General features: G+C 42.7%; 1 protein-coding gene and 1 non-coding gene across 2 annotated transcripts; both read left to right on the forward strand.

The window, feature by feature from the left end:
- The first annotated feature begins 1152 nt into the window (after positions 1-1152).
- On the forward strand, positions 1153-240407 carry LOC124788447 (solute carrier family 22 member 7-like). Its single transcript, XM_047255719.1, has 6 exons — positions 1153-1257; positions 166909-167168; positions 191268-191498; positions 202790-202947; positions 216477-216645; positions 240080-240407. Exons 1-6 carry the CDS (start codon positions 1153-1155, stop codon positions 240405-240407), a joined length of 1251 nt encoding a protein of 416 aa, XP_047111675.1.
- Trnat-ugu lies at positions 172523-172597 on the forward strand. Its single transcript has one exon. It is a non-coding gene; the product is annotated as a tRNA-Thr (tRNA).
- Positions 240408-288358: the final 47951 nt, after the last annotated feature.

Here is a 288358-nt window from a genome sequence, read left to right on the forward strand (position 1 = left end):
CTGATTCTTCTGCCCATATTCTTGAAGTAGCACCTTGTGCGTAATTTTAAGTAGCACTTCCCCAGTCCAAAATGTGCGTACTCAGGTGCGTGTGCCAGATGATTTTGTTCACCAGTTCATCTGGAATGCAAACGCACCAGGGCGCTCCTTCTCCCTCACTTCGAAGGAACAGAATGCCTTTTCGTACCAAGGAAAACTGTCTCCGTTTTGATTCCCTCCTGTCTTTCACTCTCTGGTTCAAATGGCTCTGATCACTGTGGGACTTAGCTGCTGAGGTTATCAGTTCCCTAGAACTTAGAACTACTTAAACCTAACTAACCTAAACACATCAGACACATCCATGCCCACCGGTCGGAGTGGCTGAGCGGTTCTAGGCGCTACAGTCAGGAACCGCGCGACCACTGCGGTCGCAGGTTCGAATCCCACCGCGGGCATCGATGTGTGTGATGTCCTTAGGTTGGTTAGGTTTAAGTAGTTCTAAGTTCTAGGGGATTGATGACATCAGAAATTAAGTCCCATAGTGCTCAGAGCCATTTGATCAATTTTTTTCAAACCACAGAGGTGCTCCACGATACCACCCCAATTCTCCCGCAGATGGTGGTGATGCTGGTCGCCTTTGCAGCACCACCTCGTTGGTTGGGATGCGTGAGCTCGCAGCACAAGAATGGAGGCTTACGGCAGATGATTAATAAGGCGAATGAGCTCTCTCTCCTACGGGGGAGGCATGCTCTTAGAAACCCTACAGGGTCATTGTACCCTCTGCCGAGTTCTCAGTTCGCGAAAATGAGATTCACTCATCAAAATCATCCTCACTCACTGCGTAGTTCAATTCTTGTGTGGCGTTACTAAACTGGTACTGATCGCTATTAGACGGGGAGACTAATGTTTCCAACGACAGAAAGACTACGACTAGTTGTTGGCTGCTGCCGGTCTTCATGGCCCCGAGACGAGCACACGGATTGAGTCGAAGCAGGATGGCGAGTTGCACCAGCAGCCGCTGCTGCAGCTGGTGACGTGTTGTCACTCCAACGAGAGCAGCCGAGCTGAGGGGATGCAGGTCGGTGGGATGTACCGTCAGCGGCAACCCTTGCTCAAGATCGATGTTGCGGCAGTGGACCCCAGAGTGGGGTGGCGGCAACGGAGGCAGCGGGGATGGTGGAGGTTGTGAGGGCTCCAGCACCTGTGTGGACGGCGGGGGATATAGCAGCTATGCAGGCATTTAGTCATGCAGCTGAAAGCCTCCTCCTGCAGAGTGAGGCAAGCTGGATGGGATGATACTGCAATGGTGTTAACGCCTGCATTTGCACCCGTATCAAAGCATACAGTGATGGTGTAGCTGTGAAGAGAGACGGAAAGAGAATAAGTATACTCGCAGGCCAACTACTACTGCTGATGTTACTGCAAAGAAAGAAAGACAGAACACTGATTATATACAGGGTGGTCAACTGATCGTGACTGAGCCAAATATCTCACGAAATAAGCGCCAAACGAAAAAACTACAAAGAACGAAACTTGTCTACCTTGAAGGGGGAAACCAGATGGCGCCATGGTTGGCCCGCTAGATGGCGCTGCCATAGGTCAAACGGATATCAACTGCGTATTTATAAAATAGGAACCCCCATTTTTATTACATATTCGTGTAGTACGTAAAGAAATATGAATCTTTTAGTTGGACCACTTTCTTCGCTTTGTGATGGACGGCGCTGTAATAGACACAAACATATGGCTCACAACTTTAGACAAACACTTGGTGACAGATAGGTATTTTACATTAAAATACAGAACGTAGGTATGTTTGAACATTTTATTTCGGTTGTTCCAATGTGATGCATGTACCTTTGTGAACTTATCATTTCTGACAACGCATGCTATTACAGCGTGATTACCTGTAAATACCACATTAATGCAATAAATGCTCAAAATGATATTTGTCAACCTCAATGCATTTGGCTTATGTGTAACGACATTCCTCTCAACAGCGAGGAGTTCGCCTTCTGTAATGTTCGCAGATGCATTGACAATGCGCTGACGCATGCTGTCAGGCATTGTTAGTGGATCACGATAGCAAATATACTTCGACTTCCCGGCGAACGTGCGGGCCATGGTATGGTGCTTCGACGACCAGTCCACCTGTCATGAAATATGCTATTCGATACTGCTTCAAACGCACGGCAGCTATGTGCCCTACATCCATCATGTTGGAAGTACATCGCCATTCTGTCAGGCAGTGAAACATCTTGTAGTAACATCAGTAGAACATTACGTAGGAAATCAGCATACATTGCACCATTTAGACTGACTTCGATAAAATGGGTGCCAATTATCCTTCCTCCCATAATGCCGCACCATACATTAACCCGCCAAGGTCGCTGATGTTCCACTTGTCGCAGCCATCGTGGATTTTCCGTTGCCCAATAGTGCATATTATGCCAGTTTACGTTACCGCTGTTGGTGAATGACACTTCGTCACTCTATAGAATGCGTGCAAAAAATCTGTCATCGTCCTGTAATTTCTCTTGTGCCCGGTGCAAACTTTACACGAAGTTCAAAGTCGTCGCCATGCAATTCCTCGTGCATAGAAATATGGTACAGGTGCAATCGATGTTGATGTAGCATTATCAACACCGACGTCGTTGAGATTCCCCATTCTTGTGCAATTTGTCTGCTACTGATTTGTGGATTAGCCGCAACAGCAGCTAAAGCACCTACTTGGGCATCATCATTTGTTGCAGGTCGTGGTTGGGGTTTCACATGTGGTTGAACACTTCCTGTTTCATTCAATAACTTAATTATGTGGCGAACGGTTCGGGCACTTGGATGGTGTCGTCCAGGGTACCGAGGTGTTGGACATTTTGATCACAGTAGCCATACATCAACACGATATCGACCTTTTCCGCAATTGGTAAACGGTGCATTTGAACACAGGTAATGTATCATGAAGCAAATACTGTCCGCACTGGTGCAATGTTACGTGATACCCCGTACTTGTGACTATTACAGCGCCATCTATCACAAATCGAAAAAAGTGGTTCAACTTAAACATTCATATTTCTTTACGTACTACATTGTAAGAGGGCAAGAACTATGTTCCTTACATGAAGTCATTAAAGATCACCTAACTCACTTTGAGCGAACAGTAGGGCTGAACAAAAATGACTGTCAAGGCACAATGTTTCTTGTAGAGGGTATAGTATGGACGGAATAATTAATGGCGGGTGATGGTTTTAAAGTAATTCACACAACATGAAAACTTTGTGGAAAAGCGTCGATTTACTGGAGGCTAGTTTACCCCAGGGAAGTATTCGAGTTGACCACCGTGGCCGGCGGGGGAGCGGCGAAGGGAAGCGACAATAGGCAGTTTAGGGCGGCTCAAACTCTTGAGAAAGCGGTAACGATGCATGGCCTGCAGCCGCCTTAAGATGAGTGACAGTGAGGGGATGGTTGACCCCGACTCCATGCTGGTGTGCCGGGAAACAGACAGAGAACTTGTACGCCTGTTGATAAATGTCCGGCGGCCCATTTCGTGTGAAACATGCGACAAAGCCGCGCAAAGCTACGGTGGAGCAGTCAACAGAGGTCAAAATATGCGTGTTCGTGACTATAGCAACTTCACACTGAATTCACGATCTGCAGAGTCTGAAGTAAATCAGGTGAAGAGCGACAGAATGAAATACGCCAGCCTCTGATGGGAACGTAGGACCAAGGAATTTGAGGTACTCTCCTGGGAGTCAGAATTCCGGAAAACTTGGTGTTTGTGCAGATGCTAACCTTGATGGGTGGCCTGGGGGGAGCTGAATAGAAGAAGTTGAGAGGAAGGGAAATTTTGTGGGAATTTGTTCACTTCCCAGAGCATGCATTGGTCAGCACTGGAAAGCGACGCATAATTAATGCGACTTGCACTACAATTGGTATAAGTGATTTTGCTGGAGGGGAAACCGAGGCGAAGAGCAGACTGGCAGAAGTCTTGGTAGAGGTCTTCCATTCCCAGCTTGCCTAGAGTGCAGACGTGGCATTCTTTACTCAGCTTGCCTGAGAAAGAGTGAGCATCTCTGCAGTTTAGGACTTAGCAAATGGAACGATTGAGCTTGGCGATAGAAAGTTTTGGTTCAGGTATGTACTGAGCAAGATAGCTAGGAGTGAATAGATGAGCGCAGCCTTGCAGCACCATGAGGTCGCCCGACGTCCACACAACAACGCCGCTTCGCCACGCTGATATTCGGTGATATTGCGCCCGCTCCGGCCACTGATTAATTTGTTGGATGAAGTTGGCAAAGTTTCCACAAGGGTTTCATGGTCCGTGTATTGTAGAATTCTTCTCGCACTTTGCATTACGCCTGGGTCAGTTGATAGGAATTACTTTTGATTTATCGCGCTTTACTCCACGCAAACGCAATTTATTACCACTGCCTCATAGGAGAGTCATGTAATGTGATGATTGAAGGTCGTGAGTTAAAATAAATTTGTGCTAATCGACTACATCTGTTTTCAATCAAGTAATTGAAATCCCAAGTCGATTTCTTAATTAATTTAATGTTCACATTTGCATCTGGCGTTCAATAGCTGAATATAACATCAATGTGCACCCCTTTTTAATTAAAAAGGGATCAATTCTGAACCAATTAATGTCAACACTGCCACTGCAGTTCAATCAGGAGTCACAGGGCCATATTACTTTTTTGCGTTATCCGATATTGCAGCAGTTTTACACTCTTTGTTGATCTGTTAGTCAATTAGTTGGGGTGAACACACGCCAAAACCAGCTAAGTGACGGGTGGGGTGTTACAACATGAGTATGTAATAAAAAATGGGGGTTCCTATTTGCTGGCCGGTGTGGCCGAGCGGTTCTAGGCGCTTCAGTCTGGAACCGCGCGACCGCTACGGTCGCTGGTTCGATTCCTGCCTCGGGCATGGATGTGTGTAATGTCCTTAGGTTAGTTAGGTTTAAGGAGTTCTAAGTTCTAGGAGACTGATGACCTCAGCTGTTAAGTCCCATAGTGCTCAGAGCCATTCGAACCATTTTGGTTCCTATTTAAAAAAATGTAGTTGATATCCGTTTGACCTATGGCAGCGCCATCTAGCAGGCCAACCATAGCGCCATCTGATTTCCGTTTCATGCTTATTTCCTGAGACATTTGGAACAGTCACTATCAATTAACCATCCTGTGTAATAATAATTACCAAATTACCAATCTCTCCAAGACGATATCTCATTCCAGATGTCTGTATCATATGTGACATACAACACCCAGTCAGGCATTGGGTTCGCAGTAGCCTATCTCAAGCGCCATTTTGTGCACTCAGTTCGACACGGCGAACTCGGGTTCTGGAAGCTGGTCCTCCTACAGCATCCCATTATGATTCTGTTGAGCCACAGGTGCTGCAGTGTGAACAACAGAAAAAATAATAACTGGAAGGTTTGTCTCTAAATATACTACAAAATCTGATTTTTCATGTACTTAGATGATGGCTGCGAAGGAGGCTGTTCGTTGTGGTACCTCTCGACTAGGCTACCAATCTCCTCGAGACTGTGGATCGGGTACTACACAAGAAAAAAAAAGGCTTCTTCACCGAATGTAAATATATACTACGAAAATTGAACACTAAATCACATATTTAATGCAGCTCCTTCTCCACTCTATGCTTGTAGGCTATCACAAAAAAAGTAGAAAGACTTTTAAAATCACACAACAATTAGTAACACTCGTAATACATAAAGCTACCTGATGGTAATTCCCGACAACTGGTATGAAACTCGTTTTAGTGCAGAAGTGTAAAGAGCTACGAGATGACAATTGTTTGAACGAGAGCAATCGAATAACGACTGCTGACCATGGAATTCATGGTATTTTATATAAGAGTTCATAAATTCATAAACAGAGAACTGTGTTTGATCGTGGACGTAAATATAAAAAAAATCACTAACATTTTACGTACCTTATATTTCATTGTAAAGGTTTTATGGGAACGTTCGTCTGCAGGGGGGTTTCGACAGGAAACAGCAGTAGGATATATCAACCCACATAATTGGACATCTTGATTGTTTTCCACAGCAAAACAATTAAAAATACGTACAATAGCTGATTTTTCTCCCTCAGTGAACAAATCGCAACATTTTCTTCTGTACTTGCAGTTAGGGCCTGTTTTTCGACCCAGACGTATTTCTCCTGTATGTGTGGTATATTCTTCTCCTGCATCGCGCTTTTATTTCTCCACATTTTTTTCCACTTATCACGAATTTTACGTTTTTTTACCACAAGCTTCAATCGCCACCTCTTGAAACAACCTCCATATTAAAATGGAAAGTATACTGACTTTCTCAAATGATGCATTCACTACACAGGCTTCATGGAAAGTGAGAGGATAGTAAAACATATAAAATGTCTACAATGCAGTGTATAGTAAGCCGGCCCATTGTTGAAAAACAATATTTTTCTATTTATTGTTGGAGCAGCTATGAGGTACTGAAAACTGAATGTGACTTACAAGGTATTACTGAGTAGAAAATCTGCCCAAGTCCATGGACTTGGGATGTTATTTCATTCATTTGAAAATGTATTGTGCCATTTTAAGGAGAAAGAGCTGGACTTGGAAAGTTCTTCTCTGAAGGGACGTGGCTCTAGGCATGTGCATTCAATTTCATATTAAAAGTGAAAACTGACCAAAGTGCGACTTGGGATGTTTCTCCATTCAGGTCTCCATTTATGACAAAGCAGGTCAGCAGGTGCGTCTTTTTGTCTACATTCCGTTCTTGTTACTTGTTCACCGCCTCGCAATGTTTCCAAATACCTGACAAGGTTAATTTCCTCGTGATGACTGGGTGTTGTGTGATGTCCTTAGGTTAGTTAGGTTTAAGTAGTTCCAAGTTCTAGGGGACTGATGACCATAGATGTTAAGTCCCATAGTGCTCAGAGCCATTTTTGACAAGGTTAACTCTGTACGTTCAGTATCCAGCGTACTTAACACCATCCAGTATTCAGTAAGTCGTATCACAGTTACTTGCTGGTAACTCCAGTTTTGGCAAATACGGTCATACCGCTTCTAACGAAACGTATAATTTTTTGTGTAGGTTCACCTCAAGATGCCTGAATCAGGTGATACGCGTCACAGATATATAAATAATAAATACATCCCTGCAACCAAGACTGGCTGTTTGTATCTTCATCGTGTATTACTTGCTGCTGTACCATCCCTGCCATGTGATGAAAAATTATTCCATAATGCTTGCTCGAAACTAAATTCATTTGCGAATAAAGGATTTTTCTATACTATGTGAATGAAAATTGCATGGTAATACAAGTATTCTTGCTCTCTAAAAGTTTATTTAAAAACACCTATTAACCGCCATTCACCTGTTGAGTGCTTTTGTGCAAGCTTGTTAATGAGTTAATTAGTTATAAAACCACAATTAACAGCGTCAAGCGGTCTATCATTACCACCAACAACGTATCACTAGTAATTTCACTGTACTCATGACGGTACGTGGAAAGTCATCAAGAGCTCTTATTATCTGCCACAATCTGACACTGAAAGCCGAAGTTATTCATGAGTAGCGGGTTGTGCATGTGAACTTTAAAGCACGTTAAGTGTTTTGTTCTGGTTCTGGATTCAAACACAGCCCTAATAGGCAGTGCAACTACGAGAAGCTGTTTTACGTGACCGAGACTGGTACATCGGAATAATTTTCATTGCTGTTTCGGACAAAGAAACCGTGTACACCTCATTGTTAATTAGTATTAGTTAGTAAATATGAGTTTGAAATTATATGCTGAAAATATTTGTATGGACTAGGATTAGTATCCAGCAACTTTATTCCCTGTTAACTAACAACAAAGAATGTTGAATGTGGTGTCATTCGCAAGTAACAACTTGAAATTAGCTTTAAGTTTTGTGTGAACCACCGCCTAATCGCATAAGCACAGTCAGATGTAGAATTTTCTCAGAAGTATCTAGGGTTCTGAAACTGGAATGACGAGACAAATGGAATTTCTGTCTTCCCGGTATTCGATCCCAGCATCAACCGTCGTTGTTTTGTAGCCACGAATGGACCTTAAACATCCGTTTCTTTCGTCAGTAGCGAGATACGTGTATGTTTGAACTACAAATAACGTGACGAAGAGTTAAGTGTCAATTGGGAATCGAGTCCTCCACAGATCATCGTTGTCTAAACACGAAGAGACGTTAATTGTCCAGTTGTTACACACCAGCAGTTAGGTGTGACATGTGTTGTGTTGGCAGAAGAGCCAACACCGTGTTACTAGAGGAGGCCGAAATGCACGCGTTTTAGCTCACGCAGGCTGGCGTGAGGAGGGAAGGACTGTACTGACTTGAGGTCTGGAACATGACAAGGAATTAGAATTCAGAAAGTGGACGGAATTAGTTTGATACTTAACTTTAATCCATTAATGATGAACGTCGTTCTTTACGGTACATGAGTCACAATATTATCTGTTCAGAAGATATGACTTGCAGTAACTGAATATGGCGCCTTGCTAGGTCGTAGCAAATGACGTAGCTGAAGGCTATGCTAAACTGTCGTCTCGGCAAATGAGAGCATATGTAGACAGTGAACCATTGCTAGCAAAGTCGGCTGTACAACTGGGCGAGTGCTAGGGAGTCTCTCTAGACTAGACCTACCGTGTGGCGGCGCCTGGTCTGCAATCACTAACAGTGGCGACACGCGGGTCCGACGTATACTAACGGACCGCGGCCGATTTAAAGGCTACCACCTAGCAAGTGTGGTGTCTGGCGGTTACACCACAACATGTTTGAACTTGAAATGACATGTCGAGAAGTTTTGGGTCACACTGCGAAGCTAAATCGTCAAATATCACGATAGTTGTCGATGAATGGGCAGGTGTTAAAAATAAGAAGCTATTGTTATTTAGAAACTTTTATTTCGCTCATTTTCACTATTTTTTAAATGGTGAGTTGAAAAGGTGAAAGCACTGGATGTTCGCCACTCACAATATTTAATAATTTTTTTTTCATAGTGCGGTGCTACAGTCATAATATATTTCTTTAAAGTCAGTACCGCCTTTAGACTGTTGTTTATTTACAGTGTTACATTTACACTTACACAATCACGAGTTCGGCTTGAAAGTGCTATTATCAAGTGTTTTAAGTGTTATAAATTGCCTTGGGTGGCATACTGTCGTATTAAAATACACTATTAGACACATTGTCTAAGATTCATTGATAATGGCACTTTAAAGCCGAAATCATGATTGTGTAAGTGAAACACTGTAAATAAACAACAGTCTAATGTTGGTACTAACATTACAGAAACACACAATATTCCCATTTAGCTTTGCTGTTCGCTTAATTTCCAGAGTAAAAGAGAAAACACAGTCAGAAATGATGACTGTAGGTATAAACCTAAAACCAGTTCTGGTGCTTTGTCACTGCGACTCAAAGGAACACACGTCGGAGCATATTACCTAACTATAGAATGGGTAAACGAACTACAATTGTAACCTCCCTACTATATTTGTACCTGTCTGAAATTTAGCCGAAATTTACTTCTCCCTCTATAAAAGTGTATGTATTACCAAAACCACACTATGTAATCAAAAGTGTCCGGACACCTGGTTGAAAATGACTTACAAGTTCGAGGCGCCCTCCATCGGTAATGCTGGTATTCAATATTGTGTTAGCTGACCCTTTGCCTTGAAGACCGTTTCCACTTTCGCAGGAATACGTTGAATCAGGTGACGGGAGGTTTCTTGGGGAATAGCAGACCAATCTTCACGGAGTGCTGTACTGAGGAGAGATATCGATGTCGGTCGGTGAGGCCTGGTACGGAGTCGGCGTTCCAGAACATCCCAAAGGTGTTCCATAGGATTCAGGTCAGGACTCTGTGCAGGCCAGTCTGTTACAGGAATGTTATTGTCGTGTAACCACTCCGCCACAGGCCGTGCATTATGAACAGGTGCTCGATTGTGTTGAAAGATGCAATGGCCATTCCCGAATCGCTCGTCAACAGTGGGAAGCAAGAAGTTGCTTAGAACATCGACGTAGGACTGTACTATGACAGTTCCACGCAAAACAAAAAGGAGTGCAAGCCCCTCCATGATAAACACGACCACACCATAACACCACAGCCTCCGAAATTTACAGTTGGCACTACACACGCTGGCAGATGACGTTCACCGGGCATTCGCCATACCCACACCCTGACATCGGAACGCCACATTGTGTACCGTAATTCGTCATTCCACACAACGTTTTTTCACTGTTCAATCATCCACTGTTTACGCTGCTTACACCAAGCGAGGCGTCGTTTGTCATTTACCGGCCTTATGTGTCGCTTATGAGCAGCCGCTCAACCATGAAATCCAAGTTATCTCACCTCCCGCTTAACTGTCATAGTACGTGCAGTGGATCCTGATGCTGTTTGGAATTCCTATGTGATGGTCTGGATAGATGTCTGCCTATTACACATTACGACCCTCTTCAACCGTTGGCGGCCTCTTGTCAGTCAACAGATGTGGTCGGCCGGTACGATTTCGTGCTGTATGTGTCCCTCCACGTTTCCACTTCACTATCACATCGGAAACAGTGGACCTAGGTATGTTTAGGAGTGTGAAAATCTCGCGTACAGCCGTGTAACACAAGTGACACCCAATCACCTGGCCACGTTCGAGGTCCGCGAGTTCCATGGAGCGCCCCATTCTGCTCTCTCACGATGTCTAATGACTACTGAGGTCGCTGATATGAAGTACCTGGCAGTAGGTGGCAGCACAATACACCTAAGCTGAAAAACGTATGTTTTGGGGGGTGTCCGGATACTTTTGATCACGTAGCGTATGTAACCACAAACTGTTATGCAACCTAAACTAGTACGCTAGCCTTTGGCTAAACAGAACCTAATTTGAACTGAACTGTAACTGATCTGAATGCAACTTGTCTTTATATTAAATACGAACTCAAGTAAAACAAATCAAAGTTTTCACTTAGCTCGCGTCTTGACAACATTGTTGCAAAATTTCTCGCAAACACAACAGCAAACAACAAGCAGGCATCGGCTAAGCTAAATATCTGTTTCTAAATACATATTCAGGGGAAAGTAACTATTTCTACTAAATGATGTTCCAAGACCTGACGCGAAATCCCACCACGCACCACCTTTCCACTGCAAAGGGAATTCCCGTAGGCTCTACAGACGGCATTCACCGCCGCGGCCTGGGCCGTTACCCTGAGCCCTAATGGCGGCATTTACCGTTCAGCTGCTTCCGCTACCTGTGGTCCTGAGGACGTCTGTAGCCGCTCGGCGCTATTTCCGTCGGATTTCACAGTTACTGGCAGATACTGCCAGAAGTAAAGCTGTGAGGACCGGGCGTGAGTCGTGCTTCGGTATCTCAGATGGTAGAGCACTTGCCCGCGAAAGGCAAAGGTCCCGAGTTCGAGTCTCGGTCGGGCACACAGTTTTAATCTGCCAGGAAGTTTCATATCAGCGCACACTCCGCTGCAGAGTGAAAATCTCATTCTGGAAACATTCACAGTTGCTGTTTGACATTCATGTCAGCTGGTTGGTGTGATCGTCTGTATTCTGCTTCTGTGGTGTTGTTTAGGTTCCTGCCTATTTATCACGATTTTTAGAGCGCTCTCGCTTTTGAGGTCCACAAACAAATGGTACGCCGGCGTGCCTGCACGAACTAAGAGATACCGCAGACACGCACAAGGAGTGGCAGTGACAATGACTGTGGCATCTTCAATGACTGTAGTGATGATGACGATTCTTCTGAAGAATCTCTTAGTGATACGCGTCCACGTACTTCACCTAGTAGAGCTCATCAGTATTGTTCCTCTTCGAATTCTGAAAGTGAATGCGAATCATCATCATCATCATCATCATCATCATCGTTTAAGACTGATTATGCCTTTCAGCGTTCAGTCTGGACCATAGCCCCCTTATAAAATTCCTCCATGATCCCCTATTCAGCGCTAACATTGGTGCCTCTTCTGAAGTTAAACCTATTACTTCAAAATCATTCTTAACCGAATCCAGGTACCTTCTCCTTGGTCTGTCCCGACTCCTCCTACCCTCTACTGCTGAACCCATGAGTCTCTTGGGTAACCTTGCTTCTCCCATGCGTGTAACATGACCCCACCATCTAAGCCTGTTCGCCCTGACTGCTACATCTACAGAGTTCATTCCCAGTTTTTCTTTGATTTCCTCATTGTGGACACCCTCCTGCCATTGTTCCCATCTACTAGTACCTGCAATCATCCTAGCTACTTTCATATCCGTAACCTCAACCTTGTTGATAAGGTAACCTGAATCCACCCAGCTTTCGCCCCCATACAACAAAGATGGTCGGAAGATTGAGCGGTGCACAGATAACTTAGTCTTGGTACTGACTTCCTTCTTGCAGAAGAGAGTAGATCGTAGCTGAGCGCTCCCTGCATTAGCTTTGCTACACCTCGCTTCCAGTTCTTTCACTATGCTGCCATCCTGTGAGACTATGCATCCTAAGTACTTGAAACCGTCCACCTGTTCTAACTTTGTTCCTCCTATTTGGCACTCAATCAGTTTATATTTCTTTCTCACTGACATTACTTTCGTTTTGGAGATGCTAATCTTCATACCATAGTCCTTACGTTTCTGATCTAGCTCTGAAATATTACTTTGCAAACTTTCAATCGAATCTGCCATCACAACTAAGTCATCCGCATATGCAAGACTGCTTATTTTGTGTTCACATATTTTAATCTCACCCAGCCAGTCTACTGTTTTCAACATATGATCCATAAATAACATGAACAACAGTGGAGACAGGTTGCAGCCTTGTCTTACCCCTGAAACTACTCTGAACCATGAACTCAATTCACCGTCAACTCTAACTGCTGCCTGACTATCCATGTAAAGACCTTTAATTGCTTGCAAAAGTTTGCCTCCTATTCCATAATCTCGTAGAACAGACAATAACTTCGTCCTAGGAACCCGGTCATATGCCTTTTCTATATCTATAAAGCATAGATACAATTCCCTGTTCCACTCATAACACTTCTCCATTATTTGCCGTAAGCTAAAGATCTGGTCCTGACAACCTCTAAGAGGCCTAAACCCACACTGATTTTTATCCAATTGGTCCTCAACTAATACTCGCACTTTCCTTTCAACAATACATGAGAAGACCCACAACGCTGATTAAAGAGATACCTCTGTAGTTGTTGCAATCTTTTCTGTTTCCATGTTTAAAGATTGGTGTGATTATTGCTTTTGTCCAGTCTGATGGAACCTATCCCGACTCCCAGGCCATTTCAATTATCCTGTGTAGCCATTTAAGGCCTGACATTCCACTGTATTTGAGGAGTACCGACTTAATTTCATCCGCCCCAGCTGCTTTATTGCACTGCAATCTATTGACCATTTTCTCCGCTTCCTCAAATGTGATCCTTTTTCATCATCATTCCTATCCCATTCTACCTCGAAATCTGAAACATTACTGATCTTATTTTCACCCACATTGAGCAACTCTTCAAAATATTCCCTCCATCTACCCAAGGCATCCACAGTATTCACCAGCAGTTTTCCTGACCTGTCCAAAATACTTGTCATTTCCTTCTTACCTCCCTTTCGAAGATTGCTAATTACACTCCAGAATGGTTTTCCAGCAGCTTGACCCATAGTCTCCAACCTGTTTCCAAAGTCTTTCCAAGATTTCTTCTTGGATGCTGCAATCATCTGTTTGGCTTTGTTTCTTTGCTCAACATAACTTTCTCTGTATACCTGAGTTCTAGTATGTAGCCATTTTTGATACGCCTTCTTTTTCCTTTTACAGGCTGCCTTGACTGTGTCATTCCACCAAGCTGTCTGCTTCATCCTACTTTTACACACTACTGTTCCAAGACATTCTTTAGCCACCTCTAGCACTGTGTCCCTGTACCTTGTCCATTCCTTTTCCAATGACTTTAATTGACTACATTCAACTAACTGGTACCTTTCTGAGATCGCTGTTATGTACTTGTGTCTGATTTCCTTATCCTGAAGATTCTCTACTCTTATCCTCCTACATATGGACCTGACCTCCTGCACTTTCGGCCTCACAATCCCAATTTCACTGCAGATTAAATAATGATCAGTGTCGTCAAAGAATCCCCTGAATACACGTGTGTCCCTCATAGCCTTCCTGAATTCCTGATCTGTTATTATATAGTCAATGACTGATCTGGTTCCCCTGCCTTCCCAAGTATACCGATGAATGTTCTTATGTTTAAAAATTGAGTTTGTGATTACTAAGCCCATACTGGCACAGAAATCCAAGAGTTGTTTCCCGTTCCTGTTGGCCTCCATATCCTCTCCAAATTTACCCATAACCTTTTCATACCCTTCTGTTCGATTTCCAATCCTGGCGTTAAAATCACCCACGAGCAGAACACTGTCCTTGTCCTTTACTCTAACAACTACATCACTGAGTGCCTCATAAAAACTATCCATCTTATCTTGATCTGCCCCTTCACAATGCGAATATACTGACACAATCCTAATTTTCTTGCTATACAATGTCAAATCTAACGACATCAGTCGTTTGTTTACATATCTTATTGCAACTACGCTGTGTTCCATTTCTTTCCTGATGTAAAGCCCTACACCCCATTGTGCTATTCCTGCTTTGACTCCTGACAGATAGACCTTGTATTCTCCCACTTCCTCTTCTTTCTCACCCCTTACCCGAATGTCACTAACAGCTAAAACGTCCAGCCCCATCTTACTTGCAGCCTCTGCCAGCTCTACCTTCTTCCCAGAGTAGCCCCCATTGATATTAATAACTCCCCATCCCATTACCATTTGTTTGCCAAGTCGTATCTTAGGAGTCCCTGGTTTGTCAGTTAGAGGTGGGACTCCGTCACCTCCAAAGGCCTGAGGCATTCTGCTCTGATTGTTGCCAGCATCATATTTAAAGTACCAGGGAAGCAGGTTGCTAGCCTTACTTGCCCCGAGTCCCATTGGGTTTTACCCCTAACGGTTGAGGGACTAACCGGTGGATTTGGTAGTCTTTGCCATATGAGCACAAAGGTGACCACGACTCAGAATATGTGCGAGATGCCCAGCCTTAATCCAAAGTAACTGGTATCCCGACTGTCGGGACCACTTACTTGGCCACTCAAACGTTGCCCGTGGTTCATGAACTAGGACATGACTACAGGAACCCACACCAAGCGAATCGATCAGTAAAATACCACACCATAGTGACAAATTCGACTGCAAAAGCGTGATTTCAGTTCAACACTACATGCATTTAATGACTCATCTTCAGGACGTAATTGCCAACTAGCGACTGATTCATGCGTTATATGCTTTTCCATGCTATTTCAGTCAGAAAATCTGATTAAATTTATAGTACTTGAAACGATTTTACACTTTCACAATGGCAAAAACGTCGAAATCAGTTCATTCTACACTGTGCACCTAGAAAGATACTGGTTTTGAGGAGCTGTATTGCTCCATTGGTGTTCGGCTTCTTACGGCCCGTGTGAAACAGTTGGGAATAAGAGAATATTAGTTCAGAGACGTACAGGATATCCAACTCAAACCTCCCTGATTTCAAAGGCCTAGGATAAAAAAACCACAGCAGATATGACAATGAAAAATGCACCACATTGTAGAGCATCTCAAAGAATTCATTTATTTATCATCATTACACCTGTACATGTGAAACATTTGTAGCACGAAGAATATCGAATCTATATTCAATTTCTTGCCAAGCGCTTTGTAACATTTCCTCTGTTATTGGTGCAATCTAATTAGTGATACGACGTCGCAACGTAGGAATATTGTCCACTTTGGTCGCATACACGCGGTCCTTCACGAATCCCCACAGGAAGAAATCAAGCGGCGTACTGTTGGGTGAACGTGGTGGCCAGGCAATGAGTTCTCCGCGTCCGATCCAACGATTGGGAAATTTCCTATCCAGGAACTTGCGAACAGCTGTTGACCAATGCGGCGGAGCGTCATCTTGCTGAAAAATGATGTTGGGTTGCAAGTCTTGTATCTGAGGGTACACAAAGTGCTCCAACATGTCCAGATACACTGACCCATTCACTGTTTGTTCCGCAAAGAAGAGCGGTCCAACAATCCTGTCGTGCACTAGCCCGCACCAGACGTTTAGTTTAGAGCTATGACGAACATGTTGAATGACAACGTGAGGATTTTGCGAACCCCAAATTCGAACGTTATGCCTATTAACCCTTCCTGATATATGAAAGGTTGCTCAATCTGGGAATAAACATCTTTCCAGGAAGCTGGCATCCATATCATTATGCTGCAGCATATCCGCAGCAAATTGTTGTCGGCGTGGTTTGTCGTTCGGCGTCAGATGTTGCATAATTTGCACTTTGTAAGCAATGTTGATCGAGGTACATCAAGTTGCCTAGATGTTTGATCAACTGACTTACGTGGGCTTCTGAGAAACGTTTGTCTGATGTCCTCCACTGTCTCTTCTGAAACACTGATGTGCACTGCCAGAATGTTTCAGAACACTTTCTGTTGCCAGAAACTTCCTATAGCATTTCTTAAGTGTTTTCACATCACGTGGATCACATTTATACACACGAAGATAATTTATTTGCACAGTAATCGGTGATTTTGTTTCTGCAAACCACAGTAATGCTTGCGTGTGCTGCTGTGGAGTCGCCACTTTTCACTTTATGTGACCATGATGCACTCTGGCGACAATACTTCGCACTTCTAGCGCGGGAATATAATTTCTTTGAGATACACTACAATGTGGTGCATTTTTTCACTGTCGTATCTACTGTGGTTTTTCTCTCCTGGATCCTTGAAATCAGGGAGGTTTGAGTGAGACACCCAGTGCATCTGAGCACTCCAATTTTCGACGAAGTTATGTCCCGTGACCGCTTTAAGTCACTTTTGAGAATGGTGAATTTTGGTGACAATTCTGTCAATCGTGGAGATAACAGTTTGTTTAAAATTCGAAAAATGATGTAGTTTGTAAGGCGTTCCACAGTTCTTATAATCCAGTCAAGCTCTGTGTCGGTGAGACCCTATTATTGTTCAAAGGTCTCTTATGTTTTAAAGAATTCATTCCTTAGAAACGAAATAGATTTGGAATCAATACAATGGTGACTATGGCATAGATGTGCAATCTGCTCGAAATAAAATTTGCGCTGAGAAACGAAATATGAATGCAAAACTTCTATTGTAAGCTTGTGTGTTGTAGCACGTTTTGAAACATACCACAGAAAGAAGAACTTTTAGCCAAGTTGCTACATCTGGAAGATGAAACTAAGCCATTACTTCTGAAAAATCATTTAAAAATGAAAAAAAAAGAAAGACAAAAAACAATAAAACAGAAAGATGATAAAGAGTACAAAAATAAAAAATATATTTATAACTTCGCCCTTGCCAGCCTAAAACCCAGATGAGACAGAAGGACCAGAAATATAACAGTGCAAAATAAATAAAAATAAAAATAAAGAAATAAAATCCCAGAATTATCTGCGCTTGAAGAGCATCTCCAGATGAATAACTGTGCTGACAAACACCTTGTGCACGAACATGTGGAACATACAATCTGTGCTGCCAAACACAGACTGGATGTTTCAGGTCCAAGACCGTAATGAACAAAACAAAAAAAGAATTATTCATATCGATCGTTTCAATCGTGAAGAACCAAAATCGTGAAAATCTCATAGAGAAAAACTCTTTAAGTATTTCCAGAATTTTCCAATTTTCTAGGCAACATTTCCAAATTTTTCTTACTCCTGGAAATGGAAAAAAGCACACATTGACACGGTTTGTCAGACCCACCATACTTGCTCCGGACACTGCGAGAGGGCTGTACAAGCAATGATCACACGCACGGCACAGCGGACACACCAGGAACCGCGGTGTTGGCCGTCGAATGGCGCTAGCTGCGCAGCATTTGTGCACCGCCGCCGTCAGTGTCAGCCAGTTTGCCGTGGCATACGGAGCTCCATCGCAGTCTTTAACACTGGTAGCATGCCGCGACAGCGTGGACGTGAACCGTATGTGCAGTTGACGGACTTTGAGCGAGGGCGTATAGTGGGCATGTGGCAGGCCGGGTGGACGTACCGCCGAATTGCTCAACACGTGGGGCGTGAGGTCTCCACAGTACATCGATGTTGTTGCTCCTGGGGTATCGGCGAGGACCATTCGCAACCGTCTCCATGAAGCTGGGCTACGGTCCCGCACACCGTTAGGCCGTCTTCCGCTCACGCCCCAACATCGTGCAGCCCGCCTCCAGTGGTGTCGCGACAGGCGTGAATGGAGGGACGAATGGAGACGTGTCGTCTTCAGCGATGAGAGTCGCTTCTCCATTGGTGCCAATGATGGTCGTATGCGTGTTTGGCGCCGTGCAGGTGAGCGCCACAATCAGGACTGCATACGACTGAGGCACACAGGGCCAACACCCGGCATCATGGTGTGGGGAGCGATCTCCTACACTGGCCGTACACCACTGGTGATCGTCGAGGGGACACTGAATAGTGCACGGTACATCCAAACCGTCATCGAACCCATCGTTCTACCATTCCTAGACCGGCAAGGGAACTTGCTGTTCCAACAGGACAATGCACGTCCGCATGTATCCCGTGCCACCCAACGTGCTCTAGAAGGTGTAAGTCAACTACCCTGGCCAGCAAGATCTCCGAATCTGTCCCCCATTGAGCATGTTTGGGACTGGATGAAGCGTCGTCTCACGCGGTCTGCACGTCCAGCACGAACGCTGGTCCAACTGAGGCGCCAGGTGGAAGTGGCATGGCAAGCCGTTCCACAGGACTACATCCAGCATCTCTACGATCGTCTCCATGGGAGAATAGCAGCCTGCATTGTTGCGAAAGGTGGATATACACTGTACTAGTGCCGACATTGTGCATGCTCTGTTGCCTGTGTCTATGTGCCTGTGGTTCTGTCAGTGTGATCATGTGATGTATCTGACCCCAGGAATGTGTCAATAAAGTTTCCCCTTCCTGGGACAATGAATTCACGGTGTTCTTATTTCAATTTCCAGGAGTGTATATATACATTCGGCACATAAGGTCATAAATTAGGTAGCGTAAAAAATTTTAGCATTTTCTTATCGAATTTTTCAAATAAAAGTTATACCTCGTCGTTTATTTCTAGCGCATAACAACTACGACCTGTAGGAAAAAAATTCAGGTAAGTTGATTTTATGGTTTTGAAGTTTCCTTGCGGATAATTTATTGGGTTAATGAGCTCAAAATATTGTGATTAGCTTCGAAAGTGTGTCTCGGCATCCAGACGCTTTCCTCGAAAGTTGGTTGCAGGCGGATTACTGAGCCAGTACAGACGAACGTGAAAGTTCGATCATTGCGGATTCTCCGGAGTTTACATCGTAAGTTATGTACAAAAAGGTGATAATTACGTATCAATATGTGAAATAAAACTCAGATGTATACAGAGACCTTAAGACGATTCGCAAGAACTAACTGCAAATGAAAGAAACCCTTTGATGCGGAGTTATATTAGCAGCTAAGCAGTTTCAGTGCACATTATGCCTGTCAAGCAATCCATCTTCAGATTCAAAGCTATGGAACGAGTATGCAGATACAGTGTTTATTTGTAACGTCGGTGATCACTACGGTCCAGATTTTAATGACAAGTCATATTTTTTCTGAACTATAGGGTGAATTTCAGAACAAATTATACACAAATCTAGGCATTTGAGTGTCGAAAAATGTATTTTGATTGTGCACATAAAGTCATATTTCAACAAATTTTAGTAATAGGTCACATTGCGGCTAACTTTTAATATAATACGCCATATTTCCGTCAACTTTTCCCAAAAATGCATATACCGTTTTTCTCGAATCTTACGGGACACACGAATAAGAAAATGAATATGTTGCTCACGAGACAATTTTTAAGGTGCTATTATGAAAGATAAACAGATAAATTAGTACACAGCTTTATTTCTAAGGACTGTAGCAGAAAATCGGTGTACCACAACAATAGTTCCACGAACATAAAACGTTGTTGTGCAGAGTCGACAATACGCTCTCAGAGCCAACAATGGCGGCTTCTGCTGTAATCTACATCTACATCTACATGGATACTCTGCAAATCACATTTAAGTGCCTGGCAGAGGGTTCATCGAACCATCTTCACAATTCTCTATTATTCCAATCTCGTATAGCGCGCGGAAAGAATGAACACCTATATCTTTCCGTACGAGCTCTGATTTCCCTTATATTATCGTGGTGATCGATCCGCCCTATGTAGGTCGGTGTCAACAAAATATTTTCGCATTCGGAGGAGAAAGTTGGTGATAGGATTTTCGTGAGAAGATTCCGTCGCAACGAAAAACGCCTTTCTTTCAATGATTTCCAGTCCAAATCCTGTCTCATTTCTGTAACCCTCTCTCCCATATTTGGCGATAACACAAAACGTGCTGCCTTTCTTTGAATTTTTTCGATGTACTCCATCAGTCCTACTTGGTAAGGATCCTACACCGCGCAGCAGTATTCTAAAAGAGGACGGACAAGCGTAGTGCAGGCAGTCTCCTTAATAGGTCTGGTACATTTTCTAAGTGTCCTCCCGATAAAACGCAGACTTTGGTTAGCCTTCCCCACAACATTTTCTATGTGTTCTTTCCAATTTAAGTTGTTCGTCATCGAAGTCGCACAGGTGTTCCCAGTGACCAGTTTGAATACAGCCTTTGCCTTGTTCAACATGCCTAAAGCAAAGTGCTCCGACAGCGTGAAGTTGCGAGGACATGTTCGAGAATTTGGTTCAAATGGTTCAAATGGCTCCGAGCACTATGGGACTTAACAGCTATGGTCATCACGCACCTAGAACTTAGAACTAATTAAACCTAACTAACGTAAGGTCATCACACAACACCCAGTCATCACGAGGCAGAGAAAATTCCTGATCCCGCCGGGAATCTAACCCGGGAACCCGGGCGCGGAAAGCGAGAACGCTACCGCACGACCACGAGCTGCGGACGAGAATTTGGAGAGAAGTTCTTTAATAGTGATGGGAAAATATTCTTTTGTAATCTGTGTGAAGTTAAAGTTAATGCAGAAAAGCGCTTTAATGTGCAACAACACTGTAATACCGCTAAACACAGCAGCTGCGTGAAACGAAGTGCTGAAAATAACAGCACGCAAACGCTCTTATTTGAACAGACAGGTCAATCGTCAACCGTGCAATCATTCTGCAAGGATTTGTGTGAGATGATGGTGTCCTGCAACATCCCATTGGAAAAACTGAAGATTCCACGCTTCAGATGGTACTTGGAGAAGTACACAACACATCCAGTTCCAGATGACTCTACACTGAGGAAGAACTATTTATCCGTATGCTACAATGATGTGCTCAACAAAATACGAATCACTATGGCTGAGCAAAAGATCTGGCTGTCGATAGATGAAACTACGGATATTAGTGGGCGATATATTGAAAATGTTGTTGTTGGTGTTCTAAAAGTTGATGGCCCTGGAGATGTGTTCCTACTAACGTGTGAAGCTCTCGATAGAGTAAACAATTCGACGATTGCTATTTTGTTTGACAACTCTCTGAAGCTACTGTGGCCGGATGTTGTGAAAAGAGACAACGTTTTGCTGCTTTTAACAGATGGTGCTTCATATAGGGCTAAATCAGCCAAAGGGCTTCAGATTCTCTACCCCAGTATGATGTACGCCACTTGCCTTGCACATGCGTTGCACAGAGTTGTCGAAGAGGTACGATCAAATTACCCAGACGTGGACAAATTAATATCCTGTGGCAAGAAAATCCATGTGATGGCTCCGCTACCGGTGCAGAAATTCAAGGAACAAGCACCTTCAACGCCTCTCCCACCTAAACCTGTTCTCACACGATGGGGTTCTTGGCTTAACGCTGCTAAGTATTACTGCACCAACTATACCCAAATAAAGACAATCTTCTGTGAGCCTGATAGCGATGAATCAAGTGCTATAAAAATTGTGAAATAAGTTTTTACAGATACAGTGTCTCGAAACTTGGCATACATCAACGCCAATTTTTCAGTGATATCAAAAGCCATTAAACGACTGGAAGCTGTTGGCACTCAGCTATATGAGGCCCTGAGTATTGTGCAACATGTGCAGAGTGAGTTGGATCGAGCTCGTGGTCATGTGGCTGACAAAGTGGAAACCAAATTGCAAAGTGTTCTCCAACGGAATCCTGGATATTCTACACTGTGCAAAATTAGTGACAGTCTTTCAGGGAATGCCGCAACATCTGAAGATACTGAAACAAAGCTTAACTCCAGTGACCTGGCTGCCTTCAAATACGCTCCAGTGACATCTTGTGAAGTGGAGAGGAACATTTCCAGGTACAAAACTATCCTCAGTGACAATCGTAGATCTTTGACAATGGAAAACCTGAAAATGCACCTTGTGATCCAGTGCAACTTTGCAGATACTGAAGATTGACATACGATATTAAATAATGTGAAACGCTTTAAATACTATGTAGAAGTAAAATCATTGTTTTACTCTTACGATAGATGATCTTTTCACTGTACTTTGTGTTTAGAAAATAAAACATTCAGACATTCAAAAAATTGGTGCAAATTAGCCACAAACCCTACAGAAAGAAGGAACTATACTTACAATATTTTGAGAAGTGAACTTTGTATTACTTTATGGTGAATAAAAATTAAATAAACAAACAAGAACGCTTTAAATGAACTTCTATCAAGTCATATTTTATTTTTAAGGTCATATTTATGTAAGTTTTAGGTCATAAATGCTTGCATATTTCACTGTTTTTTAGGTAATTAAAATCCGGGCCCTAGTGATAACACTCAGACTGCCAGACAGTCGCGACCGCCCTGGCTACAGAAATACTCACAAGGGAACCTCCCCATCGCACCCCCTCAGATTTAGTTATAAGTTGGCGCAGTGGATAGGCCTTGAAAAACTGAACACAGATCAATCTAGAAAACAGGAAGAAGTTGTGTGGAACTATGAAAAAACAAGCAAAATATACAAACTGAGTAGTCCACGGGGAATATAGGCCACAACAAGGATGATCTGAGCTGAAGAGCGCCGTGGTCCCGTGGTTAGCGTGAGCAGCTGAGGAACGCGAGGTCCTTGGTTCAAGTATTCCCTCGAGTGAAAAGTTTAAATTTTTATTTTCAGACAATTATCAGAGTTCACGCACTCACACATAATCAACTTCGCTCTCCAAAATTCCAGGATATGTTCAGATTTGCTTGGACATATGCAGGATTTGACGGTCCACACACGGAAAAATTTAAAAACGCTAAAAACATATGTTTTGACAGAGCACAGAGAAAACTGTGCGGCTGTGAAACTGTTGCATTCATTTGTTGCAGATTATGTGACACACTCTTATGTTTTCATCACTTTTTTGGGAGTGATTATCACATCCACAGGAAAACCTAAATCGGGCAAGGTAGAAGAATCTTTTTACCCATTCGCCAAGTGTGCAAGTTAGGTGGGTCGACAACATATTCCTGTCATGTGACGCACACGCCGTCACCAGTGTGGTATAGAATATATCAGACAAGTTTTCCTGGATCAAATGTTTTCAGTTCCCATTGGAGAGGCACGTCCTTTCGTCTACTAATCGCACGGTTTTAGGTGCGGTCGCAAAACACAGGCACTAAACTTATTACAGTGAACAGAGACGTCAATGAACGAACGGACAGATCATAACTTTGCAGAAATAAATTAGGTAAACTTTTCGCTCGAGGGAAGACTTGATCCAAGGACCTTTCGCTCCTCAGCTGCTCACGCTAACCACGGGACCACGGCGCTCTTGTGCTCACATCATCCTTGATGTTGCCTATGTTGCCTCACAACTTCTTCATGTTTTCTCGATTGATCTGTGTTCAGTTTTTCAAGGTCTATCCACTGTGCCAAATTATAACTAAATCAGAGGGGAGGTTCTCTTGTCAGCGCAGGGCGACGTCGACCGAGCGAAGCCCTCGGGCACAGACAGCAGTCCGCGGAGATGGCTACTAGCACAGGTAAAAGATTAGGCGACCTCAAGGGCGCGTCCGACACGGCCAGCCGGAAGCGCAGCTGCAGCAGCCAAAGGGTTCATAAAGTGAACAATTATTTAAAAAGAGCACAATGTTAACAGCGAATATACAGGGTGCGTCAAAAAATGTATACACACTTTGAATTGTCATAGACAATTTATTTCCCTTTCTACAAGGTTAAATATCTGTGAGAAAGTAATGTTGTGTTTCTTCAACAGGTGGGAGCTGTGGCAAGGAAGTAACTGCAATATGGCGGACGTGCATTTGAGCTTTGAAGCGCGGAAGCAGATAATTAAGTGGTACTGGAAGTTTGAGAATGTAGCTGCGGTTCGAAGATAGTGGAGAAGTGAGTATGGTACAGAACCACCTTCAAGGTTAACAATTACACATCTACGAGACAAATTCGAAATTCATGGAACAGTGTGTGATGTGCATAAAGGTCGATCTGGGCGACCTTGTACAGCTACAAGTGATGATTCCACAACTGCGGTCTTGGAACTGTTTCAGCGTTCGCCTCAAAAATCTTCAAGGCAAGCGGCACGTGAGAGTAATGTAAGTGCTAGTAGTGTGCTACTCATTCTGAGGAAAGGCAAGTTTCGTGTGTACATTCCAAGGCTGGTGCAACAGCTAAGTGACGACGATCCAGACAGAAGGTTAGAATTTTATGAATGGGTTCAGGAGATGGTGAGACGTGAACCGGGATTTATAGGTAGCATAATTTGGTCGGATGAAGCCCAATTCAAACTCAATGGAACTATCAATAGGCACAATTGTGTGTACTGGTCTGAAGATAATCCTCACATTACAGTTGAAAAGGCTGTGAATTTGCCGGGTGTAAATGTGTGGTGTGGTTTGTCTGCAAGGAGACTCATTGGGCCTTTCCGCTTTGAAGGTGCTGTTTTTGGAGAAACGTACCTAACAATGCTTGGTGACTCCACCCTGCCATTTGTGCATTATACAGTAATGATGAGTTTTATTTCCAACAAGATGGCGTCCCGCAGCACTATCACAGGGACGTACGAGCATACCTGGATCACAATGTGTCAGGCCAGTGGATAGGACGCAGGGGACCAATCTAGTTTCCTGCACGCTCTCCAGACCTCACGCCGCTGGATTTCTTCTTTTTTTTTTTTTTTTTTTTTTTTTGTCATCAGTCTACTGACTGGTTTGACGCGGCCCGCCACGAATTCCTTTCCTGTGCTAACCTCTTCATCTCAGAGTAGCACTTGCAACCTACGTCCTCAATTATTTGCTTGACGTATTCCAATCTCTGTCTTCCTCTACAGTTTTTGCCCTCTACAGCTCCCTCTAGTATCATGGAAGTCATTCCCTCATGTCTTAGCAGATGTCCTATCATCCTGTCCCTTCTCCTTATCAGTGTTTTCCACATATTCCTTTCCTCTCCGATTCTGCGTAGAACCTCCTCATTCCTTACCTTATCAGTCCACCGAATTTTCAACATTCGTCTATAGCACCACATCTCAAATGCTTCGATTCTCTTTTGTTCCGGTTTTCCCACAGTCCATGTTTCACTACCATACAATGCTGTACTCCAGACGTACATCCTCAGAAATTTCTTCCTCAAATTAAGGCCGGTATTTGATATTAATAGACTTCTCTTGGCCAGAAATGCCTTTTTTGCCATAGCGAGTCTGCTTTTGATGTCCTCCTTTCTCCGTCCGTCATTGGTTATTTTACTGCCCAGGTAGCAGAATTCCTTAACTTCATTGACTTCGTGACCATCAATCCTGATGTTAAGTTTCTCGCTGTTCTCATTTCTACTACTTCTCATTACCTTCGTCTTTCTCCAATTTACTTATGGGGAACAGTAAAATATGAGGTGTACTAACGTAAACCACGCAACCTGGACGCACTTTGGAATGAGATTCAGGCGGTGTGCGCAGAAATCCCATTGGTCACTTTCGTACGATGTACGGAATCAGTGGTGACTCGTACTGAGAAATTTATTGATGCTGAAGGCCACTAGTTTGAACATTAATCGCATTTGCAAAGTACATTTCTTTTTCCAATTGGACTTTAAGCTTTCCATTTCCAGAAATTTAACATTGTAGAACGGGAAATAAATTTTCTATGACACTTCAAAGTGTGTATACATTTTTTGACGCACCCTGTATATAAAAACTAAACAGTTTGGAAAGTTAACATGTTAATGCACGACTTGGGGAGGTAGGGCGGTCTTTCTCTCAGTTCTGAACAAGCTAACTAGCTGACAATAATCGTCCTAGCTGCACAGTGCTGCAGCCTTATCTCAAACTTCTTCTCTTCAAAAATAATAACATTATTCAAAATTTATACCCTTTTCGCCTTCCAGTATAAGCATCTGTCCTCTACAATAAATATTTCTTCATCTAACAGATACCATTACAAATTAACACAGCACCACTGAATACGTCCACCACCTACATCTACATTTATACTCCGCGAGCCACCTTACGGTGTGTGGCGGAGGGTACTTATTGTACCACTATCTGATCCCCCCTTCCCTGTTCCATTCACGAATTGTGCGTGGGAAGAACGACTGCTTGTAAGTCTCCGTATTTGCTCTAATTTCTCGGATCTTTTCGTTGTGATCATTACGCGAGATATATGTGGGCGGTAGTAATATGTTGCCCATCTCTTCCCGGAATGTGCTCTCTCGTAATTTCGATAATAAACCTCTCCATATTGCGTAACGCCTTTCTTGAAGTGTCCGCCACTGGAGCTTGTTCAGCATCTCCGTAACGCTCTCGCGCTGACTAAATGTCCCCATGACGAATCGCGCTGCTTTTCGCTGGATCATGTCTATCTCTTCTATTAATCCAACCTGGTAAGGGTCCCATACTGATGAGCAATACTCAAGAATCGGACGAACAAGCGTTTTGTAAGCTACTTCTTTCGTCGATGAGTCACATTTTCTTAGAATTCTTCCTATGAATCTCAACCTGGCGCCTGCTTTTCCCACTATTTGTTTTATGTGATCGTTCCACTTCAGATCGCTCCGGATAGTAACTCCTAAGTATTTTACGGTCGTTACCGCTTCCAATGATTTACCACCTATGGCATAATCGTACTGGAATGGATTTCTGCCCCTATGTATGCGCATTATACTACATTTATCTACGTTTAGGGAAAGCTGCCAGCTGTCGCACCATGCATTAATCCTCTGCAGGTCCTCCTGGAGTACGTACGAGTCTTCTGATGTTGCTACTTTCTTGTAGACAACCGTGTCATCTGCAAATAGCCTCACGGAGCTACCGATGTTGTCAACTAAGTCATTTATGTATATTGTAAACAATAAAGGTCCTATCACGCTTCCCTGCGGTACTCCCGAAATTACCTCTACATCTGCAGATTTTGAACCGTTAAGAATGACATGTTGTGTTCTTTCTTCTAGGAAATCCTGAATCCAATCACAAACCTGGTCCGATATTCCGTAAGTTCGTATTTTTTTCACTAAACGTAAGTGCGGAACCGTATCAAATGCCTTCCTGAAGTCCAGGAATACGGCATCAATCTGCTCGCCAGTGTCTACGGCACTGTGAATTTCTTGGGCAAATAGGGCGAGCTGAGTTTCACATGATCTCTGTTTGCGGAATCCATGTTGGTTATGATGAAGGAGATTTGTATTATCTAAGAACGTCATAATACGAGAACACAAAACATGTTCCATTATTCTACAACAGATTGACGTAAGCGAAATAGGCCTATAATTATTCGCATCTGATTTATAACCCTTCTTGAAAATGGGAACGACCTGCGCTTTCTTCCAGTCGCTAGGTACTTTACGTTCTTCCAGCGATCTACGATAAATTGCTGATAGAAAGGGGGCAAGTTCTTTAGCATAATCACTGTAGAATCTTAAGGGTATCTCGTCTGGTCCGGATGCTTTTCCGCTACTAAGTGATAGCAGTTGTTTTTCAATTCCGATATCGTTTATTTCAATATTTTCCATTTTAGCGTCCGTGCGACGGCTGAAGTCAGGGACCGTGTTACGATTTTCCGCAGTGAAACAGTTTCGGAACACTGAATTCAGTATTTCTGCCTTTCTTCGGTCGTCCTCTGTTTCGGTGCCATCATGGTCAACGAGTGACTGAATAGGGGATTTAGATCCGCTTACCGATTTTACATATGACCAAAACTTTTTAGGGTTCTTGTTTAGATTGTTTGCCAATGTTTTATGTTCGAATTCGTTGAATGCTTCTCTCATTGCTCTCTTTACGCTCTTTTTCGCTTCGTTCAGCTTTTCCTTATCAGCTATGATTCGACTACTCTTAAACCTATGATGAAGCTTTCTTTGTTTCCGTAGTACCTTTCGTACATGATTGTTATACCACGGTGGATCTTTCCCCTCGCTTTGGACCTTAGTTGGTACGAACTTATCTAAGGCGTACTGGACGATGTTCCTGAATTTTTTCCATTTTTGTTCCACATCCTCTTCCTCAGAAATGAACGTTTGATGGTGGTCACTCAGATATTCTGCGATTTGTGCCCTATCACTCTTGTTAAGCAAATATATTTTCCTTCCTTTCTTGGCATTTCTTATTACACTTGTAGTCATTGATGCAACCACTGACTTATGATCACTGATACCCTCTTCTACATTCACGGAGTCGAAAAGTTCCGGTCTATTTGTTGCTATGAGGTCTAAAACGTTAGCTTCACGAGTTGGTTCTCTAACTATCTGCTCGAAGTAATTCTCGGACAAGGCAGTCAGGATAATGTCACAAGAGTCTCTGTCCCTGGCTCCAGTTCTGATTGTGTGACTATCCCATTCTATACCTGGTAGATTGAAGTCTCCCCCTATTACAATAGTATGATCACGAAACTTCTTCACGACGTTCTGCAGGTTCTCTTTGAGGCGCTCAACTACTACGGTTGCTGATGCAGGTGGTCTATAGAAGCATCCGACTATCATATCTGACCCACCTTTGATACTTAACTTAACCCAGATTATTTCACATTCGCATTCGCTAATAACTTCACTGGATATTATTGAATTCTTTACTGCTATAAATACTCCTCCACCATTGGCGTTTATCCTATCCTTGCGGTATATATTCCATTCTGTGTCTAGGATTTCGTTACTGTTCACTTCCGGTTTTAACCAACTTTCCGTTCCTAATACTATATGCGCACTATTTCCTTCAATAAGAGATACTAATTCAGGAACCTTGCCCTGGATACTCCTGCAGTTTACCAATATTACGTTAACTTTTCCTGTTTTTGGTCTCTGAGGACGGACGTTCTTTATCAACGATGATAATGTCCTCTCTGGTAAGCCGTCAGGTATTTTATCGTTTCGCCCAAGGGGGGGCCCTCTAACCTAAAAAACCCCCGTGTGCACGCCACACGTACTCTGCTACCCTAGTAGCTGCTTCCGGTGTGTAGTGCAGGCCTGACCTGTCTAGGGGGGCCCTACAGTTCTCCACCCAATAACGGAGGTCGATGAATTTGCAACCATTATAGTCGCAGAGTCGTCTGAGCCTCTGGTTTAGACCCTCCACACGGCTCCAAACCAGAGGACCGCGATCGACTCTGGGCACTATGCTGCAGATATTAAGCTCAGCTTGCACTCCGCGTGCGATGCTGGTTGTCTTCACCAAATCAGCCAGCCGCCGGAAGGAACCAAGGATGGCCTCAGAACCCAAGCGGCAGGCGTCATTCGTTCCGACATGTGCTACTAACTGCAGCCGGTCACACCCAGTGCGTTCAATAGCTGCCGGAAGGGCCTCCTCCACATTACGGACGAGACCCCCCGGCAAGCACACCGAGTGCACACTGGCATTCTTCCCCGACCTACCCGCTATTTTCCTGAGGGGCTCCATAACCCGCCTAACGTTGGAGCTCCCTATAACTAATAGGCCCGCCCTCTGTGACTGTCGGGACCTTGCCGGAGAATCGGCCATTGGCCCAACAGGCGAGGCATCCTGTGGTGGCTCGGAAACGATGTCATCACCACTAGGAAGCACCCCGTACCTGTTGGAAAGGGGTAAGGCAGCTGCCACGCGGCCAGATCCCACCTTCGCCTTTCGGCCAGGCACGCGCGAGCCCACCACTGTCCGCCATTCACCCTGGAGTGATGGCTGACCGGTAAGATGCTCACTGCCGGAAGACGCAGCGACATCAGGGGTTCCATGTGATTCCAAGGCCACCGAAGTAGGCATAGGTCTCACCACAGTTGCCCCAACGCCACTACGAGCCGACGCCTGCGCCTCGAGCTCGATGAGCCTAACAGACAAAGCCTCCACCTGCCCCCGAAGAGTGGCGAATTCTCCTTGCGTCCGCTCACAACAACCACAGTCCCTACACATGACTATGTTTACCGTACTCTATACGGTGACAAATTCCCAAGATAATCTTCTGATGAGCTACTCTGATAATCAAGAAACACTCACTGAAATACGAGACGCGAAAACTACGCTAGGTTTTCCCAGAAAAACTATTTAAAAGCTAAGCGCAGCAAATAAGTACAAAAACGCTTTATACAAACAGTACTCGCTGCTGCTGGTGCTCTCGCTCTGGCTGTCACAAGACAGCTGCTGATTCAAGTGACTAGTGGCTAACGGCCGCGAAACAAACAAAAGACGGTTTTAGGGCGCTTTCTGTTCTAAACGATCAAGAAAACACTAAGAAATCTAACATGAAAACTACGTAAAGTTTTATCAAGAACTGTTTGTTACTATGCAGAGCAGATAAACACAAATAGAATCCCTTCCTTAGTGGAAGGTCGTAAACAAAATGCAAAATAAACGCTTTATACAAACAGTACTCGCTGCTGCTGGTGCTCTCGCTCTGGCTGTCACAAGACAACTGCTGATTCAAGTGACTAGTGGCTAACGGCCGCGAAACAAACAAAAGACGGTTTTAGGGCGCTTTCTGTTCTAAACGATCAAGAAAACACTAAGAAATCTAACACGAAAACTACGTAAAGTTTTATCAAGAACTGTTAGTTACTATGCAGAGCAGATAAACACAAATAGAATCCCTTCCTTAGTGGAAGGTCGTAAACAAAATGCAAAATAAACGCTTTATGCAAACAGTACTCGCTGCTGCTGGTGCTCTCGCTCTGGCTACCTCACTTCAACTAAGAATGTATCACACTGCATAGAGATAGAGGCGAAAACTGTGCACGAAAAGACGAAAGACTGTTTAACAGTAACGTAACTTGCTCTCTCTCTCTCTCTCTCTCTCTGATGTGCACATCCATTACACACAAAAATGAAAACTGAAATGACTGCTTACACAACCACCAGAAAGCCACTAATGTGTTGTCCTGATTACTCTACAGTGGCTTTCTGTTGTTTCACCAGTTGACTCCGCTGCATCAGCAGAAAATGGCAGAAAATATTTCGTGGCAGTAGGGTAATGACGAATTTGCAACAAAGTACGACCAAGTTGAAATAATAAGTACCATGCTTCTTGTTTTTGAGTCATAATCCCCGGGTAATTAGATCGTTTGACATATGACACTGAAAACAATAAGTAAGTTCCCTGGAAACCAGAGACTGCCACTACGAGGGTAATCCCAAAACTAAGGTCTCCTATTTTTTTATAAGTACATAGACATGTTTATTTCTACAGTGGTTTACATCAGTTTACAGCTTGAACATTTAGCTATTTTTCGACATAATCACCATTTCTGTCGCTGCATTTTTGTAGATGCTGTGGCAGTTTTTGTATGCCCATGTTATACCAGCTCGCCGCCATGCTGTTGAGAAAGTTATGAATCTCTTCTTTCACCTCGTCGTCGGAGCTGAATCGCTGGGACCACAATTAACGCTGACAGGTACTGTGACAGCCTGAAAAACTCAAATGGGCAATTCAGAACCTAAGAAGAGGAATGTTGAGCAAGGGCGTACACATTATCCATGACAACGCTCGCCCACACATTGCTCGGCAAACCGTTGCTCTCTTGCAACAGTTTCAGTGGAATATTATCACCCACCCACTCTATAGTCCTGACTTGGCGCCCAGTGACTATAGCCTGTTCCCTAGCTTAAAAGAACATTTGGCCGGAAAGCGATTTAGCTCCGACGACCACAGCGTCTACAAAAATGCATCGACAGAAATGGTAATTATATCGAAAAATAGCTAAATGTTCAAGCTGTAAACTGATGTAAACCATTGTAGAAATAAACAGGTCTATCTACTTATAAAAATTAGGGGACCTTACTTTTGGGATTACCCTCGTAATTCTGTCGTTTCATTGCAAACTATTGTCTTAACCATTACTGGGACAACTAAGGAGCTGTGAATGCCGTAGCTGTTCGCTAGGTCCATGGAAACATCATCGTAATTGATGCCAAGAATGCTTTGGTTGTAAGTTGCAGCCTCAAGAGAAACAAGCGTTTAATCTCGTATGTGACAGAGCTATTGATGTTGGGCTTCTTGGATATGGCAAATACTTCGTGCCACAACGATCCTACACCGGGAAAATTATTTTCTAACGTAATTTATTGGATAGCACTGACCCCATACAGAGCTACCTCCACTTCTTTCACTCGTGTGTTATATCTAAAGAGAGCAAAATGTCACAAATACTTAATTTTTTTCCGATTAAAACTCCGTTTTCTAACCCATAACAAAGCTACTCAATACGTTCAAATATCCAAAGTTCAAGATGTCATCTCAAGAGAAAATACTGGAATCTCTGTAAGTAGGTTGTTTAGGTTTTTATGTTGGTAACGCCACGTAGCGCTCTGTATGAAAATCACTGGCTGTGCTGTGTGCAATATGTGGCTGGTTGGCATTGTTGGAATATTCGCTATTGTAGTGTTGGGCAGTTGGATGTGAACTGCGCGTAGCGTTGGGCAGTTGGATCAGTAGTTAGTGCCTTCCGTTGTTAGAATCTTTTATTTAGCTGGCAATATTGGCGCTGGCTGTATTGCAGTAGTTCGAGTAACGAAGATTTTTGTGAGGTAAGTGAGTCATGAAAGGTATAGGTTATTGTTAGTCAGGGCCATTCTTTTGTAGGGATTATTGAAAGTCTGATTGCGTTGCGCTAAAATTATTGTGTGTCAGTTTAGTGATGATCAGAATAAGTAAAGAGAGAAATATCTGAGCACGTTCAGTTTTGCTCAGCTGCTTGAAAATCAGATAACGTAAGAGGTTTACCAGCATAGTAATTTATAATTTTCCAAAGGGGACGTTTCACCTCAAATAAAAGAATTGCAATTGGTAAATACATTAGAGCAGTATGAGCACCAACGCGCCTAACAAAATCACCAGCGTATGAAATTTTCAGTCCGCTGCAGAGTGTGGGAATTGAAACTTCCTGGTCGATTTTAATCTGCCAGGAAGTTTCAAAATCACCACGTATTTATGCATCTACCTCCTTTTTACAGGTGTACTTTGTTCGCATAGTATTTTATGCTGATGACCAAACTACAATACTGAATAATCTTAGGCTTGCCAATGTGAGTGCAAAAGCATCTGTTGTAGATCATGAGCTAAATGCGCGATCACTTTGGCTGACGCTGGAGAGCGTCAGGCGGCTGTAGGCCTGTGGAGCAGAGATTGTTCTGATCAGGACAGGCAGCCAGGAGCTCTGTCACGGATATATTTCTCCAAGGTTTTACAGTTGCTGGCGGATCAGAAAATGAAGTGAATTATCTCTGAGCTACCAGAAGACTGATACTGTTCCTGGGCAGACTAGGTGTGGTTTACTAAATTATGGAAAAATCGAGTTCAGTAACTCAGCTGTTCTTTTGCGTTGAGGGAGTTTACCGCGAGCATGTTGTGCAGCATGAATGCTTAACGAAAGACAACACCTCCTGCGGAAACTTCTGCGTTCTATAGTGTTCGCAGTTCCTGTAGATGCCAGTCATGTGATTCTATATCAGTGATTGCGAAATCAAGTCCAGTGTGCTCATTGGGTAGCCCAGGCAGCTTGTTAGCGGTGATTGAATAGATCAAGGAAATGGAAAGTAATTAATCGACTCCATGCAGTCAGGGTGTGAGAATTCTCACCAAGTGAGGTACACCTGCGTTAGTACCAGACCCCGGCCCGGCCACATGCGGTGTTCGGTCGTCTGGTAGACTGACGCTGGGTTGTTGGTATACTTATGGTCTGGTTGGAATCCCACTTCATACAGTCGTGTCTAGGGTGCATAAACAAATCATATTCACCTGTGGTGGCACCAAGTGAAGAACATACGATTGGACCATGGTTTCAAATTCACATTAAAAGTGATGTATCTTAGCTATGGACCACAGTTTACGTTGGACCACGACAGAGGCGGAAGTGGCGGCATGTACAAAGTCTGTCAGTGGTTACCTTTCCTACACCGTATAAAATGAGGTATATCACGTCTCTTTATGTTCAGTCAGCAATGAAAATCAGTCCTGTGTTCGCGTCTCGGTCGGACACAGTAGCTTTGTTTAGTTGTATTGTCTATTGGTGCTAAGTTTGAATCTAAATCCAGAACAAAACAGTCTGTCCTGATCTTTAAAGTTCACATGCATAACTAGATGCCCATGACTAACTTAAATTTTTAATGTCATATTGTGTTAGATAACAAGGGTGATTGGAGACATTCATGCTGCACGTAAGTCCACGCGCCACCATGAATACAGTGAAACTACTAGTGACATGTTATTTATGGTGATGATAATCCGCTTGACACTGTTGATCACGGTTTTTATAACTGGATAGTTCATTAACCACCTTATAAAAAAACCCTCGACTAGTTAATAACGGCTGAAGATGTTTGGAAAACCTTTCAGACAGCAATAATACTTTGAATATCATAGACTTCTTATTCAAACATTCTTGAAAAATCACGTATTTGTATCAGAATTTAGTTTTGAGTTAGGATTACGGAATGATTTACATGACAGAGTTACAGACATTCGTTGTATCAGATAGTAGTGAGCGTTGTAACTGTATAGAAGCATCACAACTTGAGTTTACAAGCCTTAAGGACTGTCTCATCTCTAATAAGATGTTTCCTTATGGGATATGTGAAAGTAATAACACCATGCTTTCAGTTAATTGTCTGTAACGTTGTGTGGAGGTACGCAAAATGTCTAATTTTTTAAGTAGTTGTGCCCTAATACTTCCCTTATGGTTTCCTTCAAAAATAATTGGTTTACATTTAGTATTTTTTAAATATAACTTTTTATGTAGGAATGAGAACACGTGTTGTTAAGGAATAGTGGAGGTCACAACGCCATCCTGAAATCCTCTCACCTTTATGATACCCAATGTAGCATTTGCTAGTCAGAAATGAAAAGAGGTATAATTGTAACCAGTAATGGAAGTCATAAATTCAACAATTACTGAAGAAATGCAAAAATTGGGCGTACAATGAACTTATAATTCAGTCACTTTCATGTTCAGCACAGCCATCTTCACTCAATGTACACAGCCCCGACTTTTTTTCACATCCATTATCACATGTTTCATAACACCATGATTTACATTGTGTGCACTACATCAAATCCTTCTTGCTCCTTTTGTTGTAGAAGGAGCCACCACAGCCAGATCCTTATTTCAGGACTTGGAATGTGCTTTGATGGAAGTTTCCTTGCGATAATTTACAAGACCTGATGTTTATGCTGATGAATCGGTATTGGACGACACTCTATTGAGAACTGTTGTTTGGATTACGGCCAAGTTTCCTAGTTGGCGTCTTGTTCAGCCAGTCTCGGTGAGTTCTCCATGGGACGTTAAATGTCCTTGAAGCCTCCACAACAGGAATTCCACATCTAACTGCTTCAGTGGCCTTCCGCTAATCCTCAATGGTCCACGTTCCACGAAGATTTTGTCAGGGCTTACACATATGGTCACCGAGATGAGAAAAATACAGAAATGGCGTTATTACATGCATGTGTTTTGTTAAAGTTCTTATCAAACGTACTGAAAAATGTTTAAACACTTTGAAAATCTATTTACATGCTTTAATACACGAAAAAATGTATTTAATTCACGTAGTAATTCTTCTTTCGCTTGCGCCGTTCTCCCGCAGTTTTCACAGGATCGTCGTGGCTACAATCGGATTTGGCATGGTTAATTTAAAGGGGTGGCCGGATGCCCTTGCTGCCGCCAACCTACACCTTCCCCCCCCCCCTCCCCCCAGGACAGAATGAGTGCACCCCAGCTGCGTCTAGTGTAAATCATCAATGAGTGCGAACGTGTTACAAATGTCTGTGAGTCGTGTAACTGAAGTGGGACGTGAGGACCAGGCCGGTTTTCACCTAGGGGGATGAGGAAAACCGCGTAAAAATCACATCCAGGCTAGCCGGCACACAGACCCCCGTCAGTAATCCACCGTCGTGCCGACCCCGAGTCCAGGAAGCAGAGCATTGGCGCTCTCGGCTAATCTGGCGCTTATTCACATAGTATTCGAAACATTAAATGAGAATGATGTCAGAAATTTGTAGGTTTCTCCTTTAACTCAGGGAAAACATTAAGTGTCAAACTTTCAGCGCGCGACCTCAATGTAACGGCTGTCCAAGTCACACTGAGTTGGTTGTTGCTGAAAGGACGCTAGAAGCATGCACTGGAAGCTACCACCTCTGTTATTAGTTACTTACATGATGCTGCCACCATCGGAGTATTTCCAAATAAGCCATTAAACAGCACATGGCGTTAAAACTTGCATGTCGTTAATACTTTCAGCTACCGTAATTGTACTATAGAGATACTTGTTTACATCAAACGTTATTGCCATGTAGAGTATTGATCTCTTGTGGTTGTTGTGGTAGCAGTTTTGTAGACTTAAATAACTGTACCAAAATGTGATTAGAGGATTTGCAAGATAGTTAGCAAATGCTGGCTGCATGCAAATCAGACGGAGTGCAATTCAGATCGTTCGGATACTTTTGAGCATGATAGTATGTTTGTGAGTCGAGATCTGTGAGAAAATCGGGGACTAGCAAAATCGAAGCTTTTGAGACTTCTTGTGCCACATAAGAATACTGAAAATTATGTGCAATAATAAAGTAACAAAGGAGTAGATACTTAGCAAGGCTTTGAGCTTTACGATGATCCCCAAAAATGTCCCTAGCACGCCCTTCATCAGTGTGATTATGGAAGTGGCTCTCATAGTACCTTCAAGGGAAGCCAAAGAAGTTCGACGAGAGACATGCAGGACGCTCACCTAAACCAAGCTGCACAGGTTGTAATGGTACTTGAATTACGTAACCATTACGGCACCTCACCTCAACCTCTCGACACCAGCAATATTCTACTGTGTTTCTGTAAAATAATTAACATATTTCTGTGACAACATTCAGATATGATTTCATTAATGTAGAGGTACTTTGATACATCGAAATGCTTATATTGCAATGATATTATTCTTATGTGTATTCTTGCTTTTGTCACTGTGATCTTTGACGTACCTGTAACTCTGATTTTTGGGCGCGTAAGCGATTATTATAGAGTCAAGTCCTGATCGTCATGTTGAAAAGACACAAATTGTAGTCAGTTTATGAAATGTGAACTTTAACAGTGAGGAAGATATTTTCAAGTATGTTTTATATTGTGAATTGATGTTGCAACAAAAGTAATAAAAAAGAAGTGTAACTTAAATTCGGAGTGCTGATTACTTTTTTGCATCACCGTTGTCCTAACTTGCAACCTTTGTCCCTGGAGGCAGTGGCTGCATGACGAGTAAAAGGATGACAATATAATGGCAGTATTTGTGCGTTAATACGCCACCGCCCAGTGGGGAATACCCAGCCACTAGTGGCCAAGGCCAGAGCAAGTGCATGAGGTGACACCTGCAGGAGGGATTCCCTCGTGACGACAGCGGTAATCCAGGAACATTCTGCTGCGCTGTGTTTCCACCAACGGAAGCAACACCTGCTCCGAGGTCAACCAGCGCTCATAAAACGCAATAGCGAGGGAAAGATACCTCTAGCGAGTATGTAAATCACCAGAGTCATATTAAGACTGGTTGAACGACAGATATTTCCTTTGTTCATTAGAAAGAAAGTGTTGATGATTGCTGATTGAGATTTTCACTCTTCAGCGGAGTGTGCGCTGATATAAAACTTCCGGGCACATTAAAACTGTATGGTGGACCGTGACTCGAACTCGGGACCTTTGCCTTTAGTGGGTAAGTCCTGTACCATCTGAGATACCCAAGCACGACTCACGCCCCGTCCTCACAGCTTCACTTCCGCCATTACATCGTCTCCTACCTTAGAAAGTTTACAGAAACTCTCCTGCAAACCTTGCAGAACTAGCACTTCTGAAAGAAAGGATATTACGGAGACATGGCTTAGCCACAGCCTGGGGAATGTTTCCAGAATGAGATTTTCACTCTGCAGCGGAGTGTGCTCTGATATGAAACTTCCTCGTAGATTAAAACTGTGTGTTGGACCGAGACTCGAACTGGGGACCTCTGTCTTTCTCGGGCAAGTGATCTACCGTCTGAGCTATCCAAACACTACTCAGGTACTGGCAGAAGTGATGCTGTGAGGACAGGGCGTGAGTCATGCTTGGTTAGGTCAGATGGTAGAGCACTTGCCCGCGAAAGGAAAAGGTCCGGAGTTCGAGTTTGGTCCAGCACACAGTTTTAATCTGCCAGGAAGTTTCAAAGTGTAGCTAATTTCCGATCTTTCTCTATGGTGTCTGTTCCTTAGGACACATCCGGAAGGACAGATGCCATGCATTCATATAATCGAATCGCCTCAATCGGCAATGAATCCACAAACTTTAGCGAAGATGCACATACACGTCCGACCTCCAGTGGGGATCTAAAATTAGCGAACATAGAGGACATGCACAGAGACTGCAGGTAGGTAGCACTAGATGGGACGTAGAGTCGGAAAGAGAATGTGCCGACATATCCTGCACATTTGCGTTAAATAGTGTGTCGGGGTGGCGCACTGGTTAACTCAGCTGCTTAGTAAGCCGGAGATCCCAGGTTCGAGTCCTTTTCTGGCTCAGATGTCAACTTGTAACCTATGATTCCGCATAAAGTCCTAGTGCAGCTGATATTTTGGTTCCTTCCCGTTCCTTTCCTTTCTCCATCCCCCTCTATCTTCAATTTACATAATATGCACCACAGCTGCGGGTTTAACTTGGTGTCTGTTCTTTCGGACATGTCAGAGAGAACAGACACCACACATTCATCTAACCGATTTGCCTCGATGGGCAGTGAATCCACACATTTACGTTCGACATCCGGCGTGAATCTAAAATTACCGCGAATGGAGGACATGGACGGAGACTGTGGGCAGGTGGCGCCCGGTGGAAATGTGAGTCGACCGGGCAGCGTGGCGAGACAGTCCATGTATGCGCGATAAGCACAGTGCCCGGGTGGCGCACTGATTAACGCATTTGCCTCGTAAGCAGGAGGTCCTATGCTCGAGTCCCTGTCTGGCACACATTTTCACTCGTCGCCGCTGATTCTGCGTAAAGTCCCGATGCTTGATACCATTACTTCCTACACCTTCCTTCCTTTGTCCCCCTTATACCTTCAATTTACATAAGACGATCTATTGCTGTCGACCAGAAGTCCGTTCTAGCGCTCTTGTGAACTGGAAATGGAAGGGCTTGGCAGGAGACACCTTTTAAACACAGAAAGTGTTCCAGTGACCCATTTCATTGCAGCCGGATTGGCGTTACGAAATGGCCGTTTTGTGGCAGGAATACAGTGACACTTTTATTTTTGTGGGAATTAGAAAAGTGTGGGACGTATCGAACGTGCTTCTAATCATACCTCGTAGGATTTTTAATTCTCTTTTTGTTCATAATTGTAAAAGGTAAAGGAGTTATCAACCAGAAGATTGGGTGTAACATCTCACAAGGAAAACGTGTGACCTCAAACGCTCAGAACCATACGAAAATGAGGTTAGAATATAAATCCCCCATAATGTAAATAAATAAAGAAGTATAATATGAACATAACATAAATATGTAGAATAATATGATATAAATATATAATAAACAATATATATAATAAATAATGTAAATATTTATAAATAAATATACAGGATGTCCCATTTATCTTGGCCACCCTGAATAACTGTTTGTCCAGATGCAAATTACAAAATGTTTCAAGTATATGTTCTTTAGCTGCCAGGGGGACATCACTCAGCATGATTGCCTTCGTTGTACATTCGTTTCTTACAAAGATATGAACAGCAGTATGACTTTTTTAAATGTCACCCTGTATGTTTTATTCGGTAATTCATTGCCTCTCCTAAAGACATATCCCAAAATGTTCACAGTGTATCATTCACTAAAACACAACGTTATTAATTACGTAACACAACATTGACTTTGAGTCCCGGATCACAAACCCGTCCACTTGCTGGAGTTGTCAGAAAACAAATGAAAACCAAGTAAAAACATAAAACAAAATTGACTTTGACTCTCCTATACCATAGCCCGGGAGTAGAACATTCAAAGGTGCTCAAAGTGGTGGCTCTGGACACCAGTACACTGGTGCACTCGTTGAATGAAAGAAATACACTACTCGCGATTAAAATTGCTACACCAAGAAGAAATGCAGATGATAAACGGGTATTCATTGGACAAGTAGAACTGACATGTGATTACATTTTCACTCAATTTGGGTGCATAGATCCTGAGAAATCAGTACCCAGAACAACCACCTCTGGCCGTAATAACGGCCTTGATACGCTTGGGCATTGAGTCAGAGCTTGGATGGCGTGTACAGGTACAGCTGCCCATGCAGCTTCAACACGATACCACAGTTCATCAAGAGTAGTGACTGGTGTATTGTGATGAGCCAGTTGCTCGGCCACCACCGAGCAGACGTTTTTAATTGGTGAGAGATCTGGAGAATGTGCTGGTCAGAGCAGCAGTCGAACATTTTCTGCATCCAGAAAGGCCTGTACAGGACCTGAAACATGCGGTCGTGCATTATCCTGCTGAAATGTAGAGTTTCGCAGGGATCGAATCAAGGGTAGAGCCACGGGTGGTAACACATCTGAAATGTAACGTCCACTGTTCAAAGTGCCTTCAATGCGAACAAGAAGTGACCGAGACCTGTAACCCATGACACCCCATCCATCACGCCGGGTGATACACCAGTATGGCGATGACGAATACACGCTTCCAATGTGCGTTCACCGCGATGTTGCCAAACACGGATGCGACCATCATGATGCTGTAAACAGAACCTGGATTCATCCAAAAAAATGACGTTTTGCCATTCGTGCACCCAGATTCGTCGTTGAGTACACCATCGCAAGCGCTCCTGTCTTTGATGCAACGTCAAGGGTAACCGCAGCCATGGTCCCCGAGCTGATAGTCCATGCTGCTGCAAACGTCGTCGAACTGTTCGTGCAGATGGTTGCTGTCTTACAAACGTCCCCTTCTGTTGACTCAGGGATCGAGACGTGGCTGCACAGTCCGTTACAGTCATGCGGATAAGATGCCTGTCTTCTCGACTGATAGTGATACGAGGCTGTTTGGATCCAGCACGGCGATCCGTATTACCCTCCTGAACCCACCAATTCCATATTCTGCTAACAGTCATTGGATCTCGACCAACGCGAGCAGCAATGTCGCGATACGATAAACCGCAATCGCGATAGGCTACAATCCTACGTTTATCAAAGTCGGAAACGTGATGGTACGCATTTCTCCTCCTCACACGAGGCATCACAACAACGTTTCACCAGGCAACGGCGGTCAACTGCTGTTTGTGTATGAGATATCGGTTGGAAACTTTCCTCATGTCAGCACGTTGTAGGTGTCGCCACCGGCGCCAACCTTGTGTGAATGCTCTGAATAGCTAACCATTTGCATATCACAGCATCTTCTTCCTGTCGGATAAATTTCGCGTCTGTAGCACGTCATCTTCGTGGTGTAGCAATTTTAATGGCCAGTAGCGTATTTACTGCTTCGATTGTTGCCTGTTGAAGAGAATTATAAGCAAGCACGATACGTTCCTGCATGTCCTTTGGAGTTGTTGGAATATCGCGAGAGACCACGTCTTTAATGTATGCCCAAAGAAAATCGTCCAGAAGATTTAAATCCTGAGACCTAGCAGGCCAAGTAACCGTTGCTCCTCGACCAATGCATCGGGCAGGATACCTTCGGTTCAGAACACGACGTGCACGGAAGGAATTATGTGCTTGACATCCTTCTTAAAAAATACAGGTTGGCATTTCAAAAAGTCATACCGCTGTTCACATCTTCGTAAGAAACAAAGCTACAACGAAGGCAATCATGCTGATTGATGTCCCCCTGACAGCTAGAGAACATTTGCTTGATACATTTTGTAATTTGCATCTGCACAAACAGTTGCCACTCACTTTCAGGGACATTCGAATGAACACCTACTCACGTTCTAATACAGTAACTGTGGTATCGCGATAAAATCGGATAACGATATAGTAGGAAGAAAACGCAATACTCTCTCTGCTTAAAATAATTATGCTATCTGACGAAAAAACTTTTTCTGTTGACCTTATTGAGTTGCACAGGCATTCAGTCTTAAAAATACAAGTGAGAGATTTCAGTGAATTGGTCAAAGCAAAATAGAACCGAACAATATGCACGTCAAACCAAAGCCACTTTTTCACATTCAACGCTTCAGAATTTAAGCAGTTCAATACAAATTCCACACTAATTACATTATGAAGCGACGATATTGATGTGTCTGTGTCGAGACCTGCCATTGACCAAGCATATAGCGACGGACGCTTGTGCTTCGGCGGAGAAACTTGATCGTATATTTATTCTCTATGTACATAAAGCATCTGACAGAGAGTGTGGACAGTAATATGCGATGTATGGGAAGATTACTCCACGAGACTAAAAGATAACTTACACAGAGTTTCAAGTTGGTATGATGAAAGGCAGCTTGCCGTAAATACAAAGAAATGTAAGATAATGCGGACGAGTAGGAAAAACAATCCTGTGAAGTTCTAATACAGTATTACTAGTGCGCTTCGTGACGCAGTTACGTTGACTGAGTATCTAGGAGTAACATTGCAAAGTGATATGAAATGGAATGACCATTTAAGGATGGCAGTAGGGAAAGCGAATGGTCGACTTCGGTTTACAGGGAGAATATGAGAGAAATGTAGCACATCTACAAAGAGAATCGCTTATAAAACACTGGTGACACCTATTCTTGAGTACTGTTTGAGTATTTGGGATCCCCACCAGGAATTATCAGAAAGGAAGACATAGAAACAACCCAGAGGCGAGCTGCTGGATGTGTTAGATGCGATATTATGGAGATGTTTCGTGTACTCAAATGGAAAAACCTGGAATAAAAGTGACGTTCTTTTCCCCTGAGGAAGATTAAGAGACCAGCATTTGGCGTAGACTGCGGAACTGTTCTACTGCTGCTGACGTACATTAAGCGTAAATACCACGAAGATAAGATACGAGAAAACAGCACGCAGGCTGAAGCTTGTAGAACAGTCGTTTTTGATCGTTCTTTTTGCGAGTAAACAAGAAAGGTTCAAAAATGGTTCAAATGGCTCTGAGCACTATGGGACTTAACTTCTGTAGTCATCAGTCCCCTTGAACTTAGAACTACTTAAACCTAACTAACGTAAGGACATCACACACGTCCATGCCCGAGGCAGGATTCGAACCTGCGACCGTATCGGTCGCGCGGTTCTAGACTGTAGCGCCTAGAACCGCTCAGCCACCCCGGCCGGCAAAACAACAAAGGAAACGTCTAGTACAGGTATAAGGTAGCCTCCGACACGCACCATGCGATGGGTTGCGGGACATATATGGAGATGTAGGTATAGATCTATTCCATTGAATGAAGTCTGATGATAAAATCACTATCGTATAAATTTACTTGCTGTTTTTCACATTTGTTGTCTTACAAAATCAGCGATCCTTCTTCTCATGTAGAACTTATGTTGCCTGAAGAAGTACACATCAAGAGGGTGTTCATACTTGGTAGCCTCCGGCAATTTTTTGTCCTGTTATATGGTTATTTTGTTTCTTTGCGTTGGCAAAGTTCCTCTCTTAGACCTTCAATACACGGTCATTCAAACGTCTTTCGTCGTAAGACGGACTATGCATTTGAAATGGTCATGACACTGTTTCTGGGACGAGCGGTTTATATTCTAAGCAGATTTTCGGATGAGTGTCAGCTTTCGAGATCAAGCACTTCCCTTAAACATGTTGTGCTGGGAATAGTGCCATTGGAGGTGGTACGGCCTTGTCTCTATCCGACTGTTAGAACTGACTTATCCAGCAAACTATAGGCAGGTCTACGGTTCAACGTTGTCTGAGAACTCGACATTTCTCTCATTAATGAACACTGCTAGAGCAGAAAAGAGTAGTAAGTTACAGATAAAAATCCAAGCAGTAATCTGGGATCAGACCTTAGACGTAAGGACTTCCAGGTTCACACTGAACACATCACCCACTGAGATACACCTCGACAGAGTACTAAGGATTGAAAACTACTTACCTGTACAATTCACCTTCAGTTATCAGCTTACGCAAAGTCATAAATACGTCAAGTACTTCATTCAAGTGTTCAATTTTCGCAAAAGCTGTCAGATCAGTTGACGAAATAGCGTGTTCTTCCACACTGGCGCTTGGCCGTCTACTGCTATCAAGTGACATTAGTAGTGTTCTAATATATGTGATCTTTAGCAGATGAAAATTTTCTTCGTTTTAGAAGTCACTTGAAAATGGAGCCATTCCTCCTGTAGACAGAGGGGAAAGCCTTTCATGAGCGTGGAATGGTGGTACGTGCCATATAGCGGGAGCTGGACTAAACTAGCCGAGAATTAATAATTACAGTATCTGTAACACTGTGATCAATACAATGCGAGGGACGTTCAGTAAGGAATGCAAGACTTTTTTCCGCCAATTTAGGTTAAAAAAATGTAGAATTGTGAAACAACTTGTAATATTCCGGCTTCAGCCCGGTAATTTCACGAAGTTCCGCTAAGTGGCGTCGCCATACGTAGCCTACAAAAGGTTCTCTGTAGTGGTGGGGCGTTCTAAGCAAAGAGTTGTCATTGAATTTCTTTTGTTAGATAACTAGAGCATCACAGGCATTCGTAGGCTCTTGCAGAATGTCTACGGAGACCTGGCAGCGAACAAAAGCACGGTGAGTCGTTGGGCGAGGGGTCCGTCATCATCGCAAGAAGGTCTACATCTACATCTACATCTACATCCATACTCCGGAAGCCACCTGACGGTGTGTGGCGGAGAGTTCCTTGAGTACCTGCATCGGTTCTCCCTTCTATTCCAGTCTCGTATTGTTCGTAGAAAGAAGGATTGTCGGTATGCCTCTGTGTGGGCTCTAATCTCTCTGATTTTATCCTCATGGTCTCTTCGCGAGATATACGTAGGAGGGAGCAATATACCACACCGGTGAGCAGTATTCAAGCAGTGGGCGAACAAGTGTACTGTAACCTACTTCATTTGTTTTCGGACTGCATTTCCTTAGGATTCTTCCAATGAATCTCAGTCTGGCATCTGCTTTACCTACGATTAATTTTATATGGTCATTCCATTTTAAATCACTCCTAATGCTTACTCCCAGATAATTTATGGAATTAACCGCTTCCAGTTGCTTACCTGCTATATTGTAGCTAAATGATAAAGAATCTTTCTTTCTATGTATTGCAGCACGTTACATTTGTCTATATTGAGACTCAATTGCCATTCCCTGCACCATGCATCAATTCGTTGCAGATCCCCCTGCATTTCTGTACAATTTTCCATTGTTAAAACCTCTCGATATACTACAGCATCATCCGCAAATAGCTTCCGAGAACTTCCTACGTTATCTACAAGATCATTTATGTATATTGTGAATAGCAACGGTCCTACGACACTCCCCTGCGGCACACCTGAAATCACTCTTACTTCGGAAAACTTCTCTCCATTGAGAATGAGATGCTGCGTTCTGTTATCTAGGCACTCTTCAATCCAATGACGGAATTGGTCTGATAGTCCATATGCTCTTACTTCGCAGGTCGCAGGTCGAGCAGGCCTGTGATATGTGTTTACCGTAAGTGAATCATGTTACACACAAAAAATGGCTCTGAGCACTATGGGACATAACTTCTGAGGTCATCAGTCCCCTAGAACTTAGAATTACTTAAACGTAACTAACCTAAAGACATCACACACATCCATGCCCGGGGCAGGATTCGAACCAGCGACCGTAGCGGTCCCGCGGTTCCACACTATAGCGCCTAGAACCGCTCGGCCACAGCGCCCGGCCTTTCGCAAAAGATTACATGGGAACCAACTAATATTGCTGTGTCAAAGACGGCTCGTTAACATTCTGTAAATAGTACATATTACCAATCGCTTACATACACCATATTCGTCTTTCTTGGTGCCGGATATCTCCCATGGTACCAGGCCTCCTTCATTCCTCCTTGCTCCATGGAGATTACAAATGCTCTCCAGCTGGTAGACTCCGCACGTGTTGAGTAATACTTTCCCACACCGTGTGGCCTGATGTGTACAAATTAATTGAGATCATACACATCTTTAGTCGGAACTGTATATTTGACGTACGTGGAACATGCCCTTCCATGAGTGGCATGGATCACTACAACAGTTGTGACGTTCAGAGGTCCCAACAAACAGCGTGACATTCACCGAAGCACTGGATGCTGGTATTTTACTGAAACACAAAAGATAATACGATGTTAATGACTTATAACAAGGATCTAAGGACTATTTCGTAATTTTTTGTTGTTGTTGTTGTTGTGGTCTTCAGTCCAGAGACTGGAATGATGCAGCTCGCCATACTACTTTATCCTGTGCAAGCTTTTTCATCTCCCAATACCTACTACAACCTACATCCTTCTGAACCTGTTTAGTGTATTCATCTCTTGGTCTCCCCCTACGATTTTTACCCTGCACGCTGCCATCCTATAGTAAATTAGTGACCCCTTGATGCCTCAGAATATGCCCTCCAAACCTATCCTTTCTTCTAGTCAAGTTGTGACACAAATTTCTCTTCTCTCCAATTTTATTCAATACCTCCTCATTAGTTATGTGATCCACCCATCTAATCTTCAGCATTCCTCTGTAGCATCACATTTCGAAAGCTTCTCTTCTTCAGAAACCCTTTCCTTGCCATTGCCAGTCCACATTTTATATCCTCTCTACTTCGACCATCATCAGTTATTTTGCTCCCCAAATAGCAAACTCATTTACTACTTTAAGCGTCTCATTTCCTAATCTAATTCCCGCAGCATCACCCGATTTAATTCGACTACCTTCCATTGTCCTCGTTTTGCTTTTGTTGATGTTCATCTTATATCCTCCTTTCAAGACACTGTCCATTCCGTTCAGCTGCTCTTCCAGGTCCTTTGTAGTCTCTGATAGAATTACAATGTCGTCGGCGAACCTCAAAGTTTTTATTTCTTTTCCATGGATTTTAATTTCTACTCCGAATTTTTCTTTTGTTTCCTTTACTGCTCGCTCAATATACAGATTGAATAACGTCGGGGAGAGGCTACAACCCTGTCTCACTCCCTTCCCAACCACTGCTTCCCTTGACTCTTACAACTGCCATCTGGTTTCAGTACAAATTGTAAATAGCCTTTCGCTCCCTGTATTTTACCTCTGCCACCTACTTTTTTGTTATGTTATTAAAAAAGTAATGAATACAGGTTCACAAAATCGAACGTCAACCGTGCCCCTTAATGGTGACAAAAAATGAAGAAAAGCTTATTACCATTGAGGTGTAAAGAGGCAGCCGTTTGGAAAGTACACACTTTCAACTTCCACTTACAAATTCGCGGCCCTCCACGGTTCGCCAATCACCGCCAAGTAAATGCCAATAGGCCCAGCGATCGGGGATCCCAGGCAACGCCACAGGCTCCGGAGGTGCTAAAGTATTTGTGGTGTCACCGCCAGACACCACACTTGCTAGGTGGTAGTTTAAATCGGCCGCGGTCCATGTAGTACATGTCGGACCCGCGTGTCGCCACTGTGATCGCAGACCTAGCGCCACCACCAAGGCAGGTCTCGTGATACGAGAGTGGACTCGGCCCCAGTTGTACGAGAACCAAGCTACCGCCCAGTTGTACGAGAACCAAGCTACCCCCAGTTGTACGAGAACCAAGCTACCGCCCAGTTGTACGAAGCCTTTCTCTCTCATTAGCCGAGAGACAGAATAGCCATCAGAAGTTAATGGCTACGAACTAACAAGGAGCCATTTGTATCAGTGCCTATAGCTTACGAGTATTCAAGAGAGATGTATTCCAAGGAATTATTAAAAGTTAAGTAAAAAGCATCTACATACTTTTCTTCTTATTCATTCATAAGTTTTTATGTTCCAGACTTCACGCCCGTATGATTATTGCCGTGCGTGCACTATCGGCCACAGCGTTAGTTTAGCATTCCTTTTCAGCAATCCACATCACGGTGTCGGTCCAGCTACCGACACTACAATTATTGGCGACGAGGGAAAAGGACCTTTTTCTGATTGCTTACCTTTATTTCTGATTGCTTACATTTATTTGTGTCATGGCTTCGCCACATTCTCCAGATGTACTGTCCGAATTTTATCGCTTGCAGAATCAGCAGACGCAGGCGTTACTGGATGCCCTTGGACAGCTCGTCCAGGGTCAACGTGCGCTGCACACCGATGCGGCCGCCGCCGCGTCTTCGCTACCGCTGCCACTGAACGCTGTTGCACCTCCCTTTCGACCATACGTGGCAGCCGATGAGACCTGGCAAGAGTGGTCTCGTCAGTTCGCCTTTCACATGGCTGCCTACAGAATTCAAGGTAATGAGCGGCAGCCGTTTTTGCTTTCTTGTGTCGGTGTGTCCACATACCGAGTGATAGTGAAATTGTTTCCCCGCCGCGACGTAGCAACTCTGTCCTACGAGGAAATTTTGTCTGCATTAGATGCCTATTTTAAAGAAACAGTTAATGTGGTTGCAAAACGGTATACGTTCTTTCGTACAAAACGTACGGCCGGTCAAACTAATAGGGAGTGGGTAGCAACATTGCAAGGACTTACTAGGGACTGTGCCTTTGAATGTGACTGTGGTCTTTCTTATTCAGATACAATGGTGCGTGATGCAATTGCACAGAACGTTTCTGATGTTCGTATACGGGAGCAAATTTTGAAACTAGTTAATCCCTCCCTTCAACAAGTGATAGACATATTGGATAGACAGGACACACTTGACTGTGCTCAGGAATCTTTTGAAACTTCGCCAGCTGTGTGTAACATTAACCGGCCCGCCGGGCGCGCTCGCGCAACGCGGCCCGGTCAACTGCCCTCGCGGCCGTCCGCACAGCTGCCGCCGCGTGCTAAGCCAGGTGTGCCGCGCCAGCCCACAAATGCAGTGAAATCATGCCCGCGGTGTGCTACTAGACATTCGCGTGAACATTGCCCGTCACGCCCAGCTATTTGCTTTTTCTGCAATAAGAAGGGACATGTTCAAAGTGTTTGCCAGAAAAAGCTCAGATCAGACAATCACAATCATTCCAGGCCCTTTGCTTCGCGCCGGAATCGAACCCAGGACACTCAGGCTCGTGGACCTTCGCCTATGGACATTCATGTCGTTAATTCCGCTTCGTCCAGTGACACTTTCTCTAACAGTGACTGTGATCGTCCCACAAAAACTGTGCGTCGACGTCGCCGGAAATCACGTCAATTAGCAAGTGATTCTGTACCAGTGTCTGTTCCAATTGCACAAAACAGTCGCTCTTGTCGTCAGCAGGACAATAAACTTTTTGTGGACTTAGACTTTGACGGCCAAGTGATACCATTCCAGCTCGATACCGGAGCTGCAGTTTCATTGCTCAATCACGACACGTACAAACAACTGGGCAAACCTCCGTTGCGTTCCGCAAATGTTAAGCTAACTACATATTCCGGACAAAAAATTCCTGTGTTAGGACAGTGCAGCCTTCTTGCAACATACAAGGGACAAACAAAACTTGTGTCATTTTACGTTCTTCGTTCTTCTTCTGCAGTGAACTTGTTTGGTCTCGATTTATTTCAGTTGTTTAACATGTCTATTGTAAATCAGGTCCTATCAGTGAATCAGACTGTGCCTACAGACAGTGTTTCTCGGCTGTGTGACGAATTTGCAGATATTTTTGCACCGGGCTTAGGTTGCGCTAAAAACTATGAAGCACATTTAGAACTGAAGGTAAACGCGCAACCGAAATTTTTCTGAGCGCGCAATGTTCCCCACGCATTGCGTCAGGAGGTCGCAAGAACATTGAACAATGTAGAATCACAAGGTGTGAGTGAATGTGCGCAATGCCTCTTTCATTTCAGCTCCGCTTCATCGCTTACGCCGTACAGGTGTTCCGTTTCTCTGGACGACGGAATGCGAACGCGCCTTTCGCCAGTTGCAATCGGCGTTGCTTTCTAATACTTGCCTTACGCCATTCGATCCCCAGAAACCCCTTTTGTTGATGGTAGATGCATCGGATTTCGGGATCGGTGCTGTGCTTGCGCACAAAGTTGGCTCACATGATCGCCCTATTGCCTTTGCGTCCAAATTGCTCTCGTCTGCGCAAAGAAATTATTCACAGATAGAGAAAGAAGCTTTAGCTCTCGTGTTTGGTGTTACTAAGTTCCATGATTTCTTGTATGGTCGTCACTTTACCATCCTCACAGACCACAAACCTTTGACATCGCTTTTTCATCCGACCAAGCCTGTACCTCCACGTACAGCGCAGAAATTCATTCGCTGGTCTATTTTCCTCTCGCAGTACCGCTACGACATCTTGTATCGGTCCACTGCTAAGCACGGAAACGCCGATGCGTTGTCCCGTTTGCCTGTTGCTGAGGATAAAGCATTCGATTCTTCCGAACTTGCTTGCATGTTCATTGATTCGGAAACCGATGAAGTGGTCGAATCGTTTCCGATTGATTTTCGTCGTGTCGCAACAGCCACAGCTGCTGACCCTGTCCTTGCTACTGTTTTACGTTTTGTTGCTACGCAATGGCCTTTGTCAAAGTCTCGGATCGAGGATCCGTTGGTTCGCCGATTTTTTGCTCACAAGGAGAGACTTTTTGTTCGACGTGGTGTTTTGTTGTTGCGTTCTGATAATGATCAGTCCAGAGTCGTGGTCCCACGTTCGTTACAGTCCTCTGTTTTACGGCTTCTTCATCAAGGACATTGGGGTATAGTGCGAACGAAACAACTTGCTCGTCAGCACTGTACTTGGTTCGGAATCGATGCTGCGATTACGAATATGTGTTCTTCGTGCCCGGCGTGTGCCGAACAACAGTCCGCACCGCCGCGGAAAGTCTTTGCGTGGCCAAAAGCCACTTCCCCTTGGCAACGCTTGCACATTGATTTTGCTGGTCCATTCTGGAATGCTCGATGGTTGGTTCTGGTCGACGCCTTCAGTAATTTTCCTTTTGTTGTCCGGATGTCTTCCACGACGTCCTCCGCCACCATCCAAGCGTTGTCTGCTATCTTTTGCATTGAAGGTCTTCCGCAGACTATTGTTTCCGACAATGGCCCACAATTCATGTCCGCAGAAGTCCAGTCTTTCTGCCAGGCCAATGGTATTCAACATCTGACATCCGCGCCGTTTTCGCCTCAGTCCAACGGTGCTGCTGAACGATTGGTCCGGACTTTCAAGTCACAGATGTTGAAATTGAAAGAGTCGCATTCTCGGGAGGACGCATTGTTGCTCTTTTTGTCTTCGTATCGCTCTCAGCCCCGAGATGGTCGCTCGCCGGCTGAGTTGCTACACGGTCGTCCTCATCGCACCTTGATGTCTTTGCTGCATCCGCCGCATCAGGTTCCTGTGCAGCGGCAGACTCCTGCTTTTGCTCCAGGCGACGTGGTATTTTATCGCCACTATCGAGGTTCACGGCGTTGGCTCGCAGGGCGCATTCTTAGCTGCCTCGGCCGCGCGATGTATTTGGTTTTGGGGGCCTCTGGTGAGGTGCGTCGGCATCTCAATCAGCTGCGCCTCTGTCGTCGCTCGGGTTCTGCCGCTCCCCGTCTGCTTTCAGCGACGGTGCCGTCCGGTCAGCGCCCTGGGGAACCATCTACTGGCTCGCCTCATCCCCAGGTCTTACCGACGATGCCTTCCATTTTGCCCCATGGCGACGCGCCGCCGCCGCCGCAGCAGCAGCAGCAGCAGCAGCCGCCGCCGCCGCCGACCGCATTCGACGCTTCGTTGCCGCCGCCAGGCGCCTCCCAGGGTCACGCGCCGCCGATCGCTTCCCGTGACCAGCTGTCCGCCGCCATGGAACTCCCGCCCGCTCCGGACCACGTGACGTCATCGCGCGTCGGCTACCCCGACGCAATGGAGGTCGACCCTTCGGCCCCTCATGTTTCTTTCCGGGCGCATACACCACATGTTGACGTGCACCCTGGACTAGTTTTGCAGGCGTTTCCTAGCTCCCCTCGGACCGGATGGCCGGGTGCGGGTGGCACAGCCTCGCCTGTTGTTAGGCTCCCCACCTCATCGCATACGTCAACATGTGGTCCTCCCCACGGCGGGCGGAAGCCTTATTACACGACCGTTCGCCGATTTGCGGGGGAGGAATGTGGTGTCACCGCCAGACACCACACTTGCTAGGTGGTAGTTTAAATCGGCCGCGGTCCATGTAGTACATGTCGGACCCGCGTGTCGCCACTGTGATCGCAGACCTAGCGCCACCACCAAGGCAGGTCTCGTGATACGAGAGTGGACTCGGCCCCAGTTGTACGAGAACCAAGCTACCGCCCAGTTGTACGAGAACCAAGCTACCCCCAGTTGTACGAGAACCAAGCTACCGCCCAGTTGTACGAAGCCTTTCTCTCTCATTAGCCGAGAGACAGAATAGCCATCAGAAGTTAATGGCTACGAACTAACAAGGAGCCATTTGTATCAGTGCCTATAGCTTACGAGTATTCAAGAGAGATGTATTCCAAGGAATTATTAAAAGTTAAGTAAAAAGCATCTACATACTTTTCTTCTTATTCATTCATAAGTTTTTATGTTCCAGACTTCACGCCCGTATGATTATTGCCGTGCGTGCACTATCGGCCACAGCGTTAGTTTAGCATTCCTTTTCAGCAATCCACATCACGGTGTCGGTCCAGCTACCGACACTACAGTATTCGCCAAGGCAGTTTCAGCTGTTTACGGACAATGGCAATTTCATCCTACATGCACAATCCCTAGGCATCTTTAATCAACGTACGCTTACAGAACAAAAAATGTAGTGCTAACCCAAACAGCTGTATCACTATATCGATAATACCTATATTTGTCTCATCTAGGTTCTTTGTTTGTTATTACCTAATGTGACTTTTACACACATGAAAAAAAGTTTTCCATCACCCCAGTTCCCAGAACTCTTGAAGATAGACGTTGACTGTGAAATCACAGACATAGTACCTTTGACTGTTCAGAGATGTCACTAAACCAGCCCGAAGATGTAAACAACCATGCATGAGCAGCACCTATTAGACGGAGGCGGTCCGACAGTCGATCAGTTCCAGTCATTCCACCAGGAAGGAGGTACACGGCTCGTGTTGTCTGTAGTTCAACCATGCCTAGACGGTCAATACCGCGGTTCGATCGCGTCCGCATTGTTACTTTGTGCCAGGAACGGCTCTCAAGAAGGTGTGTGTCCAGGTGTGTCGGAGTGAACCAAAGCGATGTTGTTCGCACATGGAGGAGATGCAGAGAGAGAGGAACTATCGATGACATGCCTCGCTCAGGCCACCCAAGGCTCTGAGCACTATGGGACTTAACATCTTAGGTCATCAGTCCCCTAGAACTTAGAACTACTTAAACCTAACTAACCTAAGGACATCACACAAGCCACCCAAGGGCTACTACTGCAGTGGATGACCGCTACCTACGGATTGTGGCTAGGAGGAACCGTGACAGCAACGCCACCATGTTGAATAAAGCTTGTCGTATAGCCACAGGACGTCGTGTTACGACTCAAACTGTGCGCAATATGTTGCATGATGCCCAACTTCGCTCCCTACGTCCATGGCGAAGTCCATCTTTGCAACCACGAGACCATGGAGCACCTCACAGATGGGCCCAACAACAGGTCGAATGGACCGCTCAGGACTGGAATCACGTTCTCTTCACCGATCAGTGTCGAATATGTCTTGAACCAGACAATCATCCGAGACGTGTTTGGAGGCAACGCGGTCAGGCTGAACGCCTTAGACACACTTTGCAGCTAGTGCAGCAAGATTGAGGTTCCCTGCTGTATTGGGGTGGCATTATATGGGGCCGACGTAAGCCGCTGGTGGTCATGGAAGGCGCCGTAACGGCTGTACGATACGTGAATGCCATCCTCCGTGCAACCGCATGGGCAGCATATTGGCGAGGCATTCGTCTTCATGGGCGACAATTCGCGTCCCAATCGTGCACATCTTGTGAATGACTTCCTTGGGACAACAACATCGCTCGACTAGAGTGGAAAGCATGTTATTCAGATATGAGCCCTATCGAACATGCCTTGGATGGATTAAAAAGGGCTGTTTATAGACGACTTGACCCACCAACCACTCTGAGGGTTCTACGCCGAATCGCCGTTGAGGAGTGGGACAATCTGGAACAGCAGTAATTAGATGAACTTGTGCATAGTATGCCAAGACGAATACAGGCATGCATGATTCCAGCAGGACGTGCTGCTTTGCACTGTCCTGCCGGCAAATGCCATTGTGCCAAGGAAAAACAAACTGCATGTAGAGGGGGGGGGGGGCATGATCGCCAAGGATAATCACATGCTTGTGTTGATCCTTTGTATCTTCCAGAATGACGAGATCGCTCAGGGAATGCCACGAAAACATTTCATACTGGTTGCAGTGTGTTTGCAAAAGACGTTTTTCGCCTTACACGCCAACGGTCATCTTTCCAATGGAGCATAAAACGTGATTCATCTGAGGCAGCCACCAGCCGCCAATCTGTGGACATCCAGTTGGCCGGCCGCTGTGGTCGAGCGGTTCTAGGCGCTTCAGTCCGGAACCGCGCTGCTGCTACGGTCGCAGGTTCGAATCCTGCTTCGGGCATGGGAATGTGTGATGCCCTTAGCTTAGTTAGGTTTATGCAGCTCTAAACCTAGGCGACTGATGACATCAGATGTTAAGTCCCATAGTCCTTTGAGCCATTTGAGCATCCAGTTGCTGTACTGGCGTGCAAATTGCAGCCTTCGTCGCCGATAAACAGCAGTCAGCGTGGGTGCATGAAGCAAGTGCCTACTGCGGGTGCCCATACGCCACAACAACAGCTGAACGTAGCTGAGAAAACACTGTTCATATTCCCCTTAGTTCATCTGGGCGGGCAGTTGCTCAACAGTTGCACGTTTATTTGCTCGTACAGAGCCTCGTAGCCGTCCGTCGTTCACCCCAGCCATCTATGCCCTATGGTGCACCACAGTAGCCTTGGTGACAGTTTCATATAGCGCCATTTTGCCATGCATGGTGTTCTTTAACCACGGCGGCACGCGAACAGTTTGCAAAGTTAGCCATTTCGGAAATGCTTCCACCCTTGGGCCGATAACTAATTGTTATGCTGTTTCACACATCAGATAACCCGCTCCGTTTCCGCATTACGACAGTGACTGCACTGTTATCGGCTCCCCTCTGATATGCTTTATATACCATCCCTTCTAGTGCTGCCACCTGCCGTCTGTGAGTGGTTATTACACGATGACGTCACTCATAGGCAGTGGCCTCATTTATGCGACTGGGCCGTGTATATGGCCTAGGGTACAAACTAAACGCTTATGATGGCGAGGTAAGTTCAGGTGAGAAAGGCCACAGACAGAAGTACCGGTGTGTACAGCCATCTGGACCACCACTTCTGGAGGTCTCGCTGTATGGTGGTACAGTATGCAATGTGTGGTTCTCTTGAGCAATAAAAAGGGAGGAAATGATGTTTACATTGATCTGCATTCCAATTTTCTGTACAGGTTTCGGAACTCTCGGAACCGAGGTGAGGCAAAACTTTTTTTGGTGTGTGTATATAACCATGTTCTTCGATGAGACATTTATGTAAATCATTTTATTCATTATTTTCGACCATTTATGCAATAGTAATTAATCTGTGTATGTAATTTAGTAGGTAATGTGCTGTAAGAGAATGGAAGAGATAAAACTTTGCTTGTAATACTGGTTCATGCAAATGGCCTGTAGGTTTGTAATCATATGAAACCTGGAGGGAAGCCCCACTACAATGAAACTGGCTTGGCGGAGATAGAAAATGTAGAACTGGCGGTCGAACTCAAAGGCTCCTGTGTGGTATGAGTCAGTCGGTGGCTTTCAGGACAAGTGAGCCCATCTTGTGTACTGAACGAGGTGGGAAGAACTGCAATATTATCCCATATAGCCCCGGATGTGGACTGAATTTGGTATCATACTTTCGCGCCGGCCGGAGTGACCGAGCGGTTCTACGCGCTACAGGCTGGAACCGCGCGACCGCTACGGTAGCAGATTCGAATGCTGCCTCGGGCATGGATGTGTGTGATGTTCATAGGTTAGTTAGGTTTAAGTAGTTCTAATATCTAGGAGACTGATGTCCTCTGAAGTTAAGTCCCACAGTGCTCAGAGCCATTTGAACCATACTTTCGCTGGCTCTATACTACACAAATCCGCCGCTAAAAATAGAATTTTCATAGCTAGGAGCACGGCGAGAACCATGGATACTTATGCCGCTTCTTTGAATAGCAAAGGAGACCGACATCGCCACCGCCTTCATCTCAAATTACCACTTGTTTATTGTATAACTGCGTGGATCAGTTACGCGAATTCGTTTTCAGTAATAAGTTTGTGTTCTGTAAACTTCATGTTGAGCACCCGCATTTTATGCTTAGTCGTTTACCTAGACAGGATCCCATACGAAGTGCTACGATATTTACGAGTATCCCATTTTATTGAACTGTAAAGACAAGGCAGTAAACTTTCACTACAGTTAATAAACTTTGTGGAGTAGTAAATTTCATAATTATTCAGTGAGCAAAACATCTGAAGTATGCCAAGTATTTTTCGCATAAGGATAGTTGAAACTTTCGTCAAAGATCAATTACTGACAGAATATTTAAAGCATTCAGTTGAAAGATTCTTCTTAGTGAAATAACAGCGTTTACAATTCCATGTGTTATGTAGTTAACAGTGTTTTCAGTATTGTGTTGTGACTAAAATGTTCAGCTTAGATCCGAGGTAGACTAGTTTTTGGGCCCCCATGCTGCAAGTTTAGCCATATCTAAATTTAATATTACAGCAACAGTACTCAAGAAGTACAGCTTTCATTCTTGTAACTTGTGTGTATTACAGTAAGCAAATAGCTACAACTATTCAAACTATAGTAGATTCAAGTATCACATGTCCCATCTGTATTAAATAATATAAGGAAGTGAATGCTCCTTGAGAATACAAATAAAAATCAGTAGAAATGATGCAATTACTCTAAAACTATTTCAGAGTAAATCCAGTAACTAAACTGACAATAGAACCCGGTCTCCAAGTTGTTAATGCTCCACCATTAGTAATCATTTATCTATAATGATCATTAGCTCCCTATTCCAATGCAGAGCAGGTAAGCTTTATTGAGAGCCAGGTGTTGCGTAATACGCCTCCTGTGTAGTTCATGTCACACCACTCGTATATTACTTGCAAAACTGCTCTACTGCCTTGTATCTTGCCAGCAAAACAAAATTTCGATATCAAGTAAAGCCAATTCCAGTAGTTAATTTTCTTTATGAACCGTGCTAGGGCCTGGTACACCTTTGTCTAATTGGGCTAGCGACCGTTTCCTTCTACGTAATTACAGTTTACTTGACCATTAATAAACTCTTGCTTCGATTCCCGTTTGTTCTGCTATTGCTTCATTTCAATAGCAGTCTTTAGAGAAACAAAAATACTTTAACAAGTATACGCACGATCACGGTCAAATAAAAATCGTTTCACATGAGTGACATAATTGGTGTGTTGCTGATTTGGTAGTAACAGGTTGTGCTGTACAGTCACTGGATGCAATTTACTTACTGCAAGTACGCTACTTCTGCTTTTTACTGCACTCCAAAGTCAGCTCACACAATGCAATTGCTCTAAAATTTACTCAGAAACTTAGAATAAGTTAGTACACACTGGTCAACGCATCTAAATGCGCATATAATATTCATTTCTTCATAAAATCACGTGACAAAGACAACTAAATTATATTCAATGCGTAAATAGAAACTCCTGCTGCTTCTGCCACATCCGCCTCAGCGACTATCATTATTGTATTCTACAATTTTTATGAGGTCAGACTACTTACAAAAATGCTTGAAGTAACGTTACACATTTTTGGACGAGAAATTCGGCCGTATAGGGCTGGTACTAAGGAGAGATAAATCTGCTGGCTTACTGGGTGGGCCTTGGGGGGACTGCTATGCCACTCCAGGTGAGCTCAGGTACCAAAGTAGTCAGAATGGCCGGCTGTGTGTAAATCCCAAAGCAGGAGGAACTGAAGGATGGTCGCTCACGTGGTAGGGTCATGAGATGTACCAGAAATGGCAGACTTTAAGATAGCCTGAAATATGGCTTCTTACAACTCTTAGAAATTCTGTAAGAAATCACAGTCACATAATAAAGCAAATCTGAGCGCATCTGCGATCCCAGGAAATGAGGCACCTCCAACAAAACAATAAGATTGTCAATATCTTATGAAAATTATGAAAACTGGTATTTCAGTGTGACTGAATATTTTCACAATGAACCTTCGAATCAATGCCTAACGTGATTTCAACAAATGACAGTTCACATGATAGCAATGCACTGTAGCTATCATCCCTGAAGGCCACTCAATTCTATCTCATTTATTCATTGATTTCCTATGTGTTTATATTGTCACGTAGAATAAGGTGTAATTAGATGACTGACGAACACTAACTTCACTTAACGAAGGTTTATTCAGCACTTGCACATACAAGAGTGCGGAGCGAACTGCCTCCGGCCAGAACACATGCAGTATATATTCAGCTACAGAACATTCCAGTACAATGATTCTTAACATTTGTGGATACTTCTAGAATATACTCGAGCCGTATATAGAAATTAAAACTGTACAATCCAGATGAGTGTCGAATTCACGACCCTCCATATAACAGTTTAGTATCATAACCACTACACCACGGTGCTACTCAGCTTCTTCTGCGACATTTCTCCCTCCTTAAGTGAACAGCGTTACACTGTAGGTCCCCTTTCCCCGAATCGATAACTGGGGTAGTTTAGGGACAAAACACCGAAAGGCTTGGACCAGCTCGTTGAACAATACGAAATTATTGTTATTATGTGGGGTGAATTCTAAGGAAGTGTAGTCCATCCACAGAGGAGGTAGTTTATGAAAACACTTAGTCGACCAATATTTCAATATTGCTCGTCAGTCTGGGACCTGTGTCAGACAGCATTGACAAAAAAAAAAAAAAAAAAAAAAAAAAAAAAAAAAAAAAAAAAACAGAAGAGACTCGGGAAATAGCAGCACATTTCATTACAGGTTAGTCTCGTTAGTGGGTACAGCAGATAAAACGTATTACCTAGTTAGGATGAAAACAACGTGAAATCACGACTGTCTGATGCCATACGAATGCCGATTGCCTACGGGCGTATATGAAACAGTAACCAAACATCTGACCTCCATTTTCTTACGGCTCACCTAAATCGGCTGTTTCGAATTTCGCGTCGAAGTCTCACAGCCGATCAGCATTCACCGAAAAATATCTCTGGCCTGTATTACTCAGTGAAACCTGGCCTGAAGATTTCAATGGGACTAGATCAGCTGAAAGTAATGTAGTTTTTTTTCCCCGAGAGGTAAGTCGTAAACTGTCTGTACCCTTGATACTGTGCGGAAAAGGCTGCTACTGCGCAGACGAAGGAACAAACGAACAGCACTCAACACTGACTGGTCCGTATCGCAGCAACAGGACGGTATAAGTCGCACGGAGAGAAGCTGCAATACAATGGAGGTTCTCAAAGCGAAGCTGATGTTTCTGATACTGAGTATGTCAACGGAATGCGTCTCCTGCAATTAATCCTATCACATCATAAGAATTGACAACTGATTGCGCCTTAGTGTCCTCGTGTCTGCTTCATACTGGAACGCCCCTTCCTATGGAGGAAAACCTCGCACTGTGGATTTCTTTTCGGTCGCGCCGTCTGTGAACAAAGAAGAGAAGTCCCGCCGACGGATGCTGTCGTTCGTGCAGCGTGGCAGAGAATCAGTGAGGAGTTAGGGAGTAGCTGCCGCACGTCGCGCAACACAGCCTGCGATCGGGGGATCGCTGAGGACCCGGGAGTCGCGGCAAAGTCCTCTGCCAGTGGATCTAATCGACTGAATAATTTCTACCGAAAAATGGGACTGGATGGAGCGTGCCTGCAACTGGCGTGTCAGCCATTACGGAGCACTTTCGACGCGTTGTTCAGATAATTACCAGAGACACTTTTTCTGTGGATTCATACAGCGGTGGTAAATGTATTTTTGTTGTGATTGTGTGGTGAGTGTTGGTTTCTATTGCAAATGTTCCGCCACAGTTTCTTATTAGCATTAGGTTTTTGGAATCAGAGGGTTTCTGGGAAAAGAATCAAGTGATAGTTTACTGATGTTTTTATTTTTTTACTTCCCAAGTATGACTGCCTATCGAACGTGCGGGTACCTAACGATATATATCCAACGTGTAACACGATATCGATCATACGACCACGGTGACGTGAGTTATGGATACTGTTTGCAGCGGGAACTAGATCAACGACAAAAGACGAACGTTTGCTAAGTTGCAGTTAATTACACATGAAAATAACAGCTTTGCTAACGTTGGTCATCAGCCATGTCTGTTTGATGCAGTATTCCTCGTGTTGTATAAGCCACCGGCAGCACTCCTTTTTCCTCACAACATGGCTACACTATTTCTGTGTCAGTCAGAAATATCTGGAGAGTCAGTTTTTCCACATAATACTAAACTGAGGAAGTATATGTATTGGAAGACACAGAGTTCGTGTCTGTCTCCTGGACAGCCCTCTCTTTTTCTCGACAATTTCACAGATTTCCACAAGCATTCATTGTTCTGTGTGTAGACTGATAAGTCGTCAGAAGACACAAATTCAGGTAATTTCCAAGAATGATTGCCTATCGAAGTCACGGGGTTCAAATAAAACATATCGAATGGGCGATCGTAAATCGATCATGCGAATCCGGTGGAAGGTGTTGTGATCAATTATTTGTTATCATCATTTTTATTTGTTTTCCGTCGTTCTCTTAATTGCTCTCAATTACATACCTCCGTAAATTGTTTGTCAGTTTCTAGGGAAACCCAGACGATTTATGTCGTTAGTGACTGGGATGTATGTGTTCTTGACGTTTCTTCGGCAAATTCTCTCACATGTAAAAATGTAATTCCATTTTCATCCAGCGTAGAAAATTGTTCGACTTTTTGTCGCAAATATGGAGTACTAGTGGACGAGGAAAGAAGAGAATGTGTAGACTGTGCTGGTGCGAAATGTGTAAAACTTCGTACGAACAGTTTCGATGCTGAAATACCGTTACAATTTCATTGCGGGCAGTGCGGAAAACGAACGAGTATCAGGAAGAGTACATGGTTTGACACTTCCAAATTATCCATCCAGACCACCGTATTAGGCTTTCACATATCGACAACACTAAGGATGAGTGAGGTAAATTGACTCCTTTGCAATTACAGGTATTTTTGTAACGCTCTTCTTTTCTCGTTGCTGCAATGACCACTGTAAACATACAACACCCGCTACCGGAGCCGCATGATCGATTAACGAACGCACGTTCGATATATATTGTCTGGAACCCGCGACTTCGATAGGCAATCACTGTTATAAATTACCCAAATTCACCAGAATGATTCACAAATTCACACTGAAATCCTTCTTTCTTTATGACGTTCTATGACTTAAAGACGCCTGTTATCACTTCCGTGCCTGACAATATAAATTGCTTTGTCAGACAGGCTAAAGTTATCTTTCCTCTTGAATGTACTTGAACTATAACGCTCTTGTGGGATTCTCTTTCAGTGCCGCCAAATACCCAAGTATTTTCACTTTTCAACGTGTAATGGCCCCACAGAAAATACCCTCTACCACGCACCAATTAATCATTGTCAATCAAACCATCCACATTCATTCACTTTGGAAAAGTATCTGATCTGATTTTGTCGTAATATATGCGGCGACAGCTCGACGACGCCAAAGTATTTTCTAGTGCGTTTATTCTTTGAAATAACAGAGATGCAGATATGCATTCTCCATGGTTGTTAGAGTGGTATCTAGAACAGCTTCTGGAGTATCTGTTGAGGGATTGACGTGTTTCTGAGAGATACATATTCTGCTTTTCTTCTTGCTAAAGCGAGCCAATTAACATTTGTGCCGCTAGCGATTTGTTTGAAGAGAAAGAGACTGTAAAAGGAAAATAATTAAGGCGTGGAATCACCGGAAATCTGGATATGTAATGGAGATGGTTTTAATACACAATTTCCTTCATAAATAAGGTTTGTGACTTTTTTGTTCGGGAATGAATGAACGAATGAGTTTTTTCTGAATCATTTGATGATCACGTTGGCCCTGTAATTAGCGGGGAAGTTTCAGCTGTGTCGAAGAGAGCCTGCAATCACTGAGTCTGTGTTAAATCTTCCAAGAAGGCTTCGTACACATCTGGAATTCGCAATCTTTCGTAAAAGGAACAAATTGTCCACACGATTGATTCTCCCGACTGAATGCAGTGTTTAACAGTAATAATAAATGTAAAGATCTCTTACAGCAAGCCAGCCGCTGATTACCAAGACGAAGGACTCCACCAAAGATCCTATTTGGCTGATTTCACGTAATGAAATATTATATTAAAAACTGTACATAGATAAAGGAGAGAAAGAGAGAGAGTGAATGAAAATAGAGATAATACTAATAATCCTCCATTAGTCTAACTTTTCGCCTGTCTTATCACGGATCAGCCAAGAAATGGGAGCCCCTTACTTTACTGTATAGATTTGTGTGAAGGTGAAGGGATCTTAAAGGCAACAGATACACGTTAGCGGCTAGCTGCATTCATCATCTATTCTTAGATGAAGAGATGGCAACTTATTATCCTTAACATTTAAAAAATGTTAAAACGGCGACCGTGACAGGACTCGAGCCAGCAATCTTTGGATCAGATGACAAATTATTACAAGCTGGTAAATGGCGTATTATTTTTTCGCTGTGGAAAGTCAAACAAAGTCCGTTGGTGTGTTTGTATACCTGAGGCACAAATAGAGAAACTCGTATGGTTCACCCATATAACCTTCGGTGCGACAAAATGTGCAGACAAGATAAGTGTGTACTGTTATTTAAAGCGCAGAGTGCATGAGGTCTTGAAGAAATGCATAATCTGTCAAAAAACAAAGCCGGATTCAAAATGGAGTAAGCACCCATTATGCTCTATATTAGTCCAAGAACCAAAAGAATTAATTTCGTGCGATCTGTGTGGACCGTTACCTACTTCAAGAGGTGGTGTTAGATATTTGTTGGCATTTCTCGATGTGTGTACGAAATACGTAAAGCTAAACCCAATAAAGGAGGCTACAGCCAAAGTAATTGAATTAAGATTGACAACGGATTTTCTTCCTCATGTTGGTATACCTAAGGTGATCATAACAGACAATGCTAAGATATTCACGGGACTCCGATGGAAACAGGCTTTGTCTCAAGTCGGTGTGAAACACATACTAACATCATTTTACCACCCACAAGGCAATTTGGTTGAGAGAATTTTTAGAGAGTTCAATCGATTTATGAGGACCTATTGCCATAATAAGCAGACTGCGTGGGCAAATTATATGGAAGAATTTGAGCAGATATACAACAACATGCTCCACTCCTCCACTGGATATACAACTCATGAACTGATGTTCGAGGCAAAAGAAGAAAACTTCTGGACTGAACATATGCCCAAAACTCAGGAAACTGAGATGCCTTGGGAAGAAAAAATAGGACAATCCATCATAAATATGACGCAAAAGGCTGATCAGAGAAAACAACAATATGACAAATTAATGAAGAGGGTACAGGCGCGCGACCGCTACGGTCGCAGGTTCGAATCCTGCCTCGGGCATGGATGTGTGTGATGTCCATAGGTTAGTTAGGTTTAAGTAGTTCTAAGTTCTAGGGGACTGATGACCTTAGAAGTTAAGTCCCATAGTGCTCAGGGCCATTTGAACCTTTTGAAGGGTACAGGAGTAACACGTCGGAGAGAAGGTACTAGTCAAAAGACATACCAAATCATCCTTAATAAAGAAGATTATAAAGAAATGGGAGTTATTATATACTGGCCCACACATCATTCTACAAATTCCGAACCCTGGGGCTTATCTGTTAGCATACCCAGGATCTAACAAAATTAAATGGTTATTTTCCCATAGCGACTTGAAAAAATTTAATGAAGATTAAAAGATAGGGAGGAATGGTTTTGCGAGTGACAGAGATGAACGCTCGTAAAAACATAACAATAAACTGTGTGTGTTTAGTGTTGGAAAACTTTAAACTGAAATAATTAATCAGTGACACAGATTGTAGAAATAGTGACTAACTATTACTATCGAGTGCTGCAAAGAAGATAGTGGAGATAGGCTTCACCTGTGTTTGGGTAAACATGGAACTTTAGCATTGCTAATGTCATCAAGAATTATAAAGGATTTGAATAACTTTCAAGAAGAAAGAAATATTTCCCGAAAATGACGCTGCATAATCAAAAGAGGTTCCCAGTGAATGTTCATATATAATTTCAAGTGCACGCTTAGATGTGTAAACGTGTGAAGTGATGCGTTTAGGCAGTGAATCATGAGTGACGGTTAACGCCGCAAAGATAATTTCCCGCGCAAAACAATTGACGTCGGCGCGAGAGTTAGAATCGATATAGACGACATAGATATGCTTTGTAAGAGACTCGCATCAAACGCGAAGGGAAACTGATTGATGTTGAACTTCAAAAAAGTGTCATAATTAGACGTTAAGAGTTCTTGATTTATTGTTGAATGTCAAAAGAAAGTAATATTCATAGAATTAGTAGTTATTTAATGGGTCTTGTTCACTTTGGAATTTTGTTTGAAAATCCATTTCCATATATGTGCATGTATGAATGCCGGATGAATCAGAGAATAAATGAAAGAAGTGAATCCACATTCCTCAATACTAATAACTTTTACATTACAGCAATCAAGCGGAGAAATATATGTATTTAGGATAAAAATTTTATGAGTGTAGATAAATGATATGACTTTTCAAGGAAATGATGGATTATGTCTTTGTATAAAATGAACCACACTTTCCATTATTCGATGATTTGAATCCAAAATCTACTGCAAGTTGCATGAATCCTTTAAATTACGAAGAATAAATCATTGACAGAAAATGTGACAGAATTTTCGGACTTATAAGCACAAGTGGAGATGCGAAGTCCAAAAGAAAATTCAAACTAGAGTAAATATTATGATGTTTTCGGCAACAGCATTAGTCAATGGATAAATGGAAACCTTAAGTCAATGGCTAAATTCTTTGGAGTACATCGTAAGAAAAAGGTTGCATGAAGCCATAGGGATTTTGTTTTCTAAAGGAGAATCTTGGACGGTGCAACCTAACCAGTTCTTTTACAGGAAGAGTTTCCCTTTCGGTAATTGCTAATTCTTTTGGAATGAATGTTGCATGTGAAATCTGGTATCCCTGTTCCTTCTACTCTTCCCATTGTGGGCCGCGTAGAAGACCGACTACAAATGTGGACGTCGGGGCATGCAAGATCCGGGGGAGTTTCAGCACCGCAAGATATTGTCCTGGGAACAAGATTGAAAAAAAAAAAAAAAAAAAAAAACCTCGAGTTATTTATTGTAAATTTTTTTTTGCTAGAGGCACAAATCACTCATCTCCAAATCGTTATATAAATCGATCCCTATCTTTCCTTTAGTGAATAATTTCAAAATTATTTTTTCTCTTCTGTAGGCTTTACTATCTTCTATGTACCGTAGGCTGGGGGTCTAGGCTTAAGAGGTTTTCCAAGGTTTCCCTGCTTAAGAAAGTTCCCGATTGGGTAGACCCTGATAATAGTTTCATGAAAGATCATCCTCCTCGGTTGTGCACAGCAGACATAACACCTTGATGCACGTAAAAGCAATACAGCCGGGGTACCTGTCTCTTCATTTCTTCTGTTTTCAATGTTTCTTTTCTACGCCTGTCTTAAACATAATTTTTTTTTTTCAGTCGGAGGACTGACACTCATCACTTCCGGGTTACCCACATTAATAGATAGCTCGCGAAGTGTGTTCGGTAAATCAACATTAGGCTCACAAACTTCGCTCGCTGCGAGGGACATTGCAATGTCCCCACAGAAAATACCCTCTACCACCCACCAATTAATCATTGTCAATCAAACCATCCACATTCATTCACTTTGGAAAAGTATCTGATCTGATTTTCTCGTAATATATGCGGCGACAGCTCGACGACGCCAAAGTATTTTCTAGTGCGTTTATTCTTTGAAATAACAGAGATGCAGATATGCATTCTCCATGGTTGTTAGAGTGGTATCTAGAACAGCTTCTGGAGTATCTGTTGAGGGATTGACGTGTTTCTGAGAGATACATATTCTGCTTTTCTTCTTGCTAAAGCGAGCCAATTAACATTTGTGCCGCTAGCGATTTGTTTGAAGAGAAAGAGACTGTAAAAGGAAAATAATTAAGGCGTGAAATCACCGGAAATCTGGATATGTAATGGAGATGGTTTTAATACACAATTTCCTTCATAAATAAGGTTTGTGACTTTTTTGTTCGGGAATGAATGAACGAATGAGTTTTTTCTGAATCATTTGATGATCACGTTGGCCCTGTAATTAGCGGGGAAGTTTCAGCTGTGTCGAAGAGAGCCTGCAATCACTGAGTCTGTGTTAAATCGTCCAAAAAGGCTTCGTACACATCTGGAATTCGCAATCTTTCGTAAAAGGAACAAATTGTCCACACGATTGATTCTCCCGACTGAATGCACTGTTTAACAGTAATAATAAATGTAAAGATCTCTTACAGCAAGCCAGCCGCTGATTACCAAGACGAAGGACTCCACCAAAGATCCTATTTGGCTGATTTCACGTAATGAAATATTATATTAAAAACTGTACATAGATAAAGGAGAGAAAGAGAGAGAGAGAATGAAAATAGAGATAATACTAATAATCCTCCATTAGTCTAACTTTTCGCCTGTCTTATCACGGATCCACCAAGAAATGGGAGGCCCTTACTTTGCTGTATAGATTTGTGTGAAGGTGAAGGGATCTTAAAGGCAACAGATACACGTCTATACAGACAAGACATTACACAAAGTTAGCGGCTAGCTGCATTCATCATCTATTCTTAGACGAAGAGACGGCAACTTATTATCCTTAACATTTAAAAACTCTTAAAAACGGTCGCCCTCTCTGGTATTTTCTAGTAGCTGTGTGCGATTCGCGTATTGCGAGAGCCTTTTCTCGTGCAGCTTTTGGAACACTCTCGTTCGTGACTACGACGTAACAAACTTCTCGGCAGAAACCGTAGTAGTCGCGCAGGTGGAGAACTACGTTTCAGAAGCATTCGCTTGTAGTGTTCAGTCTCTTACCCAACAACAAACCAAAATAATGCTCCTCTCGATGGATAACTTGGATCAGTCAAACTATGTTTTCTTTCTTACAGGTGTTCTCTTTTGACAACTGGTGCAGTACGACTCTCTTGCAAAATATCCTCGAAGTAGAGAAGCAACTCAAATCACGTATTAAATGCAAGTCTTCTGGTCCAGACTGTATACCAATTAGGTTCCTTTCCGAGTATGCAGATGGATTAGCTCCATGCTTAACAATCATATACAACCGTTAGCTCGACGAAAGATCCGTACCCAAAGACTGGAAGATTGCAGAGTTCACAACAATATTCAAGAAAGGTAGTAGAAGTAATCCACTAAATTACAGGCCCATATCGTTAACGTCGATATGCACCAGAATTTTAGAACATATATTGTGTTAGAACATTATGAATAACCTCGAAGTAAACGATCTGTTGACACACAGTCAACATGGATTTAGGAAACATCCTTCCTCTGAAAGACAACTAGCTCTTTATTCACATGAAGTACAGAGTGCTATTGACAAGGGATTTCAGATCGATTCCGTATTCCTGGATTTCCGGAAGGCTTTTGACACTGTACCACACAAGCGGCTCGCAGTGAAATTGCGTGCTTATGGAATATCGTCTCAGTTATGTGACTGGGTTTGCGATTTCCTGTCAGAGAGGTCTCAGTTGGTAATATTTGACGGAAAGTCATCGAGTAAAACAGAAGTCATTTCAGTCGTTCCCCAAGGTAGTGTTATAGACCCTTTGCTGTTCCTTATCTATATAAACGATTTGGGAGACAATCTGAGCAGCCGTCTTCGATTGTCTGCAGATGACGGTGTCGGTTATCGACTAATAAAGTGATCAGAAGATCAAAACAAACTGCAAAACGATTCAGAAAACTTATCTGAATGGTTTGAAAATTGATAGGTGACCCTAAATAACGAAAAGTGTGAGGTCATCCACATGAGTGCTAAAAGAAACTCGTTAAACTTCGGTTACACGATAAACCAGTCTAATCTAAAAGCCGTAAATTCAACTAAATATTTAGGTATTACAATAACGAACAACTTAAATTGGAAGGAACACGCGGAAAATGTTGTAGGGAAGGCTAACCAAAGGCTGCGTTTTACTGGCAGGACGCTTAGAAAATGTAACAGATCTACATTACGCTTGTTCGGCCTCTTTTAGAATACTGCTGAGCGGTGTCCTATCCTTAGCGGATAGGACTGACGGAGTACATCGAAAAAGCTCAAAGAAGGGCAGCACGTTTTGTATTATAGCGAAATATGGGAGAGAGTGTCACAGAAATGACAGAAGATTTGGGCTGGAAATCATTAAAAGAAAGGCGTTTTTCGTTGCGACGGTATCTTCTCACGAAATTCCAATCACCAACTTTCTCCTCTGAATGCGAAAATATTTTGTTGACACCGACCTACATAGGGAGAAACGATCACCAAGATAAAATAAGGAAAATCAGAGCTCTTACTGAAAGATATAGGTGTTCATTCTTTCCGTGCGCTATACAAGATTGGAATAATAGAGAATTGTGAAGATAGTTCGATGAACCCTCTGCCAGGCACTTAATTGGGATTTGCAGAGTATCCATGTAGATGTAGATACGGAGGCATACGGACAGTTGTTTTTCCCTCGCTCCGTTTGCGAGCGAGACAAGTTAGGAAGTGACAAGTGGTGGTACAATGTACTCTCCGCTACGCACCGTACGCTCTGCGTAGATGTAAGTGCAGACGCAGGCGCTCATCTTTCTTTACGAGGTTCCTCCGTAAGAAGTACTATACTTCAGTAAGAAAACTTTTACACAACTAACCAGGCCACGTCACAACAGTATTGCATAAATCCCAACAACACAAGGTAACCTCATATAAGACAAGTGTTCTGTACGCTCGCTCTTTTATAGATGTGCTACGCCAGAATTCTCCCAATAAACCGAAGGCGACAATCTGCGTCCCTTAATATCAATCTTAGGCCCTCGCTCCATTTCATAGAGCTTGGCAACGTTATGCCTAGATATTTAGTCGAAGTGGCTGGGTCATGCGGCTCTCCACAAATACTATATTGGAACATCACGGATTGATTTTCCCACTTATTTACACTAACTTACATCTTTCTAAAAGGGACATTCAATAAGTCGTGCAATACATTTATTTCTCTGCCAGTTTCGGTTGAAAAAACGCAGATTGGGTTTTTTGGGGGAGGAGACCAGACAGCGAGGTCATCGGTCTCATCGGATTAGGGAAGGACGGGGAAGGAAGTCGGCCGTGCCCTTTCAAAGTACCATCCCGGCATTTGCCTGGAGCGATTTAGGAAAATCACGGAAAACCTAAATCAGGATGGCCGGACACGGGATTGAACAGTCGTCCTCCCAAATGCGGAAAAAAAAACAATGCAGATTTTCTTGTGGACATCGTGGAATATTCCCACTTCAGCCATCACAGTGTCATCTGTAAGAAAGTGCATTCCAGGCACAGACTTTCTTTTGGCAGAAAATTAGAGCATCGCAGATACTCTTAAGCACTTGCTGAATGGCTCCAGCAACCTGGTTGTGAAAGCACAGTGAATCGTTGGGTAATGTCTGTCATATAGCAACAAGGTTGCGCCAACCTGTCAGATCTCCCGCTCGCCGGTTGGCCGCACACAGCTGTGACTCCTGCGGTGTTGGAACGTGCGGACACTCTCATTCCAGGTGATCGACGGATCGCAGAGAGACTGCGGGGTTCTCCTACCTTCTAACTCCCATCTATTTGGCCGAGTGAAGGATGCACCCTATGGGGGGCTGTATGTGGTTGATGGAGACGTTACTGGTACAGAGAGACCTCGACCTGTAGATTGGTACCACGCAGACAAACAGGCCCTGCCGTTAATGTGACGAAAGCCCGAAGAAATGTTCAAATGTGTGTGAATTCCTGAGGGACCAAACTGCTTAGGTCATCGGTGCCTAGACTTACACACTACTTAAACTAACTTAAACTAACCTATACTAAGAACAAAACACACACCCATGCCCGATGGAGGACTTAAACCTCTAGCGGGAGGGACCGCGCAGTAAATCTGTCCCAGTGAACGGGTTTTATGTTGAGAAATAGGCTTTCGTAGCCAAAAGGGTGGAAAATAATATGGTGTATTGCAATCGTACATAAAACCACCCAGATTTCATAAAAAACGCCCCTCGTACATTTACAGATCTGCCATACATTGTACCAATTAGTAATTTTGTCTAAGGCATCCTATACCCTACTCCACACACTCAACGACGACATTTTCCCCATGCAGTATAGAGTCATCGGCAAACAGTTGTTTACTGCTGATAACTGCTGATTTACATAAAAGGAGCATGCCATATTAATCTGTACTTTATAATCATCTTGAGGTTGAAGCTCTTTTGTCCGTGTTTGCTTTAACAATACATATGTTTCTGGATGGTGTCCGCCTTTAGCAAAACACAGTTTTGTTTTTTATACAGAACAGTTTAACTGCAGTTGCAGCATCATCAGTGAGCTTTTATTTTATGGCTGTTAAACATAAAGAATGCTCTTTGCTGTTTGCATACTTTAAATATTGGTTTTTGAATCGTAATTACAGATGTTTGAATAAAACATAAAATTATGTATTCATACCTTTTACCACATAGTGTGGTATTCCTGCTGTATTATATTTTTTTAGTGTCTGTTTTCTTTCACAGTTTGTCATCTGCAACCATTTACAACTTAATGTAGACAAAATATTTAAGCAAAAATTACGATTTGGAAACTGTTATGGCTACGCCTGAAATTAATTAATTTTATGTGGAACGTTTTGTGTGTGTGTGTGTGTATTCACATTATGTTTCACTTACGTTTTCTTTTTTCCTCATCTTCTTCACTGTGAAGTTCTGTGTATTGAGCTGCCACTGCCAATGCTTCACTGTTTACCACTTGTAGAAACAAGATGGCGGACAGTGGAACAGTTGAATACACAGCTCTCTGCAATGGAACTCTGTTGTCTACCCTCAAAGAATTATTAGATAACACCAAGCTATTGCATAGGAACGCTCAATAAGCGACCTGACGACGTTAAAGCAAAACTGCAATAACAGTCACTCGGTTGATTTTTGTTGTCTCGAATTAGAACATGCAGTACTCCTACACTAGACTTCTGAGCCTTGCCTGTTGAAAGCAAATGTCGCAGTGATGGTTAAATGGTAATCAATCACTTACATCAGTAGTTGAAACTTCCTTAATGTGGAAAATCATTCACGCCAGAACGGTCTTTGTTGAAACAAGACTATCTTTTTGTGCCTTTTTTTCCCTAAAAGCACTCGCTCCACACACAGTTTAAATCTTTCGAGCTGCCTCCTTGGCATTCACCCCTCTATTATACCAAAAGTAAATACTGTGTTGCAGATGTTACGCCTGTTCCCACTTGCGTCCCAATTTTATAACGCTTAACCGTAGTTCATGGTTTTCAAGTATGCAAAATCCGATGATTAACTGCAAGATGATAACTAGAACTTCAAATTCGAAAGTGACAACTGATACATACACTGACAGCGTCGCGCCGCGTTCACCTGGGCGGCGCCAGATTTCAGGCGGCGGGTGGCGTCTGGCCGGTGGCCGGTAGCCGCTGCAGCGCGAGGAAACGCTCCAGCGTAAGCTGTTCTTATCGCGACGCAGCCACGAGCTGTCCTGCAGAATTGTTTCTGGAAGTATTTGTTATTAATGGTGGGTAAAATGTGAAGCGAGTTATCTTCGATGTTCAATCAGACTCATAACTTTAGACGAGGGCCGAAATATGGTAAAGAAAGGGAGTTACGGTCGGACGCGAACACGCGACTATAAGGTTAGAATGCGCGGCGATTACCACTGTTTTTTACTTTTTCTTGTCTCCTTGCTCCCCTTCAACCTGTCCTTTACACTAGCCAACTTTTGCCTTCTCGGCCCGGGTTCTCCGCCTTTAAAGAGAGAATTTAACTCAATGATGTAAAAACGCGCTTACTCTGAACGGCAAACTAAGTATGCCCCTTTTGTTGCCTTTTGTTTGCTACATGGCTCGAATAAAATAAATATAAATTCCATTGAGAAGGCATTTACATAACTGTTATGGAAACGTAACAGCATCTATTAATTTCTTTCTCAGTGTGTGGAAAAACGGAAAGAAGCAAAATCATTATTGCTTATATGTAAAATTTTCTTCTTCAGAAAGGTAACAAAGTAAAGTAGGCCTCTGTTGCTTGATTTGACTAACAATTAACATAAAGTTGTCTTCATGTCTAAAGCAAAAGAAAGAAAGAAAGAACTAAATAAAAGGTATTTGCCACTTTCATCATTGTTGTATACTTTCCTCAAAACAAAGTAATATACAGGGTGTATTATAATTAATGGTGTAAACGAATACAGTTGAAAGTACACGATACCAGAAGAAAAAAAATCTCAGTAAACGTAGGGTCGAAAATGCATACCTCATGAGCTATGAGCCATTTTTCATCTTCGATATTGTGAAACAAATCTCTTCTACTGCAAGTTCTTTGCTTTCCATGTTTTCAGAAGTGGTAGTATGGACCAAGATAAGAAAAAGAAGTGTCCAGCAAACATGTGCTTTAGAACCCATACCTTAAAAGTTACGAGCACTTGATCATTACTAGAGTTGTGTTTCAAAGTAGCAAAGATGAAGAAGTGCTTATAGCTCTTAAAGAATGCATTTTCGAGCACATCTTTACTGGAATTTTTTTCTTGCTTTGGTTCATACTACCAGTTCCCAAAATATGGAATGCAAAGAACTTGCAGTAGAAGAGATTTGTTTCATAATATCGAAGACGAAAAATTGTTCGTGACTCCTAAGGTAGGCATTTTCGACCCTATGTTTACTAAGACGTTTTTGCTTCTAGTATCGTGTATTTTCAACTGTATGCGTTTACGCCATTAGTTATGATACACCCTGTACACAGATGGACTTAACTGGTCTATGCTGATGAGCTTCTATGTTTACTTGCTGCTTCAGAACCTCCTCCTGCTTCGTGAAGTAGAAACTTTAACCAAAAGTAATTCGTGTAATATACGAAATGTTTGGTTGTTTAGTATAAATTACTCGCTTCTGTTGTTTACAGTATTGTTTTAGTTTAAAAAATTGCAAAATTTTCTTTGTATTTCTTAACACACATCAAGTTACGATGCTGTGTTGTAAGATATACTCCGAAGTCCTCTCTGTTGCTTGAATCTTTTCTTAGGATGTAATGCACTGTTAGGCCTTTCAATCAGTTGATTGCGTTTCATTTTGTTTTAGGGTAAGGTATACTGTCAAGGTTTAAAAATTCAGCAGGCATAACGGCGTTGAGCGTGGTTCTGCTAATGCTATCTTTTGTCTTATGTAGAGCCATATGTCTTGTACCTTGTCACACAACAATCTATGCTCTTCGGTTTCTGGTATATTACATAATGTACACGACAGCAAAGTACCAGGTCGACTTGACATACGTTGACAGGTTACGGCAGTGAATATTTTCCCATATTGTTTCCCAGTTACAGCTCATGTACCGTCAAGAGCGATGTTCATCATTAATGGATTGAAGTTCAGTATGAAACTAATTACGTCAGCTTTCTGAATTCTCATTCCTTGTCATGTTCCAGACCTCACGTCAGTATAGTTCTTCCCTCTTCATGCCAGCCTGCGTGAGCTAAAACGTGTGCATTTCGGCCTCCAGTTGTAACACGGTGTTGGTTCTTCTGCCAAACCAACATTGGCGACGAGTAAAAACGGTGTTCTTATCTATACTGCCCTGAAATCATTGTGTCATGGCTTCGCCACAATCTCCAGATGTACTATCCGATTTTTATCGCTTACAGAATCAGCAGACGCAGGCCTTACTGGATGCCCTTGGACAGCTCATCCAGGTTCAATGTGCAATGCAAAACGATGCGGCAGCCGCCGCTCCACCGCTAATGCAGCCACAACACGCAGTTGCACTGACCTTCCGAACTTTTGATGTTGCACTGGAAAGCTGGACGGAGTGGTCACGCCAATTTGGATTCCATCTCGCCGCCTACAGAATTCAAGGTAACAAGCGGCAGCGTTTTCTTTTGTTGTCCATCGGAGTGCAAACTTACCATATGATAGTCAAATTATTTCCCCCACGCGACGTAGCAACTCTGTCCTACGACGAAATTTTGTCTGCATTAGATGCATATTTCAAACAATCAGTCAATGTAGTTGTGAAACGGTATACCTTCTTTCGTAAAAAAACGTACGGCAGGTCAGACTAATCGGGAGTGGGTTGCAACCTCACAAAGCATTACTAGGGATTGTGCTTTTGAGCGTCAATGTGGACTCCCATATTCAGATACTATGGTACGTGATGCAATTGCTCAGAACGTTTCTGATGTTCGTATCAGGGAACAGATTTTGAAACTAGTCAATCCCTCCCTTCAACAAGTGATGGACATATTGGATCGGCAGGACACACTTGACTTTGCTCAGGAATCATTTGAAACTGCGCCAGCCATGTGTCAGGTTAACAGGCCCGCCGGGCGAGCTGCACGGAGCAGTAAACAGTAAACAGCCCTCGCGCCCAGCCGCACCCCTGCCGCCAGGCTCTCAGTCATGAATGCCGCGCTGGCAAGTAAATACAGTGCTCAAATCATGCCCGCCGTGCACTACTAAACATTTGCGTGAGAATTGCCTATCACGCCAAGCTAATTGCTTTTACTGTACTAAAAAAGGACATGTTCAGATTGTTTGCCCGTAAAAGCTCAGATCGGAAACTCAAAGCAATTCCAGGCCCTTTACTTCGTGTGTGTGTGTGTGTGTGTGTGTGTGTGTGTGGTTTGAGGTTTTCGGGCGCTAACACTTTACTTCGCGCCGGAATTGGAGTCGAACCAAGGATACTCAGGCTCGCGAAACTTCAGCAATGGAAATTCATGTCATTCATTCCACTCCGCCCAGTGCCACTCTCTCTAACAGTGATTGTGTTCGTCCCACAAATAGTGTGCATCGACATTGCCGGAACTCCCGTCAAGTCGCAAGTGATTTTGTACCAGTTTCAGTTCACGTTGCACAAGACAGTCGCTCTTGTCGTCAGCAGGACAATAAACTTTTTGTAGACTTGGACATTAACGGCAAAGTGATACCATTCCAACTCGACACCGGAGCTACAGTTTCACTGATCAAGCAAGACACTTACAAACTGCTGGGCACACCTCTGTTGTGTGCCGCAAATGTTAAGTTAACCAGTTATTCAGGTCAAGATATCCCTGTGTTAGGACAGTGCAGCCTTCATGCAACATACAAAGGACAAACAAAACTTGTGTCATTTTACGTCCTTCATTCTTCTTCTGCAGTGAACTTGTTTGGTATCGATTTATTTCAGCTGTTTAACTTGTCTATAGTAAATCAGGTCCTATCAGTGAACCAGAGTGTGCCTTCAGACAGTGTTCTCGTCTATGTGAAGAATTTGCAGACATTTTTGTACCGGGTCTCGGTTGTGCTAAGAACTATAAAGCACATTTGGAACTGAAACTAAACGCACAACCGAAATTTTTCAGAGCGCAAAACGTTCCACACACATTGCGTGATGAGGTCGCCAAAACATTACACTATGTGGAACCACAAGGTGTAATTGGATATATGCAGGCTTCTCTCTGGGCATCACCCTTAGTAATTTTGCCAAAACCTTTGGGAAAATTGATACTTTGTGTGGGCTTCAGTGAATCCACAACTAGCAATTGCAACTTTTCCTTTACTCCTCTCGAAGATCTTTTTGACACACTGTGCCTGGGCAAATATTTTTCGAAGTTGGACCTCGCAGTTGCGTACTTGCAAATACCGGTAGATGAAGAATCCCAGCGCGTTTTGGTGGTTAACACTCATCTTGGTTTGTATCAATTCACATAACTGCCAGTCGGGTGTGCATCCGCCTCTGCATTGTTTCAGCAATATCTACAAACTGTTTGTGCGTCAGTCCCTACTGCAGCAAACTATCTGGACGATATTATGATCTCTGGGAAGACGGAAGAGGAACATTTAGCCAATCTCACAACATTATTTCAGGTCTTGCGACAAAATCGTCTTCGCTTACGGAAGGACAAATGTGTGTTTTTTGCTAGTGACTTGCCATACTTGGGACATATCCTCAATGCCCAAGGCATCCATCCCAGGTTCATGCACCTCCGTGCCATACAAGACTTGCCTTCGCCGCAGAATTTGAAGCATCTACAGAGTGTGCTGGGAAACATAAACTATTATCGCAGATATGTGCCGCATGCCTCTTCCATTTCAGCTCTGCTTCATCGCTTACGCCGTAAATGTGTTCCGTTCGTCTGGACAACGGAATGCAAACGCACCTTTCGCCGGTTGAAATCGGCGTTGCTTTCCAATACTTACCTTACGCCATTCGGTCCCCAGAAGCCCCTTCTGTTGATGATGGATGCATCGGATTTCGGGATCGGTGCTGTGCTTGCGCACAAAGATGGCTCGCACGATCGCCCTATTGCCTTTGCGTCCAAATTGCTCTCGTCTGCTCAAAGCAATTATTCACAGATCGAGAAAGAAGCATTGGCTCTCGTATTTGGTGTTACAAAGTTTCATTACTTCTTGTATGGTCATCACTTTACCATAATCACAGACCACAAACCTTTGACATCGCTTTTTCATCCGAACAAGCCTGTACCTCCACGTACAGCGCAGAAATTCATTCACTGGCCTATTTTCCCTTCGCAGTACTGCTACGATATCTTGTGTCAGTCCACTGCTAAGCATGGAACCGCAGATGCGTTGTCCCGTTTGCCTGTTGCTGAGGATAGGGCATTCGATTCCTCCGAACTTGCTTGCATGTCCATTGATTCGGAAACTGATGACGTGGTCGAATCGTTTCCGATTGATTTTCGTCGTGTATCTACATCCACAACTGCCGACCATGTCCTTGCTACCGTTCTGCGTTTTGTTGCTACGCAATGGCCCTTGTCAAAGTCACGGATCGGGGACCCGTTGGTTTGACGATTTTTTGCTCACAAGGAGAGACTTTTTGTTCGACGTGGTGTTTTGCTGTTGCGTTCTGACAATGATCAGTCCAGGGTCAAAGTCCCACGTTCGTTACAGTCCTCTGTCCTAAAGCTTCTCCACCAAGGACATTGGGGCACAGTGAGAACGAAACAACTTGCTCGTCAGCATTGTACTTGGTTCGGAATCGATGCCGCGATTACGAATATGTGCTCTTCTTGCATGGTGTGTGCCGAACAACAATCAGCACCACCGCGGAAATTCTTTGCAGGGCCAAAAGCCACTTTCCTTTGGCAACGCTTCAACATCGATTTTCCTAATCCATTCTGGAATGCTCGATGGTTGGTTGTGATAGATTCATTCAGTAATTTTCTGTGGTGTCACCGCCAGACGCCACACTTGCTAGGTGGTTTTTGTGGCGGCGTTCGTAGCGACAAACAATTCGCTGTAGAAACGGCTTACGAAGTCACCGCCACACTTTTAATAGCGGGCCGACCGGTCCGCTGGAACAGTGAACAGAAAGATGAAAACCCAAACACTCTGATTAAATAAAAGTCGGTACTTATCTTTATTAACGAAGATACAGAAACACAGTAGTGAACTCCGTGTCTACAGAAGTCTGTCTAGTTCGAGTCGGAGCGGCTAGGTCAGCGTCGGCTGACGGCAAACAACAACTCTGCTGCGATGAACACACAACTGACTAGCAAGTACACAATTCGGTGGCGAGTATACAACTGAGCGGCAAATACAGAACTGTCCTAGCGCTCGCGACTCCAGCGCTTAAGAAACCAGAAGCCAGCGGTGGCGCGCGCAGACTTGCGGCGATTTCCTGTCTCGCTGGCGCTGCTTATGCGGACGGCGTCCGGACTTTGATGCTGCCAACCTTTTTGGCAGCGGGCTCGGGTGGCATTACTGGCTAGAATATAACAGTGGTAGCTTTAAATCGGCCGCGGTCCATTAGTCCATGTCGGACCCGCGTGTCGCCACTTTCAGTGATAGCAGACCGAGCGCCACCACACGGCAGGTCTAGAGAGACGTACTAGCACTCGCCCCAGTTGTACGGACGACGTAGCTAGCGATGCACACTGACGAAGCCTCGCTCATTTGCAGAGCAGACTGTTAGAATAGCCTTCAGCTAAGTCAATGGCTACGACTTAGCAAGGCGCCATTAGCCTTACATAGCTTGTATCTAACGAGTCTCACTTGTCTCGTCAAGAGCGATGTACCACAAGGATGGATTAAAGTATTCCAGCAGCTACGTACTTTTCTTTATAGCATTCATTACGTATCATGTTACAGACCTATCTCTTGCCTGCGTGAGCTAAACGCGTGCCTTTCGGCTACTTCCGTGGCGTGGCTGTCTTGTTACGCCACAACATTTCCCTTTTGTTGTCCGGCTGTCTTACACGTCATCATATGCCACCATCCAAGCATTATCTGCTATCTTTTACATTTAAGGTCTTCACAGACTATTGCCTCCGACAATGTCTCACAATTCATGTCCACAGAATTTCAGTCATTCTGCAAGGCCAATAGTATTCAACATCTGAAGTCCGCGCTGTTTTCGCCACAGTCAAACAGTGCCGCTTGAAACGTCCCCGTTGATAAATTATGTACGACTGTGCTTAAACTGACACACAATATTTTTAGCGCAACGCAATCTGACTTTCAAAAATCCCTACAAAAGAATGGCCCTGACTAACATTAACCTATATCTTTCACAAATCACTTACCTCACAAAAATGTTCATTACTCGACCTACTGCCATACAGCGAGCGCCACTACTGCCAGCTAAATAAAAGATTCAAACTACGGAAGGCACTAACCACTGATAGGCATAGTTAGCAAATGAAAGATTTTAATAGAGAACAAACAATGTATTTACCTTAATAATCATAATATATATAGCAGTTCATGCCATCCAGTCTTACAAATTTCAAATCTTCGCCATCTCTCTCCCCACATCCACCACTGCTGGCGGCTCACCTCCAACTGCGCAACGCTACTCGCTGTTCACATCCAGCTGCCCAACACTACAATGGCAGACAATAATGAAAACTAGCCACAGACTGCACACAGCACAGCCAGTGATTTTCATATAGAGCGCTACGTGGCGTTACCAATATAAGGACCTAAACAGCCTACTTACATATTTCGCCACAGTCAAACAGTGCCGCTGAATGATTGGTCAGGACTTTCAAGTCACAGATGTTGAAGTTGAAAGAGTCGCATTCTCGGGAGGACGCATTATTGCTCTTTTTGTCCTCGTATCGCTCTCAGCCCCGAGATGGTCGTTCGTCGGCTGAGTTGCTCCACGGTCACCATCATCGAACCTTGCTGTCTTTGCTACATCTGCCGCATCCGGTTCCTGTGCAGCAGCAGACATCTGCTTTTGCCCCAGGCAACGTTGTCTACTACTGCCACTATCGAGGTTCACGGCGTTGGCTCGAAGGACGGATTCTTCGCTGCCTCGGATACACTATGTATCTGGTTTTGGGGGCCTCTGGTGAGTGAGGTGCGGTGGCATCTCAATCAACTGCGCGTCTAGCGTAGCACGGGATCTGCAGTCCGGTCAGCGCCCCGGGGACCCATCTACTGGCTCCCCTCAGCCCCAAGTGTTAGCGATGCTGCAGCTGTCAGGCGCCCCCCTGGGTCACGCGCCGCCAAACGCTCCCCGGGACCAGTTGTCCTCCGACATGGAACTCTTCCCCGCTCCAGACCATATGTCGTCTACACCCGTTGGGTTGCACCGGCCCGATAGAGGTCGACCCTTCGGCCTCTCCTGTCTCTCTACGGGCGCATACACCGCATGTTGGCGTGCACCCTGGAGTAGGTTTTCCAGCGTTCCCTAGCTCCCCTTGGTCCAAATGGCAGGGTGCGGGTGGCTCAGCCTCGCCTGTTGTTAGGCTCCCCACCTCGTCACATACGTCAACATGGGGTCCTCCCCACAGCGGGCGGAGGCCTTATACCACAACCGTCCGCCGATTTGCGGGTCACCGCCAGACACCAAACTTGCTAGGTGGTAGCCTTTAAATCGGCCGCGGTCCGTTAGTATACGTCGGACCCACGTGTCGCCACTACCAGTGATTGCAGGCCGAGCGCCGCCACACGGCTGGTCTAGTCTAGAGAGACTCCCTAGCACTCGCCGACTTTGCTAGCGATGGTTCACTGTCTACATACGCTCTCATTTGCAGAGATGACATTTTAACATAGCCTTCAGCTACGTCATTTGCTACGACCTAGCAAGGCGCCATATTCAGTTACTATAAGTATTATCTTCAAGAATGTATTCTGAACAGATAATATTGTGAATCATGTACCATCAAGAGCGACGTTCATCAGTAATGGATTAAAGTTAAGTATCAAACTAATTATTTCCGATTTCTGAATTCTCATTCCTTGTCATGTTCCAGACCTCACGTCAGTATAGTTCTTCCCTCCTCACGCCAGCCTACGTGAGCTAAAACACGTGCATTTCGGCCTCCATTCGTAACATGGTGTTGGCTCTTCTGCTAAAACAAAAAAATTGTCTTTAACAATGCTAATATTAGTAAACTTATTACTGTTAGTGGAAAAGCAGGTTATTAAAGGGGAAGCCCTTAATCCTATGGTACAAGCAGCTAAAAATAGAATTACCTTCAGAGAAGGAGACAATTTGAATATAACAACAGGAAATCCCAAAATATTTTATCCAATTTCTACTGTATATAAAGCTTCAAATAATACTAAACAATCCGTTCAAGCTTTGCGCAATAAAATCAGAGATCTATTAACATTTGATGAGTCAATTGATATATCAAATATTACATTTAATATTCAAATGTTAGCACTTCCAAGAAGTAGCAAACATAATAAAGTAATAGATTTAGTTGATAATAAAGAGACTAAATTATGCATTACTAGTATTAATAGTAATTATAACCTATGGTGTCCTAGAGCAATAACAGTTGCATTAACATATCACACAGATTTTATCTTAGGTGGAGAACTAACTACTGGTGCAATTAAGAAAATTAGAGCAGGACACAAATACAAATGATAAAGGGCATAACCATGACATAATTTAAACATTTAGGATTTACTATAGACTGTATTAAAAATGTTGACTGACTCTTGGATATTCAAATAAATGTCGTATGCACTGGAAATTTCAATTCAGTTATCTGTCGTAGTCCTGAGGAAACAATAAAATTATGTCTGTATAGAAGTCACAACCATTTTGATATAATTAACAGTATATCAGCAGAATAGTATCATCATATTTTTGTGACAAATGTAACAGTACATGTAACAAAATGAACGAATATAAATGCAAAACAGAGAGAAAAATATGTATCTTATACAATGGAACAGAACACAAAACCATTTAAAATGGATATACTGTCAACATAGTATTCATTATGTTATAATGAAGAAAGTTGAAACCATCACCAAGAAATTTTTTATTTAGCTTATAAATGTGAAGAATGTAAAAGGACTGGCTTGAGATCTAAAGAACATATATGTGATTTGAAATATGTAGAAACTGCAAACTGGAAGTAGAAATTACAAAATCATTAGTATTACATGCAATACAAAATACAAAAAGGTGGTTATGTGAAAGAAAATTTATTGAATAATATATACTAAAAGGTGTCAAAAATGAAGTAAAATGGTTGTTGTGTTGATGGAGAATATAGAAGTTATTATATTTTTCAATGTTCCAAACGCAGTAATATAGTTACAGAAAAACAGTTTACGTGCTATAGTGAAGAATTCATAAGAAGAATTCCTTGTACCTGTACTAAAAATGTATGTTTCTTGATTCTGAAGCTCAACAAGAAACAAGAATACATATTCCAAATGTCATAATAGTTCATAATTTTAATGGTCATACTGTTTATAAATTTAAATAAATGATGTGTCCTGTAGGTGGCTGATATCTAGTGAACATAATGAATATATATTTAAAGCTCATACAGCTGATGATGATTCACAATTGATTCTAAAGTACTGTGTTGAAAATACAATAAGGCCATATAGTATCTACACAATACCTAACTTAACGTTATTGGAAATGAAACAATTAGGACTAAGAATTATAGATAGCAACAATATTTTACACAGAGAACTTAGCAAATTTCCAGATACTTTGATTTGAAAAAATTAAAGAAAGTTTACTTGCCACATTTATTCAATACACAAGAAAATGTTAATTACATAGGACCCTTTCCTAATAACGAATATTATTTGTTCATACTATGAAGCAGGAAGATAGGAAAATATTTCTCAAATGGTGTAGCCTAAAAATTAAATAAATTTCTTGTTCAATATGAAGAAAGATATTAATGAATTCCGTAATTCTGATGTACATATATTAAGAAGAGGTTGTTTAGAACCAAGAAAACAATTCCTAGAAATAGCTAAAATATACCCATTCTGTTATTTAACAGTTGCTGGAGTTTAAAAGACCATATACAGATCTAAAAACTTACCTAATAGAAGAAGTGCTATATTGGATACAGGACAAAAGGAAAATTATGGTTAAACAGTTTAAAATTATGGCTAAATAGTTTAAATATAAAAATATTCGTCATACTCTTAATGGCAAGGATGTAATTATAGCTGGAGCTAAAGTAAATGGCTGTGATAAAGAAGCCAATACTGTTTGCCAACACCACAGCTGATTTTGGTAAGATTGTAAAAAATGTTTTAAAACTGAAATGGTTAACAACAAAAATCAAGAATTAATGAATGATTTATATCGAAAGATGTTAACAAGAATTACATGAATATGAAAGTCAGGACATACTTTAATGTAGATGTGTGAATGTAATTGGATTAACTCAGCAGTGTATAAAAAACTTAAGAAATGAAAACAGTTACCTGAAGTTGTCAAAGAGCTACTTGTTATGATGGCCATACAATTACAATAAAATTTAGAGATACAGCAGATGGTGTTAAAATACACAAAAATACATCGAAATGTGTAGTGTGTATCCAGCACTACAATATTATGATTATTATCATGTAGGTCTTGCAACAAAAATGTATATGCCAAGATGTTATTCTAAAAGATGGTATGGGCTTATAAGCTCTAGTGGTATCTAGAGGACTGTATCTTTCTCTTTTACTTGTGTGCATGAAGACTGATAAAAGTGAAAACCTGTTGTTTCTTTTGTGTGTAAAATATGTAGAAGAAAGGATAAATGAAAGTAATCACAATGATGCTTAAAAAAGTTTCACTGGAACTTGGCAACTAGTGAAGTAAATAAAGTTATAGAAACAGGACATAACATTTTAGTTATTTACAGAGGTGGAATTTCAGAAATAAAAGCAACATTAAAATTTGTTTAAAAATTACATGAAGAAACTTATGAAAATAAAATTAGAAACCAGCTCCCATAAGTTTGAAAGTAATAAGGTGTATATAAAATATGTAAAAGCAAAAATTGTTGTTTATTTAGATCTAAAGAGAATAAAACTAAACCTAAGAAAACGATCTGTTGCTAAGATATTAATGACAGTATAGCTCAGATGATGTACAATTTCAAGGATTATAATGTAGAAAATTATACATTCATTGGAGCTTTCACCACATCAAATGCAAGACTCAGGTTACATGATATGTTAGGCAAGCTAGACAAAGCTGTTGCATATTTTGATACAGACAGTATAGTACATACCAATAATTGTGAAAATACTGTGGGACAGGTACATGGCTTGGTGAATTAAGAAATAATTGTATTACAGACTGGGTTTCAACTGGATGTATAAGTTATTATTTTGTGAAAAAATAACATAAATACAGAGATGAAAATAAAAGTATTCCCTTTCAACTCTAAGAATATTCAAAAGCTGAGTGGTGAATCAAAGTTTAATTGAGGATGAAGGGAAAGAAAACCAAATAACTACAAATGTAAATACTAAAAATTTAATAAACGAAACAGTTAAGAAGGAATTCACATTCCAGTATGATAAACGAATAATTCTTGAAAATTATGTTACAGTATCACATGGATTTTAAATTTTATTAACAAATATATATTCTATATAAATGGAAGTCTTACTGAACTGACTCAGCAGTTCTACGAATACTAATTCTTTTAAAAATTTGTGAGGTACAGATAAATGTTTTATATAACGTTACTAGTTCTGAATATTTGACTACTGAAATGGAGAGGACAGAATTAAAGAATTTAAAATTATTCTGCCAGATGATATTTGCAATAAATTAACAGCTGGGATTTTCAATTCTTTCAAGGAGGGAATATTAAACTGAGATACAAAGCAATGAAGAAACTTTAGTATAATGAAGATCATGATCTAGAATTTTAGGTTTAAATTTATATATATATATATATATATATATATATATATATATATATATATACTTATTTGTTCTGATATTTTTAGTTTGCAGGATATTGGGTAGAGTTAACGAACTTGCACCCAAACACACTGAATGGGCCCACTTAGTAGCTAGAATCAGAGTTGATAAAAATTTCTAAAATTTAATTGTAGATTACAGTGAAGTCAAGTGCTTCTTTTAACTTTAGTGTGACTGTGGGTCTCAAATTATTTTTTTAAATTAATTCTAGTGCACTCAAAATTGTTGTGGATTCTTATATAGCAGCAGTAGAGGGTACATTGAGTGCAGTTTGTGAAAATTTTCTTAAATAAAATTAATTATATTTAAAATGAAATCAATTAAATATTAAAATAAAATTACTTTAATTAATTAAAATTGTAATGAAAATAATTAAAAATTAAAAGAAAATTACTTTAATTAATTCATATTAAAGTAAAATTAATGTAATTAGTTTGTCAAAGAAGGATGTGTAATGAAAGCATGCCAGCTACACTCAGTGTACCACTTGCTACTCACCAGAATGTCACTAACATTCTCATGGAGTGTCACTAATATTCTAAAGGAGTGGAAAAAGAAATTGTGACAGAATCCTGAAACAGTGTAAGATTGAACTAGCAACCGAGCACAAGACAGGTCGATAGTTTATGAAAAAGTGCATTCTCAGCATAATAATGAATGTGCAACTTCTTCATTTATATTGTTTAAAACCCACAGCAAAACTCGTTCCACCAGCTATCGATGATCCTTATGTATGGAAGTTAAAAATGTAGATATGGAACTTCTACATAGTAATCGTATGGCACACTGTTCTCCTATTTTCCAAAATCTTGTTTCGATATCTCAGCCCATTCATGAGATACAAGAGTGCTCTCTGTATACATTTTATTTTTTGAGGCTGGAGGCAGATATCGATATCTTTCGGAGTTTAAAGAATGATTCAATATGTAATTTACATTTCATACGCAGCATATTACTTTGATAAAATGGAGTAATGAATGTGTTTCAAACTGTATGGAATCATACACTATTGGCAATTAAAATTGCTACACCACGAAGATGACGTGCTACAGACGCGAAATTTAACCGACAGGAAGAATATTCTGTGATATGCAGATGATTAGCTTTTCAGAGCATTCACACAAGGCTGGCACTGGTGGCGACATCTACAACGTGCTGACATGAGGAAACTTTCCAACCGATTTCTCATACACAAACAGCACTTGACCGGCGTTGCATGGTGAAACGTTGTTGTGATGCCTCGTGTAAAGAGGAGAAATGCGTACCATCACGCTTCCGATTGTGATAAAGGTCGGATTGTAGCCTATCGCGATTACAGTTTATCGTATCGCGACATTGCTGATCACGTTGGTCGAGATCCAACGACTGTTAGCAGAATTTGGAATCGGTGGGTTCAGTAGGGTAATACGGAACGCCGTGCTGGATCCCAACGGCCTCGTATCACTAGCAGTGGAGATGACAGGCATCTTATCCGCATGGCTGTAACGGATCGTGCAGCCACGTCTCGATTCCTGAGTCAACAGATAGGGCGTTTGCAAGACAACAATCATCTGCACGAACAGTTCGACGACCTTTGCAGCAGCATGGACTATCAGCTCGGAGACCATGGCTGCGGTTACCCTTGATGCTGCAAGACAGACAGAAGGGCCTGCAATGGTGTACTCAACGACGAACCTGGGTGCACGAATGGCAAAACGTCATTTTTTCGGATGAATCCAGGTTCTTTTTACAGCATCATGATGGTCGCATCCGTGTTTGGAGATATCACGGTGAACGCACATTGGAAGCATGTATTCGTCATCACCATACTGGCGTATCACCCGGCGTGATGGTATGGGCTGCCATTGGTTACACGTCTCGGTCACCTCTTGTTCGCACTGACGGCACTTTGAAAAGTGGACGTTACATTTCAGATGTGTTACGACCCGTGGCTCTACCCTTCATTCTATCCCTGCAAAACCCTACATTTCAGCAGGATAATGCGCGACTACATCTTGCAGGTGCTGTTCGGGACTTTCTGGATACAGAAAATATTCGACTGCTGCCCTGGTCAGCACATTCTCCAGATCTCTCAGCAATTGAAAACGTCTGGTTAATGATGGCCGAGCAACTGGCTCCTTACAATACACCAGTCACTACTCTTGATGAACTGTGGTATTGTGTTGAAGCTGCATGGGCAGCTGTACCTGTACACGCCATCCAAGCTCTGTTTGAATCAATGCCCAGACTTATCAAGGTCGTTATATGGCCAGAGGTTGTTGTTCTGGGTACTGATTTCTCAGGATCTACGCACCCAAATTGCGTGAAAATGTAATCACATGTCAGTTCTAGTATAATATATGTGTCCGATGAATACCCGTTTATCATCTCCATTTCGTCTTGGTGCAGCTATTTTAATGGCCAATAGTGTATGTCCTCCTTTAATCTGGCCTGGTACAGATCCCAACCACTCGAGCAGTACTCAAGAACTGGTTGCACCAGCGCGCTATGTGCGGTCTCCTTTACAGATGGACCATGCTTTTGCAGAAGTCTCCCAACAAACCGAAGTTGAAGATTCGTCTTTCCTACCACAGAAATGTTACTGCCAGATATTTAAACGACTTGACTGTATCAAGCAGCACGCTAGTAACACTGTAACCGAACATTACAGGTTTGTTCTTAATTTTTCCCCATTTAGAGATAGCTGCCATTCATCATACCAACTAGAAATTTTATCTGAAGCGCCTTGTATCTTACTATAGTCGTTGAACTTCGACACCTTACTATATACCGCAGAACCATCAGAAAACAACCGCAGATGGCTGCCCACCCTGTCAGCCAAATTATCTACTTATATAGAGAACAACAGCGGTCCTATCACACTTGAATGGGTCACTCCTGACGATACCCTTGTCTCTGATGAACACTCGCCGTCGAGGACGACATATTGGGTTCTATTACTTAAGAATTATTCGAGCCAATCACATATCTGCGGACCTAATCCATATGCTCGTACCTTCGTGAACAGCCTGCAATGTAGCCCCTATCAGACGGTTTCCGGAAAGCTAGAAATATGGAATCTGCCTATTGCCGTTCGTCCATAGTTCTCAGTATTTTATGTGTCAGAAGGACAAGCTGAGCATCGCACGAGCGATTCTTTCTAAAACCGTGCTTATTCGTGGATATAAGCTTCCCGCTCTCAAGAAAATTTACTATAATCGAATTGAGAATATGTTCAAGTATTCTGCAGAAAACCGAAGTCAGGTATGCTGTTCTGTAATATAGCGGGTCCGTCCTTTTACCCTTCTCAGGTGTAGAAGTCACCTGCGCTTTTTCCCACTCCACATTCACTCACAGGAACTTTGCCTGCATCGATACTTAATCCATTTTACTTACCAAAAGATACAAGCTCTATTATAATGTGATACATTGATCAGCCAGAACGTTATGACTACCTGCCAAATACTCCATACATCTGCCACTGGAACAGATAACAGCGGCGACACGTCATGGTATGGAAGGAATGAGGTCTTGGTAGCTCGCTAAAGGGACCTAGCGTCACATCTGTACACAGTTCATATGGTTAAAGTGACGATTATAGTAATTGATTCAGGCTGAAATATTTCATTTGATGCAGTTCTTATGGTATAGGTAAATAGAACTAATATACCACCATGAAATGTTAAGAGTGGAATATATGACGATCAATAGCTTTCCGTTATTGTTCCTGTTATTAACCCAACTAGGAAGGTTTGAAAGATAATGAAGAGTATTATTGATATTGGGTGTCTTAATTTAATTCCCATATATTCAAACGCGGGGGGTAGGGCGGGTGGGGGATGGGCTGGGCGGTTAGCTCTGACGTCACGTTCAGTACCATCCCATATGTGTTCCATCCGGTTCAGATGTGGCGAGCTAGGGGTCCAGCACATCAATTGGAACTCGCCACTGTGTTCCTTGATCCACTCCATCACATTCCTGACCTTGTGACATGGCGCATTATCTTGTAGAATAATGCCACTGCTGTTGGGAAACATGTTCGTCATACACGGGTGTACGTGGTCTGAAACCAGTGTACAGTGCTCCTTAGTCGTCATGGTGCCTTGCATGAGCTGCACTGTACCCATGGATACCCACCTGAATGTTCCTGACGCCATAATGGAGGCGCCGCCAGCTTGTCTCCGTCACATAGTATAGGTGTCAATGGGTTGTTACCCGAGAAAACGACGGATTCACCCCCTCCCTTTGGCATGATGACGAAGGTATCGGGATTCGTCAGACCATGCAACGCTGTGCCACTGCGGTAATGTCCAGTGCTGATGGTTGCGTGCCCATTTCAGTTGTGGTTACCGATGTTGTGATGTTAACATTGCCACATGCGTGGATCGTCAGGTGCGGAGGCCCATCCTTGGGAGTGTTCGGTGCGCTGTGTATTCAGACACACTTGTGCTATGCCCAGCATTAAAGTCCGATGTTAGTTCCGCCACAGTACGCCAGCTGTCCCGTTTCACCAGTCTGCCCAGCCTACGAGTCAAGTTGTTCAAATGGCTCTTAACTGGGACTTAACATCTACAAATAATTCAATACCTTTTTTTGCTGACAGTACAGGTAACGTAATTGATGATGATAAACAGAAGGCCGAAATTCTAAGCCTAGTTTTCAAAAACTTGTTTACGGTAGACGACTGCAGCACCATTCCCCATTTCAGTTACCGAACAAACAAAAGGATGGCTGACATAGTTTTTAGTGTATCTGAGATTGTAAAACAGTTAAGATTCTTAGACGCCAGGAAGGCATCTGGCCCAGACGGTATCCCGTAAGATTTTATGTTGACTATGCTACAATAAAGTACCATTCTTATCCATCATCTATCAGAGATCACTGGAACAGCGGAAAGTTCCACGAGACTGGAAGAAGGCCCAGGTCACAGCAATCTGTAAAAAGGGTAGAAAACCGGATGCGTAGAATTACCGGCCAATTTCACTGACATCGATTTGTTGTAGAATCATGGAACATATTTTGTGTTCAGTGTTAATAACCTTTCTAGACTCTAAGAAAATCATCTGCAGAAACCAGCACGGTTTTAGGAAACAGCGGTCATGCGAGACACAGCTGGCCCTCTTTGTGCATGATATATAAGAGGCTGTAGATACCGGCTCCCAGGTTGATGCCACATTTCTCCACTTTCGAAAGGCGTTCGACTCAGTTCCGCACTGTCGCTTGCTACAAAAAGTGCGCGCTTACGGTCTATCCGATGACGTATGCGGTTGGATAGAAAGTTTTCTATCAGACAGGGAGCAGTATGTCGTCCTGAACGGGGTGACTTCGGCAGAAACTAGCGTGACTTCAGGTGTGCCCCAGGACAGCGTAATAGATCCTCTGCGTTTTACAATTTGCATAACGATCTGGTTGATGGTACTGACAGCGGTCTGAGACTGTTTGCCGATGATGCTGTAGTCTACAGGAAAGTAGTATCATACGAAAGTTGTGAACAAATAAATGAGGATTTGCAGAAAATAAATGCGTAGTGTAATGAGTGGCAGCTATCTCTCAAACTTAAAGTAATCACTACCATTAATGAAATCTGAATTAATGTTCTCTGCTGAAAATTGTTCCAGCACAAGTTTTTCATTGCCATTTAACGATTTTTTGAAATCTATTTATGGGTGAATCATCATTCTGAGTGTCCTTTGTTATTAAAAAAATAATTTTAAATATCTTATATTGGGAAGTGCAAAAATTGTACACGTAAACTTTAATGAGTTGGGGCATGTTTCCATTGTCGGTATGTGTTATCTGAGTCACAGTAATTAATGTACTAATTATGGTACTAGCAAGAACTGTGTTTCCTTAAAACAACGTAATTTATTTTTGAATCAGACATAGAAATTTTCATTTTCGCCTTGTACTCGTGGCAATTTACAAAATAGTATAATATACCTAATATCCAGGTCACAGCTACTGGGTGGTGGTAGGATCAGTTGATTCCAAATATCAATCCCCAGCATTTATGACATAGCAGAGTAAGTTAGCATAACGTAGTCTGTCTAGGGGGGGGGGGGGGGGGGTAGGGGGAGATGGAGACAAGACACATTTAAGTACTTAAAATTTGGTCTTGCGTGGAGCACATATGAAGTGAAATGCCCCGAAATAACAGGCTTGGGAATGGAGCATATTTTAGAACTCTTCTCTTGGTAATTGAAGCGGCGAGAAAAGCATGTTAGTATGCAACAGCTGGGCAGACCGTATCTACCCTGTAAGCGGATTACAAAATGTAGTTGACGTTAAACAGTTTAAACGTTGAAAACTTCTGACGGAAAAGCAAATAATGACGCGGAAAACAGTGCAGTCGTTGTCGTATTGCGGAATCGGAGCGATACATCTTACGTCCGAAAGGGCATGGTCATTATTGGCTTTCCGGCAAATTGTTGAAGCATTTCTGAAACGGCTAAGATTAAACTGCTCACGTCCCACTGTGGTTAAAGCATATCACACGTGGAAAAATGGCGCTATCCGAAAACGGCTCGGGAGCAAATGTGGTGCACCATGGGCCATAGACGAGACCGCAGCTGCGAAGATGTGCATGGGCGAATAGACGTGCAACTGTTGAGCAACTGACCGCGCAGATGAACGAAGGTTGTACCAACGGTGTCTCCTTAATGACGGTTCAGCGAACATTGCTGCGTATGGACCTCCGTAGCAGGCACCTAGCTCATGCATCCATGCTGACTGCTGTTCTCTGGCGACGAAGGCTGGAATATGGACGCCACTACCGCACGTGGGTGTCAACTGAGTGGCTTTTTCTTTTTTTGAGTCATCAGCCTTTGACTGGTTTCATACGGCCCGCCTTTTGTGCCAAACTCTTCATCTCAGAGTAGCACTTGCAATCTGCGTCCTCAGATGTTTGCTCGAAGTATTACAATCTCTGTCTTCCTCCACAGTTTTTGCCCTCTACAGCTACCTCTAGTAACATGGAAGTCATCCCCTGATGTCTTGACAGATGCCCTATCATCTGGTCCTTTCTCCTTTCAGTGTTTTCCACATATACCTTCTAGCGTTAAAAGGTTTTTGATTTTCGCATTTAACCAAACATAACATTGATTATGATAATTTATGGCAGTGTTTGCCGACAAGATAAAGAATGCAACCTTTAACACTAGATTGCGTACTCACGACAGTTCTCCTTGGCCGTTTTTTGGTACGACTTGGAAAGCGAGAAAAATTAATGAATGATCGCCGATGGGTCGGTTCTCGATTGTGTTCAGGAGACGTACAGAGTGATTGCGCGAAAATAGTTTCTCAAATGACCTCTTAACCCGGATTGCTTTCACGCAGTCACGCTCTTCAATGAAATTACCTAAGGGACCTATTTGAATAATAATAAAAAAATTGGAAATGAATGTAAAACAGTGAAATTTTGTAAAAAAGAGTTGTCACATCGGAAATTGAACACATTAATGGTCTCCCAAATACAATCGAGACACCGCGATAAAGAGCGAACCTGTAACAAAGTTGCCCGGCCGCGGTGGTCTAGCGGTTCTAGGCGCTCAGCCCGGAGCCGCGCGACTGCTACGGTCGCAGGTTCGAACCCTGCCTCGGGCATGGATGTGTGTGATGTCCTTAGGTTAGTTAGGTTTAAGTAGTTCTAAGTTCTAGGGGACTGATGACCATAGATGTTAAGTGCCATAGTACTCAGAGCCATTTGAACCATTTTTTTGTAACAAAGTTCATTTAAACATAAACATTATTTGTGGTTAATTTAAAGAAAAGAATAAGCATAGATTTTCTGTATAGTGAAGCATCAATATATTCTCAAAGAACAAAGGCGTTAAACTATAAACATTAACAAATTTACGGTGAATACAAAACTTACATTTTTATGTTTTTCTCATACATGGAGCAGTCCAACAATCGCTGCTTTTGTATGTGTGATATTTTGTAAAAATTAAATTTCCTGGCGTGCGCGTAAGTATTTTTTATCGTCACAAGGTTTACAAAAGCGGTTTTTTTTGGTGATAACGTGGTTTTTCACACTAGATGAAATATAACTTGTAGCGGTGCTACACAACACGTCTTAACAAGTCGGCGACCAAACATCAAAGGTAATGAAGTACATGTTAACATATCGGCGACCAGAAGTGCAACTAACTATAAAGACTCTAGAATTTTCTTAACAAATGATAAATTGTTCTTTCTTCTGTTTCGCAGCTTCTTGCTATCAAGCGCTGCGGCAATGATTTTAAATATCTGCTCACAGCGAGTCATAGTGTTTAAAAGTGCCTTTTAAACGTTGGCCGCGCGTCTTGGTATAGGCGCACGTTATAAACAATGTCGTTTCTTTACTCTCGCGTTGTCATGCTTAGTATCACTACAAACTACAGCTCGATGGCTGTCCTTTTCTCATATGCAAAATGTCTGAAATCCAATAATGTCACATTGCTTCCCGCGTGAGGAGCGATGACTCTGTCAGGATCATCGCGACTCACGCGTAATCGTGATATTATTCTTTCGTGAAACAAGTTAATATTACTTGCAAAAATTCTTTACAATAGATTTTACACACTACATCAGGCAAAGTGGTTAACATACAGAGTATCAGGTAAGTATATTCGTACGACTGAAATTGATAGTATTTTGTTCATAGGGTAACTACATGACAATTGAACTGTGCTCTTTCTAATGTATTGTACAAGGATAACAAATGTTCATTTCTCGGTAAAAGATAATGAAATTAAGATAAAGATACACATACATAGATACATTATACATGGCATAATAAATATTAAAAAGTAACAAAGAAATAAATTACTTGACTTCGCAGGAAGTCTGGGTGCTGTATGCACTCGTGGAAAAAATATATTACAAAAAATTGACATTCTTGTTTTACAATGACATATTACAGGAATATTTTTGTCGTTGTTTCGTCGAAGATTTCTTGCAGTAAATACGTAGCACTTTACTTATTTGTGGCTTTCATGACCTGCAAAAAAAGTGTTTCACTACACTTGGGTAGGTATGAGTTGCACTGGGAGTGGTAGAACTTGGGGTATAAATGATAGCACTGCACTTGAGTGGGGAAATTGATTACACTTTCACAGTGGAGGAAAAGTAGGGCATCACTTTCGCTGTGGAAGTTGGAGTAGTTGTCGGGGTGTGATGTTGCTTTGGAAATACGTCGTGGGTCAGGAACTGGAAGATTGGTTCTGCAACATGTTGCGCCGTATGATGGCGGTCTCAATTTCGCTTGACACATGTCCGTGCTTCCATTTATGTTTTCGTACATGAAAAATACAAAAAAAAAATTGCATTAGAAAGTGCTTACTTACTAATAACTTAGTCTAAAAGAAAATTGGGTTAGGTAAGGATAACAATTGTTTATGGACATAAGGTCTCATTCTCTTAGGAATGCTTCGTTCTCATATTTATCTATTTTTCTGGTTTTATTTGGTTCGACACGTTTTCGTCATTACTCGGCCTGGTCAGTAAATTCGGTAGCAATTGTCAATATCGAGCTTAAGACTCTTCCGATTAGTGTCTTTATAATTTCACAAGGTACATGAGTGCTTAATTCATTGCTTTATCATATTTTATTTTGAATGCATTTCAAACACATTTGACATCCGCGCTCGTTGTGCAAAGAAAAATTGATTGTTGAGCGCTCAGCGTACACAGTGTTACGTCCGTTGGTCACAATCACGTGATAATAACTTGACAGTTCCACAACGCTAGCAACAGTATTCTGCGAGAAGCAGAGCGTTTGGTGTCTACTAGCCGTGGTGTGAGTTTTTACACAGTTTTTCATCGACTCTGGATTACGGAAGCAGCCAGATGCAGCGACTCCCGCAGCTGTTTCGAAGAATGTGTCCGCGGAAAGGCGTACAGTACCGTTTGTGGTAAGTACAACACTTATTCATTTTCACTCTTCGGCTTTCTACATCGTGGTTTCGTGGTAGAAGTACTTATAACATTACTTCACACGTGGTATTTCACACGTGTCCTTGGAGTTATCACTTTTCAGTTCACACGTTATTATTAATTCGCGTTCACATTTATTTGGTCGTCATGTTAAGGTTCACACGCACCACTTTTATACGTGTCCGTTAATTACTTGTCTATAGTCGGTTCACACGCAGCAGCATATACGTGTCCATTTATTACTTACTGCATTATTACTACAAAGTACAGTTAACATTTAGTATACATATCATGTCTGAAAATTATTTACAAAGAAATATTTAGTCTCTGTGACTGCAAGGCCTGACGAAAAGCGTGTCTCTTGTTCGTAGTTTGTGCTTCCAAGGCACTTAAGGTTTTCACTTTGTTCGAAATCTTTTCTTTTTACAATAGTTACTCTTTTCTCAAGTTCAGTTCTTTTATTTTCTCTCTATTACGTCGTTAGTTTGAAGACATAGTCAATGTGGCTTCGTTTACGTGATGAACATTTCGTGTTCAAACTACCATTAGGGAAATTGGGAAGCTTGGTGTTCCCTGTCGTGCAATTGCACATAACAAATCTTAATTGAAATCGCAATTTGCGGAGAATAAGCATAGCCCGTCGACAACCAATGTGTCACGACTATCCATTCGTATAGCCTGCGTGTATCAATCGTGCAACCAGCTCGTAAAATTCACTTCTCTACTGGATAAGGTAGGATGGTAAGGATACTGGTTAGAGGAAAACACAAAATACTTTTACGGAGTGAAGAGATTTGAAGACACAGTGTTAATGACGTATGATATGATGAGCTTAACATAAATTATTATCACCTTAGTTTTTCATGACAGGATAATTAAATCGATACAGTAGTTTCAGTGTCGTCTGATCCAACTCTCTAAACAATTTTCTATGCATATCTAAAATTACTTAAACCATGCATTAGCAGTGAACTGTGTCTTTTAACTATCTTCTGTTCCACGTATCGTAAAATTAGTTTTCTAAAAAAAGATCGTCGTATCTCGAGGACCTGAAATAGATATTTCTAGTACTAAATTAGTTTATTTATAAATGATCTTTGTAAGTATTTCAGCTGCACTGTGCCGTAAAATTGTTATGAGCGTATACGGTTTTCTCCGTATTATAATAAAATAATTGAGTTGCGCACTTCTTTCCTGCTACCTGGATCGTTATTGACTTACTTGATTCTTATATGCTAAGCTGCTGCTTTTTGCCTGCTGCGTTTCATAGGTGGTCTCATAAAATTTGTTGTCACACATTCCTTATGCATAACGTAACATTTACTTCATTAGAGTAAGCGACCTTAATCAATTTTTTTTTCTTTTTTTTTTTACCCACGAGCAATCATTCTGGTCTTAATGATCATCTAAGGCAAATCTTGCTCTCCTACAATAAATGTGTTTTACTTCAGGTGCTCATACAAATTACTTATCTTGTTGTGGCAGGTCGACAGGTTGTTAGTCCTGTGCATTACTCTTACATACGTTGGTACTTCACACATAGTATGACAACTTATAGTGTGTGTATATTTTATTTTAGCAGCTTAACTTAACAGATATTTTCAAAGACTGACTCGGTATTTGTTCAAGTCTGCGTGATGAAACAATCCTTTTATTCGTCCAGATACAGGGTCAGCTAATAGATAGCAACCAATGTGCGGCTTTCTTAATATAATATATGGTCCTTCATACTAGTGCTGCCACTTGCGATTCTTATGATGAATCAAAGATGGTTTGAAGTGGGTCTTTAATAGCACTCGTTCATTTATATGATACGATAAGACTTTGCTAATGTGTTTGTCATGCGCCTTTTTTCTTAGGTTGGCATGAGTGGTTAAAGATATGAGAGCTTGTCTTAACTTGTCGTCTAATGTTACTTCAGGGTGTTGTAATTTTGGGATGGGGTGTACCCATTCATTTCTTTCTAGTCGTTTAGAGACTAGTTCTGATGGTGTGAAAGCAGTTGATGTGTGAGGTAAATTATTAACAATCTCTTCAAAGGGTGTGACGAAATCAATCCACGGTGTCTGCTGGTTTGGAATATACGTCCGTATGAAACGATTGAACTCTTTGAATACTCTTACTGTGGGATTACTTTGCAGTCGGTCTCGGGATATCAAAATTTGTCTGATGTTGTTGGTTGAAAGGAAATTTCTCCATCGTTTCCCCACGAAAGCTGATGCGTTATCAGATAACATGGCTTCAGGCTTGCCAAAGCCAGGAAAATAGTCTTTCTCTTAGTGGAAGTATATTAGAGGACTTCATTGCATAGAGTCTCACGTGTTTGGTAAAAGATCTAACAATACGACCAGATACTTCACACCTCCTCTTCCCTGAGGAAGTGGACCTGCCTAATCCAAACTGACGATTTGGTTTGGTCTTTGTGTACTTATCGAGTTTAAAGGTAAGGCATTTGACAAATTGAAAGGTTTCGCCTTTTGGCAAATGGAACAATTTCTTAATAATTGGTGCACCTTATTGTGAAGATCAGGTACATAGCAGTATGCTGAAATGTTGCGTTTGCATTTTTCTGGGCCATAGTGACCCCAGGAGAGGTGAGTGTACCAAATGAGATGTTCAACGTAATACAGACACACCACCTTCCTGTCAACAGAGAAGTTCGGTGAAACAAAACTCCATTGTGTACTTTATAAAATTTTGACAACGAGTGATCAAGGTTGTTTTGAAGAAGCTGTTTAATTTCTAGCCAATTGCGATCTGTGTCTTGAACAGTATTTATTTGACGGCAAAGACGCAAAAAGTAACTCCGATGTAGAGGATCTTTCATAAGAAGAATTTTGTGATTAGAAATCTGTTCTATTAATTCAGTAGGCTCCGGCAATCCTTCCGGCATACGTGACAATGCATCAGCAATAATGTTATTCTTGCCCTTTACGTAAATAATTTCAAAATCATACTCTTGTAGAAATAAACACCATCGAGTAAGCCAGGATGATACAGTTTGCAAGAGAGTAAGAAGCTCAGTGCTTGATGATCTGAGTATACTCTGATTTTGTGACCATAAATATAGTAATTAAAGCGGTGAAAAGCCCACACAACGGCTAATCCCTCTAATTCGGTTACCGAATATGGTCTCTCACATTCGGTTAAGACCCGACTGGCAAAACTGATTATTTTGACTTCCTCCTGCCCATCAGTTTTGTCTATTTGAAATAAACATGCACCTAATCCTTGAAACGGCGCATCGCAAGAAATGCAGAAATCTAAACTCATGTTTGGATGACTTAAAATGTTACTCTTTAGAAGAGCTTTTTTGATCTTGTCAACGGCTTTTTGGCATTCAGAAGTCCACATCCAGTGGACGTTTTTCTTGAGCAAATTTAACAATGCGGGATTGTTCATTGATTGATTCGGAATGAAGCGACGGAAGAATGAAGCTAATCCAATGAAACCTTTTAGTTGCGTTTTAGTGCAAGGCACAGGGAAATTTTCTATTGCTGTTAACTTGCTGGGATCAGGTGAGATTCCTTCCGAAGACATTATGTGTCCTAAAAACTTGACTTCTTTCTTGGTAAATTTGGATTTTTGTAAATTTGCGGTAACGCCAAAATTAGAGAATCTTTGAAAGATCTTTTGTAGGAGAGTTAAATGTTCTTCCCAGGAAGTAGTTGCTATCAGTAAATCATCAACATAGACGGTGACTTGGTCAAGTAACTCTGGTCCTAGCACATGATCAAGTGCTGCAATAAAAGCACCAGAACTAATGTTGAGACCGAAAGGTACTACACGAAAATGATAGGATCTGCCGGCAAAGATAAAGGCTGTGTACTTCCTCGATGATGATGATAGTTTCACCTGCCAATAGCTACTTCGGAGGTCTGTTGAGGATAAGAACCTCACACTATGGAATTTTTGTAGTTGTTCCTCCAGTGGTTCTGGTCTTGTGCATACTAGAATCATGATTAATATTCCTTGCGTCCAAGACAAGTCTGACGCTTCCATCGTGTTTGAAAACAGGTAACAACGGGCATCAGTAGGGAGAGTCGGACGGTTCTATGATTTTCCACTTAAGCATTTTACGTATTTCTTGTTTGACGGCTTCTTTACGGGACTGCGGAACTGAATAGGTTGTTTTGCAAAAAGTATCATGGGGTTTCACTTTCATGTTAAATTCATAGTCTGCTATGATACCTGGTTTTCTGGAAAAAATGTTCACCTATGTTGATACTAGATCATGTAGTTCATACTTCTGTCTGTCGTCAGGTCCGTCTGTTTCCACAATTTTTATGTGTAACTCGTCGGCAGTTGGTAATAAGTCAGGGTCATTGTTGACGTCACTGAACTCGTCAACCGCACGGTGGAAATGTTGCCTGTCAGAAAGTCTACGTATTTTCACTTTACGTTCCAGGTTGCTTATCCTGACTTTGGTTCTCATTAGATGTATGACCAGTGTCCTATCATCTAGTCTTAACGTGCACTTACCTTCAACTAAATCAATGATGGCACGATTTCTTCGTAGAAAGTCCATTCCTAACAAGCATGGCACTGACAGGTTCTTTACTGCTAGAAATGTGCACTGTGTACAGTCGGATTTAAATTGTATTGTTGCTTGTACTTGCAAGCTAACCTTCTGCACTAGGGAGCCTACTGATCCGGATACAGTACATTCTTGTACAGGAAGTGAAGGAATTTTTGTTACAGAGCACACCTTTTTATATACACACATAGACATAGCATTAATATTTGCACCTGTGTCGTTGATGGCAATGATTGGTCTATCATAAATGTGAATCAGAGTTGACGCTTGTACTTGGTTTTCCCAAAGGTCGTTGTTTTCGTAGGTGTTCTTTTCGTCTAATAGTTCGTCCTGTAAGTCTCTGTCGTCTTCGTATCTAATTACGTTGATATGTCTTTTAATGAAGTTGCCACCCATTGGTTCCGCAGCTTCCCCGTGGAGGCCTAAAGAAGCTGCTAATGATTTTCCGATTGGGGTGAAGCTGAAATGTCAGTTATTTTTACTTGACTAGTATTTTGCCACATACCAGGTCGAAAATTTGCGTTCGTATCCCATACGACTTGTGCCACTCTTGATTGCGTGTTATTTGACATCGAGTTTGGTGCTTGGTTCGCCTGTGTGTAGAGAATGGTCGGATTTCCTTGGCTATTATGACCGGCGGTGTCAGGAAAAGCATGCGACGAATTGTCCTGACTATTGTTCCTGAACTGTTGGTTGGGTTGGTGAGAAAATGTCGCATTTTTCGGCTGTGAAAAACTCATTTAGTGAGACGGAGTGAAGTGACTCGGCTGACTGTACTGTTGTGGCCTGTTATAATTGTTCCATTTCTTTCCCTTGTGACGATTTCCATTATTCGTCTTGTTGTTCTGGTACTGGTAATTACCGTTGTGATTTATCGATGAATTACCGTATTGTTGCTGTGTGTTTCGATAAATCGGATTGTATCTATTCTGGTATGGATATTTGTTATATTGTTTTCTATTACGGCGGTTGAAACTGTTGTGATTGCCGTAAGGCTGAGCGTTTGGTTGTCCAGTGTTATGTTGGTACGACATTCCATTGACGCAATTTGTTATGTGCTGCTGCGGAGCGGGCGGTCCATTATTATAATTATTCCGCGCGCTCGCACGCACACCCTCATAGATCGTATCCAAATAGTCAAGGACAGAAAGAAAGGCTTCTAGGTCTTCTTCACTCACATTAACTAGTTTTTCTCTTATTGACACAGGAAGTTTTGACTTTAAGATCATGATTACATCTTTGGTTGAAATGGGCGTGTCCCAATACTGAATTTTACGTAGATATTTTTCAAAATAACGTCTCAAACCTCCTCCTTTGGTGTTGAAGGGTTCGGCGTTGTAAACCTCCTTTCGGAGTCTTTGTTGTATACCTGAACTCCAGAATTTATTCAAAAAATGCTTTTCAAAATCTGCATAGGTGTGACATTTGTCTATTCTTTCTGTACCCCAAATTGATCCTTCACCGTGCGCATAGCCTAAGATGAACTGTATCCGCTGCCTGTCGTTCCATAATTCTGGAAAAGCACCTGTGAATGATTTTAGAAATACCATGGGATGTATATTTCGTTTTTCAGGTATAAAAGGCTGAAAAACTGTGTTTTAGCAAACTCTCGTCTCGCATTAGTTCAACGAGTGTTAGTTCAAATGGTTCAAATGGCTCTGAGCACTATGGGACTCAACTGCTGTGGTCATAAGTCCCCTAGAACTTAGAACTACTTAAACCTAACTAACCTAAGGACATCACACACATCCATGCCCGAGGCAGGATTCGAACCTGCGACCGTAGCGGTCGTGCGGTTCCATACTGTAGCGCCTTTAACCGCTCGGCCACTCCGGCCGGCGAGTGTTAGTTGATCGGCATGACTACGTGACGTGGAAGTTTCGTCACGCGTATTATTTACTGTCGGTGAGAATTGTACCTGACACTCGGGATATTGACAATTATCGTGTTCTGGCGGTAGCGAATACTCACTTTGATTATCACCTTGCAATTCCGTAACTTGTCGTTTCAGTTGATCTATATCATTGCTTAGCTGACGTTTCGATTCCGGAAGATCGTGGCTAAATGCTCGTCTGATTTCACCTAATTCACTGGTTAAAGTGTCACCAGAAGTACCGGGAGCGGTTATGATTTCTGCTGTAGCAGATTTAACCGTACCCTTTAGTTCAGCATGTACCTTGCTGACAATGTACTGTTCTTTGGTTTGCATCCACTCTTCAAATTCCCTATTAAGTGTATTGCTTATACCGGTGTTGACATCTGCGATCTTTTTGTCAGTATTGACATCGGATATTTGCTGAGCAAGGTCTTCAACTCGCTCGCCAACGTGGTTGACACCTTCTGTCAATTGGCTTACTCTCTTTGAAACATCACTGTAATGTTTCAAAGAGTCACTCGCAGTTGATTTACACACATCTATTTGGTTCTGCATATCTGTGAACTTGCTACCAATATTGGTCTCGGCGGATTCCACCATCGAAAGAACACTATCAATTTTTGCGTGTACGCTTGCGTTTAGCTCGCTTGCGTAAGCAGTGGTAATGACTTTAATTTTTTCCTCCATAGTGTCATTCGAATTTTTGATTTGTGCTTGGATGTCGGTAATAACAGAATTTGTATTGTTCATTCGCACTTGAGTGTCCTCTATCCTTGATTCTAAACTGTTGAACCTGCTGTCACTTTGATTTATTAACTGTCTGACTTGCGTTTCAATATTGTCACTTTGGTTTGTTAACTGTCCCATTCAAGTGTCAAGATTACCCATGTGAGCTTCAATGTTATCACTCTTGTTTGTAAGCTGTGCCATGCTTGCTTCAAAACTGGTTTTCATATCAGCAAACAATTTTAGTATATCTGACAGCGAGCATTCACGTGACTGCGACGCGGTCTGTGGCGCCGATAGCTCACGTGTCGCTTCGTCGTCTGTTGTTCCCTTACTACGAGATTCAGGTTTGTTTACACCCGCGCGCGGTCTAAGTTGCCTTGGTTGCTCATCAGCCATCGTAAATTTAAAGTAGTTACACTGCACGAGTTGGAAAAGATAATTTTTTTAAATTATGATTTTGACTTGTCAGGTGCGCCAAGGATTTCGCGTCCTGATTTCTCAGATATTGCATGCGCGTTATAAACAATTAAAACTCTGACACACGAAAATGCCAATATGGCAACGGGAGTGATAAAATAAATGAAAAACACTTATAGAGCACTGAAACTGGCACAGATAGCGGCCATTGTGATTCACTAAAATGCACAATAATGGAAATTCTTGCTAACTATTTCTAACTATTGTAAGCGAAATGATGTGATAGAGCCGGATCTAATAGCAAAAGAAAACAGAAATTTGGAAATTAAATTTCTTGCGAAAAAAGCGTAGAGAGTGAATGTCACGAGCCGACCGAATGCTAGGTACACAAAGCTTCAAACGTAATGAAAAATCGTACTCACATTAGTTGTCTTGCGCGCTGCTATTTATTGCTGTTGTGGATTCTTACTGCGACTTTCTGCATATGTGTACTTTTTTTATCACTGGTTTTGGCTTCCAATTTTCTCCAGATGGCAGCATGAAAATAAAAAGAATAAATTAGTTTTTTAGTCAAGTCCCTGTTCGGGCGCCACATCTAGCGTTAAAAGGTTTTTGCTTTTCACATTTAACCAAATATAACGTTGATGATGAGAATTTATGGCAATGTTTGCCGACAAGATAAAGAATGCAACCTTTAACACTAGATTGCGTACTCACGGCATTACTTCTTGGCCGTTTTTTGGTACGACTTGGAAAGCGAGAAAAATTAATGAATGATCGCCGATGGGTCGGTTCTCGATTGTGTTCAGGAGACGTACAGAGTGATTGCGCGAAAATAGTTCCTCAAATGACCTCTTAACCCGGATTGCTTTCACGCAATCAGTCTCTTCAATGAAATTATCTAAGGGACCTGTTTGAATAAAAAAAAATTGGAAATGAATGCAAAACAGTGAAATTTTGTAAAAAAGAGTTGTCACATCGGAAATTGAACACATTAATGGTCTCCCAAATACAACCGAGACGCCGCGATGAAGACCGAACCTGTAACAAAATTCATTTAAACATAAACATTATTTGTGGTTAATTTAAAGAAAAGAATAAGCATAGATTTTCTGTATAGTGAAGCATCAATATATTCTCAAAGAACAAAGGCGTTAAACTATAAACATTAACAAATTTACAATGAATACAAAACTTATATTTTTGTGTTTTTCTCATACATATTGCAGTCCAACAATCGCTGCTTTTGTATGTGTGATATTTTGTAAAAATTAAATGTCCTGGCGTGCGCGTAAGTATTTTTTATCGTCACAAGGTTTACAAAAGCGTTTTTTTTTTTTTTTGTGATAACGTGGTTTTTCACACTAAATGAAATATAACTTGTAGCGGTGCTACACAACACGTCTTAACAAGTCGGCGACCAAACATCAAAGGTAATGAAGTACATGTTAACATATCGGCGACCAGAAGTACAACTAACTATAAAGACTCTAGAATTTTCCTAACAAATGATAAATTGTTCTTTCTTCTGTTTCGCAGCTTCTTGCTATCAAGCGCTGCGGCAATGATTTTAAATATCTGCGCCCAGCGAGTCATAGTGTTTAAAAGTACCTTTTAAACGCTGGCCGCGCGTCTTGGTATAGGGGCACGTTATAAACAGATTTCGTTTCTTTACTCTCGCTTAGTATCATTACCAACTACAGTTCGATGGCTGTCCTTTTCTCATATGCAAAATGTCTGAAATCCAATATCACAACCTTTCCTCTCCAGTTTTGCACACAACTCTACTCTACTCTGTCATTCCACCTAATTTTCAACATTCGTCTATAGCACCACATCTCAAATGCTTCGATTCTCTTCTGTTCCGGTTTTTCCACAGTTCATGTTTCACTACCATAGAATGCTGTGCTGCAAAGGTACATTTTCAGAGATTTCTTCCTCAAATTAAGGCCTATGTTAGATACTAGTAAACTTCTCTTGGCCAGAAATGCCCTTTTTTCCACTGTTAGTCTGCTTTTGATGTTCTCCTTGCTCCGTCCGTTATTGGCTATTTTGCAGCCTAGGTAGCCAGTTGTTAAATTTCTCGCTGTTCTCATTTCTGATACTTCTCGTTACTCTCATCTTTACTCTCTGTCCATATTCTGTACTAAGTACAATCAGCATATCGTATAATTGTCTATCACTTTCACTCACGATAGCAATGTCATCAGTGAATCTTATCCTTGATATCCTTGTACCTTGAATTTTAATTCCACTCCTGAACCTTTCTTTTATATCCAGAATTGCTTCTTCGATGTACAGATTGAACAGTAGGGGTGAAAGACTACATCCTAGTCTTGCACCTTTTTTAATCTGAGCACTTCATTCTTCCTCTTCCAGTGTTATTGTTCCCTCTTGGTTCTTGTACATATTGTATATTAGCTGTCTTTCTTTATGGCTTACCCATATTTTTTTCAGAATTTCGATCAACTTGCCTTATTTTAAATTGTCGAGCGCTTTTTCCAGGTCAACAAATCTTATAAACGTGTCTTGATCTTTCTTTAATCTTGCTTCCATTATCAACCGCATCGTGAGAGTTGCCTCCTGGTGCCTTTACCTTTCCTAAAGCCCAACTTATTGTCATCTAACACATCCTCAATGGTCTTTTCGATTCTTATGTGTTTTATTCTTGTCAGCAACTTGGATGCATGAGCTGTTAAGCTGATTGTGCAGTAATTGTCGCACATGTCAGCTGAATGGCTACAGATGATTTTTTCACATGAATCTCGTTTTATGCTCAATCGGACACATGGCCGTTGGCGTGTATGACATGAAATACCGTGCAACAGTTGTCGGAAGAGTCGAGGCCGGAGCAGGGATCACTATGTTGGGCAGAATGTTTTCGTGGCGTTTCTGAATGATTTCGTCAATGTTGAATGCACGGTTGATCAACACAATCTGCCTGTGCCCTGGGGGGGGGGGGGGGGGGGGGGTCCATATCTACGCCACGTGCAGTTTGTTTTTCCTCGACATACGGTCGCAGGTTCGAATCCTACCTAGGGCATGGATGTGTGTGATGTCCTTAGGTTAGTTAGGTTTAAGTAGTTCTAAGTTCTAGGAGACTGATGACCACAGATGTTAAGTCCCATAGTACTCAGAGTCATTTGAACCATTTTCCTCGACACGTTGGCGTCTACAAGCGTACTAGCGAAACAATACAACGTGTCACACAGCTCGCAGTGTACATGCGTGATTCGAAGACTATCAGAATAGTTTCACTGTACTCACCTGGTCACCAAACTCCCCGTATTTAAATTCAATCGAAAATCAGTGAGACCGGCGATACGTCTAGATACGACTCCGACAGGTCACTCGTACGTAAGCATCCTGTCTATTCACCTGCGTCCGTTCATGTCCAGTGTGCATTCCGACCAACTTGGGCAATTCTAGCAGGACAATGCGACACCCTACATGTCTATAACTGCTACAGAGTGGCTCCAGGAACACTTCAGAGTCTAAACACTTCCGCTGCCCACCAAACTCCTCAGACGTGAACATTATTGAGCAAGTCTGGAATGCCTTGCAACGTGCTGTTCAGGCGAGATCTCCACTCCCCCGTACTCTTACGGATTTATGGACAGCCCTGCAGGGTTCAGGATGTCAATTCCCTCCAGCATACTTCAGACATTAGTCGAGTCCGTGCCACGTCGTTTTGCGGCACTTATGCGTGCTTGCGGGTGCCTACACGATATTAGGCAGGTGTACCAGTTTCTTTGGCTCCTTGGTGCACATGCCAAATCAGTGATCAACTCACAAGGTTTTTTGTTACACAAGAGATATGAAATACAGTAAATGTAATAATAATAATAAATCTACGTAAAAAGTGACATATTTGGTAATATATTGAGGTGCAAATTACAGTACAAAGAATTTCTGTCGTACTCTTAATGTACTGATTGTGACAAGTAAATATGTGACCACAAGTACCACGAATATGCGTTAAACATGATGGTAAGAGTGTGATGAACATGAATGTAAAATCATAGGTTTGCAGACGCAGGTGATCCTGTAGGGCCCATCTATCATTATTCTGTAGCAGTGCACATCAATGCATCTACAATACTTTATACTTAATCATAATCACCACCACTGCAAAAAAAGACTAACATTACCTTTTACCAGAGAACTAAGCATGGCTCAATATACGAGGGTAAGTCAATTGTTATCCACAAAGTAGTTATAAAATTTCATTTTAATCAAATAGGAAACTTACGTGAACATCATTTTTCGATATAGTCTCCTTGCGTTTCAACGCACTTTGTCCATCGTTGTACGAGCTTCCTGATGCCCTCGTAAAAGAAGGTTCTCGGTTGAGCTGCGAACCAGGAATGCATCGCTTCTTTCACTGCTTTGTCCGAGGCCAATAGTCGGCCCCTTCGTGCATATATGAGTGGACCAAACAAGTGATAGTCAGAAGGGTCAAAATCGGGACTATATGGAGGATGATCTAGTACTTCGAATTTGAGTTTCTGGAGTGTTGCAGCAGTGTGGGCACCAGTATGCGGACGGGCATTGTCGGGCAACAACACAACGCCTTTTGACAGCAATCCTTGAGCGTTTGCTTCGAATTGCAGGCTTTAGCCTGGCAGTAAGCATCTAAATGTAACGTACACTGTTTATTATTGTGCCCCTTTCCTTATGATGTTCCAGTACTGGACCCTGTGCTTCCCCAAAAAGCTTAAGCATGTTTTCCTGCAGACGCTTGGCTCTTGAACTTTTTCTTGCACGGCGAATTTGGATGTTTCCGTTCCATATTCTGCCGTTTACTCTCCGGCTCGTAATGATGGATCCATGTTTCGTCACTAGTAATGATTCTGTCTAAGAAGTTGTCCCCTTCGTTACCATAGCAATCCAAATCATTTTGCAGATGTCCAAGTGCGTTTCTTTACGCAAATGTGTGAGTGAGTTGTTTTGGGACCCATCTTGCGCAAACTTCATGAAACCCAAGTCTGTTGTAGATGATTTCGTAGGCAGAACCGTGACTAATTTACAGACGATGTGCCACTTCGTCAATAGTTAATCGCTGTCTAAGAGAATCATTTCACGTGAACGCTTAATTGTTTCTTCATTTGTGGCGGTAAACGGTCGTCCGGCTCCATCATCGTGCGTAACACTTATGCGACCATTTCGGAATTTTTCAATCCATTCGTAGACACTTCGTTGTGGCAAAACACTGTTCCCGTACTGTACCGAAAGTCTTCGATGAATTTCAGCCCCTGATACGCCTTCCGACCACAAGAAACGGATCACTGAACGTTGCTCTTCTTTCGCGCAAATAGGCATCGGAGCAACCATGATTAGCACGGCAGCGAAAACGAAACTAACCTAGCAGCTTGAAAATTGGAAAGACATAACAACAAATAAACAACGTAAAAGACTGTACTACCATAATAAACAAAAATATAACTAAATTGCGGATAATAATTGACTTACACTCGTATTATCGTAAAGGAACATTCGGAGAATTTATAAGAAACGAGTACCCCCAGCATGCTGCACCAAACAAGATAACACATGCAATTACCATCTCTTTCCACTGTTCTCACATCGTAAATGACGATGGGCCCATCATAATGCAGGAACTGGGTGAACTGCAAATTTAACGTTGACCGCACAAACAATGACAATAACAAAGAGATTACAGTGCCATCGTGAGTAAAGTGTTGGTTACTTTGCCCCACCGCCTGTCGACGTGGACTCAAATGCTACGTACCTTTGTAAACTTGTAACCAGCAACTTGAGGTTTCCCTTCGCCTCCTTATGCTTGATACTGTTGTAAGATATCCTGGTATAGTATCGTGTGGTCGCAGAGAATAGGTTTGTGTTCCAATCTTACTTCTTCCTAATTTCTTCGAATACCTTCAAGTCATGCATATGTGTGAATTACAGTGTACAAATTGTCCATTGAATGAAGTGAGACAGTCCATGCTCATTTTATTCCTGACTGTTTATCAAATGGCAAGAAAATCGTCGTCCTGAAGGTGTGGTCTGCGTACAGCCAGTGCTCACCTCCACATTCTCTATGACGTCACAGGCAGTGTCACTACTCTCAATGCCTCACGCTCTCCATGCGACATACCATAAACTTCTCTCAGAGCCGGCCACTGTGGCCGAGCGGTTCTAGGCGCTTCAGTGCGGAACCGCCCTGCTGCTATGGTCACAGGTTCGAATCCTGCATCGGGCAACGGATGTGTGTGATGTCCTTAGATTTGTTAGGTTTAAGTAGTAAGTCTAGGGGACTGCTGACCTCAGATGTGAAGTCCCATAGAGTGCTTAGAGCCATTTGAAACATTTGAATGTCTCTGAGAGAGGAATAATGCTCAACGCTATGCGCACACTCTATGGCGTGAGGTACTAGCAAATAGCTCTCGACATTTACGAATACGATCCCACCACTACTCACTCTAGTTGGGACCTAACTCAACAGCTCAAGGTGCGTCAAACACGCATCTGGGGTGTGCACACACTCCAAACTCCCTCGAGAAACCAACTCACATACAACTCATCTCAGGCGTAGCTAAACAAAACAGCAGAGCAAAACTCCAAAGACGCTCCTAATAAGCGCAAAGACGACCAAGCTTCGGCACGAAAAACAACCCGGTTGTTCACAACCTGGAGTTCCAAGCCGGCTTCTCCCATGTGACAGTCAACCCATCTCACAGAAACATGGAGCACAGTTCCAAGCGATCTACCACATCTGCATTATTACTAATATGATTCCATAGAGTTTGAAACACATTCATTACTCCCTTTTATCAACGTACTGTGATAAATACGCAAGCATAGGGCATAGTTCTTATGAACTGTGTACTATCATGACTCAGATTACACTCACTATCACTAGAAGGCAATCACATATTCCTAGCCTGATTGGGCCCACATCAGTACACTACTTGACATATAGTTTAATGTGACATTTATGACTTACTCCTGTCGATTTTTCGTTTTTGAGCTGCCTGACTTGTAAACAACAAAGTACCAAGTTACCTACGCTCAATTGGACGTGGTATGAGGCAGTACAATAAATAACACACGTTTATCTAAACCATAATTAAATAATGCAAAAGCTGTAACAGCATACAGGATTCGCTGGTTTACACAATTCAGAACATTTTTATATTACACTAGTGTAAACAATAGAATGGACTGCGTGTTTTTCATAACAGAACGGCCCCTTACGGCCTCCTTTTCAGCTGCCTTCAGAAGCACCGTGGCAACCGTACGTACCTCCTCCATTTTCGGTGGAGATACCCGTACTTTGATTGACTAACAGGAGTGAAATCAGTGAGACCGATGCGGTATTAGATCTTTTTAGTAACTTTTGAGAACCTTTCGGAATTGTTCAAGAAATCAGAGTACTTTGACAGCTTTCTGGTCACTGAAATGGCTCAAGTGGAATCTTCTGGCAACATGACTCACAACGTGAAACGTCCGTCGAAGCGTATGCTGACGAAATGGAACCTTTACCCCTTCTCTGGATTTAAAAGAATAGTGTTTGTCAGCGTAGGACAACATACATCCTATCTTAGTTAGAAAGTCACACCCTAATAGTACCTTAGCTGTTAACCTTTAACCACGAAAAACTGGAGAGGACACGAAAACTGACCAACCTTAACCGTCAAGCGACACTGGCCACTATGGACAGCGAACTACTTTTGGCAGTAAAACATCTCTTCTGCAAGTGGGTTAGTGGCCCAAAACCTTCCATGATACGATACAGAAAGTAGCGCCAACTGTCTGATACAGATATCGAGTTGCCAGAGTCAACCAACGTGCAGACTGGTTCATAATCTCAAAAGCGACACACGCGGATTAAGGTATCTACGCGTAACTTACGCACATTCTGAACGCTTACTGGTTTGTTATCCCTCTGCAGCCAGCCAACTCAAGGACTCTTGTCATGAAGGGCTGTCTCGATAGTTGACAGCTGCGAACTATACGAGTTGGCTGACTGCACTGAAAACAGACAACTTCTGGAAACCAGTTTCGTACAGTACTTAGTGGTTGCTCACTTTCAGCTGTTTCCCAAAGATCCCATATCAATGATTCTTTACGCTTTCGGTCCGTGAACCTAATATTCTCAACTACTGAAACCATTTCGTGTACATGAACAAACGAAGTCGGTCCATCACACAACACCATACAGGGCCCATCTTGCGGGCGCACTCCTTCATGGAAGATTCGTGCCATCTCACTCTCTTATAATTTTACAGATAATGCTATACCGGCAACCCGAATACCTTCGACGTAAGTACACAGCCCTTTTAGCATTCCTTGTATTCGAAAAACATACTCAATACTCAAGTCTTCCCTCACGCAGACATCCATCTGATCCTGAAAAATTCTATTATGAAAATCAGCTACTGAAATCCCATTCTCAGTACATTCAGCCACTATCTTATTAAGAAATTCGACAGCCACCGGATACAATACTTACAAGATAAAAACATGGGAGAGATGTAAAACAGCTCATGCTCTTCTAATAATTACGAGAACTATTCGGCAAGTAAGTTCCGATGGGGCGCGAAATGGAAACAACAGTGAACATCAGATGAGGCTTTCCACAGATGTGTTGGCAGTGTCTATAGTATTCCCATCTATCGCGTCACGTCGCTCTTTTCAGTTCTGAGCGCACAGTGAGCAAGTAAAGATGGTTAGAACAATAGTGTCTCCGGCCAAGTATGGGCGCTTGGTGAGAGATTTCGCCTGATGTCATGCAGTCCACGTAACACAACTGTCATGCGTTTCCTTCTTGATGCCAGCTCTCGACCGCACTCTGCAGGGGCAATGAAGATGCACCAGCGGCGTTTTCGATTGGGAAGTGTTTGATCACACTTAATACAGCCCACAATTTTCTCCCCCCTGAGTTTCATCTCTGCTCACGTAAATCACTGACCATGAAGGAAACCTTTTGGGACGGACAACGACTAGCAGAACAACGTCGAGGATTGGCGGCAAGCACAGGCGCCTACCTTGTATGACGAGGGTATTGGAAAGTTGGTACAACACTACGACAAATGTCTACGTCGGAGTGATGACTGTGTACAGAAGTAGCTGGAAGGCTTTGAGACGTGCTTATGTCCGTCTCGTTTAAACACGCGCCCTAGTTACGTCTTGGCTTCCCGCCGGCGGCGCCGCCTGTTCTCCTCGTCTCATGCCCCGCCCTCTAGGTCGGTGGAGTGGAATGACTGCGTCGTGAAGCGTGGCAGTACGCCATCGACTCCGGAAGTGCTTGTTTGTCTTACTTGCGGTGGTTTGTGTGGTGTCGGCCGGCTCATAACACCGTGAGGCTCTACGGCGTAGCATGTCTGACTTGGAGAAGCCGTTAGCTCCGATTATGCTTGTTCTTGTCGGAAGAGAATTGAAGTAAGGAGCTGTGATGTTGCTGTTCCGGAGAATAGTGGGAGCCGCCGAGGACGGTTGCTCCGGGAATGTTTTGAGCACTGAGGGCGGCAGGTTTTCCTCCGGGACTGAAGTTGAGTATATTTCGCTATAGCCGTTGTGCTTTTGACTTGCTAGTGCCTTGTATTAGGGTGGTGTTTGCGACTTCCTTTATTTTGCTGTCGCCGACATTGTGTGTTTTCCGTCCACCGGTTTAGCTCGCGGTTCTGAACCTATGAAGGAAAAGGTTGAATGTTAGTTCTGCACTGCGTTTGCGGAGTTTGACTTCGAGTGTGTAGGTTGTTCTTGTACTGCTGGGCTGGTTCCTCGGTTAGGTGTCGACGTGAGCGTGAATTGCTTGGTTAAAATTTGCAGTAGGAACTCCGGGCATGGTCGATGCTGTACAACGAGGATAGTAGAACATGTTGAATCAAAGGCTGTGAATGTGAACTGTATGTTGAATCAAAGGCTGTGAATGTGAACTGTTGTTCTGTCATGTCACACTAGGAGACTGTCTAATTAGGTACTGATGTATTGGTGGCTATCTATTGATTCTTGTGACCAATTTGGTAGTCAGTTCCAAGCCTACGTGTTCTATGTATGTCAGAGAAAAATAAACTTGTGAATTACGTGGCTGTGCACACCTTAAAAGTTGTTGGTGCATGTGTTTATCTTACGGATTGTTTTAATACCGTATGTTATTATCAGCCCCCTTTTAGACTGAAAATTTTACAGGGTTAGAGAATTTTATTTGTATGTTTGCCTATATGAACAGTGTCGAATGAGCTGGTGGCTTTTACGCCAGTTTGTGAAATGTGGCAGCATTACGCTGCGGTTTAATAATTTGTAACTGAAGAGCATCATTTAATTCGTCTTTGGGGCTTGCCTTGTATTTTTCCCGTTTCGTACTACCTGAAGATTGTAAATCATGATATTGGGGCACGATGACTGATTGGTTGCCTTGCAGCTGCTTGTATTTCATACTCAGCAACTGTGGTTAAACGTTTGTAAATTTGCTGGCCATGTTGGTGTGTGATTCTTTGCATTTTAAATTTAGATTTTATGAAAGTTTACCTTTTAGAAGTGTATGCATGTATTGTTGTCCATAGGTTTTAAGCTGGATAGTATCAATTGATTTATTTAAGGTTGCTAAGTTGTAGGGAATTGCTTCGTTGTATGATAGTTCTTAATGCTTAATGTGGATTCTAAATGTACTGTGGCCCTTAAGGCTGGATTACTGATAAATTTGTTGATTTGCCTTCTATTTTTGAGAACTTGCCTAATCTTAACCATTGGCCAGCCCTTCAGGCTGAGCTGTTTATTAAGTACCTTGATGAATTGGCCCTTCAGGGCCCCCTTTTCGAAGCTCTACAGCCCTTTAGGCTTTGAAATCAAGTTTTAATACTTAACCTCCCTTGTTAGTGTACTGGGGCCCTTAAGGCCGGCTTACTGATAAATTCCTGGCCATTACTTACTTATTGCAGAATTTGTTGGATTAATTTCATTTATTACCTGGCCGTTAAGGCCGAGTTGTTAATAAGCACTTGTTATTTTCCAGTTGATATTTTTAAGATTCTCTTATCTTGTTCATTTGGCCCTTCAGGCCCCTTACTTGGGTGTTGCACAGCCCTTTAACTGCTCATTAACTAAAGTCTAGTTAACTATTTAGGTGGACCTTCAGGCTCAAACCTTCTGTTCATACGTTTATATTTGAATATTTTCTTTGTCTGTGGTATTGGCCTTTTATATCTTAATTTTGAAGTGAAGTGAATTTTGGTTTGCAAATTTACTAGCCCTTCAGGCTGAACACATTATATGTATTCTTGCTAAATTGGCCCTTCATGCTTTCTTTGCGATTGCAGCTCTTAAGGCATACGCAGTACTATGTTGCGTGGTACAATGTTAAATTGTTGATGAACTAGTTTCTTAAGGTTTGATTCTCCCTATATTCATTATCATGGCAGACTGTATATTGTATTTTAGCTAGTTTTAATAAATGCATTAGAAGTAAGGTGTTGCGTTACTGCTACCAGCACTTGGCCCTGCTTCCTCGCCTGATCCTAGTGGCTCCTTACTTCCTTGATTGTCAGAATTTTTGCCCGTTAGCCACTATTATCGGTTTCAGGTGTAGCTAACTGTTGTAAATAAAACATTTCTGATTTTCACAGTGATTTCCATTTCGTGACCGATCTGACATTCATGATCTCGCTACTATCTTCCAAGGAAAACTTTTATAATCATTCGCAAACGACAGTAGCAGATTTGGCAGTGTAACATAACCCAGCCAAAACTTAATTTTCTGACTACCTATTTGCAAATCCACACGTTGGCTTCACTGCAAAATGTCTAATTCCCTTTGGTCTTGCCAGTTCAGCAAGCCCTATTCTGTGCTGTAGTCAACACAAATTACTTCCCAAACGTTGAATCTGCAGACGACAGTTGACTTCTGTATTAACGAAAATCAAATCCAAGATTCTGTTATGTAAGTGGACACAATGTGCCTGAACACACAACTAAGCGACTTGCTCTAAAATCTGAGGACCCTCTCAGTAGTTCCACAACAGCCTAGAACACGCAGTCAAGCAGTGCTCACCTCCTACACGGTGCGTACAGAGACGTTAACCAGCTGACCAAGATGCTGCGCTACTACTGGACCAGTTCGGGAACAATACCTTCAACCGTGGCTTCCTGAATCTGTACTTCGTAGTCTAGACAAGCTTTCTTCAAATAGGTTACAACAGTAGAGCGCGAGGTCCAGACACTATTCTGAAACATAAAACACAAAACCAGCACCTGCTCTTACACAGGTCTGAGTCTATGGCTACTACCACTACACGCCAGTCGGTGTGGCCGAGCGGTTGTAGGCGCTACAGTCTAGAACCGCACGATCGCTACGGTCGCAGGTTCGAATCCTGCCTCGGGCATGGATGTGTGTGATGTCCTTAGGTTAGTTAGGTTTAAGTAGTTCTACGTTCTAGGGGACTGATGACCTCAGAAGTTAAGTCCCATAGTGCTCAGAGCCATTTGAACCATTTTTACTACCATTACAACCAGATTTGCGCCTGCTACCAAGCTGCCTGACTTGTAAACAACAAACCACGAATCTAACTACTCTCATTCTGGACTTGAAAGGATCGTGGATACGATCCCAGAGGTAGTACAATAAACAACACACATTTATTTAAACCATAATTGCAATAACCCAAAAACTGTAACAACATACAGGATGCGCTGGTTTACGCAATTAAGAACAAATTTATCTTACACTAATGTAAACAATACAATGGTTTTCACAATAGAATGGCGCATTTTGGCCTCCCTGTCACCTACCTTGAAAAATACATTGATAAATAACGCCAAGGGAAAATCTAAAACACATATATTAAAATAGACACATGCAGCTAACAAACAAAGCCATCAATCAGGCTCCAATATTAAAAAGATCAGACCTGCTCAGCGAGTTCTGCCGTAATTAAGAACTTCCATCTGCTAATAACCCACAGGACGGTAGTTAGAAGAGACCAATACTTTACTGAAAAATAACCAGGAAAATTTTAAGAAAGTAATTTGTTTGTCCACTACTGACACAGTTAAAAAACTTTAATTAATTGAAATCAGCAATGACTAATAGAACTGTATAAATTTCACTGTGGCTGGAAGAGCCCAACCTATAAGTAAAATTAAATATTTTTAGCCAGAATATTTCTACGGAAGCTTCCCTCACATAAAAATAAAACGACTATAATTCTACGTCATTAAAACGTAATTGCCCTCGTCCTTGACTTACTCCACTATCTGAATGGAAGCCAATCAAAACAGTTCAGCTCTGACCGCTCAAAGGTGCGCTTAAAGAAAAATTTGCCGTTAACTAAGGAAGCGAGCCACACCTGAGCAATCTGAAATACTTGCACCGAACAAGCTGGTTAATCTCTAGACAAGTTTACCAGGTAAGTGGGTGTCTGCAGTCCCCGAAATCAAGGGAAGCTAAAGGTACAGTTATTAGCCGCACTTTCAGTCAAACGAGTGAGATGCTTGTTGAAATGCAGTTTAAATCTCTTTACAAGCGGACACCGTACTCACCATTTCATGTGCTGATGCACTGGTCAGTTTTTAGCATTAAACTCCATCAGCCGTTTATCAGAACCACAGGCAGCTATTGGATGAAAGCCCTGTGAGCGACGTTTTCACCAATTAGCCACCCAAACAACATCAACAAGACAGGGCCGTATTCACCAAGGTTGGCTCTTTCCACGGTGCACCGTCGAGTACTAATGCCGACTGCTAGTCCATTAAACAGAGCCTTGTAACTAACGTAGTCAACAAGAGCTCACTATCTATGGTAGGTACTGCTGGTTTAGCCGCTCATTCACAAGGCACTCACTTACTGAGGCAGAAAGCGGGCTCGCTTCCTGATGTGGGCCACGGGCTTCCTGTATCATCGCTGCTAGCGAGCCGCTGCCAGGTAGCACCACATTGGGCAAGGCTGCAATCTTTGCTTATCGATAGCGGAACCGCTGACTTTTGCTGCACTCCAGTTCCACTGTATTTGGCGTAGACCATCATATTGCTTCGTCCAGATCCAGTTACTGCTTCAGGTGAAATAAGAGCCTTTCATGCATCTACATTGCGGCAATCACGAGAGAGAATACTTCTAGATAACCCAAGTACTGTGGTATAAACGGGACAGTGTTCAAATGGTTTAAATAATACCTAACTGGAAGAGTGCAGAAAGTTGAAATAAACAGTTCACACAATATGCAAAAAACTGGTGATTTCTCAAACTGGGGAACAATCAAGAATGAGGTGCCACAAGGTTCGGTCTTGGGTCCTCTGCTGTTCTTAATATATATTAATGACTTGCCATTCTATATTCACGAAGATGCAAAGCTGGTACTTTTTGCCAATGACACAAGTATAGCTATCACACCCGACAGACAAGAATTAACAGGTAAAATTGTAAACGATGTTTTTCAGAAAATCATTAAGTGGTTCTCTGCAAATGGGCTCTCATTAAACTTTGACAAAACACAGTATATACAGAATGAGATTTTCACTCTGCAGCGGAGTGTGCGCTGATATGAAACTTCCTGGCATATTAAAACTGTGTGCCCGACCGAGACTCGAACTCGGGACCTTTGCCTTTCGCGGGCAAGCGCTCTACCATCTGAGCTACCGAAGCACGACTCACGCCCGGTACTCACAGCTTTACTTCTGCCAGTACCTCGTCTCCTACCTTCCAAACTTTACAGAAGCTCTCCTGCGAACCTTGCAGAACTAGCACTCCTGAAAGAAAGGATATTGCGGAGACATGGCTTAGCCACAGCCTGGGGGATGTTTCCAGAATGAGATTTTCACTCTGCAGCGGAGTGTGCGCTGATATGAAACTTCCTGGCAGATTAAAACTGTGTGCCCGACCGAGACTCGAACTCGGGACCTTTGCCTTTCGCGGGCAAGCGCTCTACCATCTGAGCTACCGAAGCACGACTCACGCCCGGTACTCACAGCTTTACTTCTGCCAGTACCTCGTCTCCTACCTTCCAAACTTTACAGAAGCTCTCCTGCGAACCTTGCAGAACTAGCACTCCTGAAAGAAAGGATATTGCGGAGACATGGCTTAGCCACAGCCTGGGGGATGTTTCCAGAATGAGATTTTCACTCTGCAGCGGAGTGTGCGCTGATATGAAACTTCCTGGCAGATTAAAACTGTGTGCCCGACCGAGACTCGAACTCGGGACCTTTGCCTTTCGCGGGCAAGCGCTCTACCATCTGAGCTACCGAAGCACGACTCACGCCCGGTACTCACAGCTTTACTTCTGCCAGTACCTCGTCTCCTACCTTCCAAACTTTACAGAAGCTCTCCTGCGAACCTTGCAGAACTAGCACTCCTGAAAGAAAGGATATTGCGGAGACATGGCTTAGCCACAGCCTGGGGGATGTTTCCAGAATGAGATTTTCACTCTGCAGCGGAGTGTGCGCTGATATGAAACTTCCTGGCAGATTAAAACTGTGTGCCCGACCGAGACTCGAACTCGGGACCTATGCCTAGGCAAAGGTCCCGAGTTCGAGTCTCGGTCGGGCACACAGTTTTAATCTGCCAGGAAGTTTCACAGTATATACAGTTCCACACAGTAAATGGAATGACCCCATTAATATAGACTTCGATCAGAAATCGGTAGCTAAGGTAGAATATTCAAAATTTCTAGATGTATGCATTGATGAGGGGTTGAACTGGGAAAAACACACTGAAGATCTACTGAAACGTTTGAGTTCAGCTACTTATGCTATTAGGGTCATTGAAAATTTTGCCGATATACATCTGAGTAAATTAGCTTACCACGCGTATTTTCATTCTCTGCTTTCGTATGACATCATATTCTGAGGTAACTCATCATTGAGTAAAAGAGTGTTCATTGCACAAAAGCGTGTAATCAGAATAATTGCTGGAGCTCATCCAAGATCATCCTGCAGACACTTATTTAAAGAGCAAGAAATCTTCACTGTAGCCTCACAATATATATATTCACTTATAAAATTTGTTATTAACAATCCGAACGAATTCAAAAGTAATAGGAGTGTACATGGCTACAACACTACTCAAGGTTAAATCTAACTTTGGCTCAGAAGGGGGTAAATTGTGCTGCCACAAAAGTCTTTGGTCACTTACCTAATAGCATAAAAAATCTGACAGATAGCCATATAGCACTTAAAAGAAAATTAAAAGAATTTCTTAATGGCAACTCCTTCTACTCATTAGATGAATTTTTGGATATAGTAAGTGGGTAATTTCCCAACCCCCACAAAAAAATTAGAAATATTGAGTGTCATGTAATATCTTGTATAGACAACTTTTATTAACCTGACACGTTCCACATCATTACGAAGTGTCGTATTCATGATCTATGGAACAAGTACTAATCTAAGTAATCTAATCTAATCTAATCTGTTATAGTGTGCATTTGTTGCAATTGGTGGTCGAATCCCCACGATTTCTGCCTGGTAGTCATTCCTCTCAGGTTCACGCCAGTTTTTCTCTAATTGGCAACTGTTGTTTCCCTCATTAAAATTGTTCCAATCACCCCCTCACTCTGATTTCAGTCATTGGCGAACATGTCCTCCAGTGACCAGTTCCTACCACTCCTCCAGTCATTATTTTTGCGTGATGGTTTACGATGGTTTCCTTCGCAATTTATTCTCTTTTCTCTTACATTGTGCGTGTCATACACGAACTCTAACTCATGGAGAAAGCTCTTGTAAGCTCCCATATTACTCCCTGCAGGTTCCTGTTGATAGTTAATTTTTTTTTATAGCAGAACCTGATTATTTCATTTGTGCTACACGGCGCACCCAGGAACTGACTTTTCTTAACTAATGACTCGAACAGGTTCACTGTTGTCCTGAATCCTGATGATCTTTACAAATCATTATGTTGTGTCTGATTTGGTCTTGAGTCCCAGGTGACCAACAGCTGGCAAGGAAAGCTTTACCAAACTCCTTGTATGTTTGTTGCAAATAAACTGTGATTTATATTCCAATGGCTAAGATGATTCTATTAACCTTTCAAACTGGGTAATCGAAGCCTTTGGGTGCAGCGCATTCCCACTACGCCGATAGTTTTGGGAGTTCTGCACTGATATAAAATATTTTTAGTCGAAAGCCACCATCTTTCTTTATTTACCTGTTTAAACGTCTAGTTCCGCAGGAGCAAATTGAGGAGGAATTCCTCCAAGGTCGTGGAACGTGTCAGTACATGAAATTACAACATAAAAGTAATAAAAGATAAAATAGAATGTTTATGAACCCAAAAAAAGTCAAGCCACAATTTTAAGTAAACGCAATCGACAATATAAGATAAGAATCAGCCTAAAATTTCAAGGAACTCATCAGCAGAATAGCGGAAGTGAACCTCGAGGAAACTCTTCTTTTTCGATTTGAAAGCGCGTAGATTATTGCTAAGATTTTTGAATTCTTGTGGTAGCTTATTGAAAATGGATGCAGCAGTATACCGCACAATTTCCTGCACAAGAGTTAAGGTTAAGCAAGAGCGATACAATTGTAGGTTGGATTTCTACCGAGTATTGACAGAGTGAACGCTGCTAATTCTTGGGACTAAGCTGATATTGCTAACAAGAAACGACAGTAAAGAATGTGTACACTACTGGCCATTAAAATTGCTACACCAAGAAGAAATGCAGATGATAAACGGGTATTCATTGGGCGAATATATTATACTAGAACTGACATGTGAATACATTTTCGCGCAATTTGGGTGAATAGATCCTCAGAAATCAGTACCCAGAACAACCACCTCTGGCCATAATAACGGCCTTGATACGCCTAGGCATTGAGTCAAACAGAGTTTGGATGTCGTTACAGGTACAGCTGTCCATGCAGCTTCAACACGATGCCACAGTTCATCAAGAGTAGTGACTGGCGTATTGTGACGAGTCAGTTGCTCGGCCGCCATTTACCAGACGGTTTCAGTTGGTGAGAGATCTGGAGAATGTGCTGGCCAGGGTATTAGTCGAACATTTTCTGTATCCAGAAAGGCCCGTACAGGATCTGCAACATGCGGTCGTGCATTATCCTCCTGAAGTGTAGGGTTTTGCAGCGATCGAACGAAGGGTAGAGTCACGGGTCGTAACAAATCTGAAATGTAACACCCACTGTTCAAAGGGCCGTCAATGCCAACAAGAGGTGACCGAAACGTGTAAACAATGGCACCCCATACCATCACGCCAGGTGATACGCCAGTATGGTGATGACGAATAGATTCTTCCAATGTGCGTTCAACGCGATGTCGCCAAACACGGATGCGACCATCATGATGCTGTAAACAGAACTTGGATACATCCGAAAAAATTACGTTTTGCCAATCGTGCACCCGGGTTCGTCGTTGAGTACACCATCGCAGGCGCTCCTGTCTGTGATGCAGCGTCAAGGGTAACCGCAGCCATGGTCTCCGAGCTGATAGTCCATGCTGCTGCAAACGTCATCAAACTGTTCGTGCAGATGGTTGTTGTCTTCCAAACGTCCCCATCAGTTGACTCAAGGATCGAGACGTGGCTACACGATGCGTTACAGCCATGCGGATAAGATGCGTGTCGTCTCGACTGCTAGTGATACGAGACCGTTGGAATCCAGCACGGCATTCCGTATTACCCTCCTGAATCCACCGATTCCATATTCTGCTAACAGTCATTGGATCTCAACCAACGCGAGCAGCAATTTCGCGATACGATTAACAGCAATCGCGATAGGCTACAATCCGACCTTTATCACAATCGGAAACGTGATGGTACGCATTTCTCCTCCTTACACGAGGCATCACAACAACGTTTCACCAGGCAACGCCGGTCAACTGCTGTTTGTGTATGAGAAATCGGTTGGAAACTTTCCTCATGTCAGCACGTTGTAGGTGTCGCCACCGGTGCCAGACTTGTGTGAATGCTCTGAAAAGCTAATCATTTGCCTATCACAGAATCTTCTTCCTGTCGGTTAAATTTCGCGTCTGTAGCACGTCATCTTCGTGGTGTAGCAATTTTAGTGGCCAGTAGTGTATATATTTAGAGGGAAACGTCAAAACACCCAGACTAGTGAATAGGGATCGGCAAGAGGTTAGCGAATCCTCTGCTCTTCTTATCTCAGCTTCTCCTACTCTCATTTCCGCCACAAGGTGCTTAACCTCACGACGCAAGTGGTTGCTATTTGTCCTGCCTTATTTTCGTAGTTAATGTGGGTATCAAACCTCCCAAGTGGGACACAGTGGTGTGACAGGCCGCTCTCTATGTTGTGGTTTGCAGGTTGTGGCGTGATGATTTGTGTGTGACACACATACGCAGAGGGACCAATACCGATTCTTTTTTTTCGGATCCCCATCCTTCCACTCTCATTTCCTGCTCCACCTGTTTCAGACGATCGTTGTTCTCTTTGAACATTTTGCCAGCTTGATCTTCCACACGTTCTACTCGACCCGTCGTTTCTTTAATTTTGTTACGTATTTCTATTTTCTGCATTTACCTCACCTACTCTCTTTGTATAGTAGGATATTTCTTCCCAAGTTTTCTCTACTATATTGATACATAAAACTACAACGACTCACTTTTTTGAACAGTTATTTGTTCACGTATGGACCTGTTTTCGAAACTTTTCAGGTTCATCTTGAGATTGTTTTGCGCAAATTACATATATATTTCCAGCATAATGCTGGTTGCTGGCTTGCGACAGTATGGGCGGCTTTTTCTGTTATTGTTCATCTGTCTTTTTCCATTTTGATTGCCAGTTGGTATATCACTTCGTACACTTCTGCACATTCTGTATACATTTACACTGTGATAGCGAAACTTTGCTAGCATCCAACATGTACTATACAACTATTGTATAGCAACAAGCAATAGTTGTATGGCACATGCTGGATGCTGACAAAGTTTCGCTATCACAGTGTAAATGCAGGCAGACTGTGCAAAAGTGTGTGATGTGATTCATCAACTGCCCATCAAAATAGAAAAAGACAGATGTACAAAAACAGATAAAGCCGCCCATGCTGTCGCAAGCCAGCACCCAGCATTATGCTAGGAACATATGCGTAACCATCTGAAGATCAACCTGAGAAGTTTCGTAAACCGTACCAGTGAATAACAAATAGCTATTCAAAAATGTGGCTGGTTGCAGTTTTATGTATTTACGTTCAATTAACAGTCACGTGTTCTAAAATATCCGTAATGGATCAGCATAATTAATTTCTCTACTATGTTTTCACTTTGAGCTTGCAGTGTGGCCAGATCTCTTGTATTTCAACTCGCTACATTCCTAGCCAGAGTTGCATGATTCTTGGCTACGAGTGCCATTTTCTTGCCTACGAGCGCCATTTCCTTGGCTCTGACTGTCTGCATCCTGACTACTCTCGCTTCTTTCTTAGCTGCAGTAACTACTTATATCGACTCACATGACATCTTCCTTATGTCCGTCATCTACTCTTTCATTTCACTCAGGTATCATGTCAACCTCTTTTCCAAGTCCTTAATTTCTATCTGCCTCCTCTTTGCTGACTCCTGCGTCCTCTCTTCCATCTGCTCTAGGAATTCTAGGATAGTGCCCCTCTGACTATTTTTGTTCGTCGTTGATTCTGATTTTGAGGTATCTGACTGCTCTGTGATTTTGAGGTATCTGACTGCTCTGTGGAAGGGCAGTTCAGCGTTGTGATCGACCTATTGTAATCCATTACTGGATTGTTTCGTGTTTTTAACACCGCATCAACGTTTTCAAAATAGTCTAAATCCTCATCTCCAATGTATCATTCGTTTAGTCTAATTCCCTGTAGTGAGTGCTCCATATCGCGTACACTTGTCCCTGAATCTTTTGCAGGATGCATGTTTGTCTCTATTCAATGCCCCATGTCGTTCAAAAGTTCACTCTTATCTTCCCCCAGAACAAACCTTGCTTTGCTTCTACAATTCCTTTACATGGCTATCTAACATATCAATACTTAAAGGAAACGAATTCCCAAACTATGCCTAACACAAGATATACACACATAATCAGCACTTTCGAAAACTGTACAGTGCTGCAGCAGCAATGTTATATCAAACAGTCGTCGAACAGAATCCACGAAACCAGAGGAAGTATGCTGAAATAAATTCACATGTTATTTATGAGTTGCCAGCAATCGTACTATAGCTGCCACAAATCTAAAAGAGCAGTGCAAACAGGGAAAATTTTACAAACGTTTTATCTGATTGGGAATCTGAATATTCTGATTCGTTTTCTGGTACTGGTCCCCCCAATTCATAAAAGACTGTACATCAAAATCTTCCTACAAAGTCCAAATCCCTGACAGTTTCGTCAGTTTTTACACGATGTCAGTGGTTTTGTTAATGTGTGGATTATTTGAGATTTATTTCTTCTCTGGAACGACTCTCGACACAGAACGACACTTCATAAATACCACGGAAACTTGTGTACAGTGGACTGTCTGATCGCTTATTAATGTCATCTGGCCCTGGCAGTGAAATGGAACTAGGGAATCGTCCAATCCGACGTGTCGAAACCTGCCCTACATTTTCTTATTCAGGAACAATTCACTGAAAGAACACAATGTAAAAATTTTATCTGGTATGACACATTGTAAGTATTTTTTTTTAATGTTGAAATACTCCAAATCCGCAGCTTGACAGACAGCTGGAGTAACGTACACCCTTGCGACACCCCTCTCTGACACAAGTGTTCACAGTCACTATTCACTCGAATCTGCAAAATATTTAAAATCCATAATAAGTTGCAACTGCGTTTGCAGAATGGATAAGTATGAACACTGGACGTGAAATTGAATTCATTTTCTTTGTGACCTGTTGCCATAATGTTACTAATAGCATCTGTCTTTGTGCAGGTTCCATAGTAATACGGAATCTAACCTCACAAGCATAAAATATGAACGTGGTATGCAGTCGAAATCACCTACTTCACCCGAAGGCCTACATATGCATTATTTATTAGTTAATTTCTTGAACATTTCATGCCAGTGGATTGCACGCTTCGACTATTATAATCTGTACTGCCTGAGTGTTGTGATTTTATCGTCGCTGATGACCACTTAGTTGTAACAGTGAGGTTATGTCTTGCTTTTGCGTGAGGAGAATACTAGGTTATTCGGTGCCAGACATTCCTACACTTTGCTGGCATTGTAATTAGACGTCCTGCATGGCACGTAGCAACAGTCATATGCTGCAAAGCATAACGGATTTATTTATTTGCAACGTGCCTCATTTGAGGCTTACATGTATGCTCTATGTGTGTGTGTGTGTGTGTGTGTGTGTGTGTGAGAGAGAGAGAGAGAGAGAGAGAGAGAGAGAGAGAGAGAGAGCGAGTGTGTGTGGGGAGTGTGGTGTAATATTTTCGTTGTATGATGACGATGGCGGTGAGAGCATGGAGAGGCTAAAAACCGGTGTCAGCACATAGCTGATTACTTGTGAAAAGTACCAAGGAGGTCGCCAAGCTCAATGTCGCCGCCTCACCGACGGGAAGCATCAACAGTGTCACATGACCTCACTTGCCCTCACTTCATGGGGCATTGCAGAGAAGAGGTTTTGTGTTTAAAGCAGGACATTGTCAGAAAGTCTGTTGACCAGGAACTTTATGCCACCACCTCTCTTCCCGTTGAAGGCCGAATAATGGCAGTGAATTTTCTTTCCCATCACCAGGATTCGAACCGGCTTACCACTGGGTCGAGTGCCACCGCACGGGCATGCGTTAGCGACCTCCGCTGCGGAGATGGGCGATGAGTAAAAGAGTTCTCACAGCTTAACAACGTAAATTCGTGTGATAGTAACTTCTTCTCGAGTATCAGCGTTGTCGAGTCGACAGTAAGAAGTTAGCAATCGTGTGAGCTCGGACACTGGGCCTCCACAGCATATTAAGCTTTTACCAGATTTACCTGTTATCCATTTTTGGGTGTACCGACTTCACTCAGAGCACTGTTGTCGTAACAGAGGTCATGTGGTGTAGCGGATCGTCCTGGCGGCTGCACTACAGGTAAGATCAGGTGAGTTTTACATGTTGAGGATGTGCTGTTATACATCGAAGAAGCAGAACCAGGTCTACTATTCACTAGAGCCATGTAGCCCTGTTAGTCTTCCACCGCTTGATACATGTAATTTTTTTGTCAACCAGGGACCGTTGGATTCCATCTCAGCTGAAGCAAAAATGGAAAACTAAAACGTACAATGTTAACTTATGTGTATGATCTAGGAACACCCAGAGTGAAGTCTGAGGCGGATTTGGTATAGACAATCGGTATGAAGCTCCCTGAAATAATCTGACTTGGTAGTGGAGGAGAATTTTAGAAGTCTCCACTTGGTAACACGAGAGAAAAGCAGGTCGGTACGCAACGGCTGGGCGGAAAGCCAACAACGAAAGACTGCTGATGTTACATGCAATATGGCCACAGGACAGAGTACATCGCTGCACGTCATAACAGTTAGGAGCCCAAAGCTCCAGCACAGTAGAATGACGTCACAGAGAGAAGAGTGAAGTAACAAGATGCAAAACGGGCGTAAAAATGATGCAGAATACGACCAGTGCTGCTTCTGAAAGGAAAAAGCAAGACACCTTTCAGCTGCAGCTGTTCTCGGTAATGTCCTCTTGCACTTTACACTTTTCTCCTGCCAGATGTTTTGAACTTTTACCAAGAACTGCAGTGAACTAATCAAAAGCATATATCGCATCTCCATGATTGACTAGTTGCAACGGATTGAAGACATCCGCGGAAAAACTACCTAACCGTCAAATGTAAAACCTTAGAGGTAAGTGTTGTCACCTGTTGCTGGGTACGGGAGATATCAAAACTGGCGTTGGTCTCATCCCTAAATAACCTAGTGTGATTTTTAGTGGTGAGATCAATGTCATTTTCCATAGTTGCCGTACCCAGCAACGGGTGACAACACTTATCTCTAAGGTTTTACATTTGACGTTTAGATCGTTTCTGCGCGCAGTTGTTCGTAGACTGTAGTTCCTTTACGATTTCTGGTAGCATTCAAAAGCGACCACGTATATAACGCAACTTACTTTCTGTATCACTTGAGTTGAAACATTCTTGAGCAATACCTATAGAAGCTGCGTCTTCCGGATCGAAACTATGTACTATTTTTTTCACATCGCTCAAATGCTCAGCACAGTAAAATAGGTCTCCAACCACGAGCCCAATAGTGTTAAAATAGGCTGAGAAACCGGTGATAGCTTTGGAGCCACCTGTCTGAAAATTAAAACGCAGGCAAGTGCTTTAATGAAAATTTTGTTGACATTGGAAACAAGATGGTTCACTTCCCGAAACTATGATCTAGCCGTTTCTGCTGCGCGGTGTAGCCCATCGGATTAAATGTATTTGAAATCTTGTTTCGCAGGACAGAGCGGATCAGGTTATGGTTGTGGAAAGGGGCCAAAATCAGTTACTATCAGTTGCACAAAAGACACAAACTTTATTTTCCTAAAAACACTTAACCACACGTATCCTTAAAACAATTCAGAACAATACGGCTGAAAGCCCGAACACAAGTTTTACAATTGCTTTAAGGAATACAGGTGGCTGAAGGCCTTACTTAAAAAAGAAAATCTTACATAAATATTTGGCTGAAGGACACACACTGGACACAGAAGAACTGAGACTTTTGGCCTGTATAACAAGAATTTCCAATAGAGAAGAGAATTTCAAAAGGTTTTAAACAAGTGAATTTTCAAATTTTAATTTAAGACAGCTGAAGGCTTTATCTTAAAAATATTTGGCACAAAAGCTCGGCTAAAGGCCACATACTGAACATGGAACAAAATGGTTCAAATGGCTCTGAGCACTATGGGACTTAACTTCTGAGGTCATCAGTCCCCTAGAACTTATCACTACTTAAACCTAACTAACCTGAGAATACCACACACATCCATGCCCAAGGCAGGATTCGAACCTGTGACCGTAGCAGTCGCGCCGTTCCAAACTGAAGCACCTAGAACCGCTCGGCCACCACGCCAGCGAACATATAACAACTCACGGTTTAGGCCTCGATAACAAGGATTTCCAGTAGAGCAAAAGTCCCCTTTTTTCTTTTCTTTTTTAAAAAAATTGGTTTAAGGAAGAATCTTTAGTTTTAACTTAAGATGGCTGAAGGCCTTATTTTAAAATTAAAACAAACTAAATTAATAGGCAGCTGAAGGCCTCGCACCGTACTTGAGACAAAAATCACAATCTAAATACAACAGAACAATGGTGCTCAGAAGTGTTCCAAGGGTCGGCCTGAGGAGTTAACTCTAATGTAAGGCTAGGTGAGATACGCAGCCAAGAATAAGATTAAGAAATCAGATGGCAACCCGACCCAGGGACAGCTGAAGAACCGACCAAAAACCTAATCAATTCCGCTCCATCGACCAACGGCACGGCAATGGAAAATATCAACCGAGGACGAAGATACCAGCACCACTACGTCTTCAAAATTGGTTTCTAAAAACAGCCAAGGCACAATAACCACTCAAAAATATGAACAACACCAAAGGCTGTCAAACTACATGCGGTATGGACAGCATCAACACGGCGACAAAAAACGCACTGCGGAACACTACGCTAATGCCCATGTCACGGAGGCTTCGTCGCTGCTCTGTCCCAGCCGACCCACTGCCTACTCCAGTACGCAGACAGCATTAACATAACTGCTCAGTCGAAATTACACGAGCTAGGCACAGTTCCACCAAAACACTTCCACAAGAACTTGAACAATCGTAAAAGCAATCAGTGTGGAACCACCAGGACGAATGACAAGTCGACACACACAGAGAACCAGAAGTGGCTGGCAACCAAATATACATCGTCTGATGAGACATCCAACCGAACGACCAACCAAGGTCGTCCCCGCTCAAATCATGAGTGTCAGCAACAGTCGGGCGAGTCATCGCTGTCTAGACCTCACTGCTGCTCCGCCCTGACTGCCTTAGGATGCACGACGACCTGGAGACACTGTAAGGAGGCGTGGTCTCCTGACCTTCATTTCTTACATATTCTATCCTCACAATCGTACTCTGCACATCAAGACTCTTTTTCGAACCCAAACTCGATAAGGTAGAGTCAATTTTGTATGAATTCACGTAAATGATATGCAAATGTAATAAGTAAATCGCAAGGGCACACACCTAGGTTGAAAAAAGTCGAAGCTGGTGTTCACAACATGACAGCCACAGGAATTTTCGTTCCCAGCCCGCTGGGAAGACCGTCCCTTCAGAGGGCTGGGTCAACAACACACCTACTTTGGCCGAAGCGACTGCCCAGAGAGAAGACAGCTTTTGCCAGAGTAATGGGATAACGACCCCCGTGTTCGACTTAAAAGCAAATTCCATTGTGTGGGAGTGCCCAGAAGACGCTTTTTTAACGGACCGGCTGCGTAGTTATGGAGTTCTCACAGGAGGTCAGTATACGCCTAATGAGATGCTACAGATTTCCGCAGTGGTCGACTTAAACGAAATATCATTCTCCCGTTTAAAAGAGCAATGCTGATTGGCGGAATATTCCTGATACGAACAGCCAGAGAAGTGAGGGAAGGTGGCCAATGATATATTCTTGCAACTTTTCCAGAAAAAGGGGCTGTTCCGTTGTCGCTCTTGGAGTGGGAACACATAACGAGAGCGAGTGCGCTCGTACGTGTACGCAAAGAGAGACGAACAAAGTCTCTCCTCAGTACTTCACTGGGAGAGCACCTCTGTCGTTAGCAAATCGGAGTGACACTCTATATTGAGTTGGTTGCGATTAAGCGTTTGTTCATTGTGTTGGCCGCCATACTTATTGTGCGGTGTGAACACGGACAGAGTACTAGTTAAACACCTGCGAGCGAGTATTGAGTGGCATCGTGGTGGTTATCTGACCAGTGTAGCATGCCAATAGTTAGCCTAGGGGCGGGTAGGAGTCTTTGACTTCATCAAGGTATAGGGAGAGTATGATTGGCGAAGGTCAATCCAGATAGAAACAGATAGTTGTGTTATTTGCCAGCAGTGAGCAACGCAGGCAGCAGTCATCGCAGCTCACGATATTGTGCGCAACAGCATATGCGAGTCCCGTCTGTCCTCCCTAACAGTACAGTCCACTACATCTCTCATGTGACAGCCTTAACCATATCTAGACAAGTTATTCAAGCTGTGTAGGCATGGCTCTCAGCCATTCTGCCAAGTAAATAGCATTCTTAAAGAAAAGGGAGAAAAGAACCTTTCAATAAGAGGCAATCTACTGTTCCTAAAAGAATCCGGAAATTTATTATTATTTTATAAGAAAAAGTTTCACTTGATTTCTCAGAATTTTTGTAGTAAATAATATTTTTCGTTCGTTTAATGTTTTTCTTACATTAACTAGCAATACCCCCGTACCCAAGTATCTACTAGTTATGTAAGAATAGATATAATATTTTTGTATCTTTTCCTTACAGCAGACGACTCCAGAATATATTTGTTGCTGAATGTTTTTCAAGCAGTTCTTGTTGGCACATTAGGAGCGTCTGAATGACTTTTGTAGTAGTATGAGGTGGAAATTGTTTCTTGCAGGAGCCAAAGGGTACTTGTTGGATCAGTCCATTGCGCAACTTGACAGAATAAAACCCACACACTCACAACACTTGCTCGGATCCAACCATGCAGAGGGAAGACCTGCCACCCGACATCTCTGCACAAGGAAGGAACCAACCAACGTCTGGCAAGATGACCATCTAATGAGGCCCAGAAACGGTCAAAAGACGAAATACACGTCGCCCGATGAAACGAACGACCAACCAATGGTCGTTTCCGCTGCAATCTCCTTCCGTTGGACAGTGCATGCGTGTCGCAAGCGGTCGGCGCTGCGTCCCGACTGAACCCCCGACACACGAGGCGAGCTGGAAACACTAGCGATCGCTTCAAACATAATACGACAGTGCTCTTATCGATACGGTTCAAATGGCTCTGAGCACTACGTGACTTAATTTCTGAGGTCATCAGTCGCCTAGAACTTAGAACTAATTAAACCTAACTAACCTAAGGACATCACACACATCCATGCCGAGGCAGGATTCGAACCTGCGACCGTAGCGGTCACGCGGTTCCAGACTGAAGCGCCTAGAACCGCACGGCCACAACGTCCAGCTCTTATCGATACGGGTTGCTGCTGTCATTCACGGGCAGGCAAGGCAGCAACTTACTGACGACAGTAAATCGTATAAGAAGCGAGGCGACAGTTCCGTAAAGAGAAACTGTCAAGCAAGAAACGGAATGAACACGAGCCGCGCACGGCTCAGAATTAGTTTGGGGTAAAGAACTTTGAATGCATTTGCTACTTTTAAAACGTATAAAGTATCATCTGTAAGAAATAACGTCACACTGTCATATTTTATATTGGCCATTTACAAAAAAGCACGGGAACCGTTAAAAAATTTGCAATTGCAGCTTGATTTACCATTTTCAGTATCTGAATATTTAACAGTTCAGTGTTACTTCTGGATTTTATTCCACTGACTGCTGCACTGCATACACACTATATTCAGCGTCTGTTGTCCCACCTATTGAAACAGAAATGTTTCCATCTCTTAACGATTCCCGGATGTCACGAATAACTTCTTTGAAATACTCGGTCACATACGTTTTAGGAAGGATATATTCTTCAGGCATTCTTATCTTTGCAAGAATTACAAATGCTGAACAAAATTCCTTAGCGCGTAAGTCACTTGTACCTCCAAGGACGGCGACCGATTTCTTAAATGCCATAATTAAAAATTTTTGACTTAAAGCTGAAATTCTGGCTGCATTTTGTTTGTGTTTCACAGTGTTTCGATGTTGTACTACTTAGAACTCTTTGTCAGAAGCAATTCTTCATTCACATGATAAAAAAATACTTGTCCATCTTCACAGATATCTCTCCCTAACTTAGTAACGTCTTTACACAACACAGACGTCATGGCAGTTTCATTGGTGGAATAACAAAGCAAAGTATTATTCACTCTATGTTATTGCTTTTGAAGTGTGATCGTAACTCCAAGTAAATGCATGTAATTTGTCCGGTAGGTGAGCTCTTCTATCGTATTTCAGATGGTTCAACATCGCAATATGAAGAAGGGTAACTCCGGCTTCTGTTGAAACACAGCTGAAAGATTAGCTTATACAATGAAATCGAACAACTGCAGTCACTAGTCGTCATTTCAAGAAAAAAAAGAAAGCTATTGCATTTGTCAACCAACTAGAATTTTAAATACTGCAGTTTATGATTTTGTGATAAAATTTTATTTGATTATGAATGCGAAGTTCTATTTTGGCTAGATAAAGAACAATATTCCACTACTTGTAAATTTTAATAAATATGCATACAGAATCAATTTTCCCCAAAATATACAATAATACACAATTTAAAAGTACGTCAGTGACGCCGGTCGGTGTGGACGAGCGGTTCTACGCACTTCAGTCTGGAACCGCGCGACCACTACGGTCGAAGGTTCGAATCTTGCCTCGGGAATGGATGTGTGTTATATCCTTAGGTTAGTTAGGTTTAAGTAGTTCTAAGTTCTAGGGGACTGATGACCTCAGATGTTAAGTACCATAGTGCTCCGAGCCATTTGGACCATTTTGAGCTTCGGTGACCACATAAAGGTGAGGACGGTAATGAATATTGCTAATGCCTACATTCAGTCTATTCAAAAACTCGAAGCACTTTGCTTACAAATCCGGGCTCTGATGATAAGAATGATTTAGTCATCATTCAGAGACACTCCACTTTATTTTAGGTACATGTTAGTTGAGAGTATCATATGTATCAGTGCACTCAGGATGCGCAGGTGATAGCGCTTTGGGGCAACACAAAATAAAATACAACACTTTCTATGGAGGGCAACTCCAGTCTAAATATTCCACGTTGCATAAGGAGGACTGTATTAAATTGCCAACAACAACATTTCCTCTCAAGGCTGTCTACACTGCAGGCTTCAGGATGGCCGTAGCCTCCACTTTTTATTCAAGGGCGTTCCAACATTTGCGAATTCGAAATTTAAAATACCTTGATCAGAATGTGCTGTCTGCAGCTTTTGTAAACCGCTTTTATGGATTGATAACGAACACTTGATGAGGCAAATAAAGTTTGCAAAAATAGTCGTTTCTTTGAACGAAAATTTTAAACAGTCGCAGTGGTCCTACTTATTCAACATAACATAAATTATCAGTCCCTCGTATCTACAATCAACATACTACCCCCAAAATATATCTCTATCGGAGTTCCAGAGGCATGCCACACTCTGATAGAGATATATTTTGGGGGTAGCCTGTTGACTGTAGACTGGAACAAAAGTTATAGAAGAAAAAGTACCATAGATAACACAGTCTGGCCCGAAACTAGATAAAGAGAAACGAAGACGGAGACAAACTGATATGGATGTAATTAAGGATTCTTCAACAGAGCGTAAATGATAGCTAAAGTAAATTAAATTAACTCATTTTTCTGAATATTAAGATTTTTGTCTGTTACAACATTGGGAAGTTCCACGTATCAAAAACGTACCTGCGATCCAAAGGTTAACATCTACGATTTCGTTTAAAGTGTACAATAACAAAAAAACTAAGGGTTGATTTTACTGTGAGGCACTATGTTTTCGTTGATAATTTGGAGACCTTGCCTCTTATGGATTTGAAATATTTCGGTATGAATCAATTTTCTGTTTTAATATTTTGAAATAAATAGCAAACTTCTTCAGATTTTGAAGTAAATATCGCCCACTGTGCACTGCACATATTTCTTTCGTTCATGTTACGTAACATCATCATGCGTATAAAGATTGTTTAATCTGGTCTGTTCTTCAGCTGGACTGGCATCCTTTCTGGGACTACAAAAATTATCTAGTTTTTCTTTCGCACTATGTTACTTGCGACTGCGCTTTTTCACTAAATTGAGTTATAATTCGTGTGGAAAGAGAAAGTTATCTGCCAGGCAACGATTTTTATACTTTCGTCCGCAATTTTGGAAGAGACGTTTTATTTACTAGACCTTCTGTGTATACACTTACAAGTTAACAATTCTCGACAATGAATCATTTCCCGCGATACCGCGTGTTGTGGGATATGAATATTTAAATATTTTAGGAGAGGTAACTGTAAGAAAACAAGTGGACGTGTAGATAAGTATAAGAAGTACAGTGCTTACGATAAGGTGTACACGCACTTTCTTGTAATACAAGTGATAAAATGCGATATACTATCTGTCCTTCTACGAATAACACACGCGTGGATGGTGTATTACATCTAAAAAAGTATGAACGGTGTGTCGCGCACCGAACCAGTGACTGCACGGCCATACGCAGAACTGCAGCGATGCGAAACCTTGCTCACGAAGACGATTCCATTGCTTTTCAGGTACGACCAAAATAGTTTACTCGCTTCATTTTACATTATTATATGGGAAATTTTAGGAAAGCTCTGCCTGATACTAACCTCACGCCGATGTTTTAGCTTTATCAATAATAAGCCTCCAGTCCCAAATTATTTAAAGAATCGAACTCCCTTGCATTGTTAATGTGTTAAAATGTGACGCCATTCATGTAAAACATTGGTGGTTGATAATTATGTTGGATTGTATTAATTACAGTATATTCACCGTCATAGAATGAAAATATATAGAAAAGGTTTGAAACTATATCGAAAGTCTGTTAGCAGGGGCAAATTACTCTCATTATCAAACAATGAATGAGTATAGTGTGAGTAATTTCTGCTCCGTTTTTCTCGTGTCTTCTTGCTTATAAGGTGACACCTTCTGAACTACGTGGAGTACAGTGATATAGTTTTGCAGATACATACAGTGGTGACTCATGCTGAAGTTTTACTACATGAACAGCGAAAATGTAGTAGGCGATTACCATTTTTCCTTTCATTATTTTGTGGTAGGGTGCGAGGGAAGGGCAGGGGTCGACAAAACAGTTTCTAAAAGGTTTGAAATTGTATTTATTGTTTGTTGGAAGTTGCTAAGTCCTCTCAATCTCAAATGCTGGATGAATATAGTGCAGGGAGTATGCGTGTCCTGCCTCAAGATTTGTAGACAGTTTCCAGCTTTAATACTTATTGTGTAAAAACCTTCAGCGTAAGATTGTACCTCTTACTGAGTAGATTATGACAGTGTTTTAAATTTTTCTATTTGGTGAATAATTACATGAAATACTGGAACTTCAGTTCCTTTGAAAACTGATAGATAGGCATTCTGCAAGGACGCCCGTGCGCTATGCACCATTTTCGTTTTCGTAGTTTTGTAGTATAAATGGTCGTCTTTCGCCTCTTGAATAAATTTAAACTGATCCACTTTAATGTGTGCATCTTGAGGTATATTATGTAAACTGGTGACCCTTCTGAAAGATCACAGTGTTGCTGGTAACATAAATTTTATGAAATCAACTCATACGATTGCTGCTAGCGTATTTCACACAGTATTTTGTATCTGCTTTCTTGTAAACGATCCTCTGTAGCTGATGACTACATCTTCTGACACAAAGCACTTCCACAATTAACATGGGACCTCACTTTTCCGACCACATCACAGTAACCTAGAACTGAACGCTCTGTAGCATATTGAGCGAGCGTATCAGTCACAATCAGTATGTGTTTTTCTATTTGTGGTAAGTTCCTATGGGACAAAACTCCTGAGGTCATCGGCCGCTAGGCTTACAAACTACTTAATCTAACTTAAACTAACTTACGCTAAAGATAACACCAACACCTATGGCAGAGGGAGGACTCGAACCTCCGATGGGTGTGTACTCTTTCAGTAATAGGTTACGCTGTATACCCAGATGGCTATTGAGGGTGAATGTATCTAGTTGCGAATGTCGTAATGTTAACTCAAAATTAATTTGGATTTGGTAGTTGAAATGGTGTCCTAGATGTGACAGTATATTGAAATTTTTATTAGATTACTTTCTCTCATTTACTAGTTAGTACAAAATGGAACTAGAAAACAATTTTTTGCGTCCAGTAAATACGTTTAGTGCGGCTAGTGTTAACTACAGCTTCTCTATATGACAAGCATCGATAGTTTTCTTCAGGGAAACGTGTGTTGCATGAGAAGACCAGTGGACCATTCCTGTAGACCATTATACTTCAAGCTGCATAAAAAAAGGAATGGAAGTGAGCATATTCTCAAGGCAGCTATTAAAGTCCACTAGATGGTGGTGTGTAGTCGTTTTAGTAGCCCACTGCTTGTTGCCGGATGGGTGCTTCAGAACGAAATTAGAGTGAGCGTTGTCTCAAGGAACTTACTGCAGTCCACTAGTAGGAGCACTCTTGTTATTTTAATAGATTGTGCTTTATGGTCAAAGGCTGTGTCAGAACCAGCGGTACTGGACAGCACCTCAAGGATCCTGCTAGGGCATTGTAGTAGGCGGACTGTACTTATTTTAGTACCCCATCATCTTTCTCGGTCGATGGCTGTGTCAAAACGTAGTAGGTGTGTGCATCTTCTCCAGGCACCCATTACAGTCCGCTGGTAGGAGAACCATTACTTTGAATAACCCCCAGTAGATATTTGCTATAGTGATCACTTCGATCATTACCTGCAGGTAGGTGATCACTATAGCAAATATCTATTAATACCAGTGTTGTTTGCCAGTGTTTTGATTACAACCAAGGTAGATTCTTCCTACATGTCGCCGAAGGGCCTGAAGATAGCGTAGTAAAACACTGAAACTGGTTGCCAAATAAATAAGGCTGAAATTTGATGGCTGAAAGGTGTTTAATTTGACTTCCTAAAACTATGTAATATGAAAGTCACTGTAATCCGTTACATTGTCTACATGAGGATCATGTTTGAAAACTCGCAGAGTTCCTCTTCAGCAAAGGAATGAATGACTTGCTTGCGAAATTGTTTGTCATAACAGTACGGAATAGCCCATGAGCTGAGTATGTTAAATATGTTCGTCTATCTGTTACATTTGTATTATGCATATATCAAAGGAGTCAGTGTCACAGACATCTACTACATTAGTGTCAACAACATTACCAAATGACTACGAATAAATATCGTATAAATCTAAAGATTTTAGTCTGTATGTACACCAAGTGATGAAAAGTATCCGGACACCTCCAAAAAAATACGTTTTTCGTATTAGATGCATTGTGCTACCACCTACTGCCAGCTACTCCGTATTAGCGACCTCAGAAGTCATTAGACATCGTGGGAGAGCAGAATGGGGCGATCCACAGCACTCACGGACTTCGAACGTGGCCATGTCATTGGGTGCCACTTGTCTCATACGTCTGTACGCGAGATTTCCACCCTCCTAAAAATCCCTATGTCCACTGTCTCCGACGTGATAGTGAAGTGGGAACGTGAAGGGACACGTACAGCCAAAAGCGTGCAGACCGACCTCGTCTGCTGAATGACAGAGACCACCGGCATTTGAAGAGGTTCGTAATGTGTAATAGGCAGTCATCTACCCAGGAAATCCAAACACAGAAATTGAAAACTGATTCAGGATCCACTGCAAGTACTATGACAGTTACGCGGGAGGTGAGGAAACTTGGATTTTATGGTCGAGAGGCTGCCCATAAGTCACACATCACGTCGGTAAGTGCCAAACAACGCCTCGCTTGGTGTAAGGAGCGTAATCATTGGACGATTGAACAGTGAAGAAAGGTTGTGTGGAGTGACGAATCACGGTACAAAATGTGGCGATCCTATGACAGGTTGTGCGTATGCAAATGCCCGGTGAACGTCATCTGCCAGCGTGTGTAGTGCCAACAGTAAAATTCGGAGGCTGTGGTGTTATGATGTGCTCGTGTTTTTCATGGAAGGGGATGGACCACTCGTTGTTTTGCGTGGCGTATTACAGAACAGGCCTACATTGATGTTTTAAGCACCTTCTTGCTTCCCACTGTTAGAGAGCAATTCGGGGATGGCAACTGCATCTTTCAACACGATCGAGAACCTGTTCATAATGCGTGACCTGTGGTGGAGTGGTTACACGACAGTAACATGCCTGTAATGGACTGATCTGCACAGAGTGCTGACCTGAATCCCATAGAATACCTTTGGGATGTTTTGGAACGCCGACTTCGTGTCAGGCCTCACCGACCGCCATCAATACCTCTCCTCAGTGCAGCACTCCGTGAAGAATGGGCTGCCATTCCCCAAGAAACCTTCCAGCACCTGATTGAACGTATGCCTGCGAGAGTGGAAGCTGTCATAAAGGCTAATGGAGTGTCAACACCATACTGAATTCTATCAATACCGATAGGGGGCGCCACGAACTTGTAGGTCATTTTCAGCTAGGTGTCCAGATACTCAGCTGTCGGGATAAAGTTATCGTAATTTTTTGCTTACGAGCTATACCTACTGTATTTATATTTTGAATGTGAGTACAGACTACTATACACAATTGCACAGTGCTGAAATTTCTGTACATACGAAAATGTAGAAGAATAGCTTAATTAGTGAAACAGAGAACAGATACAAATCGTTATAATATTTTTAGCATGTAGAGCTTTACACAATCAATGAAAAACGAAAGTCGTAAATATGTGACTAAAATACATTCAGTAGGGAAATCCATACTTTCAAAAAAGTGCTTATAGAATTGTGTACCTACCTGGTGAGAGGAACCATTGTAAGACAGAATGGGTGGGGGAAGACTGAGATTATAAAACATGGGTGGCTGATTTCATGGAACACTGTGGGAGTGGTGAATACGTATATGGTTATGAATAAATGCACTAATTGAGGCCCAGCCCAAATATAACAGCTAGTCCGACCAGACCAGTCGTTAATTATAGAGTAAGGCCTGATAATCTGAACGGTTCTTAAATGGAGTGAAATAACTGCACGTTACTATATTTTCAAACGAAATATTTCTTACAAAACGCAGATCTTATCAAACTAACTGAAAATATTAAGTCTTCTCGTTAGAAGTAGGTAGTCAGTATAGCAATTTTCCCAAAGAAGCAGCTATTGAAATCATAAGAAAAACTTACTGAAGTATAAGGAAGTAACTGAACTTCTTCAGATAATTTTTTCTTTCAGATACTTTGTGTCCCACACTAAGGTACACAAGCAAACATGAAAATTGGATGACGTGTGATATCAAGCTGTACGGAAAAACATTGACCAACAAAAGTGACATACAAAGAAGATGGGAGATATACTTTTCACAACTTCTCAACTGCAATGACTCACACTCTTACTTTAAATTGGAAGAACGTGATACAATTGATACAGCTGATACAGTTACTACCCCATCAGTAAATGAAATAAAGCAAGCAATAAAGAAATTAAAGAATAACAAGGCTTGTGTCGAGGACAAGGTATTTGCTGAGTTATTAAAGAATGGAGGCCCACAACTGGAATTAGAAATACAGGCGTTAATAGAACATTTTGGAGACAGAAACCACTTCTGCAGATTGGAAAACTGCAATTGTGTGCCCCATATTTAAGAAGAATGATCCACTTGTTTGTGATAACTACAGAGGAATTGTCTTACTGGATGTCACCTACAAAATCTTATCGAGCTGCCTATTAAACAGGCTGATACCAATAACAGAAGAACTGATTGGGGACTACCAAAGCGATTTCCGCAGAAACAGATCCACATTAGATCATTTATTCACCCTAAGACAAGTAACTGAGAAGGCGCAGGAATTCAATGTAGATGTCCACATATTATTCGTAGATTTTAAAAAGGCCTATGATAGTATACACCGACAGACACTCCTAAATATAATGAAGGAGTTTAAAATACCTTCAAAATTAATCAGATTAGTTAAAATGTGTATAGATGAAACTTTATGTCGCATAATGACACCGGTTGGAGATACTGAAGATTTTAAGGTGTACACTGGACTGAGACAAGGGAATGCCATTTCACCTATTTCGTTTAACCTTATCCTAGAGAAGATCGATAGAGAATTTTCTAAAACCAGTCCACAAGGGATCCAGCTACAGGATGTGAACATTACAAGACATGCCTATGCAGATGTGGTAGCACTAATAAGTAGTTCCAAAAGAGAATTAATCAGAATGATGCAAAATTACTACAAAATTGCTGAGAAAACAGGATTACGTGTTAATGAAGAAAAGACAGAATACCTGCCCATAAGTAAGAAAACCAGAAAAGATGCACCTCTGTCTGTAGATGGATTCAATTTCAAGACTGTTGACCACTTCAAGTACCTAGGAAGTCTTTTTAGTAACAACAGAACAGACATAGAAATAGATGCCCGTTTAACAAAAGTAAACAAGACACTTTTTAGTTTCATCAAAATTCTAAAAAAAAATCACTTAGCAGTAACTTCAAAATCCACTTATATCAATCGATCATTGTACGTGTGATGTTATATGGATGTGAAATGTTAATATTTAGAAAGGAAGATGAAGAAAAACTGTTAATATTCGAAAGAAATGTACTAAGGAAAATTTTTGGACCTGTGTTCGACGAAAATAACATGGAATGGAGAATTAGAAGAAATGAAGAATTAAGAGGGCTGTACAAACACCGTAACATCGTCGAAGTGCTCAAGAGGAGAAGGTTGAATTGGGCAAGCCATATAGCAAGAATGACAGAGAATACTACCTAGAATGGCATTCAGCAGAACAATAGATGGAACGAGAGGAAGAGGGAGACCCAGAATCAGATGGCGGGATAACATTCGGGAGGACACAACTAGGATGAACAGCAACAGCAACTGGACAAACAGTGCATTGGACAGGCAGAAGTGGAAGAGGCTTATAGAGCAGGCGTATGGTTCAAATGGCTCTGAGCACTATGGGACTTAACATCTATGGTCATCAGTCCCCTAGAACTTAGAACTACTTAAACCTAACTAACCTAAGGACATCACACAACACCCAGTCATCACGAGGCAGAGAAAATCCCCGACCCCGCCGGAAATCGAACCCGGGAACCCGGGCATGGGAAGCGATAACGCTACCGCAAGACCACGAGCTGCGGACGCAGGCGTATTATCGATAAGACCCTTGCCACATGTAAAGTAAAGTAAGTAAAGGTGATATCTAGCTAGGACACTGGTGAGCCGAGCGCGACTCGTGTTCGTGACGCTTATTACTTGACATCTTGCCTTTGCGGTACTGCCGTCCTGTTCCTTATCTGATTTTCTGGCGTCATTAAGTTGCTGGCCTGCCTACTCGTGAGTGGCAGCAGCAGCGGTATCGATAAGAGCTCTGTCGTACTATCTTTGGAGCGACTGCTGGTATTTCTGGGTCGTTGTCTGTGGGAGTTCAGTCAGGAGACAGCGACAGTGAGGTCCGGACAGCCAGTACTCGCCGACTGCTTGCGACACACAATGCACTGTCCGACAGAAGGAGACTGGAGTGGTAACGACCGTTGTTTGGTCGTTCGGTCGGTCGTCTCATTGGGCGACGTGTATTTGGTCTTCTGACCATTTCTGGGCCCTCGTCAGTTGGTCATTTTGCGGGACGTGGGTCGGTTCCTTCCTTGTGCAGAGATGTCAGCTGGCCAATAGGCAAGTGTTCCCTGTACATGATTGGCTCCGAGCGAGTGTGCCCGGGTCGCCGGGTCCCCGAGTTCTGAACAGACATGGAATTGAGTCAGGATGGAGCTTCAGTGAGCTCCGGACAGCCAAGACTCGCCTGAATGTTCCTGACACACATGACTTGGGTGGGAACGACTGAGCGGTTATTTTAATGCTGTTTGCGTCCTGGAATAGGCAGTCGGTCGGTTGGGGCAGAGCAGTGAGGAACTATCTGCGGCGAAGGCATTAGCGTAGTGTTCCGCAGTGTGTTTTACCTCGCCACTGTCCGATAGGGCGTGTAGTTCGACAGATCTTGGTGTTTCTTCATATTTTTCAGTGGTTGTTGTGCCTTGACTGTTTTTAGACGCCAATATTCTGTCCTAGCTGACATTTTTCCTTTATCGTGCCGTTGGTCGACTGGAAATGAATTGAATAGGTTGTTGGTCGGTCCTTGAGCCGTCTCTGGGTCGGGTTCCCATCCAATTATTTAACCTTACTTTTGGCTGCCTGTCTCACCTAGAATTATGTTAGAGTTACCTCCTCAGGCCGACCCTTGGAAAACTTCTGAGCGCCACTGTTCTACATCTACATCTACATCCACATCCATACTCCGAAAGCCACCTGTCGGTGTTTGGCGGAGGGTACTTTGAGTACCTCTATCGGTCCTCCCTTCTATTCCAGTCTCGTATTGTTCGTGGAAAGAAAGATTGTCGGCATGCCTCTGTGTGGGCTCTAATCTCTCTGATTTTATCCTCATGGTCTCTTCGTGAGATATACGTAGGAGGGAGCAATATACTGCTTGACTCCTCAGTGAAGGTATGTTCTCGAAACTTCAACAAAAGCCCTTACTGAGCTAATGAGCGCCTCTCCTGCAGAGTCTTCCACTGGAGTTTGTCATCTCCGTAACACTTTCGCTATTACTAAATGATCCTGTAACGAAGCGCGTTGCTCTCCGTTGGATCTTCTCTGTTTCTTCTATCATCTGGTATCGATCCCACACCGGTGAGCAATACTCAAGTAGTGGGCGAAAAAGTATACTGTAACCTACTTCCTTTGTTTTGGGATTGCATTTCCTTAGGATTCTTCCAGTGAATCTCAGTCTGGCATCTGCTTTACCGACGATCAACTTTATATGATCATTCCATTTTAAATCACTCCTAATGCCTACTGCCAGATAATTTATGGAATTAACTGCTTCCAGTTGCTGACCTGATATATTGTAGCTAAATGATAAAGGATCTTTCATTCTATGTATTCGCAGCACATTACACTTGTCTACATTGAGATTCAATTGCCATTCCCTGCACCATGCGTCAATTCGTTGCAGATCCTCCTGCATTTCAGTACAATTTTACGTTCTTACAACCTCTCGATATACCACAGCATCATCCGCAAAAAGCCTCAGTGAACTTCCGATGTTATCCACAAGGTCATTTATGTATATTGTGAACAGCAACGGTCCTACGACACTCCCCTGCGGCATACCTGAAATCACTCTTACATCGGAAGACTTCTCTCCATTGAGAATGACATGCTGCATTCTGATATCTAGAAACTCTTCAACCCAATCACACAATTTTTCTGATAGTCCATATGATCTTACTTTGTTCATTAAACGACTGTGGGGAATCGTATCGAACGCCTCGCGGAAGTGAAGAAACACGGCGTCTACCTGGGAACCCGTGTCTATGACCCTCTGTGTCTCGTGGTTTTAGATTGTGATTTTCTTTTGGTCTGAAGTACTGTGCAAGGCCTTCAGCCGTTTATTAGTATAGCTTGTTTTAATTTTAAAATAAGGCCTTCAGCCTACTTAAACTGAGTTTTCTAGATTTATTTGCTTAAAACTAATTTTAAGAAGGAGATTTGGTACCATTTGAAATCTTTTTTATCCAGGCCTTAAACCTTGAGTTGTTCTATGTTCAGTATGTGGCCTTCAGCCGAGCTTTTACGTCAAATATTTTTCAGATAAGGCCTTCAGCCGTCTTAAGGTGAAATCTGGAAATTCACTTGGTTAAAACTTTGAATTTTCTTCTCTATTTGAAATTCTTGTTATCCAGGCCTTAAGCCCTCAGTTCTTCTATGTTCAGTATGTGGCCTTCAGCCGAGTATTTATGTAATTTTTTTAAGTAAGACGTTCAGCTGCGTGTATTCCTTAAAGCAATTTTTAATAACTTGTGTTCAGGCCTTCAGCTGTATTGCTTTTTTTAATCCTTTTAAGGGCATGTGAGATTAAGTGTTTTTAGGAAACAAAGCTTGTGTGTTTTGTGCATCTGACAGTAACTGATTTTGGCCGCTTTCCACAACCACAATCGGATCCGCTCTGCCCTGCGAACCTAGATTTCAACTGGGTAACATCTTTTTATGGAATAGTTTTTTTACTTATAGCCTTGACTTTAAAAGTATCATTTTATATATTACAAACGTTCTGATCCGGGGCGATCTGCAGATTGTAATGTTTGAAAAAGCACTTCAGAGCTAAAATAGCATTTAAATATTTTGGCACTCAAGTATTTCTTCGAATATTATGGTATGATTTTATTTTATTGGCGATACGTCGATTACACAATTATGCTCATTGACTGGAGTGATTTTTAGTAGTTTGCATTGTTATTTACTTCCATGACTGGAAATGAGGTAGACAAGCGATTAAACTTTATATATCTGAGGTTTGAGAATAATCATTGGCAACATACGTTCATCATTTACCATTATCTAGTACTACTGCGAACTTCATAGCGCGTCATGTTAGTTTTTCTTTCATAAAAGCCTTTTACTTGCAATTATTAACGAAATGCTGCAAACTGCACTTTCAGAAACCAGCAAGTGCTTCAAACCTTTAGATGTATTGACACTAGTACGATACAGAGAAACAGATAGGAAGGAAACATAGTGATTAGATCATCGTAATTGGGTGTACACAAGAGAGTAAGTCCATAAAATTTCCGAACGTGACATATTTTGAGGAAATCTCTGATAGAATTGCATACACATTTCAAAAATCAAATGTGGAAATAGGTTTTCGTACGAATAACACTGTTAATTTAAAAGTAGCATAACTGGAAGCAAATATTTTCAGTGTCATAAAGTAGGAATCTCGATATTAAATATGTCGTTGCCATGATATACGTAGGATAAAGAGTTGTGGAATTGAATTGCAGATCAAGAAGCATACTGGGAAAACCAACAACCACTCTTCGGCATTAAACGCTGCTCTATGGGAAAATCGGAGTTCTGCCAGTCGTATTTAAGAGAATCAGAATGGTGTGAGAAAGTGAAAAAGCTCGGAATGTGAGAACGAGAGGACCATAAAAAAGCTTCAGAGAGAGGTATCCCACCCACACACCCAGAACATGATCCCCTCTGAGGAGAGGCGTAGCCGATGTGTCGGAATATGTGATGGGCGCCAATCCTACAGAAATATAACCATAGGCCTTCCTGCCCGCAGCCCTAAAAACTGGTTGCAACACCTAAGTACAGTACGCCTACGGAGAGTACTGCAAATTTTGCTGAACACTTAAGTCAGGCCACTACATACCGCATCAGCCCAAAATGTTTCGAGACTGGATTGAAGTTGAGAAGTTGGTTGCAGTGCTTCAGCTGTTCTACACAGTCTCTTTCTTGTTCAGTATAACTCTTAGAAGGACTTTTTTCGCATTGTGTCCTGCTTGCGTGTTGCATTGGCCTGAATGTCGGCTTTGTCGTCAGAGCGTTGGCCCCTCATGTGAATTTCTGCACTTTGTCGTTTTGTGATTAGTTGTTATAGATAACACTAAGTCTAGTCACTGATGATGGTTTTCTCCAGAAAAGAACCGTCCTCGTTTTACATTTGAAATAAGTTGCAGCAGGCGTCCATGCGTCGTCGTTTTTATTTCAGAGTCCAGATGTCCGCGACGAACTTACCACATAGTGTAACCTCCGAACAGAAAAAATAATTATAATATGCACATTTAGTGTAACCTTCCAACAGAAAAAATCTCGTTTAAGTTCCCAATAGAAAAATTTCTTTCCAATAACAAAATTCCAAGTTTTAATGTGACCTTCCATTAAAGACTGGCTGCATATCGGGATTAATAAGTTTTGACGTTAGCAGCGCTGCGTCATGGCACTGTGAAATCATCCTGAATAAACTGAAAAGTTCTTACGTCACAATGACGTCGCCGTATAACACTATCTGAGCCGTAGCGATCGTTACTGGCGCGCCAGTCTCTTGGAAGTCCATTATCGATCCTTCGATGTTTCTTATTCTTGCTTGCCTTGTGGCAGTTGACGGTTTGCTCGGGCGACCTGCTGAGATGCCGCGAGGTACGAGGTGTGAAGCAGCCACGTATATGTGGAGTTGGTTGTACGCGGTCTGCCGGTTGAGGATGGAGGATATGTGTTGGCTGGCTCCCTGTCTGCTCTCCTGATTTTGCTCGCCGTGCCTTGCGACTGCCTAGCTTGGGTTGCTGCCTGGTGTATCCTACACGAGCCATACCGGACGTCCAGCAGAAGTTAAGCAGCCTTGTTTTTCTTTTAAGGAAATGGAGCAAATGTATAAGACCTTTTGTAACCAATTTTGGTGGCCTCGTAAGTGTGGCCGTAGCGTTTACACGGCCTTTGGGGAGAGCTAATTCTTCGAAATTTAAATAGTTGGGGTTCCCTGTCCTTTATAATCTTCTGGGGGTTTCATTTGAATTTTCTCTTTGGGGTTCCTTCCTTGTGCTTGGTTAAATGTTTACTTATACAGCGGGAAGTGACTCCTGGTTAAAACTCGGAGAATGTGTTTGATGTTACTGCCGCCTCCGGCATTCGTCTTTTCAATTGTCATCGCTTCGAGCGACCTGGTGTCATTCCTCGTTAATTAATGCTGGTTTATGTGTACTTAATTTTGAATTGGCCATTTGAATTAATATTTTGGAGCGCAGTATAGCACTAAGGCAACCTCATTGTATACCACCTTGTGCCCCGGTCTAGTACCTTAATTTTCAGTGGCACGAGTTAGCTCCACTACCGGTTTTACTGATGTGCTCCCTTCAAAATCTTGTCTTGTGTAAATTTGCCCCATGTGTGTCTGGGAACACAGAGATGAGCTTTAGTGTGACTTCAGTGCTAGTCAGTTAATGGAATCATCATTTTGGCTTGGCTTCCACTGAAGACTTTGAGTGGAGCGTAGTGTGTTATTCATTTAATTACTGTAAGTTTGTTTATTTAATGGGGAGCAAGACATTTAAAGACTGTTGGTATTAACTCAGCTAGTTGCTGCGCGTTGCTAATCCGTTCCAAATGGCCTACTACTTATTCAATGGCAAGGCCGTTGATTAGTTCGTTACTGTGAGTACAAATTCACGCTATTTATTTGTTACCGAAATTGTTAAAGTGTCTGTGTCGTGATTCTATCACTGGCTACGTGTTTGAGCTAAATTGACATAAACCTTACATTGCCTACTTAAAATCTGTTGTCAGCAGAAACCCTTAAGAGACAAAGTTTTGTCACTGCTTATGTTAACCTTTACTGGGAGCAATATTTCATGTAGTTAAATTTTGTCTTCAAATGTGTATTTCTCTGATGTAATAAACGAGTGATAATAGAAAAAAGCAAAAAAAAAAAATTATGAATCGTGTTACAAACCAGACACAATAGGAAGGACCAGGCCCCTTTGCTTTTTTCTTTTATCTCTCGTTTATTACATCAGAGAAATTTCAGGCGTTTCCTCTCACCACGAAGAACGCAGTGGCCGGCGGCTTTCGCTTAACGACTCAGGGCAGTGGCATTCACGTAGAGTTCTCAGTGCTAACAGACAAGCAACTCTGCATGAAATAACCCAGAAATCAATATGAGACGCATCGTTAGTGCAGCGAAATCTGACGTCAATGGGCTATGGCAACAGACGACCGACGCGAGTGCCTTTGCTAACAGCACGACAACGCCTACAGCATCTCTCCTGGCCTCGTCACCATATCGGATCGACCCTAGACGATTGGAAAACAGTGGCCTGGTCAGATGAGTTCAGATTTCAGTTGGTAAGAGCTGATGGTAGGGTTCGAATATGCCGCAGACACCAAGACGCTATGGATCCCAGTTGTTGAAAAGGTAATGTGCAAGCTAGTGGTGGCTCCATAATGGTGTGATCTGTGTTTACTTGGAATGGACTGAGTACTGGTTATGTTACGCTACCTGGAGACTGAGACGCCCTGCTAAACCCGAAGGACAGGACAGGTATTTTAAATCGAGGAAAGGCGCCAAAATAAGGGGCTGACAGTTACACTCGACATCCAACTTAATGATTTGATCAAACATTACAAGAGCCCAAAAGAATTTTTTTTTTTTAAACACACAGCTTTAATCTTTGGGACTTAATTACCAGCTGAAAGCTACTTTAAGTTAAAAACGGCTGAAAGCCAATAACTTAAACCTCAAACATAATCTGAAATTTAAAAGGCAAGCCTTACCTTACAACCGCTCTTTATTTAAGCTGAAGGCCCAAAGAATCTGAGATTTTAAGTGCAAACAATTTGAATTCAAAATCGGCTGACAGCCTAACACTGAAGGCTAAACATCATTAAATTAAAAAAAACAAAGGCGTTTCTTAAAACAGTTCTTAACTACGCAAAACTCGACCAAAATTTTAAAGGCAAAACCTTACCTTTAAACAGGCTGAAGGCCCAAAGAATCAGACACTTCAAGAGCAAACAAGTTAATTTCAAATCAGCTGAAGCCCTAACACTTCAAAATTCCATAACATTAATTTTTTTAATACCAAAGGCCTTACGTGAAACATTTCTTTAATTTAGGCTGTAAGGTGTCAGGAAAATCCAACACCTTCCATGAAAACCCTGACATGATAAGTAAATCCAGTAGTATGCCACATAGCTCCGAATAAATCGTGACATTAAATTAACCAAAGTAATACGAGTAACGAGTGAGCAAATGGAATACCACAGACTAACACAAGAATGCCTAAATGCATGTCATACCTTCCCACCGTGAGACAGACGCAGATCCGAGGGAAGAAACGAGAACAGAAGCCGAGAGCAGGACCGTGTTAAGCTAGAAGGCCCTACGATAAGGGACGGACACCCACGTCGCAAGCTAACCACCAGGACCACCCCCCAGCCCATGTTAAAAGATAGAGCCCTCCAGAAGAACAGTATAGGTCTTACGATAACACTAAAAGGGCCACACCAGCTGCAAGTTTTGGTGTGAGACTTTTTCGCGTCTCTGTTACGTTGCAAGCTTTAAAAACATTGCCCCACCACGAAAAGTATAACGTTTCTCATTGGATAGACCGAATTTTTGTAGGCGGAGCTTAAGGTTAACATTGAGACCCTGATTGGTCAGATGAAAACACAGCCAGATAGTTTTTTTTTAAACCAACTTCGGTAAATTGTAGTAAGGAGAAGTTAGGAGAGAGTTGCTTTCGAGACGGCGAGATGTGAGGAGCTGCGCCGCCCTGACGCTGCCTAAACACCGACAAGGTAATGAACGCACGCGATGCCGTATTTTTGAGCGCATAAGGCTTCACTCAGAACTGCAGAAGTCTCATCTGTTACATCGCCTTTTTACGTAATTCTAGTGTCGATCGTCAATTGAAGCTCATGGTATTCATATTTTATACGTAAGTTAAAATCTGACACGCGATGATTTTTCTGTTATATAATTATTGAGAAGTCACATCAGCCACTGTAATTTACTACAAGTTAGATAAGTAATTAAAGATAATTGAGGGTCACTGTAGACCATTTTGATAGTTTTCTCTATTGTGAGACTTAATTTAAACCTAGATTATAGATGTGATATGGCATAGGTCATCCTTCGATCCATTGTAGAACTTGGAAACCCATTCAGGGAATATTCGTTCACATTTTTGTTGAACGCAGTTGGTTTTTATCATCCTGTATTAAAACATTTCCTTTTATCAATACTGCAATTTATAAACAATGTTTTGTGAGTAGAATAAAATTTCCAATGGTAAACTTAACTGCTTTTTCGACGTTATTTTACCAGCTAACTAAAAATAGGAAAGCCTTGAACCCCTTGCACTAAATTTAGTTAATATTAAGATTCTTTTACAGGGAGTGCAGTGGATCTGACGCTGAAATCATTAAGTATTTGGTTATATCATCGCTAGTCTCACTGAATTCTTCTGAACTCTACATGTCATGTGTGGTCTGGCGTCTCCTTACCAGCAACAGGTCCCAGGTTCAAACTAGTCAATTCCCTAAAAAACACGCTCAGAGCATCGTTGTGCGAAAGTGCTAGGGAGACACGACATAGAACAACAGACACCACGCAGAATGTTAGAGAATGGTGACCCTGCCAGGATGGTAAAATACCATGATTGAAGGGCGACCACATACCTAACTAGGTCAGAAAAATATCCTGTTGAAAAATTTTCGTCGTAAAAAATTTTTTCCTAAAGTTAAAATAGTCGAAAACATTAGCTGCAGCGATAGATAGTAAGAAAGTATTCAATAGAAAGTGAGACATTGTAGCAGAGACAATAGCATAATTAAGTTGTGAATTTTAATATTGTTAGAATTAAGTTTTCTGTCCAATGTAAGCGCAAAGGTGGCGGATACATCGTTGACAAGTTGGTTCTGACCCAACAAGTAAGTGAATGGATTGTCAAGTCGTGTGTGCAAAAAGTTTATGAAACGCGTGAGATCGTATGAGCGCATGTTGACGCGAAGTAGGGAGTGTGAATTGCTTTTAAAACAGAAAATAACGGATTCGGAAAGATTAGCAATGGCAGATCGAGACCTTGACCGATTTGAGGTAGAGACCCAGCATGAAGCTGGACAGAGAATAGAGGACAGTACAACAGAAGATGCAGTATCGCGAAAAATAGGACAGATAACGCACCATAACGAGGATAATGTACGTCAAGTCAGCATACGACAGAGAGCAGGAAAGCAGAGAGACAGTCGACGAGGATTCTAACTTGCGTCTTGAATACGTAGAACCCATAGTACAAGTAATCAGAGCTCCCTCACGACAGAGTACAAGGAATGCGAACAAAAACGTGTCACTGCACAGTTCAGTGCAATCGGTTGCAAACCAACTCTTCGGCGAAAACACGGAGCGTAGGACGTCGGAAGAAAACGCAATAAGACCCACCAATCTGGCAGAATTATTACAATTAATGACGGAAATCACGACAAGACAAAATAAAGAAATTGCGAACCAAATTAAAATTCAGAATGCAGAAACGACAAAACAAATTGCAGAAACCACGAGACAAATGCGTGAGATTAAAGAACAAAACAAAAAATTCAATTACACCTATGTCATATTGAAGACGAGGCAAAAGAATCTCGAGAAGTGATAGGAAACTTAATAACAGGTCACAATCAATTGAAAACAGACAAGGTACAAGCGAACGTACAAACACTGCGTAATGACATTCAGTACGAGACCAAAACATTAAGTAAGAACGCCCAGGGAGAAGTCAAGAAACTAGAGAAACAGATAGACGTAATTACTAGACAAGCAGCAGGTACAGCGCGTGAAATTGTTGAAAACAGTGTGTTACACAAACGTATCACAAAAGCAGCGCTGAAAAGATATGATAACCACATAGTCAAAATAGAAGCGCAAACGAAGCGACAATTTCAGTAATTGCGAACAGAGTTGTTGCAAACCATTGAAGAGCGTAGTGAACAGGATCGAACAAGCACTGGGTCTGCAACCACATCCGTATCTGTAACAGCACCGGAAAAACAAGCAGTTAACGAAGGTATCATGCATTTTCGATTCCAATCACAGGCGGAAAGTAACATGCGTGAAATCAGACAGCCTGCACCACAACAAACACGTTTCGAAATTCTTGATGAACAAACGGCACCACAAACACATGCAGAACCACAAATGTATGTCTCAAGACAGTTTGGATCGTGCAATGAAGCGGCAAGGTTAGCCAGACAAGATACCGAACCAATACCTGACAATGGAAAGAGTACAGTGCAATGCATTCAGCTACACGTTCACAACCGATGGAAGAAAATTATTGCGTACCACTCCAACGATACTACGCAAGGGTACGCGAAAGTTACAGTGGACAATATCCAATGGATCTACCACAACCGGAAAGACGACGGGAGAAATGATCAGAAACAAAGTGGCGAAGAATCGCGAATTTCATATGGAACTATGACGAAGTACGACATCGATCATTTCCTCACAGTCAGAAAGTTTCACCACTTTCGAGAAGGAAACTCATTACATCCACGAACTTTTATTGATCAATTCCGAGTAGGATTACCAGAACACTGGACGCTAGCACACAAATTAGACTTTATATGTGCACACATGTCAGGAACAGTCGCAGAAACCATGCAGAATGTTGCAGCGACATGCCGATCGTACGAAGATTTCAGAGAGAAGTTTCTCTCACGATATTGGTCCAGCGAAGCACAGAACATAGTGAAGTACGAATTATTACAGAACCCATATTTTGAGAATTCAGGAGAGAAGAGTCCCTTGAAATTTTTCGAAGTAATGGCAAACAAAAATCAATGCTTAGATGTACCATACAGTGACGGAGAGTTGATTAAATTCCGCGCGATGAAGTTACCATTCAAATACCAGCAATCATTAGTAGGTCGCGGAGGCAATGACGTCGAAGCATTTAAAGGTATTTTAAGGGAACTAGAGTTCATATTTTCGGAAGATGACGCAAGAAAAAGACGAAGCGCACGTGAAAACGAAAGCAAAAAGCAGTGGAAACCACAAGACACAGTACGAAGAAACAATAATTACGAACCACGTGATAACTTTGCACCAAGAAACGACAATAGATTTCAACAAAGAACCGGTTATGGATTTAGAGGAGAATATGGCAATAACTATAATTCACCCAGGAACGGCAACAACTATTACAGAGGGAATAACGACAACCGGAACGGGTATTGGAGCGCCAGTTGACCGACAAACTATCAACAAAGAAACCAATATCAACAAGCTGAACAAGAAAAGAGAATACAGATAGAAGAAGTGGAGGTAAGACCACCAAACCCCGATAAACGTTCTAATTGACAGCTAAGCGCCCATGCCAAAGGGAATGACGCACCGACCCAGGACAATTGCAGCACCTTGAACAGAGAAGTAAATACCTTATCACGAGAAGATAAGAAGGAAGAAACAAATCTGCAGGGACTAGATGAAAGCGAAGACAGGAAAATAACAATATCGTGTTGGGACGAAATTAATTGGGAGAATACTGACGAGGAAGATGAATTACCAGAGGCATGCACAACGAATGTAGGACGAAAGGAAGAAGTAACGAGTATTGCAGAGCTATTTGAGATGGAAACCAGCAAAAGCGAATTCAATGAGGATAATGCGCAGTCGACAGAAGTTGAAAATAAGTTACTAGTGGGCACAGAACCCAACGTATATAATGAAGGAAGTTATGAAGCGATAATTAGAGCATCTAGATGCGATTATGTGGAAGTAGCAACGAAGAAGAAGATAGACGAGGATGAGGAAAAAGTAGAGGATGTTGAAGAAAGCGTAAATGAAGGAAGAAAAAAGATAATAAAAGAGAGAGAAGTAGCAGTCGAAGCTTATCCTACAGAAAGTTCGAATTCACAGGGGAAAGTCCTGAAAAGATTCATGTATGATTCAGTGGAGGATTCGTTGATGCAAGAAAAAGAAGAACAGAACCAACCCTTTCAAATTCAACCAATTGCGAAGGCCATGGTAAAGCATATCACAGTCAATATTGTAATTGATAACGGAAGTGAACTGAATGCGATCTCAGAATATTCATTCATGCAGTGTAATGCCAATGAGGAATTGCCAGTTCTGAAAACAAGTAAGATTAAAGTAAGAGGTCCTATTAGAAACAATGCTGCGGAAGTTACGAGACAAACTAGGTTAACTCTTTCGTGCCAAGGTCAAAAGATCGAAGCCAACTTTGTGATTATACCTAAACTAACTGTAGATTTGATTATAGGTGCGGATATTTTAAATGAGAGACGAGCGATAATAGATATGGGGAAAGGTAGCGTAACATTCGGGAATGTCACACTTCTCTTTGAGCAAAAGCTAAAATTAGAAGAAATACCAGTTATAATCAAACAATTAAGAATGATGTGAGATAAAGAGGATGAAGAATTAGAATGGTATGCACAAAAGGGGGAATCGCCTCAACTCATGTTAGAAGTCCATAAAGAAATCGTCGAAAAATTGCAAGAAGTTCAAGGTATTTCGGAACACAGTAAAAGACAATTAGAGGGTATTTTACGAGATAAAGCAGAGGTATTTTTATCTAAGACTGGCAGTATTAAACACTTTCAGTACAAGTTTGAAGATTAATTTCATTACTGGTAAATAATCAGCACAATATTTCAAGATTATGTTCCAGATAAGATCATCAGGAGAAAGAATAATGAAGAGAGAGGAAGGTGGGAAAAAGAAAGTAGTTTCAATAAAAACAAAAACAAAAATAACACCAATAGTACTACAGCTTAAGGTGAGGGGATAAAGCGTAGATAGCCTAACAGCATGAAATACTAAAATGCTATACACCACGACACTACACAAAAATAAAAAAAACGAATTTGAGGATTCTTGTAGAAGTTAAGACTATAAATATCTTAGAATTGTAACATGGAAAGGGCGCCGGAATTTGTAAAGCTTTTTAAGAAGGTGTAAAACAATGTAGGTACTAGACATATGTTAGATGATTATAAGTAAAACTTTTTGCAAGAACCTTTGTAAAAACTCCAGAAAAGACCAGTTGCAACGACCCACAAGTTTCAACGTGAGAAGTATCAAGAAAGAAAAAGGACGTAATTAGCAAGACACGATTCCTATAAGGCGGAAGCGTCGAGAGAAGGGAAAGGATGGCGAGACCAACAGTGGGCCCTTGTATCGGATGTGGGCAGTAAATCTGCCCGCTAAGCTGAACCCTGCTGTGACAGAACACGAAAGGTCAAGAGGGTCTTGGGATGCCCCAACTCAGCGGAGCGAGCAAAAAACGGCCCGACGAGAAGACCGCTTGGGCAAGCCACCACTGGCAACAAAATATTTGTAAAAGTCACAATACTGCTATTAAACAGCACGCTGATGCACGACAGTGAAGAAAACTTCCACAAGTAAAAATGATACGCCCAAACAATTTATCAAACTGTTACTAAGAGGAGAACTTCAAACCGACTAGTTATCAATAAATATTTCCATATCCTGCCCAGAGAAGAACCAAGAATCAAGTAAGAACCAGAGAAAAGGCAGGAAGAACAGAAGTTTGAAGTTCGCAAGATTGAGACCAAGAAAGAAGATGGGTGAAGAACAGATGACATACCTTCCCAAATCCCTATCTTATTGTAAACTACTCGTCTGCGAAGTATTACTACAAAAAACGACCGCTTTCAGTGACACATAACGAAGACTTTCATGCATACAAAGCCATTAAACCATGAGATTCTGCACTCACAGCTCCATTCCATTATGGGACCTCCACAACAGCAACATACACTTGCAAAGCCAACAAGGAACGACGAACGAAGCTGTACATCAAATACTTGCCCACATCCATCTCGCTCAAGTCCATCACCTTCATGCAAAAACATTCACCAACCTCGGGCTTAAACATTGATGGGATTGTGTGAATGTGTGAAATCAATTTATGTAACGTAGGAATTGTGCAAAAGAAACGTGTGAAAAACAATAAGTTAAGCACACCAGACAGCTAATAAACCACAAAATAATAGTCATTGACTATGGACTTAAGTAAAAAATAGACTATCAATAAAATTAAGTCATTAGTTCTGAAATGGACAGTATATAAAGAACAAAAGTAAGGCATAATAAACACTAAAACTATATGCCACTTATTTTGTCCTCATAAAAATAAAATAATAACTATATTTTACTTATTTTCTCCTTATAAAAACAAAGAATAAAAAATTATCTTGTTGGATGTTTTACCTTTTTTTTAACATTTGTACCATTTGTTAGGATAATATCTCAATACTTGTGTATGTACATTTCTTTGTCAAAGCAATTCTTGGAAATAATTTTTATTCGTTAGTGTAACAATGTTGAAAAGAGTGTCTAGAAACAAAAACATTTTTACTTGTACATGATATTTAGAAAATGTGTTAGGAGTACATTTTACTTTATTACTACATTTATAAAAAAAAATATTTATAAGAAAATCGATGTGAAAGACTCCTCACTTTCGATAACAAACTTCTTAAAAAACAAACTTCACACTTAAATAAAGAAAGAAAATAATTAAAAATAAATAATAATAATAATAATAATAGCATAAAAATATTCTTCTCTTGTCAATATAAACATATTTTTGAGAATATTGTGGAAGAATATAAAAATATAAATTAGTAATACAAACTAGCAAATAACCAGAATAACGTGGCTGAACAGTAGGCAACAAAATTTAGATTAAGAAATAATTTTTGATTGACTTACAAAATGATTCAATCATTGCCCAACTTCAGTCCAAAAATTAAGTTCGAAGGGTGGTGATATGTAAGGTGTCAGGCAAATCCAACACCTTCCATGAAAACCCTGACATGATAAGTAAATCCAGTAGTATGCCACATAGCTCCGAATAAATCGTGACATTAAATTAACCAAAGTAATACGAGTAACGAGTGAGCAAATGGAATACCACAGACTAACACAAGAATGCCTAAATCCATGTCATACCTTCCCACCGTGAGACAGACGCAGATCCGAGGGAAGAAACGAGAACAGAAGCCGAGAGCAGAACCGTGTTAAGCTAGAAGGCCCTACGATAGGGGACGGACACCCACGTCGCAAGCTAACCACCAGGACCACCCCCCAGCCCATGTTAAAAGATAGAGCCCTCCAGAAGAACAGTATAGGTCTTACGATAACACTAAAAGGGCCACACCAGCTGCAAGTTTTGGTGTGAGACTTTTTCGCGTCTCTGTTACGTTGCAAGCTTTAAAAACATTGCCCCACCACGAAAAGTATAACGTTTCTCATTGGATAGACCGAATTTTTGTAGGCGGAGCTTAAGGTTAACATTGAGACCCTGACTGGTCAGATGAAAACACAGCCAGATAGTTTTTTTTTAAACCAACCTCGGTAAATTGTAGTAAGGAGAACTTAGGAGAGAGTTGCTTTCGAGACGGCGAGATGTGAGGAGCTGCGCCGCCCTGACGCTGCCTAAACACCGACAAGGTAATGAACGCACGCGATGCCGCATTTTTGAGCGCATAAGGCTTCACTCAGAACTGCAGAAGTCTCATCTGTTACATCGCCTTTTTACGTAATTCTAGTGTCGATCGTCAATTGAAGCTCATGGTATTCATATTTTATACGTAAGTTAAAATCTGACACGCGATGATTTTTCTGTTATATAATTATTGAGAAGTCACATCAGCCACTGTAATTTACTACAAGTTAGATAAGTAATTAAAGATAATTGAGGGTCACTGTAGACCATTTTGATAGTTTTCTCTATTGTGAGACTTAATTTAAACCTAGATTATAGATGTGATATGGCATAGGTCATCCTTCGATCCATTTTAGAACTTGGAAACCCATTCAGGGAATATTCGTTCACATTTTTGTTGAACGCAGTTGGTTTTTATCATCCTGTATTAAAACATTTCCTTTTATCAATACTGCAATTTATAAACAATGTTTTGTGAGTAGAATAAAATTTCCAATGGTAAACTTAACTGCTTTTTCGACGTTATTTTACCAGCTAACTAAAAATAGGAAAGCCTTGAACCCCTTGCACTAAATTTAGTTAGTATTAAGATTCTTTTACAGGGAGTGCAGTGCATCTGACGCTGAAATCATTAAGTATTTGGTTATATCATCGCTAGTCTCACTGAATTCTTCTGAACTCTACATGTCATGCGTGGTCTGGCGTCTCCGTTCCAGCAACAGGTCCCAGGTTCAAACTAGTCAATTCCCTAAAAAACACGCTCAGAGCGTCGTTGCGCGAAAGTGCTAGGGAGACACGACATAGAACAACAGACACCACGCAGAATGTCAGAAGGCTGAAGGCCTTAAGAGCGAAACAACACAAACTCAAAATCGGCTGAAGGCCGAACACTTAAAATTCAACAACATTAAAACCTTTAAAATGCCAAAGGTCTTACGTGAAACCTTTAAATTAGGCTGAAGACCTAAGGAATCTTACGCCTTAAGGGCAAAACAACCTTAATTTTTAAAAAAAACTTGGCTGGAAACCATACAAGTACAAACAACAAAAACAAATAAAAATAGGCCACGCAAGGGCTTTCAGAAGTTCCGAGGGTCGGCCTGGAATTCAAACACTAACGCTCGCTTAGGTGAGAGAGGCAGTCGGCCCAACCATTGTCGATCTGACGACAACCCAGCCGACAGACAGTCAACGGACTAAGCGACAGGATGTCCCAACAGCCCACAACGAAATTCCAATGACAGAATGTGAACGGTTGGGTCTGGCTGGTAGATTAAGTAAAGACTTAACTTTCGCGTCCAGGATCAGTGAGCCACGGGCCTCGTAGCAATGAGAACAGCCCCTCACACTCCGACCGCGCGTGGGCACAGCCAGCGGCGCCGGCCACACGCGCGACGGAGACTTCGCCGCTGCTCCACACCAACCAACCAACCCCCAGGCCCGGAAACGGTGAAAGGAGAAAGTATATGTTGGCCGATGAGACGACCAACCAACGGTCGTCCCGCTCCAATCTCCCTCCGTCGCACAGTTCATGTGTGTCACCAGCAGTCGGCGAGCACTGGCTATCCGCGCCTCACCGGCGCTCCGTCCCCCGACTTCACTGCTGCTGCGTCCCGATTGCACTGCTGGTCCGTCCCGAACTTACTGACAGACACACGGCGACCTGGAAATACTATCGGTCGCTCCAGAGATGGTACGACAGTGCACTTATCGATACGCGCTGCTGCTGCCGCTCACGGGCAAGAAAGGCAGGAAGTTAGTGACCACAGAAAATAGAATAAGAAAACGAGGCGGCAGTACCGTAATAGAAGATGACAAACAATAATTGGGATAAACGCGAGCCGTGCACGGCTCAGAGACCATTTTCCGCCATTCATGAACTTCATGATCGCCAACAACGATGGAATGTTTTTGAGTAACTATGCGCTGTATCACTGGGCCACAACTGTTTGCAGTTTGTTCCAAGAACATTCAGGAAATTTCGAGTGAATGATTTGGCCACCTAGATCGCCCGACGTAAATCGCATCGAATGTTTATCGGACATAAACTACAGGTTCACGTACAAAATCCTGCACCGGCAACACTTTCACAATTATGGACGGATATATTGCACAGGCAGCGTGACTCAATATTTCTGCATGGGACTTTCAACGACATGTTGAGTCCATGCCACAGCAAGCTACGCCGCGCTAAAGGAGTTTCGACACGATATCAGGAGGTATTCCATGACTTCTGTTATCTCAGCGTATATTTCTATGGCAACGCCTAAGTGTCGCTGCGGTTCCAAACACAAGAATAAACATTTTTCGCCAGCAGCCATTCGTAGTTCAGCTGGAAGCTAGCAATAGCGTTGGCAGATGCCAGCGATCTTTATTTATCGATTGTACTACAAGCTGACTACGGCATGATGGCTCCCGAATGGTATGTCTCTTGCCAGCCCAACTAAGTAGAGAGATGTTGCCACAAAACATAACGGCCACAAAACATAACGGCCAGTCCCTTACGTCTAAAGGTAGGGTATACCACTTTTGACACTAGATGTCCAGGTGCAGAGGGGCCTGATCTGGATAGCAGAGGTGTGGGTATCTTTAGGGAGTATTAAATGATAAGATATAGGTTTATATGAACAAAAAGATCGTTATTCCCTATACAGGTACAGATAGGCGCGCTCAAGTCGGATTACAAGGTCATCAGCCAGTCTTGGTGTGGCCGAGAGGGGACACCTTAGAAATGATGTAAGTCGGTTCGGAGCTACAATCCTTAAAGGAGTCAGGAATGAAAAACGTCTTAACCAGCTGGATGCCAGTGCCTGGTAGGGTGTGTGACTTGCGGCTGACGTCCTTCGGCTATAGCTAGTAGTCAGCATGTGATCCTTGTCACATTATTATTATCTGCGACTGCCCTCGGTAGCTGAGTGGTCAGCGGACAGAATGTCAAACCTAAGGGCCCGGGTTTGATTCCCGGCTGGGTTGGAGATTTTCTCCGCTCAGGGACTGGATGTTATCTTGTCCTCATCATCATCATTTCATCCCCATCGACGCGCAAGTCGCCGAAGTGGCGTCAAATCGAAAGACTTGCACAGCGACAAGAGGCCCTAGTCACATGACATTTTTTTTTTTTTTTTATAATCTGCAGACCAAGTTTCACAGAAACGTACCTCTGCTGAAGCGACACTCTTACGTGGCCTATAGGGAAAAATAAATTACATTTGAAAAACACGAAATAATTATTAAACTGACTGCGCGAACTGTACAGTGGGGCATAAATACGTACGTTGGAACTTAGACAGTGGTAACACGGCTATGGAGACACTATGCAATGGAATCTACTATTGTCGCAGCTAGCACACGTTGTTGACATACCTACCTTACCTACGAGCATACGGACTCGCCCGTACCACGTTACCGGCGTGCGCAAAATCGAGGGAAACACAGCCACTTGTGAGCGAGCGGTCTAACGTAACGGTGTCACTATGTTTTCGAAACAGGGACAGCGGAGTTGGATCAAGATTGCATGAGCCAGAGGTCGTACAGCACGACAGTGTCATCAAAGTCTTCAAGAGGCATGTGGGGATTCGGCATTGCCGTTCAGAACAGTGGCATGTTGGGTAAAAGCTTTCAACGAAGGTCGGCAAACTGTGTCAGACATGCATCGGTCAGGTCGTCCTAGCGCCTCTGAAGAAGTGCATGCTGTTGCTGCGTTAGTGGACAGTGATCGACGCCATACGATTCGTGAGCTCGCCCACGAAATCGGATTAGCGCATACGACTGTGCTTCGCATCCCGAAAGAACGCCTGGGCATCCAAAAATTGTATCATGATGGGTTCCACATGACTTGACGGAAATGCAGAAGCATTTTAGAGGAAAATTATGCGGACATAAGAATTATTGACTTTCATGCGTGTAAAATGTTCCAAGCTAGACAGCATCAGGGGGCATCAGTCCGCAGCTCGTGGTCGTGCGGTAGCGTTCTCGCCTCCCGCGCCGGGGTTCCCGGGTTCGATTCCCTGCGGGGTCAGGGATTTTCTCTACCTCGTGATGACTGGGTGTTGTATGATGTCCTTAGGTAAGTTATGTTTAAGTAGTTCTAAGTTCTAGGGGACTGATGACCATAGATGTTACGTCCCATAGTGCTCAGACCCAATCAGGGGGAATCAATTGCCTCTTGGGGAAATAGAATAGATGAGGTATCCAAATCGTTCAAGGTTGCCGTAGCACAAGTAACAAATAAGGAACAATTAAAGGATGCAATAGAATTGCTGTATGCTCTAGGCTCTGCATGATTTATTCAAGGGTTAGCGAATGAAAGAATACAGATGATAGTACGCAGTCGAGGCGAAATCATTAATTTAAGTGAGACTGTAGAACTAGCGCAACAAAAAGAAAGTGCAATCATGTTAATGAGAGAAAAGAATCAGAAGTCAAGGGAAATAAGCGGGCAGAATTATCAAAGACACCAACCAAAGCAGATGAAATATTACAGTTGTGGTAAAATGGGACAGACATCCAAGTACTGCAACAGAAATACCAAAATAATATGGATGCAGGCACCCATCAGGGCAGAAGATGCACATAGATTTCAAAATTATTGTTACCATTGTGATGAAACACGCCATACGGATGCGAAATGTAATAAAACTTTTATATGCGATAAATGACAGAGGCGTGAGCATAGGGAGAAAGACTGTCGAACTCCTAAATGTTATCGGTGTAATAAATATGGGCATGTAGCATCGCAGTGTAGAGAGAAAATAGAATAGTTCCGAGGCAAAGATATGGGAAACGAAAGAGGTGTTACGGGCAGCAGCCACCGTTAAATGGCGCAAGGTGAGGGTAGCAGGCTGCGAAGCTGAAAATGATGTAATGATGCCTTATAGCAATAAATTGGGTAAAGAATTGATGCTTTTAATAGATACAGGAGCCCACATCATTTGATGTTAATGAGCTATGGCAGGGGACAACTGACGCGAGTGCCTTTTCTAACAGTATGACATCACCTGCAGCGCCTCGGTTGTGGCCTAGACTGCTGGAGAACCGTGGCCTGGTCATATGAGTCCGCATTTGAGTTGGTGAGAGCTTTTAAGTGGGCTGTTTAGGTTTTTATGTTGGTAACGCCACGTAGCGCTCTGTATGAAAATCACTGACTGTGCTGTGTGTAGTCTGTGGCTGGTTGGACTCATTGTTAGAATATTCGCTTGTGCAGTGTTGGGCAGTTGGATGTGAACACCACTATGCCTATCAGTTCAGTAGTTAGTGCCTTCAGTAAGTAGAATCTTTTATTTAGCTGGCAGTATTGGCGCTCACTGTATTTCGTTAGTTGGAGTAACGAAGACTTTTGTGGGGTAAGTGATTCAGGAAAGGTATAGGTTATTGTTAGTCAGGGCCATTCTTTTGTAGGGATTATTGAAAGTCAGATTGCGTTGTTTAGTGATAATCAGAATAAGTAAAGAGAGAAATGTCTGAGTACGTTCAGTTTTACTCAGCTGTTTGTAAATCAAATAACGTAAGACGTTTCAAGCTGACGGTAGGTTTCGATTGTGGTGCAGACCCCACGAAGCCAAGGATCCAAGTTGTCAACAAGGCCCTGTGCGAGATGGTTGTGGCTACATAATGGTGTGGGCTGTGTTTGCATGGAATGGGCTGGATCCTCGTTATGTTAGGCTGCTTGGAGGCCGTTTGCAGCCACTCATGGACGTCATGTACGAAAACAACTATAGAATTCTTATGGATGTCTATTGCTTGCAATTGGTTTGAAGAAAGCTCTAGATAGTTTGAGGAAAGATTTAGTCGGCCCAATATCGCAACCTAATTCCAATCGAACATCTGTGCAATATGAGTTCTGTCAGCTCAGTGTCTTTCTCTATGCCAACACCTAAGTGTTGTTGCAGTTCTCAAAACGAATATATATATCATTCTCTTGCAGCTGTTCGTAGTTCAATTCAAAGCTGACAACTGTGCTGCCGGGAACCAGCGATCTTCCTTTGTCGACTCTGCTATTCGGGCTACAACTTACTGTGTGGGCTATGGCTTGCCGGTGTCCCTCACCAGTGCAGCTAGGTACAGAGACGTAACTTGATGCAGATGTTGCCACCAAACAAAATGGGCAGTCTTTTAGATGTAAGGGTAAGGGGATATCACTTTTGACACTAGATGCACAGGTGCAGGGGCTTTATCCCTTTTCTCTGGCAAAGAACTGTTTTGGTCCCTGGGTGGTCGACCAGCCTGCACAGCTGTGTGCTAACCCACCCTCCTACAGACTTTCCAGCGGGCTGGTTGCCTCCGCCGAACAAAAACTCCTGTGGCCGTCGTGTCTTGAATGTTTGTGTACGCCAGCGTCGACTTTTTAATCTCAGAGAGCACTTGCGATTTATTTATTAGATTTGCATATTGATTAAATGGAAATATGTAAAACTGACTGTACCCTATCGAGTTTGGGCTCGAATGAAACGTCTTGATACGCAGAATACAATGGTGAGGTCGGAATATATAAGAAATGAAGGTCAGGAGAGCACGCCACCTTACAATGATACATTAGAAAAGTTTGTCCTTTGGGAACTACAGTACAAGTGGAACACGTCCTAACTGGCTAGGTGACACTGCCAGAGAGTGTATGTTAACTGGAGGTGAAGCCCTTCAGCTGTCTTCGTCAACACATTGTTCCTCTACTATGATCTGCATTGGCTATAGAGAGCGAGGGCAGACTGTCAGCAGGTCACACCCTTAACTAGTATGGATGGTCTCTTAGATCGCTACAGTTTTTTGTCTTGTGATACTTCACACATCCCTGTCAGGTAAAGTGCATTCTTAGGTGTACTTTCCTATTGGATGGCAAGTGACATATGCTAGAAATCTGGCATTGTTGCTGCGATTTGTTTCTTAGTTTTAGGCCTTGAGAGCACTCATAGATGTACCATAGTGTTTGCATGCCATGTTTTTGTCGAACGTTACAGTTTCTCCATGGTGAGAAAAGCTAATCTTCTACATGCGTTTTCGATGAAAGAGGGATGTGTGTATTCAACAACGCCTCAGTGAATTCTCAGATGAGGAGTTTGATGAAAGTGATAATGACGCTGATTTCTAGTATTTAGTGATCGCGTACTAATTTGGAGAAGGAAACTGAAGGTCATGAAGAAGTGATACGTGATGATGACTGAGAAGCGTACTTCTTCGGTAAGAACACAAATATGTTTTCGATGGAGAAAACAGAACTCGCTAACTAATATAAGAACAAGGCATCGCAATATTGTATTGCAGCTACCCCGTCTGCAAAAAATTCCGGAAGTCTCGGAGAAAACTTGCTGTTATGGAGATATGAGCCTGAAATACAGAAATTTTTTTTTTTGAGAAACGAAAAACATCAACCCTTTGTTGTCCTTGTTTGACGTAAAAACGAGATATCCGCGTCAACATTGTGGTGTTCCGGTTTGCTTGAAGAATTATGGAGGTTCTGTATGAAACACATGCAGGCTGAAAGCAATTACAATCCAGTTCAGTTCCTCAGAAGAATACGGAAGGTAATTACTTTATTCTTGATTTTTAAAATAAAAATTTGGCATAATTTCAGCCTTGGTAGTATTATGTAGTGGAATAATCGCCCTAAGGTTGAAATGATATTAGTAAACTCAAAATGATTCCAAATATAATTTGTCATAATTGAAATGCGTTTTTCCGTACAGTTATGTTGCGAATGTGTAATACTATCTCCCTGTTGATAATTGGTGGGTGAATAGAGAGGTAACGATGTGTTGTTATTTTAGTAATACATAAAATTAAAATAAGGCGCCAATTTTGATGTGTTCTAGTATTCAGAGTGTTTTAAATTCTGCTTTGTTTAAAAAACGCAAATTTTCATAAAATTTGTTTCCAAAAAGTGTAACAAACGACAGAATTATATTCACCAAAACAGAGGTTTTATAAATAAAAAATAAAAAAGCAGTGTGAGAGATCCCTCCATAGTAACGGTGGTCTTGTCAGCATTCACAGTAGCTATGGGTTAAAATGAACACACAACAGCTGAACCAATGATTTTACGTGGCATGTAGGACACAATAAATTATGCGTGAATGATTCAAGAAAGTATTTTAAGCAAAGTTCGAGATAGTTATTAAGCTGGCTCGGCGAATTACACATATGGCCATAAATAATACATGTATGCTCGCCTGTAGCTTCTATGGGATTTGCGGATGGCAAATAGAATATGGCTCCGTTGAACCTCTGTAATAAATACAACACAATACACAAGACGCTAAATATCCTACTGAGGAGCAGAAGTAATAGTTATGGTTATCTGTCAAGACCAACACACTAGTAATTCTATTACTTAGAGCTTGCGTCTCTCCAAGGGAGCAAACATTTTCATCACCTTGAAGCTGGATGTTTAAAGTATTGCGAGATGGTGTTTATTCGAGGATGTACCATTCAAACTTTAGATAACATATACGATGTATTCCATGTGAAGTTCAGTTACTAAGTAGGGTGACTACAATGAATTTCACGTGAAGTACAGTTACTAAGTAGGGTGAGCAGTTTGTTACGCTACCAAAAATTGTTAGTTCAGTTATCCAGGACACAACCGACATTGATAACAGTCACTGTCCAGTAATGAAGTTGAATGTTAGATTGTTTAGACGAGAATATTACACTTCTCTCTTATTACAGTTCCTGTTAAAGACAATTACACTCCTATGGTTCATTTAAGTGGGCCCATCATATATATCGCTGAGCCCAACACCGTAGTTATTGATCACATCACGGCTCAATAAAAAAGTGTATTAATGTAGATTACAGATTTCACCTGAAAATAATGACTTATTACAATTTCTGAGTTTCGCAGTTAGATGTGCGCGTATTGTTGCGTACTGAATGCACATGACTGTGGGGTGAACCAACACTGAGGGTGCACTCGAACGTAGACATTACTCGAGTACTTTTAAACTATCGGCTGGCAATTCTGAGTGACGTCCCAGTACTTACAGACTGCCGTAAGAGAAAACCGTTATTTTGAAAACAATGTTGTTCTTTCGGTCTTCAGTCCACATACTAGTTTGATGCAGCCCTCCGTGGTACTCTATCCTGTGCAAGCCTCTTCAACATCCTTCTCAATCTTCTTACTGTATTCATCTCCTGGTCTCCCTCTACAATCTTTACCCCCACGCTTTCCTCCAGTACTAAATTGGTGATTCCTTGATGTCTCAGGATGTCCCCTACAAAACGACACTGTTTTTCTTCTATCTGTGAATCTCCTCGGTTACATATGTGAGTGCCATATTGCCAATTAAGGTAAATTTCATGAAATCATTAATTAGTGCATTAACTAATCAATGCTGTAGGTCATATTGTAGTGCGAAATTAAGGCAACAAAACTATGCAGTGTGGTCAGAAACAGTGTGAAAAACCTGTAAGCGTGTTGCAGGGTAGGCTGTGCTGAGAAAGAAATAAAACATTCTCTGTGGTGTGCCAAGTCAATTAGCACTGAAGTTAGCCAATCAGGCTGCTGCGCACGCAAATTAAAGTGGCCGACCAGACACAACTAGCGTCAACTGTTCTCAAGTCATAGACGACAGAACAGGAGAATTCTCAGCCTTTGGCTCGGATTCGATCCTCATTACCATCAAAAGTGCAATTCTTGTATCGCTCCCTTATTCGGCTACAAGAAACCAAACGAAGGACATGTTTTGCAACACCGTTTAATGCAGGCCACATGAATTTGTTGGCGCAACGGCCTGGTTGGCTAACATCAATGCTAATCAACTCGGAAACGGGGAACGTATCGAATTCTTTTCTTGACAATTGTTACTCAGCACCACCTACCCTGTAAGATTCTTACAAGCTTTGAACATTGTTCCTGATCAATCCGTATAGCTGACGTCCGGAATCTAACAGTAGTTATTACAACATCTGCTCTGTAAAATAGTACTTGCTATGAGCTTTCAAGTTAATTTCTATGGAGATAATAAATTGTACATAATTTAAAGTATTTACTGGAACTTGAAAATGCTAATCTTTCAGGTGGTTTAGGTCACCTTTCTCAAATATAATTACTCGCTCGTGGGATTTGGCATGTAACGAATTGTAATACTGACTGGAATTAACTGTAACTTTTAATTAACAATGTCCTAATGAAACCCAATTACAAAAATGTAATCAGAACACTTTAAATGAGGATCTGAATAATTAATTTAAGTGAAATTAAGTCTAAATAGAAGTGTGAGGTTTTAATATAGTTTCTGCATGTCAACAGATAATTAAACTGAAAATTACATGAAAATAAAAAAGTTAGTTATTTAGGGGACTAGAAAAACGTAACAGATGGAGAGGATCCAACTGGTACGTCACGACGATATTGCATTTCCAAAGGCATGGGCACTGTGGCAAATACAGCAGTTATGAAATACACGAAATGTATTCACAGTTGTGAATATGGACATCCATCCGGTGTATAATGGAGTGGCTCGAAAGCAGATTTTTCGGTTACTGCGAACGGTCCCTTTATTATTAGGCTATCCAAACACGCTTCACGGTCAGACTAAAACTTCCATATGTCGTCATCCAAGTGTCTACAAATGCCACTTTTACATCCATTACGTATATTCCCATACAGAACTGAAAGTCGTTTGCTTGGTGTCAGTGTACAAATACGGAACTGCAGTACCCGTGACCATCGGAAGTAAGATGCAATATTCCTTCTGACTTGAATGCATATGAGCAAACGTTTTCACTTGTCACGCAACAATGGGCAGATTGTACAACTCACGCTCCGTAGCAATGCTTCGGTTTGACATTCTCTAGATGCGTGTAGCTAAATGTATAATACTTTTCATATCATTACAGAGTATTCAACAAGATCACTATGTAACTCACATATTTCAGTCTCTTGTAATTCATTCTTATCTTTATCATAAATGCGTGTTAATTCATGAAATTTTGTCACATTTATACCTGATTACAGACGATTTTAGGCAGAATATACTTAAGTTGTGTCTATGTTATACCCACCGTCGATTATTGAACAAATAGGTGAATTGGACAGTGATTTGTGCAATGAATAATATCTTCTTCGGTTACAGACTGTCAGCCAGACCAATGAATACCATCAGGATCGAGAGGTTGTACCAGCTTTCGAGGACATCATGGACGTCATTGGTTCTAGAGGAAAGTTCCAGAAGAGATTAAACACTGTTTTCATTTGCTATGGCACAATCGTCAATGTGCTGAGCTCGCAAATGTACAATTTCGTTATGCAAACTCCTGATCACTGGTGTCACGTCCCTGGTAGAGAGTTCACCAACTTAACTCTTGATGAGTGGAAGAGCGCCACTATCCCCAAGTAAGATATATATTTAGATATAGTCCATGTGATTTTTATTTAACAGCGGCTGAGAAAACGCAATCTCTTAAATCAATAACAGATATATATCAGTAGGAATGTAATAGTGACTTCCAATCTGATTTGACCTTTGCCTGTCATGGAGAGACAAATGCATGACGTCATCATAGCCTGCCCCCCTCCTAAGCAACGCCTCTCCTAAGCCATGCCCCATTCTCCTACCCACACCCTCTCCACCTCCCTTACTAAGCTATGCTCCCGTCCAATAGTGTTAGCAATTGCATAATGTATGCATGGCGTCGCACATATCTGCACCATTGCTAATGTTAGTCCATTTGCTGTACTCTGAGGCCCTAAAATGGTGAAACATAGTTACATAAAGAATTTGAAAAGGTATTATTGGCTTAATTTGATATATTTTCTGATTTCGATAACGCTGTTGCGAGTAGTTTGTGCATTAAAATTTGTCTATTGAACATGCGTAATTTTCTAGTGACCTTTATCTCGTAATTTGAAGTTTTGCAGAAAAAAGACATGAAGTTACAGCTAGTTCCACAGCAAAATCAATAACTTATTTTTGTTCAGCTATATTTGAAAGTATTTGTAAGCGGAACTTAAAACATTTTTGCTCACTTACCATGTACTATAATTTTGAGTTCTTAAACCACTCTGTTCTAAGTAAAAGGAGCTGAATTTTGATGATGCGATATGGGCGCTGCATCTGTAATTCCAAATAATGTTCAAGGAATGGTGGGTACAAGAAACGAAGTCTCATCACCTGAAATTTGTAAAAGTTTTTCGGGAACGGTTCACCTTGGCCTTACCAAACACCATTTTGGGAGGGGTGGATGGGCGGTAATGATAATACAGCACGTTGTGCACAAGAAAAATACACCTGACGTTATGGACTGGCTGATATAGCTTTTGATTCCTTTAGATTTTAGGTGTACTGGATATTATGTTCCACTGCGATCACAAAAACAAAATTTCATCGCCTAACGTTGTGTTAGAGGTTTTTTGTTGTGAAGACGATAGTGCGTAATGTTCTACATTGGAAAAACTGTAACTGTCGTTTTCTGGCGAATATGAGTTCTTATTCCTATTTTGTTGGTTTTTCCTGTGGAGCCTAGAAAGGTGAAACATTATTATTTACTATTAGCAGTTTCAAGAGAAAGCAGCATGTGTTACTGCAAATAATGCTCAAGAAACAGTGGATACAATAAACGAACTATCTTCAACTGACGTTTTTAGAAATTTTTCGGTGATGGTTCCCTTCACCAAACACCGTTTTCGGATAACGATTGCAGGCTTTCAAATAACTACGCAGCCTCCGACTCAACGTTGAAATCTTTAAAGTTTCGGCTGGTTTCGTTGTCTAGGGCTGGGATACGTAGTTGCCGCATTACAGGACAAATACTGCCGAGTCTACAGTATACGATAAGGTTGCACACATGAATCGAATGGTCAAAGGTTTCTATCACTCGGCAATTGCGAATTATGAAAGTAACATATAAATTTATAATTGAAAGATTGCAATTAAATAAAATCTGCAGGTACTATCTTAACGACTTTAACTGATGAGTATGAGAGCAGAAGTAATTTTGAGAATGTGGTATATTTCTGTTAAACACTTATTGGTGTCGATGGCCCAGCAATTAAATAAAATATAAGTTGAATAACAGGGAAACAATAGATTCCTACAGGGCGTAATTAGTTATGAACAACAACACAGCTCGCGAGACATTCACTTCTAAACGCACTCTACGTCTTCACTGTAGAAGCCACGGAATTCTCACAAGTGCACAAGTCGGCACTCCGAAGTTTCTCTATCTGCCGCGACCACGCGCAAACTGCTCCGCTGTCCTAGTCTTTCCGCCGACTGTGCGTCCGTCGCGCTGTACTGTCCGCATCCAGCACTCACTCCCGTGTGTTCTGTCCCGTACTGTCCACAACCGCCCCGTGTCCTCTCCGGAAATTCGCTTCCATCCAGTCTCCCGATTCACGAGCGCTGTGATTGGCTAGCGTCCTCGCGCCATGTCTTCATGCCAACGCACAGTCACAATCATAATGAAACATATACCAAATACTGGATTTACATTTAAATAACTTGAAATTAAATAAATATTCCTATGGCTGGACCATAAACACGCTCTAACACACATTATTAAATACATAAACAATTAAATAAACATATATCAAAAGAAAAGAAGCAAAAGGTAGGCCAAGAGCCTAATGTTCCTGTGCTTTCTAAAACACAGTAAATATTTAACCAATTTCTTCATGAATAGTATATATCGGGTATAAACAAAGACATAGATGAACAAAGATATATATAACCATGCTGCTACTGTTTTTTCGTGTAACTGTGGAGTACTTATGGCCTGACGCGATCGATAATAATCGGCTGCTTTGACCTCCAATAACTCATGTACTATTCAAGTTACATGCCTGTAATTCATACCAATTTAGGTTTACATTAATAGCTTTCTAAAGATATGGCGATCGGCAATATCTGATGAAGCGTTTACATTTTGGAAATTCGTTGCTGGGTGTTACTTGTATAATTCATCGACAGATACTAATCTTTAAACTAATAAAGGTACTGGAAATCTGATTACAGCATCATAATCGTCGTTCAAACAATAGTAACGTACATGTTTCTTCTTGAGGTATCATGATTCATCTGTCTACTATTAATTTCTATACGAACTGTGAAATGTCTGCCATTATTTAAAATATTGGGGCGCCAATGTTTCAAGTCTGCAGTAGGTGTGTAAATAATGAAACACAACTCTTCGAATCCTCACGTCCTTTGGGGCACCAACCTACATTCATGAGGGACACCAATTGGCAGTAATGATTCTGACAGGAAAGCTTAAAGTGATAGTGCTGCTCATGACACAGAAGTGTAACAGAAGAGAACGCACGGTCAGCTCGGACTCTCTGCCGCCATTAAGCTACATCTTGCCAGCTACAAGGTACTGGAGATTACCTGAAAACTCCACCCAATATACGTCTTGGAAGGCAAAATTAAACAGACGTACGTACACAGATAATTCTGTCTACAGGCGTTACGTTTCTTATTTTTCGTCATATTCCACACCTCAGCCACCTAAAAATATTACTAACATGACTAGTAGATATCAAAATTAATTAAAAAAAGTAACGCTTAAGAATCTACAACCGATGCAGTTCACGGGTGTCTTTCCCACTGTCTTACACACCAAATATGCGCAACAATGTGACCAAAGCAACGAATTACAATTTCACAACTACCAAATAAACTGTTCTACCTATGAAATAACGATCGCTAACGAGTCAGAAACAACCGCTTTCTAATGAAAGTGTCACTACTTACTCGTTGCCGTCATTGATTAAATAAAATAAAGTTACGTACAAGTCTGTTTTCTGTTATCTAGTACCTGCTGGACCTGTTTTTTTTTTTTTTTGTTTTTTTTTTTGTTCACACTTTAATTTTCTCTAACAAGAACCCCTTTAGTGCGAACTCACAGGTTAAATCTTTGGTAAGACTAATTTGAAAGTCTTGAGTTAATAATCATGACGTGACAAAGAGTGGCAGCTAATGACTCACCATGTACATCCGGAGGATCACATAAAATTACTGTCCAGAAGTTGCAGAGATCAACCTTCTATGGGATGTGTGTATTACACTTCACAAAAAGGACATCGTCGACATTCAAGAAATTGTCAGAACAAACCATTAACTTGCACCATGAACACAGAATGGAAAATGGCGTTCCACGGAGATCACGAAGGTTCACATCATCAGTATCGAACCGGACTGCTTGGGAGTTAGAAACCATGGAGGACGTTCAGAAAGGTATCCACTTTTAAGGAATGCATACAGAATCATACTGGTGTAACGGGGTGATGAGAACTGATGGAATGTGATGGTATGTAATCGAATGCGAAACTGTCTGCCTTATAGCTTATGTGAAACTGGCTAAACTTTAATGCATAGTTAGACATAGTGCGATAATATATGGTTCAGGCAAGGAAAAAAAAACATACAAAGGCTGAATTTGTCATGTTGTTCCAGGTGGTGTGATCTGCAATGTCATGCACTTTTCAGGAGTGATAGTATGCCTTAAAGAAGTATGATTCTTATACGGAGACCAAGAATCAAGCGGAAGCAAGTTATTTTGATCAGCTATGGCCCAAAAGTAGTACTCATACAGTAGATGTATTTTCCTTAAGCCCATTTTCCCACTCTTGCTTGCTGTGACGTAAATATTCACTACTGCCCTTCCAAGATCACCCACACGAGGAGGAATCGTATGTGCCAGAGCACCTCAAATTCTCGAAGCACAGTAAATAACTTTCCAGCCAATTTATCATCTACATTAACAGACACAAAAATTGTATACAAAATGCATCAAGGCCTTGATGTTCGGATGTTCGTTGATAATAATACAACTCCCTTGGTGCCTCTAATTTCCAGGGTTCCTTTCAAATGCATTTCCTATTCAAACCCAGATTTGTCGAAACTGACAAAAAATTCCTTACTGACTGAAGTTTGTTTATCTGATCTATAAATTTCTGGGCCGATTCCACATCGTCAATTTGATTCTTTGTTTGAAATTCCGTCATATTACGTCTTCCAGTTCCGCAGCACAATTTGAAGTTACGCAGCGAACCACTGCTTCCCTTAAAATCACTGTAATATAAGTCCCCCCCGAAATTTGGTGTGGATAACCTAGTATGTTACCGTCAGGCATATTTTGTAAATTTCGTCGAGCATCCTTGAAACGCTCAAACATCTGTTTTAGTTTTTGTAATAAGTGCGCCCTGTCCTCTTTTGAATACCCGTTGTTTTTCTTACACACTACCCGGTTCTACTGCTGCAATCTTACTCGAAATCTATTCATAATTGTTTTTTTTTACTATGCTGTGGATGATTTTTGAAATAGATAGATATGTTTTAGTACCCGGCACTCGTTGGACAACGATTGTCCTTTATTGCGTTTCACTATAGACGGGATTTGTGGCTCTCTGTCCAAGGGATGATTAACTACATCGCTCGATACCTGTTTCAGTATCACTTTCACTTGTTAAGCATGTATATAAAGATTGTATCTGTTCTTTCGGACACGTCCGAAACAACAGATACCATCTTCATATAGTTAAGGCTAATCGGCCATTGACCTTCTTCTTCTGTGCTGGATGCACATGCATTGCCCGAACTCTTACGGGACTCGGTAAGATTGTCTGCCGCGAGTAATGAGTGTAGTGGGCAGGTGCACTACGAATGTAGTGTGTGGACATTGAGTTGGGAACGTGGGTCTCACGGGGAGCATGGAGGGATTAATCCCTGCAGTCGCACTATTCTCCGTGCCCTCGGTGGCTCAGATGGACAGGGCGTCTGCCATGTAAGCAGAAGATCCAGGGTTCGAGTCCCGGTCGAGGCACACATTTTCAACTGTCCCCGTTCATGTATATCAACGCCTGTCGACAGGTTAACGTCTTGATTTAATTATCATTTCATGTTAAGCATGTACCTTCATCACTGTACTCCTCATGTACATTGTCCACACAGGCGAGCCTGTACGACACCCCACAAATCGCTGACTCATTCCGCAGAAGCGCTAATTTTCATATGCCTCTTCCTGCTCAGGCTGTGAAATTCGTTGTGTTCCTCTCTGACGAAATGTCGATAACTTCTGTTGTAGATACAATGGAATATTTGCGTTGTGTGTCGTCCCCATTGCTCTGTTCTGTATTAACGCCACTAGGACAGTAGCACGATTGTGATTTACTCGTCAACTAAGCAGTTCAAATACGCCCCGTAACCTCATGCTGTGCTCACCAGTGGATCCTTCCAGTCCCTCCACCTGTGCTATTAGACGGCTACATTTTGGTTGCGTGGAAGACGCTGTATGAGGTACAAAATGCTGTAAAAACATTATTGGCTTTTTGTGACCTAGCATTCAGAGGGTTTCTTGTAAGAGTTGTAATTGAAAGTGGAGATGAAAAATTCTAGTTTAACACTCAAATAACTTACGTGTTTACTGCCAGGTGACATCGTCGACCACCGCCCATATTTCGATAGGAGCACACCCTGCCATTCTCAAGGCACAACTGCAAGGAGGAAGCAATGTGCAAGGGAATTTTATACCTCGGTTCACAGAGGAGAAACAAGGAAGATACTACACGCAGAACAAGTAACAGCAGAGTCAACACACAGCCAAAGATAACCAACATCAGAAATATCGATAGTGACTATAAATCAACAAGTCAGGTTGCACTAATTCCGTCCCTCTGCTTTTTGATGAGAGAGAGCCGGATTCCAAACAGCATTTAAACGAACTCCACCATCTCTGTTTATAAGGTTGCTTGATAGTTTGATTTCAACAGCTTCCTTAATAACACTATCCCAATAGCTGGACGTTCAAGCCAGAATCTCCGTGTTGTTGTATTTCATAGGATGACTGGTGTCAAGGCAATGTTCTGCAATAGCGGATTTGCTCGGGTGTTGTGAGCGTGTGTGACGCTTATGTTCAATACACCGGTCTTGCACGGTCCTGATTGTCTGACCAATATATGACATGCCACAACTGCAAGGAATACGATAAACACCAGCCTTACACAAACCAAGATCATCTTTTACGGACGCCAACTGGGCCTTAATCTAAGAAGGTGGTCGAAAAACACATTTCACATCATATTTCCGCAAAATAGGGCCAATCCTGTTTGAAATGCTTCCCGCTTAATGCAAAAAGGCCGTAGACTTAGGTGCCACTTCGTTGCTATCGTCACTCACCTGTTGCGTAGAAGGCTGATAGCGCAACGCACGTTTGATGTGCCTCTCACTATAACCATTCTGACGAAACGTGACTTCGAGATGTGATAGCTCAGCTGCCAAACTTTTAGGGTCTGAGATAACTTGGGCCCTGTGAACCAATGTACGACGCACTCCTTCACACTGAGCTGGGTGGTGACAAATATCAGCTCGCAGATACAAGTCAGTGTGAGCATGCTTCCTATAAACCGAACGTCCCAACGTACCATCAGTCTTCCTTCTGAGCAACATATCAAGGAAGGAATGGCATCCATTCTTTTCCACCTCCATAGTTAACTGAATATTCGGGTGGATTGAATTCAGGTGTTCCAAAACCGGTTTAAATTCTCCCTAGCCCGCAGCTCGTGGTCGTGCGGTAGCGTTCTCGCTTCCTGCGCCCGGGTTCCCGGGTTCGATTCCCGGCGGGGTCAGGGATTTTCTCTGCCTCGTGATGGCTGGGTGTTGTGTGATGTCCTTAGGTTAATTAGGTTTAAGTAGTTCTAAGTTCCAGGGGACTGATGACCACAGATGTTAAGTCCCATAGTGCTCAGAGCCATTCGAACCATTTTTTTGAAATTCTCACTACCATGAGGCCAAACAACAAAAGTATCGTCTACATATCTGAAAAACACGCAGGTTTCAAGGTCGCTGACTCCAATGTACGTTCCTCAAAGTCCTCCATAAACAAACTGACCACAATAGGTTTAACACTGTCCAATTAAAACTATAGTTCCAAGGTCTAAGAGTCCCCAATTGCTTTCGTTAAACAATGTTCAAGGGTGCTCACCTAGTCATGGCACTGGCCAGTGTGACGCACTTTGTGTGATGGTTGATGGCAGCAATGTGTATGTGGATTGTGTGGACCTGACGTAGCTAACAGGAAAAGCATTGAAGCGGAAAATGGCACAGCGGTCGTTGCCAGGGCCCTCAGGCAGAACAGCTCTTGGCAGGCTGCTTTGACATATGGTTGCAGGTGGTCCTCGTGGAGGTGAGCGTTGTGCACCATACAACTGGGCGCCAGGATTCCCGGTAACAAGTGGCTGATAGGGCGACAAGCACACGGCGTCTGCAGGATGATGGCAAGTTTAAAGTGCAGCTACAAGGGCGGCACAAAGGGTTACAGTATATGAGTCGCATGGCTACAGGTTACAATGGACTGGTGCGGCCATCGTGAGGCCAGTACCATTTTGTCGACTGGTTGGTCACGGAATGAGGCTAGTGGAGTATGTGACTAAGTGGCAGTAAGCAACATGATCTGCAGCAGGGGCAGATACACCAGATGAGCCACTTTGCTACAGGTTGCTGCAGCCTGGTGTAGGCATGAGAAAGGTGGCCTGATAATGGTGGTGGGTCAGCTACAGAATAAGTTTGGTGGCGTGAAATGGGGCACATGAGTAAGTGGCATCAAGCAGCATGGTCCACAGCAAAGACAACTATAGCAGATGGGCTGCATGGATTCAGATTTCAGAGGGCTGGTGCAACCGTGGCGAGCAAAGTGCGATGGTGGCGATGGAGGGGGCATGGCTTGAGGTTGGTAGCGTCAAATGGGCACATGTGTGAGTGGCTTGAGACAGCATGGTCCACGGCACAGACATCTAGAGCAGATAGGCCACGTGGCTAGTAGTCGCCATGGCGAGGAGACCACGATGGTGGCCGCACTGTGGCTGGCAGCTAAGCCATGCACTGATGAGCAGCTTGCCACGGTGGGAGTGGCATGGTAAGCAGGCAGGTAGGTGTTGAGGGGTGCTGGTGGTTGACCTGCAGCCAATGGGGCATTCCTCTGGCCAGCAGCATGTCGTAACAATCAGTCACAGTGCACTGATGCGCTCTGCCCTCCAGGGGAGGCACTGGCAAGCAGCTCACTTGCACGATGACAGTAGGTGACGGACTTGTGCTCAGCTCACACACAGCAGTGTTGCTGCAAGTTAGACTCTGCCCCAGGCATACTGGAATGCGCTAACGAGGTGAATATCAGGCCACACAGGAAGACATGACCACTAAACGCCTGGCTTGCACAGAGTAACAGCAACAATTATTATAACTGGCCACAAAGTTTTGAATTTGAACCAAAATTTCATGGTCATCCTCCATACTGAGCAATGGGTTAGATTCTGCTTCTGACACCAGATGTGCAGGATGCAGAACAGGAGCATCAGAAGGCAGGTGGGTAAATAAGAGATTTAAATGAAGAATACTTGATCTGTAGTCTTGGTTCTCAGAATATGGGGAAGGCTTCCCATGGGGCACAGATAAAGGTTGATTACCAGTCTAGGTGTCTGGACAAAGAGATGAACTGAGTAGGTTGTGGGACAGGTGTTGGTTTAGTTTTGTGAGAGTGGTGGCTGGTACTGGTGAGCAGGACCACGTGTGGACGGCAGGAGTTGTCCTTGCCGAAGTCAGTATCACAAGAGAGAGTTGCAACTGTGCTTTTCCCATCAAGACTCTCCAGCAACCACAGACTTGACCCCCATATTCATGTCCCCCATTGGCTAAACGGTGGCATGGATACGCTGGTTTACTGTGCAGAGACGCCGTTGTGGGTCGTGTGATGTTGACTTTAGTAGCTTCCTCTTAAATGAATTGCTTCTGTCCTGAAGAACAAGTTTGAGTGGCAGATAGGCATAGTTGAAATTATAATGCAAGAGAACTTGAGCCGGCCGGTGTGGCCGAGCGGTTCTAGGCCCTTCAGTCTGGAGCCGCGCGACTGCTACGGTCGCAGGTTCGAATCCTTCCTCGGGCATGGATATGTGTGATGTCCTTAGGTTGGTTAGGTTTAAATAGTTCTAAGTTCTAGGGGACTGATGACCTCAGCTGTTAAGTCCCATAGCGCTCACAGCCATCTGAGAACTTGAAAGACTCAAAGAAAAATAAAATATGAAATTTTGCGTGAAATTTCCTTAATATCTGAAATAGGCTGGCCATTCTGTACTGAAATTAGGCGACAGTGTGGGAAAGATCTTGAACTAAACGAAAAACTATACAGTTTGCACATGTACTACTTACATCTCTCTCTTCACCTCCCTCTGTCCCTCTTCCTCTGTGTCTCTCTCTCTCTCTTTCTATCTCTGTCTCTGTGTCTGTCTGTCTGTCACTCTATCCCCCTTCCTGCATCCCCCTTCTCTCTCACTCTCTCTCTCTTACACACACACACACACACACACACACACACACACACACCACACACCACACATAGTTAAAACTTTCCACACAAATTTTACTCAGGAATAATAAATATCACTGAAATGCAACTGAATGAAGTGGAAATATAACTGTCACAGACAAATTTCTTAAATATAAAGTAAACAAGAACTAAAATAACAAATGCAAACATTAGTTATGTTTTAGTATCAGAAGGAAAAATGCTGTATCGGTAACAGACTAATAATCGAACTGATAGTAAAATGAGTAAACGATTTAATCAAAATCAAGAAAACTGAGAGAAACGCACAGAAAAATAACAGGCAAGCACATTAGAGAAACAAAACTATAGGAAGGGATTAGGGAGGGTAAGTCATAATTACAAAACGGGCAGGATTTACACTGTAATGATGGCAGATTTACAGTAATATATGAATGAAACAAATACGAATCATATAAGAAAAAATATTGTTGAAGAACTAAAGTTGGTCAAACTATTGGCCGTCAAAAATTTACTCACAAAAGAGAAAAAATAGCAGACAAGCCAGGCTCAAAGTACGTAAAGAAAATACCCCCATGAGATCAGTTAACAGTTTCAAGAATGCTGCCACCTGCTACATGGAAAAGTTCACGCATTAACACTTTTCTCAGTATTAAATGGCGTAGAAAAAGGAAGTATATAAAGTTCCTTCCCATCAACCTAAAAAATAAATGATAACCAGATCGGAATAGAACAGCTCACAATCCCAGAAATCCCACAAATCCAAAATACCGCTGTAGATCAACTAATAAGAATCATGAATTTAATCACAGAGCAAAAGAACAGTCAATATGACAGATCATATGCTTACAGTGGAATGGAAACTGTTGTGTAGAACATAGCTGGAATGGGGTCGGGCTGGTGGTTGTGCAGTTATGGAAATGAATTTAAGTATTAAATTATTAAGCATAAAATACATGTGAGCAACAGCATGCTGTTACACTTTTAGTAAATTAATATATCCTCCTGTAGCTCCTAGAAGTCCCTGAGCAGGGCTCAAACCATTCAGTGCAGCCAATATCTTTCACACAATCAACATAATTAAAATCGAGCCTTTGCCATTGGATACGTAATCGTGTACTAACATTCACAATTTACAGAGCATGGCCCTCAGCCATAACAACTAATGACAATGGAGACAACTTCTGCAATTAAACATAAGAATACCAGTTAAGTCTAAGATTTATCTGGGATGAGGTAAATAACATATAAATACACATTGGTCTACTGCTACTACTTCCACTAGACAGCGACCACACAAGCTACCCACACACTACACCAAAACACCGACACAAATATCTTAAAAAATCTGATATATTAACACACACAATTGATTCTGTAGTTTGAAGAAGGGAACTAATCGAAAATCTCGTTTTGTGGGTAAATACAAAAAAAAAAAACTTTCGCCTGTTCTTAATTATAATTTTGTCTTAACCAAACAGTTACATGAAATTCTTTACATTAGACTCCTATATCAGAACCTTAGGACGATAAATTGTTCTGAAGGAGGCGTCACAGTATTAAAAACCGAGAATTTGTTCCCTTCTTCAACCTGATCATGAATTAAGCACTAAAACTTAATATTACAACATCAGAATCAGTTACATTTTCACAAATCATTTAAAAAATACGACATATGCAAGAAACATCTGTACTTCTCACAGACTTTGAAAGCCTTATCTATGAAATTTATTCTAAAGACCATCAATGCGCTTCATTTTCTCCGCCCTCGCAGTAGCTGTTGGTCACATCAACACCGCCTCGCAAAGTGGCCAGTTCTGATATGGAATGTATGTAACTATCTTGGGTACATGTTGTACCATCATATATTGTATCGGAATTTTTTCACTGCACACGGTTTCTGATGGAATTTGGGGCATCCTGCATTGTTCTCTTGCGGCAAAGAAAATATTTTTCACCAAAATATCAGACAACGCAGATACAGTTAATTAACCCCTCCGGAAGGAATATTGTAACTGCCTGAACTTGTAAATCGAAAATGGGGACTTTTACTGGAACTTTGTTGATTATTTGTGGAATTAAGGCCACTGATTGTTGAAATCCAGTGTATTTTCATCAGAGATTTGAGTAATATTGCATCTTATTTTCCTTGTGAATTGAATTAAATCAGTGTATTGTTGTGATATTTAAATTCTGTGTAGTCATTTGATTTTCCTTTCCGCAATCCCAAAATTACGATTACCTCGAAGAAAGGAGTGCCCTCGCTTTCGGAGGTACTAACGTATCACATATTTTTGTGAATCGACCAGTAGCTACGAATGCAAGGAGAAAGCGCACTGAAGTGGTGTTACAGTTTTGACCTTATCAGATGCCACTGAGAACATGAAGTTATTCAATATCAGGGTTCAAACTGTTTATTTGCAACAGCAGCATGCTACATACTTCGTCAGGAAATGTGGCCTACAACAAAAACCATGGCATCGCATTAGAAACTCCAAACAAACACGATTTTGAAACATGTAGCTTAGCTGCTACATCAATAATTTGTTCTTCATTTGCTTCTATGACGGATATGTAAACTCAGACGTTGAAAAATTAAACACAAAACAATGCCGCGATGCACTGAAAACGCGCTGTATTAAAGAACTGAAAAGCAGGTAGGACCACCAGCGCAGAGGGTGAACGAATTCGAAACTGCAGTGCGTTCCGTTCTCCAAACTGCCAAGTATTTTCCAAGTCTGATTAAGCCAACAGATGAGTAGGTTTTGTTTCTCCGTTTTTGTAACTCATTTATGGCTCACAAAGTGCGTCTGTATGCTAACACACTTTTGGTAAAACGAAACAAACAAAAATCTATTTTTCGGCACTTTCCTTCTTCAAAGTATCTATTCTATTGAACATTCGCATAGAACAAATAAGGAGATGAATTCTTTGTACAATTGTGCCAACAACTGATTTAAGCTCGCTGTGTAGTTTAAACAAAAGCATCCTGAACCAAATAAAATTAGTTAAGTTCACAGCCTGTCTATCATTCTGCGTGGTGTCTGTTTGTTCTAAGTCGTGTCCCCCTACCACTTTCGCGCAACGACGCTCTGAGCGTAATTTGTAGGGAATTGACTAGTTTGAACCTGGGACCTGTTGTGGGTAAGGAGACGCCAGACCACACATAACATGTAGAGTTCAGAAGAGTTCAGTGAGACTAGCAATGATATAACCAAATACTTAATGATTTCAGCGTCAGCTCCACTGCACTCCCTGTAAAAGAATCTTAATACTAACTAAATTTAGTGGAAGGGGTTCAAGGGTTTCCTATTTTTAGTTAGCTGGTAAAATAACGTCGAAAGAGCAGTTAAGTTTACCATTGGAAATTTTATTCTACTCACAAAACATTGCTTACAAATTGCACTATTGATAAAAGGAAATGTTTTAATACAGGATGATGAAAACCAACTGCGTTCAACAAAAATGTGAACGACTATTCCCTGAATGGGTTTCCAAGTTCTACAATGGATCTAAGGATGACCTATGCCATATCACATCTATAATCTAGGTTTAAATGAAGTTTGACGGAAGAGAAAACTATCAAAATGGTCTACAGTGATCCTCAATTATCTTGAATTACTTATCTAACTTGTCGTAAATTACAGCAGCTGATGTGGCTTCTCAATAATTATATAACAGAAATATCATCGCGTTTCAGATTTTTATTTCAAGTAGCAAATGTGAACACCATGAGATTTAATTGATGATCGACACCAGTATTACGTAAAACGGGGGTGTAACTGATGAGCCTTCTGCAGTTATGAGTGGAGCTTTATGCGCTGTTATGCGGCATCGCGTGCGTTCGTTACCTTGTCGTTGGTTAGGCAGCGTCGTCGTTGGTTAGGCAGCGTCAGGGGGCGGCGGGCGGCGCAGCTCCATGCAGCTCGCCGTCTCGGATGCAACTCTCTCCTAAATTCTCCTTACTACAGTGTACCGAATTTGGTTTAAAAAAAGCTATCCGGCTGTGTTTTCAACTGACCAATCAGGGTCTCAATATTAACCTTAAGCTCCACCTACAAAAATTCTATCTATCCAATGAGAAACGTTATACTTTTCGTGGTGGGGCAATGTTTTTAACGTTTGTAACGTAACAGAGACGCGACAATGTCTCACGCTAAAACTTGCAGCTGGTGTGGCCCTTTTAGTGTTATCGTAAGACCTATACTATTCTTCTGAAGGGCTCTATCTTTTAACATGGACTGGGGGTGGTCCTGGTGGTTAGCTGGCGACGTGGGTGTCCGTCCCTTATCGTAGGGCCTTCTAGCTTAACACGGTTCTGCTCTCAGCTTCTGTTCTCTTTTCTCCCCTTGGAACTGCGTCTGTCTCACGGTGGGAAGGTATGACATTCATTTAGGCATTCTTGTGTTAGTCTGTGGTATTCCATTTGCTCACTCGTTAATCGTATTACTTTGGTTAATTTAATGTCACGATTTATTTGGAGCTATGTGACATACTGCTGGATTTGCTTATTGTGTCAGGGTTTTCATGGAAGGTGTTGGATTTGCCTGACACATTACAACTGTAGTTCAAGAAGCTGAACTTCTCTCACTCACTGTGCACACCTGCACGCTGCAAGTTACATCAGCTACCACATAGAATGTTGTTGCTGGCAGATACACCCAAGGCACCACTCGCACACAACACAGTGCACTGCGTCAATCTTAAAACCATCAGGGTGCAACTATCAGCATGAAATTCACTCAGGTAGTACTTCAGCTTCTCGAGGATCTTGCACTTGGCTCTGCCAAGAACTTGCTCGTTGTAACTTCTGACTGGATCCAGCAGTGCCTCCTTTTGACGCACTACTTCAGGAGCAATGCTTATTTGGCTGGCTGCGTGAGACTGGGACTAGGTGTGCCGCAAACTGTCAAATTCCCAGTGCAAAGCGCACTCTCACAGATACTGACAAATAACTATACAAATCACGTTGGAAAGAGAATTTTTGCAGAGATGACAGAATCAGAAACATAAAGTCTTACACTGGCATATACACTATATGATCAAAAGTATCCAGACACCTCCAAAAACGTACGTTTTTCATAATAGGTCAATTGTGCTGCCACCTACTGCCAGGTACTCCATATCAGCGACCTCAGTAGTCATTAGACATGGTGAGAGCAGAATGGGGCGCTCCGAAGAGCTCACAGAATTCGAACGCACTCAGGTGAATGGGTGTCACTTGCGTCCTACGTCTGTAGGCGAGATTTCCACACTCCTAAACATCCCTAGGTCCACTGTTTCCGATGTGACAGTGAAGTGGAAACGTGAAGGGACACGTGTAGCACAAAAGCGTACAGCCCAACCTTGTCTATTGACTGACAGAGACCACCGACAGTTGAAGAGGATCATATTGTGTAATAGGCAGACATCTATGCAGACCGTCACACAGGAATTCCAAACTGCATCAGGATCCACTACTCGCATTACGATAGTTAGGCGGGAGGTGAGAAAACCTGCATTTCATGGTCGAGTGGTTGCTCATAGGTCACACACCACGCCGGTAAATGCTAAACGACACCTGGAGTGGTGTAAGGAGCGTAAACATTGGACTACTGAACAGTGGAAAGACGTTGTGTGGAGCGACGAATCACGGTACACAATGTGGCGATCCGATGGCAGGGTGCGGGTATGGCGAATGCCCGGTGAACGTCATCTGCCAGCGTGTGTAGTGCCAACAGTAAAATTCTGAGGCGGTCGTGTTATGGTGCGGTCGTGTTTCTCATGGAGGGGGATTGCACCCCTTGTTGTTTTGCGTGACAGTATCACAGCACAGGCCTACATTGATGTTTTAAGCACCTTCTCGCTTCCCACAGTGGCAGAGCAATTCGGGGATGGCGATTGCATCTTTCAACACTATCTAGCACCTGCTCATAATGCACGGCCTGGGGCGGAGTTGTTACACAATAACAACCCTTTAATGGACTGGCCTGCACAGAGGGCTGACCTGAATCCTATAGAACACCTTTCGGATGTTTTGGAACGCCGACTTGGTGCCAGGCCTCACCGACCGACGTCGATACCTCTCCTCAGTGCAGCACTCCGTAAAGAATGGGCTGCCATTCGCCACGATACCTTCCAACCCCTGGCTGAACGTATGCCTGCGAGAGTGGAAGCTGTCATCAAGGCTAAGGGTGGGTCAACACCCTACTGAATTCCAGAATTACCGATGGAGGGCGCCGCGAACTTGTAAGTCATATTCAGCCAGGTGTCCGGATACTTTTGATCACCTAGTGTATACAATGTGTCTCTCCTAACAGCTGTCAGGCACATTTTCTCTGGTGTTTCGTCAGACAATTGCACTGCCGTTTCTGCAATGCGTAGCTGGAGTCAGTACTCCTCATCAAGTCTTTCATGCGATGCCCAGTCTCGACGGAAAGTACCGTTATGTTTCCCCTTTAGAAACAAAATGATTTATTAGCGTAATTTTGCGTGCTCATTCGATAAGGCGGTCTCAGATTCGCCTGGTTCAATATTTGTTTTATGTATATGTATTTAAAAGGGTCAGTAAAACTCGAATAATAACCATTACTCGGGCAGTGATACGATTGGCCTGGCGGGTGCAGACCGCTCCTGCCAATCATGTAGTGGTGCTCATTCGGTGCCGTAGTACCGGTTATTGTTTGTGTTTTACTAACCTGGTTAATACATATCAATAAAAATATAGCACTAGACCAGTGGTTCCTAACCTTTTTTAGACCACTTCCCCTAAGTGCAGTCAGACAATACGTAGCACCCCCGCCCTCACCCCCTCCCACCCCCTGCCCTGCCCTGCCGCTTGTTACCGCCACCTCCTCCACATTACCATCTTTAGCACCTAACTAAACTGTAGAATGAAAGACATTTTTTCGAACACATTTATTTTTAAATTGACGAAAGATGAATGATACTTGGTTTGTGTGTGTGTGTGTGTGTGTGTGTGTGTGTGTGTGTGTGTGTGTGTGAGTGGGGGGGGGGGGGGCGGGACTAGGGAGGGAAGGGAAGGTGTTAGAATGAATGACGAAGGACTTCGTGGTGCATGGCAAGTGTTACCCACAACTCCTTCTCAGATAAGAAAGCTAACTATCTGCAGTGAGGGCAGACACTTGGACAAAGCACAATTCCCTGGCATTATTACTGTCCATTGTACAATCGCTTGACGTGCACACTGCAGATCCATTTAAAATCAACCAAGTTAAAATGTGTGCACTGTTGTTACTGTTCGATTGATAGCTGCCCTCCTACTTCTGAATGGTCGGAAATTGGAAGACTTCAGACTGTTAATGATTTGCGTCGGACTTCAGACACTAACAGTAATGTGCTAGCCCTTAAAATTCCTACACTACGAAGATGACGTGCTACAGACGCGAAACTTAACCGACAGGAAGAAGATGCTGTGATATGCAAATGATTAGCTTTTCAGAGCATTCACACAAGGTTAGCGCCGGTGGCGACACCTACAACGTGCTGACATGAGTTGACCGGCATTGCCTAGTGAAACGTTGTGATGCCTCGTGTAAGGAGGAGAAATGCGTACCATCACGTTTCCGGCTTTGATAAAGGTCGGATTGTAGCCTATCGCGATTGCGGTTTATCGTATTGCGACATTGTTGCTCGCGTTGGTCGAGATCCAATGACTGTTAGCAGAATATGGAATCGGTGGGTTCAGGAGGGTAATACGGAACGCCGTGCTGGATCCCAACGGCCTCGTATCACTAGCAGTCGAGATGGCAGGCATCTTATTCGCATGGCTGTAACGGATCGTGCAGCCACGTCTCGATCCTGAGTCAACAGATAGGGACGTTTGCAAGACAACAACCATCTGCACGAACAGTTGGACGACGTTTGCAGCAGAATGGACTATCAGCTCGGAGACCATGGCTGCGGTTACCCTTGACGCTGCATCACAGACAGGAGCGCCTGCGATGGTGTACTCAACAACGAACCTGGGTGCACGAATGGCAAAACGTCATTTTTTCGGATGAATCCAGGTTCTGTTTACACGAGCATGATGGTCGCATCCGTGTTTGGCGACATCGCGGTGAACGCACTTTGGAAGCGTGTATTCGTCATCGCCATACTGGCGCATCACGCGGCGTGATAGGGGGTGCCATTCGTTACTCGTCTCGGACACCTCTTGTTCGCATTGACGGCACTTTGAACGGTTACGTTACATTTCAGATGTGTTACGACCTGTAGCTCTACCCTTCATTCGATCCCTGCGAAACCCTACACTTCAGCAGGATACTGCACGGCCGCATGTAGCAGGTCCCGTACGGGCCTTGCTGGATACAGAAAATGTTCGACTTCTGCCCTGGCAAGCACATTCTCCAGACCTATCACCAATTGAAAACGTGTGGTCAACGATGGCCGAGCAACTGGCTCGTCACAATACGCCAGTCAGTACTCTTGATGAAGTGTGTTATCTTGTTGAAGCTGCATGGGCAGCTGTACCTGTACACGCCATCCAAGCTCTGTTTGACTCAATGCCCAGGCGTATCAAGGCCTTTATTACGGCCAGAGGTGGTTGTTCTGGGTACTGATTTCTCAGGATCTATTCGCCCAAATTGCATGAAAATGTCATCACATGTCAGTTCTAGTTTAATACATTTGTTCAATGATTATACGTTTATCATCTGCATTTCTTCTTGGTGTAGCAATTTTAATGGCCAGTAGCGTAGTTGTAATACCAATAATCATAATAACAATAATGACAGCACTATAGCAGCGATTGTGGAATTACTGCTGTTACATCCTGTCAATTATTTCTTTTATCTCTTTATAAGAGAGTAATGGTGCAGTTTCCGAACTACTGCAGGTTCTGTCTATAGCTTGGAGAAGACGTTTTCTTGAGATAATTAGCATTTGTTACGTGTATGTCTCGCTTTTATCATCAGCGATGTACGGGATAGAGCGCAACGTATGTGTGTATTGGTCTATGTGAGGAACCTGTACCATCCACCGTATTAATGCTGCTAATTGAGAAACAATAATTATTGATAATTTATATAACCAGTATTACACTCTTTCAAAATTGTGATAATAGTAATAATAATTTGCAAATGTTCACGCGAGGTAGCCGCGCATTCTGAGGCGCCTTGTGACGGTCTGCGCGGCTGCCCCCGTCGGTGTTTCGAGTCCTCCCTAGGGCATGGATGTGTGCGTGTAAGTTAGTTTAAGTTAGATTAAGTAGTGCGTAAGCCTAGGGACCGATGACCTCAGCAGTTTGGTTGCATAAGACCTTACCACAATCTTTTGAAAATGATTTAGTTTCAGTTTAGAAAATTTCATTTACCCCTCACGGGTAATTACCCTCACACTAACCTGGATCAGCTCTATAGAATGGGTACTTGAAATTACGCTTTAAGTATCATTTTGTTTGTAATGGGAAACAAAAAACGACACTTCTTGTCGACGCTGGCATGAAAGGCGCGATGAGCGCTATTTGTTTTGAGTTGACCCCTGCTAAACAATGAGAAAAGGTTTTGGTGATATCTGCTTTCCCGGCCGTTTTGCTAGTTTACGAGACCAGAGCCGCTACTTCTCAACCAAGTAGCACCTCAATTTGCCTCACAAGGGCTGCGTGCACCCCCGTGCCAACAGCACTAGGCAGTGCTTATCTTCAGTGATCTGACGGGAAACGGTATTACCATTGCGGCAAGGCCGTTGGCCATGCACTGGTTTTCAGTCAATTGAAATATATCTCCTATTGGTCAAAGAACAGTATGAATTATCAATGAGAGGAATGCCTTCAGTTGGAAACAAATCAGTAAATGTAACAGATCTATTTGTGTTCCAATTTGATTCTCGCCTCCACGTCCTTTGTGCACTCCTCTTTTTGTTTGATTCCAACCTTTTGCCCCAGATCACAGGCTCCGCTCCACCACATGAACCAAAATGGTAGTGGTATTCAATGGATCTCACTGACGTATCGTTAAAAACCCCACATATTTCTGTATGTTTAATTTCCTATTTTTGAAAATACAGTAATTTCTGGTTCAGGAGAGAGTTGTGGTGACTTGAAAGGCAATGAATTTGTATACCTGTAATTGTTTTGAAGGCAAATTACCGAACAACATTACTCCCCGCCTTTGAGTAACGACTACCACATTTGCACATTTGACACATTGTCATTCCCTTACAGTCTTCACTGTACTGGTAGATAGGACAGCTTGGCTGTGGAAGTGGAAGGGTAGCTCACAACATAGACAACAGTATTCACAATTACAAGCACCCAAGCTTTAATGATCTTCTAGCAATAAAGGCTCTTAACAAAGCTCAATTAAGCAAGGACATAAACTTGGTTACAAACATATGTTGACCTTCAACCAGTGATTAACCCCAATAAAGAATTACCAATCAATAAAACGTAGATAAAGGACTGCTTTACAAGAATGCTTAAATTAAGTAAAATCATGAAAGCTAAGTTACAAATTTTATGTTAAGTTTCAACAGGTGAATAACCCCAACAAAGAATTCTCATTTAAATAAAACATAGATAGGAAAATGCCTTACCAAAATGCTTGAATTGTGTAAAATCATGAAAAGCTGAGTTACAACTTTTCTCACAAACTACTTAGGAATTTACAGCAAACAAACAAGTTTGATCTGTTTAACCAGAAGGTAACTGCCAAGTCCAAGCGACCGAAGCCACTCAGAGCGGACGACCGCCCCAACGCTGGTCATCAACCGACATCGTCACGGCCCAGTGGCCACCGTGCTAAAACAGACTAACGTTTCGGTAAGCGACCGTCAGCAACACAGGAGTAACAGTGACTGAAAGTCGGCGTACGCCTTACGAAACACGGCACACCCTGAAGTGGGAGCAGACACAGCTGACTAGCGGCCATTCAACCGCGAGCGAACAAATCTCACGCTGCCCGTACTAACGCGGGAAATGATAGCGAGCGACAAGACGCCACGCGCAAAGCAGCAACCGTGCCTACCCCTCGACCACAGGATGTGCTCTGTCTCCTTGTCTATGGTAATACAATTTATAGCATACAGGAAACGATTTAATAATGGCATTAGTTCAACGCAATATCAGTTAACAGTTAGGTCCAGTAAAGATTTACCAACGGATTTACCTTCAAACCAACTTCCGGACCACAGGCGGAAATTATTAAACTTGGCATAAGTTTTCACCAGACCGATAAACAAGAAATCAAATTAAACAGTTGCCAAATTACAGTCAGGATACGCAAGCCCTTCAAGACTCTGCTATCTTACTCACAGTTATCATTAACGGCGAAACATACACAAAAGAATGACAAGAAATTCACCATTGAAAGCAAAAAAACAACACACCACAAAGGTTAAATTAATTAACTTGCAGACGAGCCAGTCACTGAAAGCTCAGTTCCACAAGATTAGGACTAATCTCACTCGGCAGCAACACATTTGTGTGCGTGATAACTAGGTTGCCCAAACAGGACTCCAAAGCCCAAAACAACAGGTCACACGTTAGCTGTCGTGTTCTCGGATACTAGGCACCACCGGGCTAAGGCAATCGCGACGAAAAAAATCTCTGAAATTACAGCTGCCTGCAGCAAAACAAATGAGTCTGGGTGCATGAACGTAAAGCACAAGCCACTGTTCCAGCCGGAGCGTAACCTTTTCAATGCACGTACGGACAGAACAACACGCGTGGGCATAAAGGGAGCAGCAGATGCGCACCAAGCAAACTATACTGGAGCTGGTGTCTGCTCGCTGGACTGCCGCAACTCTCTGTCCTCCGGAAAGCGATGCTGACTGCCGCCTTGCTCAACGCTTCCTTCTCGGCCGTGCACAACAACTCTTCTCTTGTCGCCTCAGAGTGCGGCCGCAATGTCCGTTCTCCCCTGCTGTCCGCCCCACACTCCCGTACTCGCACTCACTCCCTCGTTAGGACCCGCTCCGACAGGAGGCGCTCGCGATCGCACATAGTGCCAACCTCGACCAGAGGAGTAATCGATAGCGTCTGGCGCCCGAGAGCCGCGCCACAGCTCATTCACATTATCATTCGCTTACAGTTCTAGGAACTTGTACATTAAGACCATATTTGTGCAAAGTAAATAACAACATATTACAGCAGCAATAGATTCATGGATGAAACAAGGTGGATTTACACCATTTCAATTATGTTTTAATCCTGTAGAAAAATATTTATTTTCCATCACAGACCACTTCATTACTCACTCAGTGCCTCACAAAAGAAGTGAAGCACCGAAAAGGAAGGAGGAAACGCGTTGAAAATTCATGAGTTGAGGGCTTTGTAAACTTACTGCAGTGACTAAAAAACCGAGTCAAATTTTCAAAAATCCTGGAAGTGTTAGCCCATTTATCAGTATGGCGTTGCGCGCACTCAGTCCTGGATGCATGCATTGGTTCTATTGCCGTTGTATCCGAGGCAAGCTGACCTACATGTGTTGTAACTCGTCTTCTATCTCCTGGCCTGCCTCGGGCATGGATGTATGTGATGTCCTTAGGTTAGTTAGGGTTTAACTAGTTCTACGTTCTAGGGGACTGATGACCTCAGAAGTTAAGTCCCATAGCGCTCAGAGCCATTTGAACCATTTATCTCCTGGATTCTGGCACGAGAATAGAGTTGACATCCGAGCTTGCCCAACGTGTGTTCTGTCAGGCAGAGATATGGGTATCTCGTTGGCCATGGGAGTACCTCATCAACATGCTTGGTGCTTCACTTTGTCAGAAATTAGGCAAATTTAACGTACTAGTAGTTTAATTCGTAACTGTCCTTTTTCACTGTTTAGTCCACATAGTAAGACTGAGTGGTGTCTTCCAGAAGAGATTCCTTACACTCCCGTCCAGGGCTTCCCAACCTTTTCAGCTGGCGGACCCCTTCTTCAGTCGAAAATACATGAGACCCCTAGTCAGTCAGGAGCACAGTAACTTTAAATTTCAGAGCGAAACCCATGGGAACTGAAAGCTTCTTAATGCAAGTGCTATGTTCCCAATGACCCCCCTCCCCCCTCGAAGTATCAATAGTCTTTGGTTTATAGATGAATGAAAGCAACTTGAAATTAACTGTCCAATTTGAATTCCCATTGTATCCAGACACTTACTAGCGGATTTACTCACTTTGTTCAAAACACTATAGCCTGATTAAAATTACTTGGTAATTGAAATTTCAAACGATGGAGCTGTCTTCCTCCAAGAGCAATCAACATCACGTCCAAACTGTTCGCTCATGGCCTGTTCACTTCTAACATTTGGCTACTGATGTGTAAGGAGCATGCATGTTTCATAACAGCTGTGTGTGTGTGTGTGGGGGGGGGGGGGGTTCATAGAATCCGAAGAAAAATGTTCCAATGTATGTAAAGTCTTCCTTTGGTCGTCCTCCCTCTTCATTCATTTCAACTGGAAACTTCCCTTGTTGTGAAGGCTATGGAGAAACTGCACATTTCTTCAGTGATCCTGACTTCAGCCACCGATCCATGTTAGAAGTAATAAACTGGTCAAAAATCGACTTATGAAATAGGTAGTGCACTGACAAAGCAAGTTTAACATTTAATGATGCCTGGGACCGCATACGTGCCAGCGAGCGCTGTGATTGGTCGACGAAGCTCGCTCCGCGCATGCGTAAAAGGTTTCAGCGCATCTAGCGTCGTGAGCCGGGACACAAACGACCCCCGTATTGTTGCGAAACAGTCGATTCAGAGTAGCCGCATTCTCCGGCACTAAACTGTGTATACGTTCTCACTTAGGAACCGCAAAGGCAGCTTGGCGATCACACGAAAAAAAAGTGATAAATTTGATTTTCACATTCTTATTCAGTAATTTTACTCATTATTTTACACGATTTGGTGAAAGGTAGCCGCGGACCCCATAGAAAGAGCCAGCGGACCCCTAAGGGAAGGGGTTGGGAAGCCTTGCTCTAGTCCTATCAGTAAAAAACAGCTGTAGAGTGAATCCACTGCAACTCACAAAACACAGGGGAGAGATCGAGCATCAGTAAACGATAATTATCTCTGGTGTCATGTGACTGATTCTAGTTTTTTGTCAGGCAATACAACAGTGTGCAAACCAAACTTCTCAAACGGTTTCTGGATTTTGTCCTAGATTTCTAGTTGTATCCAGTGCTATAGTTTTCAGATTATGTTGTAAAATGCACTTATAATGAGGATCTACGTATGTTACACAGGGAAGGAGGAACATTCAGCAAGTGCCTGATGTACAACGGAAGTGCCCTGGACGGTGCTTCCGAGGTGCCCTGCCAGCATGGCTGGGAGTATGACGACACGTGGTACCCTCAGACGGTGCCGTCAGAGATGAACTGGGTCTGCGACGACATGCACATTGTCAGTGAAGTCATGTTCTATGCACAGAACATTGGAGCAGCCCTGGGACTGCTTTTCGGCTACATGGGTGACATGTAATTAAAAAAAAATCCTTCTATTCTTATTACCTTTGTATTTTCTATTACCATTTCGTGTTAAAGGATACGAACAATCCCTGTTTGTGAGTACAAGAATGAGTAGTGGCATTGCAATCGCCCGTACACCAGAGCGCTACATCTGACTGAGGGGAGCAGTGAGCCACTTGGAGAGCTGGCACACGCTGAGTTGAAAGCTCACAAACAACCAGCAGAAGTGACCTCCAGCTCTTTGTGCAACCATGTGGCTGTAGGAATGATGCACAGTACGTCCATGAAATGCAGTTTACATTTTAGGAGGAACCTTCACTTGAAGGAAAATGACTTCCTGCAGAGGAGGATTCCGTGAGGTCAGGCTCAAGCAGTTCTTATCTGAAAAATTCCCCCAGGTATCTCGCAACTATTTTATGAGTGCGTGCATGGCGAGAACAGGGCCCCAGGCTGTCGCTGTATTTGTTCCTTGCCAGTGCTGAAATTTAACTCTCTGACTATACTTATTCTTCGAATTCTTGTGGAGCAGCCACAATTGTATTTTGTAAATTTCAGGAACCGCACAACAGCTGCTGAATCGAAAAAGGTTTTTATTGCCTACACGACCGATTTCTGGATGCTAAAATTCCATCATGTGGATTAAAATAAAAAAGAAGAACATTTTACCGATTGAGGTAATATCCCCCCTCCACCAGCGTTGTCATGGAACGAAAATTTCGGTCACACAGCATGGGAACTGTTCAGTGGATCCTTGGTCACCTATTTTCAATTCAGTTGCAAAACTTTTCATCAGTGACAACACTGGAATTGGTGACGACCTTAGTCAGTTAAGTTTTTTTTTTTTATTGTACACCAGATGATGGAATTTTAGTGTTAAGTAGTAAACAACAAAAATATTGTTGATTCAGCAACTGTTGTGTGGATCGTTCAACTTACAAAATTTTGTATAAAATACATAATTGAACCATCAGGAGCTTTTAAGTTAAACCCAAATATCTCCCAGTTTCAGTCTTGGACCATATTCATGGATACTAAAAAGATACAAATAAATGTATGTAGTATTCAGAAAATGTTAACAGTTCTTTACAAAGAAGTGCAAAACAACATGAATACTGAGTGGGATAAAATGGATTAAGCCACCATATTGCATTAGTCATTACTAAAAATGTGTAGTGCGTGCCATGAATGTAAGTTTGTGACACAGGACTTTAGAAGCAAACACACAAATACTAAATGTATACAGAGCAGTAGAGGAGAAGATCCAGACTGTAAGTTATACTTTATAAAAATGATGAGAAGTTTGTCAAAGATCTTTAAAAGAAATTTTTTGTTATATGTGATTAAAAAATATCTTGATGACATGTTACTTGGCAATATAGAGGACTAGACTATCTTTAGTGAACATATTTGGTATAGTTTCATGTGTAAACAGAAAACTAAGTTTATATCTCCAGGCATAAGATAACGTAAATGTTAGAGTACAAGGTGGAAAAATTATATAACCCTAATGTTACACAGTATCATACTCATTGCATATACCTAATGAAATGCATGAGTATATAAACAAACGTCAATAATATCATAAAAGTAATGGAAATTGCATCTATAACATTAAAACAAACTAAAATACGGTGTTCTTAAATGGTTTGAAACGTCACTCAGTGTTCATATATATCCAAGTTATCATAGTGAAACAATTACTGTCACATATCGACTATATTTAAAGGAAACCTTCATATGTTAATGAAGTTTTATTACAGTGCTTAGCTGGAAGCTTAGTATGTCAGTAGTGCTAGTATCGAAAATAAGGGGAGGGAATAAATAAGAACAGTGTAACCAACCATGCACTCAAATTTGGATTGAGGGAGCATTGACAACACATGTATATAGTAGTGGTAGTGATGAGTAACATTCTTTAAACAATGTAAACGTTAAGCTAAAGGCATTAGGGGCTCGACCATTGGGTGTACATTTTGAGAAGCAGATATAAAAAATTCTTTACATTATCAATTTAAGTGATTGCTAAACAAAATGCATACTTGTCTATGTACACACTCAACCTCATTAGATGGAATGTAGATATAGAGCTGCAGATGAATTATGTACATAAAAGCATTTGACAACAGTTATAAGTAAAAAGAAATATGTGACCTGTTATTCATTAAAATGAGAACTACATCTTTGGACTACAAACATACTTTAGGTGTGGAAAACTTATTCACCAGAAGTCCATGTCAAATATAGTAAAAGTTAAAGATAGAATTACTGAGTGTTTACCATATTCAGTGTAAAACAACAGGAGAAAAGTTACAAACATCTTGTAAATATTTATAATGAACAATGGTAATACACAGGATGTGGATAACAGAACATAATATAATATATTTGTACTGCAATTGCATAGTGAAGAATCCTGACAGGGTTATAAAAAACTGTATGCAATAAAAGTGTCATTAACATCAGGAGTTGACACTGAAATGCTATGTGCAACTTGTCATATGTATGTCAGGCAATCTTTTCACATCACAAAACGAAGTTATAACGTCTATCATGAAGACAAGTCTAAGGAGATGGTGTGTAAGAGGGAGAAGTAGTGGTATATTTGAAAATGACAGGTTAGGGATTAGAATCAGGTAAGTGAAAGACCTCAGGTAAATTCTCAAAGAAATCTTTATTTTTCAAATCTTTTTATTCATTGAGAACATCATTTGGATTTTTTACAAGGTTACAAAAGATTTTAATTTCCTCCAGAAAGTTCATACTTAATTCCATTTTTGCTTGATGTAGTATTTGCATATTCTTGTCAATGGTGCCTATTGTGTGATTATAAGCTTTAAGATGGAAGCCCTGAGCTGAAGTGTTTGATTGGTGTGTGTATTCAAGAAACGCTGTCTTTAGTTTCCTCCCAGTCTAGCCTATGTAAAAGTTTTCGTATTGTTGACAATTAATTCTGTGGACATCTGGCCTCCCATATATTCCCCTTTATCCAACTAAATTCTTTTGCAGCGTTATTGAAATGTTATTATGAATTCTACAAGCCAATATTACATTACATTTCCTAAATACATTACTTATTTTGTCCAAGATACTAGCTACATATGGAAAACTTATCTATCTGGTTTCTTAATGCTTTTGTCTTTAGTTAGGGTAATTTTTTGATTCGCTATATATGTTTTATCTCTTTCTTTGTCTGTAAGATATTATCAACTAGCCATTCTTGGTATCCATTACTTACAGCTACCGATTTCAGTGTATTTCATTTCATTGTTAGAGTTTATAGTAGATGTGGGGGTTCTTAGCAATCTGTCAATCATGCTATGGAAGTATGCATGATGGCTATATCATGTGGGGTGGCAGGATGTTTCATGAATAATAATATCTGTGGTAGTTTGCTTACTGTATATGTTAAGGGCTAGTTTGCTATCTGCTTTTGAAATCTCTAGGTCCAGAAAATTAATTTTATTATCTTTTTCTATAGTGAATTTTAAATTTGGATGGGTATTATTAAACAGATTGTAGATTTTGTTGATTACTTTGTCATTACCATCGACTAGTATAATGGTGTCTTCTATATATCTTTTATAAATAATAAAGCTGACTGTGTGATCTGATTTGTTGTTTAGGATTTTGTTCTCAATATGATCCATGAGGATATTGGCTAACGTTTCAGCAATGCAACATCCCATTGCTATCCCTTGGGGCTTACTATTGGATGCATTTGTTGCTGTAGGTACACTTTTCTTCACAAGTAAGAGACATTCTTCGAAGAATTTGCACAGCATACAAACCATACTTAAGGTGTATGAAACTCCAGAATTTTCCAAATCTATTAAAAACTGTGGTAAAAACTGAGATAATTAATTATGCTATTTGAGTTTCTTCTAAACATGAGGTTTAAAATGCAATAGGTCATTAATTTTTTCATACATTAAATAAATTCCAGACTTTCATACAGCTGTAAATATTGCCTGTAGGCTGTGCAAAATTCATCTAAGAATCTCTCTTACTTATGAAGAAAAGTGTCCCTGTACTACCAAATGTAGCCAATAGTAAGTGAAAAAATGATGTAATTTCACATGTAAAAAAATTTAAAATTTATTTATTTTTTTATTTATTTTTTTGAACTTCCACCGCCTTGAGTGTGAATCTTGAGTCCTTCCTGGTCATGCTGGCAAAGTTTTATGAATTTATTTGTAAAACTATAGACAGTGGAACTTAAAACTTCCTGTGGTGTCTCTCCTGCTCCAAGTTGCCCATTTGACGTCCTACCCCCCTTTAAAGTAAAGCGACTGTGTGACAAGACATGTTTTAGCCCATCTACTAACTCTACAATTACTAGAATAGGTAAACATCGGTGTGTAATTAAATTCTTTCTCATCAGTTCAATGGTTTCACCAACTGGGACATTGATATATAAGTAAGTAACATCTAATGAAAAAAGGAGTATATCATTAAGTATCTGTAATTCTTTAACTGATGCTAGGAGATCAGAAATGTTTTTAGTATGTATTTTTTGGAGAAGACATATTTATCAATTAAAATTGAATTTAATTTTTGGCTCAAAAGGAACCCTGGCAAAGTTTTATGAATTTATTTGTAAAACTATAGTTTACAATTGGGCATATAGGAATGTTTTCCTTGTGGATCTCAGGTTGTGCTTGTAATTTAGAGGCATTAGGATTAATGACTAGAGTGACTTTTTTCCCAGTTTGAAGCATAAAATTACAATTTTTAATATATATCAAAACTTTCTCTTGAATTGTTGGAGTAGGGTCCATCTTAGTTCTACTGATTCCACTGTCAACAACAAATTGTTTTATTTGGTCAATAGAATCACTGATATACATTATGAGAACCGAATTTCCCTTATCAGCTTTCAATGTAAGTGCTTCATTTCCACTTAATTTATTTTTAGTGGTCTGTCTTTATTCTACATCTCTATTATTTTCTTCTTCCTCCCCTCTTCTATTATTACACAAATATTTATCAAAAACCTATACTACTTTGTCATTGAGTTTTTGTATGCAGCTGAACCTGTTAACTGATCTATATTTTTGTGTGAGCAATAAAACACTTAACACCTTTGTCATGTAGTCTATAGTTGACACCGAAGTTCAGACCTTTGCTGAGACTACTGATTTCATGTGGTTCAAGAACCATGTCAATGATTTTTACCATTTTATCAAAATATTGGAAAGATGGTGTGGTGTTACTCTCCTGCAGTAAATGTTGATCTTTCTTTAACTTTTCTATTTTCTTACTGTGCTACTCTAATAAAATTTGTAATTCACTGTCAATAAAGTTATCTATAACACTCACAATAGTATTAAGAAAATTAAAATTAAAGGAGTGGGATTATTTCATATAGGTTAAATATGTCTGTTTGCGTAATGCTGCCTGACATTTGGGCTTCTATTTTAATTTTTTCTGAAGCCATTTGTGTTCACTAAGGCTCTTCATTTTCCTCGAAACAGCACCACTCACTTTTGTGTTGACTTAAGCGAATGTTGGGATTATCTTAGCTGACAGAGACTTCTTGATAAACGAAATCACCTTTGTGCACTTCATTAATTTGCATCGTTAGAATCGAAAAATCACCTCGTTCGCATGGTATGGCATTGTTTTAAACATTTTTGGAAGGTGACTGTCAACAGATCTTAAGTAATGCATAAGATGCATGTTTGAACCAGCAGTTGCTTTTATTTTAAACCCCAGTATCTACTGGTTTCAGTCTTGGTCCATCTTTATATATACTGTCGAAAGATACAAATAATTATGTGTAGTATACAGGTAATGTTAACAGTTCTTTACAAATAAGTACAAAATAACATGAATGCTCACACGGTTAGAATGATTTAAGCCACCATATTGCATTAGTCATTACTTAAAATGTGCAGTGCATGCCATGAATGTAAGTTGTCGTTTTTATGATCTACCTTTAAGTTTTCTTTATGTTCCATCTGCATCTGGTCGTACATGTGACCGCTCGCGTTTTCATAAGGAACATGCCACTATCTACTTCATCAAAATCGCGAAATATTTTGATGTGCGGAGATTTCAGCTGCGTCTTACGTCCTATGGAGCAGACTCCCAATCTCTGTATATAACAGGCAATGTCCTGACTAACTGACTGACTTATCATTGCCCAGCCCAAACCGCTAAGGATACAAACATGAAATTTGGAAAAGGCGTGGGTCTTATATTGTAGAGCTCGTTTAAAAATGGATTTTTCGGTATTCCGAACCTAAGGGGGTGAAACAGGGGATGAAAATTTTTAAGAATTTCGTTACATTAAAAAAAATCATTGCGCTAAATTTATGGAAATTGATATTTCACTTCTCCTTTAGATGTAAACAAATATTTGTCATTGGAATGTAAGTTGCTGTGAAAATATCTCTACAAGAACGCAAAAGGCATGATTAAGAAAAACTTTGGACTCGAGAACCACTTTTTGGTCGGAAGTACATTCGGGAAAGGCCTCACTTATATGACCCTAATTGGTGTGAAAATTCTAGAAGGTGCTGCAGTTTGTGAACAAGGTAAAAATTCGTTGAGTCTACGAGAAACATGGATCTGAAGATATCCGACTTTAGTGTGGTTTACCTACTTCACAGCTACTTCTACCAGTCGACTGGGCCACTTTCATTTGTCTGATTCACTACGTATTCAGCTTTTGTCAGTTGAAACAATTCCTGCCAACTTCACTGTGTTGTTCCAATTACTCTTAACGACGTCATGCAGCGCGTACATCTTTCTCGCCATATTTGGAAGAAAGATATGTTATCTCTGACGCTCCCCTCTCTGGATGACGTCATCGCTGCCGTGTGCGGGGCGAGCAAGCCATTTCCGACTGTGTTATCCCTCGATTATGGAATGGTGGGCTGCCACTGCCATACCTCGGCTTTGCACTGCACTCTTGGGTTTTAGCAACGGTAAAGCGGATGAAATGAGGAAGACTCGGGAATTTTATTATACTGTCCTTCGCGATCTTTACGACAGTGCTCGAGACGTTGCAAGGGGTACACATCCCACTCTCCTTTAAGGTCGGAAGAATTGTTTTAATTACCAGGTCCGACCAATAAAGCTACTCAATTTTTATTATAAAATCGTAGCACTGGCAATAAATAGCCGTTTGTCGGCTTTGCTTGCTGACGTGGTCGAATGTTATCAACGATGTCTTCCTGGTCGTACTCTCCTGACTCCCGTTCCTGAATGTCGTAACCTCATCTCAGCTTCCTCTGTCCCTTTATCGGGAGGTCTATTTTCCATTCATTTTAATCATACGTGTGACCGAGTTAGTCAAGATTTTCTGTTGCGAGTGTTGACAGCTGTTGATTTTAATGATGCTGAACGAAGGATGTTCATGTCTCTAGTTACTGATATTCAGGCGTCTATTGACGTGAGTGGTGGTCTCACTCCCCTCATAGAAGTGTGTAGAGGTGTTGCACAGGGTAGTCCGCTATCTGTGTCTTTATTCACGCTGCTTCTGGAACCCATTTTGCGGTCCGTAGCTGCTAGATTGGGTGGCGGGTCGTTATTGGGCGAAAGGTTTATCGTTCGCGCGTGCGCCTTTGGCTTCATGGTGCTTCTTCCTTCTCATGACGACATACCGATGCTCAAGGACTGTAGGATGCATTTTGTCGTCTTACGAAAGCACAGGTTAACGACCGGAGACACTGATTATTCAATATGCGGGGATCTGACGCGGTTGAAATTCCATGGGCTGCAGCGGTCGCCCGCCATCGATCGTTTGGTATTGTTATCGATTGTTGTCCGATGAAGATTGGTGCGTTAAACTGGACATCCGTCGCGGACAGAATTCAACGAGCGATCCTTGAACACGTGCGTCGCTCTCTCTCGTTGCTTCATTACTTTCAGACCTTGCAAACTTGTGTGTTGAGGAAGCCTATTTTGTTGCCCAAATTTTTGCTTTTCCTGCGATGATGTCCCGAAAGTTACAACGATTATCGAGCAAGTTTATCTGGCGAAATTCTATTTTTCGAGTGCGCTATCCGGCTATGGCGCGACCCCAGCGAGAGGGACGTTTGGGCCTCCCTGATGTTCGGGACGAGGCTCCTGATTTATTTCTTCGACACATTATTTCAACGTGCCTTTGCGTCCCCCAGTGACTTGTAGCTCGCCTATAGATGTTGGTAGGATAGATAATAATTAAGTCATATTCGTGAACTTTTTCTTGATGTCTGTTACTCGAGGGTTGATATTCTTTCCCAGTCTCATCTCTCTGTAAAAATGCTAATATGTCGCTGGACATTTCCAAATCACGCTTTCTCTGCGGAGTCCCCATCATCAGAGACAGAATGGAAGGTTGTTTGATCCAGTGTCAGCCTACTCCTGTTTCCTATGGAGGTGGCGTTCTCGTGGTACCAAGTCGTTCATATCCTTCTCTCCATCAGCGTACGACTTTATCTCATTAGCCTTGGTGAGACAGACTGAGGCAGTCGTTGCCATGAAAAAGATACATTTATATCACCAGTTGGTCCCCTGCGGGCACAGACATAGGAGCTGGCTTCGCCGACAATTGGCATTTCTTGCTAGAAGGACGGAAGCGACAATCTCCATTGATATTCTCCCGATTTAGCCTTGTCGCCAGAAAAGAGAACAATACAGTTATGTGGTATGTCGGGCATTATGTACATTACGTGCTGCGGAGCGGGTATGACAAGCACCCTTGTGCCTTTTCCAGTATATGGTTTCTGCCCATTGGATAGGTTGCCACACCATCGTTCACTTTTTGCGAATATGCTGTGTCTCTTCTTTAGTCGTCAGGGAGTTGGATGATGTGTAGAAACCCTTTTCTGTTGGAATGTTTCATTCCTGTTGCCTTATTCTTGGTAAAATTGACAAAAAAAAAGAAAGTGGTGAGTTAACCAGTCATCATGGTATTTTCATTACCGGCCTTTTTCAGGTGTATCTTTTTACAGTTTATTTCATTTTTGTGGCTCTGTTAGACTTTTTGTTTAAGAAATGGAAAAATAAGTTGTTGCAGGGTACGACTAAAAGTGAATATTTTTTTTCTTTTTAAGTGGTGGAAGCCATGTAGGATTTTGTCCCACCATGTTCCTATCTTATTAGAGTGGCAAGTTGTAAGGTCTGAAATAAATAAAAATAAAAGATAAATTAAAAAATACCATTGCTATGTGATAATACAGCGCAGTGACAGTCGGGGCGGGGAGGGGGGGGGGGGGGGAGGCATCGTGGCCAGGCCATGACGTGCGACCCTTGCACACGTTGTCCTCACCCAGCCTGAAGTTGTCCCTGGGTCCGTTCTATCTTGCCGTTACAAGCAAGAAAAGAAAAAAAAATTAATATTGTCCAAGAATTGTAAGGTAGCATCGAGTAGTGTGTTGCTGGTTCTCACCCCACTGAGTCCAAAACTTTTGATATTAGCCTTCGCGTTTAATAACAAAAAAAAATGAAGAAGGAAACAGAGGTTCGAATCCTGGTCAGGCACAAATTTTCAACTTTCCCCATTGATTTAAATGAATTCTTCCTGACAGTTAATGTCTTTAGTTCCTTTGTGTCTTGATTCATAATGGATGCATGGATCAAAATAACCGAAAGACGAGACACCATATATACAGGGTGTTACAAAAAGGTACAGCAAAACTTTCATGGAACATTCCTCACACACAAAGAAAGAAAATATGTTATGTGGACATGTGTCCGGAAACGCTTACTTTCCATGTTAGAGCTCATTTTATTACTTCTCTTCAAATCACATTAATCATGGAATGGAAACATACAGCAACAGAACGTACCAGCGTGACTTCAAACACTTTGTTACAGGAAATGTTCAAAATGTCCTCCGTTAGAGAGGATACATGCATTCACCCTCCGTCGCATGGAATCCCTGATGCGCTGATGCAACCCTGGAGAATGGCGTATAGTACCACAGCCGTCCACAATACGAGCACGAAGAGTCTCTACATTTTGTACCGCGGTTGCGCAGACAAGAGCTTTCAAATGCCCCCATAAATGAAAGTCAAGAGGGTTGAGGTCAGGAGAGCGTGGAGGCCATGGAATTGATCCGTTTCTACCGATCCATCGGTCACCGAATCTGTTGTTGAGAAGCGTACGAACACTTTGACTGAAATGTGCAGGAGCTCCATCGTGCATGAACCACATGTTGTGTCTTACTTGTAAAGGCACATGTTCTAGCAGCACAGGTACAGTATCCAGTACGAATTCATGATAACGTGTCCATCGAGCGTAGGTGGAAGAACATGGGGCCCAGTCAAGACATCACCAACAATGCCTGCCCAAACGTTCACAGAAAATCTGTGTTGATGACGTGATTGCTCAATTGCGTGCGGATTCTCGTCAGCCCACACATGATGATTGTGAAAATTTACAATTTGAGCACGTTGGAATGAAGTCTCATCCGTAAAGAGAACATTTGCACTGAAATGAGCATTGACACATTGTTGGATGAACCATTCGCAGAAGTGTACCCGTGGAGGCCAATCAGCTGCTGATAGTCCCTGCACACGCTGTATATGGTACGGAAACAACTGGTTCTCTCGTAGCATTCTCCATATAGTTACGTAGTCAACGTTACCTTGTAGAGCAGCAACTTCTCTGACGCAGACATTAGGGTTATCGTCAACTGCACGAAGAATTGCCTCGCCCATTGCAGGTGTCCTCGTCGTTCTAGGTCTTCCCCAGTCGCGAGTCATAGGCCGGAATGTTCCGTGCTCCCTAAGACGCCGATCAATTGCTTCGAACGTCTTGCTGTCGGGACACTTTCGTTCTGGAAATCTGTCTCGATACAAACGTACCGCGGCACGGCTATTGCGTCGTGGTAATCCATACATCAAATGAGCATCTGCCAACTCTGCATTTGTAAACATTGCACTGACTGCAAAACCACGTTCGTGATAAACAATAACCTGTTGATGCTATGTACTGATGTGCTTGATGCTAGTACTGTAGAGCAATGAGTCGCATGTCAACACAAACACTGAAGTCAACATTACCTTCCTTCAATTGGGCCAACTGGCGGTGAATCGAGGAAGTACAGTACGTACTGACGAAACTAAAATGAGCTCTAACGTGGAAATTAAGCGTTTCCAGACACTTGTCCACATAACATCTTTTCTTTATTTGTGTGTGAGGAATGTTTCCTGAAAGTTTGGCCGCACCTTTTTGTAACATCCTGTATAACTACGGCGAGGATGGCCGCTAATGTCTTCAGTTCCTTTGTGTCTTGACAAATTTTACAGAAACAAATCTGGGAACTGGAATATTTATTGAAGCAAGCGGGTATACGCTGGTTGCAGGTACGGACGTCGACCGCTGCAGTTGGCCTGCGTGGTGATGCACGTCGTCAGCAGGGTGGCGATGCTGTTCACTCCGTCACTGATACTGCTGTTCGTCGTGGCGGAGTCGCTGGTGGTGGCCGCCGGAGGCGCCATGCTGGAGTCGGCGGTATCTGTAGGTGAGTGGAGGGGACAATGTGATGCAGCAATGCCAGAGCGACGTTTAGAAAACCTTAAAAAAGTATTTTTCATGGAAAGAACGGGAAACTACTCTCACAGAGGGCTTCTCATGTTTCTTCACTCTTTTCTTCCTTGATAACTTTTCTCGAGCTTCCATCCGGGTCACGTGGTTAGATGTCCAGGAGCTTCCAGCCGAGAACTACTCATATAAATTAAGGATAATGCTGATACATGGTGAAACAATGCTCTGGTGGGCGGTTTGCGGGTTTAAATGACCTCGGGGTATGGCCATGCGGGTGCATTTGACCTGCGGTCGTCGCTCGGTGCCACTGGCAGTAGTCCACATACGCAGAGGTGTGTTGGTGCATGTCAGAGTACGGTGCAGCTAGTAATTGTGCAGACGTGTTCAGACGTGCTAATGGTGTGTTGAAAATGGCTCGAAGAACACATATTGATGACGTTATGAGGGGTAGAATACTATGGCGATTGGAGGCTGGTCAAACACAGCCGGTCGTAGCACGGGCGCTCTGTGAGTCTGTGAGCCACAAAGTGTGATCTAAAGATTATGGCAACGATTCCAGAAGACGGGCAACGTCAACGTGTCCCGGCGCTGCAGTACGGGATGTCCACAGTGTACAACACCTCAAGAAGACCTTCAGTGCCCGCAGACGGCCACGGAGTACTGCAGGTAGCCTTGCTCGGGACCTTACCGCAGCCACTGGAACAGTTGTCTCCAGACACACAGTCTACAGACGACTGAACAGACATGGTTTATTCGTCCGGAGACCTGCGCGGTGCATTCCACTGATCCCTGGTCACACGAGAGCCCCTAAATCCTGGTGTCAAGAACACAGTACTTGGTCACTGGAACAGTGGTCCCAGGTTATGTTCACGGACGTCCAGGTATAGTCTGAACAGTGATTCTCGCCGGGTTTTCATCTGGCGTGAACCAGGAACCAGATACCAACACCTTAATGTCCTTGAAACGGACCTATATGGAGGTCGTGGTTTGATGGTGTGTGATGGGGTTATGATTGATGCACATACCACTGCATGTCTTTGACAGAGGAACTGTAAGAGGTCAGGTGTATTCGGACGTCATTTTGCACCAGTATGTCCGCCTTTTCAGTGGTGCGTGCAGTGGGTGCCACCTACCTCCTGAAGGATGATAACGCACGACACCACCGAGCTCCCATCGTGCAGGAATATTTCGGAACAGAAGATATCAGGCGAATGGAGGGGCCTGCCTGTTCTGCAGACCTAAGCCCCCTCTTGGTCGACCTATTGCTACACGTCTTCAAACCCCTAGGACTCTGCAGGAGCACCGACAGGCACTGGTGCAAGAATGGGAGGCTATACCCAAGCAGCTGCTCGACTACCTAATCCAGAGTATATCAACCCGTTGTACGACCTGTGTACCTGTCCGTGGTGATCATATCCCATATTGATGTGGGGGCACATGCGCAGGAAACTGTGGCGTTTTGTAGCACATGTGTTTCGGAGCGGTTTTTTCAACTTATCACCAATACCGTGGACTTACACAGCTGTGTCGTGTGTGTTCCATATGTGCCTATGCCATTAGCGCCAGTTTTGTCTAGTGCCACGTTGTGTGGCACCGCATTCTGCATTTATCCTTATTTTATGAGCATGAGTGTAGTTGGCGAGGCACTGAATGTCGTGTGAACGCTGCTGCTGCCCTTATGTGGCCAAGTTACCTTCTGCGAAGACACTGCTACTCACCGCGGCGGCGTATACGGTAATCTTATCGTTGCTAGCCCGCATGAGCCTTCCAGTAGCTGGGTTCCAATCTGTGTTCAGCTGCAGAGTGGTCTTTATTAAGGGTGTTGTCTGTCTTTTATGACGCTACTCCAGAACCTATTTGTCCGTTTAATAACAGATGTCTCGTCGAATGCAATTCAGTATACGTTTTCCATTTTCTGCTGTCGGTGATTTTTCGGGATACCGCAGGCGGTAACACCTCCCGTGTTCCACAAGGCGCTGTTTAATGGTACGCATAGTGTATCCGACGTAAATGTGCCTACAACTAGGCGGCATTGTATATACGCGTTGTGCGTCTCGAGGCTTTCATCGTCTTTTACAGGCCTCAAGAGCTGTCGAAGTTTTGCTGGAGCCATGAAGACCGAAACGATTTTATGCGCCTTTAGGAACCGGTTACTATTTCCTGTTACTGAGCCACAGAACGACAAAAACCAAAGATTTTTCACTGCTCTTCAGGTGTCTTCTTGCTAATGTTCCTCCAGAAAGATGGTTTTCCGAATCTGTTACTGCAGCCGTTCTCCTTCAATATGTTGCGTACCTGGTTGAGCTCCTTTCACTGGTTACCAGCTCTTGAAACGGGCTCCGCACAGTGTACCATTGTACTCAGTATAGAGCGTTTCTGCTTTGGGTGATGGTAGCTGGTACCTTTCAGATACCGTTCGGTGTGAGTGGTTTTCTTCACTCTCGCATCTTACGTTCGTTTTTATGAGTATTGTACAGATCTCTGATATTTCTGCTCCATGTTTGATCTATCTCTAAACGAGTGGATTATTGTTCATTATTAATTTCATTCTTCTATCTTTACTTTTTCCCGCGATATCTAGTGTTACCATCCACTACTTGTCAGAACTTCTACCGTTTGGATTCTTCTATCGTTTCTGATGTTATGGTCCCAGTCGTGCTTGCACGCAAGGTGAGTCCCAGCACTACATAAAAATCTTCAGACACAGATCATCGCTCCTGGCGAGTATGTGGACGTAAATTAAGCTGCAATACAATCAGCCCTTCTTGCAACTGCCCTTGCTCCTGCATTGCAAGGAAAGTTCCTTCACACCAGCCCAGACAATTGTAGCGCCAAATGGTCAATCACTGGTACGTTCCGTTGATGTAACCGTTTAATGCGGACCAGACTCTTCGATATCAGGCTGCAACAGCGTATTGTTCACGCTTGTCTTTGGTTTTGTTTCTGGCAGAATTATCAATGTAAGCCATCAAATAGGCTGTTTCCATCATAATGATAACAGTTGTAAGGTAACATATTGTTTCACTCGTGGTACAGGTGCGAGTACTAAACTGCAGTACCTGTGTTGTTATAATGTGCTGTGCAGTGTCCCTCAACATGCATGCGTGTCTGGTGCAACACACACTGCAGCGGTAGTCAACAGTACGAAATGTGGAATCATCGAGGCGACAGCTAGCGTAAAGTCAGAGATCCACGTTCGAGTCCCGGCACGACACAAGTTTTCATTGTCACCAATGCACACCGCACCCGAAGTTTAATCCTATTCGCAAATGCAGATACGATATGAGTGGTTGAGAGCCAAAATGGTAGAATTCAATTTTTCACACATTACGATGGAGCTGAATATCTGAGAAGCAATACGCTGTGTTTTAATCTCCGTAACTGCGATTTATTTATGAAACATAAACATAATGTCATACAATTAATGTGATTCTGCACTTATTGCTTCCATTATGCACTTCTCTCTCAGAAATTCGGTTGAAATAATTTCATTATTGTTCTTAACCACCAGAATGCTACCTACTGGGTCTGTCTAATAGTTCAGCAGTGTATCCGTTTCTTCTATTTCACCGTCTACACCATCTTCCTCTGCCAAATCGTCAACATGTCCAGGTTCAGATTCCTAATTCGAACTTGCAGTTGTCAGTTGGTTGTACCGGGTGGATGTATGGGAGAAATGTCATCATGTCTTTCCTTTTTTGCCTCGGTGACGTTGTTGAGACGGATGTGTATAATGGTTTATGCATTTAATGTCAGTCATCACTTCTTGACTCGTGTAGGTTTTAACCTAGACTTCAACATGGAGTGCATACTTCCCTTATAAAGACGATTTCTACTTTAATAGCAACTGGACATTACAGATCTAAAGAAACAAAACAATGCTGATACAGTAGTGGCCATTAAAATTGCTACACCCCGAAGATGACGTACTACAGACGCGAAATTTAACCGACAGAAAGAAGATGCTGTCATTTGCAAATTATTAGCTTTCCAGAGCAATCACACAAGGTTGGCGCCGGTGGCGACACCTACAACGTGCTGACATGAGGAAAGTTTCCAACCGATTTCTCGTACACAAACAGCAGTTGACCGGCGTTGCCTGGTGAAACGTTGATGTGATGCCTCGTGTAAGGAGGAGAAATGCGTACCATCACGTTTCCGACTTTGATTAAGGTCGGATTGTAGCCTATCGCGATTGCGGTTTATCGTATCGCGACGTTGCTGCTCGCGTTGGTCGAGATCCAATGACTGTTAGCAGAATATGGAATCGGTGGGTTCAGGAAGGTAATAAGGAACGCCCAGCTGGATCTCAACGGCCTCATATAACTTGCAGTCGAGATGACAGGCATTGTATCCGCATGGCTGTGACGGATCGTGCAGCCACGTCTCGATCCATGAGTCAACAGATGGGGACGTTTGCAAGACAACAACCATCTGCATGAACAGTTCGACGACGATTGCAGCAGCATGAACTATCAGCTCAGACATCATGGCTGCGGTTACCCTTGACGCTGCATCACAGACAGGAGCGCCTGCGATGGTGTACTCAACGACGAACCTGGGTACACGAATGGCAAATGTCATTTTTTCCGATCAATCCAGGTTCTGTTTACAGCATCATGATGGTCGCATCCGTGTTTGGCGACATCGCGTCGAACGCACTTTGGAAGCCACACTGGCGTATCACCCAGAGAGATGGTATGGGGTGCCATTGGTTATACGTCTCGGTCACCTCTTGTTCGCATTGACGGTACTTTGAATAGTGGACGTTACATTTCAGATGTGTGGCTCTACATTCATTCGATCCCTGCGAAACCCTACATTTCAGCAGGATAATGCACGACCGCATGTTGCAGGTCCTGTACGGGCCTTTCTGGATACAGAAAATGTTCGACTGCTGCCCTGGCCAGCGCATTCTCCACATCTCTCACCAACTGAAAACGTCTGGTCAATGGTGGCCGAGCAACTGGCTTGTCACAATACGCGAGTCACTACTCTTGATGAACTGTGGTATGGTGTTGAAGCTGCATGGGCAGCTGTACCTGTACACGCCATCCAAGCTCTGTTTGACTCAATGCCCAGGCGTGTCAAGGCCGTTATTACGGCCAGAGGTGGTTATTCTGGGTACTCATTTCTCAGTATCTATGCACCCAAATTGCGTGAAAATGTAATCACATGTCAGTGCTAGTATAATATATTTGTGCAATGAATACTCGTTTACCGTCTGCATTTCTTCTTGGTGCAGCAATTTTAATGGCCAGTAGTGTAGTTAGTGGCACTGTTACAATGCCTTTTTGATTTTAGAGCGGAAACAAACAAGCAAAAAAGTACAGAACAACAAGACCATGTGGCCTCGCCGCTTCAGCTATACCACTGTTCCCGCGAACACACTTCACTATGGCGTGAGAGGAAGAATATGTTGGGAGATCTCAAGCGGCTCAATTGCGACTTATTGTTACTCCACCCTACAGCAACATATTTTCATCATGATTAAACTGAGTGTTATTACTCAGATCTAAATTTTTTTACCTAGACCACTTTGGTTCTCAGCGGCTCATGTAAAGGTACAAGTAGACATACATTTTGTAACAATTTTATTTATCTGAAAACACCGGTTGAAGAGTTCAATTTATAACTGTTGTTGAAACAATCATCCACTAGGAGCGCTACAGACACGCAGTGCTGTCACACACCTAGAACCCTCTACGTCCTATGCTCTGGATACTATACATTTCAGTTCTAAAACATCCACAAGTGCAAGATACGCAGTTACAAGAACAAATATTAACCATTGTAGAGCTATACAGGGTGGTCCATTGACAGTGACCGGGCCAAATATCTCACGAAATAAGGATCAAACGAGAAAACTACAAAGAACGAAACTTGTCTAGCTTGAAGGGGGAAACCAGATGGCGCTATGGTTGGCTCGCTAGACGGCGCTGCCATAGGTCAAACGGATATCAACTGCGTTTTTTTTTAAATAGGAACCCCCATTTTTATTACATATTCGTGTAGCACGTAAAGAAATTTTTTCGCTTTGTGATAGATGGCGCTGTAATTGTCACAAACATATGGCTCACAATTTTAGACGAACAGTTGGTAACAGGTAAATTTTTTTAAATTGAAATACAGAACGTAGGTACGTTTGAACATTTTATTTCCGTTGTTCCAATGTGATACATGTACCTTTGTGACCTTATCATTTCTGAGAACGCATGCTGTTACAGTGTGACTCTCCAGTGGATGAATGGAAGAAGACAAGGGCTGCAGATGGAAATGTTAATGACTGAGAAAGGTCTGTTTGCTACACTGAAGTGTGAAGGGGCAGTAGTATTCAAGCGGAAAAGGTGAAGTTGTACCAGTAAGTTTCTGAGATCTTTACTACGGCCAACGACGATTGTTCCACATCGCAAAGGATTACGAGCAATGACATCACTTAAGATTACAAGATGTGAGGGAGCAAACGAATGCAAACAATATGTTCTGAGACACTTCATGATCAGGATGGAGGCAAAATGCCTTTACCCACATCCACAGCCGCAAAAGGTGTTTTAAAAAGCACAAGTTCGCTGTGTAGAGTGTCCAGAACATATGTGGTAACTTCCCCCGTCACCTAGTCACAGGTAACACGATTCTTACTATGTCCCTGGTATTCATGAAGGGCCAGAGCCTGAGATACTGGAAACCAAGTCTACTGAAGGGCATTCCAGATGGCAGGCGAAGAGCAAAGAGAGAAAAAGATGGCATAGCACAGCCAGGTGATGGAAAATACAGCTACGATTCCACTGGAGAATAATGTTGTCAATGTACTGTGAGGCATATTACGCACCAGGACCACCTGCTGCCACTGGTTGAGGGGTTATGGCATCAACATACTTAGGTTCTAGGTTCCATTGTGTGGTGCGACCTGGGGCCTCAGAGGCTGCTGGAATTTCTGTTTCCGCCACAGGAGTGGAACAGATAGGATCTAGTGGCATGGGAGACACAGGAATCTCCTTCTAGGAGGAGTTCGCCTTATCTTCCTCTCCTTGGAGGATTTGGATGATATTGTGACCTCTTTGAATCAATTTCAGGTAATGATGGCGATGACAAAACCCTGCAACCAGCAGCCTCTGGTTTCATCAGCCACTGGCTGGCGTCTGGCATTAGAACAGCAGAAACCTTGCAAGAAAATTTCCCAAGCGACGTCTTCCTGGTGAGAGAAGCGGGAGGAAGATGATGTGTCTCTAGCTGGGAGGTGGAGACCGATATACGTAGTAGGTGGGAAGCCAATGATCCTGAAGTAGGTGTGGGGAATGCAGCAAGAGGAGAGCCGCCAAACATCAGGAGGCAAACATAGTCACCAAAGATGGCGACGTCGTTGTAGCTGTAGCATATGACACTGTAATACATACTGAGTGCAACCACTTATACTTGCCCCGCTTGATAAGTTAGCTTGCCCAGAGTCTTATATTCTTATAATTTCTGCTCTCTCTGGAAAATGATGCAGCCTGACAGGCAGGGAGAGTGGTGCTTTCCACAGTTGACACATATGGGAAGGAGGGACACTAGGAGCATTTGGATGCAACAGTCGTCCACAATCTGTACAGATGGGGCTAGCATGGCAATGTGAAGGCATGTACCCGAAAATCAAACACTTGAAGCATCACATGGGGGGCGAGAGGGAAAAACATTCGGTTCCACATCGCATTGGTGTACCATCACCATGACCTTTTAAGGCAATGGATCACCCTCAAAGGCCAAGGTGAAGACACTGGTAGCGATCCTATTGCACGTTGGCCCCCTATGGACACCCCAACACTCCAAGTTGACAGGTAACTCATCGTCAGATTGCAAGAGCAGGTCTCATTGGAAAATGATGCCCTGAACCATATTCACACTAGAGTGGGGAGTGTGAGGAATTACAATCACCTGTGACAAGTGAGCAGCGTCTGTGACTCGGTGGGCGATGTTGCTTCGATTAAAACTGACTGACTTTTCATTTTATAGATTTCTGCCACGACCCCAGGTTGTATTCTATGTTCTCCACAAAGAACAAGGGTTTCGTGGCCAAGAAGGAATCTCTGTTAGTCCTTGGGCAAAATGAGTTATAGGGGAGCATTTCTCTGCTTGCTGCTACGCCCATTGTTTCCCCCACAGCGTAGCCAGATAATGGGACATTTTAGGGTTGCATCTCTCTGCACTAAACGAGGACGCTCTCCCACAGAGACTGCTGGAGCCATATGGCCACCTCCAGGAGATAACTTCATCTGCTTCGTTTGTGGCTCATCTGCCATGGTGCCTCCCACACTGAACGTAAGCTTTCCCAATGGGAATCACCTAGCCGCAACAATGGCTACTGGGTCACTAATCAGTTGCTTGGAATCCTCCTGGCCCAGTCATGATGGGCACACACTCCTTGGCATACATGGCAAGTCTTCACCTCAGCCAATAACAGTGTGATCCCTGCGTAGTTGGGGGGTACCACAGCGCAGGTTCTTGACAACCCCTCCCCCACAATGGGATGGCTGCTGTGTTGGGTATTGGGTGTACTACATTATTAAATGGAAGGGTGTAGGATGGAAAGACACAAAGGTGGAGCATACACCACATTGGTCAATGTTCCCTGTAAGATCTGCACTTCTCGAAAATTTTGAAAATTGGTGACAGGTCCAACGTGACAATGGAGATCATATATTTATTTAATGAAAAGTTGCAAAGAAACGTCGGAAGTACAGACTCGAATCCCAAATCATAAACCAGGTCCAAGAAGTGTCTGCGTCAAGAAAACCGTCTGTCGGAGAGTCAGAGAGGGGGGGGGGGGGAGTGATAGTGGAAGTATAAGCTTAGAGCACGGATAGAAGAATTGCTGCAACGGCTGGGACCCTGTGGTAGCCAAGTACATACTCACAAAATGGTAGCGCCATGGGGTAGAGGGTGGGGATGGTGGTGGGAGGGAATTTTATAATGTGATGTTGATATAATACGAAGTGATTTTTACATGTGCAAGACTTGTGAGGTAAAACATCACACATAAATCAGTTCACACATACATTTTATAAGAATGTGGAGAGATGACCTGGTAATGATGGCCCATTGTTCTCACCATCATAAGCTTTCAATCCCCTTTTCTTTAGTCACCTGCACTGGCAATTATTGCGTTGGTAGGGCACCATTGGTTCGCTTTGTCAGTGTCTTACCTGTGCGACATGAAACGAACAAAGAAAACAACACTTTAGTACAAACGTCATACGCAGAGAACGAATAATACACTTTAATACTTGCCTGGTGTGTTGGTCAAGCAGGAATTAAGGATGGTGCATTTCGCTAATATCCGGAACACCATTTATTCCTCACCCCAAGCCGATTGACCTTAAGTTTGATTTTAGACGTTCACCATTAAGAACAAAGATTTGATTCATTTTTTAACGAAACTGACTCTCTTCTCAGTGCGGACTGACGGCGTCGTCGATAACTAGTCGTTCCACAAATTCATCCCCTTTACATTAATAGTGGTAATGAATGACTAACATCCGTTTGCCACTTACTTTGTGACGTTTATGGTTGCTTAACAAAGTTTTTAATAATGTTTTCTAGATAAATCTGCTTTAAAAGTCCCATAAAACTAAGTTTCATGTAACTCTCCACTGAGTGTCTTTAAAATTAGTTAGCCTACGAACTCTCTCTCTATCTTATAGATATATACGAGGCAATATTAACTGTGTGACTTAGAAGATAGATTAACTAAAGGCGAACTACGTTTGTAGCATTTGTAGACTTAGACAAACCTTTTGAGAATGCTGGGTGGAATACTCGCTCTAAATATCTGAAGGTAGCAGGGGTAAAATACAGGAAGTGAAAGGCTGTTTACAACTTGTACAGACACTAGACGGCAGTTATAAGAGACGAGGTGCATGAAAAGGAAGCAATCGTTGAGGAGGAAGAGAGAGAGGGCTGTAGCCCATCGCCGATGTTATTCAGTCTGTACAATGAGCAATCAGTAAAGTAAACCAAAGAAAATATTGCTGTAGGAATTAAATTTCAGGGAGTAGAAATAAAGACTTTGAAGTGTGGCGATGATATTGTAATTCTATTAGAGACAGCAAATGACTTGCAAGAGGAGTTGAACGGGACTAGCAAGGAGGATATAGGATTAAAATCAACAAAAGCGTAGCAAGGATGATGGAATATAGTCGGATTAAATCAGGTGATACTCAGGGAATTAGATTAGGAAACGAGACACTTATAGATCGGTTTCGCTATATGGCAGAAAAATGACTGATGATGGCAGAAGAAGGAGTTAAAAAATCTAGACTGTCAACGGCAAGCTTTCTGAAGAATATGCGTTCAAGTGTTAGGAAGTCTTTTCTGGAAGTATTTATGTGGAATGTAGCTACGAATGGAAGTGAAACGTGGACAGCAAACAGTTTAGATAAGAAGAGAACATAAGGTTTTGAAATGTGGTGCTACAGAAGAATGCTGAAGGACAGATGATCAGATCATGTAGCCAATGAAGAGGTGCTGAATCGAAATAGAGAGAAAAGAATTTGTGACGGAACGTCATTAGAAGAAGACAGAACACATTATGAGACATCAAGGGATCACCAATTTAGTATTGGAGGGACGTGTGGGAGGTAAAAATTGTAGAAGGAGACCAAGAGAAGAATACAGTAAAAAGGTTCAAGAAGATTCACAAGAATGTAAGTTGCAGCAATTATTCGGAGACGAATACTTGTGACTTCACATAACAAAATTACGAGAATGTTGCATAAGTAATGTCTGTCATACACTGAAGAATCATCATTCTTTCATACCTTAGAACTGCCATGTTTAGTCCCTATTAGTGCTGAGTGATTTTTACATTCCATAATTTAATATTTCTTTCCACGAAAAAAAAAGCAAAAACAAAAAAATTACATTTTAGTACACACATCATACACAAAATACGTATATAAATAATACACTTTTCTTGACTAGCTAATTTCGCTGAAGGGGAAACTAAGGACTGTACAGTACACTAAAATCTGCAGCAGCACAAAATGGCACTCTAACAAAGTCACATATGGCTAAGGGTAAGCTCAATCTGAAGCAGGTACTGTCTTATTCTGTATCCTTGGTTTCCTTTGAACTAACTTAACTCTGTTAGCTGTAGGGAGCCGCTTACCTCCAAACTACAGCGCATCGTGGAACTGACGCATGAAGAAACCACCCTGGATACTGCTAGTTTAGATTTGTAGACACACTCTTGTAAGATGGCAAGAACTATGCCCCTTACATGAAGTCATTAAAGATCACCTAACTGACATTGAGCGAACAGTAGGGCTCAACAAAATGACTGACAAGGCACAATGCATCTTGTAGAGGGTATAGTATGGACATAGTGGAATAATTAATGTCGGGTGATGGTTTTAAAGTAATTCACACGACATGAAAACTTTGTGGAAACGAGTCACTTTACTGGACGCTAGTTTACCCCAGGGAAGTATTTGACTGTGGCTGGCTGGGGGAGTGGCTAAGGGAAGCGACAATAGGCAGCTTAGGGCGGCTCAAGCTCTGAGAAAGTGGTAACGGTGCGCGGCCTCCAGTCACCTTAAGATGAGTGACAGTGAGTGGGTGGTTGACCCTGACTCCATGTTGGTGTACCGGGAAATAGACGGAGAACTTGTACGCCTGTTGATAAATGTCCGTCGTCCCATTTTCTGTGAAACATGCGACAAAGCCACGCAAAGCTACGGTGGAGCAGTCAACAGAGGTCAAAATATGCGTGTTTGTGACTATAGCAACTTCACGCTGAATTCATGGTCCGCAGAGCCTGAAGTAAATCAGGTGAAGAGCGAAAGCATGAAATACGCCAGCCTCCAATGGGAATGTAGGACCAAGGGATTTGAAGTACTCTCCTGGGAGTCTGAATTCCGGAAAACTTGATGATTGTGCAGATGCGAGCCTTGATGTGTGGCCTGGGGGGAGCTAAATAGAACAAGTTGAGAGGAAGGGAAATTTTGTGGGAATTTGTTCACTTCCCAGAGCAGGCATTGGTCGGCACTGGGAAGCGACACATAATTAACGCAACTTGCGATGTAATTGGCATAAGTGATTTTGCTGGAGGGGAAACTGAGGTGAAAAGGGGACTGGCAGAAGTCTCAGTAGAGGTCTTCCGTTCCCAGCTTGCCTGGAGTGTGGACGTGGCGTTCTTTACTCAGCTTGCCTGAGAAAGAGTGAGCATCCCTGCAGTTTAGGACTTAGCAAATGGAACAATCGAGCTTGGAGATAGAAAGTTTTGGTTCAGCTATGTATTGAGCAAGATAGCTAGGAGTGAATAGGCGAGCGCAGCCTTGCAGCACCACGAGGTCGGCCGACGTCCACACAACGACGATGCTCCCCCACGCTGTATTCGGTGATATTGCGCCTGCCCCGGCCAGTGATTAATTTGTTGGATCATGTTGGCAAAGTTTCCATGAGGGTTTCATGGGCCATGTACTGTAGAATTCTTCTCGCACTTTGCATTACACCTGGGTCAGTCGACAGAAATTACTTTTGAGTTATCGAGCTTTACTCCACGCAAACGCAATTTATTACCACTGCCTGGTAGGAGAGTGATGTAATGTGATGATTGAAGCTTGTGAGTTAAAATAAATTTGTGATAATCGACTACATCTGTTTTCAATCAAGTAGTTGAAATCCCAAGTCACTTTCCTAATTAATTTTATGTTCAACATTTGCATCTGGTGTTCAATAGCTGCATATAACATCAATGTGCACCCCTTTTTAATTAAAAGTGATCAATTCTGAATCAATTAATATCAACACTGCCACTGCAGTTCAATCAGGAGTCACAGGGCCTTATTACTTTCTTTGCATTATTTGATATTGCGGCAGTCTTGCCCTCTCTGTTGATCTGTTAGTCAATTAGCTGGGGTGAACACACGCCAAAACCAGATAAGTGACGGGTGTGGTGTTACACTTCAAACAATTTAGCCACAGGTATGAAAATACGTCGCAAAACATATGTCCCTAGCTCCCTGAACCAATTTCAGTATGTCAACTGACTACTTCGAATAATAAGAGCACAACTTTCATCACTTTCAAAACACACAGTTTCATATTGTGACATGTGAGATGAATGCATAGAAATTTGCCTGTAATCGCATTATAATAACAACACGCACAAGGTTCCTGTCAGCTGCTTTATGTTCTCTAAAGCTGTTTCTATTTTTGTGCTTTGTTGGTAATATCAAATTTCTCTGAGGCAATTTATATGATCTCTTCATTATATGTTAATCTCATCGAACTCTGGTTTTGGTTGTATAATATTTTTCTCTATAAATTTAATGTGTATCTTATGTAACCTTAAGCTTATGTGGACTCAGTATTATTCATTTGTTTGTTGTTATGCTAAGTGTTGCATTTTATTTGTAAATGTTAGCGTACACAGTAGTATGGAAGTGTATCACGTGAAATAACTTAAAATAAAAAAGCGTTACATTTTATATTTAGTAATTAAATAAGATGCTGATTTTGATATTTCAGGGACGGAATTGACAGATATCAGAAACCGCTCTTGTATCAATTGCATGGCATGGGTTGGTCTACCTATAGGATTGGTGTCTGCCTGCTTGTGTGTTCAGATGTTTCCCAGCTGGAAGCACTCCATGCTTTTTGCAGTACTGTGCTGCCTTATATTACTACTCTTCTGCAGGTAAGATGATGGATATACACGCAGGCCTGCTAATAGGTGATTTGAGATTTAATATTACGAGTAAGTTGAAAACATAAGTAATGTCAGGCTTACTTGTTGTTGCAGAGGTATCAACTGATATGCAATATCGATGCCTATTCCTATGTGCGTGTAATAAATGATACTTACGCTTCTGTAACTCGTTTTTTGTGGACAAGGTATAGAGGTGCATCTATTAAGGAACGTCGAGCACCCTTTTTCATGCTGATGTCAGGGGCCACGTGTTGTGGCGTGACAACGAAATCGTTGACGAGCCGTTATCATTCATGACCGCTGTAACATCGCCGACGTGCACGTAACTCCCGATGGGGTTTCACACGCTATCTGATTAAAAGTATCCGGAGACATACTGAAGCCGGTTCCGTCTTGTCTTTACTTGTCCTACTTCGCAGTAAGTCTTCTAATTTATTTCTTGGGGTTTTCGTGGTCCTTTTTGTAGTATGCCGCCGGGTGCAGCGACCTGGATGCGGTACTGTGACCAAAAAGTATTGTTTTACTTTGTGACGACAATCCTATTTTGTAAATATTTCTGATCTTATTTAGGTACGAACAAGATACACAACCTGGTCCCAAGCAACATAGTTCATTATTATTTAAACCTGGTTGGCAGGTACTCAGAGAGCGCACAGGATAATGTTACGATTGTGGATGGTGCTGTAAACAGTTACTGTGAGTTGCACAATCAAACACACAACTTTATTTTTCTAAGAACCACTTATTTACAGATTGCTTTAAAAGATCACAATTAGACAATACGGCTGAAGGCCTAGTTAAAGAAAATGCTTTCTGGGCTGAAGTCCAAAAACCGTACCAGAAACGAGAATGGCTGAAGGCCTGGCTTAGAAATCAAACGCAATTAAAAATAGAAGGTAACATTTAAAAGAAAACATGCAATTGAAAACAATTAGCGGCTGAAGGCCTACACTACACGTCTGAAGGACAACTATAATTAAAACACATTAATAAACATTTTTTTCTAACCAAGAAGTTTCTTTTTACACTTATAACAGAATGGCCAAAAGCCTAATTAAATAAATATTAACTTATTGCAGGGCTGAAGGCCACAAAAAAATTTGAAACAACGCCTGAAGGTCTGAAAAACAAGTCATACAAACAATTTAAAGTAAACCCCTTCCTTCTTATAAAAAAATTTTGCTTTAAAGAATACACACTGCTGAAGGCCTTATAAAAGGGGTTCACGTAAAATCCTCGGCTGAAGGCCACACATAACACATCAAACAACTAACGGCTTAGGGCCAGGATTACAAACAATTGCAGATAGAACCAATTTTAAGGAACAAACATGGCTCTGAGCACTATGGGACTTAACTTCTGAGTCCCCTAGAACTTACAACTACTTAAACTTAACTTACCTAAGGACAGCACACACATCCATGTCTGAGGTAGGATTCGAACCTGCGACTGTAGCGGTCGCGCGGTTCCAGACTGTAGCGCCTAGAACCGCTCGGCCACTTCGGCCAGCCCACTGGTGCACTTCCCTGGCAAGTAACCGTCAGTTTAATAATTAATCACAATATAGGAAGACGGCTGCAAGATTTTGCTGACTCCAACACATCATACGTTGCTGCTAGCCCGAACGGCCCTATCTGAGGTCGTCAGTACCCTAGACTTAGAACTACTTAAACCTAACTAACCTGAGGACATCACACACATCCATGACCGAGGTAGGACTCGAACCTGCGACTGTAGTGGAAGTGCAGTTCCGAATTGAAGCGCCTAGAACCGCGACCGGCCGTCTGTCACCATATGTGTTGGTCGGCCTGATTTGTCTGCTTCTTCATTTGTAACTTTCTTCTTTTGTTAAGTTTACCTTAAGTTTAACTTACTTTGCATGTGGTTTACAGTTTCTACCTCCTTTTGGTAATCGAATGTGTTTAGGGGAATTTCATTGGGCCTCTTTAAAATGTAACTGACATCAAATTTGACTCTGTGGGTGGCTTGAGGTTAATTTATTTATTGTGTTTGTTGTCCTGTCATTGTTGTGCTTGTCATGTCTTCTGGTTATATCCAGAATGTTGAGTTTGTTTTCTTCTTCTTCCTCTACTACAAACTTTATGTTGTTGTGCATACTACTTACATATATGCTGCAATGTGTCCTGAGCCTGATCTAGCATAGGCATTGAAACACCAAAGAAACTGGTATAGACATGCGTATTCAAATACAGTTATGTAAACAGGCAGAAAACGGCGCTGCGCTCAGCAACGCCTATATAAGACAACAGGTGTCTGGCACAGTTGTATCGCTGTATCACTTCCTCTCTCCACCTCCACACCCTCCATTTCCTTCATCAGGGCAATTTCCAGCACCTCCCCTCCCGGATGTTGAATTTTGCCATGACATATACCCTTCATTCCAACTAACCACACCTTGTTCCCCCCCCCCCCTCCCTAGGGCCCCCTTTTCCTCTCCCCTCCTTCTCCCAGAACGGATTTTCCTTCTTCCCCTCTTCAGTCCCTGCATCCCATCCTCATCTCTTTCCTCTCCCCCACATCCTTCCCTCCTCCACCCTCTTCGGCGAGCCCCCCCGCTCCTGCCCATCTCCCCCACTCTCTTCCCCTCCCTCACTTCTTCTCTTCCCCCTCATCTGCTTGCGGCCAGCAGATCCTCCATTATTCTCCTTGTCATCAGTGTGCTACGTCAGTGTTGTGTTTGGTGCTGTTCTCCTGTACATCGACTGTCGATACTTTTATGCGCTAGTCATACTTCGCCTTGTGTTCTTTTAATTGTCCCAGTGTATGGTTTTTTGTGTGCGCTACTTTTTTATGGTTTTTATCTCCATTTTACAGTCGCCCTTTTTTGTCTATTGTCTTCCATAATGTTCCCCCTTTTTTATATCTATGTCCACCATATTTTCTCCTTTATGTTGTTTTTAAATTCTTCTATTGTATGTTCTACGTCTTTCGGCTGAAGAGCAGCTCATATGCTGCTGCCGGCCGGCTCCAATGGGGAATTGAACTACAATGAAAGAGAAGAAGAAGTGGTGCAGTTGTTAGATTGGTTACTGCTGCTGTAATGGCAGGTTACCAAGATTTAAGTGAGTTTGAACGTGGTGTTATAGTCGGTGCACGACCAATGGGACACAGCATTTCCCAGGTAGCGATTGTGGAATTTTCCCATACTACCATTCCACGAGCGTATTGTGAATATAGGAATCCTGTAAAACATCAAATCTCTGGGGTCACGGCGGCCGAAAAAAGATCCTGTGACAGCAGGACCCACGCCGACTGAAGAGAATCGTTCAACATGACAGAAGTGCAACCCTTCCGCAAATTGCTACAGATTTCAATGCTGAGTAATCAGCAAGTGTCAGCCTGCGAATCATTCAACGAAACATCATCGATATGGGCTTTCGGAGTCGAAGTCCCACTCCTGTACTCTTGATGACTGCACAACACAAAGCTTTACGTCTCGCATGGGCCAGTGAACACCGATATTGGACTGTTGATGACTGGAAACTTGTTGCCTGGTTGGACGACTGTCATTACTAATTGTATCGAGTGAGTGGACGTGCACGGGTATGAAGACAACATCATAAATCCATGGTACCTGCATGTCAGCAGGGGACTGTTCAAACTGACAGAGTCTGTGTAATGGTGTGGGGGGTGTGCAATTGGAGTGATACGACTCTGACAGGTGACACGCATGTTAGCATCCTGTCTGATCACCTGCATCCACTCATGTTCATAGTGCATTTCGCATTCCGACGGACTAGGGCAATTCCAGCAGGACAAGGCGAGACCCCACACGTCCAGAATTGCCTCAGAGTAGCTCCAGAAACACGCTTTTGAGTTTAAACACTTTCGCCGGCCACCAAATTCCCTAGACATGAACATTATTGATCATATTTGGGATGCATTGCAACGTTCTGTTCAGAAGAGATGTCCACCCTGTCGTACTCTTACGGATTTATGGATAGCCCTGCTCCCATGGTGTCATTTCTCTTCAGCAGTACTCCAGACATTAATCGAGTCCATGCAATGCTGTGTTGCAACACCTCTGCGTGTTCGCAAGGGCCGTACATGATATTTGGCAAGTCCACCAGTTTCTTTGGCTCTTCAGTGTATATTATGTCATCCATCTACTTGTATCAGTAGATGACGTTGTAACCTCTCTTTGTTGACAGAATTTCAAATACTAGTTTTTCGGTATGATTCATGAAGATGTTGGCTAGTGTTCCTGAAATAGGTATACCCATAGGTAAACATCCTTGATCGTAGTACTCCTAATTGAATTCAAAACAGTTTTGTTGTATTATTAACTGTAACAATGTTATTGTTTCATTCACATGTTGCTGAGGAGGCTGCTTGTGTTTCATTAGGTTTTCTTCAATTAGTTTAATTACCTCGTTAACAGTGATGTTAATGTAATGATAATGTACAGGTTTCCTAAATCGAAGCAAAGCAACGTAGTTGTACATGATTTCTTTATTATCTGTTGTGTTTTTACCTAAATAGCAATTTTTTGTTGTCCTACTATTATCAGATGTACAATACTGAATGAACAGAGATTCCATCTGCGCTGTTAGTAGGTTTGTAGGAGGTACACTATCACTATTCACCTCATGGGAATGTCAGTCTTATGGATTCTGGGATCGCATCTCATATTGGGTGCCTTCAGGTTTTCAAGTCCTTGTTTCTCCCTGTGTGAAAAGTATACACTATGTTATCGAATGTGTTTTTAACATGTGTTGAAAATCTATATGTTGGAATGGATTTTGATTTTGTATGTTATTTTCGAAGATAGAGTCCATGGTAAATCAAAGTTACATGATAAATATTATGTTTGTTTGGAGGTACATGTTTACAGTGCTCGTAGACATTTAAAGCCCTTCGCCACAACATCATAATATTCTAAACCAAAATGTCTGTACGACGTCAGAATCAAAGAAAGCAATGTAAGCTGACGAACTGAGGATACAAGGGCAGTCTCTATGGCCTGAGACTACAAGATTGTGATCCAAGATGACGGTCTGCGGATACGAGGACAGTAGGTATGATATTACAATCCAAGACGGTGACCCCAGATAGTGACCTGGAGATAAGAGGACAGTCTACATAGACGCCATGTCACTTACATCTAAGATGGTGGACATATGGAAATAAGGACGACCTGATGGTTGTAGGATCCCTTAATCTAATCTGAAAATGGCCAGACATTCGAAAAATCATCGGTTTTCCCCATTCTGATGATGGTACTGTTCACTCTTGGACATGATACGCTTGTACTATGCTGAAACAATTCCTCCCCCACTCCTCCAAAATTGCAGTTCCGATAATTGTCAACTTTCGTTTGAATCCAGAGAGCTGACTTGTTCTACCTTTAAAACGGAATGTCTCACATGTTGCTGTCAAATACTTGTCATTATACAAGGGGCGTTTGAAAAGTTCGTGCAAAGTCCGAGAGATGGCACCACCGGCGCGTAGCGCGGTCATGTTTCGTTAGTAGCAAATGGTTCAAATGGCTCCGAGCACTATGGGACTTAACTTCTGAGGTCATCAGTCCCCTAGAACTTAGAACTACTTAAACCTAACTAAGGACATCACACACATCCATGCCAGAGGCAGGATTCGAACCTGCGATCGTAGCGGTCGCGCGGTTCCAGACTGTAGCGCCTAGAATCGCCAGGCCACTCAGGCCAGCAGTTGGTAGCATCTTTGGAAAGAACGCACACAAAGTTTCAGCCGTATTGGTCTATTTGTTTTTGTTTGGCATTAGTGTGAATTAAGGAAGTCGAGTGATTGTCAAAAAATGGACAAAAAACAATTTCGTGTGCTGATTAAACATTACTTTATGAAATGCAAAAAGCCTCAGGAGACGAATGAGAAGCTTGATAAACATTACGATGTCTCTGCACCTTCGATTAGAACAGTTTATAAGTGGTTTCAAAATTTTCAGACTGCCCATATGGGCACAAGTGATGCTGAACGTTCTGGACGCCCTGTGGAAGTTACAACTCCAGAAATCATTGATATAATCCAGGATATGGTGATGGATGACAGAAGAGTCAAGGTGCGTGATAGTGCTAGTGCTGTGGGCATCTCGAATGAACGGGTACATAATATTTTGCATAAACATTTGGAGATGGGAAACCCATCAGCAAGATGGGTTCTGCCATTGCTCACGCTTGACCACGGAATCGTGTGAAGTGTTGCAAGGATGGTTTGCAGCTGTTCAGGAAGAATCCATAGGACTTTAAGCGTTGTTTCGTCACTGTGGATGAAACATCGATACATTACTATACCCCTGAGACCAAACAACAATCTAAACAGTGGGTTACCAAGGGATAATCTGCACCAAAAAAGGTGAAGACCATTCCTTCGGCCGGAAAGGTTAAGGTGACTGTCTTTTGGCATTCGCAAGGGTCAATCCTCATCGACTATCTGGAAAAGGGTAAAAAAATTACAGATGCATATTATTCATCCTTATTGGACCGTTTGGAAACCGAGCTGCATGAAAAGCACCGGCAATTGGACCGCAAAGAAGTCCTTTTCCATCACCACAATGCACCAGCACACACCTCAGCAGTTGTGGTCGAAAAATTAATGGAAATAGGATTCCAACTCGTTTCACATCCCCCTATTCTCCCTCGGACTACTATTTGTTCCCCAATTTGAAGAAATGGCAGGCGAGCGAAAGATTTTATTCAAACGAGGAGGTGAATGCAGCAACTAATAGCTATTTTGCAGTCTTGGACGATTCCTATATGGGATATGTATTCACTTGCACCTTTGTTATTTAAGCGAATACAACACTGGGGAGGGCCCTCTGCCATACTTGCAAAGTTCACCACCAGGCTGTAAGCCGCATGTAGCCATGCATCATGAATCATGAGTGCCTTGTCAGTCTGGGCTGGACCAACGCCAGAGTTATCCTGCCACTGCCGCTAGCAAAAGCCACCTGGTCGCACTGGAAATAAATGCACAATGCGTACTGCCGATTGAAATGCCTAACATGATGTGATATTGTTTGTAATGTCTCTGCAGTCGCGGCCCATTAGACCTAAATTAAAATGGCAGGAGGAGTAGGAGAATTTGAAACGCGAGAAGCACGCTTGTGCGTTACCGCACATTGAAACTGTCAGGGAAACTGAAAATTCTTCCCAGTTTAAAATTGAACTATAACCCACACGTTTAATTCTGTAAGGGCAATGTATATGTGTGTGTGTGTGTGTGTGTGTGTGTGTGCGTGTGTGTGTGTGTGAATTAGTAAGGGACCAAGCTGCTTAGGTGGTCGGTCCCTTGGCTTACGCACTACTCAAACTAACTTAAACTAACTTATGCTAAGAACAATACAAACACCCATGCCCGAAGGAGGATTCGAACCTCTGTCGGGAGGGGCCGCCCAATCCGTGAATGGCGCCTCAAACCGCGCGGCCATTTGGCGCGGCGGGCAATCTATGAAAAAGGGAGACGCTCACCTGTCATCCTGGGGGAAGACTTGTACAATGGGTGAGAAATCGTGAGAAGAGCAGGTTCTTTAAATTCATAAAAATTTATGTGTGGGGTGGACGAAAGCTATGATGAAAATTGTGGTAATTGCTTGTCACAAGTTATTCTAGAAACTCGTCTTTCGTATGTGCTGCAGCCACTTACCAACGAAAATGGAGAATGAAACACAATTTTCCTTTTTACAAGTCGAGTTATAACCCTGAACAGCATGGCAAATACACACTGATCGGTCACAACGTTATGACTACCGACCTACCATTGATATAAACACGTCCAGGCGATAGGAACATCGCCTGACGTGGAATGACTGTTAGTCAGTCACAAACCTGTGCGCATAGTATCAGTCTGCGTGCTGTCCACGTGTAGAATGGGGGAGGAGCGCCATGTATCTGAGTTTGACCGAAGGCTGAATGTGATGTCCCAGAAATGGTTCAAATGGCTCTGAGCACTATGGGGCTTAACTTCTGAGGTCATCAGTCCCCTAGAACAGAACTACTTAAACCTTACTAACCTAAGGACACCATGCATATCCATGCCCGCGGCAGGATTCGAACCTGCGACCGTAGCGGTCGCGCGGTTCCTGACTGTAGCGCCTAGAACCGCTCGGCCACTCCAGCCGGCCTGATGTCTCGGCACGAGCATTTCGGAAACCGCACGACTTGTCAGATGTTAAAGGAGTACTGCGATGAGTGTCTTCGAGAAGTGGTGAAGCCAACCGGACATCGTGAGGTTTGGCGACCATCCCTCATTTTGACGTTGGATGTCATAGCCTGGGCAGACTTGAAAAACAGGAAAGGCGGCTAACTGTAGCGGAACTAACATCAGACTTTAACTCCTGGGCAGGGTACAAGAGTGTCTGAACACACAGTGCACCGGACATACCTAACGATGAGTCTCCACGGCCAGTGGCCCATGCATATGCCAATGTAAACACCACAACTTTGGGAACTACTACTGAAATTGGCAAACAGCCATTGGCACTGAACGTTGGTGCAGTGGCAGGGCGTTGCATGGTCTGATGAAACCACATCTTCATCATACCGATGGGAGGGCGCGAATCGGTAGCCTTCCAGGGGAATAGCTCCTTGACACCTGTACTGCTGGACGGACACAAGCTGGCAATGAGTCCATTATTTTCTGAGGAACGTTCACTTGGGCATCAATAGGTCCAGTGGAGCTCGTGCAAGGCACCATCGTAACCAAGGAAGTATCACACACTGATTGCAGACCACATACATCCCTTCATAACGATCATGTATCCAGATGGCAGTGTCATTTATCAACAAGGTGATGGGCCGTGTCACGAGCTCAGCAGTGTGATGGGGTGGTTCGAGGTACACAGTGGCGAGTTGCAATTGATGTGCTGCCCCCCCCCCCCAACTTCTCAGGTCCAAACCCGATCAAACATATCTGGGATGTGATTGAATGTGTCATCAGAGGTCATCGCCCACCTCCACGGAGTTAAGAGAATTAGGTGACCTGTGTGTGTGGATACGGTGTCAACTCACTCCAGTGACCTACCAAGGCGTCATTGCTTCCAAATCACGCTGAGTCGCTACTGTTATCCGTGACAAAGGTGGACATACCGGCTACTAGGTAGGTGGCCATTATGTTGTACCTGAACAGTGTACGTGATTAAAAAAGAATGACATTTTTACAAGAGTGGAAATCAATAAACTAGCTGCATAAGCCATTTACAGGCGGAATAACTCCGCTCACGTACCTTAAACGTGATTCTTTTGTGAGAATCGCCTTCTGATGAGATGCAGGCAGACAGCCTACAACTGGCTGCCCTTATGTCTACTCAGAGCAGAGGCGTGAGTGAGACTGCACTGCTCAGAGGATGCTGGCCACCAAACATTATCAATCGCTGTGCTGCGTCCCAATGCACCTCAGTTGTAAAAAGACATCGAAACAATCCAGAGTCTTTTGACGATTTTACTGAAGCACACAAACGTTTTTCCTTTCTAAGCTATTGCTGGTTTTATACGTTTTGTAAAAAGTGCAATGAAATCAGATATTTCCACTGGATTTCTATGTCAGATGCCGAAATATTGATAACAAAGTGAAATCGTTGTAAAGAAATCCGAAAACATAATTATGATATTTACTGCCTCTTTTTGAGAAATGGTAATCATTGCTTAAAAGCACATTTCTGTACGTTACATCATCGATACTGTGTGACACAAAATGAAAAGGTTTCTGATGGCATTGATATGAGTCCAATTTGGCACATAAAATATAATGCATAGTATTGTCCGTAAGAAATGTAGTTTATGAAGTCAAAGAACGATTCCACTGTAGCTGCAGAAAGTTTTCTTGATCGTGATCTCTCACTCACACAGATATTTTGTATGTTTCATACTTCTAATAATGAACTACTAAGTCCAACAACAGCTACAAAATGCTTGGACTGTTAACCCTCTCACTCTTTAAGACACTGCATCAGTTAAGTTTTTATATAAGTTTCATCTCATTGAAGATGTGTTAAGTGCTTTCGACATAGTGACGACTTGAACTGTAAAGTCAGTCTGTAGGTACTGTGTACTCTTTTACTTCACCTGTCTGAGGTACTTAGTTTTGAGAGTTCACTATGTAAAGCTGTATAACATTTATAAATAATGGAAGCCAATTTGTTACATCTTCTTTTGTAAAATGGGGCATTTTGTAATAATTTTCGTGTAACATGAGGTATTTTGTTACAGCTGCTAATGCTCCATTACCCTATGGCATTGCAACAGCTGAATTATCAAGATTTATCTCATGTAAAAATGTGCTACATCTCTTTGATACACCTGGAGTGTAAAGTCACTGCTCCTTACATCAAGAACTTGTCTACCAGGTGTAGATGCATGCTGTACATGGACAACTATTCGTTTGTACTTACATAAAAGTTCTACTACATGCTCCTGCCTATACGTCAGTGTTACACGGTCGCCTCTTTGTCTAGATTACTGGACATGTAAATCACTCTGTATGTCAAATATACTTTTGTTATATGAACTGGAGAATTTATTCAACATGTTTGAAGTTTTTTATGATATGAAACACAGTTTAGAAAGATGATGTTTTCTCTTTTTAAACTTGAGCTAACAATTTAAAGTATACAAATACCATATATAGAAAAATGTACATATTTCTCTAGCAATGCCAGGTAATGATGTTGCTAATGGAGCTGTATACTGAAGCACAACATAAATCGAAATTAGTAGCAAAGGCCTCCTCTGAATTTTTCTGATTTGTAATATTAGTAAACGCATGCCATGCATTTCCAAAAAATCCGTCACCATACTCTCAGCATCCAAGGCGATCATACACTGCACACTGGATGGCTGAGGTAGCACACATTATGTTGGTGACTGTAGATTCCTGTTAGTGAATGGACTATGTGGTATTAACGTTGTTGTATATTTTCACTGTTCTTGGGTAGCCCCCAACACATTTTGTATGAAAGTCCTATATCTACATCTACATACATACTCCGCAATCCATCATACGGGGCGTGGCGGAGGGTACCTCGTATCACAACTAGCATCTACTCTCCCTGTTTCACTCCCAAACAGAACGAGGGAAAAATAACTGGCTATATGCCTCGGTACGAGCCCTAATCTCTCTTATCTGTGTGGTCTTTTCGCGAAATGTAAGTTGGCGGCAGTAAAATTGTACTGCAGTCAGCCTCAAATGCTGGTTCTCTAAATTTCCTCAGTAGCGATTCACGAAAAGAACGCCTCCTTTCCGTTTAGAGACTCCCACCCGAGTTTCTGAAGCATTTCCGTAACACTCGCGTGATGATCAAACCTACCAGTAACAAATCTAGCAGCCCGCCTCTGAATTGCTTCTATGTCCTCCCTCAAACCGACCTGATAGGGATCCCAAACGCTCGAGCAGTACTCAAGAATAGGTCGTATTAGTGTTTTATAAGCGGTCTCCTTTATAGATGAACCACATCTTACCAAAATTCAACCAATGAACCGAAGACGACTATCCGCCTTCCCCACAACTGCCATTACATGCCTGTCCCACTTCATATCGCTTTGCAATGTTACGCCAAAATATTTAATCGACGTTATCGTGTCAGGCGCTACACTACTAATGGAGCATTCAAACATTACAGGATTCTTTTTCCTATTCATCTGCATTAATTTACATTTATATATATTTAGAGTTAGCTGCCGTTCTTTACACCAATCAAAAATCCTGTCCAATTCATCTAGTATCCTCCTACATTCACTCAATGACGACGCCTTCCCGTACACCACAGCATCATCAGCAAACAGCCGCACATTGCTATCCACCCTATCCAAAAGATCATTTATGTAGATAGAAAACAACAGCGGACCTACCACACTTCCCTGGGGCACTCCAGATGATACCCTCACCTCCTATGGACACTCACCATCGAGAACAACGTACTGGGTTCTATTATTTAAGAAGTCTTCGAGGCACTCACATACTAGGGAACCAATCCCATATGCTCGTACCTTAGGAGTCTGCAGTGGGGCACCGAGTCAAACGCTTTCCGGAAGTCAAGGAATATAGCATCCGTCTGATACCCTTCATCCATGGTTCGCAGGACATAATGTGAAAAAAGGGCGAGTTGCGTTTCGCAGGAGCGATGCTTTCTAAAGCCGTGCTGATGCATGGACAGCAACTTCTCTGTCCCAAGGAAATTCATTATATTCTAACTGAGAATATGTTCGAGAATCCTGCAACAAACCGATGTTAAGGATATTGGTTTGTAATTTTGAGGATCCGTCCTTCTACCCTTCTTATATACAGGCGTCACCTGCGCTTTTTTTCAGTCGCTCGGAGCTTTACGTTGGGCAAGAGGTTCGCGATAAATGCAAGCTGAGTAAGGAGCCAAAGCAGTAGAGCACTCTCTGTAAAACCGAATTGGAATCCCATCAGGATCTGGCGATTTATTTATTTTCAACCCATTCAGCTGCTTCACAACCCCATGGATGCCTATCACTATGTCCTCCATACGGGAACCTGTACGAGACTCAAACGGCGGTATGTTTGTACGATCCTCCTGCGTGAAAGATTTCTCAAATGCTAAATTTAAAATTTAAGCTTTCGTTTTGCTGTCTTCCGTTGCCAGCCCAGACTGATCAGTGAGCGACTGGATGGAAGCCTTCGACCCGCTTACCGATTTGACGTAAGACCAGAATTTCCTTGGGTTTTCAGCAACATCTTTTGCTAAGGTATGACGGTGGTAGTGGTTGAATGCTTCCCTCATCGCTCTTTTTACAGCAGCACGAATCTCTACTAACTTTTGCCTGTCCTCATTCTCCCGATCTTTCTTGTACTGAGAGTGCAACTGTCTTTGCTTCCTGAGCATTCTCCGAATTGCACTGTTAAACCGCGGTGGGTCTTTTCCGTCCGTAACCCACTTTTTCGGCACATACTTGTTCATTTACAATGTGTTTAAAATCTGCCCATAATTCTTCCACGTCCATCGTACCGGAAGTAAATGAAGTCGATTCATTTACTAAGTGGGATGCTAACAACTGCTTATCTGCTCTTTCTAGTAGGAATACTCTCCTAGCCTTCTTGATTGACTTTTTAACTTTCGTAACCATAGTCGTAATGACTACATCATGATCACTAATCCCTGTCTCAACACTGACACCGTCGATGAGGTCTGGTCTGTTCGTGGCTACCAGATCTAAAATATTTCCATTACGCGTTGGCTGTCGATTTAGCTGCTCAAGACAGTTTTCGGATAATGTATTCAAAGGTAAATCACACGACGGCTTGTCTGGACCACCTGTAATGAATCCATAGACATCCCAGTCTATACTAGGTAGGATGAAGCCGCCTCCGACTAATATAGCATGATCAGAGTACTTCTGCGATACAGAATGTAGACTCCCTTCGAATGATTCTAGAACTGTCACGGTGGAGTCTGGTGACCGGTAATAACACCCCACAATTAACTTTATTTCCCCTAGCCCTGTTAAACGTGTCCAGATAACTTCACAATCACACTCTACTTCGAACTCAGTAGGCACAATATTTTTGTCAACTGCAATGAAGACACCACCTCCTACGGTGTCTAATCTGTCTTTCCGATAGACGTTCAAACCCTCACTAAATATTTCAGAACTTCCTATCTCAGGGTTCAGCCATGTCTCAGTTCCGAGAATAATTTGGGCGCCACACGCTTCCTGGAGGGCAGTAAATTCAGGAACTTTATACCGAACACTCTGAAAATTTACGGCTAATATCTTGATAGCTGAAGTGTCTTTACACTGAGCGCGTCCTGATTTCCCTGCCTGCACGTCGACTGGTGAGTGCTCATTAGGACACCTCGCACTACTGCCTAGCCTAAAAAAACCCGAAGTGCACGCCACAATCCAGGCAATCCAGTAACAATGTAGGCATTTTAACGTCGAACATTCATCATTGAGCATTGCAGTTATTTGTGCTGAATTCTGACATGATTGGTACCATTCACGGTCTGAAAGCACTACCTTCATATCATAAAATCGTGGGTTTTCAAAATTTACGAAAACATTGAACTAATGATCTGAGGACATGCCTTCAACCATGTGTTTACTGTCACTTGTACTCACGCCCAAATCTCCAAAACACCGATTTAGTATGTGGTGTGTGCTGTCGTCCAGTAGAAGAAACGGTTATTAAAAGTAACGCCACTACTACAGAGTATAGGCAAACCATATCTGTGAGTTCTAAACGTGACGTATTCTCTGGCAGGTGACTTGGTAGCGCGTCGGACTGTTGTGCTAAAGATCCCGAGTTCCAAACGAACTGGTCGTAATTTTATTTAACAGATACGTGTGAAATTGTTATATGGGAGAACATTTTTCTGCCTTGTGAAAGGGCGTTTCATAGTTTGTAGTAATCTTGTTAAACCAGTCTGCCTTCGCTTCATTAATTGAAAGTATCAAACCTGTAGCGTACATTTGAACAGATAACATCACACCAATCTATACAATGTACTCTATAGGACTGCTCCTTTCAACTAATCTAGCGAAGCAGACTGCCAAAACAACATTACTACTGTTGTGACTTGGCAAGACAGCCAAGTCACAATGAGAGGATGCCGAAAGGCACGCGTTAAGCTCACACAGATTGGCGTGAGGTCTGGAACAGTTAAAGGAATTAATAGTAGCAAATAAAGTACGTAGCTGATATAATACTTAACTTTAATCCACAATTGTAGAACATCTCTCTTGACGGTACATGTTACAACCACAATATAAAATAATATCAAATGCTATGGCGCCTTGCTAGGTCGTAGCAAATGACGTAGCTGAAGGCTATGCTAACTATCGTCTCGGCAAACGAGAGCGTATTTGTCAGTGATCCATCTCTGGCTAAGTCGGATGTACAACTGGGGCGAGTGCTAGTACGTCTCTCTAGACCTGCCGTGTGGTGGCGCTCGGTCTGCAATCACTGACAGTGGCGACACGCGGGTCCGACGTATACTAACAGACCGCGGCCGATTTAAAGGCTACCACCTAGCAAGTGTGGTGTCTGGCTGTGACACCACAACTACAAACTATGAAACGTCCTTTCACAAGGCAGACAAATGTTCCCGCATACTACAATTTCATGCGCAGTCTTTAAAAAAAGAAAATCGCCATCAGTGGGTTTCGAACTCGTGACCATTAGTACAACGATCTGACGCTCTACCGGCTCATCTGCTTCTTTTTTGATGACGTTTTGTTCGTTATTGGTCGCTGTATCTCGTCTGGGCGGACGTCCCATGACGCCTGCTCAAGTTCATCGTTGATCTATTTATTCATTAATTTTTATTTTATTACAGAGGGCAGCTAACCTTCTGACCGAACACGCTGAGCTACCATGCCGGCAACCAGAGATCTTCACATTATGATCTCACAGATACGGTTTGCCTATACTCCGGATTTCTGGTGTTACTTTTAATTACCGTTTACACATCTGCTACTGGACGATAGTACACAGCACGAACTAAATCGGTGTTTTTGTTGATACTCTATCGATACGCCATGTTTGTTACCTATCTGAGTGTCTGTCATCTGGAGGTTTAGGCATCAGCTGCAAAGTTACTAAGAACACCACCACTTTGATAGCTGCACTGTACCAAGGGTTGAGTAGTGCAGACGTTGGTGATAGTGGTAACTCTGTGTCTGAAATGAATTTAGCGTGCTGACTTCGTATCTGCTCCTTGTATCAGGTGCACTAGACAATGCTGGTGGCACGACGACGTGCCTACGTTGGATTCACTGGAAACTCAAAGTGTGGAGACAGGGTAGCGTAGCTCCACCCAGCTTGGTATGGCATTGACAGCATTTGGCTTTACGCCGCTCGTGCCCTGGTGGTGAAATTTCTGTGAAAGGAACTCTCCACTTTGTGTTATATCTTTCAATAATAAAGGTGTAAATGAACAACTGTATCACTACATATGATAGTGACAAGTGTTTGACAACCAAATATGGGTTATTCAGTTTTAAAGATAGAACAGGTCAGCACTTGGGTTTCAAACTTAGAGTGTCAGTTATCGCCACTGCGACCTTGGGAAGGGAGGGGGTTGGTAGAATTGTTTAATCATAGCGCAAGTGAATTGTAGAGAATGGGGAAAACCGATGATTTTATGAATCTCTGCGCCATTTTAAACTTGGAGCAACTGATCTTCCAACCACACAGGCTGTCTTCCTTTCCCTAGACAAACCATCTTGGATTTGTCCTCAGATCCCCTGTCCGCCATCTTGGATTTTCTTGTTGGATTATGATGTCATAGTGAACGTCCTAGTGTCCCCTGCTCACCACCTTCGATTGTAGCATCCCTGAGAGTGTCCTCGTATGCACAGGTACACCCGTACATTGTGTTCTGATGTCCTACAGATTGCCCTTGAATTTCACACTAACAGACCAATGCCCCATCTCATTTTCCGAAAATTTCATGCCAATTTATACTTAAGGCAATACCCTAAGTTCTACAGTGATATCATATGTCTGGAGACACTTGTACTATTTGAATTTCCTACCATTTTCCAGTTTACCATAATTTTTTACATAGAACAATTAATCAATGTCAGAGGTGTGCCTGCAATCTGGTAACAATGCATGACATCATGAATCATGTCATATGGGTGGGGGAGGAGAAGAGGTGGGGAGGGGGCATGGTCGGTGGGTGAACAAGAGAAGGGGAATGGAGCAGTGGGGGAAGGATGAGAGGGAGGGAATGGGGATGTGGTGAGGGAATGGGCAGGGACAGTGAGTGTATGACAAGGCAGATGTGGAGAGAGAGGGGGTAGGTGGTAGGAGGAGGAGAAAATCTGGCAACAATGCACACTGCTCTAGTTCTCTTTTAGCTATACTACTGGAAAGATTAATATGATGTTTAGTTAGTTAGTTATTTAGTTAGTTAATTACATGTTCTACTGATCATGTGAACGTTTCTTTTATCGAAATGAACGAGTCAGTTTACAGGTTTTGTATAATGTATACATGATACACTGGCCCATATGCTGTGCGCCATCAGACTGTGTAACGCCAGCCTGGTTGATACTCCCTCTTCTTCAGACCTTCACATTTTGTGTCCTTGGCGTCCATCCACTCCATTGTTGCTCTTTCTCCATTTAATGATGACACCACTCTGTTGTTTCCCAGCCTTCCAGCTGTGCTGACATAGACATGTCACCTCCTGTCTGTCACAGCACTCTTCGCTCTGCCTTCCTTTCCGCCTGCTTCTGACGCTTTCCCCTCTCCCCCTGCCCCACCCCCTCTCCCATCCCCGATTTCCTTCATACACTCCTGGGCCCTTTCTTTCTTGTGTGTGGGTCATGTCCAGCTCATCCATTCACCTTATTCTCCAACAGATGGTTCCACATCACACATTGCGCCTACTGTGCTGCCCTTCCTGGTGTCGCCACCAGCTATTCGTCGCCCCCACTATTCTCCCATTGCGGTCGTGTTTTGTGGCCTTGCAGACTTCCCTGCACCTTCTGCTCTCCATTCTTAGAAGTTTCACTGCAAGGCCTGACTGCACCTGACCTTACAGCCATTGGCAGCTGTGTTGTGGGATCTGGTCGACGACTTTGCCTGTTTCTTGCTTTTCAGGTCCATTTCTACCCTTTTCTGCACTGCAGTTCTTCCTGATGATTGCCTTCTGCGAACAGCACCCAAACCTGCTATGATGCCTCACTTGTGTGATGAGACCTGATCAGCTCTGCTCTTGAAGGTGACTGCACGTCCAGATCTGAGACATTCACTGGTGATGAGTCCTCTGTTGTCCTTCCTTGGACACACATCACTGTGCCTGACCTCACCCATGATCCTCCCAGTGCTGCCTCTGGCTGTGTGCCTGCTGGTGCTTCCATCCTCCTAACAGTCCACTACAGGACTGCAGCGGCCAGCCGCGGTGGCCGTGCGGTTCTAGGCGCTGCAGTCCGGAACCGCGGGACTGCTATAGTCGCAGGTTCGAATCCTGCCTCGGGCATGGATGTGTGTGATGTCCTTAGGTTGGTTAGGTTTATGTAGTTCTAAGTTCTAGGGGACTGATGACCTAAGATGTTAAGTCCCATAGTGCTCAGAGCCATTTGAACCATTTTTGACTGCAGCTGTCGCCCACAAATATGGGGCACCATATCCACCAGCTCTGTGGTCTCCACCTAGTTTCCCTTCCTCCATGCACCACCACACTCCACTGCACGCTACCCTGCTCCTCTTCCCACTGCCACACTTTCCCTGCTCACCACTACGCTCCAACCCAAAACACCGCCCTCTTACAAGCAACGCTGCGGTGCTATGTGCAACAGAGCACTCCATTGCTCTCCCACATGCATCACTGCACACGTCCACACGCGCCCTACAGCTTCCTGTACCTACAGCTGCTTCAGTAACTAGACATGGGCCGCCGTATGTTGCGGCATTGGTTCCATTTTCCTCTATCCGACGCCACCCTTCCCTGGTGGGTCTTCCATTCTCCATTCGTCCTTCATAGATGCTTGTTTTTCCTTCTGTGCCTTCTTTGTGCACAGGTTTTTCTCGCCTTTCAAACCTCTTTTTTGCAAGTTTCAGTCCATCTTCAAAGTTGCAGTGTTACTTTCTCTCCTTCTGTCTGGCGCCCCCCCACAATGTATAGCTTGTCCACCCCTTGGGCTCCTTGCGTGCTCTCTCCCAGCTGCACTTTTCGGAATCTATATCGCGTCCGGCGCCTATGGCATTTCTCTGCCTCCTGTTCGTCTCCTTCTTCCCTCTGGACGATTATCCCCTATGGCTTCACCATCTCTGTAGAGGGGGGAAGCTGTCTGGCCACTCGCCTGGTACCCTACAACCTCAGAACACACACCTAGCTGGCAGATTACTGTACCCCAGATGTCCTCCACTGAAGACAGACACACGAGACAATCACATGCACCTCAGTGTGACATTAGCAACATGTTACACTGTTTATAGGACAATAGCAACATAATCATCCATCTTAGCACGTGCCAGACTCCAGTAGGCTCCATGAGAGACTCCAGCGTCGTCCGCCAAAAGTGTGCGCAATCGACCATAGCACTGCAAAGACCACACTAAATTTCGTCAACATGTCATGTGATCCACATGGAAACCCTTCCATTAGATTACTCAAGACACTGCACGACCAGTAGCCAGCACCACTCGCTGTCGCTCTGGGCTCAATGCTGTCTGCTCCTTGCAGCTCGACCATCGGTAGCGAACTTTTGCAGCAGCCATCAGTTCCATCCCAATCTCTGGCTGGACCTAACCTAGCGTGTTCGAAGGCTCCGACCACCACATCAGTCTGCCGCATCTGATCGATCCGGACACACACCCAGACACCAGGGAGATGACTGCCTAAGACATCAACCGCATACTGAGAAGAATCCAATGAAGGACATAGATTTGGATTACATCTGCTACGTCTTCATACTGTACAGACTCCGAGAGCCATCGTACGGTGCGTGGCAGGTGGTATCCTGTTGCACTGTTAGTCATTTACTTCCCTGTTCCATTGGTTAACAGAGCGAGGGAAAAATGCCTCACTCTACGCCTCTGTATGAGCACTGATTTCTCCATCTTACCTCCGTGCTCCTTACGTGAAATGTATGTTAGCGACAGTACAATCGTTCCGCAGTCTGCTTCAGTTTCCGGGTCTCTAAATGTTCTCCTTAGTGTTTCTCGAAAATGTCGTCGCCTTCCCTCCCGGGATTTCCATTTGATATCCTGCAGCATCTCAATAAAACCTGTGTGGTGTTCGAAGCTACCGATAACAAAACTAGCATACAAGCCTTTGGATTGGTTCAATGGCTTGCTTTAAACCGACCTGGTGCGGAATCCAAACACTGGAGCAATAGTGAATAAGAGATTGACTATCTTTCTACATGCGATGTAATTTACCGATGAGCTACACTTTCCCAAAACTCTCCCGGTGAGCCAAAGTTGACCATTCGCCTTCCCTAGCAGAGTTCTCACATGCTCGTTACGTTTCACACTTTTTTGCAACGTTATGCCCGTGTATTTAAACTAAGTGATTTGTTAAGGTCCACGCTACTAATGCTGTATTCTAACAGTACCAGATTGTTTTTCCTACTCATATGCATTAACTACATCTACATTTACAGCTAGGTGTCAGTCATCACACCAACTAGAAATCTTGCCCGTCACACCAACTACAAATCTTGTCTAAGACATCTTCTGTCCTACAGTAACTCAACTTCGACACCTTCCTGTACACCACAGCATCACCACAACCATAGTTTGCTGCCCACCCTGTGCACTAAATCATTTATGTATATAGAGAACAAAAGCGGTCCTATCACTGTTCCCTGGGATATTCCTGACGATATCCATGTCTCTGGCGAACAGACAACATAGTGTGTCCTACTACCTAAGAAGTCTTCGAGTCAGTACGTGCCTGGGAACCTATTCCATACTCTCGTAGCTTCGTTAAAAGTTTGCAGTGAGGTGCCGTGTCAAGTGCTTTTCGAAAATCTAGAAATATGGAATCTGTCTTTTGCGCCTCTACTTAGTTCCGAGAATGCCATACGAGAAAAGTGCAAGCTGGGTGTTGCCCGAGCGATGCTTTCTAAAACCGTGCTGGCTCATGGACAGAGACTTTTCGGCCTCAAGGAAATTTGCCAAATTCGAGCTGAGAGTATGATCAAGAATTCTGCAGCAAATCGTTGTGAAAGACATAGGTCTGTAATTTTGCGAGTCCGTTCTTTTACTCTTATATCAGGACTCACCTGCTTGTTTCCAGTCACTTCGGAGTTTGCACTGAGTGAGAGAAATCCGATAAGTGGAAGCTAAATAAGAGGCCATTGCCATGCAGTACTCTTTGTAAAAGCGAAATAGGGTTCCATCCGTGCCTGTCGACTTATTTGTTTTCGACTCTTTCAGTTGCTTCTTTACACCAGGGATGCTTATCACTGTAGTGAGAAGTCTATGATTGTACCAGAAGTGGCACTTACTTTTCTACCTCACATCATTATGTTTTACCAGAAAAGTGTTCTTGCATAGTAACTTGTGTAGTGACTTTTATTATGTGCTGTCCTTGCCAACTCGTAAGACCGAGACAAATTAAGACTCCTTTTTGTACTGTAGGTGTTTCTGTTGCCAGTATAAATAACATTAAATGAGACAGAGAAGAAGCTACCAACAAGAAACAGACAAGCAGTTAAAAGTATTGACTTATATTCATCAATAAAGAGCAGATTAAATGCGAACACTGTGGAACGATACCAACACAGAATTATGGACTTGTCAGCGGTAAAGTATGTTCTGGACATTGAGGTAATAACACAGAAACACTATAAAACAAATATCATGAGATCGTCCGCCGGCCGGTGTTGCCAAGCGGTTCTAGAGACTTAAGTCTGGAACCTCGCTGCTGCTACGGTCGCAGGTTCGAATCCTGCGTCGGGCATGGATGTGTGTGGTGTCCTTAGGTTAGTTAGGGTTAAGTAGTTAAGTAGTTCTAAGTTCTAGGGGACTGATGACCTCAGATGTTAAGTCCCATAGTGCTCAGAGCCATGTTTTTTTTTTATTTATTTAATTTTTTTTTTTAGGTCGTCCAGTGAAAGAGAGAGCCTGTTTGGTCATGAGAAATTTCAGATACGGATGTAAACGTGGAGAGCGTGAAGATTCTTATGTCAGTAGTGGAGGATACGTGACACTGTCATCTCGCAGCAAAAGCAGTCAAGACTCCTGGAATGAAGCCGAAGATCGCAATACAGACTAACAGCTATTGATCTAAATTTAAGCAAGACACATTCCATGGTTATGGAAGAAGTACCTTCAGATATCTGCAGCAGGATGGGAAGGGGGCGGTTGCTGGAGAGCGTCTCTCCATGTTTTTATGGACACGGACAGAGCACAGCACTGTGTGTGTACTCTGGGAGAATGTAGTGCCTGTAGCCAACATTACAGATGGTGGGAAAGATTACGGCTCCTGCAGAGTTGGCCGACTGTGTGGGTAGATTTCCAGAAGTTACAGCCTGTCATGGCACCAGGACTACGACCACAGGAATAGAGCTTTCACACACACGACGGGATTTTTGCAGCTGAAATTTGAACCCATTGGTTCCAGACCTTACTAATTTACACCGTCATGTAGCTGATTATCAGATATTGAAAGTGAGTCGCCCATCGAACCGGTGGTCCCTTATCCGGCAACACATCGATGGGTCCAGATGGCTGAGGAAAACTGATATTAATGTATAAATTTGCCAGTTAAATTTATCATCTTATCAGTTAACTGTGAAACATGCTCTTGATTACACACATTGTAATCGAAATTAAGTATATTGGAACTTTTTTTTTGTTTTCTTTATTGAGTTTCGATTCCTCCCGAAGGGGGCGGGCTGGCAGCAGCTTAGTACGCCGCTCATCAGCCTACAGAATTTGTTTTAAAAAGAGGAAAATAATAAGTAATAAAAGCAGGCGATAACATCGGTGACTTAAATGGTAAAATGGCGGAAAATCGTGGAACTTAAAACATAGAACAAAGGGTTGATGATGCTAATAAAATACATATGAAGCAGACAGGTAAAAGAATAGACAGACAATTAAAAAAACACGGCAACAGTCTGGTTTCTGTTCGCAAGAGATATAAAATGCACACCCAGCTTCAGCATTAGTTTCTGCTTGCAACACTTCGGAAAGACGAACAACACTGACCATTCACTTGAACACTGCACTAAAAATTGGCACAAATATGATATACCACAGCCGAGGGCAGATGGGGGGAACCTGGACAGATGACGGGAAAGGAAAGGGGGGGAAGGAGAGGAGAAAACGAAGCGGGGGGGGGGGGGAGGGGGGAAAGGCTCAAATGGTTCAAATGGTTCTGAGCACTATGGGACTTAACTTCTGAGGTCATCAGTACCCTAGAACTTAGAACTACTTAAATCTAACTAACCTAAGGACATCACACACATCCATGCCCAAGGCAGGACTCGGACCTGAGACCGTAGTGGTCAGGCGGTTCCAGACTGAAGCGCCTAGAACCACATGGCCACACCGGCCGGCATCTGTGTGGGGAACGGGAGGCGTATACGGAAGGTGAGGCGGAGTGCGTGGCGCTCAAGGATCTGGTGGGACTTATAGAATTTGGGGGGGGGGGGGGGGGAGGTCGATATCCAGGCGGACCTGGCATAGCAGAGGATGGGACGGATTAAGGATTTGTAGGTGTGGAGGATGGTAGAGGGGTGCAACCCCCATCTCTCGCCAGACAGGATTTTATACTGGAACATAATTATACATGCTTAAAGATTCTTTCTTTGTATAGGATTGGACAACACAGTACACTGCAGAAAAGTCTCAGGATTACACCACCTCTAACTTTTTCAACTAACGAAGTACTCCTTCTCGAGTGAAAAAGATTCCAGCAAAACGTGAACTTCAATCCTACGAGTCTTCCTGCTCTGTTTATAACGTAAAATATTGTGAGACAGGTGGTTTCCTGCAGGTGGTTCCCCGAGTCGCCGCGCTGGCTGACGTGCAGGGGGCGCGAGGAGGAGGCGCTGAGCGTGCTGCGGCGGATCGCGGCCACCAACGGCTCCAGCCTGCCGCCGTTCACCCTGCAGGTGCTGCACCGCGTCGCCAAGGCCAAGCGGGACCGCGTCGGCTACCTGGCCATCTTCTCCAGCTGGAACCTCTTCAGGAACACCCTCCTGCTCGTCATTGCCAAGTGCGCACGAGTTACTGTAAAACTAACATGTTTTCATAAACACAAGGAAATGAGATCAACAGCTTTTATGTCAACTGGTACACATTGTCAAAGTTACATCGCATAGCTGCGATTCTTCCTCAACTGACGAGTATCATAAGAACCATCCAACCAATCATGGGCTACAGTATCTGGAGGTGCCACATTTTACATCTAAATCTACATTTACATTTATACTCCGCAAGCTACCCAACGGTGTGTGACGGAGGGCACTTTACGTGCCACTGTCATTACCTCCCTTTCCTGTTCCAGTCGCGTATGGTTCGCGGGAAGAACGACTGCCGAAAAGCCTCTGTGCGCGCTCGAATCTCTCTAATTTTACATTCGTGATCTCTTCAGGAGTTATAAGTAGGGGGAAGCAACATATTCGATACCTCATCCAGAAACGCACCCTCTCGAAACCTTGACAGCAAGCTACACCGCGATGCAGAGCGCGTCTCTTGCAGAGTCTGCCAGTTGAATTTGCTAAACATCTCCGTAACGCTATCACGCCTACCAAATAACCCTGTGACGAAACGCGCCGCTTTTCTTTGGATTTTCTCTATCTCCTCTGTCAACCCGAACTGGTACAGATCCCATACCGATGAGCAATACTCAATTATAGGTTCAACGAGTGTTTTGTAAGCCACCTCCTTTGTTGATGAACTACATTTTCTAAGGACTCTCCCAATGAATCTCAACCTGGCACCCACCTTACCAACAATTAATTTTATATGATCATTCCACTTCGAATCGGTCCGTACGCATACTCCCAGATATTTTACAGAAGTAACTGCTACCAGTGTTTGTTCCGCTATCACATAATCATATAATAAAGGATCCTTCCTTCTATGTATTCGCAATACAATACATGTTAAGGGCCAGTTGCCACTCCCTGCACCAAGTGCCTATCCGCTGCAGATCTACCTGTATTTCGCTGCAATTTTCTAATGCTGCAACTTCTCTGTATACTACAACATCATCCGCGAAAAGCCGCATGGAACTTCCGACATTATCAACTAGGTCATTTATATATATATTGTGAAAAGCAATGGTCCCATAACACTCCCCTGTGGCACACCAGAGGTTACTTTAACGTCTGTAGACGTCTCTCCATTGAGAACAACATGCCGTGTTCTGTTTGCTAAAACTCTTCAAACCAGCCACGCAGCTTGTCTGATATTCCGTAGGCTCTTACTTTGTTTATCAGGAGACAGTGCGGAACTGTATAGAACGCCTTGCGGAAGTCAAGGAAAATGGTGTCTACCTGGGAGCCTGTATCTAATATTTTGTGGGTCTCATGAACAAATTCATTGTAACTTCCTCTCCTACACACAATGGTGGATTACGTCTCCAGAGTCCGAAGCTACGTCACAAGTCCATCTTCCCGTGACACGTGGTATTCACTTATAATGGAGACAACTGGAACCATTTCTAGATAGTTACCAACAACGTTGGAACCAAGCAGAGTACCACCACCTGCGAATCTATCACAACAAGTAAAAGTGTGGCGTTAGACGTGGAAATATTGCTTCAAGAGGACCTGTACAACGCATGAAACCCTGGAGGGCGGGAGAGCAGACGTAAACTTAACCCTGGCAACGATGTAATTGCTTAGTTTATGCAGTAAAAATTCACAAAAGTATTAGGTAAAATTTACACAAACGCCAGTTTTACAATGTGCTCGACTAAGACAGTGGCTTCATAAGTCGAATCAATGAAGACCAAAGAAAGTAAAATTTGGGAAACAATTCGTGCAGTCGCATATTTTTGTACAGTAGTTAGCGGGAGTGCCATGCACAACATACAAGGAATCCTGAACGGTGGGGACGGAATGTGGGAATGGAGGTGGGTTTCAAGGTCTCTTCCATACGTTTCTCTTGAACAACTCGAAACCTACAGCCTCTAACGAAAACGTATCCTAGGACAAAATATATCTACATTAAATTTCCTACAAATAGGACTTGTTCAATTCTTTCTGTAGGCCTCACAGGCTGCACGTAGCGAGCGAGAGAACAGGAAAATCTAGCGCATGGTTTCTGAAAGAAAATGTAGAACTTCGAGTTGTATGAAACGACATCTGAAAGGGGCATCTGTAGGGGTAACAAAGAATGAAGGAAATTGAATTTGAAAGTAGATTTGAAACCATAATAAAACTAAAATAATTCTGAAGTAAATACGAAGAAGAAAACAGTAAAAGCAGCAATAAAGTCATTGACCCAGTGAATGACTTTCTATGTTTAGAGCGGTTGGAAGAAAAAGAGCCAACAGGCAGAGTAGAAAAGCCTGAGTAATTTTTGTTACCTAGCAACGATGAAGGTATCATTGACGCGTGTTGTCGCAATTTTAGTCGTGAATTCGCATCGGCAAGCTCTTGTAAAAGTTATACATTATTCGTGTTTAACATTCCGTCTTTCGGCTTAATTGCATTGCTAGAAGTTTGGCGAAGATTACCAGCTCTACCGTGAACGTTTTATGTTTGCAGATTTATTTCTACTGTTTTCATTGACTCTGTGCTCTGGAGAAAATAAAGTTCAGCAGTCGCAAACATGGTAGTGGCCATTTTTTTAAGCTCAGTTTCTGTTTTCCAAACAGTTTACTTTTTTATGAACTTTTCAGTTTAGTTGCCGATTGTTTCCCATACGTCTGCCCTAACCATCGTGCGCCATTTTGTATCAGCACAGCTCTGGCTGACGTACAATAACATTTTACATTTAAAACCTACAAGATCATGAATTTCAGTTAATGTAAGTAAGTACGTCTTCTTGATTAAGTTCGAACACAAGAGCAACAACATTAATATGTGGTTCAAATGGCTCTGAGCACTATGGGACTCAACTGCTGAGGTCATTAGTCCCCTAGAACTTAGAACTAGTTAAACCTAACTAACCTAAGGACATCACAAACATCCATGCCCGAGGCAGGATTCGAACCTGCGACCGTAGCGGTCTTGCGGTTTCAGACTGCAGCGCCTTTAACCGCACGGCCACTTCGGCCGGCCATTAATATCTGGCTTATCCTTGACGGTCATCAGTTATTCTAGACAGGTGTTTAATTAAAATAGAGGAATTCTGATGTGTTCTAAGCGCTTGTTTTGTTGGGCACAGTTGTTTGGTATGTCAGTGTAGGACACCAGTTTAGACATTTTGGTTCTCCACTCAGGCACAGTTAACTTACGTGGCTGAAGTCAGAGATTCTTCCACACTGTTTCGTTTCTCATGATGCTAATAAGCCGTTGGGTGTGATTGGAGGTATCTTTTGTAAACCCTTCTCGCGAGTTTTGTAAAGCCTCGTCGCTGCTGCTGAGGAGGATGAGTTTGTGGGTTCGTGAAACGGCTTGGGGCGCAGTACACCGCTAAGACAATTTCTCCCTGCCACTGTAATACAGCTATGCCTCAGGATCACGTAACAGGGTAGGAAAACGAAGGTTCTACAACACTCCAACAAATTAGTAACAAAGTCACACAAATGAGTTAAACGTTTACTTATATTTGTGTCTTATAGAACAAGAAGTCTGGGACACCACTTGTAATATAACACAAAAAAGACCCTCAATGGCTAAGTGCAAATAATCGTAGGTCATTTCCACAGTACATAGTAAAAGCAGTTTTTACAACTGCCTGTTCACGTCGAAGAGTTCACTAAACGACGTATCTTAAGTCAGCACTGGACGATGATCTATAACCAAGTGGGCAACAGTTGCTCTTCTGTCATCCGTATAGGCTTCTGTCCGTTGTCGTCTGGTCATTGGCGGATTGTACTCGGCCGGCAATTGGCCGAGGCGAAGTCGATGTCTTCATCCTAAGCGCCGCCCATGGCGCTGGTGGAATTTGTGCAAGTGGCGAGCCTCTACGTCACTGGCACCTGCACGCTCTTTGCGCCTGTGGTGCTTTTGCCCTGTCTGTGTCTTGCCCGGTCGACACAGCAGTACCAAATTGCGAACTCTTCTACAGCAGTTAATTTGCAAATCCATAATCCCTATAGAGGTCAGTCACAGCTATAGTCATAAGACCGCAGCACTTGCCGAGGTAAAATTGTAACTCTCGACAAGCGTACTTGTGCAGTTCGATTGCTTTACTGGTCACTCCGTATTATTTCCCAGTGTTGAATGTGACAGCGATTGAACATCATTGCCACGAGTCGTTCGCGTGTATCTCTCATCCAGTCTTTTTCTTTAGATCATCTGAAGCGTGAGTGTTTAACATATAGTTCTTCGTAATGTTATCGTTACTTTCATAAAGCCACATTAGCTGTGTTCTTTGCCACAAATGTGAATTACCTCTTTGAGCTGCCAATGTTAGAATAAAAGATACAATACATTCTGATACCGCAACGTATCGTAATATTAACGATTAATGAAAACTTCCACAAATGTACTGAAACACATTACTTCTGTCACGACCTCTTTCGTGCGTTACAATATCAAGAGGTCGCCTGCAGTTAAATACATTAATAAGTCAGGCTAAAAGCTGTAGGATCTTAACGAAAAAGTTAATCAGCTCACACTTCCAACAGCCTCATAATCAATCGTTACCTAGTTGTGTCCATACCGTGATTCAAGAGATCAAGTTGCCTTACCCAACGTAGGGCCAAAATCTGGAAGTGACAGTCATATAAACGTTCGGTCGACCGCTTGGCGGAAGTAAAGCGAGCTGTATGACTATGCAACACGTCATTCTGTATAGATAAGGCCGCTCCACTAAAGAGGTGAACGAGTGAACATAATTCTTGGGCTTCGTCGAGTGCGATATAACGATTCCGTCATCGCATTCGTTGCAAGTAAAGAGAAAACCAAATCACAATGAAATGTGATAAACACTACACAAACATCTAACGCAATGTCAAATATACACTGACGGAAAAAAGTATCGCAACACCAAGAAAGAGTTGTGCGGCATAAGCGAAAGCCAGCAGGCGTATTTATACATCTGAAAGATCATGTCGTTCAAATTTGGCGCAAGTCGCTTAAGAGTGGCGCTAGTAGTGTCAACTGTGAGGATGCAAATCAGGTTTGTTTTAATTACACAATGTAACGGTCGTGAGCGCTAGTTATCTTTGAGATTGGACGTATTGAGTTGTTGTTAGTCAACAGTGCCTTTAAGACGAGAACGACCGCATTGTCAACACCTCACAGAATTTGAAGCAAGCCGTGTAATATGGCTACGAGAAGCTGGATGTTCCTTCTGCAGTATTGCAGAGGAACGTGGTAGGAAGGCAGCCGCTGTACATTATTGCTGGCAGTGGTGATCACGCGATTGTACGGTCACACGATGATCTGATTCCGGACGGCCACTTAACACTACCGAGAGAGAAACCATCACGTTCAGCGTATGGCGCTGGTGAATTGTACTGCATCTGCAGCAGCAGTATGAGCAGTAGTTGGCACCACAGTGACACAACGAACCTTACAAATCGATTACTTCAAGGACGGTTCCGTGCCAGATGCCCTGTAGCGTGCATTCCACTGGCCCTAAACCACCGCCGTCTGCTACTTCGGCAACGGCCTTGCCGCAGTAGATACACCGGTTCCCGTGAGATCACCGAAGTTAAGCGCTGTCGGGCGTGGCCGGCATTTGGATGGGTGACCATCCAGCCGCCACGCGCTGTTGCCGTTTGTCGGGATGCACTCAGCCTCGTGATGCCAATTGAGGAGCTACTCGACCGAATAGTAGCGGCTCCGATCAAAGAAAGGCATCATAACGACTGGGAGCGCGGTGTGCTGACCACATGCCCCTCTTATCCGCATCCTCAACTAAGTATGACACGGCGGTCGCATGGCTCCGATGGGCTACTTGTGGCCTGAAGACGGAGTGCTATCTGCTACTTCAGTGGTATCAAGCGAGAGATCCTTGGGGGACAAGGTGAAGGTCTGTTATGTTTTCTGATGAAAGCTGGTTCTGCCTCGGTAACAGTGATGGCCATGTGTTGGTCAGAAGCAGGCCAGTTCAGGAACTGCAGCCAACCTGTCTGCGTGCTAGACACACTGGACCTACACCTGAATATATGACCTGGGGTGCGATTTCGTATGACTGCAGGAACAGTAACGAGGTTGCCCCACACACCCAAACTGAAGATTTTGTACGTTAGTCTGGTGATTCGACCTGTTGTGCAGTCATTCGTGAACCGGTTTGGCATTGACAGAGAGCTGGATGTCCTCCTGAGGTGGCTCTGAGCACTATGGGACTTAACATCTGTGGTCATCAGTCCCCTAGAACTTAGAACTACTTAAACCTAACTAACCTAAGGACATCACACACATCCATGCCCGAGGCAGGATTCGAACCTGCGGCCGTAGTCTCCTGAGGTTACTGTGCCAAATTCTGTTCAACTGGTGCATTAAATTGTCAAAATCCCGAACTGGTTACAGGGCCATGCCCAAAATGCTCGAAACGTTCTCAACTGTGGGGGAGATTAGGTGACCTTGCTGACACTTGTCAACCACGAAGAGAAGCAATAAAAACTCTCGCCTTGTGTGGGTGAGCATTGTCTGGCTGAAGTGGAAGCTCAGGATGGCTTGCCATGAAGGACAACAAAATGGGAGGTACAATATCGTCGAGTCGACGTAACGCTGTGCTATAAGGGTGCCATGGACGACAAACAAAGGGCTCCTCCTATGAAAAGAAATGGCAGTCCAGACCATCACTCCTGTTCTCGGGCCATATGACAGGCGACAAACAGGTTGGTGGTATCCCTCTGCTCTCTGGGGTGCCTCCATACTCATCTTCGCTGGTCATCTGGCTCAGATCGAAGTGAGGGTAATCACTGAAGACAGTTCTAGTACAGTCAATGAGATTCTAGGCCGAAGCCGTGACTGAAGACATCTTGGACACTGCTGGGATGCCAACCTGATTGTCACCCCATACAGTCCGACATCCAGGAGTGATGGTCTGGGGTGCCATTTGATTTCGTAACAGGACCCCTTTTCTTTTAACCACGGCACCGTTACAGCACAGTGGAACTTTGACGGAAGTCTACTCCCTAAAATGTAGACTTTCACGGCCGGAAATATCATGTCCATTATAATTATCCGGGCTGTTATGCCGTGGTAAGTTGATGAATTTTGTCTCAATTCCCAACGTTTCGTCTCCGACTGCGGGAGACACCTTAAAGGCGTTCCGTAGGTCGATGGAAGGTCCAACACACCCACTGGCTCGCTACTGACTGCCGCTAAATTCCGTGTCCGCGCGCTCCCGCGCCGCGGTGTGACGTCACGTGTTTTGAGAAAGTCAGTGCAATTGGCCGCTGTCCGTCGCCGTCGATCGCCGTTGTCATCACCCAGTAGTGGACGGGTGGTACACATCTTCTTTAACACCGGCATCCATATACCGTTTAATTTCACACCCTCCTCCTTTCGGTTGAAATTATTTGGGTGTTTAGCGATTTCGATTGCCTCCCTGTCGAGCCTTTCGTAGTATCCGCTTGTGGCCGCTAGTACTTGCATCTCCACACCAGTGGGTGTGTTGGACCTTCCATCGACCTACGGACCCCCTTGATGATGTCTCCAGCAGTCGAAGACGAAACGTTGGGTATTGAGACAAAATTCATCAACCGACCACGGCATAACAGCCTGGATAATTATAATGGACATGATATTTCCGGCCGTGAAAGTCTACATTTTAGTATCAGACGCCTCCACGGGGAGGAGATGTCAAGAGAAGTGCGACGCCTGGAAGGACTCCAGAAGAAGACAGTGCAGCTTTTGTTTTCCCTCACATTCCTGTCTCGTTGCAGAACCGTCGGCGTTATACCGCAGTTTCTGAAGATAAAGCGACTGTTCTATTCGGGAAAGGCACAACGCATTTTCAAATGGACTGACGAGGCCTCACAACGAGAGCGCATTCAGCAGACCCGACGGCACTTGGCAAGCACAAACTGTAAGTTAATGTCTCCCCGAATTACGATTAGTAATAAACTGTGCAGAAGTGACTGGGATAAAATTGATAGACTACTGCACGATACCATGGGGAAGCGTATGTTGACAACGTCTAGTAGACAGAAGAAGAAGTTTGATAATTTGCTACCTAATCAGACTGTTCGGCATTTAGACGTTTCCCGGACCGTTATCAATTTGTCCAAACGTTCGTTATCTGACGATGAGACATCTGTGCTTCCAAGGGAGGAAATTTTGCTGTGAGTCCGCGTTTTGTGCCCAGGGAAGAAATTATAGCCAGTGTAGAAGCAGGAATTCGCAGGGTGGATTCTGTAACAGCTGAAGAAAGACGTATAGAAACAGTGAGGATATTAGCCAATGCAAAACCGCCGAAAAGTAATATAACTGTGGGTGAGAGAAGAGCTTTAAAACTCCTGAATGACGACGATAGTATTTTGGTTCTCCCAGCTGACAAAGGAAGCGCAACGGTGGTTATGGATGTGGCTGACTATCAGAGTAAAATTACTGATCTACTGGATCCGCAAGCATATAGGAAGCTGAATAAGGACCCCACTAACAACGTTCTCAGAACTGTGTCACGGTTAACAAAAAAGGCCTCCATTGAAGAAAGTCTACAGAAAGGTCTCTGCAATTCGGTTGGCTACCCAAAATTCATAAAGAAAATGTGCCGTTAAGACCGACACTAAGTGCCATTGGTTCGCCCACCTACTCGTTAGCAAAGTTTTTGACTACGCTGTTGAAACCACATGTGGGCCGTTCGGACTCTTATATAAAGAATTTGACACATTTCATCAGCAGATTGAATGGCATAGTGGTCCAGCCGGAGGACATATTGGTCAGCTTCGATGTGGTATCGCTGTTTACCATGGTTCCACTTAATGATGTATTGGAACAGCTGGGTCGAATTTTTCCTGCCGATATTTCAGAACTGTTTAAGTGTTGTTTGACGACCACATACTTTAAGTGGAATGAAGAGTTTTATGAGCAAACGGGTGGCGTGGCTATGGGGAGCCCCCTAAGTCCCGTAATTGCAAACTTCTTTATGGAGAAATTAGAAGAACAGACCTTAGGTTCTGCGAGCAAAAAACCAGATGTATGGTTCCGATACGTGGATGACACATTTGTGCTGTGGAGACATGGCAGGGAGGAACTAAGCCGGTTCCACGAACATCTGAACAGTATAAACTGGAGAATTCAGTTTACAATGGAGGAGGAGGTAGACGGCAAATTACATTTCCTCGATGTGCTTGTTTTTAGAAACGAAAATGGTAGTTTGGGCCTCTCAGTATACCGCAAACCCACGCACACGGGCCGTTATTTGCACCGGGATTCGAACCACCACCCACAACAGAAGCGGGGTGTTATCAAGACTTAGCGGACAGAGCTATAAATATTTGTGAACCTGAGGTGCTCGACGCTGAGATGGAACATCTCCACAATGCACTAATGAAGAACGGATATTCGTCCACTGAAATAAAACGTGCGTTGAGGCAACCACGCAGAAATCATACTGACGTACAGGCTACTGCAAAATCTAAGGTTTTCCTGCCGTTTGTTAAAAATGTAACGGAAAGAATAGGGAGGATCTTGACGAAGCGGAATATTACCGTAATCTACAAGCATACCAGGAAGATACAGGAATACCTTAAGCCTGCCAAGGACGCTCTAAAACCTTTGGGAAAAGCTGGAGTGTATAGGATCCCATGCAGCTGTGGTGATGTTTATGTGGGTACCGCTAAAAGAACTGTTTCTAAACGTTTGGAAGGATACAAGGGAAATTGTAGAAGAGGAGAAACGGAACGATCAGCTGTTGCGGAGCATGCTTTCCAGCCAGGGAACCACAATATTCGTTTCGAGGAGACGCAAGTACTAGCGGCCACAAGCGGATACTACGAAAGGCTCTACAGGGAGGCAATCGAAATCGTTAAACACCCAAATAATTTCAACCGAGAGGAGGAGGGTGTGAAATTAAACGATATATGGATGCCGGTGTTAAAGAAGATGTGTACCACCCGTCCACTACTGGGTGATGGCAACGGCGATCGACGGCGACGGACAGCGGCCAATTGCACTAACGTTTTCAAAACACGTGACGTCACACCGCGGCGCGGGAGCGCGCGGACACGGAATTTAGCGGCAGTCAGTAGCGAGCCAGTGGGTGTGTTGGACCTTCCATCGACCTACGGACCCTCTTGAAGATGTCTCCCGCAGTCGAAACGTTTGGGAATTGAGACAAAATTCATCAACTGACCACTGCATAACAGCCCGTATAATTGTAATGGACAGTCTACTCCCTGTTTTGTAGCCCTTGAGAGCATTCCCATTTAGTCTTAGATTGTAGCAAGGTAATGCCCCCTCCACACCCCGAAAATTTCTGCTGATCATTTCCGTGCTTGCCACACAGCTTGGCCAGCAAGATAGTCCAATGCTGAGGTACTACCTCAATACAGTTGCAGAGCCTCTGTAACGCTGTTCAAGTGTAGAGGGAATACCAAGTGGCCTGTGGCATGAGTGGGAATTTGAACTGAGGAGGGAGGCGTACTGGAGTAGCACGAGCAGTTGTGCAAAGCCATTGTGCCACGGTGACATAGCGGTTAGCGCATATTCTTAGTGTGCGAGAGAACTGGGTTCGAATCTGGGCCTTGGTTCTGATTTTCATTCCTCACTTCAGTCTGCAAATATACGTGTTTTATTGCTGTATATTTGCAGTCGTGCGTCCTGGAAACTGCAAGTGATTGATGATGGGCAAAGCGGCATACCATGTTTAGTCAGGCTCTGGTTACTGACCATGCAGCCCACTGACATTACTGCTCGTATTCACCAACCGAAGCTTGGGTGGTCTCATAGTGGTACCCGTGTGTACTTCTAGTGGTGTCACGATCCAGCGTTCAGAGGGAAGAAGTCCTCTGTTGACACCTCACTGATGGTGATGGCTGAATCCTCACAGCAGCAAAGTGTTGAGTCACAGGAGCATCCACGTGATCAGGCAATTGGCAGGGATTTGCAGCCCATTGGTGGTAAACACAACTGCATTGTCGAGATAGTAGCTATCTTCACAGAGTGGCCATCACCCAACTGCCCCAGCTATTCGATGATGACGAGCTGGTTATGTCGAGTTAGAATGCTACTGCTGCTGCTTGCTGACTTTGCATTAGCAGCTGTGCTTGCGGGTGACGCCGAACGATCTGAAACCGAGGCGGTGACCGGCAGCCGTTGGGTTGGTCTCTGCAGGAACTTCCTGAAGGCTGGTCAAAACGTAGGCACGCAGACGTCTGATTACACAGATGATTGCTTCTGCTGATCACATGGTTCATTGAACAGTGGTGGCTGGCTGTATCTGTGGCCTGGTTACTATTGTGGGCTCCGTCTTCTGCTCTAAGTTCTACTACAGTTTTATTCTCTTATAATTTCCCCGTCTAGAAAAAGAAATCAGCCCTCAAACTTCAATTGAAAATTTTGCTGTAACATAGGTACTACTGTACTTAAGGCACCAATTTATTTAGAAGTCTTTACACTTTGTATTATTAAAATCACTTGCAGTGACGCATGGTCCTTTCCACTGTTTACATTTCGTTTCCGACCCAAAAGCACTTCGCTGCACAAAGAGATTTTTGTGGTATTGATGATGCCCACATCTCACATGACGGACCGCGCACCAAACACGAGTCTTTTACACTACCCATCAGTGTGCCACCGTGACCTTCACTCTCCACAGAGCTTGTCATCTTCCAATGGATGGCGCCATGGACGCCGCAGAAGACTCCGCCTTCTATCCGACTCACTGCAAGCAAATGTTATCCACTGCGCACCTTTCTCAGACGCTGCACGCCAGGCATCGGCCGGATCTCGGAAGACACACAGTGAGACATCATCAGTGACGTAACCCTATGCTGTTGGTATTCAGACATACATAGAACAGATAGTTTTAATCAGCAGTGCTGATCTCTATTGTAACTGACAATGTCGAACAGCTACATCCGAGGATAACAACATTGTGTATTTATCTATTTCATCTGTACACATTGTTAATAAACATGCTTATGTTTCAACCATGACGCTGTCTGTGCCTCCACTTCCCACTACACTCAAAACAGTTTGTCAAAGTTTTTTTCTCTTTTGTGCAATTATGACTCGTTCGAACAGCTAGGATATTGTACATCGGTAGGGAGGAGATTTGGGCTATACCTATTACTGCAAAATTGATGCAGACAGCTGAGGCTGAAGTTCCTATAGTCAAGAGTTGGTGATGAAGTTCAGTATGGTACTTTGTTACTTGGTCTAGAAGGGTGCATCATTGATATGCGGTCATTTTGTGCTGTTAGCATTTGAATTGTAGACGTGAGCAGACTCGGGTCCAACGTATTATGTAGACAGGCCACGTGTTCAAAGGATACAATTTCATGAGGAAGGTCGCGTATGTAAACAATTGATATTGTGTGGTTGACATTTCCAGTTATAGTGGTGGGTAATCGGAATGTTGATCCAGAAATACTGCATTCGATAGCATTGCCCAATAACCCTTCATCCTGTAGATACATAATTTGTGTGTCAATATGTCCTCCTTGTTCATAACTAGTAAAAATAATAGGTACTTGGTTTGCTATGGAGTACAACAAATGTAGATCTACTCTTTGCAAGAATTCCGCAATAAACTTACTTTTCTCGTCAGGACATTTCATTGTGGATTTGTGGGAGTGGAATTGTCTAATTCCATCATTCATTTAACATAAATAATCTGATTTAGCGAAAGTCTTTATCCTTACACTCAAATACTTACGACTGACACAAACACACACACATACTTACTCAAATTCGATGACACCCTCCATCACTGGTGTTTAAAACTTGTTATTATAACAGATAACTAACTATTATGCATTACAGTAACTGGATCTTGTATTGTACTATCCATTGGACTTTCAGTGTGGAGTTAAGTTTTGCTAGCTGAAGCTTCAGTGTTCTCAATGCCTGCATCGGCGAATTCACTATCGGCAGTATTTGATTCTATCTTGTCTCATATTTCAATTTTCATACTTATGGATTTCTCTGTTTTTACCATCAGATAAAAAGTGATAAAATTCAATAGGTATCTCAATTACATCCCAGCACACAAATAACAGTACTGCTGAACATGAAAATTCTAGAAAGATGACATTAATTGGTTATAGCAATAAATAAGAGCTGCGTCAATCTACACCCTTACAGTGCTAAGTCAGGCATCGTATGCAAGTTAAATTCACTAATACTAAACCTAATTCCCAAGAAAATTCTAAAATATTTGTATATATAATAAAATTAACCTCTGAATGATAACAATTGTCCAACTACTCTACTCTACGCATATTGTATTATAAAGCAGATTGCTGTGCACAATTATTTAAATTGGTCTTTGCTGGTGAATGCTTTTTGAAATCACTGTCGTTGATTTTAATTTCCTTCTTATATTTGGCTTGTTCTTCTGCTGCTCATTACTTTTATGACACAAAATCCAGTGTTGTTCCAGTCACTGTGTCACTGTGTAATGTTGGCTTTATTATAAAATGAATATAGTATATAATAAAATCATGAAAGGAATAGAGCCTTTGCCATAAATGTGTGGAAGAAAAGTTCTCCTGTTTAGTCTGAAACGGAATTCACTATGATACTGTTATCTTTTTGTACCAGAAGCATCACACGTAGAAACTGTTTCTGGAACGTGGAAAAGTTCATGATACAGATTAATGTTTAGTTTCAGTGTAGTGGGAAGATTTGCATGATAATAACGGTGATAATCAGATTTCATAAAGGACATTTGATTGCAGGCTCGACTTGCAGAAATGAAAATTCATAAACGATCGCACACCGATGGTGCACGATATTTGTGTCAATAAACCAGTCACTTCCACCTAATTATGAGGTTACAAAATTCATAAAATCTTTCTGGTTCAGTGAAATGTAGTGATTATTACACTACTTTTAATGAAATATGATGTTTACTTGAATATTTACTCATCATTTCATTAGTAATCATAATAACAATCATCAGTATTGAAATTAGCGTCAGGAATCGCGAACAGGAAAGATAAGAGCGAGTTGTGTATAGATTTTGAATTTTTTAAACAACAGAAGAACGAAAATGTCAAATACAACTGAATATACACAAGAGTTATTTCCTGTTTCACAGTACAGCACAAGTAAGTTTTTCTTTTTTACATGGTGACATGATGATGCCGTTAAGTACACATAGATATCATGGGACATCGCAAGACATCAACTAATAGTGACTGAAAGTAGGTGGTGTATTTTTCAGTGAAAACCGCCTATGTCAGTACTGGTAATGAAAAGAGTGGGGTTGAGAACATTGTTTTTCGATGATCTCAAAGCACTGCCTCCAGTAGGGGCGTTTGAAAAGTTCGTGCAAAAATAAAAACTACTTACGTGTTTGGGGTAAACCTTTTTTTATTTTTCGGCATAGTCTCCTTTTAGACTTATAAACTTCATCCAACGCTGTTATAATTTGTTGATACCTTTCGAATAATAGGAATTGTCCAAATCTACAAAATAGCTATTAGTTGCTGTAATTACCTCCCCGTTTGAATAAAATCTTTGTCTCACCAGCCATTTCCTCAAATTTGGGAACAAATAGTAGTCCGAGGGAACCAAGTCTGGAGAATAGGATGGATGTGAAACGAGTTGGAATCCTATTTCCATTAATTTTGCGACCACAACGGCTGAGGTGTGTGCTGGTGCATTGTCGTGATGGAAAAGGACTTTTTTGCGGTCCAATCACCGGCGTTTTTCTTGCAGCTCGGTTTTCAAACGGTCCAATAACGATGAATAACATGCACCTGTAATTATTTTACCCTTATCCAGCTAGTCGATGAGGATTATCCCTTGCGAATCCCAAAAGACAGTCGCCATAACCCTTCCGGCCGAAGGACTGGGCTTCGCCTTTTTGATGCAGATTCTCCTTGGTAACCCATTGTTTAGATTGTTGTTTGGTCTCAGAAGTATAGTAATGTATCCATATTTCATCCACAGTGACGAAACGACGCTTAAAGTCCTGCGGATTCTTCCTGAACAGCTGCAAACCATCCTTGCAACACTTCACACGATTCCGTTTTTGCTCAAGCGCGAGCAATCGCGGAACCCACCTTGCGGATAGTTTTCTCATGTCCAAATGTTTATGCAAAATATTATGTACCCGTTCATTCGTGACGCCCAAAGCACTAGCAATCTCACACACCTTAACTCTTCTGTCATCCATCACCATATCATGGATTTTATCAATGATTTCTGGAGTCGTAACCTCCACAGGGGGTCCAGAAGAAATTTATAGAAATGAGATGGTAATCGTTTCCTAAGATATCTAGTTTCTTAAGAAATAATTTAATTTTTTGAAGTTAATTGTTTTTATTTAATTTTTAAGTATAAATATTAACTTATTTATTCTTTAAGGGATAAGCTTTGAAGTCAATAACCTATAATTTGTTTTATAAAAATATAATAGTAAGCTCTAAACCAGCTATTACGTTTTAGTTCATTATTTTTTTATTTTGATTTTATAAATATTTTAGGTTTTTTTATTAAGATTATTAATTTAATTTTAAAATTTTTGTAATAACGATAGAATTAGTGTATTTTTTTGTATAGAATTTTTACCTTGTAAACTTATTATAAGGAACTAGGCAAAATACATTTCCGCCTGTTTATCAAAAATATGTCCTCTTGAAAATATTTTGATGTCTCGCCTGCTCACTGAGCGGATTTTTAAAGAGCCACGGTATTTTGACCGTGCAAAGGTAGCATAATCATAGCTCCGAAAATTTTGAAACCACTTATAAACTATTCTAATCGAAGATGCAGAGTCACCGTAATGCTTATCGAGTTTCTCTTTAGTCTCCTGAGGCGTTTTTCCTTTCATAAAGTAATGTTTAATCACCACACGAAATTCTTCTTCGTCCATTTTTAGACAATTACTCGACTTCCTTTAGCCACACGAATGCCAAACACAAAGAAATAGACCAATGTGGGTGAAACTTGGTGTGCGTTCTTTACAAAGATGTCAGTAACTAAACATGATCTCGATACGAGTCATCTCTCGGACTTTGCACGGACTTTTCAAACGCCCCTCGGGTACCCACTTTGTAGGTCCATAGTTGTGAATTAACGACACTAGTCCAGATTATCTAGGGCTGCTGTTGTATTTGGCATAGGGTAGATAGGCATCTGAAATTATCTTCTGTTTTAAGTAATGGTAGGTGCAAAAATCCTCTGTGCCATGCTGCCATCTGGTGACTTCTTTGAGATGATGAGAACTAGGGCAAACAAAGGGCTTTTACTCATTTCTATGATCGCATCTTGAAGTTGTTGGTTTATAAATTTCTTCTACGAGAAGCTGTGAATACTATGGGAGTCTGTACTTTTAAAGATAGGTGCTTCATTCACAGTGAGAATGTGATGTATACTTAGTGGCATGGCAGGCAGTGGTCAACGAGAATCATGTAACCCAACATGTTCTTCTAACAGTCACTCCTCATTCTCCTTGCCCCATCCCCCTAGATGTATTACTTTCTTCTTCCGTGTGTCAAACTGACACACTGCCCCAGCCTTGCGTAATCTTACGTGAAATCCCTGACCAACTCGTCCTCACCTAGCACTTCTACATTAGCTTGTAACACCACAGCTCTTATGCTGTATGGTTTTATTTTTGCTTTTGTTTTATTTAATGTCACATTGTTGATCTTTTGTAAATGTGTTTAAATCAATAACATAAAATTGTGTACTCTTTTCTTTGTCCAACTTTGATGTCATGATGTGATTGTATGCTGTGCAACATATCTCTCGTTTAAATGCTTTGACCCATTTGGAGGGAACAATACTTACTGTATATGATTGTAATTTTGTGTGAATAATTTTCTGTAGACATGTTAATATGTGCAAATGTTCTGTGTTATTCAATACCTTTGTTTGCTGTTATGTAAACTGCTGATCCTCACTTAGGAATCTTAGTAGTTTGGTGTATAAGAGGTAGGGTGGTTCCCCTCAGGAACGGAACTGTGTAGCGCGCGCAAATTGTGGTTGGCCTATGTGGAAAAGGTGGAACTGATAGCAGTCGGAGACGAGCAGCAGTCGGAGACGAGCCACCAGTCGGAAAGGAGCTACCAGTCTGTGCACTGTCAATGTAAAGGTGCATATCATGCTGATTCAGAGAGAGGCTTTTACTGCTTCTTTCCAATGCCTCGGATGGGTGGATAAATAGCTGGATCTATTCTGGAATTTGTATGAATCATCGCCATGAAGATACGATAAAGTCCGGCAATCCTACCTGTAATTCCACCTACCAACATGCAGTTGCCACCACATTGCGCAATCACTGTAATGTAATACTATATTGATGTACAGTGAAGGAGCAGCCTAATGGATGTGTTAGTGTGCTGAAATATAAGGTAATTCATATCGGAATTTATTTACCTACCTTGATTTTACTCCTCATCATAACACCTCTCAGGGTCCTCTCCGTTTGAAGTAAAGTGATTACCGAGTGTCTTTACTGAAAGTACGTTGAAGCCTAGAGCTTTGTTAAATAATGCCTCTTGAACTTATTAAAAAGATAGTTAAATCTAATGTGGTAACAGAGTGAGTTAAAGCAAATGTTATTTATCCAATAATAATTTTCCTATTGAAACTGCTATTTAAAGTGCTGTTACCAACTTCAAACTTTAGGCTGAGTCTTATAAAGTAAATGATCACGTTGTTGTCTGTGGTAAATTCCAAAAGGTGAGTCAGTTTCTTGCAATTTTGTCAACATTGTGTTTCGTTGTAGTAAAAGTGAGAAAGCTGCAGTTGTGAAACGTTACATTTTCATGTATGCCAAGTGTTTGTCTCTCTTGTGTGCATATTAACAGTATAAAGACCACTCAGTTTGTGTAAACCCTGAAAGTGATAGTGTTTTTCTGTACCTGTTATAATTTTGAAAATAGTTCCTGCTGCTCTAACTGTTAGCTTCAATCTTAAAACATATGTGTGTTAGAGTTCATTGCACTCGCGTGTTGCTAAGTCTAGGTTGTGTCTGTTGTGTTGTCCATTATAGTTACTTATACCTACTTTCATAAACGAGAATGTTAATCTTTCTCTTGCCTAATTAGGCTGGCGACCGTTTCCCTTATTCTATAAACAGTATAGCTAGGCAAAATTTTGTTTGTCACTATTCCAATATTAACGTAATTCTGACTCTCATTCCCGATAAGCCACTTCCATTAGGAACAATACGGTCAACTTAACAAAATTCCTCTCAGAGGGTAACACTGCTCTGTTGCTTTGTGCCATAGTTACTTTTACAAAATTGTTTTATGTTACAACCTGCTTCTGGCATTGAGGTTATGGTACAGTAGTTAGCAGACGGGGAGTGTTATAAGCTGTCATGGTAACACATGATAGCTGCAGCTCTTTGGCGCTAACACTCTCAATACTGACAGACACAACTTTGTTCCCATCAATTTCCCATGCATAGGATAAACTGCACTGTGCAAAATATTGTACTTCACATAACTCATGTTCCTCAAAGATAGGCTCAAAAACACGCAAAGAAATCACCAGCAGATCAGTTACTATGTCAATCCAGATTAACTTCAGTAAATATACTGAAATTTCGCTGTGATAACCTGAGAGACCACTTTAGGGGACATTGTACCAGTTTAGGCAGTGGACTCAGCATCTTGGGTGCCCTCTCGAACAGTAATGGTCTTCTGGCCATAGAACCAAGGTGAAACGTTGCTCCATCCAGTTCAACTGTACGCCATTACAAGTCAATTGTTGGTGTAATGCGCAACCAGGAAATCTAAACTGAGTATGACTTCACAGCCTTTACCAACGGTGGGGATCACATGTACATTAATATGAAAGTCGCCCCCCCCTCTCCAGATACTTATTACCGTTGAAATGAGTGAATCAATACATCTACCACTGCTACCTTAAGCCAAGCATGGCACATTTAATTCTACTTTACCCAGTATATTGTTACATGCCACAGTCACTCCTGTTCTCCGAAATTTCATTTTATATGCGGTGTGACCACATCTGAAACGTTTAGTATCCATATTTAACACCACCTTTTTCTTCCATAGTTTGGTGATAATATATACTGTATCTTAGCCAGTGCAACTGCAGCTTCTATTGCCTCAACCCGCATCTTCAGGAATTCCATGAAAACGTTGTGTGTCATGTCTGAGATAATCCTCATAAGGGCATATCAGTGGTTTTCTTCTTGCATTCCAATAAAACGACATTATTAGCATTATCATCCCGAGTAAGGTCATTTGTAGTGACATTAATTTTGTGAATACAGTCCACAAAACTCTCCATTGATTCCCCATGTTTTTGAAATATCTCGTTATGTTGCTCTCAGTAGCATCTCCAAGTTATTTTCTCCTATATCTCACTACCAATGCGAATTGTAATTCATAAAAGGACAGTGCTTCCCCTAATCCCTCGTGATACATTACACATCCATAGTTTAGCTTAGCCACTTTAGTTTTAACTTGCCCACTCTCAAAAACTGCATCTCACTCCAATACTGCGACGCAGTGGTTATATCCAAATTTCGACAGAACATAAGACATCGTCGTCTAATTTCCCAGAATCTGGGATGACCAGTGAAGCGCTATCAGCGTCAAGGCTAGGTGCACTCAGATATGATCATTTTCTCCTTTCCTCCCTAAATTGTCCTAATTCCACGTGCAACTCAGCTGGAAAGTCTTGAGCTGTATTGACTGCTTAGCAACGAATGCAAGTGGTATAACATATAAATAAAAATGAAATAAAAAAGGGAGAAGAAACGATAGGGAAACGACCATACAGGCCCAAAACAACTTTAAATTGGGAACTTACTCAACCTGGATCCAAATGCTGTCTTCCTGTTGACGCCCATCTTCATTTTCAGGAGTGCTTCTGACACCAATCGTTATGTTTCAAAGAGTGGATGGCTTATGTACCGTCTTAAAGTTACAGTCAACCATGATGTCTGGTTGTGGACAGGGGCTCTCTGCTGCAGTGTACAGCAGAAGAAGGTCTAGCTGGGGTTACAACTTCTTTATTGCTGTTCGTCTACAGTCAGGGATCTTGGAAACTGCGAGTGACGAAGGCAGGCGAAGTGATTACCTCGTCACGGTCTGCCCCGTTTCGTCAGCCTCTGGCTGCTGATCACGCATTCTGCTGTCGCAACTGCTGCATTGAGAGGAGGCTCATACTGCCTGACTGAAGTATGGGTGGCCTGGAGACGGTACATTTGTGTACATAGGACTGCATTGTGTTTCAGTGACCCAGACTGAAGAAGCCCTCCATTGACGCCTCAGCAGGATGGGAGGGAGAGGGATGGCTGGTCAATTGTGTCGTCCTCCCAAGGTGGTGATAAAGTGTGGAGTGGCCCAAGCATCCAGGTGCACAGGCCACGGGCAGAGACTCCTGGGCCAGCAGCAGTATATGCGGCTGCGTCATTAGCATGACAGTTACACTAATGGCCATTACAATTGCTACACCACGAAGATGACGTGCTACAAATGGCTCTGAGCACTATGGGACTTAACATCCATGGTCATCAGTCCCGTAGAACTTAGAACTACTTAAACCTAACTAACCTAAGGACATCACACAACACCCAGTCATCACGAGGCAGAGAAAATCCCTGACCCCGCCGGGAATCGAACCCGGGAACCCGTGTATGGGAAGCGCGAACGCTACCGCACGACCACGAGCTGCTGACTGACATGCTGCAGATGCGAAATTTAACTGACAGGAAGAAGATGCTATGATATGCAAATGATTAGCTTCTCAGAGCATTCATACAAGGTTGGCGCCGGTGGTGACACCTACAACGTGCTGACATGAGGAAAGTTTCCAACAGATTTCTCATAAACAAACAGCAGTCGACCGGCGTTGCCTAGTGAAACGTTGTTGCGATGCCTCGAGTAAGGAGGAGAAATGCGTACCATCATGTTTCCGACTTTGATAAAGGTCAGATTGTAGCCTATCGCGATTGCGGTTTATCGTATCGCGACGTTGCTGATCGCGTTGGTCGAGATCCAATGACTGTTAGCAGAATATGGAATCGGTGTGTTCAGGAGGGTAATACGGAACGCCGTGCTGGATCCCAGCGGCGTCGTATCACTAGCAGTCGAGATGACAGGCATCTCATCCGCATGGCTGAAACGGATCGTGCAGCCACGTCTCGATCCGTGAGTCAACAGATGCGGACGTTTGCAAGACAACAACCATCTGCACGAACAGTTTGACGGCGTTTGCAGCAGCATGGACTATCAGCTCGGAGAACGTGGCTGCGGTTACCCTTGACGCTGCATCGCAGAGAGGAGCGCTTGCGATGGTGTACTCAACGACGAATCTGGGTGCACGAATGGCAAAATGTCATTTTTTCGGATGAATCCAGGTTCTGTTTGCAGCACTGTGATGGTCGCATCCGTGTTTGGCGACATTACGGTGAGCGCACATTGGAAGCGCGTGTTCGTCATCGCCATACAGGCGTATCACCCGGCGTAATACACTCCTGGAAATGGAAAAAAGAACACATTGACACCGGTGTGTCAGACCCACCATACTTGCTCCGGACACTGCGAGAGGGCTGTACAAGCAATGATCACACGCACGGCACAGCGGACACACCAGGAACCGCGGTGTTGGCCGTCGAATGGCGCTAGCTGCGCAGCATTTGTGCACCGCCGCCGTCAGTGTCAGCCAGTTTGCCGTGGCATACGGAGCTCCATCGCAGTCTTTAACACTGGTAGCATGCCGTGACAGCGTGGACGTGAACCGTATGTGCAGTTGACGGACTTTGAGCGAGGGCGTATAGTGGGCATGCGGGAGGCCGGGTGGACGTACCGCCGAATTGCTCAACACGTGGGGCGTGAGGTCTCCACAGTACATCGATGTTGTCGCCAGTGGTCGGCGGAAGGTGCACGTGCCCGTCGACCTGGGACCGGACCGCAGCGACGCACGGATGCACGCCAAGACCGTAGGATCCTACGCAGTGCCGTAGGGGACCGCACCGCCACTTCCCAGCAAATTAGGGACACTGTTGCTCCTGGGGTATCGGCGAGGACCATTCGCAACCGTCTCCATGAAGCTGGGCTACGGTCCCGCACACCGTTAGGCCGTCTTCTGCTCACGCCCCAACATCGTGCAGCCCGCCTCCAGTGGTGTCGCGACAGGCGTGAATGGAGGGACGAATGGAGACGTGTCGTCTTCAGCGATGAGAGTCGCTTCTGCCTTGGTGCCAATGATGGTCGTATGCGTGTTTGGCGCCGTGCAGGTGAGCGCCACAATCAGGACTGCATACGAGCGAGGCACACAGGGCCAACACCCGGCATCATGGTGTGGGGAGCGATCTCCTACACTGGCCGTACACCACTGGTGATCGTCGAGGGGACACTGAATAGTGCACAGTACATCCAAACCGTCATCGAACCCATCGTTCTACCATTCCTAGACCGGCAAGGAACTTGCTGTTCCAACAAGGCAATGCACGTCCGCATGTATCCCGTGCCACCCAACGTGCTCTAGAAGGTGTAAATCAACTACCCTGGCCAGCAAGGTCTCCGGATCTGTCCCCCATTGAGCATGTTTGGGACTGGATGAAGCGTTGTCTCACGCGGTCTGCACGTCCAGCACGAACGCTGGTCCAACTGAGGCGCCAGGTGGAAATGGCATGGCAAGGCGTTCCACAGGACTACATCCAGCATCTCTACGATCGTCTCCATGGGAGAATAGCAGCCTGCATTGCTGCGAAAGGTGGATATACACTGTACTAGTGCCGACATTGTGCATGCTCTGTTGCCTGTGTCTATGTGCCTGTGGTTCTGTCAGTGTGATCATGTGATGTATCTGACCCCAGGAATATGTCAATAAAGTTTCCTCTTCCTGGGACAATGAATTCACGGTGTTCTTATTTCAATTTCCAGGAGTGTAGTATGGGGTGCCATTGGTTACACCTCTCGGTCACCTCTTGTTCGCATTGACGGCACTTTGAACAGTGGACGTTACATTTCAGATGTGTTACGACCCAAGGCTCTACCCTTCATTCGGTCCCTGCGAAACCCTACATTTAAACAGGACAATGCACGAGTGCATGTTGCAGGTCGTATACTGGCCTTTCTGGATACAGAAAATGTTCGACTGCTGCCCTGCCCAGCACATTCTCCACATCTCTCACCAATTGAAAACGTCTGGTCAATGGTTGCCGAGCAACTGGCTCGTCACAATACGCCAGTCACTACTCTTGATGAGCTGTGGTATGGTGTTGAAGCTGCATGGGCAGCTGTACCTGCACACGCCATCCAAGCTCTGTTTGACTCAATGCTCAGGCGTACCAAGACCATTATTACGGCCAGAGGTTATTGTTCTGGGTACTGATTTCTCAGGATCTATGCACCCAAACTGCGTGAAAAAGTAATCACATGTCAGTTGTAGTATGATTTATTTGTCCAATGAATACCCGTTTATCATCTGCATTTCTTCTTGGTGTAGCAATTTTAATGGCCAGTAGTGTACTTTCAGAGATGTTCTAACATGACGATTTGTACCAGTATGGTTTAAATGCTGCTACTGCTGCTGCTGAATTTGCTGCAGTGGCTGCGTTTGTGTCTGTTCCGAAGTACGTCCTCTCTGAGAGAATACAAAACTGTGTTGACAGGTCCCTGTGCTGGCTGACGATCTTAGCGCTGGTGCTGAGCGTGGGCATCATCAGCGTGAACCCGCTGGTGGCGGTGTCTGCTCAGGGCGTGGCGCAGGCGGCGTCTGTGCTGCTGCAGCACTACTGTGGGACCCACTTCGGGCGCCGGTGGTCCACCGTCGCGTGTCTGGCGCTGGTCGGCCTCCTGGGTGCACTCAGTGTCGCACTGCTCACAGGTAAACAACACAGCCCGTGAGAGCACTCACACACCTCTCACACTTGCCTGCTTGCGCCCTCTTCACCTGCCAAGGACTGGAGATATCACGCGGTTCTCACTAACACACATATATCTGTATTGAGACCAAAAATACTTTGCAATGAAATGAAAACCCTTAGCTGCTTACAGGCGTTGACATACGTCAACAGGAACAGATGAAAATGTGTGCCCCAAGCGGGACTCGAACCCGGGATCTCCGGCTTACATGACAGACGCTCTATCCATCTGACCCACCCAGGACACGACAGTGCGACCGCATGGATTTATCTCTGGCACGCCTCCCGCGAAACCCATATTCTCAATGTATTGTCCCGCACCACATTTGTAGTGCCCCCGCCTATTATACTCATTACTCGCGGCGCGTTGCCGATTCCCGTAAGAGTTCAGGCACTGTTTCTGCATCTGCACGGAAGAAGAAGATGGTCAAGTGGCCGGTGAGCATTAACTATATATACAGGTGGTCCATTGATCGTGACCGGGCCAAATATCTTACGAAATAAGCGTCAAACGAAAAAACTACAAAGAACGAAACTTGTCTAGCTTGAAGGGGGAAACAAGACGGCGCTATGGTTGGCCCGCTAGATGGTGCTGCCATAGGTGAAACATGTCCGAAAGAACAGATACCATATTAGTATATACAAAAGTACTTCGTCAATCCAGTTATACCATTTGGCAACCAGCGATCTGCACTGCCCGACAAAAAAAATGTGAAGCACTCAGGCGGAGGAAACACAATCAAACTTCACAGGTCGAGAGGGTATGTGATGTTACTTCAGTGATTACAAAACCAAGTCAAATTTAGAAACAACCTGGCAGTAGGAGCTCGCTTACTGGTTTGAGGTTGTACCCCTTCTGGCCTGAATGCATGGTCTGATTTGTTTGGTAAGGATCTTACAAATCGGCTGTATCCTTTTCTGAGGCTAGCTGGCCCACAAGTGTTGTAACTGGTCCTTCATATCTCGGATATTGGCACCAGAATGGAGTTTATGGTTGACCTGGTACCACATATGTTCTATCTGGGACGGATATTGTGATATTGTTGATCACAGGAGCATCTCAACATCATTCAGAGAGTTCGTATAAATATGTGCCATGCATGACCGAGCTTTGTCCTATAGGAAAATAGCACCATTATACTTCCACATTGAAGGTAACATTTGGGTTTACAGGATGTTTGTCAGAGTTCCCTTAATCTCTATCAGTCGTGACCTGAGGATATACCCGATGATTCCCCAGACTATGACGCCAGGAGCAACAAAGCTGTGCTTCCCCAAACCATTGCAAGAATGGAACCTCCTCCCAGGTCGCTCCAAACTCATCGACGATGATTACGAAAGACAGTGCAGTACCGCGATCCACTCCTGAATATATATATATATATATATATATATATATATATATATGACAACATTCATAAGGAATCCATGTTGCCCAATCATAGCACCATCACAAATGCAGTTGGCTGTGCTGTTAACAGCGGCTTATGACGGGATCGTAACTCCCTACTCCGTATGCTGCTAGTCTCTGTCCAATGGCGTAGGATGACGAAGAATGTTGCACGAAGTCCATCACTTGTTCTTGGACGGTAATCGCAGATATGAAGGGGTTACGATGTTCTTGGAGCACAATATGGCCAGCCTCCTTTTGAGAGGTCAGGTTTGGTCGGCTGGAATATGACAATCGGATGTCCCACAAATCTGGATACTGAGCAATTCGACAAGCTGGTCAAATGGAGACACACAGTGAGAACTCTCTGGTGATAACGGTTTAAGGTAGTGTAGTACCTCTCGGTGTTCTTCACAGTGATCACTCAACATCTGAGGCAGTTGAGCCCCCTCAGTATACCACAGAAGACCTGGTAACAACACTAAACATGAACAACACTAACGCAGGACAATCAGCATTCTACCAGTCACAGAAAATTGCAACCCCATACAGGCAAATGGTGAGCATGTGTACTAACTTTCATTCACATCCAACCACGTCTTCTTGGTGCTTAATTTTTTGTCAGGCAGTGTATTTTGAAAGTAAATAACCGTCATAAAAATTCTTGATCTAGGGTAAAATCGTTTGTTTCATTATGACCATGGCGTTTCGGCCACTTCTGCACACCTTTTGTACTGGCATTTTATTGCTATATATAAAAGAACAACTGTCAATGACACACATATTGTCAGCTAACAAAGATTTCTTTAACCATTGTTACCCTGTTTGTGGGCTAGTTTTTCAGGCCACGTGCCAAATTAATAGTTTCTAGTGAATGATGAGTGCTACATTGGTTTACAACCAACCGAAGCAAAAAAAACACTACAATTTTATTTATTTCAATGCAAGAGATAACACAATTGTTTGGATTGTAATGCATTGGCAAGAATCTGACGTCCTGCGGAAAGCTAGCTTAAATTAGCATTAGCATTGCCCTACTGGCCAAAATGGAATCACAGGTAGGTCTCCGGATCTAGTTCGGTATGCCAGCTAGTAACAAAGTGTGTCATATTTTCGGGAGGACACTGAGTTCCCCTTAGCCATGCATAAATCTGTTTGCGTGCACTTGCAGGTAAACTGCGTAATGTGACATGCAGAGAGTACCGAAATGGCTTCTACAAAATGCTTCCGCCGTCTACCGGATACCCGGATAAGGAATGCTAGTTTTCTAGTAGACGGAACGTGAGACTCTCCAACAGCGCTTGGAGGCGAAAGCGAAGAGGAAGATTGGGAAAGAAGGGGAGAAAAGAAAAGGACAGATGCTCTTGGCAGACTGGCAGGGAGTGGTACGCAGAAATCATTAAATGACCCAATCGTGACGTGAACAAAAGGACTGGTCCTGCAAGAAGAGTGGAACGGGACCTGAAATTTTTATACGGGCACAGAAAACGAATTTCGAGATGTTCCACGATAAGTCAAGGGACTGGAGGGGTCTTTCATCTGAGGACACGGGAGACGCCTCGGAAACGTCTTCATAGCGTAATTGCCAGACTCTAGACGCTGCATTGAAGGCAGCCACATTAATCATTCAATTTCGTAGGCGGGCTTCAGAATATGCGGAAAACATAATTCTGGAACTTCCACCGATTCCGTTGCTTCCAGCATTCATCAGGCTTATTCATAGTAGCACCAGGGGGTATGCCACGGTACCAGGCTAATGATTGTGGTAATGCTTTGTTCTTGACAGTTGAAATCCAAAAGACTTTTATCAGTTGTAAATTAACAGGAAAACTGATTAGAAGGCACTGTCAAAACATCATTTCCATTTTCTTTATTTTTAAGTGGTTACACATATGTTTCTAACAAATCTGTTTCAGCCATGCAACCCATGTGTTTTGACTTTGCAGTTGGTGTTCCGAGTGTCGCCATAGCGGTGGTAGTGATGGCCATGCAGTTCTGGTCATCGGCTGGTGCAAGTGTCATCAACCTTCAGAGCATCGAGGTGCACCCCACGTGTCTGCGCCAGATCACCGCGAGCATAGAGTACGCAGTTACTGGTGTTTGCATGTCTCTTGTTCCGTACATCGTCTTTCAGGTACTCCGTAACAATGTGCTAAGCTTCTAAAGTAAATACTAAGGTTTACTGCTTGGGTCTACTGAATATTATATTGAAACCAGTGAAAGCAACTGTGGCCTGTAAATAAATGCTGGTTCAAGCGCAAAAAAATCTGGTTCAGAGGTAATTAACAAAGTGTGTATAGCAACAATTTAATCTTGGAGCTCTTCTGTCGGTCCGTCTTTCCATAGAAAAACAACAATATGGGAAATTTGGGTCCACCCTGATGCAAAACACTTTTATTATTTATTTATTTATTCCAAAACTAGTTTCGGTAACAAATATTGCCATCTAAATTGAGTTTCTTAATTCTGAAATATGCAGAAATAGCACAGTTATAAAACGTTGTACAGGATTACTACATGTGCACTGATTGTTTTTTAAATATTGCTTTCTATAAATTCTTTTATATATGCTATTTCCCCACGTTTTAGAATTAAAGAACCCACTGATGATGGAAACGTTTGTCGTTTTGGAAGGCGGACCCACCATTATCATATTGATGTGGTTGTGTATAACAACTGTACAAAAGCAGTATAAAAGCTGGGAATCACGGTACAACATAAAAACAGTACAGGTTTCTTTTCATATACGTGTTGTTATTCTACGGTAAGAACAAAATGATTTAAAATTTGAAGATAATAAAATATTCTGTATGCAACGGCTCTAACTTAAATAAGGATACAAGTGCCATCACAGCAATTTTCACTCATTTCAGAATGTTATCGTGAAACCACTTATTCTCCTCTTTTACAAGTGCAATCATTTTAGCTAATTCCTTCTCTTTCCTTCAGAAAACCTAGGTTCACAGCGTAGTGTAGCTGCAGTTGCTGAAGATCGAAAGGCTTCACGTTACTCTTCAAGGTGTAATTTTCCTTGAACTCTTCAGTTGCATTCAGGTTTGATCAATACAGAGTCCCTAGGCGTCCAGCAGTCAGTCTGATCCACTGTGCTTTTGAAATATTCACACTGGTAAACTTTTATATTTTTCGGCAGCTGACTTAAAGTCGTAAACATCTGTTTCTGGTATCGTGTGCTTCGTTTCAGTGAGAGGGGAACTAAATCTTTCGCAGCTACACGCAGCGTTAGCCTCTTGTATTTCTCAAAATCACGATCGCAGAACGTAGAAGTGTGTCGTCTTGCCAAAATCTTGTGTATTATTTCCGTAAGGTAACCCTTTGCTATTAGGTAAAGCCACAGAAACACCGTCTGATTTTTGTTCTGCCCACAGCAGCAGTCAGTTCATATTATTAGTTTCTTTTTAGAAATAAGTTTCGATGTTAAGGCTTGGTGCACACAGGAAGCAGTTGCATTCCACGTACGGCCACATGGAAGGGATACATGTGACCGGTTTGATTATCACCAAAACGAATGCAAAAGTTGTAATTTGACAGCTCCAATAAGTAGTACATTTCACTGTGCCTGAATGAAGGAAGAGTATATTCCTTCCCTTCGCTGCGTAGTTTCTTTCTTTCGCTTTGAGCTCCACCTTCATCTCTATTCCTCCATTTTGGTGAAATTTTCCTTTGCATTTTGTAATATTCTGTGCTATTTCTGTTGTTAGATACGAATGCCGTTTTGTAACAGCTGTAAACATTGTTTCCCGCTGTTCTGGTGCTTGTGTCAGAATGTGTGAATTGGCCTTCGCAAGCACAGCGGAATTTCACCTACAACTCAAATTTTTATTTTTTGGCACTTTACCCATTATTTACTTACATGCCCCAATTTCGAGTACGTGCTGAACCATCCAGTCACTGATGGTGTTATTTTGAGTGTTTGCTGCATTACAGTGAATCTCATGATTTTAAAACAATTCTAATCACATGTGTAATACCTCCTAATTGTGCTTCTTTCAGCTTTAGCACAACTTGATCTTCAGTGACTCAAACGACTGTTTTTATACTTGATTCCATTTTATCAAAATAAACAGGAAATTAAAGAACGGTGTGCTCTGCAGTAACTCGTTGCAGTGTCTCACTGGCTCGATGACAAATGTGCTTTATTCTTAATTTGACTCTCTCTCTCTCTCTCTATCTATCTATCTCTCTCTCTCTCTCTCTCTCTCTCTCTCTCACACACACACACACACACACACACACACACACACATACACACACAAACACAAACACAAACACACGCACATACACTAAATACTGCGATAAATTCTCTTTACGTTATTGAACTGATAAATATCTGCTCTGATAGACAACTTTACTATCAGAGCACTCTCTCACTTCTTTACATACTAACGCATCTAGTATTTGTACTCAAACACTCACACAATCATACTATACAGAGGCGCACAAATAACTGCGTAGTGAAGTACAATAGTACTAACTTCTTGAGTAAATGTTGGAGTTAATACTGAATACTGGACAATGTCTCTGTTTAAATTCAAGTAAAACTATGAATTCCCTAACGTGACGTTACAAGAGCTCCATCTGTAATGACCCCGCTAAAACTTTACAAAACATCTTGAGGGTAAATAATTGTAATCGCACTAAAACTGTGTGGAAAATAACTACAAGAAAAGTCACTATTACTGTGTACTCAATTACAAATGTGCTGAGCACCGACAGCGTGAACATATTCCTATAGTTTTTGAAATACAAAAGAGTTTAGATTTAATATGTAATTTCTGAATGTTCGTTACTCTTCTAATACGTTCTAAATCATAAACTGCACCCAGATACTAAATGATGCGTATTATTACATTCTCGTACACACGCCTTGCTGTAGATGTTTTGAGCGTGGAGTCAAAGATGTGATTCGGCGCTTTTTCTATCAGAGATAGTCGTAACTGCCGACAATGGAAGATGGTTACTGTGATTTTCGACTGTCAAGGTGTCGCAGGACCAGGCTGCTAAAATACGGTGCCAGTCCTCGATTCAGCCGTTATGAATTACGTAAAAATATTTTTCTGCAACCAACTGCTCTAAAAATCGATTTGCTTACATGAAATGCCACAAACATTGTTACAAAATTGCATCTGCCATTTAAATGTGATCTATGAGCAAAACTAACATCGTAAATACATAAGTGATGTCACAGTTCGCAAAGAAAGATTTAAGTGTTCGTTTTTCCTGCATTCTCTTCGAGAGTGGAGCGGTAGACAAGCAGCTTGAAGGTGGTTCTATAAATCCTCCGTCAGGCATTTAATTGGGAATTGCAGAGTATTCATGTAGATGTAGATGTACAAGAAGAACGCTCTCGCACAACAGATTTACATCATCGAGCAATGTGTGCTTTATATTTAAACTTTCACTCAAACGTACTATGCCTCTACACTACAAACTGATAAAAAATTTTTGTTAATAAAATCCGTATAATACACTCCTGGAAATTGAAATAAGAACACCGTGAATTCATTGTCCCAGGAAGGGGAAACTTTATTGACACATTCCTGGGGTCAGATACATCACATGATCACACTGACAGAACCACAGGCACATAGACACAGGCAACAGAGCATGCACAATGTCGGCACTAGTACAGTGTATATCCACCTTTCGCAGCAATGCAGGCTGCTATTCTCCCATGGAGACGATCGTAGAGATGCTGGATGTAGTCCCGTGGAACGGCTTGCCATGCCATTTCCACCTGGCGCCTCAGTTGGACCAGCGTTCGTGCTGGACGTGCAGACCGCGTGAGACGACGCTTCATCCAGTCCCAAACATGCTCAATGGGGGACAGATCCGGAGATCTTGCTGGCCGGGGTAGTTGACTTACACCTTCTAGAGCACGTTGGGTGGCACGGGATACATGCGGACGTGCATTGTCCTGTTGGAACAGCTAGTTCCCTTGCCAGTCTAGGAATGGTAGAACGATGGGTTCGATGACGGTTTGGATGTACCGTGCACTATTCAGTGTCCCCTCGACGATCACCAGTGGTGTACGGCCAGTGTAGGAGATCGCTCTCCACACCATGAAGCCGGGTGTTGGCCCTGTGTGCCTCGGTCGTATGCAGTCCTGATTGTGGCGCTCACCTGCACGGCGCCAAACACGCATACGACCATCATTGGCACCAAGGCAGAAGCGACTCTCATCGCTGAAGACGACACGTCTCCATTCGTCCCTCCATTCACGCCTGTCGCGACACCACTGGAGGCGGGCTGCACGATGTTGGGGCGTGAGCGGAAGACGGCCTAACGGTGCGCGGGACCGTAGCCCAGCTTCATGGAGACGGTTGCGAATGGTCCTCGCCGATACCCCAGGAGCAACAGTGTCCCTAATTTGCTTGGAAGTGGCGGTGCGGTCCCCTACGGCACTGCGTAGGATCCTACGGTCTTGGCGTGCATCCGTGCGTCGCTGCGATCCGGTCCCAGGTCGACGGGCACGTGCACCTTCCGCCGACCACTGGCGACAACATCGATGTACTGTGGAGACCTCACGCCCCACGTGTTGAGCAATTCGGCGGTACGTCCACCCGGCCTCCCGCATGCCCACTATACGCCCTCGCTCAAAGTCCGTCAACTGCACATACGGTTCACGTCCACGCTGTCGCGGCATGCTACCAGTGTTAAAGACTGCGATGGAGCTCCGTATGCCACGGCAAACTGGCTGACACTGACGGCGGCGGTGCACAAATGCTGCGCAGCTAGCGCCATTCGACGGCCAACACCGCGGTTCCTGGTGTGTCCGCTGTGCCGTGCATGTGATCATTGCTTGTACAGCCCTCTCGCAGTGTCCGGAGCAAGTATGGTGGGTCTGACACACCGGTGTCACTGTGTTCTTTTTTCCATTTCCAGGAGTGTATTTGCTGATTTGGATAAAGACAACACATGTATTCAAGAAGTTTATCTCACTGAAGGAATAATGTCCACTTAACTTACTCTAACGACAATACAGCCCGCTCATCTTCTGCTGGACAGATTCAGATCGAAGTCCAGTTTCTTACTGGGTTCTACAAAACTACGTCGCATCTACATTTCACCATACACGATTGTTGGTTCCTCTTGCTTCTCTCCTTTTTCTTTAAATCTTCCTCAGAAAATTACTTTCGCTTCTTCTTCCGTCAATATAACATCTTCTCTTTTCTCTTCTTGAGCCGTTTTCACTGCTTCCGGATATTTTGTATACTTGATGTTCAACACAGGTTTTGACACTACATTTCTCCAAGACGCAATAGCTCAGTCTCTACCAAAACTCTTCGTTGCGTCTGATAATCCTCTAAAACGGTAACAATGTAACTTCTTCACATGATTGTATGTCTCTCTCCTTCAGCTCAACGCATCACATTCAGGAATTTGACTCACAAAACTTCTACTTCCCACAATCCGTATAACGATCCTCCATTAACGTATTTCCGTGACGTACACCATAGCTTAACTTTTAGATACACAGTTGTTTCCCAGTTGGTATAATACTTAGTTTACAATGACCACAAAATTTACGTTGACATTATGTAAAGGTGCAACACCAAAGCACATGCTTACAGATACGATTATATATTTAAATGTAAGTTACATTTTACGTTATGGTTTGTCTAAGAAAAATCAGTAAAAATGTATATTAAATCAACATTACAACCATGACCAATAAATGTGGCAAAGAATGTTAGTATCACTCTATGTTAATTCCAGACTAGAAAATCTCCAGCACCCTTTCCCAGAATAATTCGTTGTAATGGTCTTTGCTTATCCTGCGGGTCACGCAAAAACCATTTTTACCTGGGCTGATGAAGAGAGGAGATTATGTCACCTTGGGGAACCTTCGGGACAAGTTCAGTGACCATTTGATGTCATCCCTTGTCAAAAGAATGTCGTCCAAGTTTTAAGTGTCGATGTTTAGTGTACTTTACTATGAAGAGAATGTGTAGCCTGCGCCATTTGTACTGATGATCTAAATGGGAGCAAGGGCAGCGTGAATACCACAGCCGGCACATGGTGTAATCCTGTGTAATGGCACCTCTCAGACTGCCGAGCTTAACGTTGTCTGAAGTACTGTCGCCTGCCATATGGCGTAGGGCGTACAAGGATTGTGTGTTAAATTCTTAGCATTACAGCTTAATCACAGATTTAACCGGGAGGAGCATACCACAGAACTGCTGAAGCGCCTAAACAAATCTCTATGTGCTGTGTGAATGTTGTCAGACACAGGTGTTATAAAAATTAAAAAACAAGCTAGTGTACTATACGTACTTTCATTCCATAACGTCATACGGAACTATTTTCTGGAGTAGCTCCTGAAGCCAAGCTAAAGATTTCCGAGCCCAAAAACGTGTAATATGAATTATTTGTGATGTGAACTCAAGAATGTCCTGCAGAGGGCTATTTAAAGCTTCCCAATATATTTATACCTTAACGAAATTCGTCATTAAAAATATATACAGGGTGGTCCATTGATAGTGACCGGGCCAAATATCTCACGAAATAAGCATCAAACAAAACAACAAAGAACGAAACTCGTCTAGCTTGAAGGGCGAAACCAGATGGCGCTATGGTTGGCGCGCTAGATGGCGCTGCCATAGCTCAAACGGATATCAACTGCGTTTTTTAAAATAGGAACCCTCATTTTTTATTACATATTCGTGTGGTACGTAAAGAAATATGAATGTTTTAGTTGGACCACTTCTTTCGTTTCCTGATAAATAGCGCTGTAATAGTCACAAACGTATAAGTACGTGGTATCAGTGCGGACGGTATTTGCTCCGTGATACATTACCCGTGTTAAAATGAACCGTTAACCAATTGCGGAAAAGTTCGATATCGTGTTGATGTATGGCTATTGTGATCAAAATGCCCAACGGGTGTGTGCTATGTATGCTGCTCGATATCCTGGACGACATCATCCAAGTGTCCAGAACATTCGCCGGATAGATACGTTATTTAAGGAAACAGGAAGTGTTGAGCCACATGTGAACCACGACCTGCAACAAATTATGATGCCCAAGTAGGTGTTTTAGCTGCTGTCGCGGCTAATCCGCACGTCAGTAGCAGACAACTTGCGCGAGAATCGGGAATCTCAAAAACGTCGGTGTTGAGAATGCTACATCAACATCGATTGCACCCGTACCATATTTCTATACACCAGGAATTGCATGGCGACGACTTTGAACGTCGTGTAGAGTTCTGCCACTGGGCACAAGAGAAATCACGGGACGATGACAGATTTTTTGCACCCGTTCTATTTAGCGACGAAGCGTCATTCACCAACAGCGCAAACTTAAACCGGCATAATATGCACTATTGGGCTACGGAAAATTGACGATGGCTGCTACAAGTGGAACATCAACGACCTTGGCGGGTTAATGTATGGTGCGGCATTATGGGAGGAAGGATAATTGGCCCCCATTTAATCGATGCCAATCTAAATGGTGCAATGTCTGCTGATTTCCTACGTAATGTTCTACCGATGTTACTACAAGATGTTTCACTGCATGACAGAATGGCAATGTACTTCCAACATGATGGATGTCCGGCACATAGCTTACGTGCGGTTGAAGCGGTGTTGAATAGCATATTTCATGACAGGTGGATTGGTCGTTTAAGCACCATACCATGACCCGCACGTTCACCGGATCTGACTTCCCCGGATTTCTTTCTGTGGGGAAAGTTGAAGGATATTTGCCGTCGTGATCCACCGACAACGCCTAACAACATGCTCAGCGCATTGCCCATACATGTGCGAACATTACGGAAGGCGAACTACTCGCTGTTGGGAGGAATGTCGTTACACGTATTGCCAAATGCATTGAGGTTGGCGGACATCATTTTGAGCATTTATTGCATTAATGTGGTATTTACAGGTAATCAGGCTGTAACAGCATGCGTTCTCAGAAAAGATTAGTTCACAAAGGTACATGTATCACATGGGAACAACGGAAATAAAATGTTCAAACGTACCTACGTTCTGTATTTTAATTTAAAAAACCTAACTGTTACCAAGTATTCGTCTAAAATTGTGAGCCATGTTTTGCCCGGTCACGATCAATGGACCACCCTGTATATTTTTTTCCAAATCAGCAGCTCTGTTCATGAAATTAACTCTAGAAATAAGATTAACTTTTACAATGATTTTAAGTCACCTACTTGGTTCGGAAAGCTGTCCACCGTTCCGCAGTATACATTTTCAATAACATGCCAGCAGCCATAAATCACTAATAAGAAAGTTCATTTTGAGAAGAGTGTAAAGGATTTAATGGTAGCCAACTCCTTCTTCTCCACTGATGAATTTCTTAGCAGAACCTATTGAGCATGTATGTTATTAATGTTATCACATAATGTGAATATTGCTTACAATGACATCGGTACCAATTTTGTGCTGTGACGCAATCATTGTAATTAAGTGCTGTTAGAGAGATGGGGCCCCTCCACGCCCGCACCAACGTGGTGACCAAACCAAAAGTTCTACTGTCACCTCCGTAAACATGTTAGTTGTCCTGTAAGTGGATCACAGGATGCTGGGCTGTGATGTTGTCCGTGCGTCTGGGTAAGGCTACGCATTAACACGGTCCATCAGGTGATAGATAGTGGACGAAACGCGAGTGAGGGTAGCGATTTGAAGAGCAGAGGAGAAAAAGTGCCATGGCTTGTGCCGTGGGAAAAAAACCTCTGCGACAGTGGCATGGGTAGTAAGAGCAGTAGTGGCTTACTAGCTGCGATAGTTCATGCAAGGTTGGATTTGTTAGTATAGGTATCATGCATCATTACCATGACAAGCGATGGCGATGTGTCCCAGTTGCTGCTGCTGCTGCATTCCTGGGACAATCAAGATCGTTATACAGTAGTGGGAGATCGGCCATAGATCATCTCACTGTGTGGGGGATGTGTGGAGCTTGTTTGCATGCAGTGTACGGTACGGCTTCCCTGTGTGGTGCCAGTTATTCGGCAGTGTATTCCAGCTGGATATCCAGTAATGGCGTCTGATTAACAGGGGCTCACCTGTGCCGAATTTTTTTTCCTTATTTGATGATGTGTGGTTACAATTGCTCAAGAATTATTACATGCACCTTAGAGTGTTCCACATTTAACATTTGGTGACAAGTTTTATATCATTTTAAATCGACTCCAATCCACAACGTAATTTCATTTCGAATATGTGGAAGGTACGTTAGCATATCTGGTCGTATTTTGTAAATATTTACTGTGTATGCTTACTTTCTGAGATGGTCGACGTGCTAGAGGATGTCCTCACTACGGCGCGCGGGGTAGCCGCGTGGTCTGGGGCGTCTTGTCACGTCAGTGTGGCATCCCCCGTCGGAGGTTCAAGTCCTCCCTCGGGCATGGGTGTGTGGGTTGTCCTTAACGTAAGTTAGATTAAGTAGTGTGTAGCGCTTAGAGAGCGATGACCTCAGCAGTTTGGTCCCATAAGACCTCACCACAAATTTCCAAATTTCTCCTCACTATCGGTCAATTCGAATGAAAAGTACCTCTAATCTAATGTAATCTAATCTGCGTCTGCAGTCCCAAATCTTGGTTGGCACACACTCTGACGCACACACTTCATACGCCCCAAAGCTAAAAGTGGCGTGGCTTCACCATGGGTGCCGCCACTCACCCAACGACAACTTGCCTCATGACGTCACCACCGTTGTGACGGTTCCCCATCTACTGCGGCTGCTGAGACCACTCACTGACTCACGCTGGCGTGACGTGAGCATACCTCCTGTAGGTGTGAGGTGGTCCGTTCTCCACCTGCAGTGGGCGCTCACCTTTGGAAGCGGAACCTGTCCAATTCCAGCCAGGGAAGCCGCTGGGTATGTTATTTTACCTCCCCGGAAGAGGAGGGGACGATGTGTTGTCTCAGCGACGCTCCTCGGATCGACTGTGGACAGTCTTTTGCTTCTTCAGTACTATCATTCTTTTTACAAAAAATCGATACAGATTAATAACAACATATATAAGTACATAATACCCAGCCTTTTCTCCTAGTAAACATGAAAGGAAGTCACGTGGCCGTGCGGCTAAAGGCGCTGCAGTCTGGAACCGCAAGACCGCTACGGTCGCAGGTTCGAATCCTGCCTCGGGCATGGGTGTTTGTGATGTCCTTAGGTTGCTTAGGTTTAACTAGTTCTAAGTTCTAGGGGACTAATGGCCTCAGCAGTTGAGTCCCACAGTGCTCAGAGCCATTTGAACCAAAGAAGTCACAATAGGCGAACACAAGAAGCTGTCAGAAAACTAGCTTTAATAACAGAAATTCAAAATGTAGACAGGATTGCATAGATTCATCCCCTCTGGGACCAGAATATAATCATTGACAAACAGTTACAAAGCTTTAAATGCATGATCTTCACTTTAAAATTCATTATAAGAAAAATGTGATGTTTATTACAGTAAGGTACTCCTGGCACTATCGACAAGAAGGTATATTACACAACACAATAAAAAGTCCTATCTACTTATCTATAAGTAACTGGGATGAGGCGTGAGGTGAAGGAGAAGGGAGTAGTTCCTGCTACTAACATTTCCTTTAAACTACATAACTACTCCAAGTATATTTTCTTCAAACTACATCACTACTGGAGATATGAGTATCCCCCATCTCACTATTGTCAACATTTACACAGACCACAGATCCACATAAAAGGTACTGTGTCAGAACAACTTGAAGCTGATTTAGTCTATCTCAGTCTACTTTATCACATACACTGGCTGTTGTGGACCATCTGCTATATTCAGATTTCCACTTCTCAGTTCCTATTGCTGTTTCGTAGGGACTAGTGACTGTCCACACTTCTTCAACACATTTATTCAATCTTCATTGGCCAAGGAGCAAGTATCCCACTTTTCATCACAAAAAAGCTATAGCTGGAAAAACACCTATAAATTAACATACAGGCACAGCACAACCATACAATGACATGGCAAAACTCTCATATACATACTATTTAATCCACTTGTAACAGTCATCCCTGCCTCCTCTCCTTATCTGCGTAATTTTACAGATGACACTGATTACCTCACACGAGAGCTATAGTCGATCAATATCACGAACTTTTTCTTTAGTGCGTCTCTCATCAATACGAGTGTTATTCTCATTTAGACGCCATTTTTACGAAAATTCTTTCTCCCAGTCAGAATTGCCATCATTATTCACATTACACTCCTCAATAATATACATCGGTTGTCATCGCGGATTGAGGGTTCCATGACAGAAAAGCGTAAAAAATAACAGTACATTATTAATCTGCAGCAACAACGAAATCTTATTTGGAAATTTGCTGCGAACAGATTAGTTGCACTACAATTCTTCTTTCAGGTTGCGTCTCTCTCAGTGTGTATAGCGTAAAAGAATGATGCTTTCTCTCGCTTCCTACATTAACATGAGCAAGGCACTTCCTTCCAGCCAACATTCTTCTCATTACAGCCACGTATTTCTATAAGTTGATATATATTATTTCTTATTTCCTCTGATTCATTGATGTTAAAAGCTTGAGTGACTAAGAAATCTGAGATTTTCTGAAAGACACAATGCTGCATAAAAAGGCTTTCATATCATCTAGCAGTCTTCCAAAGCACAATACTTAAATTCGACCATACTTGTTGTCTTTGTAACAGATTACTTTCGGATTGTACTCCATATTATTCTAAAATCGTGAGAACCAGGGCCACTTACAATTTTACCAGGAAATATTTAGCCAATGATGACACAAGTACAGGTATTATGCCAGGGAGAACCTGAAGGCTATTCTCTTGACATAAGGATAGTTAAGCACACAAGCAAGCACACACATGATATAGAGTTTTGATAAAGAAACTTTATAGCCTATGTTCATCTTCTGTTTATTCCATGGAAACTTTAACATTTGACACATGGTGCGCTCCCTTGCAACGTTTGAACTGCAGAGTTTCTAACTACACAACAGTGTAATGCACTATCCTGCGTATAGATTCTGAAAAACTTCTGCTGTGGACTTCAGTCCGAAGACTAGTTTGATGCAGCTCTCCATGCTACTCTATACTGTGCAAGCCACTTCATCTCCGAATAACTACTGCAACCTACATCTTTCTGAATCTGCTTAGTGCATTCATTTCTTGGTCTCCCTCTGCAATTTGTATCCTGCACGCTGAATTCCAGTTCTAAACTGGTGATCCCTTGATGACTCAGAACGTGTCCCTCCAGCCGATTCCTTCTTCTAGTGAAGTTGTGCCACAATTTCCTCTTCTCCCCAATTCTATTCAATGCCTCCTCATTAGCTACGTGATCTACCCATCTAATCTTCAGCATTCTTTTGTAGCACCACAATTCGAAAGCTTCCATTCTCTTCTTGTCCCCACTGTTTATCGTCCATGTTTCACTTCCATAAAGGGCTACACTTCATACAAATACTTCCACAAAAGACTTCCTGTCACTTAAATTTATACTCCATTTTAACAAATTTCTCTTCTTCAGAAACGCTTTCCTTGTTATTGCCAGTACACATATTATATCCTCTGTACTTCGACCATCATCAGTTATTTTTCTCCCCAAATAGTAAATCTCATTTAGTACTTTAAGTGTCTCTTTTAATAATCTAATTCTCTCAGCAATCTCTGATTTAATTCAACTACATTTCATTATCGTCGTTTCGCTTTTGTTGATGTTCATCTTATATCCTCCTTTCCAGACTATGTCCACTCTAGTTAGCTGCTCTTCCAAGCCCTTGCATTCTCTGAAAGTACCAAAATGTCGTCGGCAAACCTCAAAGTTTTCATTTCTTCTCCATGGATTTTAATTCTCTAAATTTTTCTTTTACTTCCTTTACCGATTGCTCAATATACAGATTGAATAACATCGGGGGTAGGCTACAACCGTGTCTCACTTCCTTCTCGATCACTTCTTCCCTTTCATGCCCCTCAACTGTCATCTGGTTTCTGTACAAATTGTAAACAGGCTTTCGCTCCCTGTATTTTACCCCAGTCACTTTCAGAATTTGAAAGAGAATATTCCATTCAACATTGTCAAAAGCTTTTTCTAAGTCTACAAATGCCAGAAATGTAGGTACGCCTGTCTTTAAGCTATCTTCTAAGATAAGTCGTAGGGTCAATATTGCTGCGCGTGTTTCATCATTTCTGCGGAATCCAAACTGATCTTTCCATTCATTTGTAAAGAATTCGTGTTAGTATTTTGGAACCATGACTTATTAAAGTGATAGTTCGGTAATTTACACATCTTTCGACACTTGCTTTCGTCGGGATTGGAATAATTATATTCTGCTTGAAGTCTTGGGGTATTTTTCCTGTTTCATACATCTTGCTTACCACATGGAAGAGTTTCGTCTTGACTGTCTCTCCCAAGGCTATCAGTGGTTCTAATGGAATGTTGTCTACACCCAGGACCTTGTTTCGACTTAGGTCTTTCAGAAGCCTGTCAAATTGTTCTCACAGTATCATATCTCCCATTTCATCTTCGTTTACTGCCTTTTCCATTTCCATAATATTGCCTTCAAGTACATCGGCCTTGTATAGACCCTCTGTATACTCCTTTCATCTTTCTGCTTTCTCTACTTTGCTTAAGACTGATTTTCCATTTGAGCTCTTGATATTCACACATGCGCTTCTCTTTTCCCCAAAGATCTCTTTAATTATCCTGTGGGGAGTACCTATCTTGCCCCTAGTGATATATGCCTGTACATCCTTGCATTTGTCCTCTACCGATCCATGCTTAGCCACTTTGCAGATCCTGTCGATCTCACTTTTGAGACGTTTGTATTCCTTTTTTCCTGCTTCACTACCGCATTTTTACATTTTCTTCTTTCATCAATTAAATTCATTATCTCTTCTGTTACACAAGATTTTCTACTAGCTCTCGTCTTTTTATCTATTTGATTCTGTAATGCCTTCACTATTTCATGTCTCAAAGGTGCCCATTTCTTTGTCCCATTCTTATCAATCGTTCCCTAATGGTCTCTCTCAAACCCTCTACTGGTTCTTTCAGTTTATCCAGGTCCCATCTCCTTAAATTCCCACCTTTTTGCAGGTTCTTCAGTTTTAATCTACAGTTCATAACCAATAAATTGTGGTCAGAGTCCACATCTGTCCCTGGAAATGTCTTACAATTTAAAACCTGATTCCTAAAACTCTGTCTTACAAGTACATAGTATATCTGAAACGTTCCAGTGTATCCAGGCCTCCTCCACGTACACAACCTTCTGTGTGTATGACAGTCAGTGTATTGTCAATGAAACCTTTTGTCTGACTCTTAGTTCCTCTTTCGAAACCGAAGCCTTATTTCTTCATCTTCCCTTTTCTGACTCTTTGAGAACAGTTTCAGTCGCAAGTTGAACAACGACCTTTCGCAGTCTCCCTTTACCAGGTAGAAAACTGACCAATTACCAAGTTCTGTTGAGATATGACTTATTTTTCAAAACTAATAGGGGAGCTAATCCTATGGATCTGTGATGTAGCTCATTTATGATATTTTAGACGTCTTCGAGTAGACATCCGAGGTCTATGATGTTACGAGCGATAAACCTGGCATAACGTACCTAAGTCCTTAATTCCTTCATGATCTTACTGAAGGGTTACAAGCATGGTGGTAACGTGAGGTGTAACCAGCTTGATTCTTCTCCATGCGAATGCCACTTGCCATTATCTGGAACAAAATTGCCGACCACTGTCTTAGATAATTTTTACTACTCATCCTACATCAAACAGGACGTGAGTGTGAAAGGTGTTCACTACTGTGTGTGTGGTTGTGCTCGACAGTGGGTGTGGGTGTATCAAATTTCAGAGTTAACTCAGTGACTATTATTCGTTGGAGGGGCTCTTACAGATCCATGGTGGTGGTCTAATTCGTATAGAAATTATAGGACACAAAAAGAGCTAAATTACTATTAGTGGACAGTTTTTACTTTTTGCGTACCTTGCTAGTTGCCACGGCTCTCTTTATATGTCTCTTCATGCTACTCAAATACAATGATCCCCTAAATTTTGACAAAAGTTTCCTGACGCCATAATTTGCATTACTATGATGCATGAGTTTTGTCTATGAGTTCCTCTGGAACGCAGAGAACCCAGTGTGTGTCACAAATCCCCTTTTATTGAACAGCGCATTATTTTTGACTAAATAAAACTAGCATATCACGATTTCCCCATGATCTCTCCTCTTTGTCTTCATAGTTTTAAAAATTGTGTTCTTATCTTGTTCTTGGTCTAGGATCACAAGTAGTGCCATGTATTTTACCAAACGGGCTTGTTATAGGTATATGAAACTGATGTTATTTATTCCCTGATCTATTTCAGTACGTCAGATTAAAGCAGTTGGTGCTCAAGACAGCATATTCTCCGTGATATTCTGCAAACCTGGTACAAAGACGATTTGAAATGTGCATTCTTGATGGTAGAGGACCCATCAGGCTAAACAATCACAGGTTAATTTAAGCGTCATAAAAGACTGAAGTGCTTTATGACTGTAATAAACTTTTGTCTCTTGTCCAAACAGAGAATACCTGAAGTTGAAGAAACCCCGTATCATGGCAAGCACCTCTAGCTCTGTTACTGAATAGTTCTTTTCGGATTTACTCAGTACATGACACATGAACATTGCAACCCCCAGAACCATTACTTCCTCTTTGGTGTACTCTTGGAACGAGGTAACACCAAGCCCATTCCATGAACTGTCTAACAATAAATAGAATTACTATGACAACCCCAGATGTACCAGTATGGGGGCACAAACAACTCTTCTTTCATTTCATCAAACTCGTTCTGCACTCACTTGTCCCAATCCCAGGCTGCCTGTTTACTATTTGAGCTGCAGAAAACTGGTTGTGGGTATGCTTTACATGTAAATAAACCTTTTCTATAAATTTGTTAAGCTCAAAATCCATGCAATTGCCATTCATTAAATGGTACAGGAAAAACTCAAATCACTCGCTGTTCTTCTTGGCCAGGCTGTATTCCTTCCGCAGACAGCAAATATCCCACAAAGTTCAGTTCATTTTAGTGAATTTTAACCTGGCAAGATTTATATTTATGCCCTAGCACTGAAAAGCATCCAATAAAGTATCCTGGATCTCACATTATTCAGCGATTAACACATCTTTCTCATTCCGTTCTGAATGTCATAGAAGACAAATTCCAACTGAAGGTAAGCTGCTGGAATTAGTAGCATCTGCCTAAATAGAGGAAGGGGTGTAGTTCGGCCTTTCAGCAAGTGTGACCGACTGATTTTAACATCGCGACCCCATGAAATTTATGTAATAATTAGTCCAACGGATCAGGACAGTCAGTTTCTGCTTGAGTTGTGGTGTTGAGCGGTCTGATTGACCCATCCTTCTTCATAACACTAAGGAGAGATTGTTGTATGACCTGACTTCTGCTTTGATAGCAACTTGGCCTAACAAATTACAAATCTCCGTCCCCATCTTCCCTTGACAGATCCATGGTATCAGGTAACGTCTTACAAAAAATTCATTGAGTTCTGTAGCTCAGAACTTGTACGCAAAATCCCTAATCGTGCCCGGCCCCCCACAGAAGACATTCTTGTACGATTCCAAAATCGATTCTAGTTCTGTTCTTTCATTATTGTCAATATGTGGCACACCTTTCCATGGATTATACGTCACATAGGTCTTTCTCATCTGTTACCCTTGAGGGGGAAATTGATCAAACCATACTGAAATTTACCCAGACGCCTCAGAAATAGTTCCCTGGAGTGCATCACCAGTCCTAGATATTCACTCTCTTGACTATCCCCAAATAGGTAGCCATCAAAAACAAGCACAATTGGGAGGCCACCCAGACACAACAAGACTGATTTTTCTTATAGACAAATGACATTCCTGTACTGGCCCAGGAAATCCCGACCTAGAAGTGTTTCCGTCTACACGACTAGCACCATGGTAAAGTTTGCACTTAGAATGAAACTGACATGAAAGCTCAATCCACATCTGACTCTTCATGTCTACACTCTTTCCTGATATTACACCAGTTACCTTAGTCTTCTGTAACGAGAAAACTGGCCCAGGCCTGTGTCTTATCAAAGAGGCTTGATGCTCCACGTCCAAAATACACTGGACCATGACATCTGTAATATTTTAGGGTGTTTAACAGTTTATAGTTCTTAGTCCTCCTCACACAACAAAATTCGTTTACAGTGTCATCACTTCTCTCTCATACAGCCCATCAGCCCCCTCGATGGCCAGTATTGCCTATAATTTTCGTTTTCCCTGAATTGCGTACGTTACTATGTGTATCTGGTCACAAGTTTCCACGAAACATGAGGTACACCATCATTTAAAGTTCGCTAGTTGTCTTGAAACCGACGACATTCATTGTCATTCTGACACAGATACCATTCATCAGGACACACCTGCGGTTGTTCTTGTTGCAAGGAGAATACTCTGCCGATAATTTCTTTCATAATTAGAAACTCTCACCTATTATGCCTTTCATCTTTATATCTGTGTTGTGGAGTGTCCGCTCTCACCACTGTCATCCTCGCCTCCTCCCCCGACCCCCCGCCCCAGAGGTGTGATCCACCATATTTCTGACATAGTCAAAGTCCTGGAGGAGGGCTGGATTGACTTGATGTCTCGCATATGTCGATTTGGAATAATAATCGCCGGGCACAACTTACTCAGCAAATTTTATTGGAAAAATGTGGCTTAACGCTGTCGGATCATATGGACTGTTAAGTACTAGTTCCTCTTGATCACATATTTAAAAAATAAGATGGGAACAAGGCAGTCAGACTAACAATAATTTGGCATCATTAATCTGCTGCGTTTGACCTGGTCTTGGGTACTTCAGGGCGAAAACTTGGCTAAAAATATACTGCTGAACTTTTCACAGGAAGTACAATCGTGCGTTATTAACTGATTTACGCAGCAACCTCAGCATGTAAATGCCTACAAACAAACTGCATCTTTAGTCGCATCCCCACAAAAGCGATAGTTTCAACCCGAACTTTTCAATACACGCCCATGGTTGCTGTTCATTTGTGGAACCTGGGTACATTATATACTGTTGTACAGAGAAAAGTTATGGCTTCCCTTGTCATAGGTCACTTCGTCTTTGTTTTGCCTAACGTCAGATGCCATGTGTGGAGAGGCACCCCCTATAGTACGCAGTGTTTCCTGAAGTATCCTCAAGTTTTCGCAACTCTTCACCTTTCGTCTTCCGTCTTTTGTTACAGCAGTCATCGTGATCCCGGATCGGGGAGGTGCGTGAATCTGTTTCACTACGTCTCTGTTCCCCTTCGCCATCACTCGTTCACTGCAGGTGCAGCAAAGCCTCACGGCTGCGCAGATATATTTGTACTTTTTTTTTTTTTAACCTCAGGAGTGACTGCACTTACTAGCCGTCACTTGCAGCGAAGGACTGTCTATGGTCTGAGTCACTACCGGTACACAGAGACAGTTATTCGTGAGTCATCACAAGACGTCACAGTCGTTCCTACCATCTTGGCGAACGCTGTACTGCGCGATTAACTGCACAGATCTCACTGCACGAGACAACACTTCTCGTTTTTACTACATTCAGAAAATGCAAAAGCCTTCTACTTATTTCACACGCACGTTCATTATCACATATTATGCCCGCCCCGATAGCTGAGTGGTCAGCGTGACGGATTGCCGTCCTGACGGGCGCGTATTCGATTCCCGCCTGGGTCGGGGATTTTCTCCGCTCAGGCACTGGTTGTGGTGTTGTCTTCATCATTTCATCCCCATCCGGAGCGTAGGTCGCCCAATGTGGCGTCGAAAGCAATAAGACCTGCACCAAGGCGGCCGGATCTGCCCCGTAAGCGGCCTCCTGGCCAATGACGCCAAACGCCCATTTCCATTTCCACTACATATTATATGTGTACGCTCTGGGCACTGAAACCAAAGCAAACAAAAACCCTAAAAGGACGAAAACAACATCTACCAATACATTTCTCAGACATCGAAGTAAATCTGTTAGGCTACACCGAACAAACGGTAATGTACGATTTCTGAAACTGAAGGGTAAATGGTTGCTACAAATCCTACCACTCAACTGTTAACTGGAAGCTTTCAAAGTAAGGACTAGCCAGGCGCCGTCACCACATGGAAGTTGATTGAGTGAAAACTTGTCGTTGTCTTATGTCGTGGGTTAGCACCACATGGGGTCTATCGAATTTCATTCGTGCACATACTATTCCCAGCATTGATTGCTCATCGGGTAAGCTACCTTCAAACAGAAGGATTGGCCCAACAAGTAAAAAGATATTTTTTGCGTTTTATATGCTTCGGATAACTAGCATTAATGAGTTCTGTATGTGTGTTAGGTATGTCGGAGTAGACAAGCTGACCTCATGATCGATGCAATACAATATTCGTTTCTCAAATTTATCTTTACAAAACCACCCTTTCATTAACCCAGGATATATCTAAATTTCAGTTTTATAATTTTACTTTGTGTCTCAAATACAGTACTGGCCATTAAAATTGCTACACCACGAAGATGACGTGCTACAGATGCGAAATTTAACCCACAAGAGGAAGATGCTGTGATATGCAAATGATTAGCTTTTCAAAGCATTCACACAAGATTGGCGCCGGTGGCGACACTTACAACGTGCTGACATGAGGAAAGTTTCCAACCGATTTCTCATACACAAACAGCAGTTGACCGGCGTTGCCTGGTGAAACGTTGTTGTGATGCCTCGTGTAAGGAGGAGAAATGCGTACCATCAAGTTGCCGACTTTGATAAAGGTCGGATTGTAGCCTATCGCGATTGCGGTTTATCGTATCGCGACGTTGCTGCTCGCGTTCGTCGAGATCCAATGACTGTTAGCAGAATATGGAATCGGTGGGTTCAGGAGGGTAATACGGAACGCCGTGCTGGATCCCAACGGCCTCGTATCACTAGCACTCCAGAAGACAGGCATCTTATCCGCATGGCTGTAACGGATGGTGCAGCCACGTCTCGATCCCTGAGTCAACAGATGGGGACGTTTCCAAGACAACAACCATCTGCACGAACAGTTCGACGACGTTTGCAGCATCATAGGCTATCAGCTCGGAGACCATGGGTGCGGTTACCCTTTACGCTGCATCACAGACAGGAGCGCCTGCGATGGTGTACTCAACGACGAACCTGGGTGCAAGAATGGCAAAACGTCATTTTTTCGGATGAATCCAGGTTCTGTTTACAGCATCATAATGGTCGCATCCGTGTTTGGCGACATCGCGGTGAACGCACATTGGAAGTGTGTATTGGTCATCGATATAATGGCGTATCACCCGGCGTGATGGAATGGGGTGCCATTGGTTACACGTCTCGGTCACCTCTTGTTCGCAATGAACGGCACTTTGAACAGTGGACGTTAGATTACAGATGTGTTACGACCCGTGGCTCTACCCTTCATTCGATCCCTGTGAAACCGTACATTTCAGCAGGATAATGCATGACCGCATGTTGCAGGTCCTTTACGGGCTTTTATGGATACTGAAAATGTTCGACTGCTGCCCTGCCCAGCACATTCTCCAGATCACTCACCAATTGAAATCGCCTGGTCAATGGTGGCCGAGAAACTGGCTCGTCACAATACGCCAGTCACTAATCTTGATGAACTGTGATATCATGCTGAAGCTGCATGGGCAGTTGTACCTGTACACGCCATCCTAGCTCTGTTTGACTCAATGCCCAGGCGTATGATGGCCGTTATTACGGCCAGAGGTGGTTGTTCTGGGTACTGATTTCTCAGGATCTATGCACCCAAATTGCGTGAAAACGTAATCATATATCCGTTCTAGTATAGTATATCTGTCGAATGAAGTTTA

This window comes from Schistocerca piceifrons, chromosome 3 (assembly GCF_021461385.2).
Source record: "Schistocerca piceifrons isolate TAMUIC-IGC-003096 chromosome 3, iqSchPice1.1, whole genome shotgun sequence".
NCBI classification, from domain to species: Eukaryota; Metazoa; Arthropoda; class Insecta; order Orthoptera; family Acrididae; genus Schistocerca; species Schistocerca piceifrons.

Excerpts from the sequence above, each read along its gene's own strand:
- LOC124788447 (XM_047255719.1), top strand. The coding sequence starts at position 1,153 with ATGGTGGAGGTTGTGAGGGCTCCAGCACCTGTGTGGACGGCGGGGGAT. Across the intron at positions 1,258-166,908 it reads GCCTCCTCCTGCAGAGTGAG|ACTGTCAGCCAGACCAATGA; the intron begins GCAAGCTGGATG and ends CTTCGGTTACAG. Across the intron at positions 191,499-202,789 it reads TTCGGCTACATGGGTGACAT|GTACGGACGTCGACCGCTGC; the intron begins GTAATTAAAAAA and ends CGCTGGTTGCAG.